The 247,500-nt window shown below is 45.6% G+C and overlaps 4 protein-coding genes across 5 annotated transcripts in view; all 4 read right to left on the reverse strand.

The window, feature by feature from the left end:
• Positions 1-3,729, reverse strand: part of mylka (myosin, light chain kinase a) — a 69,262-nt gene extending 65,533 nt beyond the window's left edge. For both annotated transcript variants that reach the window (XM_088083829.1, XM_088083828.1), the window contains exon 1: positions 3,579-3,729. The gene's annotated coding sequence lies outside the window, so the exon portion shown is untranslated. The remainder of the gene's footprint in view (positions 1-3,578) is intronic.
• Positions 3,730-5,899: 2,170 nt separating this feature from the next.
• On the reverse strand, positions 5,900-205,910 carry LOC121948672 (titin). Its single transcript, XM_088083830.1, has 226 exons — positions 205,703-205,910; positions 198,665-198,768; positions 197,560-197,763; positions 194,945-195,232; positions 194,338-194,423; positions 191,268-191,485; positions 190,445-190,673; positions 184,557-184,619; positions 184,214-184,472; positions 183,562-183,631; positions 183,283-183,474; positions 182,236-182,378; positions 181,907-182,052; positions 181,191-181,418; positions 180,867-181,108; positions 180,551-180,783; positions 180,295-180,459; positions 180,017-180,185; positions 178,156-179,852; positions 177,785-178,063; positions 177,187-177,453; positions 176,419-176,691; positions 176,066-176,329; positions 175,192-175,452; positions 174,836-175,096; positions 173,664-173,927; positions 173,274-173,534; positions 172,879-173,139; positions 172,506-172,766; positions 172,112-172,253; positions 171,812-171,980; positions 171,021-171,252; positions 169,959-170,243; positions 168,211-168,327; positions 167,258-167,446; positions 163,788-163,835; positions 159,438-163,142; positions 158,611-158,889; positions 157,755-158,321; positions 157,233-157,514; positions 156,877-157,155; positions 156,504-156,785; positions 156,136-156,414; positions 155,762-156,049; positions 155,362-155,640; positions 154,974-155,255; positions 153,407-153,685; positions 152,778-153,056; positions 138,938-139,228; positions 137,624-137,911; positions 137,072-137,188; positions 136,526-136,808; positions 135,938-136,121; positions 135,722-135,802; positions 135,201-135,468; positions 135,088-135,105; positions 134,685-134,894; positions 133,957-134,034; positions 133,617-133,643; positions 133,457-133,510; positions 133,320-133,364; positions 131,580-131,639; positions 131,291-131,359; positions 130,928-130,999; positions 130,639-130,716; positions 129,378-129,599; positions 129,032-129,106; positions 128,756-128,845; positions 128,534-128,623; positions 127,676-128,299; positions 127,459-127,545; positions 127,292-127,357; positions 125,429-127,147; positions 125,000-125,086; positions 124,711-124,803; positions 124,344-124,487; positions 124,037-124,111; positions 123,783-123,869; positions 123,453-123,488; positions 120,789-123,251; positions 120,220-120,270; positions 118,513-118,911; positions 118,050-118,328; positions 117,056-117,325; positions 116,827-116,966; positions 116,156-116,282; positions 115,724-115,990; positions 115,345-115,611; positions 114,885-115,148; positions 114,205-114,344; positions 113,968-114,094; positions 113,270-113,536; positions 112,229-112,495; positions 111,653-111,919; positions 110,353-110,492; positions 109,540-109,666; positions 108,482-108,624; positions 106,562-106,685; positions 106,210-106,476; positions 105,940-106,037; positions 105,673-105,841; positions 104,844-105,113; positions 103,797-104,063; positions 103,436-103,714; positions 100,908-101,316; positions 100,349-100,473; positions 99,989-100,255; positions 98,479-98,748; positions 98,106-98,405; positions 97,714-98,016; positions 97,438-97,625; positions 97,171-97,285; positions 96,740-97,027; positions 96,358-96,509; positions 94,900-95,047; positions 94,586-94,763; positions 94,380-94,501; positions 93,113-93,400; positions 92,323-92,619; positions 92,038-92,224; positions 91,824-91,939; positions 91,338-91,637; positions 90,712-91,011; positions 90,383-90,488; positions 90,014-90,210; positions 89,603-89,911; positions 89,242-89,520; positions 88,061-88,360; positions 86,982-87,284; positions 86,687-86,883; positions 86,419-86,602; positions 85,859-86,161; positions 84,669-84,968; positions 84,356-84,474; positions 83,066-83,243; positions 82,629-82,913; positions 81,859-82,152; positions 81,047-81,346; positions 80,779-80,963; positions 80,412-80,541; positions 80,056-80,246; positions 79,266-79,695; positions 78,364-78,669; positions 77,937-78,118; positions 77,595-77,724; positions 77,263-77,414; positions 77,022-77,169; positions 76,456-76,618; positions 75,159-75,310; positions 74,764-75,060; positions 73,627-73,926; positions 72,566-72,880; positions 72,328-72,476; positions 71,988-72,138; positions 71,589-71,870; positions 71,184-71,486; positions 70,601-70,903; positions 69,587-69,868; positions 68,822-69,009; positions 68,579-68,690; positions 67,965-68,267; positions 67,440-67,748; positions 66,708-66,989; positions 66,311-66,610; positions 65,669-65,962; positions 62,614-65,583; positions 62,170-62,490; positions 61,737-62,021; positions 61,281-61,586; positions 60,998-61,161; positions 60,488-60,725; positions 59,955-60,230; positions 59,535-59,834; positions 59,100-59,402; positions 58,698-58,997; positions 58,230-58,517; positions 57,782-58,084; positions 57,212-57,514; positions 56,786-57,091; positions 55,885-56,172; positions 55,470-55,760; positions 55,090-55,377; positions 54,719-55,001; positions 54,237-54,544; positions 54,035-54,139; positions 53,685-53,882; positions 53,299-53,595; positions 52,597-53,184; positions 52,158-52,460; positions 34,680-52,007; positions 34,272-34,568; positions 33,384-33,971; positions 32,698-33,000; positions 32,281-32,577; positions 31,904-32,191; positions 31,402-31,707; positions 30,839-31,141; positions 30,443-30,748; positions 28,563-30,326; positions 28,159-28,452; positions 27,713-27,997; positions 27,323-27,622; positions 25,157-27,223; positions 24,674-24,976; positions 24,285-24,590; positions 23,778-24,068; positions 23,363-23,662; positions 22,870-23,175; positions 22,421-22,723; positions 21,820-22,101; positions 20,826-21,419; positions 20,412-20,699; positions 19,931-20,230; positions 19,545-19,847; positions 19,094-19,396; positions 18,402-18,986; positions 18,019-18,321; positions 17,427-17,726; positions 16,710-17,285; positions 16,312-16,617; positions 15,347-15,952; positions 10,109-15,186; positions 9,677-9,994; positions 9,403-9,556; positions 8,857-9,162; positions 5,900-7,243 (listed from the first exon to the last, which is right to left on the reverse strand). Exons 2-226 carry the CDS (start codon positions 198,753-198,755, stop codon positions 6,951-6,953), a joined length of 90,222 nt encoding a protein of 30,073 aa, XP_087939956.1. The 5' UTR covers positions 198,756-198,768; positions 205,703-205,910; the 3' UTR covers positions 5,900-6,950.
• Positions 142,263-145,670, reverse strand: spegnb (SPEG neighbor). Its single transcript, XM_088083832.1, has 3 exons — positions 143,843-145,670; positions 142,885-143,163; positions 142,263-142,799 (listed from the first exon to the last, which is right to left on the reverse strand). Exons 1-3 carry the CDS (start codon positions 144,255-144,257, stop codon positions 142,372-142,374), a joined length of 1,122 nt encoding a protein of 373 aa, XP_087939958.1. The 5' UTR covers positions 144,258-145,670; the 3' UTR covers positions 142,263-142,371.
• LOC148188614 (uncharacterized) lies at positions 165,001-166,751 on the reverse strand. The gene is made up of 3 exons (XM_088083856.1): positions 166,693-166,751; positions 166,015-166,091; positions 165,001-165,549 (listed from the first exon to the last, which is right to left on the reverse strand). The coding sequence occupies exons 1-3, from the start codon at positions 166,749-166,751 to the stop codon at positions 165,023-165,025; spliced, it is 663 nt and encodes a 220-aa protein (XP_087939982.1). The 3' UTR covers positions 165,001-165,022.
• Positions 205,911-247,500: the final 41,590 nt, after the last annotated feature.

A 247,500-nucleotide genomic window follows, 5' to 3' on the forward strand; every position in this document is an offset into this window, starting at 1 on the left:
GTTCAACGACAATAAAGATCATTCTGAGATTTTTTTTTGAACTGTTGTTTTTGTCATGAGTGCTTTCAAAGAGAACACAAACATTACGCGTCGAAAAAGTGATTTTTTTTCATAATGAAGCCAATTTTTCTGAGCTTCCACATCATGGATAAAGATATCAAACAATCACGTTGTGAGGAATATTAAAACATTAAAACACCATGACACTGACGTAGCGGTTGAACCTTTCGAAAATTCACACCCCTGCCAGGCATGGCGCCTCACGTAACCTCACGTAACCTCACGTAACCTTCTCCACACTCTGAGAGTTTTGTCACTGCAGCTTCGTGAACTCAGTTTGAACAAAACGTAATTGATATTGACGGCAGCAGCTTCATGTGAAGGAGCTCTGACGCACACGATCATCGAGGCGCTCTGTCCGATATGAAAACATCACGTTCACTAAAGTCTGTCAACATCACGTCCGAATCACAAGAACACCACTGATGACATCACTGATGACATCGCTGTCTCTTCATACACAGACTGAACTCTGGACGACCGAATGTCAGGATATAACATATCAGATTTTATACAACGTACAACATGAATACAGACCTCCAGCTCATGTTAAATAATTGAAAAATAATTGAAATAATTGAACAATGTAAACCTAATCAAAGAACTGGTGAGAAATTCCCAGGTATCCCAACAGGTCAGCCTGAGAGAGACTCAGTCATCACGTCTCCCAGCAGGACGTCTGACATCTGATTTACATCTTTACATTTCTGCTCACAGGAGGGAAATAAGATCAACCCGGCTTTAAAACAAAGCAAAGAAACTTTTACAGATCAGAAACATCAAAAGACTCAGTTTTAGAAGGTGAATGGGAGGTGTTATAGTTCCCAGCATGCAACAGGGTTCATGTTCAGGTCTTTTTATCGCAGCAGATTCCTGCACGTCAGTCGACCGTTTCACAAACATCCTCTTAACTCTGCTCACGCTGCTTCCCACATTCAACCCATTAGAGTCCCAGTTAGAGTCCCAGTTACAGTCCCTGTTCAGTCCCAGTACAGTCCCAGTAACAGACCCAGTTACAGTCCCAGTACAGTCCCAGTAACAGACCCAGTTACAGTCCCAGCACAGTCCCAGTACAGTCCCAGTAACAGACCCAGTTACAGTCCCAGTAACAGACCCAGTTACAGTCCCAGTACAGTCCCAGTAACAGACCCAGTTACAGTCCCAGTACAGTCCCAGTAACAGACCCAGTTACAGTCCCAGTACAGTCCCAGTAACAGACCCAGTAACAGACCCAGTTACAGTCCCAGTAATAGACCCAGTTACAGTCCCAGTAATAGACCCAGTTACAGTCCCAGTAACAGACCCAGTTACAGTCCCAGTACAGTCCCAGTAACAGACCCAGTTACAGTCCCAGTAACAGTCCCAGTACAGTACAGTACATAATTTTTATAAATCTCAGGGAAATGTATTAACAATGCTAGACATCTCAGTTCTGCTCTCTAATGGGGCGTACCCACCAAACGCGATAAAAATTATTTCATTGCGCCTCAAATGAAATCGCGTCGCGCCAGACGCTCCAGTTTTGACGCTCGTACAAAAACCCCAAAATGGGACTGGACGCGCGACGAAATCGCGCCGCGCGTCGAGTCCGCCCAAACAACAACATTTCTTCCGCCATTTCATTCTCTCGTTGACGATCGCGGCACTGCACCTGCTCTGGAGAAGTTCCCAGCGTCGTCTGCGGGCTAGGCGCCGACGTCGGTTCTGGGTGCATGCTACCCTACGGAGGCGGCGTGAGCTCGGCGAGTTCCACCGTCTCCTGCAACAAGGGACAGGAACTGTCGTACAGCTCTGGGTGAGCGGTGACGGCGATGATAAGCTGCTCCTCCATTGTTTCTGGCGGTTTGATTAGATTTTGCGAGGGAACACCAGGACGTCCATACGTCAGCACGTCGATGACGATCTCAACGCTGATAGGCTGTCGCGGCGCGTCTTCACCGCACGACGCCCGCAAAAGTTCAATTATTTCAACTCGGCGTTGACGCGAGGCGTTGGACGCGACGTGAATTTCGCGTCAACGCGACGCTAATTTCAAGGCTTAACGCGCCGCAATTTCGCAACGCGCGCAATCGCAATCGGCCCATCGCATCGCCCGGCAAAATGAGGCGTCAAATCGCGTCTTTGCATTGACTTTGTATGTAATCTTGAGGCGCGATCATTTTTAATCGCGTTTGGTGGGTACGCACCGTAAGAATCACTGCCTTTCTCCTTTGTAGGGTAGAACACGCTAAAACACGAAAATGCTAGCCCGTCTTCACATATTTAGGGAAAATATTTTTGCTAAAATTTATAAAAGTGATTTATCTGAATGTAGCGAGTGTTTTATGATCGTCGAAAACAATATTTCCCTCTCAAAATGACAGAGTGTCCCATCTTGACAATAAAAGCATGTCCCATTTTAACAGTAGACAACTGTTAAAATGGGACCCTATCAAAATAAGCATTTCACAAAAAGGGGAAAGGATTTTGGAACTGATTCACTGTAATTTTGACACACAATTATATACCATCACAAAATAACTTGGAATGGAAACGTGTGTGTGTGTTTTAGAGTTTTATGTCAGAACGTTATGTCACGTCAGTTACCGACGTGATTCTTGTACCAGGTGTCCCTGCATGTGAAGCCACGCCTACAAATATGACATCATATCCTGGTGACCTTTTTTTCCTGATCATATACCTGTCAAGCAATGCATAGACACTGGTATTGGGCTATTTTGTGTATTCCTTGAAAACATAATTCATTTCAAAGCTTAACTGTCCCACTTTGACAATACTCACTATACATTTATAAATGTTAAAATTACATTTGTAAAAACAGATTAAAGAATTGTTATCAATGGCAGCACCTTTTTATCAGGTCATTCCACTGTTTCTATTTTATTTTTAATTAAAAAAACCCCCAACTTATTTTCAGTTCATTTCTTCTTTGTTCAATTTCTTGCTTATTTTTGGGTCATTTCTTCTTTTGTTGCTCATTGAAATCTTCCCCTGTTCAAAGGGTTAAATAAAGATAGAAATAAACATTTAAATAAAAACATAAACAGATCTTTCCAAAGAAATATAAAAGTAAATGCTGTTTGAGGGTTGATGAGGTCAGAGTGATATTTTAAAATAAATGTACTCTTCAGAAATGAACTCAGAGGCTTTTACACTTCCGGGTATTGATCAGGTGATATTGATGACGTTATTGATGACCGATTGATTTCAGAGTTGATGTCAGCAGGAAAATGAAGCAGCCAGAAGAAAACTCAGAGTCTGTTTTTCAGCTGTTGGTTTTAAACCTGTTTGGTGGATCGATAGGAAATGGATCGATCTGATTGGAAACAGCCGGTCGTTTGTTTTGTTTGTGTCGGAGAGGCGCGTGAACCGGCGCGAGCCGCGTGGAGGGCTCTGGCCCCGCCCACCGGAGACCGCGGGTGCGTTTGATTAAACAAACAAACAAACAACAACAAAAAACAGAAAACATACATTTAAACAAACGGAAATTAAAAAAACAGGAGCGAAGAGCGACTCACCTCCTGCTCTGGTTCTCCTCCCGTGTTTCTCCTCCCGTGGCTCTCCTCCCGTGTTTCTCCTCCCGTGGCTCTCCTCCCGTGTTTCTCCTCCCGTGGCTCTCCTCCCGTGGCTCTCCTCCCGTGGCTCTCCTCCCGTGTTTCTCCTCCCGTGTTTCTCCTCCCGTGGCTCTCCTCCCGTGTTTCTCCTCCCGTGGCTCTCCTCCCGTGTTTCTCCTCCCGTGTTTCTCCTCCCGTGGCTCTCCTCCCGTGTTTCTCCTCCCGTGGCTCTCCTCCCGTGTTTCTCCTCCCGTGGCTCTCCTCCCGTGGCTCTCCTCCCGTGGCTCTCCTCCCGTGTTTCTCCTCCCGTGGCTCTCCTCCCGTGGCTCTCCTCCCGTGGTTCTCCTCTGACTCTGAGGAGTTTCTGTGTCCAACAGCAGTTTCCTTCACCTGAATAATCACTGCATTCATCAGCGGGACTCCTCCTCTTCTTCCTCCTGCTGCTTTCTGGTTTAACAGCTCCTCCTCCTCCTCCGCCTCCTGCTCAGTGTGTTAGTTGAGCTCCGGTGGCGGAGACACCGCGCTGCAGCTGCAGGAGGAGGAACAGGGGCGGACTCACTGACTCTGGACCCTTTAGGGCCCCCACCACCGCAGATCCTGTTGTCAACCAACCCAGCCAGCAGGGAACGTTTCCACAACATCGTCTAACGTTACCTACAAGCCACAATGTTTTAAAAAAGAAAACATTTGAATCTAATGTTCAAAGAACGTTTTAAGGATGTTTATCGTTTAAAATAATGTTCCTGTGAGGTTAAATGTTGACTGCATTGTTACAGCAGCTAAGAGGTACAGGAAAAGCAACAAAAGAAAAAAAAAATAGAATAATAAAAAAACAAGATGCAAAAATAGTAACATGAAGTTACATGTGCCAACAACTCAAAGGTCTAGAAAAAAAAAAAAATATATATATATATATATATGTGTGTATATATATACACACACATAAATATGCATAAACAAAATATTTACTCCAATTGCACATGGGTATATACCCATGTTATTTATGACATCTATCGCTCGTCTGTCCGTCCTGAAGAGGGATCCCTCATCATCCTCTGCCGCTCTTCCTGAGGTTTCTTCCTCATTTTCCTTCGTTTCAGGAGTTCTTTTTGGGAGTTGTTCCTCGGGTGATGTGAGGGTCTGAGGGCAGAGGGAGGGTGCCTGCTGTAAAGCCCTCTGAGGCAAACCATGTTTGTGATAATGGGCTCTATAAATAAAATTGACTTAACTTGACCTGAGATATCAGTTTATTCTTTCAACACAACCAACCAGCTTGAAACCCACCACACGTGAGCTCAGACCGAGAACAGGGTGTCCTCTCGTCCTTCATGTCACCGTCACACTCACACCTGGAGCAGCAGGAGGAGAGGGGGGACACCTGGCCTGATGACCGCTCACAGCGGCGTTTTTTACTCTGAAGAGCAGGCATAGGAATACAGGACAATATATTTCCTCCTTGTACCCAAGCTATCTAAATAAGTTGCTAAATCTCTTTTTTTTTGCTTTTTAAATATAACGCTGCTGAGAGGGTCCGAAAAGCCGCTAAATAGCGATAAAGTCGGCACGTTAGAAGTCCTCTCCTCCATCACCCTGGGACCTGAGACCGTCTTGTTCGTTTGTTTTTGGCCGTGGAAATGTTGTTTTATTGCACAACATCTGCAACAGTGTCCCCTACACTGCAGTGAAAACACCAATTGACAGAAAATCTCATTAGTGGCAGGGAAAGAGTTAAAAAAGAAAGTAGTAAAAGGCAGGGGGTCAGGCCGGGCATTATGGGGGAAACCCTGCAGATATGATCTGTGCTCACCTGTGGAGCCTCAGGCTGACGGTCAGAGCTGCAGCCGTCTCCCTGCTGTCTACTGCAATAACACAGATTAAATAGTTGTATATGACCATCAGAGTTGCCTTCTGGTGACTTTTAAATATGCTTTTATTTTGGCAGTTTTCATCTGTTTTTTTATGCTAAAGCTTTTATCTTGTAGAACTTTGAATAGATTTGTTCCAAATGTGAAGAGCATCACAAATAAAATCTATTATTATTATAATAAAATCACAAAAAAGTCATAGTATAGTATGTCATCTAAAACATCAATCTAGTATGTTTTTTTAAAAAAAATCCTGAAAAATACTCATACTGTACTATGACTTTTTAGACCTCCTATATTTGGACTTTTGTCTGACGAGATTTTTTAAAACTCTTCGCTGTGATAAGCTCATTCTAACCGCAGCCTGCATGAAATGCAGCTCAGAGAGCAGAGGTGACACAGGAAACAGGAAGGCCCCTGTAGTGCTGAAATCATGCTTTATTAAATCAGAAATGAATAAAACTCAAGGAGGATGAAATACAGTTCTACATCAACAGATCAATGAAACCAAACTGCAGGGTGGAAAACAGGACTGTAGTTTTCTCTCACAGGAGGTGGAGTACCTGTGGTGAACAAAGACGACCCTGACTACTGACACGGTGAAATGACTAAAAGCTACCAACACTCGCACTGCAACACAAACACATTAGCTAGCTATCCTCCGAGAGACAGCGCTGCGTCTGCACCGCAGAGCCAGCGGCGACTTCCTCTTTAATGGCCAGGAGATGTTATGTTTAGGAAGCCGCTCCGGCCGTCCTGTGCAGAAGCAGCGCTCTTTATTAAAATGATCTAAATGCTGAGAGTGCAGGCCGCTCGCACTCTGAGCTGGTCAACAAATCTTGGTGGTATGACGCAGTCAGTCTGAGCACAAGGCCGCGTCATGCTGCTTACATGAGGGTGATGCAAACAGCACTCAGGGTCTTACACTCACGGTACAACTCATAGGAAACTGTAATATCGCACGCAGACGCGCGACGAAACAACAACTTTGTCTTTTTGTTTCAGAACATCAACAGGGAGCCTCTCTACCTGCTGAGGCAATCTTAGACTTCAACTTATCGTTGAGGCACAGAGTTTAGTTTCTCAGTTTGACAGGGTATTCGTTCTTTCTGGAACTTTCTCCTGTTAAAGCATTTGTTCTTTTGTTTCAGTTAATATTATTGTCATAAATAACAATGCATACATTTCCCATAACCGTTAAATTCGGCTATATACATTATGTACATGTCACAGAAAAGTGGTTCAAAAATCCTAAGTCATAATTGTCCAATATGGCACATTTTATAACAACTTTAGACTTTAGTCTAGTTTGGCATAAATTAATGTCAAGTTTGGTACAAAAATAGTTCATATTTACAAGAACAGAAATCCAGATCTTTCTCACGTAAGATTATCGTTGCTAATTCACTAAATAAAAAGGTTCTGGAAGAGGGAAACTGGGATATATATTAGTTTTTTTTTTTTTTTTTTTTTACATGGACCGAATGTGAACGTTAACAGTTGCAGAGTCAGAGCCGAACTCGTTGGACAGTCGCAGGGTGTACTCTCCGCCATCGGCCTCCTTCACCGCAGAGATCACCAGGGTGGAGAGGGCGGCGGCATTCTCCACGTGGCACCGCTCGTTCCCGTTGGGGAGGGTCCGACCTGAGTGGACCCATTGGACAGAGGGCGCGGGTTCTCCGGAGAACACTCCAGCCACCGTCAGGGACTTTCCCGCCTCTGCGCTGACGTTCTGCGGAAGAGCTTCAATCTTTGGTGGAAAGCCTGTTGACAAGGAGACGGATAAGGTCAGAGACCAAAGATTTACATTAAATTATTACATCACAGTCACAGAAATGAGCCGTCATCTTTAAAAGGGAAAAAACACACATTATTCAGGCGGTTTGGACCCTTTTCGTAAGTCTTTGAGATTACTTTTTTTTTCAACATCTTTTCACATACTATAAAATGATTTTTAAAGATAAATAATTAGTGCTGGGCATAGATTAATTTTTTAAATCTGGATTAATCTCACTGCAATCCTGTAGTTAATCTAGATTAATCTAGATTAAAATTATAGATTTGAATTTTGCCAAAGACATTCAAAATAATATCTATCTATCTAAATGATGAAAATGCATCACAAACTGCTTGAGAAAGCTGTTCTACTATAATATTTGGTAAAGAAAAATAATGTTCCATAAGATTTACTTTGGTGTTTAACTTTATTTTATTTTGTTAAACACAGACATTTAGGAGCACAGGTTCTGTCTCCATGTGGAAAAAGCTTTTTCCTGCTAACTGGAATGAACAGCAGAGGGCGCAGCCTCTGATAACATGACCCTAACTGAACTGTGGGCCTACATTAGAGGTCATGAAGAAGACCATTAACGGTCAGCAGCTTTGTGACACGGCTTGAGCCAATCACTCCGGTCACTCAGGCAGACCAGCTTCCGCCTTGTTCGCGCCCCCTCCGCGTAATTCGACCAGGTATACATCCGCGCTTAAACAACAAGGTGAAATTGGTGCCTCGCTCACTGTATAGACCCAACTTAGTGAATAGTTTATCGCGCGGTAAGAATCCCGCGTTAACGCAGCACGTTAACGCCGTTAACGGCCCAGCACTATAAATAATACATTTACACATTTTTCAATATAGTATTCTGTGACTTTTTTAAGATATACTGTACCATGACTTTTTTTAATTATGATATACTGAGGCTGTTTAAGTTTTTTAGTACATTTAATACTGACTTTTTTTGACACACTAAAAATTTGTAAAAATGACTGATAAATAATTGTGCCATTGTCACAGAAATAAGCCTCCATTTGCAGAGGTCAAAAGCTGTTCAGCCCTTACTCAGAAAGTTTGAACCCTTTTTGTTTTTGTTCAGTTAACCCTTTGACACCTGTACAGACATCAGCTTATTTGTGCTTCATTCAAATGCCTTTCACAAGCTATTTAACCCTTTGAAACCTAAATGTATTGGTTTGATTTCTGTAAAAAACAAAAACAAAGAAAAACATGGGGAAAAGAGTCGATGACTAGCATGGCAAGAAATGATCATAACATTGTGAAAATTTAGTAAAAGATCACAAAAAAATGACTGGTAAGTGTGTTTTTACAAAGGGGGAAACATATCAAAACTACGTCTTACTAACTTACTAATTTCTTGCTTATTTTTGAGCAATGTCTTGTTAAGTTGTTCGTTGCCTTTTCCCTTTGATTTTGAAAGAAATCAAACCAGTTTGCTCGGGTTTCAAAGGGTTAAACACGAAAGACATTTTGCATCACATTGGTATCTTCATTCCATCTTTGCTCAGAAGGATGCTGACATCATCTCGGACTGAGCTAAAGGTCACCATCACATTCAGGCAGCTTCTGAAATGCATCTCACCTGTTCTGGCCCCTATGGTGAGGGCCCTCAGTGAGGAGGAGGCCTCTGCATGCGAGTGAGCAGACATCTCCATCATTTGGCTGCTGGAGCTCATGGAAACCACTGACTCAGCCATCATGGCGGACATGCTAGTCGCAGACATGCTCTCAAACGAGTACTCGGCAGCAGAGCGGGAGCTGCTGCTGTACCTGCTGGCCTCCATAAGAACTGATGAGCCAGATAAAGTTTTCTGCATGCTGGCAGCGTCAGTGTCAGAAGAAGCTCTTTGCTCTACAATAATCATTTGTGCTGGTTCTTCAACAAGAGCTGTGAGAATGCAAATGACAAGCACATTCCTCGTATCACAATGTGCAGGGAGAGAACACAGTATGCATACACTGAGCACTCAGCCGCCTCGGATTTACATCTACACGTTTAAATGTTGAATGAGACTGCACCAAAGTTTGCTTTGCACATTTTTTAACACAAACTTTACGAGGCCAGGCCAGTGAAAACACAGAGAAAGCGCAAGTGATTGTGTTTGGTTGACATTCAGCTGAAACTTACTGAAGACATTGAGGGAAGACGTTGCAGAGCACTGTCCAAACTGATTTTGGGCTTTTATTGTGTACTTCCCACTGTCTGCAACTGTGGCATCACAAATCTCCAGAGTGTACACAGAGTTGGAACGACTCAGTCTAATGTTGGATGAGACAGAGATCTGCAGATAGAGAGAGAAGTTCAGTCTGTTACAGTTCCATTCACCTCAGTTTTAAGACTGCTTCAACCAACATCTTGTATTAATAATGAAACTAATCAGATTCTGGAGAAAAATACTCACGGTCATGTTGTCTTTTAACCACTCCACATCAGGAGAAGGCTCTCCTGCAATTTCACAGGTAAATTTGACATTTTGTCCCTCATTTACAATCTGGGACCTGGGCTGCACCAGGAAGTGGGGCGCATCTGAGCGCTTGGCCGTGACCACGGTATCAACCTGACCCCGGATAGTCACTGTGCAGGTGGTCGATACTGCTCCAGAGCTGTTAGTGGCAGTGCACTTGTACAGCCCGCTGTCAGAAACCTCCAGTTCATAGATCTCAAGATAAGCTGAGCCATACTCCTCAAAGATTTCATACTTCCCACCCTGAGACAAAGCCTGCCAATCAGGAAATTATGACAGTTACAAAACAATGCAAGTATGTTACTCTTTTTATTCTTTTTTATGTGTCAATAATTGAATTAAAGTAGTAGAAATCTTAAAATATGTTACCTTTCCATCCTTCATCCATGAAATTGCAGGTTTGGGCTCTCCTATCACCTTCACCGAGAGCTTGACAACTGAGTCGGCGGCAGCAGTGACATCGCTCAGCCCAACAGAGAAGGACGGCTTCTTTTCAGGAGTGGGTGACATCACTCTCTTTGGTGACTTGATTGGGGAAGTCACCCTTTCCTTCTCAGATGGAGTCGGGGATTTGGGAGTAGGGGACTTTGGTGTTGGGGATTTTGGTGAGACCGGAGACTTGACTCTCTGAGGTGACTTGATTGGCACAGGGGACTTGACTCTCTGAGGAGATTTGACTGGTTCAGGGGACTTGGCCTCTGGGGAAGTGATTCTTGGAGGAGCAACTACTTTCTGCTTGGACTCAGACTTGCGGATCTTCAGAGTGAAATGAGCCTCTTGTTTGCCTCCAGCATTTTCCACCAGCAGGGTGTAACTGCCTTCATCCGACATCTCAACTGCAGAGATCTCAAAGGAGGAGCTGTACTGAGCAGAGACAATGTGGTGACGGGCAGAAGAACCAACAACTGCTCCTTCATGCAGCCAGGTCACGGAGGGCGCTGGTTCGCCAGCCACATCACACTCAAACCTGGCGAGGGCTCCCTCATCTACGATCAGGGACTGTGGTTTGGTCAGGATTTTGGCGGGAGCACTAGGCTTCTCCCTTCGCTTCTCAACAACAGTAGTGGTCTCTCTCTTAGTTTCAGTCACACTTTCCATCACTGTTCTTGTAGAGGAGGAAGACGAGACGTGATACACCTCTGTTCTGGTCATCTCTGGCAAATGGGAGGATGGAGGCTCCTCGTCTCTGCGGAGTGAAGAGTAGGCAGCGTATTCTGCTCCTGCTACATCCAATGTAGCATAGTCTGAAGTCTCTCCTTTGGTGTTCCTGCAGACGACACGGTAAGTGCCGCCATCTTCAGTCACACAGTTGTTGATCATGAGAGTCAGAACCCCGCTGATGTTGGTCATGTTGTATTTGCTTGACTTGTGAATTTCTTTTCCGTTGTGGAACCACTTTACCTCAGGTTCTGGTTTGGCCTGGACATTCAGGGTGAACCTTGTGTTGGAGCCATAGGGTACGCGGTGAGATCGCATCCTGATGGTAATGCGTGGGGTATGGTCGAGGCTGAAGGGAGCCTGTGTCACCACTTCGATCTTCCTCTCCACTGATCTTCTTTCTGACCTCAGAGCCTGCTTCCTCTCTTCGTACCTGGAAGCAAAGTCAACTCGAGGGAGGGTCACGTCGGTCTTTGCAGCCTTGTCTGGGGTAGGAGACCTCCTCCTCTCAGGTTCTGGCTTTGGGAGCTTTTTGATTGGTTTAGGAATAAATTCTGCAGTAAAAGCTGTCAGGTGCTCAGATTCAACGCCCTCAGAGTACGTCGCAACAGAGACGGTTGTTTCCTTTTTCAAGGATCGGGTCTTCTCCTCAAACTCCATGCGCTTGAGTTCACTCTTGTAAGTGGCCATTCTTTGAACAGTTGTGTGTGGACGCAGCAGCTCCTGATCTTCTCTCTCTTCATACACCCTCTGCTTCTGTCTTGGGGGTTTGTATGTTGCTTTGTCATGACGCTGGCGGAGTTCAACAAAACTGGGGCCAGCCTCGTATTTGGATGGAATTCTGTAGGAGTCATATCTACGGACTTCTTCACCCTCCTCATCATCGCTGTAAACTCTTCTGGGAGATGAGGGACGCAGGGCAGACAGCTCGAAGCGAACTGGGCTTAGGCTAGGTGGAGAAGCAGAGTAACCAAGCTCCAGCTCGTCCTCCAGACGAAGCCTCTCCTCCTCAGTTTTCTTCATGGACAGGTACTCATTCACAGGCAGCAGCAGCTCCTCGTCTGACAGGTCGCCCAGGGACCTCCTCCTGATCCTGTGGTAGGCGTCTATCTCGGGGGAAGGAGTGCGGTGCCTTGCAGGCCTCACAGTCTCCAAGTCATCCTGAGTCATGGATGAGATACGCCACCTCGGCTTGTACTGGTCTTTGACCCTGATCGGCACCTCATAGAACTGCTCCCACCTGGAGAGACGAATACGCTTCATTCTCTTCTGCTTGATTTTATCCATGGGCTCGGGGAACTCATATTGATCCCGCAGCTTCTTGTACCATTTCATGTCAGAGAGTGGCTGGAAGTGTTTTATCTCCACATCCTCTTCAAGAACAGCTGGGTTAATGACACGAGGAGTGGGCACATCATAGGGCATACGCAACCTCTTCTCATCTGCACGCTTCTTCTTCTCCTCTTTTTCTTTCTGTATCTCAGCCTCAGTCTTCTCACCCTTCTTGGTCGTCACAGCAGGTTTGAACATGGTGGCTGCCTCCCTGACAGCTTGTACTGCTGCAGGTGGTAGAGGCATAACTACAGTGTCAGACAGAATCTGAGACAGCCTCACCTTTTTGTCAAGTTCCTCCTTTCCAGCCATCTTCTCCTTCTCCTTGTCACTCATCTCATATTCCTTCTTGACATGAGCGGCACGTTCTACTTTGAGTGTGGCCTGGCAACTGGCAGATCCAGCAGAGTTAGTGGCAGTAACTCTGTACACACCAGAGTCTTCAACCAGAGTGTCTCTCACATGAAGAATGAAGTAGTCCAGGCCCTCATGGACAACCTCAATAGATGGTCCAAAGGCTAAAGGCATGCCATCCTTCTCCCACTTCAGTGTGGGATGGCCGGATACTCTGATCTCAAAGCGCACCTTCTGGCCCTCTCTGCACTCAACATTTGCAAGCAGGCGTTTGAACATGGGCCTCAGGGTGAGGTCTGCTGGTTTAGGTCGTGGAACAACAGTCAGACGAGCCTTGCAGCTGTCATCACCATATCTGTTACGAGCCACAACGCTGTACTCAGCATCATCCTCATCCTCAACTTTGTGGATAATCATCTGGTACAGGCCCTTGTCGCTGATGAATGTGTATTTCCTGTCATCATGTCCAGGGATGAGCTTCTGTCCGGATTTGTGCCAGATGACACGAGGCTCAGGATGAACGGTGATGGTTACGCCAAAGCGCACATCCTCACCAATGTAGGCTGTGTGATTGACCAGAGGGAGGGTGAACTCTGGTGGCTTCTGAAGCATTCTAGCAGTGTCAACTCTGCGCTTTGTTCTCTTGACCACACGGGTGGTGAAGAAGTCACGGTAAGATCTAACACCGCTGATAAACAGCTCTGCATAGGCGCTATCCTCACCATACTCATTCACAATCTTGCATCTGTAAGTGCCATCATCTGCTCTTGTGACCTTGTTGATGGTGATAACAGCCAGACCGTCCTCATACTCAATTTCATATTTGTCACCAGCCTCAAGCTGCCTAACACCACAGTACCACGTTACTTCAGTAGTGCTGTCGTAGTTGTCAATGTTGCAAATGAATTTCACATTGTCTCCCTCGTTCACCACTGCATGGCCAATCTGTCCTCCAATAGGACCGTGTTCAAATGGAGCAATCTTCACCTTGGCAACAAAGACACCACGCTGGGACCTGATGGAGCCGCCGCTGGCCACGCGAGCTGCAGAGACGACAGTGCCCCACTCTTTCCTCACCATTGTCTGGTAGTATCTCTTGTGCCTGCCGGTTGGGATGGCTCTGGTGCTGATCTCCTCTGCTGGCTTGGTTAGCCAAGGATGAGCCAGAGCCTCAGCAGCAGTCATCCGATGTTTACGTTCCTTTGTCATCAGGCGGTCAGTAAAGTCTAATGCCTCGACACTGACCTGCTTGAAAGACTCATCATCATAGCTATAGGCTGCATTGGAGATGTTGTCAATCATCTGTTGGTTAGTTTCAGCCGTGAATGGATTCAGTCCACTCAGAAGCACATAGGCAAGGACACCAACTGACCACATGTCTGTGACAGTGCTAACCATGTCACACTGGTGGATCTCTGGAGCAGCATACTCTGCAGTGGTATACTGAATCTTGATTTGGTCTCCAGGAGTCAGGTGTCTGGCCTGGCCCAACTCAATAATTTTCACATTGGAGCTGGTTCTGGTTGTGTATACAATATTCTCAGGCCTGATATCAAAGTGTCCATAGCTCTCACCATGCAAGAACTCAAGAGCTGAGCAGATCTGCCTGATGTAGTTGACAATCTCATGCTCATTAAGCTCAAACTCTGCTGTGCTGAGGCGCTCAAAGATATCAGCGCCAGAGATGAAGTCATAGATCATCACCAGCTCCTCAGGGCTGTCAAAAGACTCACGGAGGAGGAGGAAGTTGACATGTTTGGCCATATTCAGTGTTGCAATTTCCTTCTTGACTATTGCTTGATCTGCGCCTCTCACCTTGACAAATTTAGCCATGTAAGTCTTCTCAGAGGTAATGTTTACACAGCGATGGACAATGCCAAACTGACCTCTGCCCAATTCCTCTGCAATGGCATATTTGTTGTGCATATTCTTGGCCTCAGAGTGTGGAGCCTTGCTCTTATGAACACGTCCAGTATCATCAACCTCCCTGTCATAGAGCAGAACTCTTGATTTGTCCTCTTTGGTCATCACAGGTCCGCTGGTCTCAGATGGAGCACTCTGTCCAAACTTGTTCTCAGCAATTACTCTGAACTGATAACTGGTTCCTCCAAATAGATTGGTGACGGTGTAGCGAGTGTCACGGGACTGGGCAACACGTTGCCACCTCTCAGCAGTGGTGGGGCACTTCTCAATAATGTAGCTGATGACTCTGCTGCCACCATCATTTGCTGGGGCCACCCAGTTCAGTGTGACTGAGTCTCTCGAGATGTCACTGGCTTTGATACCACGTGGAGGATCAGGAACATCGGCTACATCCAACTCGACTGTCTGTTGGTCAATGCCAAATCTGTTCTTTGCACAGACAATGTAGAAACCAGCATCCTTCTTCTCAACTCCGTTGGTGAACACCAAAGAAGTGAATGATCTGGTGACAATGACCTGGTAGTGGCCATTGCTGTCAATAAGATCTTGTCCTTTCTGCCATGTAATGACAGGATCTGGTTTGCCACTGAAAGGAATCTTGATATTGACCACTTCTCCGCGCAGGGCAGGGATGGCCTCTTTGTCCTTCAGATTCTTTGGCAGGTTGATCTTGGCAGGGACTAGAAATTAAAGATATTGTTTTATTAAAACATGGCATGTTATTTGGTATTAGATGATATATAGATGATATATAGATGATATATATATATGTTGATTCTGTACATGTCAGTGTCAGAAAATAGTGATCTAATTTGAGAAATTGGTTATTTTTGAGCTTACTTTCAACATCCAGAGAGATTGTAGCACAGATGGAGCCTCCCTGGTTGGTGGCCCTGATCTGGTACACAGTGGAGTCTTCCTCATCAGCCTCTGTGATGACCAGCTGGTGGTAACCTCCCTTGAACTCCTGGATCTTGATCTTCTTTCCGTCAGAGTGTATCTCCTTTCCTCGTCTGAACCATTTAATCACGGGCTTGGGCTGCCCTGTGATCTTGCACACGAGGGTAGCATTACTCTTGTACTTGACACTCATGTTCCTCAGCTCTTCCTTGAAGGCAGGAGCACGGAGCTCAACGGCTGTGGCTGGAATGATGGGAGCGGTCTCCTCGCTGTAGTCACTCTGTCCACCAAGATTCTCACACTTCACACGGAAGATGCACTCAACGCCCTCCGTTAGACGTTTGACCGAGAACACCGTCTGTTTGATCTCGTCTGTGGTCACCAGAGTCCAATCACCCCATTCCTTCTTGTCCTTCTTTTGCTTCTTCTCAAGGTAATAGCTCTTGATCTTGGAGCCGCCATCGCTGAGTGGAGGCTTCCAGGAAACCACGCAGGAGTCCTTGGTGATTCCAGAAACAACTGGTGACAGAGGTGGGGATGGTTTCTCTGTGGACAGGAAAGTATATATCAGATAGCATAGTCAGAACTTTTGCAGTGTACCCCAGTATCTCTTCAAATGCTTACATTGTAAGACATGAATTTATGATGAATTTTGAGACACATATAAGATAAGATAATCAGATAAGATAAGATAATCCTTTATTAGTCCCACAGTGGGGAAATTTCCAACATTGCAGCAGCAAAGGGATAGCAAAATAGAAAGATAACTGTGCAAAATAAACTATATTAATAAATAAGTACAAAAACAAGGAATGTGCAGGATAAAGATGAAGGAAATAAAGCACAGAGGACGACATAAACAAACAATATATACAGTATTATATAGGATAATAAATTAAATTTACCCAGTTGGCTCTTGATGAGGATAGGAGAAGTGAGTTTCAGTGGTTCACTGTTGCCATAACGGTTCTGAGCATACACACGGAAGAAGTATCCGGCGCTGTCAATGAGGTTGGGCACACGGCAAGATGTACCATTGATGGATGAGGACACCAGTTCCCACTCAGAACCCTCCTTGTCCTCGCGTTTCTCCACAATGTAGTTGGTGATCATGCTGCCTCCGTCATCCTTGGGAACCTTCCAGCTGATGATGACAGAGTTCTTCAGGAGGGCTTCCAGCACAATCGGACCCTGAGGCATGTCAGGTTTGTCTAAAAACAGAGGTATTAGAGATTAATAAATATATATACTTAACACATGTATTCTTTGATGCATTCACTGCAGTAAATTTACATGAACATACCATAAATTTCAACATTGAATGCAGTGTCCGCCCTGCCGAAGTGGTTGTGCAGTCTGATCCTGTATTTGCCTCCATGGACTCTACGCTGCACGTTCTTGATCACTAGGTGTGTGTAGTGCTCAGTGGTCTCTATACTGATATCCTCTGTGTTTTCCAGGGTCTTCGCCCCATGCAGCCACATGATCTTTGGCTCAGGGCGGCCGATGTAGACTGCGTGTATGCGCAAGGTGGATCCCAGGCCGGCGTAGTAGGTTTCCTTAAGTGGGTAGTCAGGGTGGAAGGATGCAGGAGCCTCCAGCACCAGAATGCCTGTGGTTTCGGCTTCTCCAGCATCATTGATGGCCTTGCAGGTGTATTCTCCCTCATCCTCCTGCTGATCGGTCATGATGGACAGCGAATGATTGCGGCCGTCAGAGCTCATCTCGTACTTGCGAGACTCAACAATCTCCTTGCCAGCATGATACCACTTGATGTCAGGAACAGGTCTGCCAATAATCTGGCACTTCATGACAGCAGGCTGGCCAAGCTTGGCGGTTACTTCATCCATTTCCTTTCTCAGGCCTGGTTTACTTTCAACTGTAAGTATGAAACAAGGAGGTATGTTTATGGCACAGGTGTGTTATGTTTAGGAATGTCTCATGGTTGAGTAACTCTGGAAATGCAAGTTGGATAAATGCTTACAAATCATTTTCACACAGTACATTATGCTGTACTCACCACTCAGTTTGGTCTTGATGCATGTGGCAGTTCTACGAGGTCTACTCATTCCTGTCTCATTCTCAGCAAACACTCTGAACTCGTACTCTGTGGCCTCAGCCAGTCCGGGCATAGTGAACTCTTTTTCCTTCAGTCTCTGCTTGTTGGACTTCTTCCAGGTGCTCTCAGTGGACTTCCTGTACTCCACCCAGTAGCCCAGGACCTCCTTTCCACCATCACATTCTGGAACTTGCCAGCGAATGGTGATAAAGTTGTTTGTCACATTTACTGTATCGATCTCACCTGGTTGACTTGGCTTGTCTGGAAGAAAAGAAACAATAAAATAACAACAACTCAATTCCCAGTTGTTTTTGTGACTTACTGACACCAACAATAATCACTGTGTCTTTTTTTATTCTGCTGTTATTGTCTGTAAAACTCCACTGAGAGAAAGTGTATGTGGCAGTCAACTGTGGAAGGTTGTTTTGAACTGACTCAGAAGACCAGAGTTTGGTATGAAATGTTATTCACACCTGACTGCCCTCATGTCCATTAAAATTCCATCAAATATAATGATTATGTTGCTATTAATTATCAGCATGGGGAGACTTACCAAATGGATCCTTGCATGTGACTGGGTCAGAAACAGGACCAGCCTCACTCTCACCAATGTCATTGACAGCAACAATGCGGAACTGGTAGTCTGCATCAGGAGTGAGTCCTGGCAGAGTAAACATTGTGGAGGTGATCTTGGTCTGGTGGCGAGACCATGTCTCAGCGGACACCACCTTGTATTCCACAAAGTAGCCAGTGATGGGAGAACCACCATCGTCCTTTGGTCTGGACCACGCCAGTGCCACAGAGCTCTTTGTGACATCCATGATCTCTGGTGGAGTACTTGAAGGCTCAGGGGGACCTAGTTGAGAAATGCAGATTATTTTTTCAGTCATTCCTAATGGTCCTATACTGTTCAAAGACTTATGAAGCAATACTTACAGAGAGGAGTCTTGGGCACCAGTGGCAGTTCTGATTTCAGGGAGGCACTGACACCGAAGGAGTTTTCAGCCGTGACCTTGAAGTGGTACTCTGTTCCCTCTTTCAGGCCCTTGACAACCAGCTGAGTGTCAGTCACTCTGGAGTCCACTGTGTACCATGCATTTCTTGCTGCCTCACGTCTTTCTACAATATAACCCAAGATCTCCGAACCACCATCATCCTTGGGCGTTTTCCAGGACACCTTGACAGAGTTGGCCTGTATCTCCTCAAAGACCATTGGTCCCTCTGGGGCACTTGGGCGGCCAATGACCTTCACCTTGATTTGGGCCTTCTTCCTGCCGACCTTATTCTCCAGAAGGAGGTCGTACACACCAGAGTCACTCCTCTCAGCTCCCTTGATCACCAGCTCACTGGTATCCTCCGTGGAGGCAATCATAGCCTTGGTGGAGACTTCACCGCTGTCTTTAGACCACTTGCAGGTTGGATGAGGTTTGCCCTTGATGGGTACAGAGAGTCTAATCACGCCTCCATGACGCACCACGTAAACATCTTTGTATTTCAGTTCCAAGTCATAGTCAGGAGATTCTGGAAAACAATGATAGTAAGACAAGTCAGCTGTATTATATCTTAGTTTTTAACAAATACAAATGGTCTTATTGCAGGTTTAGTTAAAGTAACCTGAGTGTCCTTACCAAGCATCTCAGTCACAGTGACAGTTCCAGGCACTTCAGCAGGCTCTCCACAGCCGCCAGCATTGCAGGCCATCACACGGAATTTGAACTCTTCTCCTTGTGGCATTCTGGTCAGTGTGTATTCGCAGATTAGAGATGGTGAGGTGTTGCACTTGATCCAGGACAAGGTTCCCACCTTCTGCATTTCAATCAGGTAACCGTCCACCCTTGCGTCTCCCTCTTCATCAGGAGGACTCCAAGCCAGTGAGACAGAGGATTTGGTAGTATCGGTGATCCTTGGGTTCTGAGGGCAGCCAGGTGGATCTGAGAGGGAAAGAGATGCATTTAAGTGTTTTTTAAATTCAAGATATAATGAATCTGTGCTTGCTCTCTCAACACTTTTGATACCACCCAACTGTAACTGTGAATAAAGCTTAATCTACAAAGGCTTTCTTTGAATCTGCTTTCTTACCAATGGGATCTGTTGCCACTGCTGGTTTGGACAGCAGACTTGGTTTGCCCACTCCTCTTGCATTAATGGCTGTTATTCTGTGTTCATACTCCAGGCCCTCAATCAGATCAGTGGACCTATATCTGGTCATGGTCACAGGATTCTTGTTGGCACGCACCCATCTGTCAGACCTTACTTCTTTGCGCTCGATGATGTATCCAGAAACCTCAAGGCCACCATCTTCATCTGGTGGGTTCCAAGCCACGGTCATGCCATCACGTGAAACATCAAAGATGGTTGGACGGCCAGGAGGTCCAGGAACATCTGTGAAGGAGGGGAAACGTTACTATCTTCTGTTAATATAATTCTATCTGGATCAACCTAATGTGAAAAGCAAGAAGTCTTACTCTTCATGCTTCTACAGGTGACAATCTCAGATTGCAGGAACTCTCCGGTGCCATAACGATTAATGGCAGCTGCACGGAAGACGTACTCATCTCCCTCAATCAGGTTCCCAAATTTGAAGGTTGGTCGGCTAACAGATTCACAGACAGGCACCCACCCGGGTCTGTGGGCATCACGCTGCTCCACCACGTAGCCACTGATGGGAGCTCCACCATCTCTGACTGGAGGATCCCAGCTGCAGCTGACAGTGGTAGCATCAATCTCATCAAACCTGATGGGTCCCTGTGGTTCATCAGGTTTAGCTGGTAAAAGCAGATTAATATAATTAATGGATATAGTCAACTTGATTGGCTGAAATGTAATTCTTAATAGTTAGTTCTGATAGCTGTGATACTGAAAATTTAGAAATGAATCAGCTTGACTTTATTGTAACCTAAACAACCTAACTAAAAGAAAATCAAGAAATGAGGGATTGTTCCTTACAGAGGATGATGACCTTGATGACCTCGGTGATAACACCAACAGCATTCTTCACCTCCAGAGTGTAGTCACCAGTGTCGTTGATAGTGGTGTCAGAGATAGTCAGTTTGGAAAACTTGCCAGTGCTCTTGATCTTAACACGCTCTGTGATTTTGATCTTGTTATCACTGAAGTACCAGGAACAGACGGGAGGAGGGCGGCCGATGATGGGTAGGTCCAATTCCAGAGTCTTGCTAGCAAGGACATTGACAACCTTCTGAGGAATACTGGAGAAGTCCACCACAGGCATTACTGGCAAGGAGGAAGAGAGAGACAAAACACAGTTAACTTCAGCTTACATCAGCAGTTGAGAAACACATTGAACTAAGCTGTGAGTTTATGTTACATATCATTGCTCCAACATTTTCTGTCTGTTACCTCTCTGTTCTTGTACAGTGACGGCCGTAACAAGCTCTTTGGGCTCGCTGGCTCCTCTGCTGTTGAGTGCCCTGATTCTGAACAAGTATTGCTCGCCCTCATTCAGCTTCTCGATGGTGTGCTCGAAGTCTGTGGTCTTAAGCGTGGCCACCTTCATCCACTTGTCTGTTCCAAACTTGCAGGCTTCGATGACATAGCCCTGCAGTCTGCTGCCACCATCATGCTCAGGCTTTTCCCAGCCCAGGGTGACGGTGGTCTTGGTGACGTCGATCATCTCCAGTTTATGTGGTGGCAGAGGCACTTCGCAAACCAGAATGACATCAGGAGTCTCGCATGGCTCACCAATGCCATAGATGTTCTCAGGGAGAACCCGGAAGTAGTACAGCATGCCCTCCATCAGGTTGTCAATCTTATAAGATGTCTTACTGCACTTGGAAGTGACAGTCTTGTAGGCTCTCATTGAGGCCTCACGCCTCTCAATGATGTAGTTGTTGACAGGAGCGCCACCATCCACGGTTGGGGCTTCCCAAGAAATGGTTGCAGACTCTTTGGTCAGCTCCTTGATCTTGATTGCTCCAGCTGGTCCAGGAGTATCTAACAATAAAAATGTATTTTGTTAAATATGTTGGTAAGGACATTCAGCCATCCAGGTCAGGGTAACTCTAAGTGCTCTGTGGTAGGCAACTGGACTTGCTTGAGTTTCTTGAATACATGTCACCTCTCATCCAATAAGCTTATTAATTTCTGATTGGTGTAAGTTAGATCTGAAGAAACCTCTTGGATGAGAAGCGAAATGTCTTTGAGAAACCCAAGCATGTCCACTTGCCGAAAATATAACACTTCGAATATTTTGTTAAAACAACATTTCAATCAAAAGCTCCTGAATCACATTAAATCAGTGGCAAAACAAATTTACTTAATACAAATCACATTTGAAAAAATCGATGCCTTGTGTAATATGTCATATTTCACCTCTTAGACATCATCAACTCACCATAGACCTTAACCAGAATGTTGACTTCCTGCTTGCCGGCAGAGTTCTCAGCCACCAACGTGTACTTGCCAGCGTCGTAGCGGTGGACCCTATCAATGATAAGTGTGGTGGACGTGCTGGTGACATCAATGAATCCTCTGTTATGGAGGTCGACACCAGGCTTGCTCCAAGTGATGGCAGGAGCGGGACGACCGGTGACGTTAACAAACAGGCGGAGGGATCCACCAGCGCGCAGGCAGATGGTCTTCTTCAGGTCATCATGGAGCTCAAAGTCCGGAGTTTCTGTGTGAGATGATAGGAATTTAAATGTTAACACATCATCAAGACTGAAAGTCATATTTGCTCAAATGAACAAATGAAACTAAATCTGAATCTGGTTTTCATGTTAATTTTTAAATGTAAATGTGTTTCTTATTTTGAATTTTACATTTGTTGTATTCTTTTAAATTATAAGTAGCTATTTTGTAAAGCAATAAAGAGGGACATCTTTTTTCATATCCCATGACATTTTTTTTTATATCCCATGTCTTTCTCTAATAAATAAATTGTGAAACTCTGTTGCTGTATTTGCTCTCACTTAATGCTATTCCAGATAACTTACCAATTCTCTCCACAGGCTCTGTCTCAGCACAAGGTTCACTGAAGTCTCCTGTGCCATTGATATTGATGCCAGCCACTCTGAAGCAGTACTTCTTGCCTGCAGAAAGTCCAGTCACGGTGTATTCTGTAGCACGCAAGGTCTTTTCGTGGGCCTTCTTCCATTCCTCTCCCCCAGCTTCCAGCATCTCCAGGATGTAGCCTATCACATCAGATCCTCCGTCATCCACAGGGCGGGACCAGGTCAGGCTGATGCTGTCAGCGTGGGTGTCGGTGATACGGGGGATGGAAGGAGGAGCAGGAGTGCCTGAGAGATGATACAGTAATGAGGATCAATAGATCTGTGATATTAGAGAGGATTTATGAATGTGTTAATGGGCGTGGTTCCTGTTTAATCATGCCACGAGAGACAGGTTAATGAAGATCTATTATATACAAAGAAGGTGGACTTACATGTTGGCACTCTGCAGACAACATACAGAGAAACCTCGCTGGCTTCGCTCTCTCCGGCCTTATTGATGGCTGTCACTCTGAACTGGTAGATGTTGCCTTCGGTCAAACCGCCCACCTTCAATGTGGTGTCCAGATGAGCTCCATCCCTGTTCACCTTCACCCAGCGGGCACTCTTTCTCTCGCGCCTCTCCACCAGGTAGTGGATCAGTGGACTGCCACCGTCACTCTCTGGCTTCAGCCACTCGATGGTGGCAAAGTCCCTTCCTGACACCAGGATCTCTGGAGCACCAGGCGGAGTTGGCACGGCTGGAGTAGGGGAAAGGTAATTCAGTGTTAGGGGTTATGAGAATTTTTATATATTGTACTATTTCCAGAACTTACAGTTGTGAGCACGTTTGCTTTCAGGGTTATCAGCCAGATATTTTCTTAGTGGGATCCTACTGAGGATTGGATTTTGGGATATTATTCACACTGATCTAATTGTTGCACTTACTGAAAGTGTTTCTTGCAACCATGGGATCTGACTGCAGGGGAACTCCTTCTCCATACTTGTTGACACCCCGGACTCTGAACAGGTACTCTGTGTTCTTGAAAAGTCCGGTGATGTTGCAGGTCAGCTCCTTGCACTCAGCCTGCATGATGACCCAGTTGAGTCTGTTGGTGTCGCGTCTCTCCACAATATAGTGGGAGACATCGTCACCGCCATCCTCAAGAGGAGGCTTCCAGCTCAGTGTGCATGACTCCTCTGTGATCTTGCTGATCTCAATGGGGCCTTCACATACTCCAGGGGTGTCTGTAAAAATAGCAGTTGTGCTTGTTATAATTTACATAGGATAACCATGAAAAAATAATACTTAATCTGTAATACATAAAACTGAATGCTTGATAAACAAAGCACTCTCGCTTACCAAGTACTTTGACGTTAACCTCAGCAGTCTTGGTTCCGCTTACATTCCTGACTGTGAGGATGTACTTTCCAGTGTCATCTCTGTCACAGAACTTGATGATGGCCATGGCTCTGGTGGGGGTGTACTGCAGGTGGTACTTTTCACACAACTCCAGATCCTTATTACCCTTTGACCAGGCAGCCTTGGGGTCAGGCCTGCCTCCCACTGCAGCATCCAGAACCAGGTCTGAACCAGCTCTGACCATGACGGTTTCAGACATAAGTTTACTGTCCAGCTGGGCCTTTGGAGGCTCTGTTAGGTGGAAAATAGGAACATGGTTATGAAAAAAAATCTTTAAATAGGACTGTAATATATACACAATTAAATAATCTACATATTTAAGCCTTAAGGTTTTGCTCACACTTACTATGCAGGAAATATTCATAACACTCTAGTTAGTAATTTGAGACTTAAGATCAGTGTGTTGTATTGGTGATATTGTATCACAATCGCAGATGCAGATCTTACCGAAGTCAGTCTTGCACTGCACAGAGCCAGTGGAGTCTGAGGGAATGCTGAAGACCTGGTTGGCATTCTTGGCGATGACTCTGAACTCATAGGGCTCTCCCTCTCCCAGGGCAGTAACAGTGTAGAAAGTGTCTATCACATTGGTGTAGTTACACTTGAGCCAGCGGCCCTCACCAGTCAAAGTGTATGGCTTACGCTCGATGATGTAGCCCACAATGGGACTGCCACCATCATACAGTGGAGATGACCATTTGAGGGATACGGTGGTTCTTGTAACGTTTGTGACTTCTGGCTTGCTTGGTGGATCTAAAAAACAGATCAGTAAAGTTAGAGCATGGAGTATTAACAAGTAACTGGATTGTGTGATCTTAAACTGTGTCCAAACTCACCAACTGGGTTTTGAGCAACTGCTCCCTTGGAGGCTTCACTGGCTTTGCTCAGACCAGCACTGTTCATGGCATAAACCCTGAACTGGTACTCCAGGCCTTCAACAAGACCTTCCGCCCTATAGTAGCACTCAAAGCAAGGGATCTTGTTCTCCCTCACCCACAGGATATTGTTCCTCTCCTTCTTCTCGATCCAGTATCCTGTCACCTTGCTTCCACCATCATGGTAAGGTTCCTCCCATTTCAGGGTCAGTGCGTTGGCAGTGATGTTAGACGCCGAAGGCTTTGTTGGTGGGCCAGGAGGTGCTATGACAAAAGGAAGATTTTGCTGTTGAGCACAGTCACTCAAATGCCAACCTGATTCAATAGAAGATGACCACTTTTACAGATATCAACAGTATAAGAAATTCATATATGTGTGTTTTTTTTATTCATACATGAAATTAGTGAATAAGTTAAAGAGTTTGTTTATGGAGTAGTACTTACTGAATGGATGCTCTGCGACAATTGTCTTAGACTCAGTGGACTTGCTGACACCAAATCTGTTCTCTGCAGAGACCCTGAATGTGTACTGCATGTACTTAGTCAGGTGACTGACATCAAGAGATGTTCCTCTTACGCTGGAGTTAATCAGCTGCCAGGCCGTGGAGCCAGACTCACGCTTCTCCACGATATAGTTGGTGATGTCAGTGCCACCATCATCCTCTGGTGGTTGCCAGTTAAGGACACAGGACGCTGAGGTGATGGATGAAATTTCGATGGGTCCTGTTGGAGGACTGGGTCTACCTGTGACATTAACTTCAACAGTGAAGGTCCTGGTTCCTGCCACGTTCTCCAGAGTCAGGTAGTATTTACCACCATCTCCTCTCATGGCCTCCTTGACTGAGATGCTGGTTCTGTCCTTAGTTACTTTGATGGACACTCTGTCTGTATTCTTTAGTCTCATCTCTTCCAGCTTCCAGGTTACCTTAGGAGCAGGTCTACCACTGATGGGAACATCGATGGTAAAGGTACTGCCAGACCTGCATATGATGAGCTGATTGGTAATCTCACTGAGGTCAGCAGCAGGCTCAATGTGAGGCTCTTTGACCAGCACACTAGCCAGAGTTTCCCTGGGCTTGCTGTAGCCAGATTCATTCTTGGCCTTCACACGGAAGTCATATTCATCACCCTTGTTGAGCTTTTCAACCACATAAGTGAGAGTGGTGGTGTTGCCAACCACTACCCATTTGTCTGCACCCTTTGGCTTAGCCTCAATGACATAACCTTGGATGCGGCTACCGCCATCATGCTCTGGTTTCAGCCAGCCCAGTGACACAGAACTATCTGTGGTGTCCAGGATGTCCATTCTCTTTGGAGATGCTGGCTCTGCGGTGGCAATGACAGGCTCAGTGAACTCGAATGGTTCACCTACACCGTGCTGGTTCTCAGCCAAGACTCTGAAGAAGTATGGCACTCCCTCCAGCAGGTCCTGGATCTTCAGGAAATTCTTTGTGCACTTGCCACCAGACTGCTGCCAAGTGCGGCGGCTAGCTTCACGCCTCTCAACAATATAGTGATGAATTCTGGCACCACCGTCATTGACAGGAGGCTCCCAGGTAAGTGTGACTGTGCCTCTGGACACCTCCTTGAAGGCAACAACCTGTGGAGGTCCAGGAGTGTCCATCACTTTAACAGTGAATGTAATGGTCTTGCTGCCACTAGAATTCTCCAGAGTAACAGTATATTTGCCTGAATCATTTCTGGAGCAGTTTTCAATGCTTAGAGAACTGTAGCCCTCTGTAGTTATGACTTCAGACATGACACCCAGCTGTCCCTCTTCCTTAACCCAGGTGGCAGTAGGAACTGGCTTTCCTCTGAAGTGGATGCCCAAGCACACTGAGCCTCCAGCCTTGACAATGTGTGTCTGCTTGAAGGTGGCATCAATATCCACTTGTGGCGGTGTTAGCCTGTCTACAGCCTGAGCAGGCTCTGAAGTCTCCTGGTTCTCACCTCTACCCACTTGATTGACAGCTGCGACACGGAATTTGTACTCAGCTCCTGTTTGCAGACCAGTCACCATGTAATTCGTTACTGGCACAAGCTCCTCATTTACTCTCTTCCATTCTGTCTCCTCTCTCTTCACCATCTCAATGATGTAGCCCAGAACCTCCATGCCTCCGTCGTCTGCAGGCCTGGACCATTCCAGGCTGATGGAGGTATTTGTGGAATCGGACACGCAAACCACAGATGGAGCACAAGGAATGTCCTTTGGCTCGGCGGCTTTGATAGGTAGAGAGATGTTGCTTGGCGCTCCAACACCAGCGTCATTCACAGCCATGACACGGAACTCGTATTCCATATCCTCTGTCAAACTAGGCACCCTATGAGCACATTCGATGATGGGCTTCTTGGTCATCACCTTATAGAACTTGACAGTCTTCTTTTCTCGTTTCTCAAGAATGTAATACTGAATGGGGTTTCCTCCGTCAGATGTTGGAGGAGTCCAGGACAGAGTGATGCTCTCTCCTGTGACCTCAGTGGCATCAGGAGTACCTGGAGCATCAGGAGTAGCTGAGGGAAACAATTTTGATAGATTAGTACAATGTATGCAAATGAGAGAAAACCATCCTTAATATTAAATTCATAAAGCCTTTCCAACTTTCCACTCACTGTATTGCATCTGTGCAATGATGGGGCTGGATTCCAAAGGTCTGCCAACTCCAAACTTATTAGCAGCAGAGACCCTGAACTGGTACTCATTGGTCTTGATGAGCTTAGCTGCGTTGAAAGTGCACTCCTTACATTCGTCAGACACCAAAGCCCAGGAGATCTTGGCGGTCTCGCGCTTCTCGATGATGTAATGTGAAATCTCCGAGCAGCCATCATTATCAGGTGGGTTCCAAGACAGGGTGCACTTACCCTCAGAGATGTTGCTGAAAGTGATGGGTCCTACTGGCTCTCCAGGTGTGTCTGCACCAAAGAGGTGTGTGAGGTTTAAGTTAGAACATGACTACATGTAAACAACTGCACTACAAAGATTTCAATGTTAAAACTGCATACCTTGGACTTGAATAAGGATGTCCTGCTTCTTGCTTCCAGATCCATTGGTAGCCTCAACAGTGTAGAGGCCGCGGTGTGTGCGATCAGCATCTCTGACAAACAGGGTACTGGATCCAGCTATAGTGATAATGTCCATCATCTTTTTAGTAACCTCCACACCGTCTCTGAACCAGACAACCTTTGGAACAGGGCGTCCAGTGATGGTCGCTTTCAACCTGATGTGGTCTCCTGCCTTGATTGTCAAACCCTCAAAGTACTCTGGGCCAAACTCAATAATTGGAGCAGCTAGTATATAGAAAAAAGAAGAGCATTTATTATTCAGTATATATCATAGTGAAAGACAGTGAAAGCAGCGTTCATCATTTACTCATCAGCACTGAAGTTCAAACTGCAAATATTACAGTCACAAGCCCCCTCTCTACCCTCCAAGTGCTTTCACAACTCACCGTTCTCACTTCTGACCGCAATAAAACCAGAGGAGTTGGAGGGAGGACTGACAACACCAATGGCATTTCTGGCAGTCACTCTGAACTCGTAGCGTTCATTTGTTGCCAACCCAGTCACAGTGTGTTGGCACTCATGTACATCCGTCAAATTGGCCTTGAACCAGCGGCCATGTCCTTGGCGTTTCTCAATGCTGTAGCTGGTAATCTTGCTACCACCATCATGTTTGGGGGCATCCCATTTCAGTGTCACTGAGTCACTAGTCACATCAATGTAGTCTGGCTGGCCAGGAGCATCTTAAAAGATACGAGATACATATTTGAACTTATTTTTGCCAAAGTATTTTCATTCTAGTCAGATTTTAGAACAAAACTGGTTTAATATAATAATCTGAATCGTCACTCACCAACAGGACTGACTGCCATAGTTGACTTGCTCTCATCACTCATTCGGCTGAAGCCAGCATCATTCTGGGCATAGACTCTAAAGGAGTACTCGAGGCCTTCAATGAGCTCCAAGATCCTGTAATCAGTTTCTTTGATCAGCATAGTGTTGACCTTTTGCCACATGATGCTGTTCTTTTCCTTCTTCTCCACATGGAAACCCTGAATGGGGGTACCACCATCATAAATGGGATTCTCCCACTGGATGGTCATGCCATCACTAGTGACATTGTATACGACAGGCTTGCCTGGTGGGCCTGGAGGCCTGAATTGGTGCTTGGCAATGACCATCTGAGAGACCAAAGGCTCGCTGACACCGTATCTGTTCTCAGCACACACTCTGAATTGATACTGAACACCCTTGATCAGGTTGGGGACCTTGAACTGAGTATCCGTTACACTCGAGCACACCATCTTCCATACAGTCTGGGAGGTGTCACGCTTCTCGACACTGTAGCAGTTGATGTCTCCACCACCGTCATCATTGGGTTCATCCCAGGAAATCATGATGCTCTCAGCTCTCACTTCATCCAGGCGGATGGGTCCAACAGGCTTTGATGGTGGTCCAAGCGTGATGACATGGATGTGGGAGGATCTCCTGTTGACCTTATTGTCAAGGGTCAGGGTGTATTTACCCTCATTTTCCTTCTTCACATTCTTAATCATTAAAGTGGCTTTGTTTTCTGTCGTCTTGAATCGGATTTGGTCACTCTCCTTCAGAGGCAGGCTGTCCTTCAGCCAACTGACAGAGGGTTTGGGTTTACCTTTGTATGGCAGCTCAATGTGTACATTGTGACCCAGACGAACATTGACGCAGCCATTCGGGTACTCTGAAAGATTTGCCTCAGGTGTTATAATGTAGTCAATGACCTTGATAGGCCCAGTCTCAACAAAGTCGCCCTGTCCTTTCTCGTTTCTGGCAGCAACTCTGAAGAATGTGTCTGAGTGCTCCTTGAGTTTCTTGACCTCAAACTCACACTGTCTGCTGGTTCCTCCCAATGACCATTCCTCACCCTTGATCTTCTTCTCAATGACATAGTCAGAGATGATGCTACCACCATCGTAATCTGGCTTCAGCCACTGCAAAGTGACAGAAGTCTTGGACGAATCCTTCATAGAAATCTCTTTGACTGGTCCTGGTGTCTCTGTGGCCTTCAAAGGCTCAAGTGTTTCACATGGATCACCGACACCATTCTCATTCTCTGCTAACACACGGAAGAAATAGGATGTCTTCTCTGAGAGGTCCTCAATGGTGTATGTTGTGTCTGTGCATTTGCTTGTCACTGCAGAATAGGATCTCTTGGAGGAGTCCCTCTTCTCAACAATGTAGTTTGTGATCTCAGCACCACCATCGAGGAGTGGAGGCTCCCAGCAGAGAGTGACCTTTCCACGAGTCACATCCTTTAGGACCAGGTTCCTGCACTGAGCTGGGGTATCCTGGACCTTCACAGACAAAGTTAGTGTCTTTGGCTCTCCCACACCGTTCTCTATCTTCACGGTATACTTTCCGGTGTCAAGCCTGGTCACCTCGCGCATAACAAGGACTGTGGTAGTGTCTGAGTGGTGGAACTCATATTTGGGGTCACGATCGATGCATTCTTCTCCCCTACTCCAGGAAGCTGTGGGAGCTGGTCTGCCCCTCAGAGGAACAGAGAGCTCCACATCTTTGCCAGCCTTCACGATATAGTGAGTTCTCATGGCAACATCGGAGTCAATCTGGGCCTCCTCTGTGAAAATCATGAAAAATACACACGTCACACTGTTGAACAAAACAAGCCATATATGTTGTAAACTGAACACACTTCACATTTTGAATTATTTATTCGTTTCCTCGTAGATTTACCCAGGATATCCTTGGCTTGCACAGGCTCAGTCATTTCCAGAGGCTCTCCACGGCCAGCACAGTTGACTGCAGAGACTCTTAAGAAGTAGTTAACGTCTGGTTTTAGGTTGTGAACTATGTACTCTGTAGTCTTGACCTCTCCCTTTGAGGTAATCATAGCCCATTCTTTCTCTCCCTCAACAAGCTTCTCCACCATGTAGCTGATGACCTCACTGCCTCCATCCCATTCTGGCTTTGACCAGCCCAAGGTAATGGATGTCTTGGTGGAGTCCACCACCTTCAGCTTACAAGGCTCATCAGGTGGATCTGCAAGCAACATGTATTTGTTAGGTGGGGTTCAAAATTTATCTTTAATGTTTTTTTTGTGCGTAAATCTGTGAATGTCAGGCCACTTACCAACTGGGTTAGCAGCCTTGTAGTAGTCGGATGCATCAGAGAACGGTCCCTCTCCAGCCTTGTTAATGGCACAGACGCGATACTGGTACTCGTTTCCTTCTGTCAGATGGTAGACGGTCGTTTTGATGTCTGTGATAGGGTCTTTGTAAACTCTGATCCAGCGCAAACTCTTCTTATCGCGCCTCTCCAGATAGTAGCCTGTCACAGTGCTACCTCCATCTACACCTGGTTTGTCCCATTCTACCACCATGGTGGACTTGGTGATGATGTTCACCTCAGGAGTATGAGGCTGTCCAGGAGTTACTGTTATAATGTATAACAAACATGTTAGGAAATTCAAAGGATAAGTAACAATCTTGATGATTTTTTTTTTTTTTTAAAGGATTTGGATGGGCCCTAAAAGACGAGGGTTTATTTCTGCAATGTACAGTGTACTCTAGTTCTTTGAGGATTCCTCAAAGAACTAGAGGATTCCTCAAAGAACTAGAAAACTATAGAAGCTTATGCAAAGACATATTCACATTAACAATTCTACTCAAAGCACTCTGCAGCCCAAAACTTACCAAAGGCATTCTTAGCAATTACTGGCTCCGACACCAGTGGCTCTCCAGCTCCAAACTTATTAACACCCATTACGCGGAACACATACTCATTTCCACGCATCAGCTTGCTGGCTGTGATGTGGGTCTTCTCGTGCCTATCTGAAATTGTAGTCCAGACCACTCGGCTGGTTTCACGCCTCTCAACAATGTAGTGGGTCACCTTGAAACCTCCCTGGTCAGACTCAGGCACAGGCTCCCAGCTGAAGATGATCCTGTCTGCTGTGATGGAGTTGAAGTTGATGTTACCCACTGGGGGTCCAGGTTTGTCTAAGGGGAAGTTAAAAAAAAAACAACAAAAAAAACATAGCATATGAACATTAAATACAGGGATGACTGGAAATAAGAGAGGACTGTTTACATGAAGGCATCATGATTTAAACAGAATATAGGAACTCAATAATATGAAAATTCAGAATCTAGATTTTTTGAAATATTGAGGAGTGAGGCAGTAATTTATAAATACCTAGGATTTCAATCCTGATGGTTGCAGATGCTGAGCCCAGGACATTCTTGATCTTGACCTCATATGAACCGGTGTCCAGGCGAGATGCATCCTTGATCAGAACAGCAGAAGAGTCAGTTGTGCTTTCAACAGACAGAGTGGAGGTTGGTACCAGCTCCTTTCCATCCTTGAGCCACTCAATTGTTGGCAGAGGCTTGGCAATGATCCCGACTCTAAGCTTAACTGAAGAACCAGCCTTGTACTGAACCACATCCAGATACTCTGGGGGAAGGTCAATGGCTGGGGCACCTGTGGGACATTGGAGGTTGATTGAAGTGCTGTATAAATAAACCCAATAAAAGTGAACAAGAAATCTTGGATACAAATCAACAACTCACCACATGCGTCGACACAAGTGACTGGGCCAGCAATCAGAGATGGGTTGCTGACAGACCCCACAGCATTCTTGGCGTATACTCTAAACTCATAAGACTCATCCTGGTTCAGTCCAGATACAGTAAAGCCCAACTCAATGATGTTTGTGAAGTTGGCCTTCACCCATCTGCCACTGGGAGCTTCCCTCCTCTCCACATTGTAGCCAGTAATCTTGCTGCCACCATCGTATGGAGGCCTCTGCCAGGCCAGGCTGACTGAGTTCTTGGTAACTTCTGTGATGTGGACGTTTGCTGGGGGCTCTGTAACATTAAAGGGGAAGAGATACAATTTCATTGGAAACTGTTTTAGAGTAAGCTTATATCATTTAAGACTGTGGGTTCCCTGAAAACTGAAAACAGATCCAAATTAAAAACACTTACCACAGGCATCAATAGCGAGCACCTCTTCAGAGGTCTTGCTCATCTTTCCAATGCCAGCAGCATTTTCAGCTGCCACCTTGAATTCATAGATGAGGCCAGGGCAGATGTTTGTGACTCGCCACTGGTTTCCTGTGATTGCTGTCTTATTGATCTTCTGCCAGAGGATGCTGCTCCTCTCCTTCATCTGGAGATGGTATCCAATCACAGGGTTCCCGCCATCATTGACAGGCTCATTCCAGCAGACTGTCAGACTTTCTCTAGACACAAAGCTGAGCCATGGTGTGGATGGAGGTCCAGGGATGGCTGTGAAGAACAGCATTCATGTTATTGTTTATTCAGAATTATCATCCATAGAACAAAAGTTGTTACAGGAAATGAACAATAAACACAAAGATTACCCCCATATAGATGAGAGGCACAATAAATATATGAGAAAACTATAGAAAATATCTACAATATATCAGCATTAAAGTGAAAGAGCAGTACAGTTTTTAGAAGTGCTAGTTTGTGCAGAAATGTGCAAAATTGTCCAAGGAATGAGCAGGGATTAACAGAACAAAGTATAAAAATAATGTGCAATGTACAGAGATATAGTCCTAAAAATATCCTTTCATATAACTGATGGTAACTGATCACTACAGGATAATTAAAGCTACATTAAAATGTATTCAAGTGGACTGACTTACTGTATGGAAGCTTTATCATGACTGGTTTGCTGTCAATATGGTCACTGACACCATAGCGATTCACAGCCTTGATTCTGAACTGATACTCTTCTCCTTTGGTCAGCTTGGTCACTTTGATTGAGCTTCTGGCAATGCTAGTTGACACCTCTGCCCAGGTAGGAGTGCTGGTTTCACGTTTCAGAACTATGTAGTTGGTAACAGGACTGCCGCCATCATACTCTGGAGAACCCCATTTCAGACATACTGTGGTCTCTCCGACCTCTCCGACCTCGACTGGACCAATTGGAGGTCCAGGTTTGGCCAGCACAACGAAAATAACTGGGATCTTGGTGGTACCTCCTGCATTTGAGGCAGTGACTTCATACTTGCCAGCATCACTTGAAATGCTTTCAGTAAGGGTGATGATTAAACTGTCTGGAGTTACTTCTGTTAGCAGCCTTTTGGATCCCTTAATGACAACATTGTTCTTTGACATTGTCACCTTAGGCATGGGCCTGCCAGTGAGAGGAATTTCAAAGGTCAGGTCCGATCCTGCCTTCACATAAACAGTATTTTTGGGGTAGTTCTTCAGGTCAAACTCTGGAGCCTCTGTTAAAAAAAATAAGACATCGATGTGATTATTTATGTCATCTTAAAACATTACCTCCATCCAACTGCATTTTTCCACGAATTCCATTTCTTTTCATTAAGTGTCGGAATACACATTTTCATTACATGGAAATACAGCATTTCCGGTGATTATTGTTTTATATTTGATAAAACATAATTAAAACCATCTGTATAAATTTAATAAATTATATTCTTTATGTGCAGCACACTGTTTTCTTCAAATAAAAATTCATTCTGACTACCACAACTGATATCAAAATATAGAAATAAAGATACTACCGTGTATTTCCTTGACAATAACAGGTACAATCATCTCCTTCGGTTCGCTGAGTCCAGCATGGTTCTCGGCACGGACTCTAAAGTAGTACTCGGCACACTCCCTCAAGCTTTTGATTGTGTGGGTCATGGTCCTGACAGTGGCACACTTCACCCACTTGGTCTGTCCCTTCTCCTTGGCATCGATAAGGTAACCAGTGACTCTGCTACCGCCATCGTATTCTGGTCTTGTCCAGGTAATTGTAACACTGTCCTTGGTAACATTTGAAACTCCAAGTTTCATTGGTGGACTTGGTACCTCTGTAAGAGACAGCAGGATATTTTATGAAACACATTTTGTTGGATAGTTAAAGTTGTATGAAATCTGCCTCACAGCATTTTACATTTAAAAACTGCCAATTTATTTGTTACCTGTGATCTTTGTTCCAGCCTTGGCCTCCTGCGGGACACCCACTCCATGCTCATTTTCTCCAATCACTCTGAAGTAATACGTGGCTCCCTCCTGCAAGTCTTCCACCTTGTAAGTGAGTGCGTGGCAGTTGCTGGTCACAGACACCCAGGCCTTCTTACTGGCCTCACGTTTTTCAACATGGTAGGCCTTGACTGCATCACCACCATCATTCTCTGGAACTTCCCAAGTGAGGGTTGCAGAATCCCTGGTTACTGCTGAAACTTTGACATTGACTGGAGGTCCAGGAGAATCAAGCACCTTGACAACAACAGGTAATGTTGCTTTTCCCAAAGGTGATTCAATAGTGACGCAGTACTCTCCAGAGTCATTTCTGGTTGACTTCTCAATGGTAAGTGAAGTGTTTTTTTCTGTTGATTCAATGGTTCCTCTGACCTTTAGATCAACACCCTCTTTGGCCCATACCACTGAGGGCACAGGATTGCCCCTGAATGGTACATTGAGAGTAAATGCTGTGCTGTGCTTGACAGTAAGAACTTTTCGCATCTCAATATCAACATCAAATGATGGTTCTGCAGTTCTGTCCACTGCTGCACTTGCATCTGAATATGGGCTACGCATACTGCTGCCAACTTTGTTTGTTGCCTTGACACAGAATTCATATTCTGCATCTGCCTTTAGTCCAGTGATTGTGAATTCTAAGCTTTTGGTAAGAGGGATAGCTTCAACCCATCTTGCTAGCTCTTCGGGTGATTCAGGCACCTCCTCTTCCTCCTCCTCATAATATTCTTCCTCTTCTCCCTCAATCTCCGGCCCTGGTTTGTGGATGTAGTCTCTGTATTCTACACTGTATCCAAGGATGGGAGCACCACCGTCACTTGTTGGTGGTTTCCAGACAATGGACACACTGTCCTTGGTGGAACTGACAATCTTTGGCTTGGTTGGGCGAGAAGGAGCAACCAGAGGATCTGCTGCTCTGAATGTTGCAGATCGTTCACTTGCAGGGCTCAGACCAGCAGCATTTTCAGCAAAGACTCGGAAGTCATACTCACAGCCCTTGCGCAGTTTGGTTACAACTGTTGTACATTCAACAACTGGATCTCTGTTCACACGAACCCAGCGCATACCTGTTTTCTCACGGCGCTCAATCACATATCCAGTGATGGGGCTGCCTCCATCACTGGCTGGCTTGCACCAACTCAGGGTCATTGAATCTCCAGTTATGGTGGTAACATCCACATTTGTTGGAGCAGTGGCAATAGTGTATGGATCTGTAATCTTTACAGCATCACTCTCCAGAGCCTCACCAAGTCCATGCTTGTTGACAGCTAAAACCCTGAAGATATATTCGTTGCCCTTGAGCAGTCCTGTTACTTTGAGGAAGGTTTTTGTGACATCTCCCTTCACCACTGTCCATGCCAGTCGGCTGGTTTCACGTTTCTCAACAAGATAATGTGTAATGTCAGCACCACCTGACTCCTGAGGAGGACCCCATGACAGAGTGCATGCCTCAGCTGTGAGACCTGCCATCTGCAGTGGTCCTGCTGGGGGTCCTGGCTTATCTAGAATCACACAGTTTATTGGCGCTGTTACTGTTCCCCCAATATTCTGTAGAGTCAGTGCATACTGTCCAGAATCTTTTCTGATGCAGTCCTTCACAATGACAGACGTGCAGGTATCTGTTGAAACAATCTGGATTCTGGCTCTCTGTTCAATTTCTTTTCCATCCTTGGTCCAGGAAATGACAGGGGCAGGACGTCCAGCAAAGTCAGCATTAATCTTCAGAGTTTCACCTGCTTTCACAAGCACCGTCTCTCTAAACTTAACATCCATCATGATGCGTGGTGGATCCACATCATCCTTGACAGTGATGGGGCCAGTGTTGTAAGATGGTTGACTGAACAATCCAGCTGCATTCTTAGCAATTACACGGAAGTCATACTGGTTGTTTTCTACAAGGCCTGTTGCTTCATAATAGGTTTCAGGAACATTAGTGAAGTTGCACCTTGTCCATCGTCCTTCAGGAAGGTCTCTGCGTTCAATGACGTAGCCAGAAACCTTTGCTCCACCATCATACTCTGGTTTATCCCACGACAAAGAGACAGATGTTCTGGTAATGGCAGTGACCACAGGTGTGCCTGGAGGATCACATGGATCTCTAGCTAATACAGCTTCACAGGCCTTGCTGCATTTACCAATACCAGCAATATTTTCAGCATAGACACGGTATTCATACATCATGCCCTCTTCAATTCCATTGACTTTGTATTCTGTGTCTTTGATCATTCCTCTGTTCATCTTTGTCCAAAGAATGCTGGAACGCTCCTTCCTCTCCAGATGGTAGCCCAGAACAGGACTACCACCATCCATGACTGGCTCATTCCAAGTCACCAACATGAAAGACTTGGTGGCCAATTTCACTATAGGTGTGGAAGGAGGTCCAGGTTGTCTGAAGTTATACTGAGCAGTTATTCCAGGTGAATCCAGATATGCACTCTTTCCATAACGGTTGACTGCATATATACGGAATTGGTATTCTGCTCCATGTGTGAGGCGGCCAGCCTTGAATGATGTTCTGGCAACATTACTTGCTACCATCTGCCATTCTTGTGTGTTTGTGTCTCTCTTCTCCACAATATAGTTACTGATGGAGCAGCCACCATCATAATCAGGTGGAGACCAGGACAGTGTGATGCTGTCTGATGTCACAGAATCCACCTTAACACCTTTAGGCGCACCTGGTTTATCAAGGACAACAACTCCAATATCTGCTGTGACAGTTCCTGCTGTGTTGGCCAGGGTGATCTCATACTTGCCAACATGTTCTCTGGCAGCCTCTTTGATGACAATTTTGGCTGAGGTTGCAGTGTTTACGATGGTCACTGATGACGTTTGCTTCAATGGAAGGCCATCCTTCTTCCAAGATACAACAGGCTTTGGTCTGCCTCTCACTGGAACCTCAAGAGTGAGGTCATCTCCAGCCTTCACACTGTATGTAGTGAACAGTAAGTTGACAGATGGTTCAATTTCAACATCCTTTGCAACCACTGGTAAGCCAAGGTCCTTTGGGTCACTCTTTCCCTTCTCATTGATTGCAATAACTCTGAATAAATAGGCTTCATTGGGGGTCAGATTAGGAATAGTGGCTTCAGTCACCTTCACTGTGCAGGCTGTGCCCCATTTATCTCCCTTCTTAGGCATAAATTCTACATTATAGCACATTACTTTGCTTCCACCATCATGAGCAGGTTTTTCCCATGCCAATGACACGCTGGTCTTTGTCAAATCTACAAGGCTAACCTTGTTTGGTGGCAGTGGTACCTCAGACACTTTGACTTCTTTGGTTTCAACCATCTGTCCCTGGCCATATTGATTAACAGCACAGACTCTGAAGTAAAAGTTACCACCCTCAGGCAGCTCTTCAATCTTGAATGAGTTAGCTAAGCAGTTGCTGGTGACAGTTGTATATGCCTTCCTGACAGACTCTCTCTTCTCTACAATGTAGTTTGTGATTTTAGAACCACCATCAGTTAGTGGTGTGTCCCAGGCAAGAGTCACTGAATCCTTCTTGATTTCCTTCACAGAAAAGTTTTGTGGTGCACTTGGTGTATCCAAAATTCTCACTGCAACAATAGCGGTTTTTGAACCACTGCTGTTCTCCAGTGTTAGTGAGTATTTGCCACTATCAAAGCGATTAACATTGTCAATGACAAGCATGGTGTATGAACTGGTGGTATCAATTGCAGCACGCTCTGTGAGAGTACCCTCAACCTTCTCCCATTTCACAGCAGGTTCAGGCTTTCCTCTGATAGTGACAAACAGACGCAGTGTTCCACCAGCACGCACAGAAACCACCTTTCTGAGATCAGCATCCAGCTCAATCTCTGGTGCTTCTACCCTGTCAGAAATAACCACAGGGCTGTGGATATTAGCAGCCTCTCCCACTCCCTCAGAGTTGATGGCACAGACCCGGAACTGGTACTCTCCACCCTCCTTGAGATCTGTGATAGTGAGTTTAGTGGCTTGAATGCCAGTGGGTGGAGTGCACATGGTCCATTCTTTTTCAACTGGTGCCTCAACTGCTGGTGCTACTTCTGCCTCCTCTGTTGATTCAGGCAATGGTGTATACTCCCTCATTTCAACGATGTAGCCTTTTATGTAGGCACCACCGTCAAAGGCAGGTTTGCCCCAGGACAAAGATACAGAAGACTTTGTGCAGTCTGTTACCTTAGGATGGCGTGGGGGTCCAGGTGGTGTTGTGGCATCACATGCTCTGTAGAATAGGGACAACTCACTAAGGTCTCCCATTCCAGCCTCATTCTCAGCAGCAACACGGAACTCATAGAAGTGGTCTGTCATCAGACCTGTGACCTTAAAGTGGTTGTCAGTCAGCTTTTGTCTGTTGCATTTTGTCCACCTTACACTATCTTTGTCACGTTTTTCAAGGTGATAGCCTTCAATGTCAGCTCCACCAGTCTGTTCTGGAGCAGTCCATGACAGAACCATAGAGTCCTTTGTGATCTGACTTGCTTCTGGAGTTCCAGGAGCTGAAGGTGGCTTGTAGGGATTGCGTGCGATGATGGGTTCACTCTCGAGACAATCACCGGCACCATATTTGTTGACTGCCCTGACTCTGAAAATATATTCATTTGCAGGGAGCAAATTTGTTACTTTATAGAACAGACCCTTGATATTTGGTGTAGCCACTGTCCAGGACAACCGGCTAGTCTCTCTCTTCTCTAAGACATAGTGAGTGATACTAGATCCACCATCCAGAGCTGGTTCAGACCAGGCAAGGACGCACCTGTCAGCCATGATTCCTGTCACTTTCATTGGTCCAGTGGGTGGACCTGGTTTATCAAGGACTTTGACAGTGATAGGGAAGGTTTTTGTACCACCCAGATTTTTTAGGACAAGGTCGTAGTGGCCACCATCAAGCTTGGTTACATCCTTAATGGTAATGGCTGCACGTTTCTGTGTAGTTTTCACTTCAATACGCAGGGCTCTTTCCATTTCCTTGCCCTCTTTTAGCCAAACAACCTCAGGAATTGGTTTTCCATGGATGTCTGCATCAAGAAGCAAGTGTTCTCCAGCATTGACAACAATAACATCTTTGTATTTGGGATCCATTGAGGCCCTTGGTGGTTCAATTTCATCAGTAGCAGTAATAGGTCCAGAGCTGTCAGATGGCTCGCTGAAGACTCCAGCTGCATTTCTTGCAATAACTCTGAATTCATATTTCTCATTCTCTGCCAGGCCAGTGACAGTATAATCAGTCTCAATTATATTAGTGAAATTAGCTCTTACCCATCGCAAATCAGGGGAGGAAAGATCTTTTCTTTCTACAATATAGCCATTCACTTTGCTGCCACCATCATACTGAGGCTTGGTCCACTGAATCTTGATTTGGGTCTTAGAAATAGATACAGCTTCAGGAGCACCGGGAGGGTCACATGGGTCACGAGCAACAAAGGACTCAGACACTTTACTGCATCTTCCAATGCCAACAATATTTTCAGCATACACTCTGAATTCATATCCAATGCCCTCCTCAAGATTGCAAATCTTGAACTGAGTATCAGTGATAAGAGTCTTGTTCAATTTGTTCCACATAATGCTGCTTCTCTCCTTGCTTTCTAGATGGTATCCAATAACTGTACTTCCGCCATCATTGACTGGCTCATTCCATTCAATAATCATCATTTCCTTTGTTGCAGATTTCACATATGGTGTTCCTGGAGGCCCTGGTGGTTTGTATGGATATTGCACAACAAGGGATTTGGAGTCTAGAGACAAACCCTTTCCATATCTGTTTTCAGCTATGATTCTGAACTGGTATTCTGCACCAGTTTTAAGCTTGGTGACCTTAAAAGCTGTTCTAGCAAGCTGTGTGGTGACTGGCTGCCATGTTTGGGAGGTAGTGTCTCTCTTCTCCACTATGTAGTTCTTTACCTGGCATCCACCCATATACTCTGGGGGCTCCCAGGAGAGATGGACAAAGGTGTTGCTTACTTCAATAACCTTGACCGGACCTTTTGGTGGACCAGGCTTGTCAAGGATAATGACAGACACATCCTCAGTGATTGTGCCAACATTATTGGCTGCTGTAATGGAATATTTCCCAAAGTCCTCCTTGCATGCTTCAGCAATTTGAATTCCAGTTGTTGTTGGAGTGGTTATCACATTGACTCTGGATGTCACCTTCAGGGGCTGACCATCCCTTGACCAGGTAACCTTTGGCTTAGGTCTGCCAAGCACAGGGAATTCCAACTTCAAATCTTTTCCAGCTAATACACTGTAAGTGTTGAATTGCATCTTGATGCTCGGCTCCATGGTCAAGTCACTGGCAACAACAGGTGCAGCAAGTGCCTTTGGCTCACTCTTTCCCTTTTCATTGTAAGCAATGACACGGAATTGGTATTCTGCTCCTGCTGTGAGGCCTGCAACAGTGCCCTCACATGTCTTCGTATTTGTTGCAACTCCCCATTTATCTGTACCCTTTGGTAGCATCTCAATTAGGTAGCCACCAATTCTGCTGCCTCCATCATGCTCAGGTTTCTCCCAGGCTAGTGAGACACTCGCCTTGGTGACATCAGTGAGGAAAATTTTTCCAACAGGCAGTGGTACTTCAGAGGCCTTGGATGCTGTCTTTGTTTCAACAGCCTGGCCGATTCCATATTCATTCTCAGCCATGACCCTGAAGTAGTACATAGCACCTTCAATCAAGTTCTCAACCTTGAAAGTTGTCTTGGAGCATTTTGTGGACACATTAGCATATGCCTTTCTGGTTGATTCCCGTTTGTCAATGACATAGTTCTTGATTTTGGAACCTCCATCAATTAGTGGGGCATCCCATACAAGAATGACTGAGTCCTTTTTGATTTCTTTAACCACAAGGTTTTGTGGGGCACCGGGTGTATCCAGGACTTTAACAGCAACAAACTCAGACACAGAACCACTGCTGTTTGTCAGGGTTAGCGTGTACTTTCCCGAGTCACTCCTGTCACAAGAGTCAATGGACAACTGTGTGAAGTTAAGAGCTTTCTCAACTATTGCTTTTTCTGTTACCGCTCCCTCATCCTTAGTCCACTTAATCTCAGGCGTTGGCCTGCCCTTGAATGGAATATGGATTCTCACAGATCCACCAGCTTTCAAAGTGATGCCTTTCCTCAGCACAGAGTCAAGATGGATCTCTGGTGGTTCCACCCTTTCCTCTGGCTTAGCCATTCCAGAAAGAGCTGCTGGCTCACCAACTCCCAATTTGTTGAGAGCACACACCTGAATCTTATATTCCTGACCTTCAGCAAGTTTAGTAATTTCATATTTGTTGACACGAAGGCCAGTGGGGGGAGTAACCATGGTCCATTCCTCCTCCTCAGCCTTACAGACCTCAACAATGTATCCTTGAATGGCACTGCCACCATCAGAGAGAGGCTTACCCCATGACACTGCAATAGAACTCTTAGTGGAGTCAATCACATTCACATATGCTGGAGCACCAGGTTTGTACTTGGGATCACTGGCTTTGAAGTATGAACTAGGAAGGCTTGGCTCTCCAGCTCCAACTACATTCTCAGCAGCCACTCGGAACTCATATTCATGACCGGTGGTTAGGCCTGTGACTCTGAAGGAGAGATCAGTGACTTTCTGTCTGTTGCATCTGGTCCATTTGATTCCTTGTCTGTCTTTCTTTTCAATTATGTAATTGGTAATCTCACTTCCGCCATCAGACTCAGGGGCTGACCATGTGATGGTCATGCCATCATGAGCAATGTTTGATACATCTTCAATATGAGGTGGACCAGGAGGAACAAATGGAGTCTTCATAATCACTCCGCCAGACTCCAGTGGCTCACTGACACCATAACTGTTAACTGCCATGACACGGAACATGTACTCATTGCCTTCCAACAATTTGGTGACTTTGTAACATGTGGTTTCACAGCTGTTTGAAACCACCGTCCAAGCTAGACGACTGGTCTCTCTTCTCTCGATTAAGTAGTGCTTTATAGGACTACCTCCATCATGTAGAGGGGCACGCCATACCAATGTGCATCTATCCTCAGCTACTCCAGTGATGTGGAGGGGTCCTTCACACTGACTAGGCCTGTCCAGGACCACAACTGTGAATGGAACAGTTTCACTACCAGCTTCATTTGTCATCTGGAGTGTGTAAATTCCACCATCAATTCTAACACTGTCCTTAATGACAATCATTGCATGGTCCTCTGTGTTTTTTATCTCTAGTCTAAGTGTATTCTCAATTGGTTTTTCATCCTTGAACCACTGGATTGTCGGGAGTGGCTTGCCGCGGACATCAGCATCGAGCTTGAAGGTGTCTCCAGCATTGATGATAATAGTCTTGGTAAATGTGGGGTCAATGGAGAATTTGGGTGCCTCCAACTTATCACTTGCAGTGATTGGTCCACTGTTGTAGGATGGCTTACTGATGGTGCCGACAGCATTTTTAGCAATGACTCTAAAGTCATACTGGGCATTTTCAGTCAGACCAGTGACAGTGAACTGGGTCTCAATCACATTAGTAAAGTTTGCCCTTACCCATCTTCCCTCTGGTAGATCACGCTTCTCCACGGTATAGCCAGTTATATTACTGCCACCATCATACTCTGGTTTAGTCCACTGGATGACAATGGTATCTTTGGTCACATGGATGGCCTCTGGTGTGCCAGGAGGATCACATGGGTCACGGGCAACACAGCCCTCTGAGACCTTACTGCACCGGCCAATGCCAACTATATTTTCAGCATAAACCCTGTATTCATACTCAACACCCTCCTCCAAGGGGTGACTTTTGAAGGTAGTCTCATGAATAAGTGTCTTGTTGATCTTGACCCAGAGAATACTATTCCTCTCTTTCCTTTCAAGATGGTAGCCAAGGACAGCACTGCCTCCATCGTTGACAGGCTCATGCCACTCAACAATCTGGTGGTCCCTGGAGAGAGAAGAGATGAAGGGAGTGCCTGGTGGTCCTGGCTCTCTGTACGGGTACTGAGCAACAATGGAAGATGAATCCAAACCATGACTCTTGCCATAGCGGTTCTGTGCAATGATCCTGAACTGGTACTCAGCTCCAGTCTTCAGTCTAGGCACTTTGATGGTGGTTCTAGCATAGTTTATGCTAACATTTTCCCATGTTGTTGTGGTAGTATCTCTCTTCTGTACAATGTAGTTTGAAATCTGGCAGCCACCATTGTGCTTTGGTGGATCCCATGAAAGAGTGACACTTTGTGTTGTGATTTCATCAAACCTCACAGGGCCAGATGGAGGGCCAGGCTTGTCAAGTACAATGATTTCGACTGTTGTGTCTTTCTTTCCAACTGAGTTAGCAACATTTATACTGTACATGCCACCGTCATCACCTGTTGCTTCCTTAATGCTCAGTGCTGTATGTGTTGCTGTGTTGAGAATATTGACTCTGGTAGTGAACTTCAAAGGAGCTCCATCTTTAGTCCACGTGACTGTTGGTTTAGGACGTCCAAAGTAGGGAATTTCAACATTCAGGTCTTTACCCACTTTGACACTGTAGCTGCTGAAAGCTGGTCGAATATCTGGCTCAAAGACTAAGTTCTTGGTCATCACTGGACCAGCAAGGACTTTGGGATCACTCTTTCCCTTATCATTGACTGCTATAATTCTAAACAGATACTCCTCTCCTGGGTTCAGATTGGTAACAGTTGCCTCCATTGTCTTGAATGTATTAACACCAGACCACTTCTCCTGGCCCTTAAGCTGCACCTCCAGCAGGTACTGCATGACTCTGCTACCACCATCATACTCAGGCTTCTCCCAGGCCAAAGAGATGCTTGTTTTTGTTTGATCTGTAACAATCAAGCTCTTTGGAGACTGAGGCACCTCTGAGACCTTAAGAGGATCAAGAGTTACTGCAGGCAGGCCAATACCATGCGTATTCTCAGCAAGGACTCGGAAGTAGTAACTACAACCTTCCTGAAGTGGCTCAATCTTCCATGAAAGTGCATGACAGTTTGTTACAACAGCTGCATAGGTTTTGCGTGTGCTTTCTCTCTTTTCAACAACATAGTTCTTGATCTTGGACCCTCCATCCAACAGAGGTGGCTCCCATGCCAGTGTCACCGACTGGTTTGTGATTTCTTTCACTTTCAAGTTAACAGGCGCACTAGGAGTGTCAAGAACACGGACAACAACAAATGCAGATTTTGTTCCACTTGTGTTCTCTGCAGTGATGGTGTATTTTCCACTGTCATTCCTGCTCATTTTGTCAATTACAAGTGATGTGTAACTGCTGGTCACCTCGACTTGAGCTGTCTCTTTAAGTGCAGCTTCATCTTTGTCCCACTTTATGGCAGGAGTGGGCCTTCCTTTGATGGGAATGAACAGTCTGAGGGAAGTTCCAGCTTTAATGGTCACAATCTTTCTCAGTTCTGGGTCAATGTCAAGGTCTGGCTCTTCTAGCCTGTCCTGGGCAACAACAGCTCCAGAGACATCAGCATGCTCACCAACTCCAACTTTGTTGATAGCACATACTCTAAACTTGTATGCCTGGTTTTCCTTCAGGTTTGTCACTTCAAACTTGGTCTTCTTGACACCTGTTGGTGGTGTGCACATTGTCCATTCCTCAGCAGGGGCATCTGTGGCAGCTGCTTCTGCAACTGCGGCTTCAGCAGGGGCCTCAGCTGGCACTGCAGGCTCTGTGGTAATACAGCACTCAACAATGTATCCCTGAATCTCACAGCCTCCATCACAGACAGGCTTGCCCCATGATAGGAATACTGAGGTTTTAGTTGTGTCAGTTACTTTTGGATTGTGTGGTGGTCCAGGCCTGAAGATGGGATCAAGAGCTTTGTAGAATACAGTTGGGGAGCTTGGCTCACCAACACCCACAGCATTCTCAGCTGAAACTCTGAATTCATAACTATGGCTTTCCAAGAGTCCGGTGACCTTGAAAGTCAAATCAGTGACTGTTGTCCTGTTGCATCTGGTCCATCTTACACCTTCTTTGTCATGTTTCTCAATTATGTATCCAGTGATAGGACTTCCTCCATCTTCAGAAGGAGCCTCCCAAGTGAGAACAACAGAATCCTTTTTAATATCTGAAACTTCCAAGCTCTTGGGTGTTCCAGGGGCTGTATATGGATCTTTAATTATGACAGCAGCAGACTCAAGTGGTGCACCCACTCCAAAGTGGTTGACAGCATGAACTCTGAAAACGTACTCATTTCCCTCCAGGAGCTTAGTAACCTTCAAACAAGTCTTCTCCACGTTTGAGTCAACAACTGTCCAGACAAGTCTGCCTGACTCTCTTCTCTTTACAATGTAGTGAGAGATCTTGCTGCCACCATCTTGTAGTGGTGGTTTCCATACAAGGCAGCATTGGTCTTTGGTTATTCCTGTTACAACTAGAGGTCCCTCTGGTTCTCCAGGCTTATCGAGAACAACAACACTGACCTGTACAGCCTTTTCTCCTCCTGGATTTTTAAGTAGCAGAGTGTATTGGCCTCCATCAGAGAGTTTAGCTTCCTTGACAGATATATAAGCTTTGGTGGGTGTGTTCTTAATCTCTCTATGAATTGTGTTGCCAAGTTCCTGCTCTCCCTTCATCCAGTGGATAGAGGGTAATGGTTTGCCATGGACATCTGCATCAATCTTGAAGTTGTCTCCAGCATTAACCACAATAGTCTGTGTGTACTCTGGATCAATGCTGATACGTGGTGGTTCAATCTCATCCCTGGCGATGATAGGACCAGTGCTATAAGAGGGCATACTGAAAACACCAGCAGCATTTCTGGCAATGACGCGAAACTCATACTGATTGTCCTGCACAAGTCCAGTTGCAACATATTCGGTCTCAATGACATTGGTGAAGTTTGCCTTCAACCAACGGCCTTCAGGGAGCTCCTTCTTTTCCACAATGTAGCCTGTAACCTTTGCTCCACCATCATATTCAGGCTTGGTCCAAGTAATGGTCACAGAGTCCTTAGTGATCTTTGTTGCTTCTGGGGTGCCTGGGGGGTCGCAAGGATCTCTAGCAATATGTCCCTCTGACACTTTGCTCACTTTGCCTATTCCGACAATGTTTTCTGCATAAACTCTGTATTCATACTCCATTCCTGGTTCTAGACCAGTGGTCTTGAAGGTCTGGTCAGTAATAAGAGACTTGTTAAGTTTTACCCACAGGATGCTGTTTCTTTCTTTTCGTTCAAGATGGTAGCCCAAGATGGTGCTTCCACCATCAATCACAGGTTCGTTCCAGGTCACCATCATGCTGTCCTTGGTGCAAGCTACAATGGATGGTGTTCCTGGGGGTCCTGGGAGCTTGTATGGGTATTGAGCCACAATACACTCTGAGAGAAGAACTGGGCCTTTTCCATATCTGTTTTCTGCAGTGATTCTAAACTGATATTCAGAGCCAGTCTTCAACCTGCCTGCCTTGATTTGGGTCCTTGCAAGGTTAGGAGACACAACCATCCAGTTAGTTGTGGATGTGTCTCTCTTTTCCACAATGTAGTTTTTGATGGTGCAACCACCATCATATTCTGGTCGCTTCCAGGAGATGGTTATACTGTTGGAAGTAACATCCTCCACCTTTACTGGACCACCAGGCTGGCCCGGTTTGTCAAGCACAACAATGCCAATATCTGCTGATGTCTCTCCTGCTGTGTTGCTTAAAGTAATATGGTACTTTCCAACATCATCCTTAGTAGCCTCTTTTATTTTAAGATTCAGCATTGTTTCTGTTTCACCAAAGTTAACTCTGGTAGTTCTCTTCAGAGGCTGACCGTCTTTTACCCAGGAGACAGCTGCTTTGGGTCGAGCGACATATGGAATATCAACTGTCAGATCTTCTCCTGCCAACACACTGAATGTGTTGAACAACATTTTGGCAACAGGTGCAATCACAAGATCTTTTACGATCACAGGTACACCGATTTGACGTGGGTCACTTGCTCCCTTCTCATTTTTAGCTGATACACGGAACATGTACTCTTCACCTGCATTGAGTCCACTAACAGTTGCTTCTGTTTCCTTTACAATCACAGCCTGGGTCCACTTATCAACACCCTTAGGCTGGATCTCAACAACGTAACAGCCCACTCTGCTGCCACCATCATGCTCTGGCTTCTCCCAGGAGAGGGTGACACTGTTCTTGGTAACATCCTTGAGTGTGATTTTGCCAGGTGGCTGTGGTTTCTCAGATGCTTTAACTGATTCACCAGTCTCAATGGGCAGGCCAATGCCATATTCATTCTCAGCCAAAACTCTGAAGTAATAGTTGCAACCCTCCAAGAGCTGGTCTACTGTAAAGGTGGTGTGATGGCAGTTGGCATTGACTGTGGCATATGCTTTCCTTGTGGACTCGCGTTTTTCAACAATATAGTTCTTAATTTTAACTCCTCCATCATTTACTGGTGGATCCCAAGTCAGAGTGACAGATTCTTTAGTAACAGCAGTGATCTTGAGATTCTGTGGGGCACTCGGTGTGTCAAGCACCCTGACTTGTACTGTGACTGTCTTAGAGCCAGAGCTGTTTTCAACTGTGAGATTGTACTTTCCACTGTCAAATCTGTTGACATTTTCTATCACAAGTGACGTGTATGATGTCGTGCTGTCAATGGTTGCCCTCTCAACACGCTCACCATCTCCTTTGGTCCATTTAGCCTGAGGAGCTGGTCTGCCTCTGATAGGGACAAACAGTCTAAGTGAGCAACAAGCTCTCAGACTGACAACCTTGCGGAGTTCAGCATCCAAATCAATGTCAGGTGGGAGAAGCCTGTCCTCTGCCTTAGGATTGCCAGGTACAGATGCTGCCTCTCCAACTCCTTCACTGTTGACAGCAGAGATGTTAATCTTATACTCCTGGTTTTCCTTCAGGTTAACAATGGTGAATGAGGTGGCAAGGAGACCTTCTTTGGGTGTCACAATTGTCCATTCCTCTTCTTCCTCCTTTTTAGATGGGATGCAGGTCTCTACAATGTAGCCAGTGATGTCAGAGCCACCATCATATACAGGTTTGTTCCACGCAACAGTAATTGAGGAGTTGGTTGTGTCCAAGACTCTGGAGTTGCATGGGGGCCCTGGTTGGTACAGGGCATCCGTAGCTTTGTAGAATGGACTTGAGGCACTTGGTGCACTCACCCCAGCAGCATTCTCAGCAGTTATTCTGAATTTATATTCATGTCCAACAACAAGGCCTGTTGCCTTGAATTGTAGATCTTTGACCTTCCTCTTGTTGCACTTGACCCAGCGGAGGCCTATTCTGTCTTTCCTTTCAATATTGTAGTGGGTGATGGGAGTTCCACCGTCACTCTTAGGTGCTTGCCACATAACAACCATTGAATCTTTAGTGATAGCTGTCACCTCAGGATTCTGCGGAGCATCTGGAACCACATATGGGTTGTCTGCAATAGTGGGTTCTGAATCAAGAGACTCACCAAGTCCATATTTGTTTAATGCCATGACTCTAAAGATGTATTCATTTCCTTTGAGCAGCTTGGTCACCTTGTATTGTGTAACTTGCAGGTCTGAAACTACATTGGTCCAAACCAGTCTGCTTGACTCACGCTTCTCAATCACGTATCCTTCAATCTTGGCACCTCCATCATCTTCTGGTGGAGCCCAGGTGAGCACACAGTTCTCAGCAGTGACATCTGACACCTTAAGAGGTCCAACCGGTGGTCCAGGTCTGTCAAGCACTTTCACCTTAAAGATGTGCTTAGCAAATCCACCGACATTTGTGGCAGTCAGAACAAATTCTCCTCCATCTGATCTGATAGAATCTTTGTTGGTCAGAGTGGTTTCCAGATCCTTGAACTTTATGTCCAGTTTCATTGTGTTCTCAATCTCCTTTCCATTCTTAGTCCAAACCATAGATGGGGTTGGTTGACCTGCAATGTCAGCATCAAGCTTGAAGGATTCTCCTGCCTTCAGCTGAACAACATCCTTAAAGATGGCGTCAACCATAATGCGTGGCTCAATAATGTCATCCTTGCAGGTAATTGGGTCTGAGGGCTCAGAGGGCACACTACCTGCACCTGCTGAGTTTCTGGCCATAACACGGAACTCATAGGAGGCATCTTGAGTCAGTCCGCTGACAGTGAATGTTGTCTCAATGATGTTTGTGAAGTTGGCTCTGATCCAGCGGCCAGTAGGCAGTTCTCTCTTTTCAACTGTGTAGCCAGTGATTTTAAAACCACCATCATACTCAGGTTTTGTCCACTGAATGGTGATGACATTCTTGTTGACAAATATTGGCACAGGCTGACCTGGTGGGTCTACAGGGTCCAGGGCCAGTATTGGTTCTGAGGCTTTGCTGGGCTTACCAATGCCAGCTTTGTTTTCAGCCATGACACGGAACTCATAGGCAATTCCATCTTCAAGCCCAGTGGATTTAAAGAGGTTTCCTATCACAAGACCCTTGCTGATCTTTTGCCACATGATACTGTTTCTTTCTTTCCTTTCAACATGATAACCAATGACTTCATTTCCACCATCATTCACAGGCTCATTCCAGCCAATTGTTATTGAGTCCTTGGTAAATGCAGCCACACCAGGAGTGCCAGGGGGACCAGGTGCTTTGAATGGATAGGCAGCCACCACCGCCTCTGAGGTGATGGGAGCTCCAGCACCATATCTGTTCTTAGCCTTCACTCTAAACTGGTACTCTGATCCAGTGTTTAAGCGAACTGCTTTGAACATGGTACGAATGACAGTGGAAGACAGCTCATTCCATGTTTGGGAAGTGGTGTCTCTGATCTCAACCACATAGTTGTTGATTGGAACACCTCCGTCATTCTCAGGTGTGTCCCATGCAAAGATGCAGTAGGTGCGAGATATCTCCACAATCTTTACTGGTCCCTTAGGTGGTCCAGGTACATCATGTACTTTAACAATGATGTTGTCTGTTACAGAACCAACAATGTTCTTTCCTGTCATGGTGTAAACACCACTGTCAGCTCTGGTGCATTCATTGATGCTGAGGATAACAGTAGCAGCAGTGGTTTCCACATTGGTTCTCTGTGTGAGCTTCAGGGCTGCGCCATCCTTTTGCCAAGTGATAGCTGGTCTAGGACGTCCCATGACTGGAATCTCAACCTTGATGTCATCTCCTGCCTTGGCAATAATAGTCTTCTGACATACACCACGGAGGTCAAACTCAGGCAGGGAGGTAGAATCCTTGACAACAATGGGTTTGCTGTCACGTGGGGCACTTCTACCTGAAAGATTGACAGCCATTACATGGAAAATGTACTCCTCATACTCATTAAGATTCTTCACTGTGAAGTCCATGCTCTTGACTGTTGTGACATGTGCCCACTGATCAGTTCCCTTTTTCTGGGCTTCAAGGACATATCCTGTAATTCTGCTTCCACCATCATGCTTGGGTTTGGTCCAAGCCAGGCTCACAGAGTTCTTGGTGATGTCTGTAGGAATAATACTCTGTGGAGGAGTTGGTGCCTGGGATGCACGAATTGGATCAGCAGTTTCAACTGCCTCACCAATGCCATACTCGTTCTCAGCAGACACTCTGAAGTAGTACTCACAGCCTTCACCCAAGTCACCAATCCTGACTGAAGTTTTTGGGCAATTTGTTACAGCAGTAGCAAAAGCCTTGCGTGTTGACTCTCTTTTCTCGATGATGTAGTTTGTGATCTTTGCTCCACCATCAATGAGAGGCATCTCCCACTGAAGAGTAATGCTTTCCTTGTCAATCTTGATTGGTTTTAGGTTAAGTGGTGGTCCAGGAGAATCCAGAACTCTTACTTGGATGGTGGCACTCTTCTTTCCAGCTGAGTTTTCAAGGTTAAGCTCATATTTACCTGCATCAGTTCTTGAACTCTCAGGGATGATCAGCATTGTAAATGACTCTGTGCTGTCAATGACTGCACGTGGGACAGGACCACCCTCCTTCGTCCAGGTGACACTAGGTGTAGGTCTTCCCTTGATTGGCACAAAGAGGCGAATGGAACAGCCAGCCCTTACTACAAGGGTTCTTCTCAGCTCAACATCCAGCTCCAAACCAGGCTCAGCTGCATGTTCCACTATCTCAATCAGTTCTTTAGTTTCAGCAGGTTCACCTGCTCCCTTAGCATTCACAGCGCTAATTCTGAAGTGGTATTTTGCACCAGTTTCCAGCTCTGGAACAACAAATTCTGTGATTCTAAGTGGAGATGAAGGAGTGTCCTTAACCCATTCTTCTGTTCCTTCCTTTTTGTGCTCAACTATGTATCCAGTAACTTCAAGTCCACCATTATCAAGAGGTTTTCCCCAGTTCAGAGTGGCAGTGGTCTTGGTTGTGTCTGTGACTCTTGGATTGACTGGAGGTCCAGGCACATCTGTTAGACATGAATGAAGTGATTAGTGTCTTTTAAAGCTAAACATATCATTCTATAAAAAATGGTCATTCAAGTATTTTGGCTTAAAAATAATTATTGGATTTTGTGACATGACTGCTTTTCACCGCTGAAACATTTCTTTTTACTTACAGGCAACAACTATTGTTCTGACAGGCATAGATGGCTCACTTGGCTCTCCAAAGCCAGCCCTGTTCTCAGCAAGAACACGGAACTCATACTCAATGCCCTCAGTGAGACCAGTGACTTCATAACTGAGCTCAGCAATGGATTTCTTGGATGCCCTGACCCATCTCATTCCCTTTTTCTCCTTCTTCTCAACACAGTAACCTATAATGTCACTTCCGCCATCCTCAGCTGGTCTTCTCCAGGTTACAGTGGCAGAATGTCCACTGACTTTGTCAACTTCTGGTTTAGATGGTGGACCAGGAGGACCTACAAGCATATATGGGAAACACCATCAGAAATCTACGAAGTCTGTATTCTTTTTCCAGAGAAATATTGTCTTTAAAAATGAAGCACAAATGTAGTATGTAAGATGAATTGAGCAACATAAACTAGCTGCACATACCGAATCTATCAACCATCTTGACTGCCTCAGAGTGAGATGGTTCACCAGCACCGTACTGGTTAACAGCAGAGACTCTGAAGAAGTACTCGTTGCCCTGGATGAGCTTGTTGGCCACATAGTGGCAGTCGATGACTTTCTCTTCCAGGATAGTCCAGAGCAAGCGACTGGTCTCTCTCTTCTCCAGGGTGTAATACTTGACAGGAGAGCCTCCGTCTTCAGTAGGAGCTGTCCAGGTAAGAGTGACCTTTTCAGAAGAGACACCACTGCATTCAATGGGTCCAGGAACACCAGGAACATCCAGAACTGTGACCTTGACGGTTTCCTCCTTCACACCGAAGGGATTGCTGGCAGTGATAACATACTCCCCAGAGTCCTTCCTGCCAGCATACTTGATGGACAAAGTGGAGGAAGTTGCTGTGGTCTCAATATGAACAATATCAGAGGGTTTGAAATATTTTCCTCCCTTTGACCAGCATGAGGTTGGCGCAGGTTTGCCTAAAATGCTTGTAGCAGTGATGACAATCGTGTCGCCGGCACGGACGGTCAGACCCTCCTTCACCTGAGCGTCAATCATAATGGTTGGTGCAGCTGTTGGACAAAATAGGAGAAAAATTGAATTTATCCCACATTATGTCAAGGTAATCACTTAAAATATACTGAAACTGAACGAGAAAACATCTTAGTGGTGGTTTTATATCTCACCATATTCATCTCTGCAGATAATAGTATCTGTCTGCTCTGATGGTGGGCTGAGAGCTCCAGCAGCATTCTTTGCCCTGATTCTGAACTCGTATTTGCAGCCCTCCTGCAAATCAGTCACAGTGTATGCAGGCTCCACAACATTCACATTGTTGGCCTTCACCCAGATCTTAGAAGGCAGGTCGCGCCTCTCAACGATGTAGCCAGTCAGTCTGTGGCCACCGTCGAACTGTGGCTCAGTCCACTGTAGGGTCACGGTGCTTCTGGTGATGCTGATCACATCAGGTTTCCCAGGGGCATCTATTTAAACAGGTGTAAGGACAATGAATGCATTGTTGCATGTTTAACAGCATAAGTCATTTTTCAAATGCTCACACTTCAACCCTTACCAATGGGATCCAGGGCCACCTGTGGATCGGTGGGAGCACTTGGTCTGCCAATGCCAGCCAGGTTAATTGCCATGACTCTGAACTCATACTCCAGACCTTCAGTCAGCCCAGTAACTTTGTGTTCCTTCATCCTCAAGGCAGCTGGGCTTGCCCTCTTCCACAACATACTGTTCCTTTCCTTGAACTCGACATGGTAGCCTGAATGTAGTACCACAGAGGGAAAAGCAAAATCCACATTAAGCTCAAAAGCCACATCCACATCATATAAATGCAAATACGAAATGTTTTAAAACAGTAAAGGACAAAATAACATAGGCAAAAGACAGGTGGAGTGTTGGAGCTGACTGCACCTGTGATGGGAGAGCCTCCAGTCTTCCTGGGGTCAGACCAGGCCAGGTACGCAGAGTTGTGACGCATGCTCATGATCTGAGGTGGAGGTGGAGCATCGGGAACATCTGTAGAAAAACAGTGATATTATACCGTCAGCAAAAGCTCATTACTAAAGGTCAACATTTAAACCTTCAGCCTTTAATATGAGTTAAAGTCCCTTACTGAATGGATGTTTAGCAACAACGGGATCAGACTTTAGTCCCTCTCCAACGCCGTACTTGTTCTCAGCACAGACTCTGAAGATGTACTCTGTGCCCTCATGGAGACCAGTCACCCTCATGGTGTTGCTGTCCACAGCAGAGGACACAGTGACCCACATGTTGGTGATGGAGTCCCTCTTCTCCAGGATGTAGTTTGTGATCTCTGAGCCTCCATCATCCTTAGGAGCAGCCCACTTCAGTGTAGCACCGTCAGCAGTAACATCTTTGAACTTGACGGGTCCAATAGGGATACCAGGTTTACCCACCACCCTGAGAGAAGATGGAGAATGGATTTTATTTTTACTTTAGTTACTTATTTATACACAGCCAGTAATATATCGATATGTCTAAAAGCAGCCTAGTGTGATCCAGTTAGAAGAAATTATCTTTTATGTTGTATTACATACTCTGAAATTACATGCCCTGCTACAGTTCGAATTCTACCTGATGAAGATGGTGGACTCCTTGGTTCCGGCACTGTTCCTCAGGGTGATGGTGTACTTGGAAGCATCACTCCTCTGGCAATCCCTGATCATAAGAGTGGTGTTCACCGCAGAAGACTCTGCGCACACTCTGCCGGTGTCAGTCAGGTCTTCGTCATCTCCCTTCTTCCAGGTGACCTTGGGCGTAGGTTTGCCGATGATTGGGATCTTCAGACGGACAGTGCTGCCTTCCTTTGCAATGTAGCACATGTTGGGCAGCTCCCTCAAGTCACAGCTGGGAGGAACTGCAGAGAGAAGGAATAAGTATCTTAAAACTCTCAAACTTTCTTAAATAGTACTTTGTAAATTTTAGAAATGGGGACAGTCACTTACTGATCTGGTCCTTGGCGACCACCGTCAGCTCCTTGGGAGAACCCTCTCCTGTGTCATTCACAGCCTTGACTCTGTATTTGTACTCTCTGCCCTCCACCAGGTCCTTGGCGCTGTACTGCATGTTCTTGGACCTCATCAGCTCCTTGTACTTGTCTTCACCATTAAGAACCTCCAGTACGTAGCAGATGATGCGGCTGCCACCATCACTGAGGGGTTTCTTCCAGCTCAAAGTGCAAGAGTCCTTGGTAACCAGCAGGGTCTTGAAGTCCATTACAGGCCCAGGCTCCTCTGGAAAGGTAAAAATTGAGCTCAGTGAGTATATTTGACAGAGCAAACAACAAAAGAAGGTTAAGCATGTATGCTGATATCATCAAACCCACCAGATGCTTTGACTGCATCGGCTGTCTCGCAACACTCGCCAGCACCGAGCTGATTAACTGCTGACACTCTGAAGCAGTAGGACCGTCCAGCATCTAGATCTGCCACATCGAAGGCTGTCTTGGTGCAGTCTTTGGAGACAATGGACCAGGCTTTCCTCTCAGTGTCACGCTTCTCCACAATGTAGTGGGTGATTTCAGAGCCACCGTTAATTAGAGGAGCGTCCCAGTAGATGGAGGCACTGTCCTTGTTTGACTCCTTCACCATCAGGTTGACTGGTGGTCCAGGAGTATCTATGGAGATTCAACACTTAATTACATCATTCTCGACAACAATCAGTCGATCAGTACAATCAGTGCAGACACACTGAGATTAATGCATTTACTTGTGAATAAATAAACAAAGTCCTTCGCTCACCAAGAACCTTGACAACGATGGTATACATCTTCATGCCAGCAGAGCTCTCCAGGCTCAGAATATATTTGCCAGCGTCATATCTGCTGACATTCTCCACAATCACTGTGGTGTCAGTGTTAGTGGATTTCATGATAATGCCCTGGCGGTCCTTGATGTTGGTGTTCATCTTGGCCCAGGTGCTCTTGGGAATGGGACTGCCCTTGATGATGGCATGCAGCCTCATGGTTGCACCAGCACGTAGCTCAAGACCCTCCTTAAGCTCTGCACTCAGCTCTGCCTCAGGAGGAACTGCAAACACAGAGAGCAGTTTAAAGAGTGACAGTGTGAAGAAAGACTTGTTGTGTTATTGCAGCTGCAAAAGATGAATGCTGTATATGAAAATGGAGCGGGACAATGTTGATTCTGTGATATTTTTCTACAAAAAACATTAATAAAAGGAATAAAAACCAATATTTGCCTTGGAATTTAAGTTTATAATAACTAATCTGTCACTCAGTCACAGGACCAACATCACCTTAGTGATCCGGGCTAACATGGCAACAGCCATCTTAAAAATGATTTAATCTATGCAATGAAAAGTGTGTATTTGTTTTGTATTTCCTTGCTTTGCAGTGGTTAATTTATTGAATTGTGTCATGTTTTAAAATATAAATAATATTAAAAAATATAAAAAATATTGGGTTCATTTTATTCCATGCTTGGTCATAATCCAGCTAACAGCTTAAAATGCACTTTTCCAGGTTTGGACCAGTTATATAATATTATTAATTATTTATTAATAACTGAAAATCCAGATTGTATGTTGTATGCTTCGTTATGTTGATGATATTTTGTTTTACTTTTAATCACTGTCCTACAGAATCAAAATAAACGCAGATGAAGAAATTTAACTCATACGTACTAATGATGTCCTTGGCAACATGCGTGCCGGGTACTTCAACCGGCTCACTGAAGCCAATCTTGTTGACAGCTGTGATGCGGCACTGGTACTCAGACTTGTGTATGAGGTTCTGGATGACGTAGTTTGTCTCCTGTAGGTTCCTGGGGACGTTGCAGCGGGTCCAGTTTGTGGTGTCAGTCCTCTTGCACTCCACCAAGTATCCAATGATGGGGCTTCCGCCATTGTTGGCGGGGGTGGTCCAGGAGAGGCTGATGGTGCTGTTAGTGGTGTTTGTCACAATGGGGTTAACGACGGGGCCAGGAGGAGCTGAAGAAGAGCACATTTACCCAGGTTAACTAACATCCAAAGAATCTCTGTGAGTGACAGCACCTGTATTATTTCATCAAGGAAGAACTATGCCAAGTTTTCTGAGGTTATGGGACTTACTGAGAGGATTCTGTGCAGTGGTGCCAGCTGAGGGCTCGCTAGGTTTGCCAACTCCTGCCACATTGACGGCACTGACTCTGAACTCGTACTCGGCTCCCTCTGTGAGACCAGTTACATCCAGGCTCCTCTCTGTCATAGGCTTCGTGTTTATCTTGGTCCAGTTAATCTCCTTGGTCTCTTTCTTTTCCAGCATGTAACCCAGGATGGTGGACTTTCCATCATCAGCAGGCTCCTTCCAGCTCACAGTCATACGCTCCTTGGTCACGTTGGTAATCACTGGGGCTTCACAAGGGCCAGGGACAGCTGGAAGTGAGATGAAAGTATGGGTTTTAGTTTGGATGTTGGGGATTCATTTCAGGTTTGAATTAAACAACCAAAGCTGGATTCACTGTGATAGTAAGCTTTAGATGTTAACACAATATGCAATGTGACAGTAAGATGGTTTAGTGTAGCTGCTACTTGTTGTACATAAAGATCAGAACCAGCTTAAACTTTAGCACTGGCTGCTGACATTTTTCACTTCCACTGATTTTGTGATGCAACACAGAGAAAATGTTGGTAAAAATTTACTGAATGGGTTCTTGGCGATGACGGGGGTGGTGATGAGGGGGTCACCAACTCCCCATGTGTTCTCAGCACGGATTCGGAACTGGTACTCATGACCCTCAATCAGCTTCTCCACGTTGAATTCAAGGACATTGCCCTTGATCTTGGAGGAGACCTGGGCCCAGTTGGCTCTGCTGGTCTCACGCTTGTCCACAATGTAGTTGTTGATGGTAGCACCGCCGTCCTTCAGAGGAGGTTCCCAGGACATCTTGATACTGGTGGCAAACACCTCAACGTATTTGGCGTTGACAGGAGGACCAGGCACATCTGAGGAGATGCGAAATAATGGATTATTAGCTGACTTAGCACATCGTGTAGAATTTAATGTGAATACAGCTTCTTGATTATAAGAAACCTTCAACTTGTTCTGAGTTTCAACAAACATCCTCAAAGAAAAGATAAATGTACTTACCCAGGACAATGACCTGGATTTCTGCGGTCTTGGAGCCGCTAGCATTCTCAGCAAGGACAGTATAGGTTCCTGTGTGCTCCTTTGTGACTTCTGTCATCTCCAGCTGGAAGTGATTCCTTGTGTGGGTGATGACCTGGCCTTCACCTGATTTCAGACTGTCATCACCTCTCTTCCATGTCACTTTGGGCATGGGCTTACCAAACACATCAGCCTCCAGGATGATTGTGGTTCCAGCCTTCACCTTCAAACCCTTCTGCATCTTGGCATTGAGCTCCACCCTTGGAGGAACTGTGTTTGTAAAGATGAGATACAGAAGTGTCATGATTCAGATCTTCGAGAGATTTTTTCTGCTTTTAGTTTTTAAAGTCACAAGCTCATGGCAGTAAAGCTGAAAATTCAGTAATGTTATTGTGTTGACTGGCTTTTAAGCCTGGTCATAAGTGAGAGTGTAAAGTCAGCATCTCTCACCGTTCTCGGCACAGACCAAGACAGGGTCTGTGGGCTCGGAGGGTTTGCTCATGTTTACAGCAGTTTTGGCGATGACTCTGAACTGGTACTGCAAGTCTCTCTCCAGACCAGTCACTGTATACTCCTCCCGTGGAACATTCTGGCTGCTGGTGTTGCAGCGTATCCAGGTGTCTCCTGGCACCCGCATGGCCTCAACGTAGTAGCCAATGATCTTGCTGCCACCGTCATTCTTAGGACGGGTCCACACCAGAGTGACAGAGTTCTTGGTTACATCCAGGACCTCTGGTTTACCTGGAGTGTCTGTGGACCAAAGAGACAAACATACATAAGTGAGGACACAAGATAACAATTAAGAAAGATAACCTTGTTGTGTAGGCGTTTTGGCGTAGGCCGCAAACATACCAACAGGCGTTCTAGCAGTGACAAAGTCGGTCTTCTTGCTTGGTTTGCCTTGGCCAGCACGGTTGATGGCAGACACTCTGAAAGTGTATTCCAGGCCCTCGATGAGGCCAGCACATGGGTACTCAGTGGTGCGAACCACTGTGTCGTTGGCCTTCACCCACAGCAGGCTGTTCCTCTCCTTACGTTCAATGTAGTAACCTGTGATGGGACTACCACCATCGCTCTCAGGCTTATCCCAAGCCACGAACATACAGTCCTTATTGGTCTTGTTGATACGGCAGTTGAGGGGCTCACTAGGAACATCTGGTGATTAAAAAAGAAAAAAATTGAAATTGGGTGTAATGGCAAAACCTATCAACTATAGACAGAAGCTTACATCTGGAGCTAATTAAGGACTGCAAGGTGGACATAGTGTAGTGTTTCAGTTAAACTTACCAAAGGGGAACTTTGCAACCATCCTGTCAGACTGGATGGGGTCTGACACTCCATAACGGTTCTCAGCACGGATACGGAACACGTACTCCTTTCCAGGGATAAGCTTCCCAAGTCTGCAACTAGTTTTCTGACCAGAAGAGGTAGCTGTTACCCAGTCACCTCTACTCACATCGCATTTCTCCACCACGTAGTTGGTGATGTTGCTGCCTCCGTCCTCCAGTGGCTTGTTCCAGGACAGGGAGCAGGCATCAGAATCGATATCGCTGATCACCACTGGGCCCTCGGGAGGACCAGGGATGTCTGAAACACAGAAAAGTCTGCCGTTAATATGAGGAATCTTCAGGCCAAGTAATTCTGCCTGCAATATTATCTGCTAGCTTTTTAATATTTTCATCATTCTAACTCATGTGTGACACTGACCTCTAATGACAATCTTCAGGGACTCAACCACCTTTGCGGAGCTGTTCTCAGCCGAGAGGCTGTACTCTCCGCTGTCAGTTCTTGACACATCTTTGATGATCAGGACACACATGTTGCCAGACTGGTGTACGGCAAGACGGCTAGACGGGACCACTGCGACTTCACCACGCATCCACTTGCAGGTTGGGGAGGGTTTTCCAGAAACCAGCGCCTCGACTCTGAGTTTGGCGCCGGCTCTGGCGCTCACTGTCTCTGGCATGACGATCTTTGGCTCCACTGCGGGTGTGGACATGAGAAATTAGATTGGCGATTAGGGGGACTTGTGGAAATAAATACTGGCCATATGTAGCATTGTCTGTGTATCTTACTAGGTTAAATGTTCTGTTATCACTACTGCTTAATATTTCAGAATAATGCAAGTACTGATTATGAAATAACTGAATATTACAAGACAGTTAAACCGTTTTTCTATCATGAGACATTTGTTAAAACTATTTCTAAATTATCTCTTATTAACTGATGTAATAACTTACACATCTGTTCCTTGATCTCGACCGGCTCCCTGGTCTCGGTAAACAAGCTCAGACCCATGATGTTCTTAGCAGCCACTCTGAACCTGTACCTCTTGCCCTCCTTCAGGCCGCTGATGCTGATTGTCAAACCTTTCACTGTAGTGTAGGCGTTCCACAGCTCCTTTTCAGGTTCTTTTTCCTCCTCCTCTTCCACTGGAGGCGGTGGAGGTGGTGGTGGAGCAACCTCTCCCTCTGTAACCTGCGGCAAATTCAAGGTTAGAGAAAAAAATATTAATACTTTAATAATACTCATACTCGATGACTAGAAAAGAGCTTCAATTACTACTTTCTGAAAGATTGTGTATATATCTGCGAAAGTGAAGTAAGGTTGGTTTATTTAGCAGATGCATCTTAATTTGATTTGCTTACTAAGTACGATAACAGAACAAAGGGCAATTTAAAGATTTTTGAAAATCAAATCAACTGTAGATTAAAAACAGTTGGAGAAGAATCAGTTTGATCGCGACATACCTCCACAGGTGCTGGAAGCTCTGGAGGAGGTTTGACCTCGATGTATTCAACGACATAACCATCAATCTTGGCACCACCGTCCCTTAAAGGCTTCACCCAGCCGACAACAGCACTGTTCTTAGTGATCTCCAGAACGTCAATCTTCTGACAAGGATCGGGTTTGCCTGAAGAAGTAAATTAGACGTGTGTTCAAGTTGTTCTAATGATTCATGAAAAACAAAGTTACAACTGGGCAGGTGGCTGTGAGCCGAGTCGCACTGTGTGACAATGGCACGATACGTACTGACAGGATCAGAGGCCAAGTAGGAAGTGGGTGACACCCTGGGAACTCCAGAGCCGTACTCATTGACAGCTGTGACTCTGAAGTAGTACTCGGTGCCTGGCATCAGGCCGCTGACTTTGAACGGAACTTTATCCTTATCAACTTCGGCCTTGACGGTTGCCCATGTCTTGCGGTCGATCTCGCGTTTCTCGACAATGTAGTGAGTGACCTCGCTGCCACCATCGACCTCTGGAGGATTCCAGGACAGCATGGCTGATGTCTGTTTGATGTCGGTAGCTTCCAGATTCATCACAGGTCCCGGGGTGTCTGTCAGAAAGAAACAGGTTGTTACATTTTAATGTTTGTTTATTTTTGATTCAGTTTATATGTTGTTGTTTTGATTGAATTAAGGACTTTTTGTCAGTGTTTATTGCAACTAAGTTAAACATGCATAATCAAAAGGAAATCCGGCCTTACCCAGAACCTTAACGTTGACAAACACAGCCTTCTCTCCAGCTGGACTCTGGAGCGTCAGGCAGTATTTGCCAGAGTCGTTGCGGGTGCTGTCAGGGATGACCAGGAAGGTCATTGTGTCAATGAGGTCAACTTTTCCCTTCCTGACCACATTGTCAATGCCCATCCTCCTCCAAGTGACCTTGGGAGCTGGTCTACCTCTGATGGTGGCACACAGTCTGATGGGACAGCCAGCTCTCACTGTCAAGCCCTGCTTCAGGCTGGCATCCAAGTCAATCTCTGGTGCCTCTGTTGGAAGACACAGTGCAGGCATCAGCTTAATGTTTCAAGCACAGACTCACATACTAATGTTAACCTGTAGTTCCTCTCCCCTGTTATGAAGCTGATTAAGTCTTTCAATTACCATAAAAGAAATTAAAATATAGTGAGTCCTCACCTAAAATCTCTCTAGGGATCACAGCACCCTCAAGGTCGCAGGGCAGGCTCATGCCCACCTGGTTCTGAGCCGAAACTCTGAATTCATACACAAGCTTCTCATCTAGACTTGTGACTGTAAACTCGCACACGACCAACTGAGCAGCCACATTGCACCTCTTCCACCCATCGTCTCCTTTCTTGGCGCTTCCCTGCACCCGCATCTCCACAACATAGCCAATGATGGGAGCTCCACCATCTGATACAGGTTTGGTCCAGCCCAGGGTGATGGTGGACTTGGTGCTGTCCGTGACCTTCAGGTTGGTAGGGGGTGCAGGAGGTTCTGTAAGAAGACAGACAGATGTGTGATGATGAAGCCATGGATTTAATCTAAAATAATTCCATCGTGACCTACAGTATATTTGTTGACAAATTAACACAAAAGTAATTATTATTGATTACATACCGACTGCATCCTTGGCAGTGATGGCACGTGAAGGTTTGCTTGGGTTGCCAATGCCTATTTCATTGACGGCCTTGACTCTGTACTGGTAGTCATGGAGGGGCAGGAGTCCAGTAACTGTGAAACGAGTTGAAGGAATTGGATCCTTGTTGACAGGGGACCACCTAACGGCATGCTCCTCCCTCTTTTCCAACAGGTAACCTGTGACTGGTTTTCCGCCATCTTTCTCGGGCTCCGACCACTGCACAGTCATCTCCTCCTTTGCAATCTTAGTGACCTCTGGTGCCTCAGGAGCATCAGGTACATTGAACTGGGTGCCGGCAACAATGGCTTCACTCTCCACTGCAGGTCCAGGACCCATCTTATTCTCAGCACGAACTCTGAAGATATACTCATTACCCTCGATGAGACGGGTGACGTTAGCTTTATTGGTGATGACAGCATTGGAGTGGACTGACCACACTCCCCTCTTGGTCTCACATTTCTCAATAATGTAGTTGTAGATATCGCAGCCACCATCATCCTCTGGGACCTCCCAGGACAAATGGCACCTGTCGGTGGTGATACCAGACACCTTGAGATCCCTGATGGGGCCAGGTCTATCCAGCACATTGACCTTAGCGTGAGCAGTGCTGGTTCCTGCACTATTGGAGGCAGTAACAACATATTTACCACTGTCAGTGCGCCTGGCGCCACTAACTAGCAGCTTTGAGAAGTCGACACCACTTTCGATCTGAAGCCTGGGGCCCCTCCTCATCTCGTCTGTGCTCTCATCTTTGGTCCATTTGACATCTGGCTGGGGTTTGCCCTTAACTGTTGCCTCAATAGGAATGGAGTCTCCTGCCTTGACCACAAGCATTGCATCCAGTTTAATCTTGACTTCAGGCTCCACAAGCTGTTCCTTAACAAGGACTTCAGCTGTGGTCACCCAGTTGCTCTCACCTCCCTCATTCTTAGTCTGAACTCTGAACTGGTAGATCTGGTTTTCAATGCACCTGTCTGCCATGAAGTAAGTCTCCTTGATAGCACCCTTGTGAAGCCTCTCCCACTCCTCGGCCTCCTTTGGCTTCTTCTCAACATGATAACCCAGATTACGGCTGCCACCATCATTGTCTGGCTTCTTCCACCTGAGGAAGCAGAAGGTCTTGCCGATCTCAGAGATGTGGAAGTCAATGGGTTCACCAGGCTTCTCAACGGGATCTACTGCCAGCACAGCTGTCTTTGACTCAGTGGGTGGACCAGCACCGATCTTGTTTTCTGCACTGACTCGGAAGAAGTACTCGCAGCCTTCAGTAAGAGGGGCCTTCAGCAGGCGCTTGGTGCAGTCATTGGAGACAACAGTCCATCCTCGCTGGCTGGGCTGACGGCACTCGATAATGTACTGAGTGATCTCAGTGCCTCCGTTGTCCTCAGGGTTCTCCCAGGACACCATGCAGGACTTCTTGGTCACGTAGGCAACTTTCAGGTTCTGGCACGGTCCCGGTGTGTCAAGGACATTGACAATAATGGTTGCTTGTGACTGTCCACTACTGTTTTTGGCAACAATGGCATATTTACCGTAGTCTGACCGGACTGCATCATTGATAACCAATTCACACAGAGGGTAGTTGTTGTTAATCTGAGTGCGCTTGTCCCGGGATATGGTTCTGGCATCCTTGGTCCATGTGATCTCCGGGTCTGGTCTGCCCTTCACCCTGGTTATCAAACTAATGATCTGACCTGCCCTGACTGTCAGAGAGTCGCGGCAGGACACATCGACAACAACCTCAGGAGGCACGAGGATGTCCTTTGCCAAGATAGTCTCAGGCAGCTCTCTGGGTTCGCTGTCTCCAACCTTGTTGGTGGCTCTGACACGAACTCTGTACTCCATTCCCTCCATGAGGCCTGGCACTCTATAAGCACACATCTTAATGAGGTCCTTGTTGATTCTATCCCACTGGGCTGATCCAGACTTCTGAATCTCAACCACGTAGCCCAGAATGGGACTGCCTCCGTCTCTTGTAGGCTTGGTCCAGCAGATGTCGGCATAGGACTTGCTCCAGTCCTTCAGTTTAAGATTGCCTGGTGGTCCGGGTTTGGTGATGGCACGAGCAGCCTTGACAGGGTCAGAAGTGGGAGAAGGCTCACTGATACCAGCAACATTCTCAGCGAACACTCGGAACTCGTAGCTGTTGCCCTCAAACAGGCCTGAGACTCTGTATCTGAGGTCCAGCACAGGAGTTTTGTTGACACGGATCCACTTTCCTGTCATTTCTCTGCGCTCAATCACATATCCACTGATGGGGCTGCCTCCATCATAGTCAGGCATAGGCCATTGCACTGTCACAGCATTCTCAGTGATATCAGAGCACTCTGGCAGGCCTGGTGGACCAGGTGGGTTAAACATGTGCTTGGCAATAGTGGGAGGACTCTCAAGTCCTGCCCCAATGCCAATCTTGTTCTCTGCACGGACACGGACTATGTACTCACGGCCCTTCTCCAGCCTGGACACTTTGGCCTTGGTGCTGGTGCCGCTGGAGCTGACGACAGACCAGGGCTCCCATGGCTTCTTCACATCCTTCTTTTCCACAATGTAGTTGGTGACTGGCGTGCCACCATCATCTTTGGGCGCCCTCCATTGGATCATCATGTAATCAGGGGTGACCTCCATGATATTGATGGGTCCGATCGGTGGGCCTGGAAGATCCAGCACAGTGACATGCAGGGCAACAGTCTTACTGCCCGAAGGATTGGCCACAGTGAGGATGTACTCCCCAGTGTCGCCTCTCTGGCTCTCAGGGATTCTGAGGGTGGTGGAGGTTCCAACAGTCTCAATTTGATAGCGACCCTCAGATATGATTTCCTTGTCATCGCTTATCCATTTGGCAGTTGGAATTGGGATGCCTGTCATCTTGGCTGGAAGGGCAATAGGACTGCCAGCTTTGACGACAAGACCCTCAATAAGCTTCACATCAACTTCAATAGTTGGTGGCACTGCAAGAGAACAAAACAGTACCAACATTAGGTTGTTTTCAGCATTTACAATGAAAAACAACTCTGTAGGAATCGTATTTCTCACATGTCTTTTCTTGGCAGGTGATGGGTATGCTGGTGTCAGGACGGCTCACACCGATGGCGTTCTGAGCCTTGACCCTGAAGCGGTAAGTCTTTCCCTCCACCAGACCAGTGACGTGGGTGTGGTCATTGCTGACGGTCTTGAAGGTGACCCAGTCAGCCTGGCCCTCTTCCTGGTGCTCCACAATGAAGCCAGTGATGTCACTTCCTCCGGTGCGGTCTGGCCACTCCCAGGCCAACCACACCTCTGTCTTTTCTGCATCAGTGTGGTGCAGGTTTTTGGGTGGGCCAGGAGGATCTGAAAGGTGCCCAGGAAAGGACAATTTATTGTTGATGTTTAGTTTAGATTTTAGTTGCAGATTTGGAGATGAGATTTAACCCAGAGAGTGTCTCTTGATCAGTTACATTTATTATTTTTACTGCTCCTAAAGTTTTTGTTTGGATCGTTTTGTTGCAAAAAGTTTATTTCATGAGAAAGTGAAAAAAACAATGTACCCATGTCATTTGGAAATGCAGACACATTCTTTTGAATTAACTAATAAGTGTGGAGCCTTCAGTATTTGGAGCAATTTACACAAAATTATGAAAAATCCTTATTTTTCAAAATACAATTAGACAGTGTAACTGAGATATGACTTTTACTCACAGAGCGGATCAACAGCCTTGATGGGTGTCTTGGTCAATACATATGCGCTCCTGCCAAACTGGTTCTCAGCAGCAACCCTGAACAGGTACTGGATTCCTTCCATCAGGTACATGGCCATCAAACTCAGCTTCTTATTGGCTGCTGCGACCGGCACCCATTGCTCGGCGGCAACATCCTTCTTCTCCACGACGTAGTGGGAGATGACGGCTCCACCATTGTCCTCGGGAGCCTTCCACGTCAGGTAGGCAGACTCACTGGTCACCTCAGAGATCACCAGATCTCTGGGAGGAGAAGGCTTATCTGGTGGAAACAAAATTCAAGTATCGTCTTTACAACTTGTTTTGTTCAAGACTGATCTAGTCCTAATCTAATCTGTGTCAGTGGATGTTTCACTCACTCAGCACAAGCACAGCACAGGTTGCAGATTTTTTTCCAGCAGCATTCTCCACAGTGATGGTGTAGTTTCCGGAATCGGCCCGGGTGCTCTTGGGGATGAAGATTTTGCTGCCACTGGCGGTGACAGCGACGGTGATATGGGAGGGAACGTCACCATCGTTCTTCTTCCAGCTGACAGTGGGTGTCGGCACACCTTTGATGGTGGCGCTCAGGGTAATGTCAGTGCCCAGCATGGCCAGGTGGTCACGTGCCATGTTGGCATCCAGCAGCAACTCTGGTGCCTCTGTGGAGGGAAGAGGGAATCAATTCACTGATTTTAGCATATATAGGAAGTTTTGAATACACTGGCTAAAACTAATAGTATAGAGCTTTTCAGACACTATTACCTGAAGTAAAATTTAATTACATTGTCATGTATTCCAAAATTTGGAAAATCACAAATAAAAATGTTAATGTTTTTCATTTTAAATTTGTTCTTGGAAAACATTTATCTCAGGTGTAAAAACTTATCAGGGGTGAAAATGGTTCTTGTCACATTAAACACACACACACACACACACGTATATATATATATATATATATATATATATATATATATATATATATAAAGTCATATAATACCTAGTTTATACTGCCTCGAAAGCATCATAAAAATTTCCCCTTCAGACAACTGTATTTATTCAAGTTTCTGGTTAAAGATAAAAACACAGGAGGAGTTAAACAAAGCCCTTACCCAGTCTGTCATGGACTTTGATGGTCTCTTTGACGTAGGCGGGGTCAGATTTGCCAGCGGCGTTGACAGTGAAGATCCTAAAGGCATACTCATGTCTGTCGGCCAGGCCCGTCACCACGTAGTGCAGGTCGGGGCACTGCTCCGGGGTCTCATTGGCCTGGTTCCATTCCACTGCACCGGGCTTCTGGTACTCGACGAGGTAGCCAAAGATGCGTCCCTTGCCATCATGGCGAGGCAACTTCCACCTCAGGCTGACTGAGTCCTTGGTCTTATCGTAGGCCTCGGGGGTCACTGGAGGGCTGGGACGCACTGTGAGGAGAACATATCAAAGACTAAATTATAGGGACAAAGAACTTAAACGTGGCGACCTGACCAAACCTTGAAGAAAAGATAGATACAAGCATCATTTCTCCAAGAGTCAATAGAGTTTTAGGAGATTGGATGATGGCAACAGATAAACCAGGTATGTGAACATAGAAGATAATACAAATATAAACAGTTGATTTGCATGAATTTGGCACTGACCGATGGGATCTTTGGCGAGGATGGGTTTGGAGGGGACACTGGGGTCTCCAGTTCCCAGCTCGTTCTCAGCCATCACCCTGAACTCGTACTCGCAGCCCTCGATCAGGTCCTGGACTCGGTACTGAGTGGCCGGGTACAGTGTGTCTCTGGTGGCTCTTGACCACCTCTTGGCTCCAGGCTCCTTCTTCTCCAGGATGTAGTTGGTGATAGGCTTCCCGCCGTCGCGAGGCCGGTTCCACAATACTAGAGCGTTGGTGGCGTACACCTCCCTGACTGTCGGCATCTCAGGGGCCTCTGGGACTCCTGCAAGGGAGCCACAGAAGAAAAACCTGGGTTATTGGGGCTCTTTCTGGTCCACTGCACTGGTCCACTCTTAATATCCACTGTATTATTATTTTACAGAAAAATTATTTTCGAATTTCTGTTTTGTTTTTTACAAAATTTGTATATTTAATTTAAATAAATTCTAAAATAAAACTCATTCCTTTTTTTTGTTTGAACCAAATTTTTCCAATGCCATTTTGGAACAGTTATGAAACCTAAATTAATTTGATCAAGAAGTAATTTCCTGAAATAAATTTAGGTGAACCAGGTAGCGCATCTGCAGAACTTACTGAAAAGATCTTTGGCTCTCATCTCCTCGGACTCCAGAGGGTCACTGATGCCGTACGTGTTCTCAGCAGAGATCCTCATGATGTACTCCCTGCCCTCAGTCAGCTTCGGGATCTGAGACAAAGAAGCAACATGTAAACATCTCTTTAGAAAACCCCATCCACTGCAATGTCCATCTTTGGTCTGGTCCAAACTTTTTATTTTTCTGAAGATCTTAAAATCACACAACAACCATCTGGACCCACCTTGCATGTGGTCTTAGTGGTGGCGGACGTCACTGTGGTCCAGGTGTCCCTGTTGGTGTCTCTCTTCTCAATGATGTAGTTGGAGACATCCACGCCGCCGCTGTCCAGGGGAGGTTTCCAGGAGATGACCATGTACTCCCTGTGCACCTCCTCAAACACCACGGGGCCGACAGGAGGAGTTGGACGATCTGCAGGGAGAAAAGAAACAATGTCAGTGTCAGACAACTCTACAGGAGGAAAATGCGACCCTGCATTATTCGGTGGAGGTCGCAGGTTTGCAGCTTTGAGGTTTCCAGCACTTCGGCCACAATCAGTTCATAGATGTAATTCTGTTCTTCAGCTGTTTCTCATCTAAATCTGTACTCCAGTCTGCTGTATGTTACTGATGAGAGTGGTTTGTTTCTTTTATATAAAAACACTTTCTTTTTGCAGAAAATGTTTATATTTTCAGTTTAAGACATCAATTAAAGCACAGATACTGAAACTATCTGAACATTTCAAACAGTTTTCCACTCCTCTGCCGCAAAAAGCTACTAGAAACAGTGCAATGTAAGTGAACATTTGTTATTAAGTAATTGCGTATGTAAATGGATGGCACGATTACTTATGGTGTCCTATGGAGGTCTCATAGACTCCTTCTATTACTGCACCCCTTCTACTCCCGTCTAAGTGTATGGCTTAGTTGTGTGTATAATTTAATGATGTCTTGCTAATTATACAAGCTTTTATCAGCCCCAATGTTCTCCACTAGTCCCACTTACATACCGACGACCGTGATGTTGCAGACTCCCTTCCTGGACCCGGTGCTGTTCTCCACCACCACCACGTATTTGCCGCTGTGCTCGCGCTTCGCCTTCATCAAGCCGATTGACATGGTAGTCAGTGTGTTCTTGAACATGATGTGTTGGTCGGCCTTCAGCTCCTTGTCGTCTCGGTACCACAGGATGGACGGGGAGGGTTTGCCAGTGTAGCGGCCCTGCAGCAGGCAGCTCTCACCAACACGGATGATGATCTTATCGCGGAAGTCGAGCTCGATGGTCGGCGGCTCTGCAGGGAAAGAACATTGTTTTGACAAAGTCAGAAGAAATTAAGATATTAAATTCAATTGAAATTTATTTTCAATATGTTAAAAAAAAACGGAAGGAGTGACTGAACATATAAACATACACAAACAAATACAGATACATACGAAAAGGAGGATCAACACTACTTTTTGTGTGCTGCCTTCAAACACACAAACCTTTGAACTTTGAGCAAATTGGTTTGCTTTCTTTTAAAAACATAGGAAAAAAGGAAATGAGCAACTTGGCAAGAAATATCTTGCAAATTCAAACAAATTAGTAGATTTTGAAAAGTATTTTTCTAAAAGTTTGGGGAAAATGTCCTGAGAACTATATTTGTAATTATCTGTTACTACTTGTTACTAATTACTAATGAATAATTATTTTCAATATTCGCAAACACTTTCAGAACATTTCCTTAATTTATTTTATTTTATTGTATTTCATATTGGTTTTTGTTTTGCTAATTTTTAGGTAAATATTTGTACTTTTTACTGATTTCTTGCTAATTTCTGGGACATTTCTTCAGAGTCACTCATTGCCTGAATCCCATGTTTTTGAAAGAAATCAGGCCACTTTGCCCACACTTTTATTTACACCATTCCTTTTTGAACTAAACTAAAGCAGTATTTCAAGTCTCTTAAAGTTTAAAGATTTCTAACAGAAACCCTGCCACTGAATCTAAAAACAGCCAGTCCTGTTCAGACAGGGCCCTCACCCAGTTCGTCCTTGCAGGTGATTGGTTTGGTGGGGTACGACGGCTTGCTGGGTCCGACCTCATTGACGGCAATGACCCTGAGCTCATAGGTGTCTCCCTCCCTCAGGCCATCTAAGGTGTACTTCCTCTCCATCAGGTGCTCCTTCGTCACTCGGGTGAACTTGTCTTTGCCAATCATGCGCGCCTCCAGGATGTACATGGTGATCTCTGAACCGCCGTCAAACTTGGGCGGCTTCCAGGCGACGCTGATCAAATCTTTGGTGACCTTGGTGACCTCGAGCTCCTCGGGGCGGTCAGGCACATCTGAAGGGAGCACAAACATTCAGGTGGTTCTTTATATCTGGAGATGGGAACTCATTAAGTGATTCTGTTTTACTTCTCTTGTCTGCAAAATTCAGTACTGTACTATAATCTTAAAATTCTGATTTTCCTTTATTTTTTTTTTCACTTAACTATTTACTTTACTGTGAGGTGGATCTCAGAACTTTCTCTTGTGTCATCGTCAGCTCTCTGCAGCAGTAACATGTCACCTTACAGACTGTCAGACCAGAGGTCACCTCGATATATGTTTCAGTAAACTCACTGATTGGTTCCTTCATGACGAGCTCAGCTGCGGTCTCCGTGAAGGGTCCGATGCCGATGGCATTCTCAGCGGCCACTCTGAAGAAATAGGACTTTCCGATGGTCAGGTCATAAGCGATGGCGTTCTGTCTGCTGGCGGTGAAGGACAGCGAGGTCCAGGCCTTGCGCTCGGCCTCGCGCTTCTCAATGATGAAGTTACTGATGGGAGAGCCACCGTCGTTCTCTGGGAAGTACCAGTTGATCTTGCAAGAATCGGTGGTCAGGTTCTCTGCAGTGACAGGGATACCGACTGGCCCAGGGACATCTGAGGGAGGACACATAAACGTCACATGCATTCATTAAAAACATAAAATCTGTGAATCGTCTAAAGATGCTGTCTCGTCTTGACATAAAAATAGTATTTTACCCAGAACTTCCACAGTGATGTTCTTCTTCTTTTCCCCTCCGGCATTCTTGGCACTCAACGTGTAAACGCCGAGGTGCCTCCTGGTGCAGGGTTTGATGACCAGAGATGAGCTGATGGCCGTTGTTTCGATTTTAGCCTCAGGAGGCAGTGCAGCTCCGTCTCTGCCCCAGGTGACCTCTGGAGCAGGCTGGCCTGACACGTAGGCAATGATGCGGATCACACCACCGGCGTGGACCACCATCCTCTCCTTCACTGAAGCATCCAGGTCAATCTCAGGAGCAACTGGGGGGAAGAAAGTCAATGCTGAAGTCTGATTGTCATGGCCAACCTGGACAAGGCTCCCAATGGGTCAGATTATTGAGATAGTTTGACGTGAAAGAAATGTGTAAACCGACTCACTGGTTCTGTCATTGACCTCAAGCACCTCTGGGACTTCTCCTGGCTCGCCATTCCCGGCAGCATTGAAAGCTGTCACCCTAAACTTGTATTTGCCACCAGTTTTCAGACCGGGGATCACAAAGCGGGTGCCACGTATTTCGGTCTCTTTGGCCTGAAAAACACACACAAGGAGTAAGTAAAGTCATTCGTAACCACACTTCTATCTCTAAAGAGGATATGGCTTAAAAAGCAGACTGAAGAATTTTTTCTTTGATAAAGCTTGTAGTTAGGGCTGGCTCAGGCTTGCTTTGAACCAGCCCGTAGTTTGGCTGACATAAGCCAAGTTTGCTGGGAGACTTACCTTGACCCAGGCCTCGGTGCCCTCCTCCTTGTACTCCACCCAATAACCAATGATTTTGGAGCCTCCGTCCTTTAGAGGAGGGATCCATTCCAGGTCCACTGTAGACTTTGTCCAATCATTAACCTTCGGGGTTGGAGGAGGGGGTGGGGCTACACAAGGAAACAGACAGGTGGTTGACATTATTCTTTATCTATTTAAAACAACATAAACTTGTGTGATCTCAGTGTGGAGCTCTTACAGATGGGGTCTCTGGCAAAGATGGGGTCAGTGGTGGGACTGTAGAGCCCGGGTCCTGCAGCATTGATGGCGCAGACTCTGAACAGGTACTGGGAGCCCTCAATGAGTCCGCTCACCACAAACGACTCGCCCATGCCCATGGGACGGATGGGGTCGCGGGTGACGCGCGTCCAGCGTTTGCCCGTCGTCTCCTTACGCTCCAGCCAGTAGCCGGTGATCGGGGTGCCACCGTCGTCCTCGGGCTCCTCCCAGCTAACTGTCATGGAGTCCATTGTGATGCCGCTTACTGTCGGCTTCTCAACCTGACCGGGGACGGCTGCAGGAGGAGAAAAAGAAAAGATCGAAGGTTAGAGTATTCAAATATTTTAATTCAGTATATACATCCTCCAGTTTCAGAGGCCGACGCTGTCTCACACATGCAGGAGTAGACTTAAGACTTTCCTCTTTGATGAAGCCCATAGTTAGGGCTGGCTCAGACTTTCCTCTCTGATAAAGCTTACAGTTAGGGCTGGCTCAGACTTTCCTCTCTGATAAAGCTTACAGTTAGGGCTGGCTAAGGTGTGCCTTGAGCTAACTCAGCTTCTTCCTTGAAGTTTTTGTGCTTTCTTGTCTTGCAGGATCCCTCAGATCGGGTTTACACCTGGATTTTGGATCGTGTCCTATATTATTATGTTGGTCTGTTCTGCACAGACCCCTTGCACCGTTGGTACGTTGCGGCCACTGTTGCAAATCGATGAGCAAAGTTTGATTTTTCTTGGGCTTTTGAATCTACGACATCTGTGTTTTTCCTTGGTCAAGTATTTAATTTGCTGGATTTGCAAAAATGTTTTCATGTAAGGAGTATTTTTGCCCCTCTGATCAGTGGACCTTGAAGTGAAGCATTCATTCAGACTTTTTGATTTCAAATCACATAATGCTTCAGTTCATCAGCCTGAAGATCTCTAATCTTTCTTTAATCCAAAACACTTTGTCCTCCAATCTGATTATTATGAAGTGAAGACCAATAGAAGTAAAATTCCTGACAGATATATACAGCATATTTTGTTAAAAACGAGGACTCACTGCAGACATCTCTGGCGACCTCGGGCTCACTATCCAGCGGCTCTCCAACTCCATACTTGTTCTGGGCCATGACCCGGAACACGTACTCGTGTCCCTCCATCAGGTTCTCCACCGTCCAGATCCGCTCTTTGGGCTCGCTGGTGACGGGCACCCAGGACTTCCTGCTGGCCACGCGCCTCCAGATGACGTAGTTTGTGAGTTTGGAGCCGCCATCGTCCTTCGGCGGCAGCCAGGACAGCGTGATCTTCTCGGCTCCGATCTCCTCAAACTTGATGGGAGCAGATGGGGGTCCAGGCCGGCCTGAAAATAAAAGACAACTCAAGTCAACCAGGTAAGTCACACCTGTAGTTCATGTTTTTATAATTGATTTCCCTCTGATTGATTCTTATTTTACAGAAGTATAGAAATGCCAGAAACTAAAAATAACATTAAAAGTCTTCTGTCATAACATGATGTGAATCAAGTTTTTGCAAGATACTTTCCTCAAATAAAAAAATGTTTTCATGTTAGAACAAGACATCTCTTTCACATACAGTTACCTATATCTTGAAAATCTTTTGTAAAAACAAAAAAACATCTTGTTATAACATGAGAATTTCAATGTTATAACCTTATACTGATTTTTAAAGGAAACTTGCCTTCAAGGCATGTTTTCTTATAAAATCACCAAAAATGTCCCTTTTTATCAGCCAGAAACTGTAAAAATAAAAATTATTGTAGGATTTTCAAATTTACGATGGTCCTTGAACACATCAAATCCCATGACTTTTCCCAAATATTTCAGGGTACATTTAGTTTTCCAAAACTTTCACAGGCCTGGAAATAACTATATGCAAATTCCATGACTTTTGCTGTTTAGTTTTTCTTTTTTGACCGTATGAACCCTTTTGTTTGGAGGTGTTCATGAAACTTTTGGGTAAAGATCAGCTGTTTTCCACGACAAATGCTTCATATTTAATGTGTTTGAAAAAGCACCACTTCTGGTAAACAATCTCATACAAATTAACTGAAATTCAGATACAAATTAACTGAAATTCAGACGCAGCTTTTGTTTCAGATCAGTCTGCTCATATTTCAGTCAGAAAACTCTGGGAGCACCGAGCACGCTCTGATTGGCTCAGACGCGTTTGTTCGTACCGAGCACGTTGAGCCTCATCTCCTTGGACGCTTTGCCGAGGCTGTTGGAGGCCACCAGCGTGTAGAGGCCAGTGTCGGGGCGTTTGCCTTGCTGGATGAGCAGCGTGCAGCTGTCGTCCGACACAATCTTGTTGATGTGCTCGTCATACTGAACCTCCACCTTGGCGTCGGACTTGTGGGGCGGAGCCTTGTACCAGGTGAGCGTGGGAAAGGGACAGCCGCGGATCTTGGCCACGATGCTGATGTCAGTGCCCTGCTCGACCTCCATGAACTCCTTCAGCTCAATGGACGGAGCGCCTAATGCACAGAAAGAGGAGATTATGGCTCAGTTCAAAATGCGTTGCTTTTGTTTTCCATACTGAACCTTTCTTGAAATTAAGGGACGGCTTTCTCACAGATCTGGTCCTGGATGACGATGGGTCCAACCGTGGTGGAGGGTCGGCTTGGTCCGACCTCGTTGTGCGCCATCACTCTGAATTCGTACTCGTCTCCCTCCGTCAGGTCCTCCACTCTGAAGCTGGTGGTGTCCACATCTCTTCTGTTGCACCTGGAGACATAAAGGAGATAAACCTCAGAGCTGGAAATGTCTCAGACACGATGGATGAGGACAGAACGTCTCCTGAAAACAAGACCGACTCATTTCAACAGGAAAACAGAGCTCCTGTACCAGTTACTCACGTGATGTTTTGCTTATTAATTTATGTTCACACAGAGTCCGTCTGCAGGAGACAGACTGGTTCTGTTTCTGTCTACAAAATTAGTGATGAGTAAGATAGATGATGCAAAATTTTGACCTGGTCTCAAATAGACACATGCTCAGTGTCAGGGTTCATACACACTTTACCAAAACATTTCCAGGACTTTTCCAGGACTTTGAGGCAAATGTTAAAGACCAAAAGTTCTCTGAAACGAGCATCAATGCTCCTTATTGGTTCCTTTTCACGCCTTCCAAACCTGCATGTTTTCTTTAAAAATCCCCAAAAGTGAGCCCATTTATCAGCAAGAAACTGGAAAACAGAAATTATTCTTGGATTTTCAAATTTCTGACGGTCCTTGAACAGTCTTTAAAAATGTTTTCATATTTTGGGCTTTTTCAATGCCTTTATTTGATAGGACAGATATAGCGTGAAAGGGGGAGAGAGAGAAGGGATGACATGCAGCAAAGGGCCGAACCCGGACTCGAACCCGCGGCCCCGGCGGGGACACAGCCGCTGTACATGGGGGGCTTGCTCTACCAACTGAGCCACCGGGCGCCCCATGTTTTGCTTTTTTTGCATGAGAATCTTTTGTAAAAGCATAAATCATATCTTGTTAACGATAAACTTTGAATGTTGTTACCTGATACTGACTTTTTAAGAAAGCATGCCTTCCACACCTGCAGGCACACGAAATTATTGTTGGATTTTCACATTTCTTACGGTCCTTGAACGCATCAAGTGTTGTTATGCAGGTTTGTGAAACAAAATTCCAGGACTTTTCCAAAACTTTCTGGGTAAATTTAGCTTTTCAAAACTTCTCCAGGCCTGGAAATTGCTATTTGCCAATTCCATGACTTTTCCAGGTATTCCATGACCATCTGAACCTTCTAGTCCTGATCCAAAGTGCCCAAATTCAGATCCAGCGCAGCTTGAGCGGATTATTGAATGTAACAGGGCTTCCCGCCAACAGGAGCTCAGCGTGTCGACCTCTCACCTCCTCCACGCCTCCTTTTGGCCACTGGCGTCCCAGCAGAGCAGGTCCACGCTGTAGTGGGTGATGGGCGAACCGCCGTTGTTCTTTGGAGCCTTCCAGGTCAGATTCACCGCGCGCTTCCTCACTGATGTGATCTTCAGCCTGGTGGGGGGGTCAGGAGGATCTGAGGATGCGACACATCAACGTCAGATCACAGAGGAAACCATTTTTATTTTTAATAAATGTATATCCTGTCCTCTGAGGCGGGAGTTTGTCTGTTTGATTATTCACAGTAAATCTAATGAGGTGCGTCGTCCTGCGTGTCTGAAGATGAATTTTCTCTAAAATATGATCAGTCAGCTGACGGTCAGTTCATGAAGCCAAACAATGATGATGGACTGTGTGCAGAAATGGACCACCTGAATCTAAAGTTTGATCCAAAACTACAGAGGACTTGTCAGGGTTTGTTTGTCAGTGTTTTTAAAGCCTCCTAGTCCAGAAATAAAAAGTACAGAAATGTTTCGAGCTGAATAAAGTTGGCACATAAAAACTCAGCAGAACAGAGAGGATGATGAGAGGAACCGTACGGATCGGGTCTCTGGCTTTGACTCTCTCAATGGTCTCGATGAACGGACTGAAGCCGAAGCTGTTCTCAGCCCGGATGCGGAACAGGTAGTCCTGACCGTTGATCAGGTCTGGAACCACCAAAGACTGAGCAGCACAGGCCGGGTTGACCTGCAAGAATCAGATCAGGGTCAGTCAGTGGATCAGGGAGAAGCTGCAGGTCTCTGCAGTGATGCTGGCGGTGTTTTGGTTGGTTTTTTTTACCTTGGTCCAGGCTTTGCCGTCCACTGTCTTCTTGTCGATATAGTAGCTCTTCACTCTGTCGCCTCCGTCGCACGCCGGAGGTTTCCAGGTGAGGCGGCAGGTTCCTCTGGTCACGTCGCTGACCTTCAGGTCTCTGGGAGGTCCGGGCAGGTCTGTGGTCCACAGAAACCAGAAATCAGACACTAGAAGACTGCGAAGATGTCTTCATTTTTGTTTTAAAACAGTCATATTTTTAGATTTTTCCAATGATCACTCTGCATGACACACGAGTCTCTGAGTGCACTGTCAGGATGAGGCGATCATGTGATGCAAACAGTTGAATCTTTACGTACCAAGCACGTTGACGCGGACTTTAACCACCTTGTGTCCGGCGGGGCTCTCAGCGTTGAGGATGTATCGACCGCTGTGGTTCATTTTGCTGTCGGGGATCACGATGACGGAGGTGGTGTCGGTGGAGTGGATCTAAGAGGAAACACCAGCATGCTGTCAGAAACTCATTTATTTCAATTTTTAAAACCATTTTATGTCTGAAAGTTGTAGTTGACACTTTCTGTCCAGCTCCTAAACATTACTCAGCAGAATTCAGACCACAAGAGAAAAACTTGCTGCGGTATTTGAGCATCATATGTAGTTAAAAACACGGAAACAGTCAGAGAACGTGTGAGCACTCTGACCTCCGAGTCGATGGGCAGCGTGTGGAGGTCGTTCTTCTTCTCAGTCTCTGCGGTTCCGTCGAACGTCCAGGTGACCTTGGGGATGGGGCGTCCGCTGATGGTGGCGGAAATCCTGATTGGCGTTCCCGCTCTGCAGTTCAGCAGGTCCTGAGCACTCACGTCCAGATGCACAATCGGCTCGACTGAACAACAGACAAAACAACACGTTGTTCACGTCCAGGTTAAAAATCTGTCAGGATTCAGTCAGATCAGGATCTGATTTACTGACAACAAAGCTCTCCACAATTCAGATTTGTACTCTGAAGATTTCTGGGAATCAGAACTGTATACAAATCTGCAGTGAAAAGCATCAGCCTTTTCACATGATACCCAGCAGAGACGTCGCTGCGAGCGGCTCTGAACTCGAACCAACAAGTGTTTTTCTCACCCAGGATGTCCTGGACCAGGATGTCTCCCGTCTTGGCGGGCTCAGAGTTTCCAGCGGCATTGACGGCGTAGATCCTGAACCTGCACTTCTTGCCTTCCTTCAGGTCGGGGACAGTGATCTTGGTGGAGGGGTGGAGCTTGTCGGCAGGGTTCACCCTCCTCCAATCAGGAGAGCCCTCCTCATGGACCTCGATGATGTAACCCTTGATGGGGCTGCCGCCGTCTTTGTCCGGCGGGATCCAGGTGAGTGTGACGCTGTTCTTGGTCTTGTCTTTAACCTCGGGGGATCCAGGGGGGCTGGGGGGCGCTGAGAGACAGGCAGACGGGCCAAAGGTCAGTCTGAGTTAAACAGCCAGCTTTCACTTTAAGCATCGAGGTGAGCCGGACTCAAACAGAATCTGAATTTAAAAATTCTGCAAACTGTTGATCATATTTACTATTTATTTCACCTGATGAGTTCCTAAAGAGCAAATGCTTTTAAATAAAGTAAAAAACTTCCAACAGACTGACAAAGCTGCAGAGAGAAATGCTTTAAAGCTCTAAAACTGAGCAAAGCGGTTTGGTTTCTTGCAAAAATACTGGAAGAGGACAGTGAGCAACTTAAGAAGACATCATGCAAAAATTAGCAAGAAATTAGTCTTTAAAAAAGTTTTTTTTACAATAAATTTTTTTTTTAAATAATTATGAGCAACAACTGTTTTTTTCAGACACTATTTCCCAGGCCATTTTCTTTTTCCTTTTAATAATTTCTTAAGATTTGGTGAAAATTTCTGGCCAAACTGCACACCGCCTTTTACCCATGTTTTTGGAAGAAATCAGTTTGCTCAGGTTGCAGCTTGTAAAAGGTATCCAACCACAGCACAAAAATTGACACTGACCCAGGGGTCAGAGGGTAACACTCACCGCAGGGGTCGACAGCGTAGCGGCACTCTGTGGACTCGCTGGGCGGTCCGATTCCAGCAGCGTTGCAGGCTGCGACCCTGAACTGGTACTCGGTTCCTTCGATGAGTCTGAGCACTGTGTACTGCAGGCCCTTCACGGACGGCTTGGTGACCGGCGCACGGTTGACACGGCCCCAGTACACGGCGCCGCGCTCCCTCTTCTCCAGCCAGTAGCCCTGGATGTTGGAGCCGCCATTGTCCAGAGGAGGGTCCCAGGTCAGGGTCATGGTGGTTGCCGTGGCAGCGATGATCTTGGGGTTACGTGGCGGTCCAGGGAGGCCGAATGGATCCCGGAGCTGGACTTTCTCTGAGTCACAGCCGTCACTCACGCCGTATTTGTTCTCAGCTTTGATCCTGAACTGGTAGAGACCGTCCACGGTCAGTTTGTAGACCTGTGGGACAGAAACAGGGATCACTCATGACTCAGTCTGAGGCCTAAAAAACTGAATCACATATAAGATTAATAAACAGCAAAAATAGGCTTTTTTTTTTTTTAAATGTTCCTTAAAAATTTCAGGAGATTTTTAAAATAAATTTGCTTTGTGAAGGCCCATCTACAAAAAGTTCCACCATTAATCATCATGAGCAGAACCTGTGAAAACAGAATTATCAAGCCGTAAAATTTGAATGAATTGATTTTGATTGTGTATTAGAGTCCATGTGCTCCACGTTGAAGTCTGGCGTCTATAAAAATCACCTCCGGCGTCAAGTATTTTGTTTTGAATCATGACTGGATGGTGGCGCTGACTCACCCCGTATCTCCTGTCGATCAGGTTGATGGTCATAACCTCGAAGTCAGACTTCTTCTTGCTGGCGTCTCTACGCTCCACGATATAGTTGGTGATCTCACTGCCTCCGTTGTCCTCCGGCGCTGACCAGGTCAGGTAGCACGAGTCTGCCTTAATGTCCGAGACCACGACGTTCCTCGGGGGGAAAGGCCGGTCTGTGAATGCAGCAGTGGGTTAATGTGATGCTCGATAGGTAGAGAAAATTAAAAACGTTTACATATTTTAAATCTAATATTAATCTCACTAAGACTCATCTAAACGATGGAAACCAAACCTGACGTAGAGACTGACTGCTGCAGGATTTAGTTTTTTGTTCTCACCAAAGATCTCAACTCGGATGACGTGCTCAGCTTTGCCAAAGCAGTTTGTGGCCACAAGCCTGTAGTTGCCTTTGTCCTGCCTGATGGTCTCTGGGATGGCGATCTTCGTCCTCATGGTGGTCCGGTTCACCTGAAGAGGGCAGATTTATTGGTTTAAACGCACAGTTCAAAAACAAGGCAGCTCCAGTGAAACAAACTCTAACAGATCGAATCAAAAGACAAAAGAAGAAGAAGCAGCTCAGGAGAATCCTGGACCAGCTGAGTGGCAGAGGAGTCACCACGTCGCACCGTGACGTCTCTCAGTGACACAGACACAGTGGACACACAGAGGGAACTAAAGTCTGTGAACACATGAAGGAGCTCTGACCTCCTCCGTCTCCATCGTCATCCTGTCCTCCTCAGGAGGCTTCTCTAGCACCACGTCGTCCTTCATCCACTGCAGCGTCGGCAGAGGAAGTCCCCTCACCTCGGCAGGGATGTCAATGGCCGAGCCCTTCTTCACGTTGATGGCATTGCTCTTGAAGAACTTGAGGATTGTGATGACCGGAGCGACTGTGGACAGACAGACAGACAGTCAGTGTGCTGCTCTGAACCTGATCAGCCCAACACAAAGACTCTCAGAGACAGTGTCGTACTTTCATCATCCTGGATCTTGGCCGTGATAGGCTTCGAGGGATCTCCGTCGCCAACCTCGTTCACGGCTTTGACGCGGAACTCGTACTCCTGGTACTCCGACAGGTTCTCGATGGTTCCGCAGCACTTGGTGAAGATCTTGCGGTTTGCCACTTCAAACTCGGTGCCGTCGGACCTCATCTTCTCCACGTAGTAGCCTCTGATGGGGCTGCCACCGTCGGTGCGAGGTGGCTGCCAGGCCAGTGTGATGGTGGTCTTACTCCTGTCGGTGTAGTGCAGCTTCTCGGGAGCAGACGGAGTACCTGCAACAACATGGACCAGACCCGTTACACCCTGCAACTATTTCAGCAGAGCACTAAACCTTCAGCAGGCACAATTCTTCTACAGCACTGATACTCAACTGACGGCCCTGGGGACAAAACTGGCCCATGACAGGTTGCCGGGTGGCCCCTCAACCATTTTCTAATTGACAATGAAAATAAAGTTACTCACACTGTGAATTGTTTTTGTCCTTTTAGTGTCCATAAGGTGCGTCCGTAAAGTAGAGCCCCCACAACCCCCAACAGAGGACACAGCTAAGACCCTACAGCTAAGACCCTTAGGGCATTTCTAGACCCTAGAAATGCCCTAAGATCCAAAAAGTGTCCTAAAATCTGAGAAAAGTCCTAAAACTCTAGAAACGTGTATGGGGCCCCTGGCCTTCTGTCATTTTGCAGAAGTGGCCCCTCAGTAATGCCAGCTGAGTCTCTCTGATCTTTAGGTTTTCTCGGCTGTGTTTAGTCGTAAATGTGTCGGTCTCTTTCAGCAGATTCACCTTTGGGATCTTCGGCCAGGATCGGTCCGATGTCGGCCGGAGCGCCGTCGCCGTACTTGTTCCTGGCGATGACCCTGAAGTCGTACTCCTCTCCGGACAGCAGGCCCTGGACATCGTACTTGCAGGACGCCGTCTCGATGGGCTGCCGGAAGAGCTTCATCTTGGAGTCCTTCCTCAGCACCTCGTAGCCGATGATGTCACTGCCGCCGTTGTCCACGGGGTCGGACCAGGTGAGCGTGATGTTCTTCTTGGTCACTGCCACCGTCTTCAGGTCCACCACCGGACCCGGAACGTCTGCGGAGACGCACAGAAATGTCAGCTACCAGGTCTTACCGTGGCCTCCTTTCAGCACCATCAGGTTTCTATTGACAGTGTGCTGCATCTCACATGACCCCAAAAACAGTTTGAAGACCAAAAAATAAAAATTAATTATTTTCAGTGTCCAACACAGAAATGTGTTCAGTTTGATGGTCAAAGAGTACAAGTCATAAGCAATCAACGTGCAGAACAGAAGAAAACGCTCAGAAATCACTGACTGAATGAAAAGTGTCCTGAAGGAGCAGAGACGTTTCTGGACGGATCATAACATGTCTCATCTCAGACTGAAACGCACATTTCAGTTTATTCAAGTTCTGATTTTTGTGCTGGACATTTTCTGAAAAATGCTGAATGTGTAATTAGACAATGACTCTTTTGTATATGTAAGACATAACATTTCAGAAAGTTCAAGTTAACATCTGCGACCTTTGACCCTGCCGTGTGACACTCACCCATGACCTCCACCTTGGTCTCAGCGGTCTTGGTGCCGCTGCTGTTGGTGCCTGTGACCTGGTACTTTCCGTGGTCGGCCCTCACCGCCTTCTTGATGGACAGTACCGTGTTCTTGCCCTCCGTCTCCACCACCATGTGCTCCTTGTCGATCTCGCCGCCGTCTTTGGCCCACTTGACCTCAGGCTGCGGGCGGCCCGTCACCACGGCAGGGAGCCTCAACAGCTCGCCAGCCTTGATGAAGACACCGTTCCTCACGGACGAGTCAAAGTCCACAGCGGGGGATTCTAGGGGACATGAGACGAGTCAGGACAGGAAGTACAAACGTGACACTTCCTGCGGCTGCTTCACTTCGACTGCAAACTGGGGCAACAAAGCAGCTGCGGGAACATCTCGACGGGCGTGGTCTGGTTGGCCACGCCCCTCCCTGCGTGCGTACCTTGCGGCTCTTTGACGGTTACGGGTTCAGTGACTCCGGGCGCTCCGGGGCCGGCGTCGTTGACGGCTAAGACTCTGATGTAATAGTCGGCGCCCTCGGTGAGGCCGGTCACCGTGTAGGTGAGCTCCTTACACCTGAACTCGGTGCTGCGCTTCCACTCCTTCTCACCACACAGAACCTGACGACACAAACACAAACGTTATTTATTCATTCTCACAAGACGCAGCGAGACGTCACACACCGGACATCCGTCTGTCACCCACAGATTTACCAGGAATCTTCCAGGACTTTTCCAGGACTTTGATTCAAACTTTAAAGACCAAATTTTCTCTGAAACGACCATCGATTCTCCTCATCTGTTCTTTTTCATGACTATATAACAGCTTTTTAAATATATATTATTTAAGAAATAATGAATTCAGAACAGGGTTATAATTGAATATTATATATAACTTAGGGACTGTTTGTCATTTATGAGAGGGGTGCATAAAGCGGGAAGCCTGCCAAATATTTTTTTCAGCCCTGGGGAGGGACTGATGTCTTTATTTTGGCTATAGAGGAGGGACATACAGCTTTAAATGGCTGGATTTTTAATTGAATTTCTGACTGATTTTTAAAGAAAACATTGAGTTTTGAAGGTAAGTTTTCTTTAAAAAATTTTGGCAATTGTTAAAAAAAATTTTTAAAGAAATTTTTTGTCATCATAAAATGTTCTGACCATCTTTCATTTGTATTTTATTTTAAGGCTATTTTTTAAGAAAAAAAATTGTGAAAATGATTTTTTTTGTCGAAAAATTCTTGGCTTTTTAAAAAAATGTTTGGCTTTTTTAAAAGATAAAGTTTTGGTCTCTTTTTTTTCTACATCAAAAGATTTTTTAGCATTTTTCTTTACTTCTTTATTCTTCTGATTTTCTCTTCTCTGTCTTATTTCTTTTTTTCTCCAAAATTTCTGTTGATTTGAAGAAAAAAACTTTCTGCGATTGTTTTATCTTCAAACATTTTATACTTCATGGCATGTTTTCTCTAAAACATCAAGAATTACAACATTTATCACAGTCATAAAATGTAAAAACTGAAAATTATTGTTGGATTTTCACAATTCTGACAGTCCTTGACCAAATTGTGTGTTATTATACAGGTTTGTGACAAAAATTCCATGACTTTTCCAAACTTTTTAGGATATATTTAGTTTTCCAAAACTTTTGTAGGCCTGGAAATTAGTATTAGCAAAATCCCATGACTGTTTCTCGGTTTTCCCCGTCTGTAGGAACCCCGAGGAACTGTCTGTACCTTCTCCACGTGGTATCCCAGGATGTCTCCGCCGCCGTTGTACAGAGGAGGCTTCCAGGCCACGATCACAGATTCTTTCCCGGTGTCTACTATCCACGGAGTGGGGGGGCCAGGGGGCACTGTGGGGGGGAGAGGGGTTTTAATGTTTGAGACCTGAATCCATCAGAATCAACTTCCTGTCTGTGTCTTTATATGATGAATCGTTTGAAACAGTCACAGGGGTCAGAGGTCACACTGAGCCTCGGTGAAGAGGTCTGAGCTGTGAACTGGCTGGCTGTCTCCTGCCGAGCTGCGATTGGACGGAAGGACTTACTGATGGCGTCCATGGTGATGATGCGGTCAGTGGGCTCACTAAAGGGCCCGGGACCAGCCAGGTTCTCGGCGCACACCCTGAAGATGTAGGTGAGTCCCTCCATGAGCCCCGTGATCTTGACGTCCAGCGAGTTGAGGAGGACTCGGTTGACTCGGGTCCAGTGTTTGCTGTTGACCTCCTTCCTCTCGATCCAGTAGCCCAGGATCGGGCTGCCGTTGTCCTTCGGCTCATGCCACGAGATGTGGGCGCTGCCCGCCGTCACTTCGTGGACTCGCGGCGTGTTGGGAGCGTCTGGAGGATCTGAGGAGGGAGGGGGGAGAGCAGAGGGAGTGACTTCAAGCTGTTTTTACACAAGACACAGAATCTACATGATACTACAGGTCTACGCTCTCCATATTCAGGAGGTTATGGAATTCTGCAAATCCTAGGATGGCGAAGGAAAGCCCGCCCCTCTGTCCCTCTGATTGGCTGGTCCTCACTGCCTGCGGTGGTCAGATTGGTTCGGTTTAAGCCAATCAGAGGCAGAGGAAGGCGGGCCCTCCCTTCACTATGCTTCAGTTTCAGGATTCACACACATTTCAACAATAAATTTGCAGGACTTTTCCAAGACTTTAAGGCAGAATTTAAAGACCGTACATTCTTCTTGAAATCTTAGGAATTTGAGATTTACAGTAAACACACTTTGTTTACTTATTATTATTTTATTTTTTTAAACTATTTTATTTTATTTATTTTTGGGTAATTTCTCAAAAAAAGTTTTTTTTTTCTAAATCACCCTTCCCAACCCTAACCCCCAATTTTTATGGATAAGATTTTGACTTAAAAAAAAAAAAACTACCAGAAATGACCTTGGTTTTCACAGTCAGAAACTGTAAAAGCAGAAATTATTGTTGGTTTTTCAAATTTCCATTGGACCTTGAACATATCATGTTATTTTTAGGGTATATTTAGTTTTTCCAAAACTCTTCCAGGCCAATGGGGTGCTATTTTAAAATTCCATGACTTTTTTTTTTTTTTTTTTTACATTTTTTGTGTTCGTACAAACCCTGAGATTTTCAAATTCTTGTCCTGCATATCAATTATTGATGAAAAATAGTAAAACATTTTTGAAAATGGGCAGGAGGCTCTGAGTGGAGCAGCGTTTGGACTTTAACGTTAGTTAAAGTAATTAGTTCTGTGCCTTTACTCACCGAACTGGTTCTTGGCGACCACGGGTTCGGAGATGCAGGGCGGCCCGCAGCCGAACTTGTTCTCGGCGGTGACCCTGAAGATGTACTCCTTCCCCTCGATGAGTTTGGTGATGGGGCATGTGGTGCCCTTCAGCGAGGACGCCACAGTGATCCAGCCGATCTCCTCGTTCTTGTTGTCCTTCTTCTCCAGGATGTAGTTCAGGATCTCGCTGCCGCCATCGTCCTCGGGAGGCTCCCAGTTACAGACCAGTGACGTGTTACGGATCTCGTCAAAGGTGAAGTTGATGGGAGCACCAGGTTTGTCTGCAGCAGAACAGAACTGGGTCAACGAGGAGTCTCAGGGGGACCGAAGACACTGAGACTCAACAAACCAAACACATTCAAACACCAGCTCTCTCACTCATTCTCTCAGTTCAGCCTCTGTAAGAATTTATACCGTCAAACTTCAGTTAACAGCCATGGTAAATAACGACTAACTAAAACCTCAGTGAGGACCGTGACAAGGTCATGTGACCTGCAGGTTCAGGTACCAGGATGAAATAAATGAACTTCAGTCTTACCGAGGACATTGACCACGCAGGTGGCGGAGGCGACGCCGTGAGTGTTCTCCACCTGGATGGTGAACTCGCCATGGTCGACTCTGATGGCGTCGCGGATCATCAGCGCAGACTGACCCCTTTTGGTCTGATCCAGACCCAGACGCTCCCTCATCGGAGTCACAAACTCCTCCACGGGTTCAGGAACCTAAAGAAACAAAATGTTTTATTGAGTCCTTAAAGACTTGCAGAGAGACATGAAGACATGCGTCAGGTCTGTGAGGACTCGGACCCTGGCCTTGGTCTTTTTCTTCCTGACGAAGGGGATGATCTTCTTGGTGGGCTCTTTGGTGACGTCCTCGTTGTTCCTCATCCAGGTGACTTTGGGATACGGAGAGCCGGAGATGTAGGCGTCGATGCGGATCTCGTCACCCTTCTTGATGCACAGACCGGACTGCACGCGGGCGTGGAGGGTGACCTTGGGTTTTTCTGGGAATGGAAGAAGAGTCGTGAGATGTGGGCGGTTCTTACTGAAAACGTTTTCCTTGGTTCACTGACTGATTCTGAGTTTTTGTGTTTTTGCATACCGACGGGGTCTGCAGCCTTGATGAGCTGTGTGCTGCGGGATGGCTCGCTGACACCAGCGGCGTTCTCAGCTCGGACCCTGAACTGGTATTCAGTGTCCTCCTTCAAGCCGGTCACCACGTAGGAGAAGCCGGGCACCAGGCTTGGGGTGACCCTCTCGTAGCGGTCTCCATCCTTCTCCATCCTCTCCACGATGTAGCCCTGGATGGGACAGCCGCCGTCGCTGTCCGGAGCCCTCCAGGTCACCGTGATGGACTTGGACGTTGGGTCGACGGCCTCCACAGCAATTGGTGGGTCGGGTTTCTCTGCGGAGGCAAAATAAAACCAGAAAGTAAATAACTGATCTGTTTCCATAGAGACCACCACGTTTAACATCATCCGTGACTACATGAACCACGTTTCATCTCATTTTGGTTCTGTGAAACCCCAACTGCACAACACCCCCGCAGGCAGCCACCCCTCACCTCCAGGTTACAGGTCATTAAATGTTAAGTAAGAAGTAAATTCAGAGAATGTAAGCAGTTATACAAAAGAAGAAGACTATAGCACTGATGCTCAGCTTACAGTCCCGGGGCCAAATCTGGCCCCTGATAGGGCCCCTGGTGCCCCCCCAACAATTTTCTAATTGACATTAAAATTAAAGTGATTGACAATGGTAATAGTTTTTGTCCTTTTAGTATCCATAAGGTGCCAGAGTGCGTAAAACAGCATCAAAATAGAGCCCCCACATCGCCTGGCAGAGGGTCTAGCTAAGACCGAAATGTCCTAAAATCCTAGAAATGTCTGAAAATCCGAGAAATGTCCAAAAATCCAAAAATTTTCCTAAAATCGTAAAAACATCCTAAAATAATAGAGATGTCCTAAAATCTGAAAAATGTCCTGCAATCCTAGAAATGTCCTGCAATCCTAGAAATGTTGTAAATCCTAGAAGCATGTATGGGGCGGCTGTGACTGGCCCCTGGCCCCTGGCCTCATGTCATTTTGTGGCTCTCAGTTAAAGCCGGTTGAGTGTCCCTGGGCTAGAGGCTGGGAACCTGACGGGCGAGAGATGGATCCTGTGATGTCAGAGAGTAGGACTCACGTTTGACCTCCTCGATGATGACCGGGCTGCGCAGCTCCAGGTATTCTCCGGCGCCGACCTTGTTGACAGCCTTCACTCTGAAGTAGTACTCGCAGTTGATGTAGAGGTCTTTGATGGTGCAGGTCAGGACGTTCTCTCCCGACATGACGGGCATGTAGGTCTTCTTGGAGGCCTCGCGGCGCTCCAGGGTGTAGCTGACGATAGGCGTGCCGCCATCGTCCTCGGGGGCCTCCCAGCTTATCTTGCAGGAGTTCTTGGTGACGTCGCTGGAGGTGATGTTCTTACACTGTCCGGGGAGTCCTGCAGGGTTCAGGAGGGAAGCAATGAGTCAGACGATGGATCCTGCAGGTCCACTCTTCCACAAAAGGTGAGATCGGGAGAATTTGCAAATTTGCAAATCCTAGGATAGTGAAGGAATGGCCCACCCTGCTCTTGCTGTGATTGGCTGGTACTCGTTGCCTTCATTGGTTGGAATGGTTCGAGTTAGTGTAAGAATGTCAGGCAAGCCAATCAGAGGCAGCGTAAGCTGCCATTCTAACGTTATCTCGTTTTTTTTCCAATGACTTCACTATCCTAGGATTTTTTTAGAAGTTTTTTTTTCTTCTCTCTGGAAATTTTTTTTTTTAAAGTTTTCCAGAGTAAAGATATTCTTAAATGACAACTGATGCTCCTTTTTGTTTTTTTTATTTTTATATTTTAAAAGAAAAAAATAGGATATTTTTTTTTTTTGTCTTTTTCTTGGCCATTGTTTTTTCTTTGAAATATTTTCTCAATTTTTAGAAAACTTTTTGGTGATTTTTTTCTGTAAAAATCTTTGACGGTTTTCTTTACTTACATTTTTTTAAAATGATGTTTAAAGAATAAAAAAAAATGCATTTTTCTTTAAAAAAATTGGGGGATCTTTAAAGATTCTTTCCTTGCCTTTAAAAATTCACCATAAATAACAATATTTATAACAGCCAGAATCTGTAATCATTGGATGTTTAAATTTCTGATGGTCTTTGAACACCTCACGCATTATTATGCAGGTTAGTGAAACAAAATTGGGATTTGCAAATTCATGCCCACACAGCAATAATTTATCAAAAATACTTAAACTTTACCCTTTATAAAATCAACATTTGAACTGCTTTAGTTCAATGACATATAAACAGAGAACAGTGACATGAAGGACATCCTACCAATGACTTTGACGTTGACCGTCCCAGTGGCTTTTCCCAGAGTGTTCTCCAGGGTGATGGCGTAGGCGCCGGCGTCAGCACGTTTGCACTTGAGCAGCTCCAGGTGAGCGCTGTTCATCTCCACCGTCATTGAGAGCCGGTCATCGGCCTTGCACTCCACCGTGTCCTTCTGCCAAACCATCTTGGGTGTGGGGATCGCCCTGTAGGGGATTTTCAGGTGCAGCTTCTCGCCTTCAACCACGACCACGTCCTTTGCCTCCAAATCCATGGTAGGAGCGCCTTGAAAACAGAGGACAGGATTGTTATTATCAGTGTTTTACACTTCTTTCTATTCTTAAATTTAGTTTTGGTCAATGCTTACAGTCGGGGTCCTTGGTGAAGACCTTATCTGAGACCTCGGAGGGATCGCTGACACCAACAGAGTTGATGGCGCGGACCCTGATGACATACTTTTTCTCTGGTTTGATTCCGTCGTCAATCCTGAATTTGAGCTCCTTGATGGGTCTGGTGTTGACTCTGAGCCATTTCAGCTCCGGACGGGCCTCGGCCACCTCCACGTGGTAGCCAGTGATCGGGCAGCCACCATCTTTGGCCGGAGGCTTCCAGGTGACGTTGATGTGCTCCCTGCTGGCGTCGGGGATCTTCACCTCCTGGGGAGGAGATGGAGCGCCTAGAGAAAAGAGAATGTTAGAGTTTATATCTGAAAATGAATTTCATCTGCAAAGGGACACAAGAAACACATATCTGCGTTTGAGCATTTGATGTCTCTTACTGGTTGCATCCTCCACAGTGAGGATCTCGGTGGGTTCGCTGGGATCTCCGACTCCGGCCTCATTTTCGGCTCTGACCTGGAACTGTACCTCAGAGCCTTCGTCCACCTCCGTCACCTTGAACTGAGTCTGTCTGTCTGGAGTCTTGCAGCATTTCAGCCAGCGAGTTCCCACCTTCTCCTTCTTCTCAATCACGTACCTGCCAGGTCAAAGGTCTTTAGTCACATTTGGCATCACCAACAGTGCAAAAGGAAAACCAGATCCTTTATAGAGTTGTTACTGTGCAAGAGGAACATTCGAACTTCCCAAAGCATGATCTCATACTATTTATTGTTGCCTGACAGCAGTCTAGCAGCCGTTTGAAGTCTTACTTGGTTATGGGTCTTCCACCGTTGCTCTTGGGAGCTTCCCATTTCAGCTCCACATGTCTCCTGGTGACCTCCACCACTGTCAGGGCATAAGGAGGTCCAGGAGTGGCTGCAGAGAACGTGACAAACATTAATAATGTCACCAGATTGTCAGACAGCTAACAAAGTGTAATAATTACCAGATTTGTTGATACGTCGCTGAGAACAAAGATCTTTAAACTGTTTACGAACACACTGAGACAATTCTGTTTGAGCTAAACTTGCTGCTCAAGTTAAACCTTTTCTAAAACACAGACAAGAACCCATGATGCTGATAACTGCTGAGAACTTACTGAAAGTGTCTTTGGCAAGCACGGCATCCTCCAGCTCGCAGAACTCACTCGTGCCCACGGCATTCTCGGCGGCGACACGGAACACGTACAACGAGCCTTCGTTCAGAGGCGTCACCGTGTACTTGAGGTCCTTGACGGTGGTGTCCATGGTCTGCCAGGCCTTCCGCCTCACATCCCTCTTCTCCACCACATAGTTGGTGATGGGTGAGCCTCCGTCACTGTTGGGCAGCTGCCACTTCAAGTCGGCGTTGATCTTGGTGATGTTGGCCACCTCGAGCCACTGAGGAGGAGATGGAGGATCTGTTGAAGGGAGGAGAGGACGGAGGTGAATGAGAAGCAGACTTAATTTCACATAGAGCTTGGTTTTGGTCTTTAACTCCTTGCAAAACTTTTTTTTCTGATCCTCTGTAGCTGGATTGTCCTGTTGAGTCATAGTTAGCTTTCACAACCAGGAGGCAAGTGAACAAGTACTGTCCCAGGAGGATAATATGTGGTCGCACATTTGTGTCCCCCTAAAAAACTTTCAAGGGGATAAAGATGCTTTGGAGTTTTCTCAAAGACTCTAATCCTTCCAGAAACAGCCTGTTTTTCTGTGGACCCCCTGACCACCCTGGAGCTGGACTTACAGAGTCTCTCTTTGCAGACCACAGGGTCGCTGGGGTCGCTGGGCTCGCTCTCGCCAGCCTTGTTGACAGCTTTGACCCGGAACGAGTACTCCTGCTTCTCAATCAGGCCCTTCAGCTGGTGCTCAGTCTGAGGAACGTCTTCCGCGATGCGGATCCATTCCTCGCTTCCCGTCTTCTGGAACTCAATGATGTAACCTTCAATCTTTGCCCCGCCATCGTGCTCCGGCCTGTTCCACGCCAGCAGGGCCGTGGTCTTACCGATGTCCCTGATGACAGGTTTACCAGGAGCCCATGGAGGATCTGAGGAAGAGTGAGACGTCATTATAATCTCATTCAGTCTCAATCCCATTACTTGACTTTTAACTCATGATGAAAGTAATTAAAGTGTAATCTTTACAACAACCTTTAGAAAAAAAGTCATCAATACATTGATCACATCAGTTATTGCTTGAAACAGAGTGGAGTTAAAGCCCGGATGTGACATACCGATGGGATCCTTGATGAGGATGGGATCGGTTTCTGCACTTGGTTTTCCAGGTCCGGCCAGATTCTCAGCCAGAACTCTGAAGCGGTACTTCTTCTTTGTTGGGAGTCCCTTCACCCTGCAGACACACCAACACCATTCGGTTAGGAAAAAAAAAATTCAACGTATGTTCTTTATAAACAAGCGTCTTCCACTTGGTTGGCTGGGATTGTTTACCTGAAGGTAGTTTCTGTGATGGGCAGTTTATTGCATCTGATCCACTTGTCGGTCTCTGGATCGAACTTCTCGATCCAGTATCCGGTGATGGGACTGCCGCCGTCCTCATCGGGCTCAAACCAGGTCAGAGTCACGGCATCTTTGGCGATCTCGGAGGGAGTGACTCTGGTTGGAGGACCAGGAGGGTCTGAAACAGTCGAAGTTATGTGATTGTTATATTTCACCAGGTGCATCAGGTCTTCAAAAGGAAACATTTCTGATGGACAGTTTTGTAAATAAACGCACCGAAAGAATACTTTGCGACAATTGGAACATGCTCCGCAGGTTCCCCGATGCCGTACTGATTCTCAGCGCTGATCCTGAAGATGTATTCCTTCAGAGCAGTGAGCTTGCAGGCCTTGAAAGTGGTGTGTTTGATTGTGGCTGACAGCTTCACCCACTCCTCTTTGTCCGTCTGCCGACTCTCCACGATGTAGTTGGTGATGGGCGAGCCACCGTCGTCACGCGGAGGGTTCCACGCCAGGAAGCAGGACTCGTTGGTGATCTCGGAGATGTCAAAGGCGGCCGGAGGGCCGGGTTTATCTGATGAGAAGGAGGTTAAACATTACATCCAGGGTAATAATGTTGCAGGAAGGAAATCAAACCAATTCGCTCAGGTTTTTAAAGGCTTAAATAACTTGTGAAAGGTGTATGAATGCTGCACAAATTAAATGATGTCGATCCAGGTTTCAAAGGGTTAAACATCGTCTCCGAGCTTTAGCCCTTTTGTAGACCCGAATTTATCGGCCTGATGTTAGACCATATTTTAAAATAATCATTAAATAATTGAAAACCTGTAAATAATTAACAAAAGTATATCATCTCCCATGTTTACATTCTGAACGTTTTTTACACTTTTAATCAAATGCACAGACTCTGCTCGAAGTCAACTAAACTTTCACTTTTCAACCTTGAATAACTAAAATCTGAACGTCCAAAGACAAACACACATTTAACACACATTTAGAAAAATGTCAACGTTCAGCCGGTCAGTGGGGTGAGTCAGGTTTCACAGATAGTAAACAATCATCTGTACCGAGAATGTTGACGTCGACGGTGGCAGTGGCGCGTCCGCAGGCGTTGACGGCCTCGATGATATATGTGGCGGTGTCTCCTCTGGTTGTCTTGTCGATGGACAGCTTGGAGTGTCCCGGTTGGGTGTCAATGGTGATGCGGTCATCGGGCCGCAGCACCAGGTCGGCCTTGGTCCACTTTATCCGGGGGTCGGGCTTTCCTGTGATGTCGGCCGGGAGCTCGATCTTGGTGCCGGCTCTGGTGGTCAGACCGGCCAGCAGCTTCACATCCAGCTGGATCTCTGGAGGCTCTGTGGGAACGATTGACAAAAAAAGATTCAGAGATAACAAAATGTGAAGAAGAGATCTGCTGAAGATGTAGATACTGCTAGTTATCTGCTCCAGATCCCATCACTTTTGAGATCCATCTCCGCCGAATGTTTCTGCTCCAAACAAAGTATGTGTTGGATTACACGGCAATAAGAAATCTGTTCTGTTGGCTTATTTTACTGTTTTTCTTAAGTTATTGTGTGAAAATATGGGTAAACGCATACACAACATACATAAAGTGGATTTAAGAGACCACAGCAGTAGACTGTTTGTCCGGTCAGGACGACTGAAATCTGGTTGAATTACAGATTTTTATGGTGATGTTCAGGGCAAAAAGCTAATTATCACCACCAAATATATAAAACTGTTTTCAGTTCAGAGGATCGCAGAAGTTTAATTTTTAACATCAGGATGTAGAAACTACTTTAAAGCAGATGTGAATTTCGGTCTGTGGTGTCAATCTGTGGAGTTCTTCAGAGAACGATTTAAAGGTTAATATCAACATGTTTCAGTTCAAAAATATGTATGAGGAGAAAATAATGAGAGAATATGAAGTTGGCAGGTGATGTTTTTTGATTGATGGAGAGTTTCTGTGTCTGATTTTTGTTTTTCTCAGTTTTCTGTGAGTACGGCTGAGTACTGATTTGCTGAGTAACTGACGGCAGACGGACCATCTGTTTCTATGTACTGAGTCATTTTTCAGAAAGGAGCTGGTAAAACCAGATTTTCTCCTCCCTGCCCCTTTTCGTTCACGGACTGTAATGTAGCAAATAACCTGTGGTTTGATTTTAAACAGTCTATTTGCATCAGCTGAATAAAGTGAGCGTCATATGAACATGATTCAGGCCCCCAGCAGCTCTGTTTCCTGTCCTGCTGACACACTGTGGTGTTGTTTCTGCTCCTGATCCGGCTCTGGTTTCAGGGGGATCAGGTGTGCTGGAGCTCTGGCAGCGGTCCTACCTCTGGCGTCGACGGCCTGGATCTCATCAGTGGCCCTGCAGGGCCGGCTGGCCCCCAGCTTGTTGAAAGCTCGGACTCTGTAGGCGTACCACTGGCCCTCGATCAGGCCGGTCACCTGGAACCTGAGAGCACAAAAAACCCAAGAGTCAGACAAGTACGGGACGCCACTCATGGCCGGCAAAAAGGACGCCGCCGTGCAGTCTTACTTCAGCTCAGGGACGGGGTCGCCGCAGGGCTCCCACTTGTCAGTGCCGCGCTGACACTTGTCCACCACGTAGCCTTTGAGCGGGGCCCCGCCGTCGTACTTGGGAGGTTCCCAGGACAGGAAGATGGTCTTTGCGCTCTTATCACGCCACTTGAGGTTCTCCGGAGGGTCGGGTACCGCTGAGGAGGAAGAGGACATCATACAGATCATATATTTGTGAACCTGCAGGAAACACGTTCCCTGGTTTTTCGCTCAGCTCTCAGAAAGTCGACTTCAGTCTGAATTCACGTTGGACTGAAAGGGATGAGCACTCACTGGCCGGAGAGGAGACGTTGACAGGCTCGTCGATGTACGCCGGCTCTCCGGGACCGCACTTGTTGCAGGCGGCGACACTGAACAGATACTCCTTCCCTTCAATCACGTCGGTGACGGTGTGCTCCAGGTCCAGGATGCCGGTGGCCACCTGTAAAACCAGCATGAATTAACAAAATATTTCTGCCTGAAACAGAAAAGTGTTTCAGCTCGACACTAAAACAGCTGCTGCTCATGGAGCTTTAAAATCTTCTTCGGTCTTTTTTTTCATATTTTTTTGTTGTTCTTTTGTGGGAAACAGCTGTGCTGGTGCTTTACTGGACTGTTGAGTTGTTTGAGAATTTTACCCCCAACAGCCAAAGAACATGTCTCACCATCTACAGCTCATTTTCTACCACACATCACTCCTTAGTAACTAATAAACTGCTTTATTTTATATTGTTTTTTATTTATTTAATCTTTATCTAACCAGGTGGATCCCATTATGATTATTAATCTCTTTTTCAGGGAGACTTGGCCGGCCGAGACAGTCAGCAGTGAAAAAATAAAGGGCTCTATCTCATGCTCGGCGCTTGGCACTTGGCGCACGGGGCGCAACGCGCAGTGCAAGTGTCATTGCTGGTGTCAGACCGGCGCAGTTGTCATTTTCACAGCTGGCACCCACGTCCTTTAAAGTAAATGTAATTGCGCCCATCTGTGCCCCCCTGGGTGTGTCGGTCTTTCAGTGAGGTGTGGTCAGGTGCACTTGGGCGGATTACTATTTTGAGGCAGCAGAAAGTGAATGCGCCATTGACCAAATAAAAGCTGAAGCTGAAGTCAGCAGTGCAGTTTGTTTCATGCTATTTAAAGGGCAGATTATTCAGATAGCAAGATGCACCTGCATGCGGTTTAGATGTTTGGATCAGTCAGGTGGAGCATCACAATACAGAACTCAAAGTCCCAGCATTCTTCGCAGCGTGTTGTGTGTTGCACAACATTAATGTGCATCATAGATGTATGTTGGACATAAATGAGGACACATTACAAGACGCAGGAAGACGTGAGGCTGAACTGTGTGTGCCGATGCCAGTTAACCCAAATATGCAGGCAGCAACACGCACACTGAGAGATCAGCTGGCTCCTCCCCTTCCTGCTTCACCTCTGCTGCTTTGGGTGGATATCTGCTGCTTCAGCAGATTATCTGCTCATGCGCCTTCAGCTCGCACACAGAACATCTCTCACATCTGTAATTCGCCAAATCTGTTGTCGGCAGTACTGACTCTATTCAGATCATCAGATCATCTCCAGCAGTTTTATTTCTCTGCAGCATCACACTTTTATCTTGCTGAAGCCTTTTTCATCTGCCTGCACGTCATCTGTGGACTTGACCGTGTGTTGTGGCTAAACTCAGTTTAAAAAATCTGAAAAGATGATCCAAAGACTCAGTCAAAGACCAGCTCACAGGTGAACTCTCAGGTGTACCTTGGCCCAAGTCTTGCGGGACACCTCCCTCTTCTCGATCTGGTAGTGGGTGACTGGACTTCCTCCGTCGTGCTCTGGTGCCTCCCACATCAGATGCACGTGGTGACGGGTGACTTCGGCCACCTTGAAGTCCTTGGGAGCGCTGGGTGCCGCTGGGAGATGAAAGAGGGAAAAAGATAAATTAAAAATCTGCAGTCCCAGCATGTACTGGGCGCAGCGTCGATATCACCTGAAGAAACTGTTTGTCAAACACAAAAGTTTAGAGCTTAAAGGTTTGTCTGTTACAAAACAAGCCTGTTTTTCAATCAGATAAACTCACCGGATGTTTAACGTCAAATTATTATAAAAGAAATATTTCATATTCAAGAGAAACTGTCGTTACCGATGACGTTGACTTCGATCTCTCCGGAGACGGACGACACGTCGTTCTCCAGCTGAAGCGTGTAGGTGCCTTTGTCCGGGCGGACGCTCGGTGTGACCGTCAGCTCTGTAAAGGTCGGCTTAGTCACCATGGTGACACGCTCGTCAGCGGTGGACAGCTCCTTCTCTCCAAAGGTCCACTTGGCGTGGGGGGTCGGGTATCCGGTGATGGGGACTCTGATGGTGAGTGGATGAGGGACGATGACCTCCAGACCGTTCCTGAAAGCACTCAGGTCAAAGGTCGGACCGACTGTCAAGACAAAAAAAAACAAAAGCGACCTGATTTTAGCTTCTTGTAGCATTTTGTATCTTTGGACAGAATCTAAAATAATGATTCAAACAACAACAGAGTCAGATTTTAGGCTCTTGTTGATTCTGGTGTTCATCTCGTACTGTGAGGGTCGTCGGCGAGCAGCGGTCCCAGCTGCTCGGCAGGATCGGAGACGCCAGCGGCGTTCTCAGCACAAACTCTGTAGAGGTATTTCTGTCCAGGTTTCAGACCAGACACCTGCAGAGAGAAACAAAACAATAAAAATGGATCAAAGTCTTATGAAAAGTGTATCTTCTTTTTGAAATGATGCCCTAAAAAATGCGTGAATAAAGAGTTGAGAAGAAGAAAAAGACCATAAACAGAGGGAGGGTAAGGTGTGTGCTCAGTACCCGGTAAGAGAGGTCGGGACACAGTCTGGCATTGCAGCGGAGCCACTTGTCGGTTCCTTCGTCACATTTCTGGATGATGTACCCGGTGATCATGCTGCCGCCGTTATTGGCGGGCGTCTCCCAGGTCAGCGTGATGGCCGTCTTGATTTGGTCGCTGAAGTTGAGGTTGAGAGGTGGGCTCGGCCTCTCTGCAGCCACAACACAAAATAACTTTAGATCTGATGTTTTTGTTTTTCAGGTGTAAGAACAGGCAAACATTGGACAGTTTTCTCTCACCGATGGGATCCATGATCTTGACGGGTGCGGTGGCGGCACTGGGCCTGCCGATGCCGGCCTTGTTCTCCGCCCGCACCCTGAAGATGTACTCCTTGTTCTCCACTACGTCGTTCAGCGTAGCCGAGCGGTCATTGGCGCCACAGACCATGGCAGCCTCCCATTTCACCGAGGTCCTGTCGCGGAGCTCGATCACGTAGGCAGTGATCTCGGAGCCGCCATCGTTCAGCGGAGGCTCCCAGGAGACGGTGGCACCGAACCTGTTCACCGTGCCAACAGCGACGTTCTCCGGAGCGTCAGGAACGTCTGAAGGGAGAAAAACAAACAATCTGATTCAACTGAAGAGCGGAAATACGGTGTTTGAATGTGAGCGGCCATCTTTGGACAGTACTTACCAAACTTGTTCTTGGCCTGGACGGCGTCCTCAGTGGCGACACTGGGCCCGCTGCCGACTCTGTTCCTAGCGCAGACCCTGAACAGGTAGAAAGAGTCCTTCTGGAGGCCGCTGACGCAGTACTCTGGAGTATCAGCGCGGTCTGTGGCCAGTGTCCAGGTCTTACGCTTCACGTCGCGTCTCTCCACCACGTAGGCGATGATTTTGCTGCCGCCATCGCTCTCGGGCTCCTCCCAGGCCAAACTGACCTCACCATCGGCAGTGTCAACCACCCGCAGGTTCTTGACAGGTCCCGGGACGTCTGGAAACAACCAACACTTAAAAAATACTGTGACATCCACAGGCACACCTGGAGTACAAAATCACAGACTCACCGATGACGTCCAGGTTGATGAAGGCCTCTGCCTGGCCGTGCTTGTTCTGGATCACCACCCGGTAGCGGCCCTGGTCCTCCTTGCTGGGGCTCTTCAGCCTGAACTCGGTCCTGTCGGTGGAGGTGTCGATGTTCTGGACGGGCAGACTGGCGCCCTCGAAGAACCACTCGGCGTCCGCGCGAGGGTAGGCGTCATAGGGTACGCTCATGATGAAGGGCTTACCGGCATCCGTTACCAGATTCTGGTCGGTGGTTTTGATCTTTGGAACAGCTGCAGGGGAGATTTTATTTCATTGTTTAGTGACCTGATGATCAGCCTGTAAAGGTTTCTGCATCCTATTTTCTGACAGTGACTTTAAATTAACTTTTTTAAAAATCAGTTTCTGCCTCTGATTTTTAAGATTTCCAGATTCTTTACAAAACTGGAAGTCCACCTCAGAAAAAGAGTAACGTTCTTGAAAGGAGAAAATGTATGGTCTATTTGAACATGACTCAGGGGGTAAGGGGCTCCAGAAAAGGGAATTTTAATGCATATCTTTGTGAGCATAATTGATCAGTTTGATGACTGATCATTCACTGTCTCATCACTGTATCCTGCATGCTCGGGTCGGCTGGGTGTCTTTAAAACTTCTTCATCGGTGTTCTCTTACAGAGCTGTTCTTCGCCTGCTGTCAGCATATTTATGTGTCTACATTCGGAAAACTAACTGAAAATGGCTGCTCTCCATCCACAGAGCTGGTTCCTATTTTCAGTAAAGGGTTCGTACGGAGTTTAAAGAGACCTCGTGTGCAGCTCTGAATCTGTGGAGTCTTCTGCAGGAAGACTTAAAGCTGCACTCTGTGGTTCCTCAAGGCTGTTTAAGGGGTTCCGGCTGCTGCAGGACTTTTGGATGGGGGCGATCACACCGAAATGCATCAGGCCAGTCAAGAACGCTCCAAAAATGTCTTGGAAGCACATCTGGAAAAACAGCTGGGAGCGCCTGTAGCGTTGTGCTGCGAGCACACGGCCAAAAGTGACACAGATGAGCAGAGTGACTCCGCTCTGAAACCCTAATCCACATAAAAGTTGAAAATATATCAACTTTTATGTGTGCCCCAAAACTGCCAAAAAAACATGCTGTGCAGCTGCAGCACGAGCGGAGCGGCCCACAGGTCGCTGTGGCAGAGGGACACTATGGATTTGCTGGTGATGCTTTTGCAGCGATCGACCCCCATGTCCTCTTCTACAGGCCGACGTCAGGGTGGATCTGAGCCGATCTTTTCATTTTTCTTGTTTTTATGGTTCAGTTATTTACTTTTTCTAACTTCCTTGTGGAAAGTTTATTTTGTGTTCTTTTTGTGTTTTAAATTGTTTGTTTTGAAATTGTAGATTTTGATTTTGTCGTTTTTCTCCATGTTTTCTGTCTATAACTTCTGTCACTCTTGAAAGGAGATTTCTTACCTCAACAGGTTTTTTTTCTGGTTAAATAAAAGCTAACATGCTGACCAGAAGCCGTCTGAGTGTGGACTGACCTGCCAGCTCCAGCTTGGCCCTGGCATCCTTGTCTTTGGCCACGATCCTGTACTCTCCCTGATCTCGGGGTCTGATCTCACAGACCTGCAGCCTGTGGACTTTTCCCTCGCTGATCATCTGGTATTTGTCTCCCTGGACGATGATCATGTTGTTCCTCATCCACTTCACCTCCACTCTGTCCTTGTTCAGCTCCACCTCGAAAACCACATCTGAGCCCGGAGGTTCGAAGGCGTCCTGAGGAGGTCTAACAATCTCCACCGGCGTCTCTGCAGGACGGATGGACAGACGGACACACGTGAGGATTCAAAGGACAATTAATCCCCTGAGAAGAGAAGGAGACGGAGGTTTGAAGAGTTTACCTTCAACAAAGAGCCTGGCTCTGGTCCTCCTCTCGTCCACGCCGCAGGCATATTCACATTCATCATCCGGTCTGCACACCTTGACGATCAGTCTGCACATCTTCCCTTCTTTTTCCATGTGATACCTGCGACAACACGAGACAAACATGTCAGAGGCAAAGCTTCACTGTATCGGAATCCCCAGCCAGGTTCCCATTAACCATCAAACTGCACAAGCTGGAATTGTAAATATAAAATGGAAACGTCAGTTTAAAAAAACCCTCCAATTTATTGCAAAAAAAGTTTTTCCTCTGAAATCGTGGACTATCTCCCAGAAATCCCTCATGCGTGGCTGCTCCCACGTATAAGGGGCTCGCCTTTCAGTCAGCTACATGTTCAGATTTATCAACATTTACTAAATATCTCTTAAGTTTTGTGCAAATCTGTGATGGAAACCTGCTTTGTGTCAGAATTTGGAAAACTGCTATCTGAACATTTTTACTTGAAACCCCAGAGACATTTCAGAGGACAAGTGGATTGTGTCCTCTGCGGGATCTACTGTCCCTTCAGAGCGGCGTACCTCGGTCCCTCTCTGATCTCTCGTCCGTTTCTGTACCACTTCACAGCGGCTTTCTCTTTGCTCAGCTTGCACGTGAACTCAGCGTCCTCGAACTCGGTGATGGTCTGGTCCTTGAGCTGCGCCGTGAAGTCGGTTGGCGCTTCACTGATTATCAGCTCGGCCGCGCACTTGTCATCTCCGACCACGGCGGTGTACTCGCCCTCGTCATCCATCACGCAGTCCTTGATGGTCAGTGTGTGCTTCAGGCCGTCAGCTCTGTAGACGATGCGTTTGCTGAGCGTCACCTCCTGCCCGGCCTTCATCCACCTCACCGTCACCTCAGGCCGGTTCACCTTACAGACGAAGCTGATGGTCTTCTTCTCTTGGGTCTCGATGTCCTCGATGGGCTCCAAGAACCTCAGCTTCTCCTCTGCGGAGGCGCAGAGCAGACACAAACCAGAGTGTTACGTTCATCACCAACATGACAGAAATACTCCAGAATGACCACCGTTTAAGTCTGTGTGACACCGTCAAACCACGGCAGTAAAAAAACACCTCAGTTGTGAATGTTTTTGTAAAGAAGCTACAAATCCTAAAACACGGACGCTTCAGAAGCAGCAGATCCTCACTTAAGTTTCTTCTTTTCTGCTCCTCAGTTATCATGCTGAGTGATGGTGTGACGTCACACTGAAACCGACCTTTGACCTTTTGGATACATCACTTCATCATTTTATCCTGTTGAATTTTTTGTGCAATTTGTCATAATTATGTATGTATGCATGTATGTATGTATGCATGTATGTATGTATGCACGTATGTATGTATGTATGCATGTATGTATGTATGCACGTATGTATGTATGTATGCATGTATGTATGTATGTATGTATGTATGTATGTATGTATGTATGCATGTATGTATACACGTATGTATGTATGTATGCATGTATGTATGTATGTATGTACGTATGCATGTATGTATACACGTATGTATGTATGTATGTATGTATGTATACACGTATGTATGTATGTATGTATGTATGTATACACGTATGTATGTATGTATGTATGTATGTATGTATGTATGTATGTATACACGTATGTATGTATGCATGCATGTATTTATGTATGTATACACGTATGTATGTATGTATGTATGTATGTATGTATGTATGTATGTATGTATGTATGTATGTATGTATACACGTATGTATGTATGTATACACGTATGTATGTATGTATGTATGTATGTATGTATGTATGTATGTATACACGTATGTATGTATGTATGCATGTATGTATGTATGTATACACGTATGTATGCATGCATGTATGTATGTATGTATGTATGTATACACGTATGTATGTATGTATGTATGTATGTATGTATGTATACACGTATGTATGTATGCATGTATGTATGTATGTATACACGTATGTATGTATGTATGCATGTATGTATACACGTATGTATGTATGTATGCATGCATGTATGTATACACGTATGTATGCATGTATGTATGTATGTACGTATGTATGTATGAATGTGTATGTATGTATGTATGTATGCATGTATGCACGTATGTATGCATGTATGTATGTATGTACGTATGTATGTATGAATGTGTGTATGTATGTATGCACATATGTATGCATGTATGCACATATGTATGCATGTATGCATGTATGTATGTATGTATGCGTATGAGTGCTTGAGCTATGACCAAACATGAGGAAACTCCACAGTGACCTTTAACCACCAAAATCTACTCAGTTCATCATCGAGTCCAACCGGACGTTTGTGCCAAAATTAATTGATTAATTAATGAAATTCTCTGAAGGTGTTCTTGTGATATTGCATTCACGAAAATGAGAAGTACAAGGTCACGATGACCTTGACCTTTGGTCACCAAAATGTAGTAAGTTCATCTTTAAGCTGCCGTCACTTAGCTGAACAATCTGCAGGAAGATTGTACCAAAGTGCACAGGATCATTTTGGAGCCTGTTTTTATGATTTATTGATTGTTTTTATTTAAGGTTTGCTTTTATAGTTTAGTGTTATTATTGGTATTTATTACATTTTAACATTTTAATGAGCACTGGGGCACTTTAATTGTTTAATCTTTTATCGTCTTGTCATGTTTTATCCTGAATGTTGCCTGTGGGGACTGAAAAAAACTGTGTTCATGGACGCCTCACACTTTATACCGAAAACCAAATCAACCTACAGCCACAAACAAAGTCACCTGAACCTGAACTGGACGTTTGTGCCAAATTTAAAGGAAAATTCTTTCAGTGCGTTCTGGAGATAACATGTTCACAAGAATAAAACACAAGGAAGCTAAAAGTGACCTTGACATTTGACCACCAAATCCCGGTCGGTACATCGTTTTGTCCCGGTGGAAGTGAATTTATACTCTCTGTGTGTTCTTGAGATGATGCCTTCAGACGAAGGAGATGGACCGACGTGTTGCCTGTGCTGACGGGTGTCTGCGACACGGGGGGTTAAAACCTGAAACAGGTGAACTGCTGGTACATCCTTGCACCTACCTGCCACTCTGGCGCCGGCAGTGCACTTGGCGTGCTCTCCTCTCTGATTGGTCAGGCTGATGGTGTAGGAGGCCTCGTCGGCCTTCTGGGCGTCTTTGATCCTCAGGGAGAAGACGTTGTCCCTCTGAAGCATCATGTACTTGCTGCTCTCAAAGATGGTCTCCTCGTTCTTCAGCCACTTGGCCTTGGTGCCTTCCGTGTTCACCTCGCAGTTGAACATAATCTCACTTCCTTCCTTCACCTCCGTGTCTTTAATCGGCGTGATGATCCTCAGTTTCTCTGCAGCACAAAACTACCTCATTAACAACGGACCTTTACTCTGAAATCACCGAACAGGAAGTGGGAGAAGAAGAGGTCTTACCAATCACATACAGGTCGGCGGAGGCTTTAACGGCGCCGATGTGGGCGACGTAGCCTCCCTCATCCTTCAGCTCGCAGCTCTTCACAATGAGAGCTCTTCTCTTTCCCTCGCTGACGATCGTGTACTTGTCCCCGCTCTCCACCTCCTTGTCTCCTCTGAACCACCTCACCTCGTAGGTCTCCTTGGAAACGGAGCAGGCGAACTCCGCCTTCTCGCCCTCCACCACCTCCTGGTTCTGAGGACGGGCGATGAACTCCGCCGCCAGCTCTGGACACAAGAAGAAGAGAGAGCGGTTATTTTACATCGCATTAATGATACAAGGCAGCGATACTCAGCTGATGGCCTTTAAGGACTCATTAAGAAACATAAAGTGACTCACACTGAGAGCAGTTTTGTAATTTTAGTTACAGAAGGTGCCAGAGAGCACAAAACCGCATCAACAAAGAGCCCCCACATCCCCCCACAGGGGGCCTAGCTAAGACGCCAATGTCCTGCTTACATCCTAAAAATGTCCTAAAACCCTAGAAACGTCCAAAAATCTTAGAAAAATCCTGAAATCCTGGAAATGTTGTCAAGTTTTAAAAATGTGCTCAAACCCTAAAAATGCACCAAAATACTAAAAATGTACTTAAATCCTAAAACTGTCCTAATATCCTAAAAATGTGCTAAATTCCTACAAATGTCCTAAAATCTTAGCAACATGTACAGAGCTGCTGTATTTATTGATGTATTTGTATTGATTGACGTGTTGACTGAAGTATTTATTGATGTACGTGTATCGGCTGACATGTTGACTGAAGTATTTGCATAGATTGACGTATTGACTGAAGTATTTACTGATATATTTGTATTGATTGAAGTATTGACTGAAGTATTTATTGATATATTTGTATTGATTGACGTATTGACTGAAGTATTTATTGATATATTTGTATTGATTGACATATTGACTGAAGTATTTATTGATATATTTGTATTGATTGACGTATTGACTGAAGTATTTATTGATATATTTGTATTGATTGACGTATTGATTGGTTACGGTACCGTTGAGTTTGAGCGTGGCGGACGTCCTGACGGTGGGACTCAGCCTGCAGTTGTACTCGCCGGCGTCCTCCATCCTCAGGTCCTGGATGATCAGGATCCTCTTGCGCCCGTCCAGGACCTGGTCGTAGCGTCCGCCCTCGGGCAGCTCCTCGTCCCCTTTGTACCATGTGACCTCGGCGCTGGCCTTGGACACCTCGCAGATCATCTTAACGCTGTCTGTCTCTGTCCCCTCCACGTTGGACAGGTTCTTGGTAAACCTGGCTGCCTCCTCTGCGACCAATCACAGGACAGAGATGGTTAAAGAGGGGGTGGAGTCTGACCTTATAATGTTACATGTACTAACGAGTCCTAAACTGGAGTTTCAAGTCCTCAACAAGTCATGATGCACGTGACGTGACGTGACGTGACGTGACGTGACGTGACGTGACGTGACGTGACGTGACGCGACCTGACGTCACGTTACGTGACGTGGCGTGGCGTGACGTGACGTGACGTGACGTGACGTGACGTGACGTGACGTGACGTGACGTGACGTGACGTGACGTGACGTGACGTGACGTGACGTGACGTGACTCGAGTCCACACCTGTGGTGCTAAAGCTTCTTTCCTTCCTGTTGACTTTGTTTCAGGTCGCTTTATTCAAAGGAAATTTGTAGTAAAATAAAATAGTTTGTTTGTAGTAATGTAGTAAAGTATAGTAAAGTATATTGTAGTAAAGTGAGCTGTGTCAGCTGTGAGCGTATGTCCTCTGTCCTCTGTCCTCTGTCCTCTGACTGATAAACTCATCGATTACATGACCAAACATCAGCACGTGTGGAGCGTTCCTCACCGATGACAGTGAGCAGCGCCGACGTCTTGGAGGTCCTGGCGTCGCACTCATACTCGGCCTCGTCGTCAAACACGGACTTGTGGACGATGAGGATCCTCTGAACGCCTTTGGCGATGATCTCGTACTTCTTTCCTTTCCTGATCTCGCTGCCGTCTTTGAACCATCGAACCTGAAATACAAACCGTGTTTCTTCGTGGATCAGGAGAATCGTTTCGTTAAATCTACAGCGACGGCGGAGCTGGATGCTGATCGGTCAGCAGGACTCACCTTGGCTGTCTCGCGGGACACTTCACATTCAAACCTGGCAGATTCTTTCTCTTTGACCTCCACGTCCTGCAGAGGCTTCGTGAACTCCACGTGAGGAGCTGAGCACACGAACACACACACGTCCATGTGTGATCTCATGTTTTAGGTGTCAGACACAGTTTATGCAAACATGCTGACATTTACACTCATTTTTCAAAGACGCCATGTAAATATATTCTCCCAACTCCAACTGTGAAAACATGGAAATAAAAGTCAAAGTTTCATGCTTACGTGTGACCTCCAGGAAACAGGAAGTCTTGAAGTCTTTGGCGTCACACGTGTACATCTTGGCGTCCTCTGGAGCGCAGTCGTGGATGATGAGCGCTCTCTTGCGTCCGTCGACAGTTATGTCGTACTTCTTGGTCTTCCTGAGCTCCTGTCCCTCTCTGAACCACGTCACCTCGGCGTTCTCTCTGGACACTTCGCACTCCAGCGTGGCGGTCGCCTCCTCCTCCACCGTCTGGTCCTCCAGCGGTTTCGTGAACTCCACCGGCGGCTCTGAAACCGCAAACACACACATTACTACCCGCCGTTAACGCCGGTGTGATGCGTTTGCTGTCTGCGGCGCGTTTGAGCGTCTCACGTCTGACGATGAGCTGAGCCTGCGTCAGGAAGTCTTTGGCGGTCAGTTTGACTTCGCCGGCCTCTGACAGCTTCACGTCTCTGACGGTCAGAGCGTGTACTCGGCCCGCCACCCGAGTCTTCACCTGCAGAGACAAACACAGCGACGCGTCGAATCCATCAGCAGATCAATAATCACTGACTGAGCTGTTTTAAATTCACTTATTGATTAGTTTATGTGAAATGTGACGTCTTCAGTTTACAGTGAAATAAAAACAGATAAAAATTAACTAATAAAAGTCTGAAATGATGATTTTTCTTTCTGTTGATCTGAACGCGACAGAAAGAGTTAACTTTACACAGACAAATGTCCTCCATACAGGACTTATATATATACAGGATAATTAACCAAAGATGAACTGATAAGATGTAATAAAACAGGTTTAAAGACTCTCTGTGTCTGTCTCTCTGTCTCTGTCTCTGTCTCTGTCTGTCTCTGTATCTGTCTCTCTGTCTGTGTCTGTCTCTGTCTGTGTCTGTCTCTCTGTCTCTGTCTGTCTCTGTATCTGTCTCTCTGTCTGTGTCTGTCTCTGTCTGTGTCTGTCTCTCTGTCTCTGTCTGTCTCTGTATCTGTCTCTCTGTCTGTGTCTGTCTCTGTCTGTGTCTGTCTCTCTGTCTCTGTCTGTCTCTGTCTCTGTATCTGTCTCTCTGTCTGTGTCTGTCTCTGTCTGTGTCTGTCTCTGCCTGTGTCTGTCTCTCTGTCTCTGTCTCAGTGTCTTTGTCTGTCTCTCTGTGTCTGTCTCTCTGTCTCTCAGTGTCTGTCTGTGTCTCTGTGTCTGTCTCTCTGTGTCTGTCTCTCTGTCTCTCTGTGTCTGTCTCTCTGTGTCTCTGTGTCTGTCTCTCTGTGTCTCAGTGTCTGTCTGTGTCTCTGTGTCTGTCTCAGTGTGTCTATATAAGGAGTGGACAGTGAGTGTCTCAGATAAGTGTCTCTGGACTCTGAGAGTATTTTTAGCAGCAGCAGAGACCTCAGAGCCTCCACACTGTAAAAAATGTCAGTGTCAAACTTTAGTGCTGCTTTGATTTTCCCCTCAGAAGAAACGTTCTCACTTTTTTAAAGTCGATTAAAGATCGAACCTTTTCGATCTGGCTTCTTAATGGCGAGGAACATTACAGTCATTACCGTTTTTATCATTGGTTTTTACCTTATTATTTGTCTATTCATTTATTTTCTTTTTCTTTTGTTTTTCTTTTTTCTGCTCTTGCCAAACTTAGTTTGTGTTATCGTGAAATCTTTGCTATTTCGATGTTGCTGTGTGAAGCATGGAAGCAGCTTTATAAATAAAGTTGAGTTGTGATTTGTATGAAAATAAATCAGCTGATGTTTTTATATTCCAGAGTTCAGCTTTTGTTTCAGTTTTTTTCCTCCTGTCAATCATCTCAATCACTCGCATCACTGAAGTGATTTTAAAAACAAGTCTAGATTTGTTTTTGTTTAGAAAACAGATGAGATAAACTCCGCCCATTGATTTATTTATCTTCTAACTTTAAAATTTAAAGTTGCCAATGAATTAATCAATAAACTAACTGACTAGTAAAAGATGAAATCAAGAAAATGATTCTGGAACAATTTCTTTGAACTGGTTAATTTTTTTACTAGTATCAAAAAAACGGACATTTTTTTACAGTGTAAAAGGTCAAATCTAGGGAGGTTGAAAATAAACTGGAAAAATATTTGGTTTGGGATTTTCTTTTCGGGATTTGAACATTTTCATGTGTTATGTGAGAGAGTTATACGTGGCGTTTCAGGTGCCGTGTGAGGCGTTTCAGGTGCCGTGTGAGACGTTTCAGGTGCCGTGTGAGGCGTTTCAGGTGCCGTGTGAGGCGTTTCAGGTGCCGTGTGAGGCGTTTCAGGTGCCGTGTGTGGCGCTGGTGCGTGACTGACCCGATCGCTGGCCTCCATCTTCTGTCCTCCCAGGAACCAGTCCACCTCGATGCCTTCATATGACAGCTCGCACTCGAAGGTGGCCGTCTCTCCAGCCGTCACCGTCACGTCCTTCAGAGGACGCAGCAGTCCGATGGACCGAGCTGCAGGACAAGAAGAAGAAGACATGGCTCAGACGGCCCAGCATGCATCAGTGGCGAGGTCTGTTCCCGTCTGAAAGTTTGTGGAGCAGCCGAGTCGAGCTCGTCCTATCAGAGAGCGGCGTCTCTGATAACACCCTCAGCGGCTAAAATAAACTCAGCGGCTGATTGGCTGAAGACTGACAGAGACACGCCACACTTTGAGCTGCTGAAGACTCAGAGACCAGATTTGAAGTCGGTTTCAGTTTGATGTTGAGTTTGCAGTTGTGAGCTGAAAAAAGAGTTTGAACCAACACCAACAAAACTTCAAGCTGAAATAATAAAATCTGCTCCGACTAAAAGAGATCAATAAAAAGCTTTCAGATGTTTAAATGAAACCCAAAAAAAGGCCATCTGACGCTTTAGCAGAGTCTTCATCCATCCATTCATGTCTGTACAACAGTCAAAGCTCACATTTTATTTACTCTTCTGCGACGTTTTTGCATTTTAGGGGCACTAAATTATTTTTGAGAAATCGATTAACGGAGACATTCTTATCGTAACAACGATTAAAAAAACAGAACATATTTTCAACAGTTTAACGCTCTGAAAACAGAGCAAAATGGGTTAACGTCTTTCAAATATGTGGGAGAAGACCGGACCCAAAAATTAACAAGAAATTAGAAAACTTTAAAAAAAAAAACAAATCACTTTATTAAAATGCATTTTTCGGCCAAATACGACGTGTCACAGAACGGGAAGACTCCAGAGATGTGAGAGAGCCGTCAACTTGCTCAAACAAATAAAATGAAAAATGATTTTTACCTATTTTTTCTGAGGATGGACTGTCGGTGGAAAAAACAAAAACAGCAAAGATGAAAAGAAACAAGAGGAACATTAAAGAAATTAAAAATAAATAAGACTAAAAGGCGCTCTGACCTTTGACCCGGAGCTGAGCATTGGATTTGGCGTTGGCTGCTGAGAAGTCGACGCCTCCAGCCATGTCCATGCGGACGTTGTAGAGGATCAGCATGTGTTTGGTTCCTTCCTCTTTAATCTCGACATCCTGACAGCAAAGAGCAACATTTGAAGAAATCTCCGATGTGAAACAGGAAGTGACACGTTTTACTCGAGTCACACAAACAAGAGTTCACGATTAAAATACTCAAAAGCAAAGGTCCGCAATAAAAATGAGATTTCACTTAAAGTGAACCATCAACACGGCATGGACTGAAATACAGGAACAAATCACTCAAAAAAATGTTTTCAAAAAGAAGATGAGTACTAGCAGGAAAATGTTTTTTATATATTAAATGTTGAAAAGTAAAAGAATTTATTGAGCAAAGTGGCTCCATTCAGCTCCCAAAACTGGATTCCTGAAAACAACAGTTTAATACTGTCAAAGTAAATGTTAACAATGTTTTCTGTGAGACAGTTTAGTCTGTAACACATCTGCATCACAGTTAGTCAGCTGATGAGATGTTTTACAGAAACTTCTTTTAAATTTGAAAAGTAACTACAGTCAATGAAAAGTATTTCAAATGTGACGCAGTAAAATAATCAAACAAAATTACTCAAGTTCAGTGAAAGAACCTGAAATCTGAATTGAAATCATAGATGCGATTGTGTTATGATCCATTTGGCTCATCTGTAAGAAACATAATATATAAAGTCGTAGCATCATGCCGTATAATGTATTATTATGCAGCAGTACATATAAATATATATATATTTATGAAAAAGTGGACTCACAGGGGACTGATGCAGAGCTTCTCCCTTCAGTTTCCAGTTTCCGTGCACGTCCTCCTCTGAGATCTCCGTCTCAAACTTGGCTGTTTCTGTCTCTGTGACCTCAACGCTGTACAGAGGACGGATCACCTTGATGTCGCGCTCTGACGGGGACGAAGACGAAGACAACAATCAGTAAGAGTCACTGATTTTGCAATTTTTGCAATTTTTCACGTGCAATTATCTCCATGTGCAATTAGTGTACATATTTCTTATAATTCTATATTTTTTTCTAGACCGTTTTTGTTGGCACATTGTAATTTTATTTTATTTATGTTACTGTTTTTGCACCTTGTTTTTATTATCTAACATTTTAATATTTTAATATCTTTATATTTGTGATTTTTTTACTATTGTATTGTTCCTTTGCTGCTTATACTTCTTCGTACCTCATAGCTGCTGTAACAGTGTGAATTTCCCCACTGCGGGACTAATAAAGGATGATCTTATCTTATCTAAAGTGCTGCTGCTGCCCTCTAAAGGCTGAAGGGTTCAGTCGTCTAACCAGCTGTTATTGGAGCTGAACACGTAAAGTTTGCAAATGAAGAATCACTCTTTGTTTTTGGCTTTCTTTTTGGCTAAAGTGTTAGGGTTTTTTATGCTGCTTTACTGCAGAACTAATTTCCTCTTGTGGGACAAGAAAGAAACCAAACTGAAAGTCTTACTTATCTAAAATAAAAAAGTGCAGTCAAATATGGTGTTCCTCAGGGCTCTGCTCTTGGCCCTCTGTTCTTCTCTGTTTATATTATGTTACATTTGTTTGGTAGACTCTAATGTCTAAAATAAAAACAAGTTTATTTAGATTTAATTCAAACAAAAGCAGGATGTTTTAAAAATGGTCTGAAAAATGAATCATCTAAAGCTGATGATCCTCCGTTCTTTACAGCAGATGATCAAACTCGTGTCGGTACATCAGAAGCTCATTTTTTCTTAATCTGAGATGAAGCTAATCGAAATGTTCATCAAATGAATAAAGTATCAGGAACTCTTGATATGTGTGTGTTATCTCAAAGTTTGACTGCCAACAATCTTCTGTTGCTTTTAATCCTTGGATTTACCAAGAATGCTTAATTGCTAAAAACTAATTCATTATTGTCCCGGCACACGATTCTGCATTTGTTTCATCCACACTAAATCAGTCACACCAAATAAAATTGTGTTCATAATGCTACAGTACAATTAACACAAATATCCACTTGTACGCAGATGACACTCTGCTTTGTCCTGCAGATGATCACATCAAAAACCGAACGTCATGATTTACCCTCGATGTTGAGCTTGGCTGTGGTTTTGTCAGAGCCGCAGTCGCAGGTGTACTCTCCAATGTTGGTCTTCTCTGCTTTCCTCACCATCAGGATGCGCTTCTTGCCGTCGGTGCTGATGGCAATGTTCTTAGAGGGAGTGATCTCCTTCCCGTCCTTGAACCATTTGACATCAGCGACGGCTTTGCTCAGTTCACAGACCAGCTTCACCTCATCCTTCTCCACCGCCGTGTAGTTCTGCAGCTTGGTGGTGAAATACAGGTCGCCCTCTGCACACAAACAAGACGCTTTTATTTTAAAAAGGGCACGTATGTATTCAATAAATCAGGTTTATTCCTTAATAAACAAATTCTGAAAGTCTGTTTTTAATTCTTCTCCTAGCAAAGGTTCAATCCTTCAGCACTTAAAGCACTTCAAACACGGACTAAAGAGACATTTTGTTTGTTGTTAGTTGCCTATGTCACCAAAATTCATTTTGGATCAGAGCCTTTAATTTTAAGAAAATGACTGAACATTTTAATCCAGTCACACAAACAACAACCAAACAGGCTCAACAGCGACAGAGAAGTGGCACTGACCGATGACTGTGAGCATGGCGGTCATGCTCTTGTCCATGGCCTCCACTTTGATCATGGACGTGTCGTCGATGGTGACCTCCTTGAAGGCCAGCGTGTGGACCTTTTCGTGGTCCGACATGTGCACCACCTTGCTGGGATGCAGGCGGATGTCGTTTTTGAACCACGCCACTGGGATCCTGTCGTGGGAGAGTTCCACGCTGAACTCAGCTGTTTCACGTTCCTTCACCGTCACATCTTTAATCGGTTTGACAAACTCCAGACGAATACCTGCCGCCGAAAAAAACAACAGTCACACATCTGAAATACAGATTACGTTTTAAAAGATGGTTTATTGTTACTTTATTTTGATAGTTTCTCAACCATAACAGCTCTGTGTTTCTCCATAGAAAAGTAAAAAAATGTACGAAATACAAATTCTGAAAAAAAGAAAAAAAAATCATGTATTAAAGTTAAACATTACAAACCACACATTTGGATACAGCCCCCAAATTTCTGTTAAAATCCCCTAAAGAGAGGCGGTAATTCAAACCTTTCCATTTGTAAAAACACTCATATTCAGAGTGAAAACTACAAAATTAAGGAGAGCCCAAACGTGAATCAAAATTAGTAAGTAATAAGTAATAAGTGCAATAAAAACAAAACAAATTCAAAACTATAAAAATGAATGATCCGACATTTAAATTTGGGTAAACCCCCCAAATTTTGTGTTGAAAGTGGATAGAATTGAGGGTACAACCTGATACAAAAATTTCAGTGCAAACAGAAATAAAACAAATTCAGGGTCAAAACTAGAAAACTGAAGACCAAACATTAAAGGTTTAAATTTGGATCCAAACGCAATTTGCGTTAAAAGTTGCGAAGGTTGAGTATAAACTTAAAAATCTAAAAGTAAATGAGTTAACAAATTAAAAAATTAGTTTTAGAAGACGGAAAATATTCCTCATTAACATGTAATCTGTACATTTAAACCAATGACAGTTTAATGTGTTTTAACTCCAAAGAAACGGAACCAAAAGAGCTGTTTCTGAAATCCTTTGTTACCCTGGATGATGAGTTTGCCGGTCGTCCTCTTGTCCTCAGCCTCAAACATGTACTTGGCTTCGTCGTCGTAGGCGGCCGAGCGGATCAGCAGAACAAACATATTTCCGTCCTGGATCATCTGGTACTTGTCATCGCTCTGCAGCTCCTGCGTTCCTTTCAGCCAGCGGAAACTCTTTGGAGCTCTCGACAGCTCGAGCTCGAACCTCGCCTCGTCCTTCTCGTACACCTGAACATCGCTCAGCGGCGTCAGGAAGTTCAGAGGAAGTTCTGATGGGAGACAGGAAGAAAGGTTTTTATTCTGACCCTGTAGAGCTTGACTCAGGCTGACCGATGGGGTTACAGAAATGCTTAAATACACACAAAAAGAGCTGCAGACTAAAATTAAAGCATCCTTTTTATTCAGATTCATATTCATATTACACAAGCTGCAAAATCTTTTCGAAAGACTAAATTTGGAGCAGATATCGACTGATCCGTGACATGCTTCCAGTCGTTTAATGTTTATCAGCACAGTTTATCTTCGGGAAAATGTTCATGTTTTCAAACAGTGGAACAGACTTTGGGCCAGAAATTTACAAACAAACAAACAAATATAATTTAAAGATTCGTCAAATTGACAAACATTTGGACTGATGTGACCTGAATGATCCGTTTAGTAAACAGCTCGTGGGGATGAAGTAACCCTGCGACCGGTTTACCTTTGACCTTCAGGTTAGCAGAACACTTGGCGTTGGCGGCGGCGTACGACACCTCGCCGGTCATCGGCACTTTACAGTTGTAGAGTATGAGTGTGTGTTTGCCGCCCTCCTCGATGATGTCGACATCCTGTGGAGGAACACAGCGGTCATTCGTAACTCAGACGAGTGTTTAGCCATAAAATGACGGTTAAAGATAAATCTCTGAATGTCCTGTGAGGACGGAGACGAGCTGCTCACAGAGGAAGGACCGAGGACTTCTCCGTTCAGTTTCCACTGGCCGTGGACATCGTCCACCGAGATCTCCACCTCAAAACGAGCCGTCTCTCCATCAAACAGCTCCACGCCATAAATCGGCCGAACAACCTTGATGTCACGAGCTGGAGGACAAACGACCAAACTGTTAGAGACGTAAACAGGAAGCTGCTTTCATGCTGCTGTGTGCTGATCTGATGATCGCAATTCACTAAAAATCAGACGTGAAAATCTCTCTGTCCTGAAAACTGTCAGCTGATATGAAACCAGAATTACGCGTCATGGCTGCTCGCCTCCGTGACCCAGGCAAGGTGCGAACTCACACATAACCCAATATTTCTAACAAAGAAGCAGTTCTAAGCGCTCTGTAAGGACGCAGACTGGATCACCAAAATTCAGAACTATGCTTCTTTTCCTAAACTTTACCTCCATAACTGCACTACGGACGCAATGTCCTCTGTGAGGCGCCAATTCATATTTTAATGTATGTATTGACATGTATGTACTGTATTGTATGTGTTGTCATTTGTATTTGTGTTGTGTTGTATTTGTGTTCATCAGACTGAAAACATGCTGCCTCAGGCCGAAGCCGTCGTGTAGGCGTAACCAAAGAAGAAGAATTATGTGGACGTTTAGACGGACCTGCTCAGTTTGCTGAGTTTTACCTTCGATGTTGATGCTGGCCGAGGTTTTGTCCGTTCCACAGTCACATACGTATTTTCCTTTATCGCTCTGCTCCACTTTCTTCAGGATCAGAGACCTGCGAGTGGCCTCCGTCCTCATCACCACCATCTTGGAGGCGATGATCTCCTTCTCGTTGTGGTACCAAACGACGGGGACGTCTTTGCTCAGCTCGCAGTCCAGAGTCATCTCGTCTTTCTCAGTGGCCGTGTAGTCCTGCAGCTTCACCACAAAGATGGCGTCGCCCTCTGGAAGCCAGACGACAGGACGTTAGTTTAGATCACGAAGACCGAAGAGGTCCTCCGGCAACATCAACAAGTGTCACAAGTCAGTAATAACTCAGACAGAAGAAAACAGACTGAGGCAGTCGTCACGAAATCACACCACCTGAAATAAAGAGACGAAGAAGAAGAAGGAGGAGGAGGAGAAGAAGAGTGTGGTTACCTATGACCGTGAGCTTTGCCATGGAGTAAATCCCTTTGGCCTCTGCCTTTATTTGGCAGGTATCATCTAGAGTCACCGAGCTCATTTCTAGAGAGTGTTTCTTTCCTTCCACTCGTGTGATCACCGTTCGGCTCACGTGGAGCTTCACTTCGTTTCGGTACCAAACCACGGGCACGCTGTCGTGCGTCAGCTCGAGCTCGAATCGAGCCGTTTTACCTTCTTTCACCGTTTGGTCCTGAAGCTGTTGCACAAATTTCAGCCTCATGCCTGAAATACACGAGGTCAGCGCACACAAAGAGGGGGGGGGGCTGTAGGACATTTCAAAGCCACAAAGACAAAGAAGAAGAACCAACAGGAAGCGTCTCTGAGTGTCACTTACCTTCCACCGTCAACTGGGCAGCAGAGCGCAGCCCCAACACCTCGACGGTGTACTGAGCCTCGTCCTCAAACTCACAGCTGTTTATGATCAGCATGTGTTTCTTTCCGTCATCGATTATTTCATATTTAGGGCTCGGGGTGACGATCTCCGCCCCCCTGAACCACATGACCTTTGACACCTCCCGGGTGACGGTGCACTCAAACTTTGCCTGTTTCTTTTCAGGCACAGAAACGTCCTTCAGAGGGTCGACAAACTTCATCTCGATCTCTGCGAGGTGCGAAGGATTGGGCCGTTATTCAAAGAAGCACAGACACTTTTCTTACCTCCTGAGACGCCTGCGCTCTCTGAGACCCACAGCACATAAACCACAAACACACAAACACACACACAAACACACACACACAGGGCTGCTGACGTCTGTCGGACTCGTACCTTTGACTGTGAGCACGGCACTGGTGACGGCGTTCAGCGCCTGGTATGACACTTCTCCGGCCTGATCCAGCTGCACATTTTTCAGCGTCAAGAAACGTTTCCTGCCATCAGTTCTGATGTCGCAGGTCTGAAAACAAAGATAAACTCATCAGATTTATTCCTGTTGGATTGTGTTTTTCATGCCGAACACTTCCATCTCTATGTCACACGCTGGAGGATTTGCTGTGACCCCAACACAGAAAATGGAAACTTCTGAAGTTTGGACTGAGTCAGATGGTTTGCTCGCTTGTTTCAGCCTGGAGGGATACAGATCATTGTTTTCACTGATGTTTATACCATTATCAAGACTACTTAATGATCCAAGACTTTATCCATACCACTATCGATACTCGATTATTCACATTTCTCACCAAAAACTAGTAAAGTAGCACTTTTCTGCATTAATGTTTTTGTTTGTCTCGTATCATTTTTATTTGTCTTAAACACGCCTCAGGAAGTGCTTCCTGAACCTCCGTATAATGACAATAAGTTCCTTGAATCACTGAGTGGAAGTGCTTCAGGATCAGAGGTTGATTTGGTGGACAGACTTTGTCCTGTTGCCCGCAGACTCGGCTCGTCATGCAGAGACGTGCTCGCTCGTGTCAGACAGATGAGATCAGGTGAGTTCTTACCGGTGACCTCATCAGCACCTGTCCCCTCAGTTTCCACTCTCCGGCAACGTCATCCTCAGATATCTCCGTGTCAAAGTGAGCCTCTTCCTTCTCCACCACCTCGATGCTGGCCAGAGGCTTCAGGATCTCTGCCTCGCGCTCTGAAACGTCATACAAACATAGTTAACAGGACACACATGGGACAGATGTGTTTCTGGACACGTGACGTTTTTGTAAAGGTGGTACTGACCTCCCAGGGTGAGTTTGGCAGTGTATCTGCGGTCCTCCACCTGGACGGTGTAGTCGGACACGTCATCGGGCTGACAGTTGTTGATGGTGAGCGACACGTTCTGTCCGTCCTTGACAATCTCCATCTTGTCGGATGGCGTGATCTCGTTGTCTCCTTTGAACCACTTCCAGTTGGGTGTGTCCTTGAACAGCTCGCCCTTGAACGTGGCCTTGGCCTTGGGTTTGACATGCTGGTCCCTCAGAGGCTTCACCAGCCAGTCTTTGATAATCTCTGAGGACAGAGACGAGAGGCCGCATTATAAAAAAAAACGTACAAGCCACTCCATCACGTGTTTTATACTCTAAAAAAGTTTGTGTTGGTGTGTGACAGAACAGTTTTTGTATATCTGAACAGTAGTAGACATGTTTATATTTGCATTACTTATTATAATATTTCAGTCAGAATTCAGGTTAAACTGTGTACCTGAGCTATGGTGCCGTGAGGCAGTTCAGTGTGCACGACAAAAGAAGACGTTGTGCTAAAGGATGATGAGAAATCTGCGTAGCTGTGGATCAAAATACGTTTTTGACCGTGCTTTATTTTACCGTTTTAATGTGAGAAACAGGAAATCAAGCTGGCATTGGACAATACCGCTGAATTTTTCTGCATTCAAAATAAACCTTGTTAAAGTTTTTGCAGCCTCATGTGAGTGTTGATTTATAAATTGGAACTTGAGTCAAAACCGAAACCTGGACAGAGTGGCCGAGGAACTGTGTCGGTACGACCACTTTAACCTCTAAAACAAGCCGGGCTGCAGAGATCTGAGGACAAACAGGCTGAAAGGATCCATTTTTTCTGTAGTTTGTGATTATCACTCTGTTTTGTAACTATAAACCTGTCCTTGATGTCCTGAGTGGACAAGCGTGTCAGCTGGTGATCAGAATCCTGAACGATGGAGCACTAACAGGCTGCCCCTGCACTCAAACTCTACCACGACCTCCTGCTGACCGCTCACCGATCACTTTGACGTTGGTCATCGTTTTGATGTCCTCCTGTCCGTCCACCTCACAGGTGTAGGCGCCGGCGTCCTCCTCAGTGGAGTTCTGGATGGTCACAGCGTGCTGCAGACCAATCACATTAATGGCCACTTTCCCGGCCTTGTTCTTCAGTACGGCGCCGTTCCGTTTCCAGATCACATCTCTCTCTTTGTTCAGCTCACAGGTCAGATACATTGGCTGAGTCTTAATGCAGGTTGTCTCTGGCTCCAGCTCCTTCAGCCATTTCACAGGCAGCTCTGCACAGAGAGACAAAACGCTTAATCAGCAGGAACGAGGCTGAGCGTCACTCAGAGTCCCCTCACTGAGGCAGACACCATACCTGAGTCTGAGGACTGATCCACGTCTACAAGAGCTTGTTTTTATTAGTTAACAGAATGAGTCAGACAATTCGAATGTTGGAGAAAAACCTCGTTAGTTTACCTTCAACAATGAGCTTGGCTGTGCACGATATTTCCTTGCCGGCGTTCTTGGCCACACAGGTGTATTCACCGGTGTCGGAGAGTTGGACATCAATAATGTTCATCTTGCGATCTTTGCCGTCAGATATGAATTTGTGTTTTGGGTCCTCGCGGATGTTGCTGCCATCTTTCATCCATGTGGTGATAGCAGTGGAAGGCGAGACCTCACACTCAAACACAGCGGAGGAGCCGATGGACTCGGCCTCCTTCAGGACGATGTCCTGAAGCTTCTTGATAAACTTCAGGGGGACGGCTTTGAGCTTGAACCCTCCGAAGGGTTCCTCTGGTGGTGACGGGCCTTTCCCGCCAGGCCTCAGGCCGCGGCCTCTGCCGCCGTCACCAGGAGACGGGGTCTGTCTCGCTGCAACGTCAAACAAAATCTCATCAAGTTAGTTTCAGATATGACAGCGCGGGAAGACGCAGACATTGGATAACAGGATGTTTTTTGCCTACCGTGAATTCAACATGATTCAGCTGACAAAATCTCACATTCAACAAAAATCTGTTTCCAGTCAGCAGTGTTAGAGTAAAATTCTGTTTGGAGCAGGAATCATGCAGAGTCACTCTTTACGCAGCGCAGTCACCAGAGGAACATGTTGGCATTATACATTTCTGGAAACTGCAAAAAATATTTGTACATTTTTAGGTGTTTTTGTCACTGATTTTCCAGTTTTTTTGTTGCCAAACATGGGTGATTTTAGCAACCTACTGTCACATTTCCAGGAGTGTTTATGCCACCAAACATGGGTGCCTCTTAACAACCTGCTGGAGCTTTTCCAACGGCTCTCGTCCCACTGAACTTGCTTGTTTTCAGCAACCCATCACTGATTTTCAGCAGCTTTTGTGCTGCAAAACACAGCGTTTGGGCCACCGAATATGGGTGTTTTGAAAGCCCGTTGGTACATTTCCAGCAATGTTTGTTTTTAGAAACCTATCTCTGCATTTCTAGCAGTGTCTGACACCAAATGTGGGCATTTTTTAGTGAGATGGTGACCCGTTTCCAGCAGTATTTGTGCAACCAAACACAGCTATTTTAGGCTAAAACATGATCTTTTCCTAACCATAACCAGGTGTCTTTTTGCCTAAACCTTTCACAGTTTACACACAGCTTTGCTGAAATGTAAAGTTTTGTCATATTCCTCAACATAATAACCAACAAAAGTAACGTATCCATAATTTGCAGAAATGTACAATGCCAACTTTTTTTCTGGTGATCATGTCGTTTTATGAGGTCTGGGTATCAACATTTTGTAATTCATTCTAATACAGTGTATTAGTCCTGATACCAAAACAGTACAGTCTGAGAGTTTAGACTGTTAATTCCCCAACATCTTAACACAGGCAGCTGTACAAGAACTTTGCCTGAATAACAACAAGAGTACAAATCTTTTGTACTTGACAGATTTTGATTTGATTTAGTACTGTCTGATTTTGTTTATACCAAAGCCGGAGGTTCAATACCCAGCCCTGTTGTGGATCATCGCACAACATTCAGACGAGATCAGAAACTGAACAAAAAATATCTGGTTTTGTTGAAAAGGACAAAACAAAAAAATAGCTTACACTTTACAACTTTTTTGAGCCAAGTGATTGAAATAGCTTCAGATGTTATGAAGCACAAAGAGAAAACTGTTAGTGCACATGGGCTCAAATTTCATTGAACTCATACCCCCAAATCCTCGGCCTCTGCCTTTTGGTGCCTCCTCTGATGGTTTTCCATCTGGACAAGAAACAACAAGATGAGTTCAAGTCTCTATGAACTCGAAAATCAAGAAGACAAGAGAAAGACTTGAGTAATGCTAACATGCTTAATGAAAGACATATTCCTGTCCACATTAAATGAGAACATTGAGGGGACATCACACGATGAAGGGAATACAGATGGAGTGAAACCTTTTACAAATGGATGAACAATGGGACAAGATGATCAAAAGGACAAACATGGAAAACAGAAGTGAAAAAAGTTGTCGGGGATGACATGACCACAGATGAAGACAAACACTGTGACTGATGTGGATGACACATTTGAGGACAGACATTTTATGACGGACAACATGAGACCATCTGAGTGGATGGATGGTGAATGGATGGATGAACAGATGGATGAAGGAGATCAGGATGAACAGATGGATGAAGTGAAGGACGTGATGAAGATGTGATGAGGATTAGACGTGTCGTTGGTGATGGATGAGGGGCTCCAGAGTCATCAGATGAGGAGTTGGTTGGCCATCGTCTCACCTCGTCTGGTGCCAGGCATGCCTGGTGTCTCCAGCACTCCATCAACCCCTTCACCTTCCCAGTCATCGGGGGGAACCAGCTCCCAGCCCCAGGCCTCCTCCTCTTCCTCCTCGCCCTCTACGTGTACGGCCTCCTCTTCAAACACCTCCTCCTCTGGCTGAGTAGGCACCTTCTTCATCTGCACAGCTCCAGGAGAGACCTCCTTCACCACAGGGATCCGCCCTTTAGCAGGTTTTTCTGGTTCTGACGCCTCATCTGGTGACAGCTTCTTTGGGACCTTTTTGAGCGTCACCACTTCGATGGAGTCCTTGGGTGAAACAGTTTTGGGAATCTGTTTGACTCTGTCAGTGCTTGGCTTCTTCTCAACGGGGAGGTGCTCCGGTTCTTTAGGTTTATCAACTTTTGGTGACAGAGTCTTCCTTAACTCGACCTTCTTCAGTTGCTCAACAGGTCTTAGGGGCTTTTCTCCCTCCACCTTGTCTTTAGCCACTCTGGGCGATGGAGTCTTTTTCAGTTCGACACCTTTCCTTAGGGCATCTGTTTGTTTCTGTGGGATTTCTTTCTCTACATCTTTCTGCGGCATTACCTCTTTCTCTCCTGTTGGTGTGGGCTTTTTGGGTGGAACAGCTGGCTCCTCTTTCTCCGGAGGTTTCTCCTCCTCTTTCTTAGGTGTTGCAGTCTTTTCGACTTTCCTAAGCTGCTGTTCTTTCAGCTCTTTAGGAGTTTCTTGTCTTGGAGTTCGACTGGGTATCTTTGTGTCAATGGGCTTTGGTTTCTCTTCCTCGGGTGCTTTATCTGGCTTTTCTTCAGGCTTGACCACTTTGGTGAAAGGCTTCAACTTGACCCCCTCTTTCTCTTTTTCTGGTGTGAAAATGGTCCTAGGTTTTCCGTGAAGCTTGTCAGCAGCTGTAGGTTCCGGATCTTTGGGTACCTGATCAACCTTTTTCCTCTGTGGGATCTCCTTCTGGTCTTTGCTGACGTCAGGAGGTAGTTCTGGGGTTGTGGAGGGGGCGTCTTCATGTGTCCTGTGTTTAATGGCAGCGGTGGGTTGATCTCTCTGTGGTGTATCAGCTCTCTTGTACGGAGTGCGTTCAGTATCTGTCTTTGCTTCACCTTCTTTCTTGGCTTTTGGAGGTTCAGCTTCCTCGGGTTTCTCAGGTTTTTTAAATGGTTTCAGTGTCACTACTTCTGGCTCCTCCTCTTTCTTTGGCAATATCTTTATTTTCTTTGTAGTTAAATCTGGCTCTAGTTCTTCTTCTTTTGGTGCTTTTGGGGTTCTTATCCATCTTGATTTCTCATCTTCGGTTTCCAGTTTTTCAGGTTCCTCCATCTTGCCGAGTTCTGAGGTCTCTTCAGCTGCAGTGAAGACTCGTTCAGTTCTTCCAAATGTTACGATCTCTCGATCTTCTCTAATGTGAAGCTTCTGAACTGTCAGTTCTGAATCATAATGCCTTGTCACTTCAACTTTATGAGTTATGACTTCCTTCTCAGGCTCTTTGGGCTTAGTTGGAACCCTTTTTAGTTGGATCTTCTGTGGTTCTTCTTCTGGTGTAACTGCTTTTTCAAATGGTTTCAGTTTGACCGATTCTTTTTGCTCATCTGCTTTTGGCAGTTTAATTATTTTCTTCTTCTCGACATCTGGCACCTTTGGTTCTTCCTCCTTTTCTGGTTTTGGGGTTCTTGTCCATCCTTCTTTTTCTGGTTTCTGTGTAACTACAGCCTTTTCAGCTTCCTCAAAATAGCCTAATTGAGCCGTCTCCTCCTCTGCAGTGAAGACTCGTTCAGTTCTTCCGAGAGTTATGATCTCTCGATCTTCTCTTTCATGAAGTCCATGAACCATTAGTTCTACATCGTGATGTCTCGTCACTTCAACTTTATGAGTTATGACTTCCTTCTCAGGCTTTTTGGGCTTAGTTGGTACCTTTTTAAGTTTGATCTTTTGTGGTTCTTCTTCAGGTTTCATTGGTTTTTCAAATGGTTTCAGTTTGACGGATTCTTTCTGCTCATCTGCTTTTGGCAGTTCAGTTATTTTCTTTTTTTCTACATCTGGCACCTTTGGTTCTTCCTCCTTTTCTGGTTTTGGGGTTCTTGTCCATCCTTCTTTTTCTGGTTTCTGTGTAACTACAGCCTTTTCAGCTTCCTCAAAATAGCCTAATTGAGCCGTCTCCTCCTCTGCAGTGAAGACTCGTTCAGTTCTTCCGAGTGTTATGATCTCTCGATCTTCTCTGTCATGAAGTCCATGAACCGTAAGTTCGACATCCTGATGCCTTGTCACTTCTGCTTTATGAGTTATGACTTGTTTCTCAGGCTCGGGGGGTCTCACTGGAACCTTCTTCAGCTTGATGACTTCTGGTTCTGGTTCCTTCTCTTTGGATATTCTGGTGTACTTACTCTTCGGCTTTGGTGATTCAGGTGTTTTTGCCTCCTGAATGGGGATCTTACCCTTTTGCTTAAGAGGAGTCACTGTGGTTGAGGCAGTAAATACACCATTTATAACATTCACATAGAGACAAACAACATTTCATCAACACAGGACTCACACGCTACACAAACATGCACATAAATAACAAGAGATATCTGCTGTTTATGAGAGAATACCTAAAATAGCAATAACTACCAGAGTTTACTGCCCTTTTAAAATAAAGAAGCTGATATTTGGTATACCTTTAGTTGGTCCAGGTGCTGAGACTGGTTCCTTGTCTGCAAGAATTTCAATGAGAGCAATGTAAGTATACATAATACAAAAAAAAAGGTTTCTTTCTTGATGCAGACAGACACATGAGTTAAGAAAGTGTGGCAAGCGTTTATTTTCTGTTTCCAGAATAATCTGCACTTAAAATGAGCTTTGAATGCAATGAGTTTTTTGTCATTGCACATCTACCAAGTTACGCTAAAGTAACTTTGTAGCTTTGTATGAAGACTGAAGCTATTACAAAAGAAAGCAGGAGACAAAGAGAAGAAGAACATAAATGAAAATGACAGAAGAGACGTTACCTTCAGGTGGATAGATTTCCTCTGATATAGGAGAGCGTTCAGCCTGAACGACTGGTGGAGAGGGCTTCTTCTCCGCCGGTACTTGAGCTACAAGAATGCCAATTTGATTAAATCACTGGCAAAGATCTGGTGAACAAACAACTGACAGATACTCAAATGACACAGACATAATGAAATAATTCAGACAAACAGATCTCTTTGAGGCAGGACTATCAAGAAGACAAACAACATATATGACACACAGAAGAAACTACCTGCAGGAAGGGTGACTTTTTCGTCCGGAAGCTTTGGTGTCAGTGGAGATGGTATCTTTTCCTCTGGAGTAGACACTTAGAAGTACAAGGTACCAAAGGTCATGACCAAGAGAACAGAAGATATAAAAGTGACAAGACATTAAAACAGACAGAGAGCAGAGGTAAAGAGTGAAGAAAAATGCACATGGATAAATCAGACAGACAGAAAGTAATCTGTGACAGAAACAAACAACATGAGTAGTCTTGATCTTCAAAAACACATCACAAACAGTGTTTTCAAGTTCCACAAAACAAAATAAAGAAGTACCTGCTAGAGGTGCGATTTTGGCTGCAGCAGCAGCAGGAGCAGCAGGAGCAGCAGGAGCAGCAGGAGCAGCAGGAGCAGCAGGAGCAGCAGGAACTGAAGGCTTTGGTGCAGGTGCAGCTGGTTTCTTCTCCTCTGGACGAGAAACTTAAAATACAAGATGCCAAGATCACGACCAAGACAACAACATGGTCAATCAAGACAAAGCTGCACTGAGACTATGCAAGAAAAGACTGAGGACAAGACATACAGCAAGTCAAATGGCAACTGACAGAAGACAAAATGATGAGGATACCTTTCAATCAGCCAGCAGAGAAAACAAACAGACATTTAGTTTACAACAACATTTCAAACCAAGTGAAGAAACTACCTGCAGGAGGAGCAACTTTCTCTGCAGGAGCAGCAGCAGGAGGTGAAGGCTTTGGTTCTGGTGCAGATGGTTTCTTCTCCTCTGGAGGAGATACTTTGGGAATACAAGATGCCAAGGTTATGACCAAGAAAACAACATGCTTGGTCAAAACATACCAAGGAACACAAAACGGTAAAAACATGTAAACCTGCAGACGAATGAGACAATAAGAACACAAACAAACAAAGAAAACATGTCTGACTCCAGATGAGCCAACAAAGATGAGAAAGGAACAAAGTGAACAGACTACCTGCAGGAGGAGCAAAACTGGCTGCAGGAGGAGCAGGAGCAGCAGGAGGCGAAGGCTTTGGTGCTGGTGCTGAAGGTGTCTTCTCCTCTAGAGGAGACATTTTGGAAATACAGTATGCCAAGATCACGACCAAGACAACAACATGGTCAGTCAAGACTTAGCAACCACTAAAGATGAATGAGACATGAACCACAGCACAAACAAGTAGAAGAACCTCTACGTACCTCGTAGAGTAGTGACATAAAGAAAATGTTACAAAGACAACAGACAAATACAGGTTACCGTAGAGATTAGTGCGAAATGTACCATTGTTTCCTGTTATTGATGACCCTATCTGAAGACATGTGAGTACAGGAAATATAAGATGTAAAGAGAGGGTTTGATTTTGTAAAGATCATGAGCCTATGCGGCTCAAAGAAGAAAGAATACCTTTCTGAAGAGTTTGTGGTTCAGTCTCTTCTGTTCTCTTCTTTGCTTTCTTGTCATCTTCTCTTGTTGGGGGAGGTTTAGTTGTGGCAGTTCTCACTTCTTCAAAAGAGTCCGTCTCGGGGGTGGTTATTTTTTGTGCCAAAGAAGCAGGTTTTTTGGAAGGAAGAGTTTCTTCTTCGGGGGCAAGAATTTTCTTCTGTGGTGGAACTTGAGATTTTTTAGTTGGAGCAACCTTGGCTTTGGTGAGAGGTTTCTTTGGTAGAATGGTTTCTTCGGGGACGAGGTCTTTTTTGGGAGCAACAATAGCTTTGTGAAGTGCAGGAGAGGTCTTCCTCTTAGGAATAACAGCTTCTTTTGGTGTTGAAATTTCTTCCTCAGGACAGATTGTTTCCTCAGGTGAAAGAATTTGGGCTTGAACTGGAAGTGACACTTCCCTACTTACTGGAACAAGTTCTTCTTCAAAGGAAACTTCCTCTGACACAGGGGTTGGTTTCTCCAGAGGTACACTATCTTCAAGATACATTTTTTCTGCAGCTTTGGGAGTTTTTGAGATTTCTTCTCTTGGAGACTCCCTCTTTTTAGGGATTATGACGTCTTTTTGGGGAGGAACTGCTGTTATTTTAGGAAGAATTTGGGGTATATCTTGTTCGGGTTTACGAGGCATGGATCTTTCAGATAGAACTTCAACCGACTCAGCTTTCTCAACAAAAGTGGCTTCTTTGGGTACTTCTTTAGGTACTGCTTTAGGTATTCTAGGCTTCTTTGGTGCAGATATTTCTTTAGATGTCGAAAAGATTTTAGGTTTAACAAGATCCTCCGTTGAAGAGACAATTTCTTCATCAAGGTCTTCATGATGTACCGATATAAATGATTCAGTTGCCTCTTTCTGTTCAGTGTAACCTGAAGGAATGTCAGCTTTCACAAGTTTCCTTTCTTGAGTTTTCTTGTAAGCCAGTACCTCCTTTTCAGATGTGTATCCAGTGTCAGTTGGAGGATCTATCGTCTTTACAGGACAAGTAATTTCAGGAGGAAGAACTTCTTTCTTGGCAGGATGAATCATTTCAGGAGGAAGAACTTTTTTGGTAGGATGACTCATTTTAGAAGGAGGAACTTCTTTCTTGGTAGGATGAATCATTTCAGATGGAGGGACTACTTTCTTGGTAGGACTAGTCATTTCAGGAGGAGGCACTTCCTTCTTGGTAGGACAAGTCATTTCAGGTTGAGGTGTGATGTCTCTTTTTGATTGAAGAGTTTCAGTTTCCTTTGGAGGTGGAGAGACAGATGTCAAAGACATTTCTTCTGTTCTTTCTTCCACTTTGTCCTCCATTAAGTCTTCTTCATCGTAAGATTCAGTGTTCTCCAGTTTTACAGCCTCATATTTTATGTATTCTGGCTCAGTGTCCTCGAGTTGCTCAGTGTCTCCAACCTGCCGACATTCACAGTACCAGGTAGAATCCTCATCCTCTTTCTTAAGAACCATTTGTTGTCTGATCTCCATTTTCAAAGTGCTTTCTTCTCTCATAATTGACTCCCTCAGCTCAACTCCCCTTTCATACGCCCTGACTTCCTCTCGTCTGTGTCCAACATCTTCTGCCAAAGATATCTTCTCACCATGATCCCTCTTCAGAGACAACTGCCTGCTGTCTTTAAGCACCACTGTTGTTTGCTCAAGATCAGTCCTTGGAGCAACTGGAGTCATTTCTAAGATATCATCCAAGACTGAAGATTGCACCATGGAGCGGTGACCAAGAGGAAAACACAAGACAAGAATCATCAAGACACATGAACAAAAATTTCAGTGTGGCTTATATTCAACTTTGATCCTCATTGTACAACTAAACTGAGAGTATTATGAATCACTACCTCTCAGCTGTGGAGTTTCTTTAGACTTTGGCTCGACTAATACTTTTCCAGAAGGTGTAACCTCATCTGGTTTCAGGGACAAATAAAAAAAATTAGTCAGTCTACAAGAATGTGATGCACATTTGTGCTGATTTTCTACAGAGTACCTGATAAACATTTGATCATACCTTTGATGGGTGTAATAGCCTCCAGCTTTGTTTTAGCTACTGCTGCTGTTTCTTGTGGTATCTCCCTCTGTTTTACTGTTTTAATAACTGATAAATATAGCAAACAGTCAACACATGACAGCACAGACATCACCACAAAACCTTTAAAGAATTAGCTTAAGCCAGCACATATCAAGATGAGTGGGAGTTAGTTAATAAGATGTTCAGACTTATCTACCTTGTTGCTGAGGCTTTTTAGCCTGAAGAATTTGCTTTGGTGCCTCCAAATCTTGTGGTGGTGATGGTGCTCGACGGAGCAGCACTGGTTCCTCTCTTACTAACTCTGCAGCCTCTTGAGTTTTCTCCAGCTCTACTGGTGGTTCAGTCACCATTTTCTGTGCTGCCAGAACCTTCTTGGGTTCTTCTGGAACCTTATTTGGGAATTCAGGAACTTTCTTTCTTTCTTCCACAACCTTTTTTGGTTCTTCTGGAAACTTCTTTGGCGCTTCAGAAACCCGCTGTCTTTCCTCCACAACCTTTTTGGGTTCTTCAGGAACCTTCTTTGGGGATTCAGGAATCTTTGTTGGGGATTCTGGAACCCTCTTTCTTTCTTCAACCACACTTTTTGGTTCTTCTGGTACCTTCTTTGGTGCTTCAGGAACCCTCTTTTGATCTACCACAACCCTTTTTGGTTCTTCAGGAACCATTTTTGTTTCTTCCACAAACTTTTTTGGTTGTTCTTGAACCTTCTTCTGTTCTTCTGGTTTGGTTTCAGAGACAAACCTCTGTGCTTCTGGCTCAGGTTTACCAGCCAGCAGTTGGGGTTTTCTTGGCAGTTCAGATGTCTCCAGTTCTGAGACAACTTTGAAGAACATTTATGCATAAGATAATTATCTTAATTTGAAAACAACCGCAAAGCACAAGTCACACTCTAACGAGTGCTTAGCATTCTCAAAGAATTTCATAAAAGATATTTTGGAGCGATAAAGTTTCAGGTGACACTAAGCAGAAATTGATAAACTTAACAAAACATAAGAAACAACACAAACAGAAAACAGAGCAACAAAGAAACATGTAGAGAGCATTTCTGCAGTACCTTTGGTTGGAACAGCTTCAGTCCTGGGTGGAGCAACCTTTGGTGCAGGTGGCTGAATGACAGGTTCCTCTGGTCTGGGTACATCTTGCACTTAAGAGAACATTATGTAATGTTTAACCTATAGGTAATGACCAAGGCTAACATGGAGTCAAAGATTACACTCTGAACGAGTGAGTTCAAAGACTGAGAGGAAGAACAAGGGAAGAAGTCAATAATCAGTACCTTTAGCTGGGAGACGTTCTGGTGCTGAGGGAGGAACCTTTGGTACAGGTGGCTGAACGACAGGCTTTTCAGGCGCTCGTCGCTCTGGTGCTTTAAAGAACATTATATATATATATATAGCGGATATGTTCAGTAAACACTGAGACTTTAACAAAACAGTCCACTCTAACGAGTGCCACCACAGAGACATGTCATCTGAGAACATGAAAAACTCAACATGGACACAACATGACAACACAATTCAAAGAGTTCAGAGATGGACTGTCTGTCCAGTACCTTCAGTCTTTGGTGGAGTAACTTTGGCAGCGATTGGCTGAACTACGACTTCCTCTGGTTTGGTCACAGCCGGCACTTTGGAGAACATTGAAAGTTTTCCATGTTTACATTTATCACGAGGTTCTAGGAGCAAGGTGTTAAAACTCTACAGCTATGACATGAACCTCTCCAGTTAGGCTGTTGAGGGATTAAAAACACCTTAAACCCAAGACACGTGTTTAAGAGGTTAATGAAGAACATCTGAGAACATCAAAGATTTACACAAATGTGTTAAAGAGTTTTAGGTCACAGCAACATGAAACAAACACACTGAACAAGCAACGTCTCTCCAGCTGAACTACATTACCTCTCACTGCAGGAACTTCTGGGGGTTTCTTTGCAGGTTCAACTTTCAGTGCTTCGGGTTCAGGCTTCATTTTGGGCACCCTCTGCTCAGGCGCTGCCGGCTTCTGAGGCGCCACTTTGGGCTCTGGAGGAACCATTTTTGTCTTGGCTTCAGGTTGATAAGGTTCAGGAGGAGTGACCTCTCTGGTCACTTTCTGTTGCTGAGGTTCTGGTTTGGTGTAAACTGAAGGTTGTTGAAGTTAACAGAGAAACATAAGCGTGAGTTGACAGAGCACACATAATGTTAAGATTTAAAGAAGACGTAAAGAAGGAGAAGATGACACAGAAAACATAAACAGACAGCGATAAACAATAAAAAGAGGAACGGACAGAAAGCCAAGAATGAGATGCTGTTTACGCATCGTAACAAGCTCAGCTGAGACACTTTGGACAAAATGAAGATTCACAGACAGCAAGTGAAAAACAAGAGTTTGATTTAATAAAGATATAGACAGGACAGACAGGATTTCAGATTTGATATTCCCCAAAGCGTAAAATTAAATTCTAATATTTCTAAAACTGCTTTCTGAAGTTAAAAAATGATATCTTTCTGCAAATAAATAGATTAATATATATATATATATATATATATATATATATATATATATATATATATATATACACAATATGTATGAATGCTGCTGTTATAAATGACCAAAGGTCAGAGGGCCTGTTGTACTAAACACCTATACTTTTCCCCTTAAATGTGACACCAATGGCTTAATGTTTTTGTTTTTTTTAGCTAATTGACTTACTTAAAGGTGTTGCACAGAATCCCCTAAAATGTTTCATTAGTTAAGGAGAAACATTAAGGCCTGTGCTGCATTGAAAGATGTTTTACAGAAGTAAAATTCTGCAGCAGTTTGTTTGCGCTCACACTTTCACTAACATTAAGAGATTCCTTTGAGTATAAGACAATAAAATAAGGACAAAAACCTTATATTTAAGAAAACCTTACGATCAAGACTTGTGTTGTGCAACCCAATTTGTTTTAAGGAAATCTAAATTTAAAGCATTTTGTGCAACCTGATTTTACACCCGAAGTATAATTACAGAATTTTATTAATATTTGTAGAGAGGGAAAAGAATAAAGATTTAAATTTAAAAGGTGTTTTTTGGTTTTTCCTGAAGAATGAAGAGTGAGAGCCTGTAAAGACTCTGTAAGATCCGAAACAAAGAAAATAAAGAATCGGTAATAAATACTTTGCTGTGTTGGACGTTACCTTCTGGCGCCACAGCTTCGTCCCACTGAGCCGGAGCGGCGAAGGTTACCTCGGGCTCTTTCCTCTTTGCTTCAGGAACTTTAAAACATCATCACGGAAATCAGTTTCATGATCACATCAAACATCAAGAAAGTTTAATGATTGAGGAGAAAAAGGTGAAGAAAGAAACAAACAAACAAACAATGTGACTGAAAGAAGAAAAAGGTCTAAACATCAACAACGACTAACAGGAAGTACATGGATGAGACAGGATGGCGAGGAGTTCTATAAACAGGAAGAGGTCTGATACCTGAGACTGGTGCCGGAGGCGGAGCTACAGGCTTGGAGGGTTTCTCCTCTGCTCTCCTGTATACCTCAGCAGCTTGAAAGATGAAGAAAAGTCAAGTTAAAACGACGAAGAAGGCACAAAGGCACAAAGCTGCTCTCTACTCTACAGAGCGCCTTCACAGAGCTCTGCAAGGGTTAATGTGAGCGTGAGCGAAACACGGGAGACACGAGGACAGACTGGAGACGAGCCGTGGAGAGAGAGAAGTTTCTAAAGCGTTTGAAGCGTCTAACATAAAGACAGATTCGTGATCAGCGGCTTCGCTGCGTTTCAGCCAGAAGCTTTGACAAACAGCCAGAAGCTCTTTCACTGAAAAAGTGTTTTTACCTTCAGGGACGCCTTCTCTCATCTGCACCTGCGTCCTCTCAATGATCTCGCCCACCGGCTTCCTCTCTTCTGGAGGAGAAGAAAAGTCAAACTTAGACACAAAAAATCAACCCAACGTTTAAAGAGCGCCGCACCTCTCTGTCACCCAAAAATTATTAACCAGCACAAAACAAAGATCCACTGCAGATAAACCACAGCTGATGAGGACACACAGACGGACACACACAGACAGATGGAGTACAGAGGACAGTTTGGACGGTGATTTAAAAAAAGAGAGTGATGTTGATACCTGTGACAGAGGAGTAGTGGACAGAAAGCGTCTCCTCTTGGAGCGTCTCTCTTTTGAAAGCTTTAAAGATAATCAGCAATTAGACAGACGGTCGCTGTTCAGAGACGCTCAGAGACGCTCAGACACTCAGAGACGCTCAGACACTCAGATGCTCAGAGACGCTCAGAGACGCTCAGAGACGCTCAGAGACACTCAGACACTCAGACGCTCAGAGACGCTCAGAGACGCTCAGAGACGCTCAGAGACGCTCAGAGACGCTCAGACGCTCAGAGACGCTCAGACGCTCAGAGACGCTCAGAGACGCTCAGAGACGCTCAGACGCGAGACGCTCAGACGCTCAGAGACGCTCAGAGACACACAGACGCTCAGAGACACTCAGACGCTCAGAGACACTCAGACGCTCAGAGACGCTCAGAGACGCTCAGAGACACTCAGACGCTCAGAGACGCTCAGAGACGCTCAGACGCTCAGAGACGCTCAGAGACGCTCAGAGACACTCAGACGTTTAGAGACACTCAGACGCTCAGAGACACTCAGACGCTCAGAGACACTCAGACGCTCAGAGACGCTCAGAGACACTCAGAGACGCACAGAGACACTCAGACGCTCAGAGAGGCTCAGAGACACTCAGACGCTCAGAGACGCTCAGAGACACTCAGAGACGCTCAGAGACACTCAGACGCTCAGAGACGCTCAGAGACACTCAGACGCTCAGAGACGCTCAGATGCACAACAAGATTCAACCTAAAACAATCAGGTCCCCTCTGACTCGCCCCAAAGCTCTGAGGTGACCCCGCTGACTCTGTAACTTCACATTTCAATCGGAGCTTTTTGCCTCAAATTTGTTTAACAACAATTCTGACTTTAACTTCAAACGTCAGATTTTGAAATGAATTTCATTTAAAAACTCAAGGATTCAATTCTTTCCTCTTTTAGAATTTTAAATTATGACAACACGGTCAAAAAAGACTCGCTATAAAAAAAAAAAAAAATAGGTTTTGATTGTTAAAAAAATTGATTTTAAAATCACAGTTCTTGAACTATGATAACACGAGATGATGCTCTATTGTACATTTTAACAGAACTTTGTCTTGCATCATCAAGCTCTCTGCGATCAACAGAATAGCATAAAAGCAGTACAAAATTCATGATTTCATAAACTTTGATGTTTATGCAGAGTTCTGAGAATAATCTCTTAAATCTAAGAATATGAAATTGAGGGAACCATGTGATTAAAGTCAGGATCACAGACTTTAATCTGACTAATTCTGATTTTGAGATTATATTTCTAAATTAAAATTTGTGAATTATTTTCAGGGAATTGTTTGATTTCTAAAGCTTTGATGTTGAAGTCAGAATTGAGACCAAATTTAATGCTCAATCTGAGGAATTTTTATTCTATTTCACAACTGATTACTTTTTGATTCTGACCTCACAGCTTTGAGATTAACGGTAAACCTGATTGTTTTGGCTTCCATCTTCTTCCGTGCGTTTCAGATGAGTTTTTGGTGAAGGGGTTAAATGACTGAGCTGTTACTGGGTCACATGATGATGAGGAGGATGAGTTCATGTAAACGCAGGTCAAACTGATCACACGGTTATTCAGGAGGATGAAGATGACGAAGATAAAGGTTTAAAGATGAAGGGAAAAACGTTTCTTCTTTTTCACGCTCGGTAAGAAAGGATGAGTGATGACGGTTAGAGGTGATCGCATCATTAATATTAATCTGTCATTAATACCTTCCACTTCTGTTCGCTCTTCATAGTGATAAAATTCAGAAGAATCTTGGAAAGAAAAAAAGAGACATTTATTTATTTATTTATGAATGAAAGACGGCGCGGGTGGTTAAAGGGTTAAAGTTTGGACCCAGACTCACCTCGGACAAACACGGAAGCTGTTTCTAGGACGTGAACTGACGAGTCGGGGACGTCTGGATAATAATGAGTTCGTATTAATAAATTAACGATTAAAAAAGAGAAAAGAAATTAAAAGTGTTTTGGAGCTGCAGCTGTGTTTTGTTTTTTTTAAGTACTCACCGTGAGGAACCCTTCCTGAGCCCACCTCTGTGGAGGGACAACAGGTACAACACGTCATTAGAGCCACCTCACCGTGACCTTCACCGTGACCTCACTGTGAGCTTCACAGTGACCTGCACCGTGACCTTCACAGTGACCTGCACCGTGAACTCACAGTGACCTTCGCCGTGACCTTCACAGTGACCTGCACCGTGAACTCACAGTGACCTTCGCCGTGACCTTCACAGTGACCTGCACCGTGAACTCACAGTGAGCTTTGCCGTGACCTTCACAGTGACCTGCACCGTGAACTCACAGTGACCTCACAGTGTGTTTAATGTGCCAGCTGAAGCGTACGCACCTCTCCCTGCCAGGTAGAGCTCGGCTGAGCTGCGAGCTTCTCCCAGCGGCTCCAGACGAGCGATCACCGAGTACACGCCTGGCGGACGGACAGATGGCTCGTTAAACTCAGCATGTTTTAGACTTTAATGTTTCTTTTCTGGGTTTACAGAAGAATCAGCTCTCTTTCTCAATGTTTCATTTAAGGCTGCACAACTCACAGATTAACGAGTTCATTTCTCTTCTTGTTTTTTTTGACCTGCAGTTCCTCTGACGTCCACTAGAGGCTGGCTACCAGAGTGAGTCAGTCCCCAAAAACATGAAAGACCCTCCCCACAAACACACACAATTTTTTAAAGAAAACATTACAGAAAAATCTGTTTTCTTTTAAAGAAAACACACCTGGCATGTTTTCTTTAAAAATTGGTGGTAAGATAAATATGAATCTGTAAATATGGTCTGTCCCTCCTCTGACGCCAAATAAAAACACCCAATGTTAAAAAATGATTCAACATGCCTCCCCCTCCCCTCTCATAAATAACCAACTTTCAGGGCCTCATCTCTGCCTTCATCAGCACACCAGCAGCTCAGCTCACACTGCTGAGTGTTCAAACGGCCAGATTTTAAACAAAACAAAGGTTATTAAACAATCCGTGTTGTGCAGCTTTAAAATCATTTCCACAAATTTAAACGTTTGAAAGATAAAACTTTGTTTGTTTGTTCTTGTCTCCTCGCAGCTGAAGAACAAACCTTCGTCCTCGGATGTGACGTTTCGGATGGTCATAAAGTGACGGCGGCCGTCGGTCCTGAAGTTGTATTTGGGGCTCTCTCTGAGCTCCCATGAGTCTTTGTACCAGGTGACGGTGGCGCTGTCGAAGGACAGCTCGCACTCAAAGGTGGCGCAGTGACGCTCGTTGACCTCGATGCTTCGGATGCGTTTAGTGAACTGGATTTGTTCGGCTGGAAGCAGACGGCCACAGTTAGCTGCTGCTGCTAGCTCATCGCACTGGTCAACTGATCGACTGATTGATTGATCGATGGATTAATTGATTGATTGATGGGCTGCTATTGATCATGTTGTTTGGACAAACACAGAAGACAAACAGTCAAAGAGGTAAGTGTGTGAGTGTTGGTGCGGCGTGGACCTGCTCACCTGTCCTGACAGCTGCTCCTGATGGTGGGATAAAGACATGAGGACAAGTTACAGGTGGACGGACGGTGACCTTTACACACAACAGGAAGTGCACTCACTGCGGCCCGCCTTACCTGTGACGGTGAGCTTGGCATTGGATATGTGCGGCCCGCAGACCACGCGGTAGTTGCCCTGGTCTTTGGGCTGGCATCTCTTGATCCTCAGGTAGTGGCGGTTGCCCACGCTGCTGATGTCGTACTCCTCGCTGGCGTCCAGTTTCTGCGTCCCTTTGTACCAGCTAAGAGTGATCTCAGGGTAGTTGATGCTGATCTGGCACTCAAAGGTGGCGCTCTGGTTCTCGACGACGGTCTGGTCGCTGATGTCCTCCATCACAGAGACGGGCTGAGGAGACAAAAGACGACATCATCAACTCAAACTCTGAGGGCGCCATCTCTCAGATGTTTGAACTTTAAATCTTGATTTAAATTCTGTCGGCACTCACGCTGTTTCTGCCTGATGACATGCACACGTGTTTAACCTACTTAAGTGTTTTTAACTCATTTGATGAGCGAGGTGACACAGGGGCGTCCAAATCATGGATCATCAAATTATAGTATAAGTGATATTTAAATGTCCCGCTCGTGTTCTCGGGTACCTCTGTGCCGACGCGTCCCTCCAGCTGCTGGATGAGTTTGGCCATGTCCTCCTCTTCAACACGCCCGCCGCGCTCCACCTCCTGCAGACGGACAAACACACAACACATTACCAGAGGACACGGACTCGTGTCTGAAGAGACCTGTGAGCTCAGCATCAGGACTGTGTCCCCTAAACTAAACTTTGACCGTTGGTGCTCCGTTATTTGATGTCTCACCGCTCGTCCTGTCTCCATCTCCTTCTCCTTCTTCAGGAACTCCACGGCCTGCAGGATGGCACGGTAGTCGTGGATACCGTGCTCCCGCAGGATCCTCTCGTACTCTTTGGGGTCGTGACCTCTGAGCAGCTCCACGATGTCGATGTCTTCGTCTCTCTTGGGACTCTTCTGCTTTGAGGGCGTCCTGACAAACACCAAAACATACCATCAGAGACAGCGGCAAATTCTCTTCACCACCAGCAAAAAGATTCTCACACAGTGTCATCTCAAAACTTTTCCATGACTTTTCAAGACCCCTGATTTATTTTTGTTTTCTTGCCCCATATATGTCAGAGTCACTCACAGATCTGTTCAACAAAAATGAAAATTTGACAATAATTTCTTTTTTTTACAGTTTCTGTCTGTGATAAAAAGTCTCACTTTTGGTGATTTTAAAAGAGAATGACTTTCAAAAATTAAAAAAAAGGTGACAATAACTTTTTAAATAGAAAGAAAAACAAATCACCAAAAACTTTTAAAGAAAATATGGACGTCCACTCTTCTGTGTCCCTCAAAGACTAAATGAAGACATTAACACGTCTCTCTTACTTCTTCAGTCTTGTCCTGATGTCTCCGATTTCTTCCACTTCGCCCTTCTTGGCGACCGCGATCTCAGCGCTGCACTCGATCTCTCCATGTTTGTTGGTGGCGACGCACCTGTAGACACCCGAGTCGGACTTTGTCACCTCTCTGATCTCCATCTTGGCATCCTGGCCCTTGTGCTCGATGGAGACGCGACCGCCGGGGGTCATCTGCCTCCACTTGCCCTTCATCCACTTCACACTGGGGATGGGGTCGCCGCCGATCTTGGCAATGAAGGTGGCGGTTCCCTCTGCAAAGAAAACAGGAGTGAACTCGGAGCTCCAGGGTGAACCTGTGCAGTTCAGATGCTGAATGATGGACTGGAGTCATCAGTGTTTCCTCTGACTGGTGTCTTTGTTATCGTATCTCAGCGTCTACACGCCATCACGCCCGTCTGATAATCACGATCCAGTCTGAAGCACACGGGAGGTGGACTCTGATGTCAGACAGAGACCCTAAAAACAACACACTGATCATTAAATCACACTTCTTCTGGTCCAGACTCTGACTTACTCTCTGTGACGGAGACATTTTGGGGCTCCTCAATGAAGAACAGGTTGTCGAGCCTTTTGACCGGAACAGCTGCAGCTGGGGCGGCGGGCTCGGCGGGGGCGGGCTTAACTCCTTTATCTAGAAAGAAGTCATGGAGGTGAATGTAGTCAAGTTGTCCAATCAAAGCCCAACAGGCTTTAATATAGTCCAAACTCTGGGCCTTTTTCTTTTTTTATTCAGTAGAATTAAAACAAAAATCTCAGTTAGAATAATGAAAATTGATTTCCTCAAAATATGGTAGATGTAATGAAAACAGAACATCAGAATGACTTAGAAATAAATACTCACTAACTCTTTATCCTGAAGAGCACAATTTATGGAGCAGACCGGATGATTCATGAGAATAATAACTGAAACCTTTCATCGCCTAAAGCTGCATCTGTTGTGCCAAATGTTGCCCAAATTCTCAGAGCTGGTGAGCAGTCTGATGTCGGCGGCGGTGAAGCATTCATGTTCTTTATGGTGTGAGGACAGTAAACATGGACCCCAGAGACTGACGGTGGACGGTGTTACCTGTCACGGTGACCCTGGACTTGCAGAAGTCTGTGCCGGTGTTGTTGCTGGCCTTGCAGAGGTAATCCCCTGCGTCACTCTTTGAGGCTGTGCTGACCTCCAGACACGCCGTCCCGCCAACAAAAGTGATTTTCATGTTTCCGCTGGACTTCAGCTCCCTCCTGTCCTTCATCCAATGGATGGTCAGCGGAGGAGAGCCGCCCACGTGGCATTTGAGGCTCAGCTTCTCACCCTCACCCACGGTAACCGGCTTCAGAGGGGCATCGAACTTTGGAGGCTGGCCGGTTTCTGAAGGAGTGATGGGAACAAAGAAGGACAGCTACAGACACTTTAAAGAGGAGGACACTGGAGACACTTCTGAAGACTTTAGCAACCTTCAGAAACCAGATGGTTCATCATCTCACCTGAGCTTGAGGGGGACCGAACTACAACTCTAACCAAACATTTAGTCCAGTTAGTCTTAAGTCTGTGATTTCTGTTGGCCCAGTTAGTCTGAATGTGATCTCTCTTCATCCAGTTGGTCTGAATGTGATCTCTCTTAGTCCAGTTGGTCTGAATGTGATCTCTCTTAGTCCAGTTGGTCTGAATGTGATCTCTCTTAGTCCAGTTGGTCTGAATGTGATCTCGCCCTCAGTCTGATTCAAGACATTCAGATCGTAGTTTGCTATTTGGTAACAAGTCAGCTATCTTGGTGAGCTGTGTTGACCAGCTATCAGCAGTGTGTTACCAGTGAGCTGTCGCACACTGCTGGTTTTTAATTTGGGTTTCCTCTGGATAGCGAGAGAATGACCTGTCATAATCTGCCTATAACTGGCTCACCTGACATTCTCACCATAACCCTAAACAATGTCACTCCTCTTGCTGAAACCTAACCAATCCAACCAACAAAGGCAACTAGTACCAGCCAATCACTGGAAGAGTAGGGTGCGTCATTCCTTTTATATCCTAGGAAATCCAGATTTGCCTACCAGTCAGCTTACCAGCCAAAGTAACTCCCCACTTGTCTTACGAGGACGTGCAGCTGAGTTTGATTGGACACTGCTAAAAAATAACATTTTTATTTGCTCCATTTTGACTGCCTGAATAAATATGCAGATGTGTTGCTTGTGTTGACTGTTCTATGGTTCCCGATGTTCTTAACTATATTTCAGAGAGGGGCAGATCTATTTCAGCTGAAAGAACGGCACCAAGACAGACCGATGAAAGGGTTTTACCTGAAGATCATTGACCTTTTACAGAAAACACAACAAATCAATCATGATCAGGTTTAAACAAACAATGCCAAATAATTAAGACGAACCGACACGTTTATACCTGAGATGGTGAGAGAAACCCGACAGGAAGCTTTGCCAGCCTCATTGGAAGCTGTGCATGTGTATTCGCCGCCGTCAGATCTGGTACAGTCTCTGACACTCAGCACGGCCATGTTGTTCTTGAAGCTGACATCGTATTTGTCAGAGCTGTAGATTTCGCTGTTGTCCTTGTACCAGGTGACAGTCAGCGGCTGCGAGCCAGACACCCGACCCTCCATCCTCACTGTCTTACCCACAGAGTCCATCATGGACTCAGAGGGCTTCTTGGTGAAGTTGGGAGGGACTTTGCGCTCTGTTGGTGGGGAGAAAGTGACAAAATCAGACCATGTCGTGACATTTGGAAATGCTTCGCTATTCAAATTGTCATTCACCAGGCCAACGAGCCTCTCTCACCGGATCAGAGAAAACAGAGACCGACAACAAAGACAACGACATAAAAACAATCTGCAACACAAAGGCAAACAAATACAGAGGATCCACCCCATTCACTAAGACTTCTACCTGTCCACCAATCCCTTCGTCCAGCAAGCAAACATCACTCTGACCCATATCAACACCGACAACATGCTCTCAGGGACTTGTACTACCTAATCGAGTCTTTGTCTTTGTAAACCTGACAAACATGAGACCAGCCAACCCTGAACGTACCGACAACGTACCCCACGTATTTTTAGATGTTACAAATGTCCTTCTAGTGACCAACGAGCACAGGACCACAGGAAAACTACAACAACAACGATAACCACAACGGAGGTTAGTGTTAGAGACCACGTGAGATGGACGGAGATGTGTTTGTTACTGTGTTACCTAGTTTAACATGAGCATGACAGGTGTCAGTTCCTTCAGCATTGGATATTTCGCAAGTGTATTTTCCTGCCGCTGCGGCTCTGTCGCTGTAGAGGACCTCCAGAACGCAGGAGGAGTCTGTGGTTTTGACGTTGTACTGGTGAGAAGCCCAGATCAACTTGTCATCCTTCTTCCACGTCACACAGACCCTCTGGCTGCCGGCATACGTGCACTCCAGCCTCAGAGGTTTACCCAGCTCATGGCACACGTCCTCCAGTTTCTTGACAAATCGGACAGGTTCTGAGAGAAGCAATGTTGAAGTCAGTCACAGAAACTACTGATCTTTACATGCGCAGGACGGACGACTATGTGACTGCGCAGTATCCACAGGTATCCATGTGGTCATGAGGGCAGAGAGAGGCTATGTGAAAGAGGTGAGGTTGACCTGTACATGGAGAAAGGTTTTAGGCACTAGAGAGGCCATCTACGTGAGTGGCATCAGTGTTACCTTTAGCAGTTATAGAGAACCCCAAGAATGAGTCCAAAAACCCAGAAATCAGTTAGCATTTCAGCACCTCCACTTCCCTGGTCTCAAAGTCACTGAATGCGTTGTCGGTTTGATGTGATGTTGGTTGGATATATGAAATAAGCTCTGTGGTTAGCACAAATTTTTGTGGTAATCACAAATTTTATATTTTGTTGGCCGACATAAAATCCATCAGTAAATCACCAGCTGTGAACTCTGCAGCTTTTATGTGTCTTTAAAAGTTGGTTGCTAGCAAGTTACTAAATGAGACTACAGAATATCATCACGTCAAACACAACTTTACAGTCTCGCTGTGATGGAGACGTTTGGTTAGATGTGTTTGGTTGGATGTGTTGTTGGTTAGATGTGTTTGGTTGGATGAATGCAGCTTTTAGCCTGGCTGTGATGGAGACGTTCAGTCATGTGACAGTGGTGTAGTTTGTCTATAGCCTAATGTTAGCTTTTAACTTCTGCTGATTGAATTTAGGCTCCAAAAATCCTGAACATGAAGATTATCTTGGTGAATTAACAGTGAAAGTATAATAATTGTGTCTTTACCACAGAGCTTATTTTCCAAGATCCAAAATACAATGAAAAAACCTCATTGTTTGGTTGGACTACAGAAAAATATCACCCATGGGGGACTCTATGAAGTTCAAGCATGGAATCAAAGAAGAATACTAAAAAGCGCTGTGTTGTTGGTTAGTGTTACCTAGTTTGACATGAGCATGGCAGATATCAGAGCCTTCGGCATTGGAAATTTCGCAAGTGTATCTCCCCTGAGCCTCCTCTCGGTCGCTGTTGAGGACTTCCAGCACGCAGCTGCAGTCTGTCGTCTTGACATTGTACTTATAAGAGGCCCAGATCGGTCTCCCATCTTTTTTCCAGCTCACGTTTATCCTTTGGCTACCGCTGAACGCGACTCTAAGTGTCAGCGGTTCACCGACCCTGAACGAAGTGTTATCCAGCTTCCTGATGAAGCGAGCAGGCTCTGTGAGAAGCAGTGAGGGGTGTTAGAAGCAAAGGGGGTGAGCAAGCATAGGCAAACATGAATCCATAATCAAAATTCACTGATGGAATTCAGTTAGACTTAATTTAATAATGTGAAGTGGATTCTAGACAGCCAGAGTCCCACTGTACTCCAGACGAGCTCCTGCTCCACCGGCCCAGCTCATACAGCAACGCTTAACCTTTTCCACCAACATGGAACAGGTTTCATTCCAGTTCCTGCACTTAATTTTGAAACGTTCAGAGCAATTCCACCAACAGATAAAGAGCTCAAAAAGTTTTATCTTAGCTGGATTTCCTTGACCTGAAATGCAAACCAAGACGACATCAGTGGGCGAGTCATCTTCTACAGGTTGGAAGGGGAGGATGAAGTTTTGCAGGGGATATTCCTCTACATCTTCCTACCTTGCAGGTAGTCAATGTGTTTCGCCATTTGTTGCTACTGTTTACCTCCGTTTACGCCCTCGGTTGATGGCACATCCTCGATTACAATGATTAAACTTAAAACCTGTGGAAACATGGGCTGGCTTGCTCAATAGCACCAAGGTTCCAAAAACCTGAATCAGTTTAAGAGGCAGATCTAATATGGTGGAATAGGGTTATCAGAGTGTTTTTTTCCATTTGTCTTTCTTAAAAAAATGATCACTGTTATATTAAATCTTTTTGTCAGAGTCTGTGTCAAAAACATGAGTCCCAAGAGATCAAATCTTTTTTTGAACGTTATTCAAGCTTCTTTCAATCTGCAGTCCAGATAGACTCCAAAGCTGAATTTGGACACAAATGGACAAATTCAGCTTTGGACACAAACATAAGACGGTGCAGATCATAACAAGGCCACCAGGGACCCCCCCAGTGTAATCTATGGTTAGTCTCTGCTTTCACAAAGCACAGCACGTCTGCAGGATGTACATTTAAATACCGAAATGGTCTGTGTGGAACTTCTGCATTCAGCCCAAAATGTACGGTTGCTTACACTCGACAATCTCTGTACTTAACTGTGGGATAAATACGTGATGATAAATGCAGTTTAATCAGAGCCGGATGAATTTTTTGTTTCCACTTCTGTTCTGAACTACAAGCAGCCGTTTGCCCGGAAACCAAAACCTCAAGAACTGTCAGTTTTCAGACTGGCGGATGGAAGCAACCTCTGAAGACCGGTGAACAGAAGCTGGTCTGAGAGTACGAGGAGTTTCTGCTTTCTTTGGTTTTGTATTAGCAATGCAAATGTGAGAGTGCGTCATGGTTATACCTTTCTTAGAGGTTTTACAAATGACATAAGCATCACAGATGGCAGAACCTTCTGCGTTAGAAACTTGACAATGATAGAGCCCAGCTGCTTCTTGCTTGTCTCTATTGAGGATGTCCAAAACGCACAAGGAATCGGTGGTCTTGATGTTGTATTGTTTCGAAGCACTGATCGACTTGCTGTCCTTCGTCCAGCTCACTTGCACTTGCTGACTGCCAGTGTACGTGCATGTCAGACTCAGTGGGTCGCCCAGACGGTGGGATGTGTCCTCGAGCTTTTTCACGAATCGCACAGGTTCTGAGAGAAGCAACACCATTAGTGTTAGGCATGTCATGTAGCCTGAAGTGCTGGCCAATCAGTGAGTATGTTAGAAGGCAGTTACCTAGTCTGACATGAGCGTGACAGACAGCAGAGCTGCTGGGATTGGATATTTCACAGGAATATCTCCCAGCAGCCTCTTCTCTGTCACTGTAGAGAACCTCCAAGACACAGGAGCTGTCTGTAGTCTTGACGTTGTACTTGTAGGAGGCCCAGATTGGTTTGCCGTCTTTAGTCCAGCTCACATACACGGGCTGGCTGCCCGTGAAGGTGACCTGGAGCTTCAGAGGCTGGCCGACCCTGAAAGTTGAATCCTTCAGCCTTGTTACAAAGCGCAGCGGTTCTAGGAAAGGCAAGATGTTAGCTGTTAGCTGCCTGTCAACTATTGAGAGGGATTAGTCAAAATAAGTGGAAGCAACCTATGATTGTGATAAGTAAAACTAGAAATACGGCTCACTGTTTTCAGTTTTTAATGGTGTATAAATATCCATTAAAAAACAGATCTTTTTGTTCCAGTGCCTTTAAATTAACATTCACTCCAGTTAACTGTGCACTGGTTTTGCTGGTGTAGAGGTCAGCCCAGAAAAGCCCACAAATGTGAACTTCATAATGAAAAGGCTCTTAGCTTGTGACTATTGCTTAAATTGGTCAAATGTGTATACCATATCAAACTAAAAACATTATTAAGCCTAAATAAACAAGTGTCAACCATAACAAATGATCAGGTTTCGTATCTTGTCCATTTTTGTGTTTGGATCAGCTGCAGACTGACTTAGGCGGCTAACATCTTGTTTTAAATAAGTTAGTGTATTGTGCTTTGCTACCACTAAATGGCACAGAAAGTGTCCACAAACGAGGACAACAGTTCTGAGTTTCGCAGAATAAAGTAAAAGGTGCAGCAATCCTAAAATTTGAAGTCCTCATATGATGAGGCAGGGTCTCAGGAGGATACAGATACATTCACGTTTTTGTTTGAAAACATAAAAACCAAAAGCAATGAGCCGTCATGTTTAGTGTTTTACCTAGATGGACCTGTGCATGGCAGACTGCAGTGTTCTCAGAGTTGGAAATTTCGCAGGAGTATCTCCCTGTTGCTTCTAGCCGGTCACTGTTGAGGACCTCCAAGACACAGGAGTTATCTGTGGTCTTGACATTGTACTTGTAGGAGGCCCAGATTGGTTTGCCATCCTTTCTCCAGCTGACATAGACCCTGGGGCTGGCACTGTAAGCGCAGTACAGCGACAGGGGTCGGCCGAGTCTGAAAGTGGTGTCTTCCAGCTCTTTCATAAAGCTCACAGGTTCTACAGGAGGCAATGATGTGTTAGTTCCATGTTTTATATGTTGCAGCAAACAATTTTTTGGGTTTATCGATTGGTTTGCAGAGGATTTGCTGGTTTTTGAATTTGCAAATTGACTGTGAACAACAAAAAGTTGCATGTGTTAGTGGCATTACCTATCTTAACCATTGCATGGCAGATATCAGTGCCCTCTGAATTGGAAATCTCGCAAGAGTATTTCCCGACGGCTTCCCGGCAGTCACTGTTGAGAACATCCAGGGCACTGGAGAAGTTGGTAGTTCTAACGTTGTATTTGTACGATGCCCAGATGGGTTTGCCATCCTTCATCCAGCTGACATAGATCCTCTGGCTGCCGGTGAATTTGCACCCCAGTGTCAAAGGGTGGCCAATTTTATAGAAGGTGTTTGTCAGTTTTCTGACAAAGCGCACCGGTTCTAAGAAATCAATTAGCAATGGTGGTGTTAGAGAATGTGAGACTTTTAAACATGCTAAGTTTCATGGTATCTTATGGAAGTGCTGATAAAATTCCCTGTAATGAGGTGAGGTGCTAAGGTGGTTTACCTAGCTTGACATTAGCGTGGCAGATATCGGTTCCTTCAGCATTTGAAATTTCACATGTGTATTTTCCGACGGCCTTTTCTCGGTCACTGTTGAGGACTTCTAAGGTGCAGGTGTCTTTGGTGGTCTTGACGTTGTACTCATACGATGCCCAGATGAGTTTACTGTCCTTCTTCCAGGTCACGTTGATTCTCTGGCTTCCGCTGTACGTGCATGTGAGGCTCAAAGGTTCACGGAGTCTGAAATAAGTGTCTTCCAGCTTTTTCTCAAAGCGGGGCGGTTCTGAGAGGAGTAAGTGGTGGGTTAGTTGCAGAAAGCCTACAGTAGGTTACGCTAGCAGGCAGGTAGTAATGTAAACTAAGTGAGATCATTTGTTTAGTCATAAATGACTACCATAACCAGCTGTGCCTCTCTAGAGAGCAGCAGAAAGCCTCTGATGTTAGTGGATTGTTGAATTGAAAGCAGATGGCGTGTTAAAGAGTTTGTGACTTTACCTAGGCTGACACGAGCGTGACAGATGTCGCTTCCAGCTCCGTTGGAGATTTCGCAAGTGTATGTTCCAGCTGCTTCTTCCCTGTCGCTGTTGAGGACATCCAGAATGCAGGCGGAGTCAGTGGTTCTAACATTGTACTGATAAGAGGCCCAAATTAGCTTGCCATCCTTTTTCCACGTGACGTAGACCCTCTGGCTTCCGGCGTACGTGCAGATGAGTTTGAGAGGCTGACCCACTATGAAAGTGGTGTCCTCCAGCTTCTTGATAAAGCGCGTAGGCTCTGAGAGAAGCAATGTTGATGTTAGAAATGTGCCCACTGTTGCCATGCATTTGCTTCTTTCGCAAAGTAAACTGTGCTATTGCGGACGAATTGTAACTTGCAGCAAAAATGGAGATAGAACTAAAAAGCTTGATTAGTATTTTTTGCAAGAGTTGAATATATCACCTGAGGAAATCTTTTTGGGGTAATCAAAAGAAACATATTCAAAGTATGAATCTCTGTTTATAAGGAACAAAAACGTTCGGGAGAGAATCCAATAACGTGCGTGGCTGACTTAAGTTTGGTTGTATGGATGAAGTATAGGAAACAAGCATCACCTTTCACCATCACTTTACAGCTGGTAGAAGCTGAACCGATCCGGTTATCTGCCTTGCAGACGTACTCGCCCTGATCAAACTTGGTTGTTTTAGTCAGTTTCAAAGTAGCAACGCCCTTGGCAAAGTCCATCGAGCAAGTGTTGGACTTGCGCAGCTTTCCACCTGCTTTGAACCAATCTATGGAGATGTCAGGAGTTCCTGAAATACAGCATTTCAGGGTAACTGGATCGCCCAGAGTTACCTCCACTGGCTCCAACTTTTCAACAAAGTATGGTCGTTCTAAAATGAAAGATGATGATGATGATGATTCAGTGATTGCAGATGTTGAGTATGAACAAATGAAAAAAAATGAATTAATGAATGACTGAATGATCATGAATTACAACAAATGAAACTACAAAACTAAGTACAACATGCATATTAACAATTTTACCTAGAATTGACACGTATGCTTCGCATCTTTCACTTCCGACGGCGTTGTTTACTTCGCAAGAGTATCTACCAGCAACCTCCATCCTGTCAGAGTTAAGAACCTCCAGGATGCAGGAGGTGTCTGTGGTGGTCACATTGTACTGATATGAGGCCCAGATGAGTTTACCGTCCTTCTTCCACGTCACATTTATTCTGGGGCTTCCAGCAAACGTGACCTCAAGCTTCAGAGGTTTGCCCTTCTCAAAGGAAATGTCCTTCAGCTTCTTCACAAAGTGGACTGGTTCTGAGAGAGGCAATTTCATCATCAGTTATTTAAAATTAATTTTTTGAAGTTTACAGATAAAAAATAAGATATCATGCTAACAAACCTTTCACAAACAGGTTTACAGGGCAGCTCTCCTTCCCTGCCTCATTAATGATCTGGCAGGTGTACTCTCCTTCGTGGGACCTGTCGACTCTGTGAAGCACCAAGGTGGCAACATCGTTCTTCAGGGCGATCTCGCAGCCCCTTCCATGCTGCATTTCTTTAGCTCCCCTGAACCATTTGACTTTCAGGGGGGCGGTGCCTTTCACTTTAGCTGAGAAAGACACATTTTTGCCGGGCAATGTTTCCTTCGCTTCAGGTGTTTCCACAAAAGATGGAGGTTCTGAGTTCAATGAAAAAAAGATTTGTTGTAAGATAATCATTAACTCTCTGTAAGGAGCCCGATCCTGTGCTATGAAAACATCCATTAAATGTTCTGTTCTCGACTCTGTTGACGTCTACTGACCTGTCACATTCATGGAAGCAGTCGTCTCACTGGCTCCCGCAGAGTTTACAGCTTTGCACGTGTATTTGCCAGAATCGGACAGTTGGACCGTTGGGACTCTCAGTCTGCAGTTATTATCGGTGCAGCTGATGTCATAGTTTGGCCCACTCTTGATCTCCTGGCCATTGTGGAACCAGGACGTTGTTAAAGGAGCAGAGCCAGCGACCTTACACTCCATCTCACCAGGCTTACCCACAATAAGGTGGGTGTCTCTCAGCTTCCTGATGAAGCTCGGTGGAATCAACTTATCTATTGTCAAAAAACAAGGTATGAAGGATTTTAGAGCTAACTGCTAAAAAAAAAAAAATGATGGAATTGTCATAAGACATTTAGAAAGTTCATGAAAGAGCATGGATACAAAGGCCACCAACCTGAAACAGAGAGCTTAGTTTTGCTTGAGGCAGTACCAACATGGTTTGTCACCTCCAGCTTGTATTCTCCAGCGTCTGCTTTATCAGCAGACCGAATCTTCAGGGCAGCTACCTTCTTTGTGAAGGACATCTGATATTTGGCACCTGAAGAGATCCCTTTGTTATCCTTGAACCACTTCACTTTCAGTTCTGGTGTGCCAGATACTGTGACTTCAATAGCTGTGTTTTCTCCTGACTTGACGTTCAAGGACTCGGGGCTATCCACGATAGCAGCGGGTTCTAGAAATCAGGGAAGAAAACGTTAAACTAAAGACTCCTTACACTGGCGGTCATGTAACTAGGTCTGGAGTCCTACAAACCTAGGACGGTCACTTGGGAGACAGACTCCACAACTCCAGAGTCGTTCCTCAGCTGGCAGGTGTATTTACCAGCCGTGGTTGAGTCTGCTTTGGGCACTACAAGGGTGATCACATTATTCTCAAAGGTGATCTTCCTGTTGTCCCCGTCTCTGAGAATGTGATCCTTGTCCTGAATCCAGGACACGGTCAAAGGCTCAGAGCCTTTCACAGTGGCTGTCAGTGTCAGCTGCTGACCGGTAGTCACCGACTGGTCAACCAGTGACTTGACAAACGCTGGTTTTTCTGAATAGTGACGGAAAGATCAAAAGTGAGGAGAGGCAATCGAACTAAGACTAACCTGTGGGAAAATGACCGATGAGACTGTACTAACCTTTGAGGCTAATGGTGGTGCGACAGCTTTCACTTCCTACATTGTTTGACACTCTGCACTCGTAAAGACCAGTGTCATCTTGCACCAGTTTCATAATGTGAAGAGCGGCAGAGCTGCCCTCACTGACCATCTTATATTTCCTGCTCTCCTTCAGTGGCCGTTTGTCTTTGTACCAGTTAACCTGGAAAGGTGGAGTACCGTACACCTCACAGTGGAGGCTGGCTTCTTTCCCTGGAATGCCCTCTACTGGACTTGGAGTTTTAATGAAGGATGGGGACTCTGGAAAACATATCAGAGATATTAACAATCTGCCAGCCATTCGTTGGGCAGTTCCAGATTCTGGTTGAGGGTCATGCTTAAGTTCAGTCCATGCTTGACGAGTCCATCCAGATTTTGACAGAAAGATCATTAGTGAGAGAAAACGTAGGGGTTAACTGTGGGGAGAATTCATGTCATTCCATCAAAAACAGGGAAAAACATATCTCTAAAAAAAGAGGAAACAATCAGACTCATGCTATCCAACAAACTGGAGGGCAAAAATCAGATGTTCCACTGAAACAGAAGGTAGAGTTGTTGGAATCCATGCTAAAGTTTTATACAAAGTTCCACTCATAAAAGGTTAAACTCAAGACCAATACTAAAACAATCTGCACCATTTTCATTCCTTCTTTTTCATGCTACACAAGTTCAGAGGAGACAAAATCCACAAAACAACTTGTAGCAAAGACATCTGCTGGATAGCTGACCTTGGACTGTGAGAATGGAGCTGCAGCTTACACTGCCAGCATCGTTATGAGCCTCACAGGTGTAGACTCCGTTATCCTCAAACCTTGCAGTGCGCAGCTGGAGGTACGCAGTCGAGTCAACAAACATCGTCTTATAGTTTTCGCCGTCTGTTATCTTTTGTTCATTTTTGTACCAGCACATAGTCAGGGAGTGTGAGCTGGTGGCCTTGCATTCGAAACGGAGTCCCTCACACTGCTTCACAAAGGTAGTGGGAGGAAGTTTCAGGATAAACTGAGGGGGCTCTGCAAAGTCAAAAAAGATCAAGTTACTATCGTCAGAATAAAGATACCCTTATGGAGGATGGTAACAGGTGATGCTGATGAAAACACAGATATTCCTGGTGAGAGAAGAAATGGTAAAGAGATCAGGCAGAAAATGAAGAGGAGCTGTGAAAATGGAGAACAAAGATGGAGTTAATCAAGAGGTCATGGTGATGGACAAAAAAAAAGAAGTCCAACCTTTCACCAGCAACTCTGCTGCACTTTTCACTGTGCCTGCTTCATTGCTGACTTGGCAAGAATAAACTCCACATTGCAGAGTCCCGACTGAGTAGAGCTCTACAGAGGAAGAATATTCCTCCCAGCTGATCGAACAGGATGGCCCTGTGATCAGTTCCATGTCATCCTTGAACCATTTCACCATAAATGGAGGCGTTCCTTCAAAGACACTCTTGAAGAGTACAGTGGACTTTGGGAGAACAGCCTGAGACTCAGGCTCACAGACGAACCTTGGTGGCACTAAAACCCACACACACAAAAAAAAAGATTACCATACATGACTAACAGCCTGGGAAATTATTTTTTGAATGAAGCCAACCTTTGAATGCTAACCTTTAGCTGTGAGGACTCCACTGCACACACAGCTGCCTGCTTTGTTGGTAAGTTTACAGGAATATTCTCCTGTATCAGCACCTTCGCTCAGCTTGAACTCCAGCGAGACTGTGTTTTCAATGTGCAGGAGTTCATATTTTGAGCTCTTGGTGATCTTGTCCTTGCCTTTGGTCCATTCAACTGATATTGGAAGAGAACCGGCAACCTTGCATTCCATGGTAACCACTGAACCCATAATTGCTTGAATGTTTGTTAATTTTCTAACAAACGTTGGAGGAATTACTTCTTCTGTTTAAAGTAATATTACAAGATAATTAGTCAAGAGAAAAAGAAAACACAATTCTAGAACTTAAATATTTGTTCTATCAAGGGTTGAAGAGTTTTTACAAACCTAAAACAACCAGCACAACTTTACAGCTGCAAGTCCCGACAGAGTTTGTGGCTTCAAAAAGGTATTCTCCACCGTCCTCCAGCTGAGAGGACTGTATGTTAAGACTGCTGACGTTGTTCTTGTAGTAGAGACGACGTTTTTGGCTTGACTGGAGCTCTTTGCCATCTTTAGACCATCTCACCCTGATCTGAGGAATTCCAGTGACCCTGCACTCAAGACTAACCGGATCTCCACAAGTCACTTTGACTACCTCTGGTTTCTCTTGGATTGAAGGAGGTTCTACAACATCGAGAAAAAGAGGTGAGTGCACTTGTTATTGCCATTCAAACTTGCTACCTGTGTTGTTATGCAGAAGAATCGAGCATGAAGCAGAAATACCTTGCACTACCAGTGTGGCAAAGCATTTGTCCTGCCCAGCCTCGTTTACGACCTGGCAGGTGTATTTCCCGCTGTGAGTGGCTTCACAGGCAGGAATCCTGAGTGTGGCCTCTTTGTTATCAAATATTCTCTCAATTTTTGGATCTTCTGGGATCCATTTTTCATCTTTTTGCCATTGTACAGATAGAGGCTGAGAGCCTTCCACAGTGCAGCGAAAGACTGCAACATCTCCCAGAATAGTGGAGGCATTTTCTATCTTCTTAACAAATGTTGGAGGGACTAATACAAAGAAAAGATGTCATTGTAATGCCAGAAAATGTACAGAGCTGTAAGCCTAATGTTTGTCAGTGTCATCAGTTAAACCAACCTTTCAGAGACAGGGCTGCAAAGCCAGTACAACTTCCAGCCTCATTGGCTACCACACACTGGTAAGTACCAACATCTTCCACTTTACAGTCCTGGATTTTCAAGCTCACATTATCAACGATAACATACTTTTGGCTTGATTTGATTGGCTTTTTATCCTTGAACCATGTGACCTTAAACGGCGCACTTCCTGCCACTCTGCATGCAAACACGGCTGTGGAACCTTTAACAACCTCAAGAGACGTCAGCTCTTCAGCTAACAGAGGAGGCTCTGAAATAACAAAGACAATCAAACTAAAGCAACCTTTGACCTGGATCAGTGATGTCATTTATCTTGACTTTTAACAGAAACAAAGAGAAGATGTGAAAATGTAAAGAAAACCAACCTTTCACTTCGAGCTCAACTGTACAGCTCTCTGTTCCAGCTTCGTTAGAGACTTCGCAGAAGTATTTCCCACTGTCATTTTCACTAACTTGACAAATCTCTAAGGTGGCTACAGAGTTAAAAAACAACATCTTGTGTTTGACCGTTTGTTGAATCTGAGCTCCATCTCTGAACCAACGCACAGAGATCTCTGGAGAACCAGCAACCTTACACTCAAACACTGCAGTATCTCCCACTCTCACTACTGATACACCTTCAGGTGTATCTATGAAAAATGGGGGTTCTGAAAAAAAACACATACAGAAGTTACTTTGGTAAGGTGATCACTACAACGCAAACTGATAAAGTTCAGAGGCCAATATTAACCTTTGACAAAGAGTGTTGTCTGGCATGAAGTGGAGCCAACATCATTGTGTATCTCACAGACATAGTCTCCAGAATCTGAGGTTTTGGCAAAGAAGAGCTCCAGAGAGCTGGAGGTGTTGTCTTTGATCACAGAGCAGTCTGCGCTGGATAAAATCTCTTTCTTGTTTTTAAACCATTTGGTGGTCAATGGCGGTGTGCCAGAGATTCGAACATTAAACTTAACCTTTGAGCCAGGTAAAACATCCATGGATTCAGGCTTTTCAAGGATGCATGGTGGCTCTGTTGGTGGACAAAACCCGACACCCGATTATAACATCAACATATATAATATGATTATACCTTAAACTCCAAGAAAGTGCTGAGGATGCTTAAAAAATTCAAACCTTTAACAAACAAGATCCTAGAGCACTGGACGGTTCCCGCCTTGTTTTTAGCGATGCAGGTGTAGCTGCCGCTGTCTTTACTGTCAAGACGACTGATTTCCAGGAAAGCAACATTCTCGAAGAACGTGCATTTGTGTTTCTCATCAGTCTGGATCTCTTTCTCATCTTTGTACCATTGTATCGTCATCGGCAGGGAGCCGGATACAAGGCACTCCAGATGAGCAAACGATCCTCTGATAGCTTCAGTCTCCGTCAGTCTTCTTGTGAAAGACGGTTTAATAATCTGATCTATTACACACAAAGTGCAAAACCATGTTAAGTTGGTTGTATGAATTCAGATAATCTCATGAAAGATGTAAAACTTTGAGATAAACTAACCTAAGACAGTAACAGCTGCATCACATGAACTGTACCCAGCACTGTTTGAAACCTCAAAGGTGTATTCACCGCCATCGCTCTTCTGTGTTTCAACTATGTGGAGCACAGAGCTGGTGTCTGTGCTCTTTATTCTGTATCTCTGGCCCGAGGTCAGCTGCTTTCCTGCCTTCATCCATCTGGACTTGAGCGGTTTGGTGCCTGAGAACCTGCATTCGAGCCTGGCTGGGTCGCCCTGGGTTACACTGATGGACTCTGCATGTTCTGAAATACTTGCTGGTGCTGGGGTAACAAATTGATCCATGACACAGTCAGCTGCTACCACTTACAGGAGTTCATGCGACACATAAAACATCAAGCTGGACATGAAGACAACAGCAGTAAAGACAAGAGACAAACATCCTACAAACCTGTCACTATGAGCACAGCGGCACATCTCTGAGTCCCGGCTTTGTTCTGTGCCTTACAGATATATTTTCCACCGTGTGACAACTCAGCATTTTTCAAAGTCAACACGGCACTTTTGTTGTCAAAGGACATCTTAATATGCTCGTCTTCTGTGAGCTCATAATCGTCCTTGATCCAGGAGACAGTCATGGGAAATGATCCAGACAACATACACTGCATAGAGACCTCAGAGCTCACAATGCAGGACATATCCTCTAGTCTTTGAATAAACGTTGGTGGTTCTAGTGAGAGAAGACCATAAAATCAGACTGTAGGCTACAAGAGGGTTTACACAAACACAGATGATCCACATTGCAAATCTAAATCTTCCTGATCAAACCTTCAGCAGACTTTATCTCCTCACAAATTACGGTAAATGTTTAGGACTAAAGTATGCTGAAGAGAAAATGTCACGATGCCTGGATTACATTTCTGTTATCACACATCTGCTTGTTGTTTATTTCTAAAATTTGTCCAAAATGCCCAAACCTTTATTCACTAAATTTGCATAGAGGCGTAAATTATAGTCAAATGGGCAACATGACGAAAGATAACCATGGATGTCAGTATCTGAGACTGTTCTTTCACTAACCTTTCAGTGAAATTTGGCAAGAACAAGAAGTCTCCCCAACATCATTTGCAACAGTGCACTGGTAGGTCCCAGCATCTCCGGCCTCACAGCTTGAAATCTGAAGAGTGACGGTGTCATTTTCAACACTGATCTTATGCCTTTTGTCGTTTCTGATCAGCTTCTCATTGAGAAAGCAACTTATTTCAAATGGAGGAGAACCTGAAACAGTTCCTTCCAAGAAAACCTCGGATCCTTTTACAAGCTCAGCTGATTCGAAAGGCCTCACAAACACTGGAGGCTCTATAAAACAAAGATAATAAAGGTCATATTAAAGGGAAATTGAGGGCTGAAGGGTTAGTCTGGTCCACAGAATTCATTTAGCTGTTCAGAGCCTCCACATTACACTCCACTCTCACACCCCTTTTCCATCAATATGGACCAGGTTCCCACATCTGATTACTGATTGACTGATTACTTCTGTTGTGCAACAACCTCTATCGATGACACATCGTTGATTGCAACGGTTCTGTCTGAATCTGGTAGTAACGCGGGGTGGTTTGCAAGATAGCACCAAGACTCCAGGACTCCTGAACAGGACCGGTTCAAGCACCACAGATAAACTGGTGGAAATGGGGAATCATTGGTCTCTTAAGTAAATGCACCAATGATGGTGTATTGATTCTCTGCAACATGTTCGCTCAGTTCGCTTGATAAAAAACTTCAGAACTGAAAGTTGTGATTGATAATTAACCTCTGGGACTGAGAACATTTGTGATGTTGACATTATCTCACCACTGAAAAATGATTTAGTCAAAAGCAAAACTTGGATTCCAAACTAGTATCTACCTCAACGTATCATGGCTCACAGGGGGCGTTCAGAGACCTTTGTTTGGCTGTTTCTTTCATACATTTATGTATTAAGGTAACAATATATATATTGTGTAACGTTTGTTTGTTTTGTTCTCTCCCAACAAAAGCTGAATTAACTAATTACCTTGCTTGACACACAGGTCTGCAAGAAGTGCTGTTGAGATTTGTGAGATATGCAAGTCAACTCTGTGACCTTCGGTTTTTCATAATTACAGAACGTGGCGTTCTGTGTTCTGGTTCATGGAGTCGTTTGGCGAGGGACCTGAAGCGTGCAACATAAGTCAAGGTTCGTGTTGAGGTTTATTCATCCCTCTAATAGCTTTACCCAGTTTTCCTTTAGAGGGTTGAGTTTAGAGGGTTTAGAGGGCCAGGCTGGAACTGATCCCAGCGGACGCCAAGTGACCTAGGCGCTAAGGGCTGGGTTTAATAACCACCAAGAGTCATAAGTAAAAATAAATAAATAAATAAAAAAAAATACAGAGTGTGATCCCTCACCAGCTTCCCATCTGCAAACACAGCTAATATATCTTGTGGGAAGTACAAGTGAGCCGTAATGCCAGGAGTCAAACTCCTGGTCTTTGTGGGGGTAGACAGGGACGTGACCTCTGCACTCCTGTCAATGTAGGCGGCACTGAACATGTTCAAGAACAATGTGGACCAGACTCTAAAGTATCTTAGAAAAACAGGATAAACTCTGACGACTGAAGACTGAACCAACCTTTGACTGTTACTGTGCTGCTGCACTGGTCTCTGCCGGCTTCACTGGATGCCATACAGACATAATCTCCACTATCCTCTGCAGAGCAGTTCTCGACCTCCAGGGTCGCTATTGAGCTGTCAAAGGCCATTGTGTGTCTGTGGTCTGGAGCAATTTCTGAGCCATTTTTAAACCATTTGATGGTAATAACAGGAGTGCCCTGCACTTTGCAGGACAGCCTTAGAGGCAGTCCAGTTTTCAGCAGCTGTGATGGCTCGAGCTTCATTGTAAATGTTGGGGCTTCTGTAAATTAACAGTAACAATCAAAGTCAACAAGACCTCAAACAAGAGGTTAAGTAAATAAACAACAGTCCATATCAGTTGTTTGAAAGAAAGAATGAAACAGCACCTTTCACAAAGAGGACTGCGGTGCAGTCCACCTTCCCAGCATCATTGGATACTTGGCATGTGTATTTAGCGCAGTCACTTGGTTTCACAGAGTGAAGCTCCAAAGAGCTTGAGGAGGCATCTTTCTTTATGAAACACTTTCCCCCAGTGAAAATCTCTTTCTCCTCTCTGAACCATTTAACAACCAGCGGAGCTGATCCTGTAAAGGCTGATTTTATCACAACATTTGATCCGGGTGAAGCGTCCTGGGACTCAGGTGTCATAGTGAAGACTGGAGGTTCTGGAGTTATTAAGGAAGAAAAAGAGCACACATATTCAAAGCCTATCAGTAAGGTCTGATAATTTCTATTGTCTGCTAAATTCTGTTTAATCTCAAGTTTAAGTAAGTTAACTCTTCTGACCTCTGACGGACAAAGTACCACTGGTCTCTTTTTCTCCGGCATCATTGGAGGCCCGGCATTTATAAACTCCACCATCGCTTTGCTCCAGGCCGGTAATCGTCACAGTGGCTTTAAACTCACTGAATTCAAGTTTATGTTTGTGGTTGCTGTGAATTTCTTTATTGTCTTTGTACCATAAAACAACCATCGGCTGAGATCCAGCAACTCTGCATTCCAAGGTAACATTACTACCAATATTCGCGTCCACTTTCTTGAGAGTTTTGGTGAAGGATGGTGGAGCAGCACGATCTGTGTAAGGAAATATATCACAGACACATGATCAAGGGCCAAATGTTTGTAGCCGTTATTAAAAATATATACTTGCTAAAACTAACCTATCACAGTGACTGAGCAGGTGCACTCGTCTTTTCCAACTTTATTGGACACCTCCATCTTGTAATCTGAAGTGTCTCCTTTATCTGCTGAGAGAATCTTTAGGATGGCGGTGTTCTCCTTTACGGTCATCTTATATTTACGGCCACTGATCATCTCCTTCCCGTCTTTAAACCACTTCACTTTGAGCTCTGGGCTTCCAGAAATTGTGCACTCCAACGTGGCTGAATCTCCTGCAGTCACGCTGATGGACGCTGCTTTCTCTACGATCTTAGCGGGTTCTAAAATACAACATGAGTTTTCAGAGTCAAAAACATTTACATCTAACCTTTAAAAACACTTGAATAAATAGTTAGAAATGTGTTCTAACCTTGAATTGTTAGGACTGCTTCACATTTCTGCTGTCCTGCCTGGTTTTCGGCAAGGCAAGTGTACTTGCCGCCGTGTTTTATCTCAACAGATGAGAAGGAAATGCTGGTGATGTTGTTCTCAAATGTCATTTTGACATTTGGATCATCGTCTCTGATCAGCTCAGAGTCTTTCATCCATTTGACAGTGATGGGAGCTGAGCCTTTCAGAGTTCCCTGTAGCCTCACTGTATTTCCTGACACTGCTGTAGAACTCTCAATCCTCTTTGAGAACATTGGAGGCTCTGAAATTACAGGAGTTGTGATAATGACATAAACAACGGCCCAGAGCAGTAGAGTAATTAAGTATGTCTAGTATTTCTTGACATCACTGACCTTTCTGTTTAGTCAACGACTTTGAGGATACTGTTCCGACCTCGTTTGATACGACACATTCATATTCACCAGCGTCAGCACTCTCAAATGAGTGAATCTCTAGAGAGGCCAGGGCGCCCTGCGACACTATTCTGTACTTCTTATCTGCTGACAGACGCTGCTTATTCTTTTTCCAGGCCACCTCGAATGGTGCAGAGCCTGAAATCTCACACTCCAACACAGCTACTGATCCTCTGACTGCCTCTAACGAGACCAACTCCTTTCTGAAGGATGGAGGTTCTGAAGGGGAACAGATAGCACAGTTAGTTCTTATTCTGGAAATTTGGTCAGTACTTAAATGCCCTCAGTCTACACACCTTTCACTGTCACTTTAGTGCTGCAGCTCTCACAGCCTGACTCATTGAGAACCTCACAGGTAAAGTTTCCACTGTCACTCAACATGACATCCTTTATCTCAAAAGTTGCGACACCATCCTTCAGACTGACATCATATCGGCCACCGGCAGACAACTCGTCGTTATTAAAGAACCAGGTGGCGTGAAGTTCAGGGGATCCTTTGACGGTGCACTGCAGCCGAGCGGTGCTGCCTTGCCTCCAAACTGTGGTGGCTTCCAGCCTCTTTACAAAGACTGGTGGCTCTGCAGAGGTGTTTGGTTAGAAAGAGCCAAAATGATATCAGAGGAGTCATTTAAAAATAACAACTCAGCTTTATAAGAGAATTGATTTAAGACTGAAGAGGGGGGGCAGGTCTAACTGGGACATCAATTCACAATTTACAATTCACAGAATACAATTATGTGAATTTTCAGTCCTGCAGATTTGTGACAGCTTCAAATACTGCAGAAGCCATGAAAATTTACCAGACAGACAGCTCTTACCTTGTACCTTCACCGAGGTGGAGCAAGTCGCACTCCCAGCATCATTTGTCACCGTGCACACATAATTTCCACAATCTTTCATTGTGGTCTTTGGGATATCAAGAGTGACTGTCTTATCCTCAAAAGACAGTTTACAGTCCGGAGACTGATGGACTTTTCTACCATCTCTGGTCCAGGTGACAGTTACTCCAGTGTCCTCATCCACCTGACACTCCAGGTGCAGAGGACCTCCAACCACAGCCGCCAGTGGACCCAGCGGCTTTACAAAGTTGGGTTTATCAACAACACGCAGCTCCGTGCTGCACTCAGCTGTCCCAACATTATTTGACACCTTGCACACATAGAGGCCCCTGTCAGCGGGCTCCAGGTTGTTTATTTCAAGAGTGTGCTTATTCTTTTCACAAGATGTTTGGTAGCGTGCAGGCACTTGGGGTAAGGCCTGGTCATCTCTGAGCCAGACAACATTCAGTGGAGCAGATCCTGTTATTACACAATGAATCACTGCCCTCTTTCCAACATATGCGGTCTGAGGGTCAGGTTTAGTTATAAAGGCAGGGGGACATTGTTCTATAAGAATTCAGAAGAAAGAAAAACACATTAGTTGCATTATGTTATACCCTGTTGATTTACCTTAACCAAAACCTGCCAATTAGACAAAACCAAACCAGCAGAGCAAGAAAGATTCAAAATCAATTCACAATTAAACAAATGAAACAAAAAGCTCCACCAGCAAAGAACAGCAGAAGATAATACCTTGTAGGAAAAACAAATCAGCAACAGTTCTACATTCAAGTGTGGTTCAAAACCATTTCCAAACTCAACCAGCGAAGAAGAGGGAAACATGCGCTGCTCTTACCTGTCACGCTGAGAGTGGCGGAGCATTCATCGCTGCCATGAAGATTGGACGCCTTGCAGGTGTATTCACCACTATCGTCCCTGCTTGGACTCAGGATCTCCAGAGAGGAAGTGCTGAAGCGACTGATAATCCTGTACCTATCACCCTCTTTGATGGGGTTTGCTCCTTTGAACCACTTGAAGTTCACATTCGGAGCATCCTCAGTTTCACATTCAAACTTGGCAGGGTGACCAATGGTTATCTCCACAGGGACAATCCTGTGCCTGAATGCAGGTTTCACTGCAAAAAAATTTTAAAAGACAAAGTAAATAAACTGAATGAGATGAAATGGAGACAAAAATGAGTGATTCTACTGGAGGAGGTGATGTATTGAACCTGGGATGGAAAGTGACACACAAAAGTTATCCTGAAACTGCGGAGAAAAATGTTATTAGGTTGAGGATGTGATGACTAGAAAGCATGCATAGAGGAACGGAGCAGGAGGGAGGACTGATGGATGTTTTAAGATATGGAGTCAAAGGTGAATCTTAAAAGACAAAGGATATGGGGCCAATGTGCATGTGGACTAACAGATGAGCTTGACGGAAAAGTGAGGATGTCACTGCTGTCTGGTGAAAACCTCAAATACCCAGATTTGACTTGTAAAATACCCACAGACACCTTCAGACACCTAATGTTTTCAGGTTAGTCTTTGAAAGACTTTGTGGATGTTCAACAAGGTTATTTAAAGTTTGAGTTATGGTTGAGGTTTGCAGACAACAGATTTGCAATTTGTAAATGTGTGAAGTTAGTTGATGATGATATCAAAGAATTGGCCATCATCAAACCTTTTGAAACCACAGTGAGTCTTGAAGATGTTGTAGTCTTGCCGGCTTCATTCTCAGCCTCACAGACATATTCTCCTTGATGCTTCTCCTTGACAACTTTGTCAATTATGAGTGTGTATGTGTCGTGGTCTTTTGAACACTTGAACTCTTTGCCAGATTTCACCAATTGGCCATTGAAAAACCAGTTAACTTTGGTGGCATACTTTATGGTGGCGGTAAAAATCGTCTTGTCGTTATTCTCAGCGCAAATGTCTTGTAGAGAATCAATGACAACAGGGTAATCTACGAGACTGTCGGAGGACTCGCTGATCATGATTGCCTCTGACAGATACTCCTCTCTGGTTTCTGTGTGGACAAAAATGTTCTCCCATTGTTCAACAGGAACCTGACCCACAGACACTGTGGTGGTCACTTCAGCAGCGCTAGCTGCCCTCTCTGACCCGACTGTCTTCCTGCTCACCTGCCTCGAATCGTGAATCTCGGACCGACTCTGAACTGTTGCACTTTGGAAGGAGGCCCTGGCTTCAGTTTTGACTGCTGCAGACTGAGATACAGCTGGAGGAAACCCAACTGTACTCTCTGCCACCATCATGGTGTCCACCACAGAGGACAGCACCTCTTTGGAGGGCGCTGAGCTGACCAGTGCTTTCTGAGGCCGGTCAATCTGCATGGTGCCCGGATGCTCTGAGGTCAGACTTTGCTGCTCCTGGAAAACCATAGCATGAAGAGCAACCTGGAGTTCAGACCTGAAGTCGGCTGTCTGAGGGTATTCACCTTCAAAAGACAGAGTGATCTCCATGGGGGCACCTGGGGTTGTGATCAGGTAGGTAGATGTGGCCCATCTGGGCTCTCTCTGAACCGTCACCTCCTGAACCTCCACTGCCTCTAACCGTCCCACCACATCGGCCAGTAACACCGGCTGATCACTGGCCACGGCAGACTGCAGAGCGTCTCTCAGCTGATGTCGTATATTTAAACTTGAAGGTTTGAGAATCTGAATGACAAAGTTGACTTCTTTGGGTAGAGTCTGAGAGTCCTGAGACTCGTGAACAAACAGAACTTGTTTAGGCTGCGTCAAGACGCTGACAGTCGAACCCTCAGATTTCTGTATCTCACTTGACTGCTCTCCCATAATGACCTGCTTTTCTTCGAGCAACACCGACTGGCGGACTGACTGGCCCTCCTGGATCTGGACCGCAAAGTCCTCTTCAGCAGCCTCTAAGATTGTACTGCTTTCCGTGGCAACTGCCTTTTCCTCTATAAAGACAGTTTTTTTGGGTATCTTAGGCTCAGTTTTCATTTCAAGTTTGACTTTCTCATCAGTTTCAAGGCTGTCGGTGTGACCCTCCTCCAGACTCTGGGTGTCTGTGACGTTCAGAGAATGCATGATGTTCCAGTAATCCTCTTTCTGCACAAGCGCTCGCTGCTGCTTGACATTAGTAGCGAGAGGTGTCTCCCTTGGCAGCTGCATTAGTTGAGAGGAGACTGTGAGGATGCTGGACGGCCTGGGCTCAGTCTGAAGCTGTGACTGAACGCCAGTCACCGACACATCGAGATCTTTGTGGTAATCTGCTGTGAGTTCCCTTCTTTCTTCTGAGATAGCTGCATGCTTTCTGGCTTTTTCCTGTTTCTGTGTTGCCATCTGCTGGTCAGGTTTAGTGATGGAAAGAATTCCCTCCTTTGGTAAAACTGATAAAGAATGAACTGACTGGAGGTATTTTGTTGGTGGTGACTCTTTCTTCGGCTGAATGGACATGGCGTCTGTCTTTGTTGTGAACTCTGAAGTTGCCTCACAAACAGCTGCCCTCTGATCTTCTTGATTCACTGAATACAACAGAGTCAGACTCTTCCTGGCATCTGCCTGCTCCATGGAGGGTTTTTCACTGCTGAACCTTCCCTCAGACTGTAAAACATCCTGATCGCTGATAACCTGCAGATTCAGGACTCTGTCTGCCTCCTGTTGAGGCTGCAGACACACAGAAGATGCTAAGCTTGGCACCTGTCCTGCCTGTTCACCGCGCAGTTCATATTTCTCTTCGGCAGTAATCGCTGATCTGTAGACGGTGTCTTTGTGTGCGGTGACACTCTGCTGTTCTGGTCTGTGTATTACAAAAGTCTGCTCTTTGCACAAAGTCACTCTGGTCTCGCTCACTGGTGCTACCACTGGTTTAGAACGCTCTTTCTCTATCAAGGGTTTCGTGGATGTGTCTAAAGCTGGCAGAGGCTCAGAGTGTCTCTCTGTGATTGGCAGTTGCCCTGTGGACTGAGCCGAGTATAAAATCTTAACCCCCTCTGTGACTCTGAAACTCCTCTCCTCCTCTGGCCGGAGGGTCACGACTGAAGTTTCATCACAGATTGGAGGAGTGGACTCTACTTGGTGACCGCTAACAAGCTGTCTGGGTTCATTTGAAGTCTTCACATGCTCAGGAGCCCGGTCCGTCAAGGCCTCGGCTCTCACTGTGGTGAGTGGGAGGACCTCTTCAGACATGGCCGACATGAGCTTTGATGGTTGCTCTTTGGCTAACTCAAGTTCTACAATCTCAGGGCTGAGAATCCGTTCGGAGTGCTGCTCGGTGATCTTTTGTTTCTCCTGGACTGAAGATAAGAAAGTGGCCATGTGAAGCTGTTTCATAGGAACAGCTGAGACCTGCGGAGGATGAGAGGGCGCCACAGAAACCCTCTCCTGTACTTCATGAGTTTGCAGTACAGCAGCCTGCTGGGTCAGCTGCTCCCGGTTAAGGGTGGCAGCAGAGACATCAAGCTCTCTGAGGGTTCCCACCTCCTCACTGGGAATAATCTGCCGGTCTTCGGTGCTAATGGTATAAATCATCTGATCAGACCGAGTTCTCTCCTGGTGTAATCTGGACTCCATGGTTTGTTCAGTCATGGATATTTTCAGACCTTTTGTTTTCTTAACTACCATCTGCTCTTCCTGAACTTTCTCAGTGAGCACCAGCAGCTCAGCTGCACAGGAAGCTTCCCCGTGTTGGTTATTGGCCTTACAGGTGTAGACGCCGCTGTTCTCTTGTTTGACACTCTTAATATTTATAAAGCCTGATCCATCTGGGTTGCTTACAATGATACAGAGCCCACTGGGCTGAAGGTGTAAGCTGCCTTTGAGCCACTGAACCTGAGGGAGAGGATCTCCGGTCACAGCGTACCTGAAGAACACCTGATCTCCCTCAGACCGCTGGACAGGCTCTATTGTTTTAGTGAATTCTGGGGCTTTGCCAGTTGGTGCAAATGTTTTCTTGTCAATTTTGTCCTGCTTTTCTAACTCCTTCACCTGAACATGCAAATAAGATGTGCAGGTGGACTGGCCAAATCTATTGCTGGCAGTGCAGGAGTACGGCCCTTCAAACTCCCTTTGAACATTTTTAATGAGCAAGCTATATTCATCTTGCTTGTGAATGAACGTGTACACAGATGAGCTGGTTATAACCTGCCCGTTGTGAAACCACTGAACGGTGGGCTTCGGGAAACCAGACACTTTGACGGTAAACGTAGCAGTTTGTCCAGCGCTCAAAGCTACTGGAGAGAGTTTGCTGAGGAAAACTGGTTTTTCTTTTTTCTTCTCCAAAGTGCTGGAGTAGCGTTTGGACTCTGGCTTAAGTTCAAGTGTTCTGGTTTTATCTGGTAACTTTAGGCCAGTGTAGTACGACTCCTGGGTTTCCTCCTCCACCGTGACGGTTGTGCTAGAAAAGGCTAAGTGGAATAATCAGAGTTTAAAGTGAAGTGAGACAAAAACTCCAACCTCAGTGCATTAAAACAGAATGACGTATGCAGCTACAGTTACATCTGACCGCAGGGTAGATCAAACAACCAGACTGTTTTTCTTGTTTTAGCTGATTTACCACTAACTCCATGTATGGAACTTCACTGCTGTCTATTTTCCAAAACATACCACTAGTTTTTAAGATTTTGGTGGTAAAACAAAATGACCAACTCTGAACGGAAACAGCTTTTATGATTTCACCTCCATGCACGGCGACACACCATGTACAGAAGAGTTTTATATTATAACTCAGCTGATTCTATCCCCTCGTGATGCTGTTCAGATCACTTTACTTATCTATTTAATTTTTGTCACAAATGCACTTTGTCAAACATAGTATGTTTTGGAAAATGGTTTTCAGAAAGATGAAGAATATGACATTTAAAAGACAATTTACAAAGGAATTACTTGAATTTCTTACCAGTGCAACATGAAGACAAAAGTCAAAACAATAAATCAGAATCAGAATCAGAATCAGAAATCAGAAGATGCCATCTTTGTTAAGACATAAAGGACATCTGACAATTTTCTAGTCATGGACAAAGATGTCCCTGCTGACGCAAAACAATATTTACCTTTCTCTTCCTCCTTGACCTGAGAAGGTTCCTGTTCCACTGCAGTTACTGTAAAGACACAAACATTTACAAATTAAAATCACTCTCAGAACTGGACATAATCATATGGTGCAAGACTGTTAGAATCAGTGACAGGTCGTGCATCCATATCATCCGTTTGTTTTTCTCTTGTATGCATGCTTCCTTCTGGTCTTTAGTGTGCAGCCCCTCTGGTGTTTTTTTTGGAAAATGCTCAGTGATATGAGTGTCCCTCTCTCTTGAGATGATTTGGTGTTTTAGTCAGTAAAGCAGGACACAAAGGTCAGCGGCCTCTGCCAATCACAGAGGTTGAACCTGGTAGAGGGAGTGGTGTCACCGTGTGAAGGAGTGTGCCTCTGCTGGCTGTGTGGGAAAGCAGTGTGAATGAGTGGAGGGCCGAACAAAGGCCGAGCGAGCAGAAGGACCAAAAGCATGCAGATGCCAACCTTTCATTGTGCTGCACTCAGCATCTCCGACTGAGCTGACTTTTTTGCAAATGTAAGAGCCCCCGTGTCCGGTTCCCACATTGTTAACATTTACACAGCACAGGGGGCCGTCACGTTTCAGAGAGTAAGACACAGAGTCTTCAACATTCAACCGGCCATAAAGCCAAATGACAAGTGGAGTGGGAACCCCCTTCATAACGCAATACAGCGAGCCGCCGTCTCTGTTTCTGCTCAGCAGCTCGGGGGGCAGTTTGATCAGGAACTCGGAGCAGCTGGAGAGGTGGTGACCTCGCCTGTGGTGAGGCAGGGCGTCAGGGAAGTACAGGTGGCTGATGAGGCTGAAAGGTCTCTGGGAGGATGGAGGCGACGGTCCCGGCTTCTCCACCGCCTCCTGTTTGTCATGGTCAAGGGGATCTCGAGCGCTCCCCCTGTCTGTCTGAGACACTTTACGCACAGAATCGGAAGGGATTGGGGTTTCTGCTGTGGGGTTTGCTTCTTTAGCTGGGTGAGAATAAAGTTAGGGAGAGGAATTAGGGGTCAGAGAGTATCAGGCCACGACTGGAAACACTAAAGGGGTTAGTAGGATGGATGGATGAGGTTAGCGAGGCGAAGCTGTGACAGCAGGAGGAGAATCGACTGCAGCGTGTTATTCTATGACATGGTCAGGGGTTACAGGCTAATATTAAATAAAGAGGGGAGGGGACGCAGCGGGAGGAGCAGGTGGAGAGGTTGGATGGACCAGTGGAGAGACAGACTGATAAAGAAGAAAAATTAACCACCTTCAACAGTGAGCTGGGCGGAGGAGCTGTTCTGGCCATGTTGGTTGGTGGCGGTGCAGCAGTACACACCCTGGTCCGCCACGCCAACACCCTGGATGACCAGGGACAACAACCCCCCAATCTGAGAGCTCCTCACCCGCTCTGTGTCCGCCAGACTCTGGCCATTATGATCCCACACCACCCCGGTGAAGGGTTGCCCGTCAAATGAGCAGCTGAACTTGGCCATCTCGCCACTTTTCACCTGGACGTCACTCATTTCCATCAGCAGTTTGGGCCGGGTTGAGAGTTTGATAGCAAAGCTGCTCTTGGAACTCATCTCCACCGAGCTTACACTCTCCATCTGAATCTCAACCGTCCTCCAAGACGAAGAGGACCTCTCAGAGACCATCTCAGAAAACTCAACGGAGCGGGCGGTTTGTCCTGCCGACAGAGAGCTGAAACTCAGTGTCTGAGCCTCCGGTCTCTGACGGAGCTCAGCGTCAGACCCACTGCTCCACACGCTAGCTAAGGCTTTCTCATCTGGGCAGTAAGAAAGAGTAGAAGAATTAGGTCAGCACATCATTCTGGAGACTTCTTCAGGTTACTTGAGGTCACACAGCTTGTTTGTCAAGAGTGCAGCTGGAGAGGAGCGCTGAGGACGATCAGTGGGGGGGCAGCGGCTGGTGTCCGCTGTCGATCATGCAAGCTTCACTGGAGCCAAAATTCAAAATAAAATGTCAAAAAAACTACAGATTATGTCCGTGCTCGAGCATGAGGAACCCGGAAAACTAGATTTCCAAAGTTCGGCTCTGTTGTGACCATGCTGCATTCCTCTGAAATAAAGATTCAGGTCTCAGAGTAAAGACAAACCTACTGTTAAAAGGAGAGAAGAGAGTCATGCATCACCTGAGAGACACCTGCAGGATTATCACCTGGACTCACGGTGAGGACAACAGAAGCAGCACAGAGCCACAAGCTGATTGCATGCTCACAGAAATAACTCACTGCATGAAAAGACTTTCAGCAGGCTGAGCTGACTGAGTGTTACAGGAGCTGGTTGCACAAAGATCCTGTTGACGTGTCTGCAGAGACACACCAGTCTGAGTCTTAAATTTAACTAGCTCTTACATTTTTTGGGGAGTTTTTCCTTAGCCGATGTGAGGATCTAAAGACAGAGGGATGTCGTACGCTGTAAAGCCCTCTGAGGCAAACTGTGTTTTGTGATAACGGGCTCTATAAAAATGACATGCTTGACTAGACCTTCAGACACTGGCACAAAAATAAAGACACACTTATCAAAACCTAAAAAACTCAACATGACTCATTGTTTGTGGCGTAATAATAATGTTTGGAGTAAAGTTTATTACCGGAAAATGTTTTGTTTATTGTCTTTGCCAGAGTCAGCAGAGCAGATCAATATCCAATTTAAAGAAAGGTGACCGACATGCTGAGGACGGTGGACGGTAGCTCTGAACAGGGTCAGTTAGACGACGTCAGCTCTGGCTCACAGATGTTTCCTCTTAAAATGCATGAATGTCAAATCTTTGTGCGAGCAGCAGGAAGTGACCATGCGTGAAAACTTCCCCCTGATGAAGCATGCAGCCTCCTGTCGGCTCAGTGAAGAGCGCATTTTGTGCTGAAACATGTTTCACTGAATGTTTGACAGCTGAGAGTGAAGCTCACCCCTGCAGGAGGTGCTGATGGCTGGAGGATGGAGGAGACTCTGACGCGTGAAAGCACATCTATCTGGACAGACTGCGCTGCAGGTACAGACGAGGATGCTCCGATTCATCAGCGAACCATCAGTATGAACTAATATCACTGATTGTTTTTTTAAAAAAAGAGGAAACTGGTTTGGAAGGCACCTGTCCTTTAAAAATGTTGGCCTTTTATTATTTTATCATTTATTTATTTATATAATTAGCTTAGCTTTATAAAAGCTTTTTTTTAAATTTATTTATTTATTTTTCTTTCTGGGTATATTTAGTTTTCCAAAATTTTTCCAGGCCTGGAACTTCCATGAATTTCCAGGTTCTTTTGTATGAATTTGTTTGAACGCTGTAACTCCTCATTTTCACAGTGCGAACTCACATGTGAAATCCTGAGTGTAAAATCGCAGCATCCTCAGTTACAGACATGCGCTCAGAGCAGATCTCAGTTTGACTGTTGACGCTCGTGCAGCTCGTCCTCGTCTGACGGCGACACTTTGATCACCTCATAATGTCACATGACCATCTGAATAACTCACCATCGATATTCAGAGAGGCGGCACTCGTGACCATTCCTGCAGAGTTTGAGGCGACACACGAGAACTCTCCTTCGTGGATCGAGAGGACTTTGGAGATCTCCAGCTGGTAGGTTTCACCAGACTGAGACATCCTGTAGATGTTGGACTGTCTGATCTCCCTGTCGCCACAGAACCACGAAATCTGCAGGTCTGGACACACACACACACACACACACACACACACACACACACACACACACACACACACACACACGCTTCAGTTAATGTCAGGAGCACACACCTTTTTTCCTGTAACTGCTACAAATAATAAATATACATATGAATTATGAGCTGAGAAGGCAATAATAGGTTTATATTTCCCCTTGCTCCTTTTCAAACATGTTAGATGCAGCTTCTTGTTGCTTATTTGAATCTATACATTAGGTATCAGTTATCACACATTTTTGTTACTGCCTTTTTGCATAATTTTCATCTTTTTATTTTTATTTTATATGTTCAAACTTAATAATTATCTAAATCTAAAGATGCTGCTGGATGGCAGGTTAATGTTGCTGCTGTATTGAGGAGGCAAAGACTGTAAGGCCTGTGAAGACGTGACAGTAAACAGAGGAGCAGTGTTTCTGGATAATAAGCACATCAGTGTTTATGTCATTTTGAGAGTCATTAGTTTATGATCCATGTGTGGTAGAGAACAAATAAAGCCTTAAAGTCTCCAGGTCATTATAATTTTAATATTCAGACTATTCATTAAGACTATCAAAAACACAAACTCATTGCCGTCAGTTGAGAGTATAAACGTCTCTCAGACTGCAGCTCCTCTGTTCACAGGCAGATCTTTCAACAGTATCCAGATTACGGCGCAGACGTGACACTGCAGGCCGACACCGTCGAGGTGTGTATGACCGTTACTGAGCAGCTGTCAGAGGCAGAATAAGGGGAGCAGAGGTCGCTACCTTCCCCAGAGACGGTCCACTGGAACTGTGCAGGGTGTCCCTCGGCCACCAGGAGGTCCTTCATGGGCGTGATGATGACCGGAGGAGACACCGGAGTGGTTTCCACCACCTCAGGGACTGGAAGACAAACACAGACCGGATGCAGCACTGGTGATGAAGTCTGAGATTTTCATTAAGTTTAAATACTGAACAGTATTTGGTTCAAGTTCTGGACGGAGATAAATCAGCAAATGAAGACTTTGGGCTCTGGGAAATGTATTTTTAAATCAAAACAATAATCCGTGGAAACAAAACACAACACTGCCCTCCGGAGCCGAACCGCACCAGCTTAGTTTCTGTTCCAAAATGAGTCAAGGCCAGAAACTAGCTTTATTACATCTATTTTACAACAAATAATTACACCATAAAAATGTATAGCTTCCATAAAAACAGAACTTGACATCTGCAGTAAAAAGAAAACAAAGCGTGCTGTAGCAGCTGCGCGTTGAAATATGTGGAAGCCTTCATCAAAAGCTCGCCGGGAACAACTGAAACCATTTAAACTGCACCCCACAGCCGTCACAATAATACATAATACATACTACATAATCCGTGCACTTCTGGGCTGTCTGGGTTTGACTATTTTAAACACGATGACATCATTTTACCATATTAGTCATATGGAGAATGCACACCAAAATTTGTGTCATATGCATGAACACAGACTAAATTATCCAAAAATGAAGAATGAAAAGAGCCTAAAATGCTCTAAACAGTCCCTGAAGGGTTAATAACAAACAGTCTGTAAAGGGTTAATAAACAGCCCCTGAGGGTTAAAGGCCCATTATTGGCCCATTATTGGGGGGTGAAGGGATGACGTATGTTTGTAGGCCAACAGGAAGTTAGCATCATACTGGTTCCCTCCTCAGAAACTTCTGGGGTTTTCGATTTTCTCCAAAAATAATCTCTGAGACGAAAGTCGTGTATCATCCTTACAGGTTTAGTTCAGCGCAATAATCTTCACAAACAAACTTTTGTGTGTTTTAAATTAAATCTCCAGAAGCAAAAGCTGTGGTCACATGACTTAAACGTCACCACTACAAACACTAAAAACACATTAAAACACCATCTATAAATATTATAGAACAGATAAATCTGCGGTTGTGTCTGTTGCTGTAACGCTGTGAAGACAGCGAGTGGGCTGAATGAGTTTGCGTTGATGACGTCTCACGACAAACGGAGACACATTCAGCCACTTGTTAGCAGCAGCATTTTTCAGATGCATAAAACCTGAAAAAATTGGGTTTGTACAGACGTATTTTATGTTGCAGAACAAAACGTCTTAAAATCTTTAGCCTGTGTTCAACACAGACCTTATTTAAGAAATTTTACCGAAAACCCCCCAAAACCCAGAGACCTTGAGACGAGGGCACCTGAAGGACTTTGGCGTTTCAGGACTCATTACTTCACTGCTCTTTTGACCTGCTCCACTGTTGTTGTTGTGTTAAACGTTTGGCTCCGCCCTCCAGTGCCATCTATTGGCTGTTGCTATGGCAACATAAAGGACGCATGACATGTGAAGACAGTGACTGTTACAAAGTTTGAAACAGACGGCTCTATTTTTGTTCGTAAAGGGAGAATTAATCAGCCTTAGAGCAGTGGAGCCTGCTTACTGATTAATTTGAGCCTCACAATAAAAAACCTAAAGGAAAAGAGCTCAACAGATTTCAGTGTCCGCAGAGCTCGCCGTGATAAACCTGAGAACGTACCTTCCACCGTGAGAGGGGCGGAGCTTGTGGCCTCTCCATAGTCATTCTTGGCCTCGCAGCTGTAGACGGCGGCGTCCTCGGGGAAGACCTCGAGCAGCAGCAGCGTGTGCTCGTCTCCGTCGTGGAGGAACTTGCACTTGTAGCTGGTGGACAGAAGCTGCGAGTCTTTGTACCAGGACACCTGAGGCTGCGGGAGGCCGCTCACCTGCACGCCGAAGCGGACCGATCTACCTGACATCACCGTCTGCGGCTGCATCGGTCGCACCACCTGAGGAGGCTCCGGCACTGAACGCACACAGCACAAACATCAGGGTCAGAAACAGATCAGATCACACGGCGGCCAAAATCTGGCTCCGAAAATGTAGCTGAGAAAGTGCTGAGGCTCCAAGCTGCTCTGACAGAGGACAGCTCAGTCCTCTCGCTCCTTCACACTGAACTGACCTCAGTCACACCGTTTCCATTTCTTAAATCAGAAAACAGTTCGGAAATTAGAGAAAATGTTTGACCCTTTAAACTGAAGCTAATTGGCTTGATTACTTTCAAAAATATGTGAAAAAAGCAATGATCAACGAAGAAAGAAGAAATCACCCAAAAATTAGAAAGAATAAGAAAGTCACCAGGAAGTTAGTAAATGAACAAAAAAAAGGAAAATTTGCTCATTGCCTTTCCCTCCGTGTTACTGGTGCGTAAACCGGGGGTGGTTGTTTGTACACTAGTTGTGAATAAATTTGGGGAATTTGTTGAAATGATATAAAAATTAAAAATATAAGTTAAAAGAAAAAAGTCCTTTTTGAACACTGCACTTTTGTTTTCTTCGTCTATAATATGTTTTAATTTTTGGTTTAAAATAAAGTAATTTATTGTTTCATTCATTCATTGTTAAAAATAGTCACACCAAATTGTTCAGAGTTTAAAGGTTTAAATTCTTGTGAAAGTCGTCTGAAAGCATCCTGAGAAAAAGTGCTGTCTTCAGGTATCAAAGGCGTTTTCTGCTCTGCGTGGACAGACGGTGAGTGCAGTGACAGTGTTTGATGAGCGGAGGGCGATCGGCGGGTCTCTTACGTCTGACGTGCAGGTTCATGGCGCTCTGGTTCTTGCCGGCTAAGAAGGTGTACTCGCCGGCGTCGCTCCTGTAGGTCTCGGAGATGGTGAGGCGGTGCAGCTTCCTGATGGTGGCGTAGTTGAAGCGCTCCTCCACAGAAAACTGGATCTCCACCCCATTCCTCATCCAGCGACCCTCCACGTCGTCCTCGTTCACCTCGAACTCGAAGGTCGCTCTTTGTTTTTCAACAACCTGCAAAAACAGATGAGAGGTCGGTCGAATGCCGGGAAGTTAGATTCAAGGATTTCCAAGGAATTCTTGGCAAAATCTTACCGGTAAGACATTTTATTTTCAACAGATTGCTCTTTTGTTTTTGTTTTTTAATCTGAATGAAAATTAAAGTAAAATATCAGATTTTTTCCTGTTTTGCGTAAAATTCTGTAAACTTTATTCTTGTAATATTACAAATTTGTTCTCATAAAATTACAACTTAATTCTTGCAATATTACAAGTTTATTCTCATAATATTGCTGCCTTTTTCTCAAAATATTATGACTTTTTTTCATTATATGATGACTTCTTTCTTTAAAAAAAACACTTTATTCTCGTAATATTATGACTATTCTCAAAATCTAATTTTTTCTTTAACATGGCCCTCATCCTCTGTCGTAAAAAACACTGAAAAAATGCCTGTTTTTTTTTTTATATATATATTATGAATCTGAAGTCACTAAAGAAAATCTCCAAGCTTATAGCTGACTTTTGAATAATAGAGGCAAACATGCGTCCGTAGATAAGTAAATGAACTCACAGTGATGTGCCTGCTCGCAGGCTCTGAGATTTTGATGTCCCGTCCCTCCACTCCCAGGGTGCCCTTGGACATGCTGGACCCGGCCACGGCGGTGTATTCTCCGGTGTCAGACAGGCGGACTGACGGCAGAACCAGACGGTGCACGAACTTATCCGAGCTCATTTTATATCTGCAAGAGAAACAGATGGTAACAGGAAGTTAGCCGAGAGATTTTCATAATTTTTTAGGTTTTATCAGTGAATTATTTTAATTTTTGATGATGTGTAAAAGCTTTCCAGTGTGTTTGAGCGGCTGCTGTACCTGTCAGACATCTCCAGCTCCTGACCATCCTTCATCCACATCACCTGGATGTTGGGCTCAGAAACCTCACATTCAAAAGTGGCTCTCTTCTTCTCTGTGATCTTCAGGTCCTTCAGGTGTTTGGTGAATTCAACCACACGAGCTACAGCGGGAAAAAAAACAGAAATAAATGAGCCTGCGTGTGTCCGTATGTTTGACCCTCGTGAGTCAGACGGTTCTCGGGGAGGTTCTTGAGTTCTTGTGTGGTTCTGGTGATTGTGGCTCTCCCTTTATGTTGGGACTGTTGGGTCAAAGAGGCCGCGGGCTCAGACAGACTCACCGGTCGGCCCACAGGAAGTTGAAGAGACCAAACCAGAGCAAAAAGAAAACAGATGAACTACTGAGTAATTCTCACCCTCCACGTAGAGTTTGGCTGAGGTGACTGCGGAGCCGGCCATGAAGGTGTACTCGGCGCTGTCTCCAAAGTGGACGTTCCTGATGCTCAGTGTGTGAGTGAGCTGTTTGCAGCGAGCCTGGCACCTGTCTGTGGACCGGATCTCCACACCGTTCTTCAGCCATTTGTACGTGATCCCCTCGTAGTTGATGTTCACCTCAAACGTCACCATGTCTTTCTCCTGAGCGTTCAGGTTCTGCAGCATCGTTGTGATGAGGACGGCTGCAAAACAAGATCACTAAAACTGTCAGACACATTTCGGACAGCAGCGTAGATAAACAGTCAGAACACACACGGAAAAATAATGCAACAGCAGCTAAAAGGACAAGCTTACGGTTCACGGTGAGCGTAGCGGAGACTCGGTCGTTCCCGCAGACGAAGGTGTACTCGGCCGAGTCGTCCCTGCTGGTGTTCATGATCTTCAGCTGGTGCAGTTTGCCCTGAACCACGATCCTGAACTTCTCGCTCATCTCGATCTCCACGCCGTCCTTCAGCCACGTGGACGGCACGTTGAAGTGAGAAACCTCACACTCGAACGTGGCCACCTGCGTCTCGGGAACCTGGACACTCTTCAGGGGTTTGGTGACTCGCAGGGCTGAGGGGACAATGTGAGGAGGACAATTTTTCAACATGTTTAATCCAGACATGAACATGCAGCTCCACACGGAGGGTCAGTGCGCCGCCAAAACTTGTGCAGAGGGAGACATGCTATGAAGACGTTTGACTTACACTCGACGAAGAGGCGAGCGCTGCACTGCAGGTGTCCCACCACCACGGTGTACTCTCCCTCTTTGCTGGTGTCCACGTCCTGGACGATCAGCTTGTGGGTCTTCTTTTCAGACAGTATCCTGTAGTTCTCGTTGGGCCTCAGCTCCGTGTTGTTGAACATCCAATTCACTGGGATGTTGTCCTCAGAGACGGCCACCTCAAACACGGCAGTTGCGCCCAGCAGTGATGTCACGTCCTTTGGCTTCTTCAGGATCTTGATGGCTGAGAGGAAAATATTTTATAGTTTATCATCTGACTGTTTTCTCTGGAACTTTACTTCTGGTCACTTTTGGGTTTTTATTTTTACAAGCTAAAGCATCTTAAATCTTGCATTGTTCAGCAGTGGCTTACTTTCAACATTGAGCCTGGCGTTCGCAGACAGTTTTCCCAGTTTGAAGGAGTAAACGGACTCGTCCTGCACGGTGCAGTTCTTGATTTTCAGGGTGTGGACCGTGCCTTCGATGGTGATCTCGTATTTATTGCTGGGCTGGATCTCAACTCCATTCTTGATCCACTGTGCTCCCCTGACATCCTCGTGGGTCAGCTCCAGGCTGAACACGGCCTCCTGAGTCTGGACCACGTTCAGGTTTCTCAGGGTCTTCTTGATCTTTACAGCTGAGGATACAAATATTAATTAATTCCTGCAGTCACCGCTATGGACAGATATTTACCAGCAAACCAAATCTGAATAAAGTACATCTCATTTTGTATTTAATAATTTTGAAGAAATTCTTCAACCCTTTGAGAAATATTCTGGTTAGCCAGCCTGCCGTCTCTGCGTGTCAAAGACATGTTTGATTTAACAGAAGACAAACAGCTTCCATCATTGCCAACGCAAAGGCACGAAAAAAAAAGATTTACTGTAGATCAAACTTTTACAACAGAGGCCTGGGGCCACGTTAAAGAAAAAAATCTTGGATGTAATCATATTACGAAAATAAAGTTGTAATTTCGAGAAAATTTGTAATCTTACGAGTAAAAAAACGCATGCATTTATGAGAATAAAATTAGAATATCACAAGATTAAAATTGTACATTTACGAGAAAAAGTAGTAATTTTAAGAGATTAAACTCGTAATTTTATGAAAAATAAAGTCGCAGATTGAGACCCAAGCGGCGGGTATCATGGTGAGATAGCCTTATGTTTTCAACATTTTCTCTCATTTGATCTCTAATTTTGATTCATTTCATCCATCACATCTGATCATTTATTTATACTTTTCCCTTTTTTCATTCCATTTTACTCTCCGGTCTAAATCTGTGCCTTCATTTCTCATACATTAATGAGTTTAATCTCATAATATCATACTTTTTTATTCTCGTAATATTGTGACTTTATTCTTGAATCTTTTTTTTCTTTAATACGGTCCTAATCCACTGTCTTTCATCATGAGATATATAATTTTGTATAATGAAAAACATGAAATTAATTTTCACTTCCTCAAATATCCGTCCTTCAGAGGCTCCTTGATAAGAAATCAATCAGGCTATCAGCATCTTTCTTTCCTAAAATCTGGACCTACCCTCCACTTTCAGGGTGGCTGAGGTCTTGGAGGTGGCGACCTGGTAGGAGTACTCTCCGACGTCGGTGGCTTTGGTGATGATGATGACGAGGCGTCTGACGGCGCCATTCACCTCGCTGATTGTGTTCTCATTGAAGTCAACGGGGTGACCGTCCTTCAGCCACCTGCCCTCGGCGGCGGGGTTGGCTACTTCACACTCCAGCACGGCGGTCTGGGAGTCGGCCACCACCAAATCATGCAGGGGCTTCTTGATAGCGCCACCTGGTGAAAGAAGACAGTCCGTTAATGCTAAGTACAGTCAGTGCTAAAATTGCTGACACTGCGGAATAATCTGGTCAAAACGTAGCTCGTCTTACCTTCTACGGTGAGTAAAGCAGTGCACATCTTCTCGCCGGCAGCAAACATGTACTCGCCCTCTTCATCCTTCATTGAGTTCATGACAGTCAGGGTGTGGTGCTTGTTCTTGGACTCCATCTTGTACTTGGTGCTGGCTTTGATGGGCTGCCTCTTGAAGGTCCAGAATGCGTCGATGCCCGGGTGAGAAACCTCCACTTCGAACGTGACATGCTCAGACTCGGAGCACTGCTTGTCCTTCATTGGTTTCACAATATGGACGGCTGTTGAGACGGAACAAAAGGAAGGCAATTTAGTCTCTCATATTCACAGCGACAAATATTAACAGTCGAAAAGATCAGCTTTGTCTTGATTCATTAAACATTGACCCTTTCCTTCAGGGATAATGTCTTTATTAAAGTGTCCAGCAGATGGAGCTGTTTGATTCAGCTGCTTTGATTCAGCTCCTGCACACTGACTGTTCGGTTCAGACAAAACTGTGAAGTCATATCATGTCAATGCACATAAGTATAAAATACAAATGCAAATATGCTGGAGTTAGCCAGACTGATCATTTTTATCATCGAGAAAGAAAAAACAAACAATACAATTCATACAAAGGAGAAAAGTGCAGTGACAGAAGCAATGTAAAGAGTGCATGGCATAAAGTGCAACATTCAGTATGTGTTGGTTGCGTGCATGTATCAGGGATCACTAAATAAAGAGACAAGGAGCTATAATTCATATAATTCCATAATTCAGAAACAGTGCATAAGAAGAATCCAGATAAACTGATGGTCTCCTGCCGCCTGCAGTCTGAATAATTAACATTCATGTGACTGAAAACATAAATGTTGTTGGTGTGTAAATCGTACATCAACACTTGCTTAAACTTACTCTGAACAGAAAATCTGCAGCTGGTGTCGACTCGGCCAACCACCAGCTTATACTGTCCTTCATCTGAGGCGAAGGTCCTGTTGAAGACCAGGCGCTGCTTGGCTCCCTTCGCCACCATCTGGACTCGTTCGCTGGGTGTCAGCAGTTTGTCGTTGTGGTACCATTTGACCGAGCTGACGTCCTGAGCAGAGATCTTGGCCTCCAGGACAGCCTTGGTGCCTTCAACGGCACTAATGTCCTTCAGAGGGATTAAGATGCCAATTGCTGCAACACAACATGAAATGTTTTTGTTGGTAACATTTTAGTTTGAAGTACGACATCCTTTGGAAGAGTGACTATGTAAGGTGTCTTACTCTGAATGACCAGCTTTGCAGAAGTTGAAATCGCATGATCAGGAACCACAAAGGAGTATGTTCCAAAGTCGTCCTTGTTGGTGTCTTCAATCAGAAGTTTGTGGATCTGTTTGTCAATCACAATGTGCACACGGTTTGAGGCCTGGACTGGCTGCCCGTTCTTCATCCAGGATCCCTCAACGCTCTCCTGGGAGAACTTGACCTCCAGCTGAGCGATGTCGCCCTCGCAGACGGTCAGGTCCGTCAGAGGCTGCATCAGGGTCACTGGACGCACTGAATCATCAAGACAAACGTGTTAGGCACTGGATACAACCAGAGTACAAGTCAGACTGGTGCTCCCTGGAGGTTGCAGGATTCTTGACAGCCCAAAGCAGGAAATTTGTAAATGGAGCAAACAACAAAATGAATTATCAGCATTTTAAAACATTTAGATTATGAGGTATGTTGTGGTGCTACAAGAGCGGACATCTGCAAAGTCTGGCATGTCCAAAAGGCTTCCAACATCGTCCCCCTCCCACCATCTCCTTTCACCCCAGACACATCTGAGAGAGTTTCCAGAGTATCCACACCAGGTCTGCTGGACTGTAACAGCCTCTTTTCACAAGCCGTTAGGACTCTGAATACTCACAGAATGAGCTGTGATTCAAAATTTCACAGAATTCTCACTGGAAGTCAAAATGTCTTTCTTTGGAATATATTTTTGGTTGGATCGATTGGCCCCAAAATGACTAAAAAAGTTAAAAAATTGTAGTCACTTTCATTACTCACATTTCATCTTCAGTGAGGCACTTGTCTTGAACTCGCCCACTTTGAAGGTGTATTTTCCCTGGTCCTCCTTCTTGACGTCTTTGACAGACAGGGTATGTCTTCCACGGCGGGAGGACATGACGTATTTACTGCTGGGAGACAGCATCTTTTCTCCAAAGAACCAGCTGCCTTCAGTGTCCTCACGAGACACGACACACTCAAACTCTCCAGTGTACGTCTCAGGGACCTCTGTGCTCTCCAGCTGCTTCAGGATCTCCAGAGGGGCTCCTGGTGATCACAGAATACAGCAGGTACGTCAGGGACCACGTGACACAGTGATCCTCTGCAGACCACTTGAGCAAACTTGAGAAAATGTGCTTTATTCAAAGAAGTTCCTTCATAAAAAGACTTAACATTTTCTGCCTGACTAGAGAGACTTAGAGGAAACTTTTTCAGTTTTTTATAGAAGTGAACCTCAAACCTTGGAACCAGATGTTCAAAAATGTAATGCAGATGTGTAGTTACAGATGTGTAGCCTCATGTGTTCATCATCTCTGAATAAAAGCTTAATGTTTAGGCACTGTCCTCTCTGACTGTGGACTGCTGTTAACTAACTCACCTTCAACGTTGAGCTTGGCAGTTGTGCTGATGTCTTCGTCTACAATCATGCAGGTGAATTCTGCGTCATCCCTCATGTCAATTATCAGCACAGACAGGAAGTGAACCTTTCTGTCAGAGTGCATCCTGTATTTGTCTCCGGAGAAGATCTCCCTGTTGTTCTTTAGCCATTTGACTTTGACAAAAGGCTCATTGGTTTCACACTCAAAGGTGGCCATGGTGTCCTTCTCTTTTGCGTTGACGTCCTCCAGCTTCTGTGTGAAGGTGATGACTTGCTTTGCTGCAAAAACAACAACAAAACCTTTAATAGAAAAACACACAATTCTCGTGCAGAATTATTTGTAAGTTGCAGATAGTCATGGATTGTGTTACCTTGGACCAGCAGGAAAGCATGGCTTGAAGTCTCTCCGGCTTTGCTCACAGCTTTGACCATGATACTTGCTGAGTCCTCAGCTCTGACGTTTCTGATCACCAGTTCACACACATGATCCTCAGGCCAGTACCAGTGAATGCGGTCAGTCTTCTCCAGTTGAACACCATTCTTGAACCACTGGCACTCAGGATCGGGTCTACCGACAACCCGGACTCTGAATTTGACTTCGTCGCCCTGTGCGACTGTCTGGCTGGTAATACGCTCCAGGATCTTTGGAGCCTCCATGCTGGCTGAAAGTTTCACCCTCTCTGGTTTTAGAGGTTTAGCTGTGAGTTTGCGGCGCTCCTCCTCCTTCTTCTTCTCTGCCTCCTCCTTCTCCTTAGCGTGGTGAAGCAGCTCCTCCTTAGTCTTCTTCAGCAGATCCTCGTAGGACTCGTCCCTCTTACGGGACTTAAGCTCCACCGCAGTGATGGACTCATAGTAACCTTCCTCTGTCCTGCGCTTGAACTTGCTCCGCAGCTCCTCTGTCTCCTCCGTTGCTTTCTCGTGGACAATCCTCTGAGCCTTCTTGAGCTTGACAACCTCTTTCAGCTGAGAGTCCTCTGAGGGTTTCTCAGCCTTCACCACCTCGAATTGTGTTTTTCCAGGTTCAGGTGCAGCCTCAACTGCCTTACCCTCTGGAGCGCGGCGCAGATGAGTTCTGAAGTCTTCTTTCTGTTTAATCTCCAGCTTCACGGTGTGTTCAGCTGAACCCAGGTTGTTGTCAGCCACCACTTTGACCTCTCCTGAATCGTAGGATTTGATTTCGGTGATCTCTAGATAGTAAATACCATCATAGCGAAGTCTGTATCTCTTGCTCTTACGGATGAGTTGTCCGTTGAGGTACCAGTTAACCTTTGGTGCAGGATAACCAGTCACTCTGCAGCGGAATCGAGCTGTTTCGCCCTCCAGCACGCTTGCTGGTTCTGGAAGTAGGACAATCTCAGGTTTAATTTTCTCAGTTTCTTCTTCAGCAGTGACTCCTGCAGGTCCTCCCTCGTGAGCTATGCGCTCGATCTCGTCCATTCTGTGTGCTCCCTTCCTGCCTTCAGGAAGCTGTGTTTCCTCAACAAGGCCCTTCTCATCCTTAACGACCAGTGTGGCCGAGGTCTGGTCGACTCCAAACTTGTTCGAGGCTCTGCAGGTGATAACGCCGCTATCTCTGGCGTAAGCAACTTCATAGTCCAGACTGCAGTAACCAAATTCATTGACCATGCGCAACCTGTTGGCAGCTTCCAGGGGTTTGCCGTCATGCAGCCACTCCACCACCATGTTGGGGTCACCGATAGGGGTCAGTCTGCACTCAAAATGAGCTGGACCGAAGCGCTTCATTCTGATAGACGTCAGCTTCTTCTTGAACTGAGGTTTCTGTTGCTTCTCTTTGTCGAAGAGGTCGCCCTCCTCCCACTGCTCTTGACCATATCGCAGGTGAAGAGGCTCCACCTCTGGAGGAGCGATCTCTTTGGCCTTGTAGGTTCCTTTGGGAATAATAAGCTTCCTCTCTGGTTCAGGTTCAACATAGTCCACCTCAACATTGACTCTGCAGCGAGTGGTGTCCCTGCCAGCCTTGTTGATGGCTGTTGCGGTGTACCAGGCACTGTCTGAGCCAGCTGCTGAGGGAATCTGGAACTTGGCCTCTCCTCTGGTTCCTTCCACCCTGGAAGATGGATATGTCATAACTTTAACATTTCCGTCTTAACTAAAATGTAGAAGTACACTTTCTTTGACAAATACTTTGGAATGGGTTCTTGAAACGTTAGTCTTTAGGGTCATGGAAAAAAAAATCTACTTTATTTAATATAGAATCCAAATCAAACATACCTGATGTTTGGGTGCTTGTGTGGGGTGATAATGTCACTGTTTTTCAGCCAGACGATGTCAGGCAGCGGGTTTCCGATGGCTTTGACAGCCAACTCGACCAGAGTGCCCTGCTTAACACTGATGTTCTTCAGCTTTTCAGTGAATTGGGGGCGTACCAACGTTTCTTTAGCTGAAAAAGACAGAAAACAAATGACCAGGAAACCTTAAAGTGAATAAACTCTATAAGTTTCAAAAACGCCCAGAGTTAACAGAATGTCTGAGATGAACTGCAATCTTACCGTCAACAGTAAGAGTGATGGAGATTGATGACCGTCCAGCTCTGTTCTGAGCGACGACCGTCCACTCTCCGGAGTCGTGTGGCATGGCTGGGACAATGATCAGGGACTGGGTACCATCCTCTTTCACTACTATCTTGTGTGTGTAGTCACTAACCACTTGTTGTCCTAAGGAAGCAATGTACAGATTTTGGTTATTGTGAGGCCTACAAATCTTCTCAAGAACACCTTAACAAAGATTTACTAACAGTGTACTCACCATTGTGAAACCAGTAAGTGTCAGGCATCGGTCTGCCGACAACCTTCAGGTCAAATCTGGCAGTTTGCCCCTCAGAGCATCTACATGAGGAAGGCTTCATCACAAAAACGGGCTTGTAGAGTCTTTCCAGCTGAGCCTCGTCTGTCTCATCCAGACGGCGGGCCGGAGAGCGTCCAGGAGAACGGCTGGAAGAGCGTCCAGGTGAGCGGCTCAAAGAGCGAGGAGATGTGGACCTGAGAGAGAAGCAGAGTTGTTGGTTTCCAGGTGTCCACAGATCTACACTTTAGAAGTACTTTTTGGTCATCTGAGACATTACCTGATCCTCTGCATGGCTGGCTGAGGGGTGTATCTCTGAGGTGTCCCACTTCCGGACGGCTCTACATAGAGCTTCCCAGAGCTGACGGCATTTCCCTTCATGTTGGAGGCGAAGGCGGTGTACACGCCCTCATCCTCTGGTGTAACCACAGGCAGACGAAGGCTGGCACGCCCATCCTGAAGAACTTCCATCTGGTAACGATCGCCAGGCTTGATGCGCTGTCCGTCTTTGTACCAAGCAATCTAGCAGAAGACAAAATGCCAATGTAAAATCCCTTCAGATGCAGATTTGCATTAGACTTTTTATTTCTTCAGTATTCACTACCTTTGGGAGTGGCATTCCACCCATCTTGCAGTGGAAAGTAACGCCCATTCCCTCCATGATCCTGTAGTTTTTGACGGGAGTGTCAAAGGCGGGCTGCACGGCCTCGGTGGGGTCAGCGGTCACCATCAACTCTCCGTCTTCTGTCACAATCTCTCTGTAGGTAATCTTCATAATGCGGAGTTCGATCTCCTGGATGATCCTCAACTCAATGGCAGACAAATGGAATTCCTGCAGGTGAGACAAAATATGGTCGTGACTTGTTCAGAGTTCTTGACAGTGATTTTGTTGTTTCATTGGTGACTGTCAGTCAATAGCTAATGGTTGGTTGGTTGGATGTTAAAATATTGGCAAAGCCCTGGTTGTCAAGCCAAGTCAGTAAGTGTTTGGGCCAAGAATGGAGTTTTTGCAAATTATTGGAATACTTTGAAATATTTCCACTGTTCAAACTAAAAACTCAACCCTGAACACATTAAATATATGAAAGTATTTCTATTATTGCTACAACTTGCTTCCCTAATTTCTATCTATTTATCTACATGGTCGACTGTCCTCATTGATGGCAGACAACTCAAAGGTTCTCGGGGGGCTGGAGTTCAGACTATGGCCCCCACAGTCCTCTACTAGAGGGTCAATTAAGTTCCAAGGTACCATGAAATATTTACATTTTCCAAAACTGCTACAAGAGAACCTCCAACCATGTCTAAAGGTGCTCCTACCTGCCCAGATATAACAGTGGTGGTCATCTGCTCCATCGTCGTAACAACAACAGGGGGAACATCTGCCACTTTGGGCTCCTGCACCGCGGCTGTCACTTCAGTCTTAAAGGCTGCTTCCTGTGTCTTCATGTAGGCTTCATATTCTTCTGTTAGCAAAACAAAGCATTAAGTGTTACAGAAGTTCAGGCAAACCCTGACATCAGGGAAGAGACAGTTTTCTGAAGTAAAGTCTTTGCAAACAGAGCTTCTTTCCTTCATATCTTTTACTTTTGCTCTCCAGTCTGACTTCATTGTGATGTTAGATTTCATTGATGCAGATGCTTGTGTACCTTCCTCCAGCAGACTGGCGGAGGCTGAAACCTCTCCCTGTGGGTTCTTGACAAAAACAGAGTATTCTCCGGCGTCATCAGCAAAGGTCATGGAGATCTCCAACTTGCATTCTCCAGTCTCCTTCTTGTAGGCAACTTTGTATCTGATGGACATCAGAGAGAACAGAGCATGTGAAGGCTATTCAGTGATGAATAGTGCCTCCTAGAGGATGAAGTATTCATTACTGACAAAATCTAAACAAACTTTATTCAGATGATTTATTTTCTCCTAAAGTTTTGCCAGAAATAGAGCTCAAGTTGTTGACTGACTGTTTCAGTATAAATTATGTGAATAATTGGGGATATTGTAATATGACATGCATCTGTTTCTATTATTGCTGTGCCTCTCTCCCCCCTCTCCCCCTCTCTCTCTTTTTCTTTCCTTTTTTGCTATGATTGTATTTCATTTGTTATTTACGACATCTATCACTCGTCTGTCCGTCCTGGAAGAGGGATCCCTCACTATCCTCTACCGCTCTTCCTGAGGTTTCTTCCTCTTTTTTTCCCCATTACAGGGGTTCTTTTCGGGAGTTTCTCCTCAGGTGATGTGAGGGTCTAAGGGCAGAGGGCTGTCGTACACTGTACGACAGCCCTCTGAGGCAAACCATGTTTTGTGATAATGGGCTCTATAAATAAAACTGACTTGACTTGACTTGACTTGATCTTTCCAGTGTTTAAAGATAATGATTTGCGGCGTGCTCTGAAACCTTGATCACAGGTTTCCAAAGTGTCTCCAGTGTGTCGAGAGTGCACATATTCTGTTTTAGCTAGTTTTATATACATTGAGTAAAATATTCAAACTCAGGACTTCATGTTGTCAAGGTCACACATTATATTTGTCCAGTATATCATTTACGACACATTGCCCCAAAATTTAGGTCAGTCACAGACTCAGGGACAGCAGAGACATTGGGTTTACAGTAAGAGGTACATCCAAAAAAAAAAAGAAAACACCTAAATCTTTGGGAATCTTTCTCTGGGGACATCACAACCAGATACATCACATACCTGTATCCAGTTGTCAGCGGCACGCCGCTCTTCTTCCAGATGACGTGTGGTTTGGGGCTTCCCCCGACCTGGCATTCAAACACCACACTTCCTCCCTCCACCAGCTTCTGGACGGTCGGTTTCTTGATGAAGAAGGGAGCGGCGGCCGCAGCGTCTGATTCGACCACCTCCTCTTTGGCTTCTTCCGTGACTCTGAAAATACAAATCTCTCTTTAAGATCACCAGGACTGAACTGTACCGCTGTCTTTATATCTCAACTATTAATTTGACTGAACTCACAGTTTTGCAGCAGTTTCAACATGTTCAGTAATGGCAGCGACTTCCTCTCTGCTCTCGATGTCCTCAGACACTGGAGGACAGACAGATGGTTAATCTCAGGCAGGAGGCACCAAGATGAACAGGAAAGATTCCCAGTACAAATAAAATATAGATAAAAGGATAAAATATGAAGTGAAAACAGAGGAGGACCCACAATAGAGGTCTCCCAGAGGTCATTAAATTCAGAGGGACATTAAAAGCAGCTCAAAGCAAGGCTGATTTTGGACTTCATAAAACTTTTTAAATGCCACTCAGAATTAAGTTTAAGACCAATTTTCTAATAACCAGAGTTGAAGGACAATTTTATTTTATCCAAATCTTTATTTTAACATGAAACATTACTTTTTTATCAAGTGAAAAGGGTTGTCCGTGGTAAATGTAAAAAAAAAAAAAAGCAACCCTTTTAAGGAGTAAAACACATGGAAGACAATGGACATAGACTACATTATCGCAAGAGTATCTGTTTTGTTTACCAACCAATTAACCAATTAAGGTCTAATTTTTAGATTAATGAATCCAGTGGCTTTTAAGACGAGCATCGACTGGAACCCTGATGTGAGGGACAAGATGCAAACCAAGTGATGTTCGGTTGATGGATGATTTTTCTACTCACCCTGGACAAGCAGGTAGCAAGAGGTGCTGACAGTTCCCGCCTCATTTGTGGCGGTGCAGGTGAAGCGTCCGCTGTCTTCGGCGAATGCCTCGCGGATCACCAGCTGGGCGAATCCGTTCACATAACTGATCTGGAAGTCAATGGAGCTCTCGATCTTGTAGTCCTCTCTGAACCACATGATGGTGGGCGTGGGGTTACCGCTGATCTGGCACTCCAGGCTCACCGACTCGCCCTCCGTCACATTTGTGTTCTTCAAGCCCTGCAGACAAAACACAACACTTAGAAAATGTCCCACGGGGTGTGAATATGTTTAGAGGTTTTGAGGAGAACAAAAGCAACTCACCGACACCAGTGTGGCCGGGACGACGGCGCCACCTGCTGAAGGTATGGCTGCTGCCTCCACCACCTGTCAGACAAACACTGGTTTGTTAGCGCTACAATTTAACAAAAGATGCTCCTAAAATCGACGACATGGACACAACAGAGCAAACACACCCTGGACAAGACTTTCAACTCAAAGTTGACAACCAGCATATGAAGGAGACACAGCATGGACAGATGGAGAGGAGGCCGGACGGGCTCAAGAGGTGAGAATGAGGTTGTCAATAGCATTGATGAGCATGTTAAAGTTTTGATTAGAGGGGAAAAAAAATCTTTGATTTTCACACAAATCAAGAAAACCTGACCTCTAAAGATCTAGACTAAAGGTCAACGAGTAGATCTCTTTGTGTGCAAGGTTGTCCACATTCCACATCATGTGATTGGAGCGGTCCTAAAAACGTAAAAAGCCATTAAAGTCCAAAGGATTCAAGCTCCGGGGAGCTCGAGAGAAAAATCCTGACCCATAGATTTAATGTCGTGCATAAAAAGTGGCCAGAAGATGGTGCTAGAATAACAGTCGCAGGGGTCATTTAAATATGAGGAATAATCATCAGGAGATCATGAATATACACAGCAGCAGTCATGATATTCTCCACTGTAGATTTGGAGTCAGGGCGTCTTCAAGTCTTGAATTTAAGGCTTTTCAAGACCAGTTCAAGATCATTTTAAACCAGATTTAGACTGTTTTTTTTTTGACAAATCATCCTGTGCCAAGGCAGGTTTTTACAGGAATATTGTTCTAAGAGTGAGATAGATTATTCTACATTTCACCATCAGGTGAGAGAATTAGTTTCAGTGGCAGATTAAATATTTGTAACATCAGAAATGTGACTTTCACACAGAAGAGTTCTACTCACTTTGACAAAAAGATATTTAAAGATGGATTAACTAAATTTTATCAAATGTAAGTGGCAATTAAGAACTCACAAATTTTAATTCAAGGCCTTTTAATGACTTTTAAGGCATAATATTTATAAAATTAAATGTATGACTTTGTCAGGACCTGCAGACACCCTGTTTTGTGATGTCTTTGTTTTGAAGAAACATTGATCCGTTACTGCTGGTTTGGACCACACAGAGATGATCTGACCTTCATATACTCATCAGGTTTTCTTGTCCTGTTCAGATCCAGCCCACTAAACCAGATTACAAACCTGGGCTCCCCAGTCCTCATAAACGCCCCCTGAGACCACCCCCGTCTGTAACTCAGTGCTTAAATGATATTTCTCTGTCGGGCCCTTGAACGGAGGGGGGATGGGCTCCAGCGTCTCTCTGGTCTCCGCCATAGAGCGGGACGGAGTGGGAGACTTGACGGGCTTGATGATCTTTCTCGCGGCAGCGGAGGATGAAGATAACTCTTTCTGCAGCGTGGCCATCGCAGAGCCGGCGATGGAAACCTGACCGACCCAAAGAGGAGGAACCAGCATCAATGAAATGTGTTGGTTTTTTTTACAGTTTGTGTTAAACCACAGCAGAGGAAGAGATCTACGCACGTTAGTCTGATTAAAGCGACCAGAGGAGGAAATCAGGGGGATTTTTAATCAAAATATTAATAGGAAGGTTCTGGAGCATGTTTACTGATTATTGGGGTCAAGAGGTTAAAGGTGAATTCATTTTGTTATTTTAAAGACATTCTTACAATTTCTGCACTACACTTCACAACAGGTCTGCATTTCAGGCAAGCAGTAACCAATGACTGATGGCTAAACAGCGCCTGTCCAATCAGAGCTCAGCAACACTAACTCGTCACAGCTGTCACTGTCCAATCAGAGCTCAGCAACACTAACTCGTCACAGCTGTCACTGTCCAATCAGAGCTCAGCAACACTAACTCGTCACAGCTGTCACTGTCCAATCAGAGCTCAGCAACACTAACTCGTCACAGCTGTCACATTTTGGATTTCTTCGTGTTGAAGAGGGACATGTACTCTGCTCTGTCATAAACTGTTAACATCCTCAAACTAACTGCTTACAATGTAGCCTGGCATCACTTCAGGCCAACATCTGACTTCAGTGCTCTGTGGCATTAAAAAAACATAAGTACAAGGCAATGAGCAACTTCACAAGACACGGCCGAGGCTGAGAAAGAAGCTCAGCTCAGGACTGAACATCCACTGTGTGGGAGTTGGTCCTGAATGTCAGATTTCAAATGTATCAGGACAATTTGACCCACAGGACTTTTTTTTAACCAGCTCAGGAGTTAAATGGCTGATGAGCTGGTGAGCTCAGGTAATACCGTCTGTCAGGTACAGAGCTCGTCTCAGGAGCAGACACTTCAAGGCCGATCATCAACAGTAACTAAAGGGGGGTGGGCGGAGTGAGGGGTCAGTGGACGCTTTCATGACTACAGTTTATTTCGTAATTTCAAACACTGTTCCTTAGTCCACATGTTGTCTCCACATGTTTTCTCTGGGCAAGAGTTCCCTTTAGCCCACACAGGTTGGTTTGTACTGCTTGCCTGAAGTTGCCTCTCTTACCTCAGAGCTAGGCTCGTGTTTTGGGACAGAAACTTTAGAAACTGTGAAATGTGGAACTGGGGACGGAGTGAGACCAGTGTCCACATGGACGGAGATGTCCGTCGCTCTCTGAATCTGGAGTAACCAACAGAGTTCACAACTCAGAGTTACAACTCAGGAAGATCTCAAGAATTAATATATGTATTAATATATAAATGTTAATGTCTTCAACAGTACCTTATTACTACAAGTACTGAAAATAATGGTATAATTATCAAGATATTTGTCCCTTCAGATTGACCTTTTTAGAGTCATTATCTTAAAGCACTGCCAAGTAATTTGTAATTACAAGAAATTTAATCACAAAAACATATTTTTATTCAAACCCGGGAATCAATATCATGATCATGGACATCTGGGAGTCTTTAATTTTCTTTGGACACCTGGGATTTACGGTTGACTCTGTGGACACCTGGGGGTCATTATTGGATAGACTGTATTATTTTGTTGAATCTTAAATTGTTTGTTGAACCCTAAAAATCATTTGACAGTGCAGCAGAAAAGATTCTGATATAAAGATGTTGATCTGATCTTTTGGTCAAATTTCCTGATAATGTCACCATTCCTTCGCTCTGGAGGCCCGGCTGACCTGAGGCGGCGGGGTCGGTTCAGGTGTAACCTCCTGAGCAGTGGTGAGCATTTGCCCAGCCTGCGCTCTTGTTGTTGTCCAGCTGGCTTGATACTGTTGATCTGCAGCCGCGGCGGCGGCGGCCTGCCTGAACTCTGCCTCTACAGCCTCCTCCTCTTCAGCCGGACTGCCCGGGACATGCACAGGCTGACGGACACGAGCGAGGTCAACGGCGGCCACCACCGTGGCCACTGCCCCGGCTCTTTTCCCGCCCTCAGCCTGGAGACACAACCAGCAGCACATAGATCTCAGGACATCCATGGCAGGACGGAGGGACAGAGACAGGCCGGCGGACAGGGTGAAATCTGAATATATACTGATCGTATTTTAGCAGTTATAGCTCTCAGATCATTACAGATTCACTCCAGTTCTCTGCTCTGGTGAGGGACTATTTTTTATTTGACTTATTTCCACTCCGTTGTCAGGAATCAGCAGCTGCTGATGACTTTGGACAGGGGTCTTTTAACTTTAGCCTCACTCTGTTATCACCATATTTAACCCTTTGATGTCCGACTCTGCCATTTGGTAGAGCACATTTTGAGTCACTTAATCCGAATGAAAAAAAGTGTTGAGCTGAACTCAACCTGACTGAGCTTTCTCTAACATTCAGTTTAGGTTTGTTATGCTGAAAAAACCCACTAGATGTCACTGTATTTTTAAACAGTTTTCCTTTACAGGAAGTTAGACCGCCATGAACGCAGTCTCAACTGTCTGTAGAGGTTTATATTTAAAAACTATAGAGTCTGCAAAACAAAATAATAGTAACAAATAGATTGATGATGTTCTAGCCTGAAGGACATAAAAAATGCAAAAAAAAATGTCCATTCCTTCATGTTAGTGAGGACTTTAAATGGATAAAATGGGTTGAAGGTGTAGTTTTGGATTTGGACAGATCTGCACTGGCTGTTTTCTGCTGCCTCTGATCTGTCTGCTATGCTAAGTTAACCACATCCTGACTCCAGCTGTGTCCAAGGGACGAAGACAACTTCAAGTCATTGACAGGCATGGATCCAATAAATGGACTCAAAAATGTCTCAGTTTAGCGTTTGGAAAAAATGTTCCAAATATTTCACCCCGGACACCTTCCTGTCTCTGTGAGACACCAAAACTGGAACATGCACACCAGCGTCACTGTTAGAGTCCAGCGTTTAGAGAATCGGACTGACATGTTTTCAACGTCAACGGTATTTCCTGATTATTGAAACCTGAATCAGCAGTTGATCTGATTTTTTGGACTCTGATAGACAGTACCGAGTCTGATCCATGTTTTGGACCAGTGTCTTCTCTGTGGAGTCCAATCAAAGAGAAAAATCATTTCATAGAGGATACGGGTGTGCATGTGAACACTGAAGGTGTGCATGTGAACACTGAAGGTGTGCATGTGAACATATGACGTGCATTAAAGAAAAGGCCGCAGTCAGCTGAGCGTCCACAGAGAGCAACAGGAAGTAAAGACACGAAGGTGCAGGAAACCTCAAACTTGTGGGAACAAAACTGAAAAAAGAGGTTGTGAAAGTGATTAAAAAATCTTTGGAGCGACGGTGACGTATCCGCCGGTGTACCTGCTCCTCCTGCTGCCTGATGGACGTGAGGACGCTGCGGTTAAGATCGCAGAGACACCACTCTTCGTGATTCACAGATGGAGGACTGTCTGCGGCGGACGAATCGGGTGAGATGTCGCAGCCCTGAAATCTGAGGGTTTCTTCGGTTGAGTGGAGGCATGAAACAGGCGATGAGTCTTTAAAGATGGAGGAGAGATCTGCACAGTTCGATGGACTACAACACGTCTCCGTCATGTCTTCATCACTCATGTTGTACGTTGGCATCTCCTCCCAACTTTCTGAAGCACTGTCGGACTCCGGATCTTCTCTGTCATCAACGGTTTCACAGATCCCGTCCTGAGTTGTGTTCAACTCGTAACCGTATGAGTTAATGTCCAAATAATGGACGTTATCGTCACCTGTCACGTCCTTGTCCCGTCCTTCAGCGTTCTGAGTAAAACTGGAGTCATCTGGTGTTTCAGATGGTTCTGACTCCATTTCAACAGTTTGAGGCTGATAACCAAATCAAAGGGTTAACTCTGGGGTCCATAAAAGACCGAGACAGACTTTAAGAGACTCCAACAACTGGACAACACTCAGACACAAACCCAGGACGTCAGTGTGGTCAAAACAAAGACATTCGCACTGAACTGAGACACATAGAAGAAATGGAAAAGACACGACTGATGGACTGAGGGACTGAAGGACTGATGGACTGATGGACTGAGGAACTGATGGACTGATGGACTGAGGGACTGATGGACTGATGGACTGAGGGACTGATGGACTGATGGACTGAAGGACTGATGGACTGATGGACTGATGGACTGAAGGACTGAAGGACTGAAGGACTGATGGACTGATGGACTGATGGACTGAAGGACTGAAGGACATAGTTTTGAGTGACGTGGAAATGTCCTCAGCCCAAACGTTATTAACCCCTAAAATCCTCGGCTTGAAATGGTTTCATAAAACTGAAACGCTGACGGATTTATTTTCACAGGTTTGGACTTTTTTCTGTAACATTTGATTAAATTCACATTTTGATTCCAAAATTGAAATTTTAATGTCAGATTTCTTCTAAGAAATCGACACTTTTTCTTCGTCTCATATTTTTGACTCTGAGATCAAAACGTATCCCCCCGCCCCCATGCAGCCCCCCTCACCTCTCTGACGCCGGTGACCTGCTGCTCCCAGCGCTGCTCCTGGCCCACCTGGCTGATGCTGGTCATACTGGTCATGCTGGTGTAGCTGGCCTCGGACACGTAGTCTCCCTGCTTCCACGGCGGCAGCACGTCGGCGGCGGCGGCGGCGGCCGCCACCTTGCGTGTAGTGATGGGGGACTTGACCGGCCTGATGGGGGATACCGAGAGTCTTGAAGTGGGAGAGGCAGGCCTGGAGGCGGGGGGAGGGAGGGAGGTCACGTTACAGGCCGGTAGGGGGCCAACCTCCGATGACATCATTGCCCCGCTCACTGACCTCAAGTCTGTTAACTGAGTTTTAACCCTTTAAAACCCATGAAACTTGACTTGATTTCTTTAAAAAACATGAGTAGTCAATGAACTACTTAAGAAGAAATGACCCCAAAATTAGCAAAAAAAGAAAAGTAAAAATCAACAATAAACAAGAAAGTGGCCTGAAAAAAATGAAAAGATTCATACACATATATATTCTGTCACCAAATTTTAAATTTTTAGTTATAATAATCATAATTCATGTTTTCTAGTAGGCATTTTCCCCTTTATATATGTATATATATCAATATATTAAAACAAACTTTGTGGTCATTTCCTTTTCGAGGGTTGCCAGTTGCTCTCTGGTTGATGTTTTTGAGTGAAATCAGACGGATTTGCTCCAGTTACGAAGGGTTAAATGCTTGTGAAAGGCATCTGGTCGAAGCACAACAAAACTGCTGGTGATCCGGGTTTCAAAGGGTTAATAACTATATTACCAAAACAATCTGCATCAGCAGCTACAGGCTCCACCCACCTGACAGGCGTGGGCGTGGGCGCCTTCACGTGTCTGACGGGTGACGGCGACTGCTGGCGTCCTCCGGCCACCTTGGCGACCAGCAAGGGCTGAGTCGGGGACTTGGACGTGGGCTTGGGAGGGACTCTGGGCGGAGTCTTGTGAGCCAGCTGAGTCAGCTCGGCGCCCTCCACCTGCATCTCCATCATGGCGGTGGCCTGGAAACTGGCCTCCATCCTCTGAGGGCAGAGAGACGCCACAGAGACACCAGAGAGACGCCAGAGAGACGCCAGAGAGACACAGAGAAAGAGACACAGAGAGAGAGACACAGAGACACACCAGAGAGACACCAGAGAGACGCCAGAGAGACGCCAGAGAGACACAGAGAAAGAGACACAGAGAGAGAGACACAGAGACACACCAGAGAGACGCCAGAGAGACGCCAGAGAGACGCCAGAGAGACACAGAGAAAGAGACACAGAGAGAGAGACACAGAGACACACCAGAGAGACGCCAGAGAGACACAGAGAAAGAGACACAGAGACACACCAGAGAGACACCAGAGAGACGCCAGAGAGACACAGAGAAAGAGACAGAGAGAGAGAGACACAGAGACACACCAGAGAGACACCAGAGAGACGCCAGAGAGACACAGAGAAAGAGACACAGAGAGAGAGACACAGAGACACACCAGAGAGACACCAGAGAGACACCAGAGAGACGCCAGAGAGACGCCAGAGAGACGCCAGAGAGACACAGAGAAAGAGACAGAGAGAGAGAGACACAGAGACACACCAGAGAGACACCAGAGAGACGCCAGAGAGACACAGAGAAAGAGACACAGAGAGAGAGACACAGAGACACACCAGAGAGACACCAGAGAGACGCCAGAGAGACACCAGAGAGACGCCAGAGAGACGCCAGAGAGACACAGAGAAAGAGACACAGAGAGAGAGACACAGAGACACACCAGAGAGACACCAGAGAGACGCCAGAGAGACGCCAGAGAGACACAGAGAAAGAGACAGAGAGAGAGAGACACAGAGACACACCAGAGAGACACCAGAGAGACGCCAGAGAGACACAGAGAAAGAGACACAGAGAGAGAGACACAGAGACACACCAGAGAGACACCAGAGAGACGCCAGAGAGACGCCAGAGAGACACAGAGAGACACAGAGAAAGAGACACAAAGAGAGAGACACAGAGACACACCAGAGAGACACCAGAGAGACACCAGAGAGACGCCAGAGAGACGCCAGAGAGACACCAGAGAGAGAGAGAGACACAGAGACACACCAGAGAGACACCAGAGAGAGAGACACAGAGACACACCAGAGAGACACCAGAGAGAGAGACACAGAGACACAGAGACACACCAGAGAGACACCAGAGAGACGCCAGAGAGACACAGAGAAAGAGACACAGAGAGAGAGACACAGAGACACACCAGAGAGACGCCAGAGAGACGCCAGAGAGACACAGAGACACACCAGAGAGACACCAGAGAGACGCCAGAGAGACACCAGAGAGACGCCAGAGAGACGCCAGAGAGACACAGAGAAAGAGACACAGAGACACACCAGAGAGACACCAGAGAGACACCAGAGAGACGCCAGAGAGACACCAGAGAGACGCCAGAGAGACGCCAGAGAGACACAGAGAAAGAGACACAAAGAGAGAGACACAGAGACACACCAGAGAGACACAGAGACACACCAGAGAGACGCCAGAGAGACGCCAGAGAGACACAGAGAAAGAGACACAAAGAGAGAGACACAGAGACACACCAGAGAGACGCCAGAGAGACGCCAGAGAGACGCCAGAGAGACACCAGAGAGAGAGAGACACAGAGAGAGAGACACAGAGACACACCAGAGAGACACCAGAGAGACACCAGAGAGAGAGAGACACAGAGACACACCAGAGAGACACCAGAGAGAGACACAGAGACACAGAGACACACCAGAGAGACACCAGAGAGACGCCAGAGAGACGCCAGAGAGACGCCAGAGAGAGAGACACAGAGAGAGAGACACCAGAGAGACACCAGAGAGAGAGACACAGAGAGAGAGACACAGAGAGAGACACAGAGACACACCAGAGACGCCAGAGAGACGCCAGAGAGACGCCAGAGAGACACCAGAGAGAGAGAGACACAGAGACACACCAGAGAGACACCAGAGAGAGAGACACAGAGACACACCAGAGAGACACCAGAGAGAGAGACACAGAGACACAGAGACACACCAGAGAGACACCAGAGAGACGCCAGAGAGACACAGAGAAAGAGACACAGAGAGAGAGACACAGAGACACACCAGAGAGACACCAGAGAGACGCCAGAGAGACGCCAGAGAGACACAGAGACACACCAGAGAGACACCAGAGAGACGCCAGAGAGACACCAGAGAGACGCCAGAGAGACGCCAGAGAGACACAGAGAAAGAGACACAGAGAGAGAGACACAGAGACACACCAGAGAGACACCAGAGAGACGCCAGAGAGACACCAGAGAGACGCCAGAGAGACGCCAGAGAGACACAGAGAAAGAGACACAAAGAGAGAGACACAGAGACACACCAGAGAGACACAGAGACACACCAGAGAGACGCCAGAGAGACGCCAGAGAGACACAGAGACAGAGACACAAAGAGAGACACAGAGACACACCAGAGGACGCCAGAGAGACGCCAGAGGCGCCAGAGAGACACCAGAGAGAGAGAGACACAGAGAGAGAGACAGAGACACACCAGAGAGACACCAGAGAGACACCAGACAGAGAGAGACACAGAGACACACCAGAGAGACACCAGAGAGAGAGACACAGAGACACAGAGACACACCAGAGAGACACCAGAGAGACGCCAGAGAGACGCCAGAGAGACGCCAGAGAGAGAGACACAGAGAGAGAGACACCAGAGAGACACCAGAGAGAGAGACACAGAGAGAGAGACACAGAGAGAGAGACACAGAGACACACCAGAGAGACACCAGAGAGACACGATGCAATCACAGCGAGAGAGCGTCAATTAGATGACATCACAGCGTTTTGGACGGAGACGTCATCGTGTCTGAGTTTGTTTCGTACCCTCTCCACTCTGGTCTGTCGCGTCTGTGAAATCTGAGCGGTTGAAATCACTGTTTTGGTTTTCTTTGCTGGAACGGCTTCTTCACCTGAACACACACACACAGACAGACAGACACACACACACATACACACACACACACACACACGCAGACACACACACACATACACACACACACACAGACACACGCAGACACACACACACAGACACACACACACACACGCAGACACACACACACACACACACACACACACACACACACACACACACACACACGCAGACACACACACGCAGACACACACACACACACACACACACACACACACACAGACACACACACACAGACAGACACACATGCACACACACACGCACGCAGACACACACACACAGACACACACACACACACACACACACACAGACACACACACACACACACACAGAGACACACACACACACACACACAGACACACACACACACAGACACACACACAGATAAATAATGAAACAATCAAATCTGACAGAGGTAAAGCAGCTTTGGACGTGTTGTTTTTTGTCTGGCTGATTATTTTAGATGCTGTTCTTCATTCGTCCTGTAAAACGTGTCCTCACCCTGAACGAGCAGCTCGGCGGTGGAGGTGGCTCGTCCGCTGCTGTTGGTGGCGGTCACAGAATATGTCCCAGAATCCTCTGGGAAGGCCTCGGCGATCAGCAGACTGTACAGGTCCCCCTCCTGGAGGATCCTGAAGTCGGCCGAGCTCTGGATCTCGGCTCCCTCTCTGTAGAACTTCACCACAGGTGTGGGGATACCTGAGACTCGGACGTCCAGCCTCACCTGGCTGCCCTGTCTCACCGAGGAGCTCTGAAGTCTCTGGAGGAAGCTGGGAGGCGCCGTCTCGGCTGCGGGGGGAGAACAATAATTTATCTGAGGTCCTGGAAATAAATGTCTCCTTAAAACTTGTCCTCTTCTCGATAACAACAAACAAACTGGAGAAAATCCAGTCAGGTTTCAGGATGCTCTGCTGAATTTACGAATGAAAACGTAAAAAACTCCAGTCTATGTTTAGACCCATAAAACCACAACGTTCTTAATGTTTTTGGACTTTCCTGCTGCTGCTGTCTCCTGTGGTTCCCCACGGCTCCATCCTCATCCCTTCTTAGTTTTATTTTATACGATCCTACTTTGTTTAGAAAAAATAATGTGTCTCTTTTTTATAAAGGATTGTGATTGTTTCTACACTGATGACATGCTGCTTTATTTCACAAAAAAAGTACCTTCTCTCTCACCTGTATCTTCTCTCTCACATGTACCTGCGCTCTCACCTGTATCTTCTCTCTCACCTGTATCTTCTCTCTCACTGTACCTTCTCTCTCACCTGTATCTTCTCTCTCACCTGTATCTTCTCTCTCACATATATCTTCTCTCTCACATGTATCTTCTCTCTCACCTGTACCTTCTCTCTCACATGTATCTTCTCTCTCACCTGTACCTTCTCTCTCACATGTATCTTCTCTCTCACATGTATCTTCTCTTTCACATGTATCTTCTCTCACCTGTACCTCCTCTCTCACATGTACCTGCGCTTTCACCTGTATCTTCTCTCTCACCTGTACCTTCTCTCTCACCTGTACCTTTTCTCTCACCTGTATCTTCTCTCTCACATGTACCTGCGCTCTCACCTGTACCTCCTCTCTCACATGTACCTGCGCTCTCACCTGTACCTTCTCTCTCACTGTACCTTCTCTCACCTTTTTATATGATCCTACTTTGTTTAGAAAAAATAATGTGTCTCTTTTTTATAAAGGATTGTGATTGTTTCTACACTGATGACATGCTGCTTTATTTCACAAAAAAAGTACCTTCTCTCTCACCTGTATCTTCTCTCTCACATGTACCTGCGCTCTCACCTGTATCTTCTCTCACCTGTATCTTCTCTCTCACCTGTACCTTCTCTCTCACCTGTATCTTCTCCTCACCTGTACCTTCTCTCTCACCTGTATCTTCTCTCTCACCTGTACCTTCTCTCTCACCTGTATCTTCTCTCTCACATGTACCTGCGCTCTCACCTGTATCTTCTCTCTCACCTGTATCTTCTCTCTCACTGTACCTTCTCTCTCACATGTATCTTCTCTCTCACCTGTACCTTCTCTCTCACATGTTTCTTCTCTCTCACCTGTATCTTCTCTTTCACATGTATCTTCTCTCTCACCTGTACCTCCTCTCTCACATGTACCTGCGCTCTCACCTGTATCTTCTCTCTCACCTATACCTTCTCTCTCACTGTACCTTCTCTCACCTGTATCTTCTCTCTCACATGTATCTTCTCTCTCACCTGTACCTTCTCTCTCACTGTACCTTCTCTCTCACCTGTATCTTCTCTCTCACCTGTATCTTCTCTCTCACCTGTATCTTCTCTCTCACATGTATCTTCTCTCTCACCTGTACCTTCTCTCTCACCTGTATCTTCTCTCTCACATGTATCTTCTCTCTCACCTGTACCTTCTCTCTCACCTGTACCTTCTCTCTCACCTATATCTTCTCTCACCTGTATCTTCTCTCTCACCTGTACCTTCTCTCTCACCTGTACCTTCTCTCTCACCTGTATCTTCTCTCTCACCTGTATCTTCTCTCTCACCTGTACCTTCTCTCTCACCTGTACCTTCTCTCTCACCTGTATCTTCTCTCTCACATGTACCTGCGCTCTCACCTGTACCTTCTCTCTCACCTGTACCTGCGCTCTCACCTGTATCTTCTCTCTCACCTGTACCTTCTCTCTCACTGTACCTTCTCTCTCACCTGTATCTTCTCTCTAACTGTACCTTCTCTCTCACCTGTACCTTCTCTCTCACCTGTATCTTCTCTCTCACATGTATCTTCTCTCTCACCTGTATCTTCTCTCTCACATGTACCTGCGCTCTCACCTGTATCTTCTCTCTCACCTGTATCTTCTCTCTCACTGTACCTTCTCTCTCACCTGTATCTTCTCTCTCACATGTATCTTCTCTCTCACATGTATCTTCTCTCTCACCTGTACCTTCTCTCTCACATGTTTCTTCTCTCTCACCTGTATCTTCTCTTTCACATGTATCTTCTCTCTCACCTGTACCTCCTCTCTCACATGTACCTGCGCTCTCACCTGTATCTTCTCTCTCACCTGTACCTTCTCTCTCACCTGTACCTTCTCTCTCACCTGTATCTTCTCTCTCACATGTATCTGCGCTCTCACCTGTTACGAGGAGTTCGGCGGTACTCGTGGCTTGTCCAGCGCCATTGGTGGCTCTAACAGAAAATCTCCCGCTGTGTGCGGCGGTCACGGCGGGGATCCTCAGAACAGCGCGGCCGTCGCTGAACGAGATCTGAACGCCGGGCAATGCGGCGGCGGAAAGAACCTGGCCATCACGGAACCAGCTCACCTCAGGAACTGGAGAACCTGCAGAGGACAGAGGAACCGGACGGTCTGCTGTCAGAGAACAACAAATACAGACACGACAGACGGATGTCGCTTCTATAACTTTAAACTTCAACTACAAAATATAATAAAACTTTAACATAATGGTTTTTCAGGATTCAGAGATTTAACAACAGACAAAGTTAAAACTTGTTAAAATATATATATATATAAGTTTAAAGAATGTAAGAGAAAAATCAAATGAAAAAAGTGTAGAATTGTTTAAAATTGTAAGAAATTGTGTCTAAATTTCAACTTTGGGATCAAATTTTTTTTTTTTTAATGTTTTAACTTAAACATTAGAGAAAAAGTCTAAATCTGTGAAAAATATATAGGACTGCAGATTAAAGTTTCAATCTTAAAATCACAAACATGAGATGTCAGTTAAAAAAAAAAAGTCAGAAAGTTGACATTCTCGGGAGAAATGTCAGATTAAAGTTTGATGGTTATTGGTTTTCTCCAAATTATGACACAAATCTCAGAATCAAATTGATTTTTTTATTCACAAATTTTAATTCTGTGTCAGATTGTGTTTTCACAATCAAATTGTGTTGCTCTATATTGCTAATGATTATTTTGAAATATCAGACATGAATAGACCGAGAGTGCAGACAGCGGGGAGGAAGGAAGGAGGAAGTTCAGAAGTGGTGGATGATTCTGTCAACAGTCAGGAAGAAAACACGATTCACTGAAATGTGAAAATTATCAACAATCATCAATCAACACTTTAAAAAATGTTTCAGTTTGCTCTAAACTTAAAAACAGTCGAGTTGAATGAACTAGGAGGAGAATCAGTTTAACGTCGGGTCTTCATAAATGTTCAGTGACTTTATTTTGAAAGAGTAAAGAAGCAGAGTTTCCTCGAGTCAGTCGAGTCTCTTACCACTAACTTGAGCCTCGAACGTCGCGGCACTACCCTCTAATGCCACGACGCTCTGCAGCGGCTGCGTGAACGTCGGCGCCTGTGTTGACATGTTGGTCGGCACCCTGCAGACACACAAAGAGAAACACGGCGTTTAATGTTAATTATCATCGTTAAGTGGAGCTTCATAGTCCCTGCGTCACACAGCGGGGGCGTTTTAACCCTTTGAAACCTGCATCAGCGTCGCTTTGCTTGTGCTTTGTTCAGACGTGTCCGTCACAAGTTTTTAAACCTTCAAAATCAAAGCTCATTGGTTTGCTTTCTTTTGAAAATATAGAAAAAAAGGCAACGAGCAACTTGTCAAGAAATGTTCTGCAAATTGTAAGAATTTAGTAGATTTGGAAAATAGCTTCTTGAAAAGCTTGGGGAATGTCCTTAATAATATATCTATAATTATCATAATGAAAGATGTTACATTATTTCATACAATTGTTATCAACTGTTATTATTTTAAGCACTTCTGTTGGCTGTATTTTTTCCCCTTTTTTTTAACCCTAATTTTAAGGAAATGTTCATGTACTTTTTTTGTCTGTGTTAATTTTGTGTCATTTCTTCAGATTCTCGTTGCCTTTGTCTCATGCTTTTGCTCAGGGTCACGCCAAAGGGTTAATCTGAAGGGTGTGATCAGAGGAACTTCCTGTCTCGGAAACACAGGAGGATTTTATACGTCACCGCTGCGGCGATCAACTCGTGACTGGACACGAGTCAGTGACACTCATTACCCGATGACATTAACGAGCCGAACTGACAGGAACAAAGTCGCTCTGAGATGAGAACTTCAGCGGAGCGCTGACATCAGACGTTGATATTTGGTTGAATTTAGGTTGTGATATGACCAAAACTTCACGACAGGACGACATCTAATGCCGATTCTATCTTGACGTAGACTAACAACATTTAGTCAGTAGGACCGAAGAACGAAACCCAACATCAGATCAGCTGCAGATCAGCCAGCAGTCACCCTAAACCTCCATCTGTCTGCAGCTTCACAAACACCGACCGACCGACCGACCGACCGATCGATCGACCGACCGACCAACCAACCAACTGAACAACTTTCTGCAGATCAGCCAGCAGTCACCCTAAACCTCCATCTGTCTGCAGCTTCACAAACACCGACCGACCGACCGACCAACTTACCCACAAACCGATCCTTTAAATTTAACATGTTTGATTGAATTCTTAACGTCGTAATGATTGATAGTCGATTAATCGTTATCATGGTACTATTATCTTTGACTTAATGAGTTCATAAGCTCCCTGCAGCAGCAGATATTGATTTCTCTCACCAGAGGCGGGGCCAAGTCGATATTTTGGTCACAATTAAGTCTCAAATCGTGACTCAAGTCCCAAGTCCTAAACTTTGAGTTTCTAGTCCTGAATGAGTCAGAATTCACTTTGCCAAATATAATAACATTTTAATAATAGATTTAATTAAACAAATGAATGCTTTTAAAAATATTTATGTATTTTTTGTGATTTTTTTTAAAGTGACTTCAGCTCACCAAAGAAAGATAAATTAATCTTTTATTTGTCCCACAACCAGGAAATCTGAAAGTTCAAAAACAGAGATTGTTTTATCCGTCTGGAGTTTTTGATCTGCATGTTTTGCATTTTGCTATTTTTGCTATCTGTTTTTTGTTGTTGTTGTTGTTGTTGTTTTTTGCTTCTTTTTTTTTTACTCCATCGGTTAAGTTCAAACAACAGAGTTCATACACATTTTTACCTTAATAACTTTCCAGGACTTTTCCAGGACTTTCAGGCTAATTTCAAACATCAAACATTCTGTGAACTGACCATCAAAAGTACTCATCGCTTCTATTCATCACTATACAACAGCTTTTTAAATATATATTGTTTAAATAAGTGAAACATTCGGAGCAGGATGAGAACTGAATATTTCAATATAATGTAGGGACTGTTTGTTATTTATGAGGGGGTGCAGAGAGGGCGAGGCATATCAGATCATTTTTATAAGCCCTGGGGAGAACTGATGCTTACATTCTGGCTTCAAACAACTTGAAATTGATTTGGATTTATTTTACTGCTGAGTTTGGAACAAAAATGGAGAATTTTAAAGAAAGAAATTAGGCTTTTTTTCCTGTTAAAGACTCGAGTCCACGCCTCAGTCAGAGACAGAAACAGACCTGACAGGATCTCCAGAGACCACCTCAAACCCCCCCACACTACCAGAGACCACCTCAAACCCCCACACACTACCAGAGACCACCTCAAACCCCCACACACTACCAGAGACCACCTCAAACCCCCCCACACTACCAGAGACCACCTCAAACCCCCACACACTACCAGAGACCACCTCAAACCCCCAACCACCACCAAAAACCACCTCAAACCCCCCCACACTACCAGAGACCACCTCAAACCCCCCCACACTACCAGAGACCACCTCAAACCCCCACACACTACCAGAGACCACCTCAAACCCCCACACACTACCAGAGACCACCTCAAACCCCCACACACTACCAGAGACCACCTCAAACCCCCACACACTACCAGAGACCACCTCACACCCCACACACTACCAGAGACCACCTCAAACCCCACACACTACCAGAGACCACCTCAAACCCCCACACACGACCAGAGACCACCTTTCATCAGAAACAAACCGTCAGAACTGCAAACAGCACAGGAAGAGGAAGAAGAATGCATGTGTGCATGCGTGTGTGCGTGTGTGTGCGTGTTTGCGTGTGTGTGTGCGTGTATGCATGTATGTGCGCATGTGTGTGTGTGTGTGCATGCGTGTTTGCATGTGTGTGTGTGCGTGTGTGTGCATGCATTTGTGTGCTTGTGTGTGCGTGTGTGCGTGCGTGCGTGCGTGCGTGCGTGCGTGTGTGTGTGTGTGTGTGTGTGTGTGTCTGTGTGTGTGTGTTGAACCAGCAGCTGGTGAAAAAGTGCTGAGCGTCTCTGACGGTTTCAGTTTCAGAAAAACGAGAGCGCAGCTATAAATGTCGGGGGGCGGAGCCTGTTGGAGGGCAGAGGAAGCTGATGGACAGCAGCAGCTGGAGGTCAGCTGCGTGTCACGCTCATCATCATCATCATCATCATCATCATCATCAACAGAAGAGGAACCCGAGCTTCATCACTTCAGAATAATTAACAAACTGACTTCTGTTCTGGGCAAATACAAAAATACAAGAAGAAAATGAATGATTCGACTGAGTTCACCTGGATTAAATATTAACCCTTACTCTACTACGAAGACTTTACAAACATCTGCAAACAACAACAAATATTAAAGTGTGAAAAAATGTCAGAGGAGCCAAAAACAACACTGTGCTCAGAGACGACGAGATGATTAAAAATAAGAAAAATGAGAAACAAAGAAATAAAAACTCATTAAAGACAACAGAAAATTTTAAAAAAAGAAAAGTGAAAGGACCAAATCGTCTTCTAATCAGCTGATTGCTGATTGACTGAAATTACAGATAATCGATAATCAGTGATTAATGTGACCTCAGCTGACCTTTTATCAGCTACTCACAAACTCAAAAGTAAATATTATTTAAATTCAGTAAAAGTCAATGAGTGAAAAATATCACAAGTTTCCAGTTTGTTCATCTTATTTTGTTGCTTTGTTTTATGTTCAACAGCTGAACCTCTTTTCATTGTGATTGTAAATCATCTTTCAGCTGATTATTTTTGAATAAAACATCTCAGTTCAAACGTGATTTAATGTTGTTTTTCTTGAACTGCGGTCTGGGGTTCGTTGCTTTTAAGATTTTCTTTAGTTCACTAAAGAAACAGAAGAAGATTTTACATGAGTCATTTTTACACTCGTTTGTGTTTTTACGTTATAATAATTATGATAATAATAATAATTAATATTTACTCATGATTTTACACGTGTTGATGGCGTGTCGGAGAGAAGGAGATAAAACCTCACAGCATCTGTCCTCACAAATCTAAAAAAACTAAAACATTTGATCATTTTTGTCTCTGAGACTCAGCTGATTGTTGTGTAAATATCTGGAGCATAAGTTTAACACTTTTATTTCAGACGCACTGAAGTGAAGCTGACAGGTGTGAAGGGAGCGAAGGGTGTCGGGGGTCGGTTCACACCTGTGAGGAACCTACAGCAGCTTTAATGACCGTGTGACAGCTGCGACAGGAAGTCACTGAAGGGCCAAACGTGCTGATGAGCTCACATTAACACTTGAGTTTTTAAACTTTACTTTGTGTTTGTTGTTCAGATTTATTTGAATTCATCTACAAAGGTGTTTTTCTTGAATGTGTCTGAGCCGCGTTCAGTCTGCAGTTTAGAGGCCGAAATCTTTGCTCCACAATGAAAAAGAATCGAGTTTTCTGAAAAGACAACGTTAAGTCTGAGGTGGAGGACCGCGTCAGGACCAGATTTTTAATATCGAATACAAACAGAAACACGGTTTGGGAGCAGGAATTTATCTCATTTATTACATTTCAAGAAAATGTTCCTTTATGTTAACGTCCACAGACGTTACTGTTGTTTATCTTGTTTTATTCTTCATTTTATATTATAGGAAATAAATGTTGTTTTTAATTAAGCTTTCACTTTTGATCTTATAATTCATGATTCTGATATCATTTGTAACATGAGTCATATGGAGCTCAGTTTTCTGATTTTGTGGTGAATATTTCTGTGTTTGGACATGAAACGTGTTAAATTTTGTCAAAGTTTGAGCAAAACCTTTTGTATTTTTCAGTGATGACAGAAACTGGTTCTTTTTTGCGGCAGATCAGAGAGTTTAGGAGGTAATCTTCATCTCTGGTGACGAGGGTGAAGCTGCAGCTGTTCAGCCGACAACAGCTGACTGAAGTTACTGCCAGGGGGAAATGAAGTACCTGCTGGGGTACTGCACATACTTTTACTGCAGTATTCACGTTTCTGACTCATGAAGGAACGTGTGACTGCTATCACTGAAAGAGCTCCTAATTACTCTCATGTATTCATTACTGCGTATCTGTTCATCGTTGTGACGGTTATTTGATGTTTATTCTCTTGTTGCTCCGTCACTTTGTTCTGGCGTCACGTCCGTGGTTTGAGGCCGGGGGGCTGAGAGGCGACCTCAGTGGGGGTCCGGGCTTTTTTTAACTCTGGCACCTCATGTACCCTGAAAACTGTTTTCCTTTGCAGATGAATGTTGAATATTGATGTTGTTGTATTTGTCAGTAATCAGCGCTGAGTAGAAACAAAAAAGTTTTCAGCAGCGATCATCAAACGTTTACTGAAATGTATTTCTGTTAACTTGGTGAACTGTAACTGAGAACATTTGCTCAAGTACAACTTATGAACTGGATGACAAGAATAACAGATTATTGGATCTGTTTATTTTATTATTATTATTATTATTATTATTATCATACATTTTTTTAATTACCTGGCCTGTTCTTATTTTCGAACCCTGCATACGTCCGTCCGGGGCTATTAATAAAACACTGCGGGCTGCAGCCTCTGATGTCACCGCGAAACACTGATAATAACGATCATTTATAGGAGCTAATGAATGTGATTTTAAAATAAACAGCAGCAGATGTTTGAGGAGCTGCTGAAACTGATCTGAGATCAGCACAGGAGAGAAAGCAGGCCTCTGCAGTAATATTACTTTAACCTGGGTACTTTTACTGCAGAGTTTCATAGTATTACAGTTATTCATTTTGATTCAAAGTTTTTTTTTCTCGGTTTATAAAGTGACCTCACTGTGATGTCATCAGACTGACTGCATGGATTTTTTGACAAAAACATAATCAAAATTTAAACATATTTTCTGTTAAAACAGCTGCATATTTAGTTTTTTTTAGATTTTCTTTTTTCTTTATTTTCTAATCAGTGTTTACGACTGCTAACATGTTAATAAAGTTGGATTGAAATCACAAATAATATCATTACACGAAGCCTTGAAGAGCAGCGAGCACTATCAACATGTTTCACTTCACAGCCAAAAACCCTCCGCTTATATTTAGGATTTCCTGAAACCCGTGCCTCCCCCTGACCTCACACACCTCACAGACACTTTCAAACAGCTGACACTTCAACTGACCTTTACTGTTCCCAAAAACAACAAAATAACATCTATGACCATCCATTTTAAAAGAGCAGCAGAGCAGCCACTGTGTTCTCATCTCCCTGAAATAATCAATACTTTAACATATATATATATACATACATACATACATATATATCCATATATATATATGTAGAAAAATATCCTTTAACTTACTTCATCATTTATAAAGTCTGAAGGTAGACTAAAGCTTCTGAGAGTTTCAGAGGAAGATTTAAGGAAAGTTTCAGGGTAACTTGATGTTAAAGAATCCACAATCTGATTCACTTCAAATAACTTTATAAAAATAAAACCTGTCAGGCGACACTTTTCCTCCACACCGTAACAAACATGTTGTTTCCAGAAGCCAGCCATCAATATTAATCATTATTAATCAATATTAATCAATCCAAGTTCTTTTTCTGTCCTAGCTGGAGGTCTTTAACCGGCTGCTCAGAGCAGCTGTTTGTCCCGTCAGAGCCGTCAGCTGATTTCAGAGCCTCACCGACTCTCTCAGTCCACAGATCCACCAAAACACCAGCTGATCAGCCCGATCACTCCGATCAATCAACCGTCAACCTTCCACAGAGCAGAAAGGACCACAGAGAATAAACTCTATTTGCAGAGCCGTGTGGGCGACAGATATGGCAGTAACCAAAAATACACGGCCCCTGTGCCCCGACCCTGTGCAGCTGATTGACAGCCACCATGTGCTGCGTCTCTGCGGCCGCTGATTCCCTTAAAAAGCCATGAGCAGCTGACAGCCTCTCTCATGCTATCAGCAGCTATTCTTGGCGTTTGAGCTGCACGCGGCGGCGGCCTGCACCCCATCACACAAACACCACCTAAAATCCTCTGAGTCCTGATAAACCACCTGAACCAGAGCAGACAAGTAGATGGGCAGGTGACGGGGGCACAGCGGGGGGACAGCGGCAGCGTGTCAAGTACTCACTTGTCTCCCCAAGAGTGCCTCGGACTGATGGGACGGCGCCCAGTGACTCAGACAGGAAGCGCGCTCCTTATCCAGGAAGGTGTTTGCACTAAAATCCAGGTGAGAACGGTCGAGCCTCCAGACCCCCCCGATCAAAACAAAACTACACGGTCGGGGTGTAGTTCTGTTTCCTCCGTGCAGTCCCTCCACCCGAGGCGAGGCTGGGAACGCTCCAACTGCTCAGGAGGGCCTGCACGGCGCCGCCGGCCTTTATACAGGGGCCACCCCCATCCCGCCCACCCTGCCCTCCCATTGGCCAGCCGCAGCCTCAGGGGGGCATGATGGGACATGGGAGCCATGCAGCAGCCTGTCAGTCACAGCTGGGGGCTATGATCAGTATTGATAGGTATTGATCAGCTGATGGGTGTGATGTCACAGAATCAATCAATCAATCAATCACGTGAAGAGAAGGTGTGATTTAAACAGACGGCGTCCCGAAGCTTCGGACTGAGCTTCAGACTGATCAGAGGGACGCCGAGGCTGTTCCTGTCACTCAACACCCCCCCACCACTGTTACAACACAGAGACCTCCTCTCTGTTTACACTCCTCTTCCTCTACTGCTCTTATTCAAGCTGCTGCCTCACCGTTTGGTAACATGCTTTAATGACCTCCACACACCCCGCAGACAAAACTCAGGGCGAAAAGCACAGATGCTTTCATAACGTCCACAAACCCCGCAGACAAAACTCAGGGCAAAATCACACATATGCTTTCATAACCTCCACACACCCGCAGACAAAACTCAGGGCAAACTCCCTATCAGCTGCTCTCGGAGGAGATCAATAACCAATAATCACATTAATACAAAGAGCCAACAGAGAGATTCACAGTCCAAAGAAACCGACTGTCCGTCTGAACGAACGCTGTATAATTTGGGTACTTGAAGTATCTGATATGATAATACTTTGATGCTTTTGCTGCAGTAATATTTAGACTGCAGGACCTTTCCTGTTAAAGAGTCTTTCTGCAACGCAGTATTTCTACTCTTCATCAGTACGAGACCTGAGAGCTTTCTCCTGTTTGAGTATTTAGGGTATTTAGGGTTTCTCTGTTCTCAAAGTTAAAATTAAGACCTTTTTAAAACCATCTAGAATGGAATTTAATGCAAAATCAGGGCCGTCCTGGAAAACCTCTGAAATATTTAAAGCTAAATCTGTCGTTTTTTTAGCCATAGAAAAAATTAATTACCAAATATTTCAATTTAATAAAACATTTCATTAATTCATACGTGATTTATATGGCTTTGTGAGGCCTGCATCTGTACTTTAATGACATTAAATTTAAAAAATTAGGTCGTATTGTTAAAGTGAATATAAAATATGTGTAAAATCATAAAAAGATATATTTTAAAAAAGGATGAAAGATAAATAAAATATGAACAAAAGAAAATTAAAATATAAATAAAAGATATTAACCTTTTTCCTTTGTCTGTTTTTTATTGTTCGTCTTTCTTTGTCTTATTTTTGTTGTTGTTTTAACTATGGTTTATATTTTATTTTTATTAATGTTTTGTCACTTTTATTGTGGATATTTTTTTCTCTTTTCCTCAGACTGGACAGTCAGGTGGGTTTCATGCTGAGTTAGAGTGTTTTATGGGAGGTGGTTTTATCACAAACGGGTACTCAGTGGTGTTATAAATACGACAGCATCTCCTGTGTTACATACTGTATGTGTTGTCTTTATGTTGAATAAGTAGTAAGTTCAAAATAAATAAAAGATAAAGTTAAATGATTTAAAATAGACGTATATTAATGCTTCAAATAAAAATAAGCGCTAAAATAATGAAAACACACTAAAACAGGCACACTAAAATACAGTGTGTGAGCTAGAGATATTAAATGATAAAGAGCTGAGGCTTGGACAGGGTTTAGACAGACAGGGACACAGAGTGACGGGGACACAGAGTGACGGGGACACAGATGCTGCGATCTGAATCACATACTTTTTCTTTTTTACATTTAGTACATACTCCAGCTGCCCTACAAAGTACATACTGTTGCATGCAGTATGCAGACAATTGGGACATACTAAGTCATTCTGAGGTCGCATTCGTTCAAATATCATCAAATATATATTTATACATTTAGCTTCATGCAGCGATAGTATATTAAGATATTAATTGTACACACGAGTCACAAAACATTATTAGTACTTATGCGTGGACGCGCTGTCATCTGTCACGGTGGTGTCTGCCACTCTGTCAAACCATCTGTCATTTGTCATTTACAGTACTTTTATCAGGTAAACCGCATACCAATGTCTGCTAATAAGAGTACAATTACACAGAATACATGAGCGATTTTTACCTTATTTTCTAAATAGAATTTCTTTGACTTGTCATGCCTTTATTATAGTGCCGTTAGAGAGTGACAGGAAAGGGAGCGAAAACGGGGACGGCACACAGCAAAGGACCGCAAGCCGGAATCGAACCCGGCCGCTGCTAAAAAACCTGCGGTGGACGCGCACTTAACTCACTGAGCTAAAGTCCTCTACAAGACAAAAAAAAGAGTCGCCCGTCACACCAGCTCGGGCTTTCACATGAACAACATACAATCATAAAGTTTAAAAGGGACAGGAACTCATACCATCGTCTGTACACATCACCTGTTTACTCTGTTTCAAACCGTAAATCGATGCTACGCGGTAACAGTTTTACTGTTGTTTGCTTCAACTTTCATAAACCAGCCGAGTCTGACTCAGCGTACTGCAGGATCCACCTGAACAGCTGTACTGCATACTACTGTGGAACGCAGTACGCAGTATGTAGAGGATACTGCATACTGACTGCACCTGTAGTATGCAGTTCGCAGTTTCGAACACAGTGAAAGTGACGGAGACACAAAGTGACGGGGACACAAAGTGACGGGGACACAAAGTGACGGGGACACAGTCTCTGGCACAAAACCGGGGCTCAGATACATTAAAAAACCGTTTCACCTGCAGAATTATCTATAGACGAATCCGGCAAAGTACCAGAATTTAAGGAGTCGCCATCACTGCGGCGCGTCTCCCTCTGCTGTACTGAGAAGTGTACAGTTTTCTACTTTGACCTTTATGGTCGGAGTAAGGTCACCATTGAAAAGGATGTGCGTTTGTTGGGGAAGAAGCTGCAGCTCTCCGCTGCTCTCATGTGAAACACAAGCCGTGTCCCAGTTCAGGGTCCGCAGCCTTCGGAGGCTGCATTCGAAAGCCGATTACGTCACAGCTCTGTGCGAAGGCCGTCTCAATTCGAAGGCTCCTTCTCACGCAGCCCACAAATGCGTCCTTCTTTTCCCTCTGTTTGGAGGACACGTCGCTACTATCCTTCGCCGCTCTCCATTTCCCAAGATTCCTTGCGCGCCCGCAATCCTCAAAAAAATAATAATGGCAGCACAGAGCGGAGATCATGGCGGAGATCGGAGCGTCGATTTAACTTAATGTGGGCTTTTACTTATTTGAAAATCAAACGCCAGATATGTTAAACTTAGAGGGACATTAAAATCTCATCATTTCCTACATAATACGTGACATTAGTAATGCTAACATGTAGCCACCTAGCATACGAGCTATGGGAATGAGCCAGCTCAGCGCTGTGCAGCCCGCAGCAGAGGGCTCCGCCCACTGAGCGAGGGAGAGCTCCGCCCACAGAGCGAGGGAGAGCTCCGCCCACAGAGCGAGGCTCTGCTGCCCAGAGAGAAATCAGCTGCCGATGCTGACAGAGGCACTTCTCCTCCTCCAGTAAAATATCAATAAAAAATAAATAATTTCTGTCTCTGTCTCTCTCTCTCTGTCTCTGTCTGTCTGTCTCTCTCTCTGTCTCTGTCTCTGTCTGTCTGTCTCTCTCTCTCTCTCTCTCTGTCTCTGTCTCTGTCTCTGTCAGGAGCGTCTGAAGGAGTCGCCTCCGTAGCCCGTGTAGGCTGCGTCCGGCGGACGCCCAATTCAGACCCTGAATTGGGCTAAAGCTGCAGACGCTGTTCCTACACTCAGCAGCAGCTCAGCCGGACACTCAGCAGCAGCTCAGCAGCAGCTCAGCCGGACACTCAGCAGCAGCTCAGCCGGACACTCAGCAGCAGCTCAGCCGGACACTCAGCAGCAGCTCAGCCGGACACTCAGCAGCAGCTCAGCGGACACTGAGCAGCAGCCTATGGAGTTAGATTATTCTCATAATGAATAAATGCACACAGAAGGATTCACAACTGTATATTGGGATTGATATATAAATGTCTCTCAACACACAAACATTTTTCAATGCACACACAAATATTTCTCATTCTATATAAGCATAAAAATAATCCACATATAAATTAATAAAGTTCACAAATGTATTTATGATGCACACACAAATATTACTTGAATATATAATGTAAATGTAAATATATAATGTAAAATATATAATGTAAATCCACAAATATCTCTATTTAAAAGAATTTGCAAGTTTCATCTAAATCATATACGTATGTTGTGACATTTATTCACAAACTGTTGAATCTGCATTTACAAACCGGTTGCGATTTGTGGACTTCACCGCGTTGTGTGCGAATCTTTCTCAGACTTCAGTGTCTCGATCAGGCCCTCGGGAAGTGCGCCACCCTCTGGACCAAAATGTACATAGTGGCCTCATAATTCATCATTTTTACCATTTTCCCACACATCCATGCGCTGCTGGCTGTAAGTTCTTATAGCGGGATAAATACAAGTCATCACCTTCTCATGGCCTGTCTCACCCCTCCGTCCACGGCGCTGCAGCGCCTCCAGCCCGGACTCACGCACAAGTCCGGGCTGCTCCCTCCGCTTGAGGCGACAGATCCTGTCAAACAGTCACTGCGTTTACTTTAACTTCAACTTAACTGTAAGATGTTACCTGAACCTTATTAGCATGCGGGGACGCTAGCGTAGCGCGTTAGCGTAGCGCATTAGCGTAGCGCGTTAGCATAGCGCGGTAGCATAGCGCGGTAGCGTACGCTGCTAGTTGACACTACTACAGCTCGTTAGCTAATGAAGCTGGATACGCAATTAAACCGCGTAACTATAATCACCTTTCATACAATCTCAACTATCTGAGCTATACTATAACTATCTGAGCTAACTATAATCACCTTTCATACAATCTCAACTATCTGAGCAAACCTCAAAACTTAGGAAAACTGAGTAAACCTGTATAATGTTTCGCATACACTAAGCGCATCATCTCCACCGGACGCCATGGTCACGTTGAACGTCAACATGTCTGTCTGTCAGGCATGTGTCGCGCCGAGCGGACGCGTTCTTGTGATTGGCTGAAAGAAGGAGACATCTGATTGCCAACGGATTATTCCTGTTGAAAAAAATGCATTTGTGGATTGATTCACGGCAAGATTCACACACAATACATCAATACATCCATACATCCACAATCCATACATCCACACATCCACAGTCCATACATCCATACATCCACAATCCATACATCCACACATCCATACATCCACAATCCATACATCCACACATCCACACATCCACAGTCCATACATCCATACATCCACACATCCACAATCCATACATCCATACATCCATACATCCACAATCCATACATCCACACATCCACAGTCCATACATCCACAATCCATACATCCATACATCCACAATCCATACATCCACAGTCCATACATCCACACATCCACACATCCACAGTCCATACATCCACACATCCACAATCCATACATCCATACATCCACAATCCATACATCCACACATCCACAGTCCATACATCCATACATCCACAATCCATACATCCACAATCCATACATCCACAGTCCATACATCCACAATCCATACATCCACACATCCACAATCCATACATCCACACATCCACAATCCATACATCCACACATCCATACATCCACAATCCATACATCCACACATCCATACATCCACAATCCATACATCCACACATCCACACATCCACAGTCCATACATCCATACATCCACACATCCACAATCCATACATCCATACATCCACAATCCATACATCCACACATCCACAGTCCATACATCCACAATCCATACATCCATACATCCACAATCCATACATCCACAATCCATACATCCACAGTCCATACATCCACACATCCACACATCCACAGTCCATACATCCACACATCCACAATCCATACATCCATACATCCACACATCCATACATCCACAATCCATACATCCACACATCCACAGTCCATACATCCACAATCCATACATCCACAGTCCATACATCCACAATCCATACATCCACACATCCACAATCCATACATCCATACATCCACAATCCATACATCCACACATCCACAGTCCATACATCAATACATCCATACATCCACAATCCATACATCCATAATCCATACATCCATAATCCATACATCCACAATCTGTACATCCACACATCCACAGTCCATACATCAATACATCCACACATCCACAATCCATACATCCATACATCCACAATCCATACATCCACACATCCACAGTCCATACATCCACAATCCATACATCCACAGTCCATACATCCACAATCCATACATCCACACATCCATACATCCACAATCCATACATCCATACATCCACACATCCATCATCCACACATCCATACATCCATAATCCATACATCCACACATCCATCATCCACACATCCATACATCCATAATCCATACATCCACAATCCATACATCCATACATCCACAATCCATACATCCACACATCCACAGTCCATACATCAATACATCCATACATCCACAATCCATACATCCATAATCCATACATACATAATCCATACATCCACAATCTGTACATCCATACATCCACAATCCATACATCCGCGGGCCATACATCCATACATCGATCATCCATAATCCATACATCAATACATCCATACATCCATACATCCATAATCCATACATCAATACAACAATACATCCATACATCAATACATCCATAATCCATACATCAATACAACAATACATCCATACATCCATACATCCACACATCCACAGTCCATACATCCATACATCCACAATCCATACATCCACAATCCATACATCCACAATCCATACATCCACACATCCACAGTCCATGCATCAATACATCCACACATCCACAATCCATACATCCACAATCCATACATCCACACATCCACACATCCATACATCCACAATCCATACATCAATACATCCACACATCCACAGTCCATACATCCACAATCCATACATCCATACATCCACAATCCATACATCCACACATCCACAGTCCATACATCAATACATCCATACATCCACAATCCATACATCCACAATCCATACATCCATACATCCACAATCTGTACATCCATACATCCACAATCCATACATCCACAATCCATACATCCATACATCAATCATCCATAATCCATACATCAATACATCCATAATCCATACATCCATAATCCTTACATCAATACAACAATACATCCATACATCAATACATCAATACAACCATAATCCATACATCAATACAACAATACATCCATACATCCATACATCCACACATCCACAGTCCATACATCAATACATCCACAATCCATACATCCACAATCCATACATCCACAATCCATACATCCACACATCCACAGTCCATGCATCAATACATCCACATCCATAATCCATACATCCACAATCCATACATCCACACATCCACACATCCATACATCCACAATCCATACATCAATACATCCACACATCCACAGTCCATACATCCACAATCCATACATCCACACATCCACACATCCATACATCCATACAGGGAGGAGGTGAGGATGGAGGAGGGAGGAGGTGAGGATGGAGGAGGGAGGAGGTGAGGATGGAGGAAAGAGGAGGTGAGGATGGAGGAGGGAGGAGGTGAGGATGGAGGCGGTGAGGATGGAAGACGGAGGAGGTGAGGATGGAGAAAAGAGGAGGTTAGGATGGAGGAGGGAGGAGGTGAGGATGGAGGGAAGAGGAGGTGAGGATGGAGGAAAGAGGAGGTGAGGATGGAGGAGGGAGGAGGTGAGGATGGAGCAGGGAGGAGGTGAGGATGGAAGAAAGAGGAGGCTTCTGGAGGAGCCCAGAGCGAGGATACACCGGTGTATCCTACATGGAAGTGGCGAGACTACGGAGCTCCCCGAGGGTCACGGAGATTCCTCATACAAATATTACTTGTTTAAAATATATACAATGGAAATCCTCACCTCCTCTTTCCTCCATCCTCACCTCCTCCATCCTCCATCCTAACCTCCTCTTTCCTCCATCCTCACCTCCTCCCTCCTCCATCCTCACCTCCTCTTTCCTCCCTCCTCACCTCCTCCATCCTCCCCTCCTCTTTCCTCCATCCTCACCTCCTCCCTGCTCCATCCTCACCTCCTCTTTCCTCCATCCTCACCTCCTCCCTCCTCCATCCTCACCTCCTCCTTCCTCCCTCCTCACCTCCTCCCTCCTCCCTCCTCCCCTCCTCCATCCTCACCTCCTCTTTCCTCCATCCTCACCTCCTCCCTCCTCCATCCTCACCTCCTCTTTCCTCCATCCTCACCTCCTCCCTCCTCCATCCTCACCTCCTCCCTCCTCCATCCTCACCTCCTCTTTCCTCCATCCTCACCTCCTCCCTCCTCCATCCTCGCCTAATTAATTCATTCACAGGGACAGGAGAAGGCAACAGAGACATCATTCAGAGGACACTTTCTGTCTCTGTCTCTGTCCCTGCCCCTTTCTGTCTCTGTCTCTGTGTCCTGCTGCTTACCATGATTGTCCTGCTGTAAATAAATATGGCCGCCGTCCCTCAGTGGACCCTGTGGTTATTTCTGTCTGTGTGGAAGGGGACGGGGGGGACGGGGGGGACAGGTGGACAGGATCAGTCACAGCATCAGATTAACCGTCTCTCACACACACACACACAGTTCCTCTCTCACTATTATTATTATTATTGTTGTTGTTGTTGTTGTTGTTGTTGTTGTTTTGAGGGTGGAAATATTCTAAATATAGCATCCACTTTAACTGAGATTCATTTTTTTACTTCAAACAAATCAACGGCAGCAGAGTTTGATTTGTTTGATGTTTGCTGCCCCGAGATATTGTAAATAAACAGTTATGACTGTGATGGCTCAGTATGATAGACTGGATCAATAATAAAGGTGTATATACTGCATATACTGTATATACAGTATATATATATATATATATATATATATATATATATATATATATATATATATATATATATATATATATATATATATATTCAGTGATGCGGGGGCCCATAAACTCCATCACTCTCAGTCTTTATTTATTTTGATGTGTGTGATATTTATTAGATTGTACTTTATTTGTAGCTTTCTGTTTTCTGTTCTTTAATTATTATTTTTTAATCTTCTGCAGCATTGGTCTGACTGGTCTGTTGGTCTGTTGGTCTGACTGGTCTGACTGGTCTGACTGGTCTGTTGGTCTGACTGGTCTGCTGGTATGCTGGTCTGCTGGTGGTTTTCCTCTGGATCAGTAGAGTTTGATGAAGTTTCAGGTGAAACTGGCCGACAGAAAAAAGTCAGAGTGAAACAACACATGCAGAGTGTGGACAGACAGAAGGACAGAAGGACAGAAGGACAGACAGACGGACAGACAGCAGAGAGCTGCAGCTTCTCTCTGCCTGCTGATCCATTTCTGTCTCTGGGTTTCGGGTGTTTGGACGTCTCAGGTGTCACAGAGAAGACAGCTGCAGGACACTGAAAAACAGCGCCCTCCAACTGCACCCACAGGTACTATACATACATACACACACACACATATGTATATATACATACACATATATATATGTGTGTGTGCGTGTGTGTGTGTATCCTGTATGATCCGCATCTGCAGAGCATCATTTCGGAAAACTGCAGAAAACTGCAGCTGACAGAGGAAGAGGAGGAAATGTTCTTCATCTGCGTTATAACGAACACAGAATGAAAAATGACTCAGACTATGAACGGATTATTAAAAGACTCCAGATTAATTTTCTAATAAACAGATAAATGAGGTTGTGATGTTTCATCAAATTCAATAAAATACTTGTTGTTTTTTTCTTTTGCTTTTTATTCTGCCACATATATTTATTATTACTTTAATCATGATCTGTATGTCTTCTTTTTTAAAATAATAATGATGTTTCTAATTGTCTTGTTTGTGTTGCAGCTGAAGTTGACGAGTCATTTTATCTTCATATTTGAATTAATCTGATCAGCTGACCTTTGTTGTCGGACTGATGATGTGATCAATAAAAGCTGTTAAATAAATGTATCCATCAGTCACAGAGTTCATTAATCATCAATATTATAATCGATAACAGCTGAAGACGGTGTTTACCTGCAGTGAGGCTGAGCGTCCAGCAGGGGGCGGAGCTGCACCATGCAGGTGACATCATCAGCACAGAGACACGATGAAGATGAGGAAGATGCTTCCTGTTCTCAGAATCTGGACACAAAAATGATCTGGAATCAGTTTATGAAACATTCACAGCAGCAGTGAGGATCAATAAATCAGACAAAGTCTGTCTCTTGTGTAAAGACACAAGAGACAGACTGCTCAGATCAATATTCAACGCATATTCATATACGAAGAACTCCCTCAGTAAAATACACACGGTCATTTTATATTTCCATCAAACACAAACATTTTTATTATTATGAATCATAATGAGCTCACAGGTATTTTTATGTGTAATAGAAGGAAAAGAAAAATACCAGTGAGCCTGATATATATATAAAATGTTATCTATCTATGTTATATTACATGCATGCATCATATGCATGCATATCTATTATTGCAGCTGTCTTAAAAAATGTTTTATTGTTGGTTTTAATTCGACTTTATTGACTTCTATTATTATGTATATATATATTCATATATGTATATACATACATATGTGTATACACATATATGTATGTATATACATATATGTATACACGTTGATGTATCCACATATATATGTGTGTGTGTATATATATACACACGTGTATACATATATGTATGTGTGTGTGTGTGTGTGTGTGTATATGTATTTATGTATACACATATATGTATGTATACATACATATATGTGTATACACATGTATACACATGTATGCGTATACATGTGTATATACACATGTATACACATGTATGCGTATACACGTGTATACATGTGTATACACGTGTATACATACATATATGTGTATACACATGTATACACATGTATGCGTATACATGTGTATACATGTGTATACACGTGTATACACATGTATGCATATACATGTGTATACACGTGTATACACGTGTATACACATGTATGCGTATACATGTGTTTACACATGTATGCGTATACATGTGTATACACGTGTATGAATCACAGATGGTGTATGAATGCTGTAAGTTCAGCAGTTTGGTCAGCTGTTATTTATAATTCCTGTGTAGGAAATGTGAGTGTGTGTTACAGCTGTGCTCAGTGACACACTGAAACATGCGGACTTCACCTTCATCACAGAAAAAAACCTCTGACACACACACACACACACACACACACACACACACACACACACACACACACACCAAATCTATCATTTCTGTCTCTGAGCTGTGTATTTACAGATGCAATAAGCTGCATAATAAGATAACTTAATCATTAATTGACCGCACACACACACCGCACACACACACCGCACACACACACCGCACACACACACCGCACACACACCGCACACACACCGCACACACACACCGCACACACACTCAGGCCTTCTGCCTGACAGTCAACATGGCTGCTGTCGCTGCTCTTTGTTTGTTTATCTATGAACTGTTGTTATTTTTCTATTTTTTTACTGTCTGTTACTACACAACAAAGCAACACAACACAACAACACATCAGCAACACAACAACAACACAACACATCAGCACAACACAGCAACACAACAGCAACACAACACATCAGCACAACACAGCAACACGACAGCAACACAACACATCAGCACAACACAGCAACACCACAGCAACACAACAGCAACACAACACATCAGCACAACACAGCAACACGACAGCAACACATCAGCACAACACAGCAACACAACACAACAACACAGCAACACAACAGCAACACAACAGCAACACAACACATCAGCACAACACAGCAACACAACAGCAACACAACACATCAGCACAACACAGCAACACGACAGCAACACAACAGCAACACAACAGCAACACAACACATCAGCACAACACAGCAACACAACACAACAACACAGCAACACCACAGCAACACAACAGCAACACAACACATCAGCACAACACAGCAACACGACAGCAACACAACACATCAGCACAACACAGTAACACAACACAACAACACAGCAACACAACAGCAACACAGCAACACAACAGCAACACAACAGCAACACAACACATCAGCACAACACAGCAACACGACAGCAACACAACACATCAGCACAACACAGCAACACAACAGCAACACAACAGCAACACAACACATCAGCACAACACAGCAACACAACACAACAACACAGCAACACAACAGCAACACAACAGCAACACAACACATCAGCACAACACAGCAACACAACACAACAACACAGCAACACAACACAACAACACAGCAACACAACAACAACACAACACATCAGCACAACACAGCAACACAACAGCAACACAACACATCAGCACAACACAGCAACACAACAGCAACGCAACAGCAACACAACACATCAGCACAACACAGCAACACAACACAACAACACAGCAACACAACAGCAACACAACAGCAACACAACACATCAGCACAACACAGCAACACAACACAACAACACAGCAACACAACACAACAACACAGCAACACAACAACAACACAACACATCAGCACAACACAGCAACACAACAGCAACACAACACATCAGCACAACACAGCAACACAACAGCAACGCAACAGCAACACAACACATCAGCACAACACAGCAACACAACACAACAACACAGCAACACAACAACAACACAACACATCAGCACAACACAGCAACACAACAGCAACACAACACATCAGCACAACACAGCAACACAACAGCAACACAACAACAACACAACACATCAGCACAACAGCAACACATCAGCGCAACACAGCAACACAACAGCAACGCAACACATCAGCACAACACAACTAGGGCTGCAACTGTTATTTTCATAATCCATTAATGGGTTGATTATTTTTTTGATTAATCAATTAATCTGATTTTTAAAAAAAATAGAAGTAATAATCAGAAAAGCATATTTTCCTCCCATCACTTTGTTATTAAATGGTTACCCAACACAACACAGCAACGCAACGCAGCAATACAACAGCAACGACAACAGCAGCATGTCACAGTCATCAGAGTGATGTCAGAGCGATGTCAGAGTGATGTCACAGTCAGAGCGATGTCAGTGATGTCACAGTCGTCAGAGCGATGTCAGAGTGATGTCACAGTCATCAGAGTGATGTCAGAGCGATGTCAGAGTGATGTCACAGTCAGAGCGATGTCAGAGTGATGTCACAGTCGTCAGAGCGATGTCAGAGTGATGTCACAGTCGTCAGAGCGATGTCAGAGTGATGTCACAGTCGTCAGAGCGATGTCAGAGTGATGTCACAGTCGTCAGAGTGATGTCAGAGTGATGTCACAGTCGTCAGAGCGATGTCACATGAGTTCACATCATCACACTGCAGATAAACTGTGCTCTGACGGCTCACTCTGTGTGTGTGTGTGTGTGTGTGTTTGTGTGTTCACAGAGACACAAACAGAGAGTGGAGTGATGAGTGGTTTGGTGGGGGAGGAGGGGGGAGTGTGTCTCTAAAATGAGCTTTCATGGTTTTTAATGAAGCTCCGAGGACTTAATCAAAGCCGTCTCTGAGCCCCCGAGTGTCACACTCTCCGTCCAACTCTTCATTACTGCACAGCCACAGTCTGAGGCTGGGTCACACACACACACACACACACACACACACACACACACACACACACACACACACACACACACACACACACAGAGTCGCTCTCTCTTCTCATGGAAATCATCCTGTCACTCTGGTGCATTCTGGGAGAAAACAGCAGCCACATGAAGCAGAGACGCTGCAGCGTTCACACGTCGACACTCACAGGTCTGAACGTTCACCTGATCCAAACACACACACACACACACACACACACACACACACATAACATACACACACACAACATACATACACACACACACACACACACACACACACACAACATACACACATAACGTACACACACATAACGTACACACACATAACGTACACACATAACGTACACACACATAATGTACACACAACGTACACACACATAACACACACACATAACGTACACACATAACGTACACACATAACGTACACACATAACGTACACACACACAACGTACACTGGCGATACACTGGCATAATACACTGGCGTACACACATAGCGTGCACACATAGCGTGCACACATAGCGTACACACACACAGCGTATACACACTGGCGATACACTGGCGTACACACATAACGTACACACATAACGTACACACACATAACGTACACACACACAACGTACACACAACGTACACACACATAACGTACACACATAACGTACGTACACACAACGTACACACACATAACGTACACACATAACGTACACACACACAACATACACACACATAATGTACACAATCATAACGTACACACACATAACGTACACACACAACGTACACACACATAACATACACACACATAACGTACACACACATAACGTACACACACACAAAACACACACACATAACATACACACATAACGCACACACACACAACACACACACACACAACGTACACACACAACGTACACACACATAACGTACACACACACAACGTACACACACATAACATACACACACATAACATACACACACATAACGTACACACACATAACGTACACACACACAACGTACACACATAACGTACACACATAGCGTGCACACATAGCGTACACATAGTGCACACACATAGCGTGCACACACACAACGGCATACACAACGTATACACTGGCGTATACACACATAACGTACACACATAACACACACTGGCGTACACAACGGCGATACACACTGGCGTTACACTGGCGTATGCACACACATAGCGTGCACACATAGCGTGCACACACATAGCGTACACACACACAGCGTGCACACTGGCGTGCACTGGCGTATACACTGGCGTATACACACGTGGCGTGCACACATAACACACACACACACAACGCACACACATAACGTACACACATAACGTACACACACATAACGTACACACACATAACGTACACACACATACCATACACACATAACGTACACACACACAACGTACACACACATAACGTACACACATAATGTACACACATAACGTACACACACACAACGTACACACATAACGTACACAATCATAACGTACACACACAACGTACACACACACAACGTACACACATAACGTACACACATAACGTACACACATAACGTACACACACAACGCGATACACACATAACGTACACATAACGTGCACACACATAGCATTACACACTGGCATACACACATAACGCATGCAATCATAATGTACACACATAACGTACACACACAACGTACACACATAACGTACACAATCATAACCTACACACACATAACGTACACACACACAACGTACACACATAACGTACACACATAACGTACACACACATAACGTACACACACATACCATACACACATAACGTACACACACACAACGTACACACATAACGTACACACATAACGTACACACACAAAGAACACACACATAACGTACACATAACGCGTGCACAATCATAGCGCATACACACTGGCGTACACACATAACGTACACACACACAACGTACACACAACGTACACACAACGTACACACACATAACGTACACACACATAACGTACACACATAACGCACACACATAACGTACACACACATAACGTACACACATAACGTACACACACATAACGTACACACACATAACGTACACACATAACATACACACATAACATACACACACACAACGTACACACACCCATAACGTACACACATAACGTACACACATAACACACACACATAACGTACACACATAACGTACACACATAACGTACACACACATAACGTACACACACATAACGTACACACACATAACGTACACACATAACGTACACACACATAACGTACACACACAACGTACACACACATAACGTACACACACACACAACGTACACACATAACGTACACACACATAACGTACACACACATAACGTACACACATAACGTACACACAACGTACACACACACGCATACACATGGCGTACACAATCATAATGTACACACATAACGTACACACACAACGTACACACATAACGTACACAATCATAACGTACACACATAACGTACACACACAACGTACACACACATAACGTACACACATAACGTACACACACATAACGTACACACACATAACGTACACACACAACGTACACACACATAACGTATACAATCATAATGTACACACATAACGTACACACACAACGTACACACATAACGTACACACACATAACGTACACACACATAACGTACACACACAACGTACACACACATAACGTACACACATAACGTACACACACATAACGTACACACACATAACGTACACACACAACGTACACACACATAACGTACACACACATAACGTACACACATAACGTACACACACACAACGTACACACATAACGTACACACATAACGTACACACACATAACGTACACACACACACAACGTACACACATAACGTACACACACACAACGTACATTACGTACCAAACATCTGCAGCCGAACTGTGAAAAGTCTCTGAGCGGGAAGTGAAGGGTTAACAGAGCTCTGTGAAAAAAACAAAAACATACGAGTTGTCTGCACACGGTTCTCAACATGGAGGAGGCTGAGCCGGCAGCTAACGGGACGGACGTCCCGACACTCTGCCGGCGTGAGCGGCGCTGCTGTCCACTGAAACAGACGGTGAAAATCAACGAAAACTCTGAAACCTTCGACAGTCAGACTGAGTCTTCAGCTCCTCTGACTGGACTTTCAATGTCTTTATCCGTCAGAGACACAGACACCTGTCTCACTCAACCTGTCATCATCCTGTTTCAAAATAAAAGCCCTCAGACAAGCCCTCTGTTTGTGTGTCCTCTGTGTGTACTTTGTGTGTCCTCTGTGTACAGAGTGTGTCCTCTGTGTGTGCTTTGTGTGTACGATGAGGCGTCAGAGGGAGAAGCAGGACAGATTGTCCCGGTAGCGTCCCCTGGAGGCCGTGGGACCAGCAGGGATCTTTGGACGGACGGAGGGTCCTGGCAACGAGGACGCAGACACACAAACAGGTTGGTGTTGCAGCCGGGGGGGTGTTCCACTTCTCTTCAGTCTGAGGGGAGACGCAGCCTGCTGACTGAGAGGACAGCTGATGGAGGGACGGACGGTGGAGCGGGACTCTGGGGACGCAGCTTTAACCAGATGGCCCTTCAGCGTGGACGGTGGCATGGACAGGGGCCAGGCGCTGAGGTCACTTCCTGCCGCCTCATGAGGGACGGAGACTGCTGATCTCAGGTCAGCTGAGAGGACGACCGCCACCGCCGTCAATCTGAGGACAGCTGACACCAGACCTGACTCAACATTACTCTGTCTGTCTCTCTCTCTGTCTCTGTGTGTCCCTCTGTCTCTGTGTGTCTCTCTGTCTCTGTCTGTTTTTCTGTCTCTCTCTCTGTGTCTCTGTCTCTTTCTGTTTGTCTCTGTCTGTCTCTCTCTGTGTGTGTCTCTGTGAGTCTCTCACTGTCTCTGTGCGTCTCTGTGTCTCTGTCTGTCTCTCTCTGTGTGTGTCTCTCTGTCTCTGTGTGTCTCTCTGTCTCTGTCTGTCTCTCTGTCTTTCTCTATCTCTCTCTCTGTGTGTCTCTGTCTCTGTCTGTCTCTGTCTCTTTCTGTTTGTCTCTGTCTGTCTCTCTCTGTGTGTGTCTCTGTGAGTCTCTCACTGTCTCTGTGCGTCTCTGTGTCTCTGTCTGTCTCTCTCTGTGTGTGTCTCTCTGTCTCTGTGTGTCTCTCTGTCTCTGTCTGTCTCTCTGTCTCTGTCTGTTTTTCTCTATCTCTCTCTCTGTGTGTCTCTGTCTCTGTCTGTCTCTGTCTCTTTCTGTTTGTCTCTGTCTGTCTCTCTCTGTGTGTGTCTCTGTGAGTCTCTCACTGTCTCTGTGCGTCTCTGTGTCTCTGTCTGTCTCTCTCTGTGTGTGTCTCTCTGTCTCTGTGTCTCTCTCTCTCTGTCTTCCTCTGAGTGTCCAGGTGGATATTTGTGCCACACATATTGTCCACAGGTGTTTTTCAGATGTTGCGTTGATGACAATGAGACTGATGGACAGACAGGACACCACTAGTACTCAACTTACGGCCCGCGGGCCAAATGTGGCCCCTGACAGGCCCCCCGGTGCCCCCCCCAAAAATGTTCTGATTCTATAAAAATAAACCCTAACCCAGCAGGAGGTCGGGGCGTCCTCGCGGTCCCTGAACGTGACGCTCCATCTGGAACAAACTGCCGAGGTTTGGCAGCCAAACAGCTGCCACCTGCAGCCGCCGCCGAGCCACCGAGCACGCCGCCGAGCACGCCGCCGAGCACGCTGCCGGGCCACCGAGCACGCCGCCGAGCACGCTACCATCTGCTCATGGAGCTGCAGGAGCACTCACTCAACGCCGCCACACACACACAATGTCCTCAACACTTCTGTGACCACCTGAACACAGGTGAGACAGAGGACACTGTGGGAACAGTGTTGGTGTCTTGGAGGGACAGAGGACACTGTGGGACATTAAGGGAATGTGAGCAGAGACGTGGAGACGGTGTCTCAGAGGACATGATTGATTCATCACTTTAGCCGTTGGGGGGAAGGAGACATATTGTGGTGCCCCTCAGCTCAGAGGGGACAGATGGACAGATGGTGGAGACGCCGTCATTAATTTCAGAAATGTTTGAAAGAATCTGCTGAGTCACACAGAGCTGAAAACAGGTCAGCTGACACGTCACTGGCGCCGTGACGAGGTCAGTGTGACACGTCAAGCCGGAGAAACGCGAGCGAGCCTGTTAGCCGTTAGCTGCTAGCTCAGAGAAGGAGAGCGGTGGCCGTAAAAGTCGGCAAACTGCGGATGGTTTCAGAATAGACTGATGTCATTTTATCATCGTGTCACGCATAAACGATGTGCCCAGCCCAAAGGGGCGAACAAGACACCACTGAGAAAACCAAAAGCAGACGCTCGAAAAAACTACAGAAAAACAGGCTCGAATAATTCGTTTTTATAGTTTCTGGTGATTTGTACGGAACAGGAAACATTTCGGAGATTCATTTTCTTCAAAAATTTTTAAAGAAAAGATTTCTGTGTTTTTTTCCTTCGATAGTTTTGAGCAATTTTAAAGGAAGAAAATTTGTCTTTTTTACTTTTTTTTCACGAAAGCTTTGGTCTCGGCGCTGAACGCTGAGCACCGCGGTGTGGGCTGGTGTCTGTGACACGCGTCAGTGACACAGCCGCTGTCGAAGGGTTAATCCCTTTACAAACACACCGCCCCCCGCAAACATCCTGCAGGTCGGATTAAGATTTTAAATGATCTTTTTGCTTCATGAAGAACAAAGTCTGGGAGGACGGCGTCTGTGATTTATTAAACATGAACGGCTCCTTGATGAAATATAGAAACTGGAAATGTTTTTGCATTTCAAACAGTTTGCTCGACCGACTCGTCTCACGGAGTCAGAGAGGAAGAAGATAAATAAAGAAGAAAACAAAGAAAATGAAGAAAATAAAAAAGAAGAAAATAAAGAAAATGAAGAAAATAAAAAAGAAAATAAAGAAAATGAAGAAAATAAAAAAGAAGAAAATAAAGAACATTAGCTCCCTGTCGGACAGAAGAAAACGTGTGAGAGACTGCAGACAAAAACTGTCGACTAGTTTAGTGATTTTTTTTTCTCGAAGATTTTTTGGTAACTTTGTGGTTCTTTTTAAGATTTTTGAAATTATTTTTGCCTTTTTGGCCTTTATTAGTCAGAACAGTGCAGTATGAACGGGCTGGGCGGCACATGCAGCAAAGGGCTGAGGGGGAATCAAACTCTCATTTTTGGGGGGCAATTTATAAACAAAAACATTTCTGGCAATTGAACTGAAAGTTTTGGTGATTTTTTTTTAAATTGCTGGTGTGGTTTTTTTCTCAATAAAATAGTCAGGTGTTTTTTTCTTTCTTTAAAACATTTATTTTTAAAAATATGTGGTGTTTGTGTTGAGACCAGTGCGAGCGCTCCGTGCTCTCAGTGAAGTGACTGTGTGTTTTGTCAGAAGAAACGAACGGGGATAAAAGCTGAGTGGCGGTCTCTGTTGTCGCCTCGTGGCCCACTTTCAGAGTCACATGACTGCGTCTCCATGGTAACCGAGGACACCACACAACAAGGGAAAATACGGCTCATTATCAGGAGAAATGTGAGAATCAGTGTGTGTGTGTGTGTGTTTGTGTGTGTGTGATGAACAAACATCAAATGGTAAATGGACTGAACTTGTATGGCTCTTTTCTAGTCTTATTGACCACTCAAAGCAGTCTCACACTACACTGTCACATTCACACACTCACACACCGGTGGCCGAGGCTACAGTACACGGTGCCACCTGCTACTCAATGATCATTCACACGCGCTCGCGCTCCGATGACGCGGCATCGGGAGCAATTCGGAGTTCAGTATCCTGCCCAAGGACACTTCAGCACATTGCCCCGAAGAGCTGGGGATCGAACCTTCCGATTAGAGGACGACCCGCTCTACCTCTGGGCCACAGCCGCCCCCACATCAGAGTTCAGTCACCAGCCAATCACACACACACACACACACGATGATGTCATCACCTCGATACGTTACACTCGTTAACCTGCTGTACGATGTCACGGTCACATGGTCTCAGGTGTGACAGTAAAGACAGAGAGGAGAGACACTCACAGGTCAGATGAACATGAACTCTGATTGGTCCTCTGAGTCCTGACCTCTCATTGGTCCTCTGGGTAGTGATGTCACTCTGATGAACTGAGAGAACAAATCAAACAGATGAATGAATGCAGAACACCGTGATCATAAATGACTATAGTTATTATTTGCACAGAGCTCAAATGCACCGCAATGAGTGCACGAGCAGGAGCAGCAGGAGGAGCAGGAGGAGCACGAGGAGCAGCAGGAGTATGACGAGCATGAGGAGCAGCAGGAGGAGCACGAGGAGCAGCAGGAGTATGACGAGCATGAGGAGCAGCAGGAGGAGCACGAGGAGCAGCAGGAGTATGACGAGCATGAGGAGCAGCAGGAGGAGCATGAGGAGCAGCAGGAGTATGAGGAGCAGTGCAAGATGTAAGGGGGATTAATCCAGTTCCGCTTATCCTGCGAGTCCTGAACAGTGGGCTCCTGGTGGACCTCCTCCTGGCCCCGCTACAGGAGCAGCTGCTCCTCCGGGGGCCACACAGGAAACAACAACATGCCGCTAATTTGCCAAATTAACCCGGATAATTACTATGCTAATGTTTACCTGGTGGAGACAGCCGGGCTCCGGACCCCTGGGCCCCCCGCAGCATCACACCGATCCGGATTAATAGATGTGAGACCGGAGGAGACCCCCATCACACGGAGTCATCCAGCTGGAAGACAGCCACCATCACCTGCTGAGACACAGAGCATCATGGGAAAGATTCAGAGATGATTTCACAGACCGCTCCTTTAATTTAATTTTCCTGGAGCGGAGTGGTTCGAGCGGGTTGAGTGGGTTGAGGGGGTTGAGCGGGTTGAGGGGGTATGAGTGGTTTGAGCGGGTCAAGCGGTTTGAGCGGGTTGAGCGGAGCGGAGTGAAATCTGAGTGACGGGCTGAGCGATAATTAGAGGAGCGGCGCATCACCTCGAGCGAGCAGGAAGCTGATTCTATGATTATATCTGAAAGGTCAGAGGTCAGAGGTTGGCTCATGACCTCAACATGACGTTCACATGTTCAAACACAGGAGCCTCCTGTGCCCTGCGCTGGGACTGTCAGGTGCAGAGCTCCCGCCTGCAGCCTCTGTGCTCATCCAGCAGGAGGGGGAGGTGCTACTTCTGCACACAGATACTCCCCCTCCTCCCTCTGCGTCTCCCCCAGCACTGGGCTGATAACAGAGGCAGCAGAGGGGGGAGGCAGAGGAGAATCTCCCTCCTGCAGGAATTCAAAGCCCCCCCCCTCTCGGATTTAATTTGCATGGCGAGCACCGATAGCATGGCACTCAGCGAGGTGGCGGTTGGAGCGAGCTCAGCGAGGCGGCGTGCCCGGCAGACGTGCCGCAGAGGACGGTCTGGGGGCCACCTGCCCGTCCGTCTCTCTAATCCACAAGTCCTCATTTAGCGAGGACGTCCTCTGCCTTTGATGTGCGTTTGTCCTGTGGACACGACATGAAAGACTCTCCTCGAGCCGCCGCCAACTCCGATACCGTTACCTTCTTCTTAGGATTGCAAATGTGCTTAAATATGCCCTTTAATGGAGTCTTCCTCCACCGCCAGCTCAAGAAATTAGTTCCCCCTGTGAGGAGAACAGGCCCCACCGCACCGCTTCACCGCCTCACCCCACCGCCGCTCCTCGCCACTCATTGAGTCATGGCGAGGAGCAGCCGCCTCAGCTGTCTGCGGCTCTCTTAGTTTCAAACGAGAGACACAAACACTGACACACACAGGTCACCTTAATGTCACCTGTCAGGGAACCCATGGACCTGTCAGGGAACTGAACCTGAACAGAAGAAATGGTGTGTGTGTGTGTGTGTGTGTGTGTGTGTGTGTGTGTGTGCATGTATCTGTGTGTGTGTGTGATCCTCTGTGTACATATCTGTGTGTGTGTATCTGTGTGTATCTGTGTGTGTGTATCTGTGTGTATCTGTGTGATCCTCTGTGTACATATCTGTGTGTGTGTGTATCTGTGTGTATCTGTGTGTGTGATCCTCTGTGTGTGTGTGTGTGTGTGTGTGTGTGTTTGTTCAGTGTAGTCTGAAGGAACAATAAATAAATAAATAAACAAATAAATAAATAAAAAGGAAAAAATCAAGAGAAAAATGTTTGGGACCTAAAAGTTCTGTCATAAACAAACTCAAACTAAAGTCAAAAAGGGTTTAGTGCAGCTGAAGCACGGCGCCTCGCCGAGCGCCAACAGATGTGATCTCACTGCTTTTATTACCGGAGAAGATTTCTGCAGATTTCTGCTCTCAGCTGCTTCAGCTCTCACTGTTTGTTCACTTTATTCTGACGGAACGAAAACACACACAGAAAAACAGATTTACACCAGAGTGAAAACACATGCTGCTGAACTGTCAGGGTCCAAACACCACGAAGAGGAACCGCGAAGAGGAACAACGAAGAGGAACCGCGAAGAGGAACCGCGAAGAGGAACCGCGAAGAGGAACAACGAAGAAGAACCGCGAAATAGGAACAACGAAGAGGAACCGCGAAGAGGAACAACGAAGAGGAACCACGAAGAGGAACCGCGAAGAGGAACAGCGAAGAGGAACAACGAAGAGGAACCGCGAAATAGGAACAACGAAGAGGAACCGCGAAGAGGAACCGCGAAGAGGAACAACGAAGAGGAACAGCAAAGAGGAACCGCGAAGAGGAACAACGAAGAGGAACCGCGAAGAGGAACAACGAAGAAGAACCGCGAAAGAGGAACAACGAAGAGGAACCGCGAAGAGGAACAACGAAGAGGAACCGCGAAGAGGAACAGCGAAGAGGAACAACGAAGAGGAACCGCGAAATAGGGACAACGAAGAGGAACTGCGAAGAGGAACCGCGAAGAGGAACAACGAAGAGGAACAGCGAAGAGGAACCGCGAAGAGGAACAACGAAGAGGAACCGCGAAGAGGAACAACGAAGAGGAACCACGAAATAGGAACAACGAAGAGGAACCGCGAAGAGGAACAACGAAGAGGAACCGCGAAGAGGAACAGCGAAGAGGAACAACGAAGAGGAACCGCGAAATAGGAACAACGAAGAGGAACCGCGAAGAGGAACCGCGAAGAGGAACAACGAAGAGGAACAGCGAAGAGGAACCGCGAAGAGGAACAACGAAGAGGAACCGCGAAGAGGAACCGCGAAGAGGAACAACGAAGAAGAACCGCGAAATAGGAACAACGAAGAGGAACCGCGAAGAGGAACAACGAAGAGGAACCGCGAAGAGGAACAGCGAAGAGGAACAACGAAGAGGAACCGCGAAATAGGAACAACGAAGAGGAACATGAAGAGGAACAAGGAAGAGGAACAACGAAGAGGAACAGCGAAGAGGAACCGCGAAGAGGAACAACGAAGAGGAACAGCGAAGAGGAACAGCGAAGAGGAACAACGAAGAGGAACCGCGAAGAGGAACCGCGAAGAGGAACAGCAAAGAGGAACAATGAAGAGGAACAGCGAAGAGGAACCGCGAAGAGGAACCAAGAGGAGGAACCAAGAGGAGGAACCAAGAGGCGGCGAGCAGATTCTCAGTGACAGAGAAAAATCAAACCATTCACAAAAGAGGAAATATGATCAGCTGTTAAATATCATGAAACATAATCAAACGTTTTTAATTATGTAGTTGTAAATGATATTATCATTATTATTATTATTATTATCATCATTATTATTATTAAAACTCCACCAGGTTCTTGTGTGATATTTTTTCTGTTTGACTTTGTTGGAGTGAAACGTTTTTTTACTAAAAAAAAAAGGTTAAAAATGTTTAACCCTTTCACATAAAACTTTAAAATATGAAAAAGTTAAATCACATCAAATCAGTTTAATAAAACCAAAAATAAAACTGAAAGAAAAACTGCAAAACACTGAAGAGAGACTGAAGGTCAGAGTCCTCCTCTCTCTCCTCCTCTCTCTCCTCCTCTCTCTCCTCTCTCCTCCTCTCTCTCCTCTTCCCTCTCCTCTCTCCACCCTCTCTCCTCCTCCTCTCTCTCCTCTCTCCTCCTCCCTCTCCTCTCCTCCCTCCTCCTCTCTCTCTCCTCCTCTCTCTCCTCTCTCCTCCTCTCTCTCCTCTTCCCTCTCCTCTCTCCACCCTCTCTCCTCCTCCTCTCTCTCCTCCTCTCTCCTCTCTCCTCCTCCTCTCTCTCCCTCTCTCCTCTCTCTCTCCTCTCTCTCTCCCTCTCTCCTCACCTCTCCTCCTCCTCTCTCTCCTCCCGCTCCTCTCCTCCCTCCTCCTCTCTCTCCTCCTCCTCCTCCTCCTCCTCCTCCTCTCTCTCTCCTCCTCCCCTCTCCTCCTCTCTCCTCCTCTCTCTCTCTCTCTCCTCTCTCCTCTCTCCTCTCCTCCTCTCTCTCTCCTCTCTCTCTCCTCTCCTCTCTCCTCTCTCTCTCTCTCCTCTCCCCCCTCCTCTCTCCCTCCTCCTCCTCTCTCCTCCTCCCTCTCTCCTCTCTCTCCTCCTCCTCTCTCCTCCCTCTCTCCCCTCTCTCCCCTCCTCTCTCTCTCCTCCCCCTCTCTCCTCCCCTCTCCCTCCTCTCTCTCTCTCTCTCCTCTCTTCCCTTCTCTCTCCTCCTCTCTCTCTCCTCCCTCTCTCCTCTCTCCTCCTCTCTCTCCTCCTCCTCTCCTCTCTCCCTCCCCTCTCTCCTCCTCTCTCCTCTCTCCTCCTCCTCCTCTCTCCTCCCTCTCTCCTCTCTCTCTCCTCCTCCTCCTCTCTCCTCCCCTCTCTCTCCCCCCCTCCTCTCTCCTCCTCTCTCTCCTCCTCTCCTCTCTCCCCTCCCTCTCCCTCTCTCTCCTCCCCTCTCCCCCCTCTCTCCCCCTCTCTCCTCTCTCCTCCTCCTCTCTCCTCCCTCTCTCCTCTCTCCTCCTCCTCTCTCCTCCCTCTCTCCTCCCTCTCTCCTCCTCTCTCTCTCCTCCTCCTCTCTCTCTCCTCTCTCTCCTTCTCCTCTTCCTCTCTCCTCCTCTCTCTCTCCTCCTCCTCTCTCTCTCCTCCTCTCTCTCCTCTCCTCCTCCCTCTCTCCTCTCTCTCCTCTCTCTCTCTCCTCCTCCTCCCCTCTCTCCCTCTCTCTCCTCCCTCTCTCCCTCTCTCTCTCTCCTCTCCTCTCTCTCTCCTCTCTCTCCTCCTCTCCTCCTCTCTCTCTCTCTCCTCCTCCTCTCTCTCTCCTCCCTCTCTCCTCTCTCTCTCCTCCTCTCTCTCTCCTCCTCCTCCTCCCTCTCTCCTCTCTCTCTCCTCCTCCTCTCTCTCCTCCTCCTCCTCCCTCTCTCCTCTCTCTCCTCCTCCTCCTCTCTCCTCCCCAGAATCAGCAGAACAACAGAGTGATGTTCTTTTGATCTTTAATCTTCTTAAAGTCAAAGTGACTTTATGATTAAACTTTAATCAACAACTCAAAGATTTATTAAAGATTCTGCTCCGCTCATATAAGCTCTAATCACATGACCTCATCTCATCAGGGACCAGGGTACGCCTCCACACACTGACCACACGCCAACAACACACTGACTACACGCCAACAACACACTGATATCACACCAACAACACATTGACCACACGCCAACAACACTGATATCACACCAACAACACACTAACCACATGCCAACAACACACTGACCACACGCCAACAACACACTGACATCACACCAACAACACACTGACAACACGCCAACAACACACACACTGACCACCGCCAACAACACACTGACATCACGCCAACAACACACTAACCACCGCCAACAACACACTGACCACCGCCAACAACTTTTGACATCACTCCAACAAAACACTGACCACACGCCAACAACACACTGACATCACTCCAACAACACACTGATATCACACCAACAACACACTGACCACACGCCAACAACACATTGACCACACGCCAACAACACTGATATCACACCAACAACACACTGACATCACGCAAACACACTGACTACACGCAAACAACACGCTGACCACACGCCAACAACACACTGACCACATGCCAACGACACACTGACCACACACCAACAACACACTGACATCACGCCAACAACACACTGACTACACACCAGCAACACATTGACATCACGCCAACAACACACTGATATCACACCAACAACACACTGACCACATGCCAACACCCCACTGACACCACACCAACACACTGACCACACGCCAACAACACACTAACCACACGCCAACAACACACTGACCACACGCCAACAACACACTGACATCACGCCAACAACACACTGACATCACACCAACAACACACTGACATCACGCCAACAACACACTGATATCACACCAACAACACACTGACCACACGCCAACAACACACTGACATCACGCCAACAACACACTGACCACACGCCAACAACACATTGACCACACGCCAACAACACTGATATCACACCAACAACACACTGACATCACGCAAACACACTGACTACACGCAAACAACACGCTGACCACACGCCAACAACACACTGACCACATGCCAACGACACACTGACCACACACCAACAACACACTGACATCACGCCAACAACACACTGACTACACACCAGCAACACATTGACATCACGCCAACAACACACTGACCACACGCCAACAACACACTGACTACACATCAACAACACACTGACATCACGTCAACAACACACTGACATCACGCCAACAACACACTGACATCACGCCAACAACACACTGATATCACACCAACAACACATTGACCACACGCCAACAACACACTGACATCACACCAACAACACACTGACCACACGCCAACAACACACTGATATCACACCAACAACACACTGACATCACGCCAACAATACACTGACATCACACAAACACACTGACTACATGTCAACAACACACTGACCACACGCCAACAACACATTGACCACACGCCAACAACACACTGACTACACGTCAACAACACACACTGACATCACGGCAACAACACACTGACTACACGCCAACAACACACTGACCACACGCCAACAACACACTGACATCACGCCAACAACACACTGACATCATGCCAACAACACACTGACCACACGCCAACAACACACTGACCACACGCCAACAACACACTGACTACACACCAACAACACACTGATATCACACCAACAACACACTGATATCACACCAACAACACACTGACCACACGCCAACAACACACTGACATCACGCCAACAACACACTGACCACACGCCAACAACACACTGACCACACGCCAACAACACACTGACATCACTCCAACAACACAGACATCACGCCAACAACACACTGACATCACGCCAACAACACACTGACATCACGCCAACAACACACTGATATCACACCAACAACACACTGACATCACGCCAACAACACACTGACATCACGCCAACAACACACTGACCACACGCCAACAACACAATGACCACACGCCAACAGCACACTGACATCACGTCAACAACACACCGACATCACGCCAACAGCACACTGACATCACGCCAACAACACACTGACTACACGTCAACAACACACTGACCACACGCCAACAACACACTGACATCACTCCAACAACACACTGACTACACGTCAACAACACACTGACCACATGCCAACAACACACTGACATCACGCCAACAACACACTGACAACACGCCAACAACACACTGACCACACACCAACAACACACTGACAACACACCAACAACACACTGACCACACGCCAACAACACACTGACACCACACCAACAACACATTGACCACACGCCAACAACACACTGACTACACGCCAACAACACACTGACCACACGCCAACAACACACTGACCACACACTGACATCACGCCAACAACACACTGATATCACACCAACAACACACTGACCACACGCCAACAACACACTGACATCACGCCAACAACACACTGACATCACGCCAACAACACACTGACCACACGCCAACAACACACTGATATCACACCAACAACACACTGACCACACGCCAACAACACACTGACATCACGCCAACAACACACTGACATCACACCAACACACTAACTACATGTCAACAACACACTGACATCACGCCAACAACACACTGACCACACGCCAACAACACATTGACCACACGCCAACACACTGACATCACGTCAACAACACACCGACATCACGCCAACAGCACACTGACATCACGCCAACAACACACTGACTACACGTCAACAACACACTGACCACACGCCAACAACACACTGACATCACTCCAACAACACACTGACCACACGCCAACAACACACTGACATCACTCCAACAACACACTGACATCATGTCAACAACACACTGACATCACGCCAACAACACACTGACCACACACCAACACACTGACATCACACCAACAACACACTGATATCACACCAACAACACACTGACCACACGCCAACAACACACTGACATCACGCCAACAACACACTGACATCACGCCAACAACACACTGATATCACACCAACAACACACTGACCACACGCCAACAACACACTAACCACACGCCAACAACACACTGACCACACGCCAACAACACACTGACATCACTCCAACAACACACTGACATCACGCCAACAACACACCGACATCACGCCAACAACACACTGACCACACGCCAACAACACACTGACCACACGCCAACACACTGACATCACGTCAACAACACACCGACATCACGCCAACAACACACTGACTACACGTCAACAACACACTGACCACACGCCAACAACACACTGACATCACTCCAACAACACACTGACTACACGTCAACAACACACTGACCACATGCCAACAACACACTGACATCACGCCAACAACACACTGACCACACGCCAACAACACACTGACCACACGCCAACAACACACTGACCACACACCAACAACACACTGACATCACACCAACAACACACTGACCACACGCCATCAACACACTGATATCACACCAACAACACACTGACCACACGCCAACAACACACTGATATCACACCAACAACACACTGACCACACGCCAACAACACATTGACCACACACTGATATCACACCAACAACACACTGACATCACACCAACAACACACTGACATCACGCCAACAACACACTGACATCACGCCAACAACACACTGACATCACGCCAACAACACACTGACATCACGCCAACAACACACTGACCACACGCCAACAACACACTGATATCACACCAACAACACACTGACCACACGCCAACAACACACTGACATCACGCCAACAACACACTGACATCACACAAACACACTAACTACATGTCAACAACACACTGACATCACGCCAACAACACACTGACCACACGCCAACAACACATTGACCACACGCCAACACACTGACATCACGTCAACAACACACCGACATCACGCCAGCAGCACACTGACATCACGCCAACAACACACTGACTACACGCCAACAACACACTGACCACACGCCAACAACACACTGACATCACGCCAACAACACACTGACCACACGCCAACAACACACTGACATCACTCCAACAACACACTGACATCACGCCAACAACACACTGACCACACGCCAACAACACACTGACCACACGCCAACAACACACTGACATCACACCAACAACACACTGACATCACACCAACAACACACTGACCACACGCCAACAACACACTGACATCACGCCAACAACACACTGACATCACGCCAACAACACACTGACATCACGCCAACAACACATTGACCACACGCCAACAACACACTGACCACACGCCAACAACACACTGACCACACGCCAACAACACACTGACATCACTCCAACAACACACTGACATCACGCCAACAACACACTGACATCACGCCAACAACACACTGATATCACACCAACAACACACTGACCACACGCCAACAACACACTGACCACACGCCAACAACACACTGACCACACGCCAACAACACACTGATATCACACCAACAACACACTGATATCACACCAACACACTGACATCACGCCAACAACACACTGACATCACGCCAACAACACACTGACCACACGCCAACAACACACTGACATCACTCCAACAACACAGACATCACGCCAACAACACACCAACAGCACACTGACATCACGCCAACAGCACACTGACCACACGCCAACAACACACTGACATCACGCCAACAACACACTGACCACACGCCAACAACACACTGACCACACACCAACAACACACTGACATCACACCAACAACACACTGATATCACACCAACAACACACTGACCACACACCAACAACACACTGATATCACACCAACAAATCACTGACCACACGCCAACAACACACTGACCACACGCCAACAACACACTGACCACACGCCAACAACACACTGACATCACTCCAACAACACACTGACCACATGCCAACAACACACTGACATCACTCCAACAACACACTGACATCACGCCAACAACACACCGACATCACGCCAACAACACACTGATATCACACCAACAACACACTGACCACACGCCAACAACACACTGACATCACGCCAACAACACACTGACATCACGCCAACAACACACTGACCACACGCCAACAACACATTGACCACACACCAACAACACTGATATCACACCAACAACACACTGACTACACGCAAACAACACGCTGACCACACGCCAACAACACGCTGACCACACGCCAACAACACACTGACATCACGCCAACAACACACTGACATCACGCCAACAACACACTGACATCACGCCAACGACACACTGATATCACACCAACAACACACTGACCACACGCCAACAACACTGATATCACACCAGCAACACACTGACATCACGCCAACAACACACTGATATCACACCAACAACACACTGACCACACGCCAACAACACACTGACATCACGCCAACAACACACTGATATCACACCAACAACACACTGACCACACGCCAACAACACACTGATATCACACCAACAACACACTGACATCACAACAAACACACACACTGACATCACACAAACACACTGACTACATGTCAACAACACACTGACATCACGCCAACAACACACTGATATCACACCAACAACACACTGACCACACGCCAACCACACACTGATATCACACCAACAACACACTGACATCACGCCAACAACACACTGACATCACACCAACACACTGACTACATGTCAACAACACACTGACATCACGCCAACAGCACACTGACCTCACGCCAACAACACACTGACCACACGCCAACAACACACTGACTACACGCCAACAACACACTGACCACACGCCAACAACACACTGACATCACGCCAACAACACACTGATATCACACCAACAACACACTGACCACACGCCAACAACACACTGATATCACACCAACAACACACTGACCACACGCCAACAACACACTGATATCACACCAACAACACACTGACATCACGCCAACATCACACTGACATCACACAAACACACTGACTACACGTCAACAACACACTGACCACACGCCAACAACACACTGACCACACGCCAACAACACATTGACCACACGCCAACACACTGACATCACGTCAACAACACACCGACATCACGCCAACAGCACACTGACATCACGCCAACAACACACTGACATCACACCAACAACACACTGACCACACGCCAACAACACATTGACCACACGCCAACACACTGACATCACGTCAACAACACACCGACATCACGCCAACAGCACACTGACATCACGCCAACAACACACTGACATCATGCCAACAACACACTGACCACACGCCAACAACACACTGACCACACGCCAACAACACACTGACCACACGCCAACAACACACTGACATCACGCCAACAACACACTGACCACACGCCAACAACACACTGACATCACACCAACAACTCATAAACATTACCTGACAACACACCAACAACACACCACCATCACACAACATCATACATGCAGATTCAACATTCATTCATACATCAACATGCCAGCATGGCAGTACTGCGTTTATAGTTTAGAGCCTGCAGTACACGCTGTGACTCGTCCCATCAGTATTTTCAGTACTGTTGCTGGTGCAGTGTGTACTGGTACATGTATGTACTGACACATGTATGAACAACATGAGGCGTGTTTTTTAAAGCAGAAAAGCAGCGTGACGTCACGTTTCCACACGGACAGCAGGTCACATGGCGTCCTGGTGTAGTCTGGATCACCTCTGACAGTTTGTCCTCCACCTTCACATCATGTTTCCTCCTACATACTACATGTGTGTGTCAGAACAGGCTGCAGTACGGCAGTAGTGTAAGTACAAGTACTCACACAGTTACTGACTGTAGGCTGGTCTGAAGATCTGCTGTTTAAAATATCAGAAACTCACATGAAGAAAAACTCGTGTTACTGACCCACTGAGACACGCTACACCTCCCTCTGTGTGTGTGAGTGTGTGTTACAGTAGAGTGTGTGTGTGTGTGTGTGTGAGTGTGAGTGTGTGTTACAGTAGTGTCTGTGTGTGTGTGTGTGAGTGTGTGAGTGTGTGTTACAGTAGTGTGTGTGTGTGTGTGTGAGTGTGAGTGTGTGTTACAGTAGTGTGTGTGTGTGTGTGTGCGTGTGAATGTGTGTTACCGTTGTGTGTGTGTGCGTGTGTGTGTGTGAGTGTGTGCGAGTGTGAGCGTGTGTATGTGTGTGTTTGTGTTACAGTAGTGTGTGTGTGTTGGCTGCAGAGTGAGAGCCTGTCTCTCTGTCTGTCTGTCTCTGTGTCTCTGTCTGTCTCTGTATCTCTGTCTGTCTCTGTATCTCTGTCTCTGTCTGTGTCTCTGTCTCTGTCTCTGTTTCTGTATCTCTGTCTCTGTCTGTGTCTCTGTCTGCGTCTGTGTCTCTGTCTGTGTCTCTGTCTGTGTCTGTGCCTCTGTCTGTGTCTCCGTCTGTGTCTCTGTCTCTCTGTCTGTGTCTCCGTCTGTGTCTGTGTCTGTATCTCTGTCTGTGTCTGTGTCTCTGTCTGTGTCTCTGTGTCTCTGTCTGTGTCTCTGCCTGTGTCTCTGTCTCTGTCTGTGTCTGCGTCTGTGTCTCTGTCTGTATCTCTGTCTGTATCTCTGTCTGTGTCTGTGTCTCTGTCTGTGTCTCTGTCTCTGTCTGTGTCTCTGTCTGTGTCTCTGTCTGTGTCTCTGTCTGTGTCTCTGTCTGTGTCTCTGTCTCTGCCTGTGTCTCTGTCTGTGTCTCTGTCTGTGTCTGTGTCTGTCTCTGTCTGCGTATGTCTGTGTCTCTGTCTGTGTCTGTGTCTCTGTCTGTGTCTCTGTCTGCGTCTGTGTCTCTGTCTGTGTCTCTGTCTGTGTCTCTGTCTGTGTCTCTGTCTGTGTCTCTGTGTCTGTGTCTCTGTCTGTGTCTCTGTCTGTGTCTCTGTCTGTGTCTCTGTCTGTGTCTCTGTCTCTGTCTGTGTCTCTGCCTGTGTCTCTGTCTGTGTCTGTGTCTCTGTCTGTGTCTCTGTCTGTGTCTCTGCCTGTGTCTCTGTCTGTGTCTGTGTCTCTGCCTGTGTCTCTGTCTGTGTCTGTCTGTGTCTGTGTCTCTCTCTGTGTCTCTGTCTGTGTCTGTCTGTGTCTCTGTCTGTGTCTCTGTCTGTGTCTGTGTCTCTGTCTGTGTCTCTGTCTGTGTCTCTGTCTGTGTCTCTGTCTGTGTGTGTCTGTGTCTCTGTCTGTGTCTCTGTCTGTGTCTGTGTCTGTGTCTCTGTCTGTGTCTCTGTCTGTGTCTCTGCCTGTGTCTCTGTCTGTGTCTCTGTCTGTGTCTGTCTGTGTCTCTGTCTCTGTGTGTCTGTGTCTCTGTCTGTGTCTGTGTCTCTGTCTGTGTCTCTGTCTGTGTCTCTGTCTGTGTCTCTGTCTGTGTCTCTGTCTCTGTCTGTGTCTCTGTCTCTGCCTGTGTCTCTGTCTGTGTCTCTGCCTGTGTCTCTGCCTGTGTCTCTGCCTGTGTCTCTGCCTGTGTCTCTGCCTGTGTCTCTGCCTGTGTCTCTGTCTCTGTCTGTGTCTGTGTCTCTGTCTGTGTCTCTGTCTGTATCTCTGTCTGTATCTCTGTCTGTGTCTCTGTCTCTGTCTGTGTCTCTGTCTCTGCCTGTGTCTCTGTCTGTGTCTCTGTCTGTGTCTCTGTCTCTGTCTGTGTCTGTGTCTGTGTCTCTGTCTCTGTCTGTGTCTCTGTCTGTGTCTCTGTCTGCGTATGTCTGTGTCTCTGTCTGTGTCTCTGTCTGTGTCTCTGTCTGCGTCTGTGTCTGCATCTGTGTCTGTGTCTCTGTCTCTGTCTGTGTCTCTGTCTGTGTCTCTGTCTGCATCTGTGTCTGTGTCTCTGTCTCTGTCTGTGTCTCTGTCTGTATCTCTGTCTCTGTCTGTGTCTCTGTCTGTGTCTCTGTCTGTGTCTCTGTCTGTGTCTCTGTCTCTGTCTCTGTCTGTGTCTCTGTCTGCGTATGTCTGTGTCTCTGTCTGTGTCTGTGTCTCTGTCTGTGTCTGTGTCTCTGTCTGCGTCTGTGTCTGCATCTGTGTCTCTGTCTGTGTCTCTGTCTGTATCTCTGTCTGTGTCTGTGTCTCTGTCTGTGTCTGTGTCTCTGTCTGTGTCTCTGTCTGTGTCTCTGTCTCTGTCTGTGTCTCTGTCTGCGTATGTCTGTGTCTGTGTCTCTGTCTGTGTCTCTGCCTGTGTCTCTGTCTGCGTATGTCTGTGTCTCTGTCTGTGTCTCTGTCTCTGTCTGTGTCTCTGTCTGTGTCTCTGTCTCTGTCTGTGTCTCTGTCTGTGTCTCTGTCTGTGTCTCTGTCTGTGTGTGTCTGTGTCTCTGTCTGTGTCTCTGTCTGTGTCTCTGTCTGTGTCTGTGTCTCTGTCTGTCTGTCTCTGTCTGTGTCTCTGTATCTCTGTCTCTGCCTGTGTCTCTGTATCTCTGTCTGTGTCTCTGTCTGTGTCTCTGTCTCTCTGTCTGTGTCTCTGTGTCTGTCTGTGTCTGTGCCTCTGTCTGTGTCTCTGTCTGTGTCTGCGTCTGTGTCTCTGTCTGTGTCTCTGTCTGTGTCTCTGTCTCTGTCTGTGTCTCTGTCTCTGTGTTTGTCATTTAGAAAATGAAAAAGAAGAAGAAATAAAGGACTTTTCTGTCTAAAGTGGAGCGAGTAATGAATATTTAAAGCTGCCGAGCGGAGCGTCTTTTCTGCGTCTGCATCTCGTCTTAAATTAAACATTAATTAGCGTCTTCACTCAGGAACAATACGCCGCTGCTGCTGCCAACTTCATTATTTCCAATTTACAACTAAACATCTGCAGCGTGTCAAACTGCACATCTGAAGCCGTTTCATCGGTTCTGCCTCCCGGGAATCTTAATGTGAGGACGTGTTTGTGATCCTCAGTGGAGCGTCCTCTGTCCTCCACGGCTCCTCATCAGTACGGGACAGAAAAACGCTGTGAGACAAACAGGAAATCTGCCCGCACAAAGTTCAGCCTCTGATTCTTTTTATTTCTCTTCCTTCAGTTCTCAGTGGACAGACTCAGGTCATTCGAAAGACTCCTGTTAATAAAAAGGCAGAGGTGTCCTCGGCACACGTGTCCTCAGCTGAGGTGTCCTCATGTCTTTAGTGGGTCACACACTGATGTGCGGTTTCCTTCAGAATAAAAGCCCGGCAGCTGATGAGGAGTTAGTAATCTGGGAGTCAATCAGAGTAAATCTGTTTCTCTCAAGAACCAAATCAAAGAGACTTCGCTCTGTAAGCAGCTTTCAGAGTGAAGCACAAAATACCTTTTCTCTGCTGAAGATCAAGAGATTAACGTCCTGTGAGAGGAGGATTCGAGCTCAGCCCCGCCTCCAAAGGTAACGGCGTGATGATGAGTTCACCGCCGCTGCAGCCTGGAGACAAAGACTCAAGATCACCACAAATCACTCACTGCTCAGATTAAAGTCCACATGTGTGGACATAGACTGAGCTGCTGAGGGACAGACGGACAAACCGCACTCTGTATTCTACTGAAGACTCAAGACACACAGAGACAGAGACAGAGACACAGAGACACAGAGACAGACAGAGACAGAGACAAAGACAGAGACAAAGACAGACACAGAGACAAAGACAGACACAGACACAGATTGAGCTCCAGAGGGACAGACAGACTGCACTCTGTATTCACTCTCCCTGTTGTGATAACTGTGTGTGTGTTGATGCATGTGTCCTAAATGTAGTCCAGATTGTGTATTTGAGTGTAATCAGTGAATTTGCAGCTCAGCTCCTACAATAAGTCTAAAATACACTGTGGAAACTAAATAGTTACATTCAGACTGTTCAGGTCCAAAAATGCTCCATTGAAACCCATTCAAACTGACATTTTTGATCCCACAGCCATCAGAGCAGAAAAACAGGACTTGTATTATTTCTGGGTGTCATTCTGGGCTTTTGACTCTGAATTTGTCATTTTGACTATTTTCCACCTGATGAGGTCATTTTGACCATATTTGGCATATGGAGGAAATACATGCTATTTCCACTAGGTGACCTGTCACAGTCAATGTAGCTGCTGATCACTGACATATCCCAGACTGTCAGCAGCTACACTCACACACTGACATATCCCAGACTGAAAATAATTCATTTGTTGAGGGCTTTTTAAAATTTAAAAACATAGTGACATTATGACAAAAAAACTGACATTAAAAGGGTTAAATTTCTGAAAAATGAATGAATGTTTGATATTTATGATTAGGACTGATGATGGTTAGAAAATGAAACTTGATGAAAGTAGAAAATCCTATTAATGTAAAATAAAAAATTCTATAGCTTGATTTTGAAATCACATTTTGTGCGCAGAGTGATAAGAGAGTGTGTAATATTAAGCAGGCCCTAAAGGGTTAATAAAACCTTGCTCAAAAATTAGTTAAAAGGTACAAGAAAATTATCTGAAAAAGGAAAAAATAAAACATAAACCCACACACAAAATAAGCAAACAAGAAAATGACCTAAAAAAAACCCCGAACATTTTAAAATGTGTTTCCTACATTTTTGTACTGTAACATATTACATAACATACATAATATATATAATATTTTTAAATATATATTAATATGAATTAGAAATGATTTAATAAGCTGCTCATTGCCCCCCCCCCCTTTTTAAAATGAAAATCAAACCAATGAGCTCAGAGTTTCAAGGGTTAAACAGCTGATGACAGGCATCTGAACACAGGTCTCAAAGGGTTAACTGGTCCCATGATCAGAGACTGGACCAGGTGTGGGTTTGAGACCTGGAGGGAGAGCAGCGTGTGAATGTCGGCTTTAGAAATCTGTTGTTATTTTTTCCACAGTTTTAATGAAAGCCCTGAATGAAAAGCCAGAAACGTGAAGTTTGTGTGATTTTCTTCACAGTAAAAACACGGAAGTCGGATAAGTTTGGACTTTTCAGCGCGTTAGTTTGCATTCTGAGAGTCAGACATGGAACAGATAATAACACGGTTATCATACGACACACGTTAACATGTCAGTGCGGTCATTAGAGAGCAGTGTTTTGTGGGTCACGGAGAGTTTCGGTTCTTGGTCCTGTGGGTGATTTTGGGCCGCAGCTCCTCTGATGCACCGCTGTAATCATCAGGAAGTAATCAGCCACCGTTAGCTTAAGACGGATTTCATTAAAGTGCTCAGGTCAGAGGCTTTGGACGATTACATCCTGCAGGATCAGGACGCTTCACACAGGACTCGCTGAACCCACCACACACACTGTCCCCGACCGGCTCCCACAAACACTTCAAATACCTTCAAAAACTCCAGAACCAGCTCTGAGAAACACTTCAATCACCTTCAAAAACTCCAAAACCAGCTCTGAGAAACACTAACCTAACCCTAACCCTAACCCTAACCCTCTGAGAAACACTTCAATTACCTTCAAAAACTCCAAAACCAGCTCCCACAAACACTTCAATTACCTTCAAAAACTCCAAAACCAGCTCTGAGAAACACTTCAATTACCATCAAAAACTCCAAAACCAGCTCCCACAAACACTTCAATTACCTTCAAAAACTCCAAAACCAGCTCTGAGAAACATTTCAATTACCTTAAAAAACTCCAAAACCAGCTCTGAGAAACATTTCAATTACCATCAAAAACTCCAAAACCAGCTCTGAGAAACACTTCAATTACCTTAAAAAAAACCTCCAGACCTCCCTTTAGACCTCCCCTCGGACCTCCCCTTGGACCTCTCCTCAGACCTCCGCTCGGACCTCTCCTCGGACCGCTCCTCGGACCTCCGCTCGGACCTCTTCTCTGACCTCTCCTCGGACCTCCCCTCGGACCGCTCCTCAGACCTCCCCTCGGACCTCTCCTCTGACCTCTCCTCGGACCTCCCCTCGGACCGCTCCTCGGACCTCCGCTCGGACCTCTCCTCTGACCTCTCCTCGGACCTCTCCTTGGACTCTCCTCAGACCTCTTCTGACGTCTGTCTGTAGGAGCTGATGATGTTTGAGGCGGCGGTGCGTTGCGGCTCCGTGCTGCTCTGGACTCATTATTTCGTGGCCTCAGGCGGCGTTTCGTCATGCTGGGGTTCTTCTGGCCGGCTCGGCGGTTGTTGTGGAGTCAGTTTTTGTTTGTCGAGAAGATCAATTAATGATGACAGAGGTTTGTTCGTGCTGTTGTCTTTGTCGCCGTGGTGAGCTGATAAAACCCAGCAGCCTCCGACACAACATGCTGTCTGCTTCGTTTCCACTACAGAGAGGGTGGGGGGGGTGAGGAGGGTGAGGGGGTTAGGAGTGAGGAGGGTGAGGGGTTAGGAGTGAGAAGGGTGAGGGGGTTAGGGGTGAGGAGGGTGAGGGGGTTAGGAGTGGGGAGGGGGAGGGGGTTAGGAGTGAGAAGGGTGGGAGGGTTAGGGGTGAGGAGGGTGAGGGGGTTAGGAGTGAGGAGGGTGAGGGGGTTAGGAGTGAGAAGGGTGAGAGGGTTAGGGGTGAGGAGGGTGAGGTGGTTAGGAGTGAGGATGGTGAGGGGAGTTAGGGGTGAGGCGGATGAGGGGTTAGGGGTGAGGAGGATGAGGGGTTAGGAGGAGGAGGGTGAGGAGGGTGAGGGGTTAGGGGTGAGGGGTTAGGAGTCAGGAGGGTGAGGGAGTTAGGGGTGAGGCGGGTGAGGGGTTAGGGGTGAGGAGGGTGAGGGGTTAGGAGTGAGGAGGGTGAGGGAGTTAGGGGTGAGGGGGTTAGGAGTGAGGAGGGTGAGGGAGTTAGGGGTGAGGGGTTAGGGGTGAGGAGGGTGAGGGGTTAGGGGTGAGAAGGGTGAAGGAGTTAGGGGTGAGGTGGGTGAGGGGTTGGGGTGAGGAGGGTGAGAAGGTTAGGGGTGCGGAGGGTGAGAGAGTTAGGGGTGAGGAGGGTGAGGGGTTGGGGTGAGGAGGGTGAGGGAGTTAGGGGTGAGAAGGGTGAGGGGTTGGGGTGAGGAGGGTGAGGGGTTAGGGGTGAGAAGGGTGAAGGAGTTAGGGGTGAGGAGGGTGAGGGGTTGGGGTTGGAGGGTGAGGAGGGTGAGGGGTTGGGGTGATGAGGGTGAGGGGTTGGAGGGTGAGGAGGGTGAGGGGTTGGAGGGTTGGAGGGTGAGGAGGGTGAGGGGTTGGGGTTGGAGGGTGAGGAGGGTGAGGGGTTGGAGGGTGAGGAGGGTGAGGGGTTGGAGGGTGAGGAGGGTGAGGAGGGTGAGGGGTTGGAGGGTGAGGAGGGTGAGGGGTTGGGGTTGGAGGGGTTGGAGGTGAGGGAGGTGAGGGGTTGGGGTTGGAGGGTGAGGAGGGTGAGGGGTTGGAGGGTGAGGGGTTGGAGGGTGAGGAGGGTGAGGAGGGTGAGGGGTTGGAGGGTGAGGAGGGTGAGGGGTTGGGGTTGGAGGGTGAGGTGAGGAGGGTGAGGGGTTGGGGTTGGAGGGTGAGGAGAGTGAGGGGTTGGAGGGTGAGGAGGGTGAGGAGGGTGAGGGGTTGGAGGGTGAGGAGGGTGAGGGGTTGGGGTTGGAGGGTGAGGGGTTGGGGTTGGAGGGGTTGGAGGTGAGGGGTTGGGGTTGGAGGTGAGGGGTTGGGGTGATGAGGGTGAGGGGTTGGAGGGTGAGGGGTTGGGGTTGGAGGGTGAGGAGGGTGAGGGGTTGGGGTTGGAGGGTTGGAGGGTGAGGAGGGTGAGGGTTGGAGGGTGAGGAGGGTGAGGGGTTGGGGTTGGAGGGGTTGGAGGGTGAGGAGGGTGAGGGGTTGGGGTTGGAGGGTGAGGAGGGTGAGGGGTTGGAGGTGAGGAGGGTGAGGGGTTGGGGTTGGAGGGTGAGGGGTTGGAGGGTGAGGAGGGTGAGGGGTTGGGGTTGGAGGGTGAGGAGGGTGAGGGGTTGGAGGGTGAGGGGTTGGAGGGTGAGGGGTTGGAGGTGAGGAGGGTGAGGGGTTGGGGTTGGAGGGTGAGGAGGGTGAGGGGTTGGGGTGAGGAGGGTGAGGGGTTGGGGTTGGAGGGGGAGGAGGGTGAGGTGGGTGAGGGGTTGGGGTGATGAGGGTGAGGGGGTGGAGGGTGAGGGGTTGGAGGTGAGGAGGGTGAGGAGGGTGAGGGGTTGGAGGTGAGGAGGGTGAGGGGTTGGGGTTGGAGGGTGAGGAGGGTGAGGGGTTGGGGTTGGAGGGTGAGGAGGGTGAGGGGTTGGAGGGTGAGGAGGTGAGGGGTTG

Source organism: Plectropomus leopardus, chromosome 10 (assembly GCF_026936395.1).
Source record: "Plectropomus leopardus strain MGB_pleo_1.0 chromosome 10, ASM2693639v1, whole genome shotgun sequence".
NCBI lineage: Eukaryota > Metazoa > Chordata > Actinopteri > Perciformes > Serranidae > Plectropomus > Plectropomus leopardus.

What these genes read in the sequence shown, in the direction of transcription:
- LOC121948672 (XM_088083830.1), bottom strand. Translation starts at nt 198,755, where the DNA reads ATGTCAACACAGGCGCCGACGTTCACGCAGCCGCTGCAGAGCGTCGTG. An exon ending in GGTGGAAGACCCATAACCAA is followed by an intron (nt 90,211 to 90,382) that starts GTAAGACTTCAA and finishes TTGACCTGGCAG; the next exon opens with GTACGTGATTGAGAAGAAGG. An exon ending in CAGAACAATAGTTGTTGCCT is followed by an intron (nt 52,008 to 52,157) that starts GTAAGTAAAAAG and finishes CATGTCTAACAG; the next exon opens with ATGTGCCTGGACCTCCAGTC.
- spegnb (XM_088083832.1), bottom strand. Translation starts at nt 144,257, where the DNA reads ATGCAACTTTTTGTTGTTCACAGTCAATTTGCAAATTCAAAAACCAGC. An exon ending in CCATGCACAGGTCCATCTAG is followed by an intron (nt 143,164 to 143,842) that starts GTAAAACACTAA and finishes TGCCTTTCCTAG; the next exon opens with AACCGCTGCGCTTTGTAACA. An exon ending in TCACGCTCATGTCAGACTAG is followed by an intron (nt 142,800 to 142,884) that starts GTAACTGCCTTC and finishes TGCTTCTCTCAG; the next exon opens with AACCTGTGCGATTCGTGAAA.
- LOC148188614 (XM_088083856.1), bottom strand. Translation starts at nt 166,751, where the DNA reads ATGTGCTTTCACGCGTCAGAGTCTCCTCCATCCTCCAGCCATCAGCAC. An exon ending in CATCAGCACCTCCTGCAGGG is followed by an intron (nt 166,092 to 166,692) that starts GTGAGCTTCACT and finishes GTGTCTCTGCAG; the next exon opens with ACACGTCAACAGGATCTTTG. An exon ending in GCTGAAAGTCTTTTCATGCA is followed by an intron (nt 165,550 to 166,014) that starts GTGAGTTATTTC and finishes CTTACTGCCCAG; the next exon opens with ATGAGAAAGCCTTAGCTAGC.